Genomic DNA, 279650 nt, shown 5'->3' with positions numbered 1-279650 from the left:
CAGAAGTCAGAAATAGCATTATAAATATTCACTTACCTTTGATGATCTTTATCATCCTGCACTCCCAGGAATCCCAGTTCCACAATAAATGTTTGATTTGTTTGATAAAGTCCCTCATTTATGTCCAAATACCTCCTTGTTGTTTGCGCGTTTAGTACACAATCCAAAATCACGACGCACCGGCAAGTCCATGAGAAAGTTCAGACGAAAAGTTATATTACAGTTCGTAGAAACATGTCAAACGAAGTATAGAATCAATCTTTGGGATGTTTTTGTCATAAATCTTCAATAATGTTCCAACTGGGGAATTCCTTTGTCTTCGGAAATGCAATGGAACAGAGCTCGCCCTCACGTGAACGAGCATCACGAGCACATGGCACTCTGCCAGACACCTGGCTCAAACAGCCCTTATGAGCCCCCACTTCACAGTAGAAGCTTCAAACAAGGTTTTAAAGACTGTTGACATCTAGTGGAAGCCTAGATGTCAAGGAAGTGCAACATGACCAATATCCCACTATATAGGAAGTGCAACATGACCAATATCCCACTATATCTTCAATAGGGCATGAGTTGAAAAACTACAAACCTCAGATTTCCCACTTCCTGGTTGGATTTTGTCTCAGGTTTTTGCCTGCCACATGAGTTCTGTTATACTCACAGACATCATTCAAACTGTTTTGGAAACTTCAGAGTGTTTTCTACCAAATATACTAATAATATGCATATATTAGCAACTGGGCCTGAGTAGCAGGCACTTTACTCTGGGCACCGTATTCATCCAAGCTACACAATACTGCCCCCCAGTCCCAAAGAAGTTAATAGATGCTGTGGGTACAACATCACTGATGCACTTGCTAATAAACTCGCTCACTGAATCAGCGTATTCATCAATGTTATTGTCCGACGCTATGCGGAAACAAATCCCAGTCCACGTGATCGACGCAATCTTGAAGCGTGGAATCCGATTGGTCAGACCAGCGTTGAACATACCTGAGCACGGGCGTTTCCTGTTTTAATTTCTGTCTATAGGCTGGGAGCAACAAAATGGAGTCGTGGTCAGATTTTCCGAAAGGAGGGCGGGGGAGGGCTTTGTATAAGTCGCGGAAGTTAGAATAACAATGATCCAGGGTTTTGCCAGCCCGGGTCGCGCATTCGATATGCTAATAAAATTTGTGTCTGCTTGGGGGGGGATATACACAACTGTGATTTTGATCGAGGAGAGTTCTCTTGGTAGATAATGTGGTCGGCATTTAATTATAAGCAATTCTAGGTCAGGTGAACAAAAGGACTTAAGTTCCTGTATGTTGTTATGATCACACCACGTCTCGTTAATCATAAGGCATACACCCCCGCCCTTCTTCTTACTAGAGAGATGTTTGTTTCTGTCGGTGCGATGCGTGAAGAAACCAGGTGGCTGTACCGACTCTGATAACGTATCCCAAGTGAGACATGTTTCCGTGAAACAAAGAACGTTACAATCTCTGATGTCTCTCTGGAAGGCAACCCTTGCTCGGATTTCGCCTACCTTGTTGTCAAGAGACTGGACATTGGTGAGTAGTATGCTCGGGAGTGGTGCGCGTTGTGCCCGTCTACGGAGCCTGACCAGAAGACCGCTCCGTCTGCCCCTTCTGCGGCGCCGTTGTTTTGGGTCGCCGGCTGGAATCCAATCCATTGTCCTGGGTGTTGGACCAAACAGAGGATCCGCTTCGGGAAAGTCGTATTCCTGGTCGTAATGTTGGTGAGTTGACGTTGCTTTTATATCTAATAGTTCCTCCCGGCTGTATGTAATAAAACTTAAGATTTCCTGGGGTAACAATGTAAGAAATAACACATAAAAAAAAATACTGCATAGTTTCCTAGGAACGCGAAGCAATGCGGCCATCTCTGTCGGTGCCGGAAGGCTATTCCATGTGAGAAAGATGCCTCATAAGTCCTCAACTGGCAGCTTCATTAAATAGTACCCGCAAAACACCAGTCTCAAAGTCAACAGAGAAGAGGCGACTCCGGGAGTACTACTCCACGCCTCTTTCTATTCTGGTTACAGCCAGAAACAGTTCTGTGAAGGGAGTAGTACACAGCGTTGTACGAGATCTTCAGTTTCTTGGCAATTTCTCGCATGGAATAGCCTTCATTTCTCAGAACAAGAATAGACTGATGAGTTTCAGAAGAAAGATCCTTGTTTCTAGCCCTTTTGAGCCTGTAATCAAACCCACATGCTGATGCTCTAGATACTCAACTAGTCTAAAGAAGGACCGTTTTATTGCTTCTTAATTCAGGACAACAGTTTTCAGCTGTGCTAACATAATTCCAAAAGGGTTTTCTAATGATTAATTAGCCTTTTAGCTAACACAACGTGCCATTGGAACACAGGAGTGATGGTTGCTGATAATGGGCCTCTGTCCGCCAATGTAGATATTCCATAAAAAAATCTGTTGTTTCCAGCTACAATACATTAACAATGTCTACACTGTATTTCTGATCAATTTTATGTTATTTTAATGGACAAAAAAAAAAGGTTTTCTTTCAAAAACAAGGACATTTCTAAGTGACCCCAAACTTTTGAATAGTAGTGTATGTATGAAGCTGACTGTTAATGTGATGACTTATGGCATGTCTCTTGGTGTCAAGTGTGTATGGTGGGATCCACTTTCTCTGTTGCTTCATGTCAAAACAATAAAAAAGACAAGGATAATTACATTTTTGTGGAAAATCTCCAAAACTACACTCAACATATAGAAACACCAGTCCATCTGTAGCAGATTACTGAGAGGGTTGGCTGATGTCCTTTTACAAAAAGCATTCTCTTGCCTCAGAGCACCAATTACCCCCAAATAAGGGTGAGTGGAGAATCAATCGTGGAAATCAAATGGGTCTTGGCAAGGATGAGTCCACCATTTCATCTGCCATAACGCTTTGTTTTATCGTTTAGTCCTGGAATTGGATTCAGCTGCAGACAAACACGAGAGTTCAGCAGTACATTCATTGAGAACGCCTCTGTGCAATGGGTTTCAGAAAGCACATCCTCAGGCTTTTATCCAAGAAAAATCTCCACAAGGGAATATTGGCTTGTGTAAACAAAGGCCCCCTTCCATCACTACCAACCCTTGCCTCGCCTATAACAACTGTCTAACCCTCATCTGCAAGGAACTCTGATATCTGCTCACTGCAGGTTAAGACAGTAACAACACAGTATTGTTAGCTGCAAACCAATTTGATTTGAGAACAGCTAGGTCAACTCATGATTTGAGATTTGATCAATGGAAAACGTTGGATGAAAACGGATCTTCAAGTGCTTCAAGCAATAGAGTATTATTCAACATTTCAGCTTCCATAAGGTTTGAATTGGTAGTTTACCTACCAAAACATAAGTGTGATTTTGCACTTGCTCAGTTAGCATCAAGCCAAATACCACCACCTGTTGCTTTTGGGAGAGGAAATAACACTTTAAACTTGTTATCTTTCAATTGTAATATATATTTTTGCCATTGCCACACACTGTGACTCTTCTATTCCTTCCCTATGTCTGGATCAGCTCTACATTACATCACCCATACGCTAGCGCCCTGCCTCATGTGAGAACCCCTCAACCATCCCACCATGTTTGTGGACAATCACTGACCTGTGAGTTAATGACATGGAGTTAATACCAAGTCATTCTCATGCTGCAACTTCATTCATCCCATGCGGTCCCTATCAGCATGGATGTCCTGGCCATCCATCTGAGCCTCAGGGGAAAAGTGTAATAGTATCAGTGAGTCGGTCACATCCTATTTCCTGTCTCTCTCACGGATCCTTCAGTAGTGTTACTGTGCTTTTGGGTGCAATGTTGAACATGACATTGAAACAGGATGATGAAGGTATTTACATTGCCTTCAGAACGTATTCATACTTATTCCATTTATTCCACATTTTGTTTTGTTACAGCCTGAATTCAAAATGGATTAAATATATGTTTTTTTCTCACCCATCTACACTCAATACCCCATAATGACAAAGTGAAAACATGCTTTTAGAAATTTTAGCAAACTTTTTGGGTAAGTCTCTAAGAGCTTTCCACACCTGGATTGTCCTATTGTGGAGAAACACAATGTTGTTGATCCATCCTCAGTTTTCTCCTACCACAGCATTTAAACTGTGACCGTTTTAAAGTCACCATTGGCCTCACGGTGAGATCTTTGAGTGGTGTCTTTCCTCTCAGGCAACATAGTTAGGAAGGACACCTGTATCTTTGTCGTGACTGGGGGCATTGATACACAATCCAAAGTGTAATTAATAACTTCACCATGCTCAAAGGGATATTCAATGTCTGCTTTTTTAAAAATGTATACCCATTTACCAATAGGTGCCCTTCTTTGCGAGGCATTGGAAAACCTCCCTGGTCTTTGTGGTTGAATCTGTGTTTGACATTCACTGCTCGACTGAGGGACCTTACAGATAATTGTATCTGTGGGGTACAGAGATGAGGTAGTCGTTAGAAAATCACTTATGTAACTTGTTAAGCACATTTTTACTCTTGAACTTATTTAGGCTTGCCATAACAAAGAGGTTGAATACTTATTGTCTCAAGACATTTCATATATTTTTTATTAATTTGTACAAATATTAAAAAAACACAATTCTACTTTTACATTATGAGGTATTGTGTGCCAGTGACCAAAACATCTACATTTAATATGTTTTAAATTCAGGCTGTAACACAGCAACATGTGGAAAAAGTCAAGGGGTGGGAATACTTTCTGAAGACACTGTGATATCATTCACCAGCCATGAGGGAGGATCTTCAGCTTCGTTGCTTATCGTCTACTGATGTATGAATCATACATTTCACACAAACATTTGCGTTTGGCTTCGTTTGATGTGTTTTGTGAGGAATATGTAAGTGTATCAAAACACATTCATCTGATTATAGCTATGGCAGTGCCACTGCTACCATCATGTTAGACTGTTTACATCTTTAGAGACTGACATTTATACAAAGTCGATTAGATTTCAAAGTTGACCTGCATAGTGCACCGTTTTGATGTAAAATCCTGTCATGATGTTTGTGCCAGATGTCATTGCTTTCTGATCTGCCCTTCTCTCTGAAGGTCACTGTTTTCATCCACCATCACCACTACCACCAGCACTCTCCTCATGAATACTCTCTCCTCATGACTTTAGTCATTTTCTATGGTTTAGAAATGCCAGGTGATTTCAAGCTGTCCTTAGTGGTACATGAAGTAGAAGTGATAAAGGGAGCAGGAAGGGTTGGCACTCTCTAGTCTATACCCATAAGGGATCCCTGGGATAGGAAGCAGTGGGTATCGGATGAGGTGGAAATTCAGCCACCACCCTCTCCATGGGTTTGTAACTGATTGTCTCTCACTTGTGTCAGGGTCCTCAGGGAAGAAACATGATTTCAAGTAATTGAATTTGCTGGCTGAGATTATGAACCTACTATCCCATGTGTAGTTTATGTAATGCCACTCATGCCATTCTCTGGTCTGATTAGAAATGTTTGTGATGCAAATACGAGAAAGGGGCCTCCTCTCCTGCCAATTAAATAGAGTAATGCAGCTGCATTCACTGGTTACATTGTTAAAGCTGCTTTTATGGATGCTGTCCGTCATTGTGTTTTTACAAGTATTGAACAATGTAAATGTGATTATGCATCGAAATCAAGTGCATAACTTTCATACCTGACATTCTGTATAATGCCCACATCAAACAATATAAACTCTGCAATGGATCATCCCACAATTCGGATTATGGATTATTTGTTTGTTGCAATGGTAAAAATCCTTACTGATGGGCCTCCCGGGTGGCGCAGTGGTTAAGGGCCACCAGAGACTCTGGGTTCGCGCCCAGGCTCTGTCGTAACCGGCCGTGACAGGGAGATCCGTGGGGCGAAGCACAATTGGCATAGCGTCGTCCGGGTTAGGGAGGGTTTGGCCGGTAGGGATATCCTTGTCTCATCACGCACCAGCGACTCCTGTGGCGGGCCGGGCGCAGTGCACGCTAACCAAGATTGCCAGGTGCATGGTTGTTTCCTCCGACACATTGGTGCGGCTGGCTTCTGGGTTGGATGCGCGCTGTGTTAAGAAGCAGTGCGGCTTGGTTGGGTTGTGTATCGGAGGACGCATGACTTTCAACCTTTGTCTATCCCGAGCCCGTACGGGAGTTGTAGCGATGAGACAAGATGGTAGCTACTAACAATTGGATACCACGAAATTGGGGAGAAAAAGGGGGTAAAATTCAACAACAAAAAAATCCTTACTAATTCGAGAATTCGGAACGGCAGTATTGGGTAATTTGTTTCGAACAAACAAAGATTTTATTTGATTTCTTAGAATGGCTTGGGAATACTTATCCCTCAGCTTTAGATAACCAAGTCAACAGAGTGAAAAGTAAGAAGGAAAATATCAAATAGTGTAATTACATAAATACTCAAGATATCCATGCCTGTGGGAACGTGGGAATGTATAGGGCCCAAAGTATGATCATATGATTTGATTATTATTTTGTCTCATGCTTCCACATTGGGTTTACTCTAGTGTGAAATTGTTGGGATGTAAGGCTGATGTGTCTGATACGGTCTGATGCAACTACAATTCAGGATAAATCCTTATGGACAACTGCATGGCTAGAGCTCCCCTTATCCAGCACTCACACTCAGCTGTATACACAAACCACTTCTCATACTTAGTATTCCTATATGCCCTGCTTCCATTAAATTCATTGTGCCAACACCATCCAACTTGTCGGAGTAATTTTCTTCACCTAAATTAGCTCTTCCATTAAATACATTTTTTATTTGGGTATTACAAGCCCAGTTAAGGCCTGAAGCCTTACCCCCTAAGCTCCTCTGATTTATGGAAATCAATCCTCCAGATATACTTAAGTTATATGCAAATGAATCCTAATCTCCCGGGAATTGGATGCAGACATTCATTTGTTATTACCCAGAGTGCTCCAAACTGCCAAAGGTGAAAATGGAATTTGACAGTTTGTCTCTAACCATTGACACCAGCTTGATATAGATGGTAGGACCTAATGACCACCAGATCATAGCCAGGTGACAAGAATCATGGAGTCCCTATCAGTTGATAACTGCATTTACAACGAATGCCTTGTCTGAAGATTTGGCAATTTTCTCAGTTACTCAGCTACTTCAATAATTAAATATATGTGCTTGTGGAGAGGAGAATCTGTTGTTGAAACGTACATTTCCTAAGAGGGCAAGGACATAATGTGAGAATAACTCGTATTGGGTTGTATCGAATTCGTCGTATTGCAAAAAATATTGTTTTGACAAAAACTACAGGTATTCTGTGTGCAATGATCACAAGAAAAGGCATGCACAATTGATAGGGTGGATATGTCAAATCTGTGATATGCTTTCAATGGTCTGTGACATTCAGATGATTTCCTGTGCAAATACAGTGGGGCAAAAAAGTATTTAGTCAGCCACCAATTGTGCATGTTCTCCCACTTAAAAAGATGAGAGAGGCCTGTACACTTTAACCATGACAGACAAAATGAGAAAAAAAAATCCAGAAAATCACATTGTAGGATTTTTAATGAATTTATTTGCAAATTATGGTGGAAAATAAGTATTTGGTCAATAACAAAAGTTTATCTCAATACTTTATGTACCCTTTGTTGGCAATGACAGAGGTCAAATGTTTTCTGTAAGTCTTCACAAGGTTTTCACACACTGTTGCTGGTATTTTGGCCCATTCCTCCATGCAGATCTCCTCTAGAGCAGTGATGTTTTGGGGCTGTTGCTGGGCAACACGGACTTTCAACTCCCTCCAAAGATGTTCTATGAGGTTGAGATCTGGAGACTGGCTAGGCCACTCCAGGACCTTGAAATGCTTCTTACGAAGCCACTCCTTCATTGCCCGGGCGGTGTGTTTGGGATCATTGTCATGCTGAAAGACCCAGCCACGTTTCATCTTCAATGCCCTTGCTGATGGAAGGAGGTTTTCACTCAAAATCTCACGATACATGGCCCCATTCATTCTTTCCTTTACACAGATCAGTCGTCCTGGTCCCTTTGCAGAAAAACAGCCCCAAAGCATGATGTTTCCACCCCCATGCTTCACAGTAGGTATGGTGTTTTTTGGATGCAACTCAGCATTCTTTGTCCTCCAAACACGACGAGTTGAGTTTTTTCCAAAAAGTTCTATTTTGGTTTCATCTGACCATATGACATTCTCCCAATCTTCTTCTGGATCATCCAAATGCTCTCTAGCAAACTTCAGACGGGCCTGGACATGTACTGGCTTAAGCAGGGGGACACGTCTGGAACTGCAGGATTTGAGTCCCTGGCGGCGTATTGTGTTACTGATGGTAGGCTTTGTTACTTTGGTCCGAGCTCTCTGCAGGTCATTCACTCGGTCCCCCGTGTGGTTCTGGGATTTTTGCTCACCGTTCTTGTGATCATTTTGACCCCACGGGGTGAGATCTTGCGTGGAGCCCCAGATCGAGGGAGATTATCTGTGGTCTTATATGTCTTCCATTTCCTAATAATTGCTCCCACAGTTGATGTCTTCAAACCAAGCTGCTTACCTATTGCAGATTCAGTCTTCCCAGCCTGGTGCAGGTCTACAATTGTGTTTCTGGTGTCCTTTGACAGCTCTTTGGTCTTGGCCATAGTGGAGTTTGGAGTGTGACTGTTTGAGGTTGTGGACAGGTGTTTTTTATACTGATAACAAGTTCAAACAGGTGCCATTAATACAGGTAACGAGTGGAGGACAGAGGAGCCTCTTAAAAAATAAGTTACAGGTCTGTGAGAGCCAGACATCTTGCTTGTTTGTAGGTGACCAAATACTTATTTTCCACCATAATTTGCAATTAAATTCATAAAAAATCCTACAATGTGATTTTCAGGATTTGTTTCTTCTCATTTTGTCTGTCATAGTTGAAGTGTACCTATGATGAAAATTACAGGCCTCTCTCATCTTTTTAAGTGGGAGAACTTGCACAATTGGTGGCTGACTAAATACTTTTTTGCCCCACTGTAGATGTTTTACTTTACAAATCTGTGAGCAGTACAGGCACACAGGTTCTTTTCCAGCCCTGAAATATTAAAGCTGTTTTAGAATGATGCGGTGGTGTTTATTCTTTGACAACTATCCTGTCACTATTCCCTATGAATCAAGCATGAGCAGAATAAAGTCTGCCACAAACAATGTTTTTCAAAACGATGTCACTGTTCCCTGATGATGAAAAGACTGCATGTCTGTGTGATGGTTTGCCATTGATAGAATCAAAGTGTGTCGGGTCTACTTTGATCTATCTGCCTGGCTCTTTCCCCCATAGCCAGAGATTCAGATTCACTAGTTATGGAACACTACTAAACAGAATTCAGAGTGAGCAAAAATGTAGATGTGTATTATGATTTTACAAATAGCTATTTTGACAGTGAGGCCCATCCCATAATATGCATTGCTCTATAAAATGCCCCTTGATTCCTCTACAGGTACACTGTTACAATGAAGTGCTTTGTAACACTAAAACTAGTGGAGACAAAACATAAACGTTGAAACACGTGGTTGTGAGAGTATTGGGACAAATTTTACGTGTACTGAAACATTCATCCTGAAGTGTTCTGAAACATGACATGGTGTGTTGTAACAACCTATTCAATAGTTAATCAACACCTTGCCAGAGACTGGGAGTATTAATCAGGAAAAGGTTGAACACGCTATTATAGTGTTTTGAGTCATGTGTAGTGCAGAATTGGATCCCTTCTCTTGTGGTGTTGTTCCCTCTTTAAAGCATCTAAACACTATGATGATGTTTCTAATTCTGTCTAGTGCAGTATTAGATAATCTGGGGTTTCCAAATACTGTAAATGGAAGTCCCTCCTCTTATTCTATATTCCCTGCTCTTACATGGTGTGTTTATAAACTACCCTCTGGTAATTCCAAAAGGTCAAATGTATAGTATTATCCTCAAACAAAGGACATGAGAAAATATTGTTTTGTGAAAATACAAATTAATAAGTTTGTCCAGGATAATAATTAATGAGTACAAAATTACAAAGACATGATTTTGAAGCTTCAAATGCTTTAAATTTTCTTTGCAAATGATCAAATGACAACAAAACATTAACAGTTCGATCACATTTTTATATTGATAAAGACAGTTCCAAAAACCTTTAAGGTATTTATCATATTAATATTATTTAAAATCAATGAAAATAAAGCATTATATTTCATATTCATGGAAAACAAATACTGCCAATAACTGCTAATGTTATACAAAACTTAATTCAGGCTCAATGCGATCCACCAGTTTTCCATTGTCTTAATGCAGGGGGTTTTTTTTGTCCGCAACCCCAACCATGTGAAGAAAACTGCCAATGTTTACTTTTTTATATGGGGCTATGGCAGGAAATTGCACATTTGTCTGACAGAGTGTCTTAGCTCACCAGCACTGATGATATGGGTGTGCTTGATACATGTTGATGCAGGTCGTGTTGGTGATTCACATGGTCAGGGGGCGTAGTCAACAGTGCACACGTCATCGCTGCTGTCAGATCCAGCACTGCTGAATCCAGCTTCACACAGATATGAGCTGGTGAAGGGTACCATGAGTTTTAATGCTCTGAGGAAGACGTTAGGGTATTTATTCCCTTTTAGTCAGTTAACTACATTACAATGATTTTGAGATACAAAGCCAATATCTATATTTTTAACCCCTAGTTTGGGAACTGCTGTTAATGTATCTTTCTGTTCAGATGATGCTACATGGCATGGAAATGTGTTTAGATTGATTTGAATCACAATACAGTTGAGTTAGAAAATATGATTGACAGTTTAGTTGACATTTAGTCTGTGAATCTTGTGTTGATTGTCTTTGGTTACAATTGGCCAGCAGGTGGATAACATAATATGTATTTTTTTCTGCAGGGAGACAGAGAAATAGCTAATAAAACAAGATAATACACAAATGCTTAATTATGTTATCAAACTCTATAATATGAATACATTGCGATATTAATATACAATTATTAAACATATCAATAGCAAAATGCATGTGTGATTAAGCTATGCAAATATAGCAACAAGATAACAATATGAATGTCAAAATTAGGATGCAATAACTTCTGGTGGGGTAGACCAAAGCAAGAGCAGACTAAATTGTCAGTGGTTATTTAGTGTAGCATATAACATGTGGGGCATACATCAAACAATAGATAAAGCTCATAAAGGTAGTAGGCAAACAAGCCAGCAGTATTCAATAAAAAGCAGGCTTTAGTTTGCTTTTAAAAACAAATACACAAAAAGTGCGAACAATGATGTGTCCAGGGCCCTGGCTACATATGAGGACACTGGGGTCCAGGTCTCAATTTACTGTTGAGAGTTAGATTAGTAGAATACACAAGGTGCAATTTCAAAACTAGTTGATTTATTCATTTAACTAGGCAAGTCAGATTCTTATTTACGATGACGGCCTACCCCGGCCAAACCCTAACCCGGACGACGCTGGGCCAATTGTACAACGCCCTATGGGACTCTCAATCACGGCCGGTTGTAAGGCAGCCTGAAATCGAACGAGGGTCTGTTGTGACGCCTCTAGCACTGAGATGCAGTGCCTTAGACCGCTGAGCCACTCGGGAGCCAAGTGTTGTGCATCAGCAGTTTTCCTCATGTTATATGTCACTCACTGACAGTCACTCAATTAGCCCATGTCAGTTATGATTTTTTAGATGGTTAATTCGTCTATTTAGTCTAGCCAGCTATATAAACTTGTAGTAATCATGGCTGAATTACCGATCGGGCCCTGACCTCAAGGGGGCCCACATTGATTTTGTTAGTCACTCTCACTCAGATATCCAGAAAGCTCTCACAGTCTCACACCAAACGTCAAATTTAGAAGGTTAAGGTTTTGGATAGGGTTATAACATTACGTCTAGGCACTCATTCTGAATGGTTAAGGAAAGGGTTAAGGTTTGGGATAGGGTTAAAACAAAACAAATGTCCACCACTGGTATCGAACCCGTAACCTTCTGATTTACAGAAATGGGATTACCCAACCCAACCCTACCCTACTTGATGGTAATAGCGTTCACTGTTTCCCCTAGTGGCCGGTTTTGAAGGCATTATCCGACGTTCTCAAGACATGTATATACGTCCAATTTGGAAATCACTCTTTAGCGATCTGCCTGGCATATTAACACTGTAACGTCTGCTTCCAACTCACACTCTCAAACACATAGATCCCCTGAACGCAGCTCACTCTCTAGATCCCAATCACCTGAATTCTGATCACCTGTTCACACACCTGTATGTCATTTACACATTATTTACAGTAGCTCAGTTCTTTGCACCACATCATTGTGAGGAATTGTTTGTTTTGATGCACATTCTATTTGGAGCTCTGTTTATTTCTGTATTAGTCCTTCCGTGTATCGTAGTTTTTGACCATCCTTACTAATGAGGCCTTTTTGCCTATTCCCTGCCTGTACTTTTGCCTATCAGATTTCCTGTCATCAACCTCTTGCCTGATCTCCCGGACTACGTTATTAGCCTTTTCCCTGCCTGTACTGTTACCTTTTTGGAGTCCCTGTGTATGACCTTCTGCCTGCCCTTGGACCCAGCTACCTGCCTCCTCCTGTAGTCCTTTACAAATAAGCACCTGCTGCGTCCTGTGCCTGAAACCAGCACTGTCTCCCATCATACTCACTCAGCTTTAAACTGCAACATAATGAAAAAGTTCTGTAAAGCAAATGTATTTGTTTACCTTTTGTTAATAAAGTCATTTTAATGTGAGTTAATGTGGAGCGCTAATTGTATAGCTAATAGGCTGTGTTTGTAAATCGGCTGAGGTGAATGAAGCTACAGCAACCATAGCCTCTTTTAGAATCCAAGAGTGAAAAACGTACACTCTCATCTCTAACATGTGGGCTCAGCATTCCCGAACAGTCCTATTATAAGTCAGAATGTTGAACAAACTTCATTTCAACTTACGTTACCTGTTGTCTGCAGATTTTGTCCCTATGCCAGAGGTATTCTAAGATAAAATATCCACAGGGAAGTGTTATCAACCCGACCTTCAGTATGTTGGTTTGTATATCGGTCTTTATTTCCGGTTTTCTATTTTCAATCTGAAGCAATTGACAAACACTTGTACAATATGGCCGAGCCTAACCGAACCACAGACTGAACGTTGTCCCATGAAATCAGCTGTCAAATTTCACAAACAATTTGGCTATTGTTAACATATTTTGCATTACATGCAATGTGTCAGGAGATTGAAAATACAAGCGACAAAACCTACCGGCACCGCAAAAAAAGTCAGGGTATCCACAGGAGAGTGTTGTTTACCTATCTCCACCTCCTATGGTCAAAAGGACCAACAGCATGGACAACCGGTAAAGTAAGTGTACATATCATTTTATTCAACATTCTGGCTTGTAGAGACTCTTGCGTCTTTTTTTAGGCAGAATTCTTTCACATTGAATATCCGTGGGGTAACCATGGTAACAATCTGATGTTTAGGCAACAGCAACCATGGCTGGGGTCACTTTTGCTTGTTTTTGCTGTTCGGCCTTGCATGTGTCAATTAACAAATGCGTGTACCATCAAGAAAACTGATCAATGAATCAAAATTGCTATTTGACTTGGACTATTAGTATTAGCAGCTGAAAACATGTTCTATTGAGTGAATTCCCTTTCTGTTTCATTCTTTAATGTGATACCCTGTAACTAACCCTGCACTCCAAAAAAAAAAGACCACCCGATTACACTACTTTGACCCTATCTGATCCTACATCAGGCCAAAGGCCTGGAAGAACGGGACAATACCTTTTAACACACCCTGAGTAAAATCTCGTAAATCCAAGTACTTATCTGCAGCTGCCACCATAACACTGATTTTCTGTGATTTACATTCCATGTCTGCGGTACAGTTGATAACCATGGCAATGAACGCTAAAAAGCCAACCTTACTGAACAGTGGAGGCTGTTGAAGGGAGGACAGCTCATTATAATGGCTGGAATTGAGTGAATGGAATGGTTATCAATCAGATGAACACCCTGTGTCTGATACCATTCCATTAACTCCATTCCGGCCATTATTATGATCCGTCCTCCCCTCAGCAGTTTCCACTTTTACTAAAGCACATTCCATTCGTAGGCCTATCACCCTGGAGGGGGAGAGGTTTACTACTCACCAGGAGTCTCTTAGGATCGCTCACCACTGACCCATCTTCCTCTACTTTATTCACTGCCTCAGCATAGATGGGTTGGCTGACAACGTCACAAAAATGTGTCCGGAAGTCGTGCGTTGTTAGGATCCTAAACGGCCAGATAGCTAGCAACAGTGACAAGAAGCTGCCATGTGGGGAATAGTAGGTGGCTCGTTTCAGCTAGTTGTATTTTGTTATTAATACCATGTCTTGTTTTTAGGTGTTTTGACTGATGTCATGTCTATGTTAAATTACTAAAAATGTGCCAGGTAGCCCTGCCCTCCTGCACACTTCTCACATATAGGAATCTCCCTCCTACACACTGCTACAACATGACAATAAACTTGACACCTGAAACATCATATTGGGTTCGCCACAAAAGCTCTTAAAGGGATAACTGTTATATCCTAACATTACTTTGTCAGGTAAAGACTCAGAATCAGCTAGCTGCATATCAAGCTAGCAGGGTTTTCTTGAGAGCAGCCCGCGACGTGATTAGCCATTGTGGCTGGGACCGCGGATTTTCCCAGGTTTGTGGCTGTCGAGATCCCTGCTGTTTATTGTTTTCAGTCTTCACTGTGACCTGCATAACCTATATTGCTAGCTACCATGACAAAGACCAAAGCTGATGGGAGTACCGTTGAGGACTGTGGTGTCTGTCTATCACACGTGAAGGATCTTTTAAATTAACAAAAAGAGTTCTACAAGCAGTTGTTACAACAACAAGAAAATAGCTTCAAGTGTTTTGTCCAAATACTGGTTCATTCAACTAATAAAATAATGGACGATCTGACCAGAGAGGTCCAGATTGCAGTTCTCCCAGGGTCAGCTCAATGAGTTGAAACAGGAGAATGGCAAGATGACATCAATCTGTAAGTCATTGAGAGAGGACATCAATTCTGTTTGTGAATCCATGATAACAATGACAAATAAGTCATAGGGATCTCGAGGGACAATCAAGGCAGAACAACATGGTCGTGGACGGAATTGCAGAATCTCCACATGAGACCTGGATGCAGTCTGAGGACAAAGTGAGGGAAATTATCTCTGGGAAATTGAAAATCGACCACAGGAAGATTGAGGTGGAGCGCGCCCACAGGACTGGAAAACCCACCACCGGACAAGGTAGTGTTCAAGTTCCTGAGGTTCAAGGACAAGGTAGCTGTTCTGGAAAGAGCCAAGAACTTGAGAGGAATGTATATCTTCCTCAACAAGGACTATCCTGAAGCTGTGCGCCAGAAGAGGAAAGAACTGATCCCAGCCATGAAAGCTGCCAGAGCGCGTGGGGACATTGCTGACATCCGCTATGACAGGTACATTGTCCACCCTCCCTCCCAGAAGCCTGGAGGGGATGAGTGGGCCAAGCCTATGGGTTCGTAGCTTCAACCCCGCCACACACACACACACCAATTGATTAATGCACTGCTGAATGTATATTTTATCTAGCTTTGTTTGCTCTTTTCAGTATTATGTCTATCTCTGATAAGCTACCCAGGAATGTGCTGAAAACAGCCAATATTAATATATGTAGCCTCAGAAATAAGGTTCATGAAATCAATAACTTGCTAACATCAGATAACATTAATATAATTAGCCATTTCTGAGACTCACTTAGATAATTAGTTTGATGATACAGCAGTAGCAATACAAGGATATAACATCTATAGAAGAGACAGAAATAGTCATGGGTGAGGTGTTTCTGTATATATTCAGATTCATATCCTTAGAGAAGCTTAGAGAAGATCTTATGTCAAATGTTATTGAAGTGTTGTGGTTGCAGGTTCACTTGGCACATATAAAGCCTTTTCTTTTGGGGGGTGTTGTAATAGGCCACCAAGTGCTAACAGTCAGTATCTAAATAATATGTGTAAAATGCTTAGTAGTGTATGTTATGTAAACGGAGAGGTCTACTTTCTTGGGGACCTGAATTTTGACTGGTTTTCACCAAGCTGTTCGCTCAAGAGGAAGCTTCTTACTGTAACCAGTGCCTGTAATCAGATTAATCAACCTACCAGGGTGTTTACAAACACTACAGGAACAAGATCTACATGTATTGATCACATGTTTACTAATACTGTAGAACTTTGTTCTAAAGCTGTATCCGTACCCATTGGATGCAGTGATTACAATATAGTGGCTATAGCCAGGAAAGCCAAAGTTCCAACAGCTGGGCCTAAAATAGTGTATAAGAGATCATACAAAATATTTTGCTGTAACTCTTATGTGGATGATGTTTAAAAAATGTGTTGGTCTGATGGGACACTGTGAAGTCCATGGAGAACAAGAGCACCTCCTCCCAGCTGCCCACTGCACTGAGGCTAGGTAACACGGTCACCACCGATAAATCCATGATTAGCGAAAACTTCAACGAGCATTTCTCAATGGCTGGCCATGCCTTCCGCCTGGCTACTCCAACCTCGGCCAACAGCTCCAACCCCCCCCCCCCCCCCCCCCCCACCGCAGCAAATCGCCCAAGGCCCCTCCAGGTTCTCCTTTACCCAAATCCAGATAGCAGATGTTCTGAAAGAGCTGCAAAACCTGGCCCCGTACAAATCAGCTGGGCTTGACAATCTGGACCCTCTATTTCTGAAACTATCCGCCTCCATTGTCGCAACCCCTATTACCAGCCTGTTCAACCTCTCTTTCATATCGTCTGAGATCCCCAAGGATTGGAAAGCTGCCGCAGTCATCCCCCTCTTCAAAGGGGGAGACACCCTGGACCCAAACTGTTACAGACCTATAACCATCCTGCCCTGCCTAAGTCAACAAACAGGTCACTGACCATCTTGAATCCCACCGTACCTTTTTCCGCTGTGCAATCTGGTTTCCGAGCCGGTCACGGGTGCACCTCAGCCACGCTCAAGGTACTAAACGATGTCATAACCGCCAGCGCTAAAAGACAGTACTGTGCAGCCGTCTTCATCGACCTTGCCAAGGCTTTCGACTCTGTCAATCACCATATTCTTATCGGCAGACTCAGTAGCCTCGGTTTTTCTGATGACTGGCTTGCCTGGTTCACCATCTACTTTGCAGACAGAGTTCATTGTGTCAAATCGGAGGGCATGCTGTCCGGTCCTCTGGCAGTCTCTATGGGGGTGCCACAGGGTTCAATTCTCGGGCCGACTCTATTCTCTGTATATATCAATGATGTTGCTCTTGCTGCGGGCGATTCCCTGATCCACCTCTACGCAGACGACACCATTCTATATACTTCCGGCCCGTCCTTGGACACTGTGCTATCTAACCTCCAAACGAGCTTCAATGCCATACAACACTCCTTCCGTGGCCTCCAACTACTCTTAAACGCTAGTAAAACCAAATGCATGCTTTTCAACCGTTCGCTGCCTGCACCCGCACGCCTGACCAGCATCACCACCCTGGATGGTTCCAACCTTGAATATGTGGACATCTATAAGTACCTAGGTGTCTGGCTAGACTGTAAACTCTCCTTCCAGACTCATATCAAACATCTCCAATCGAAAATCAAATCTAGAGTCGGCTTTCTATTCCGCAACAAAGCCTCCTTCACTCACGCCGCCAAACTTACCCTAGTAAAACTGACTATCCTACCGATCCTCGACTTCGGCGATGTCCTCTACAAAATTGCTTCCAACACTCTACTCAGCAAACTGGATGCAGTTTATCACAGTGCCATCCGTTTTGTCACTAAAGCACCTTATACCACCCACCACTGCGACCCGTATGCTCTAGTCGGATGGCCCTCGCTACATATTCGTCGCCAGACCCACTGGCTCCAGGTCATCCACAAGTCCATGCTAGGTAAAGCTCCGCCTTATCTCAGTTCACTGGTCACAATGGCAACACCCATCCGTAGCACGCGCTCCAGCAGGTGTATCTCACTGATCATCCCTAAAGCCAACACCTCATTTGGCCGCCTTTCGTTCCAGTTCTCTGCTGCCTGTGACTGGAACGAATTGCAAAAATCGCTGAAGTTGGAGACTTTTATTTATTTTTATTTTTATTTTACCTTTATTTAACCAGGTAGGCAAGTTGAGAACAAGTTCTCATTTACAATTGCGACCTGGCCAAGATAAAGCAAAGCAGTTCGACAGATACAACGACACAGAGTTACACATGGAGTAAAACAAACATACAGTCAATAATACAGTATAAACAAGTCTATATACAATGTGAGCAAATGAGGTGAGAAGGGAGGTAAAGGCAAAAAAGGCCATGGTGGCAAGGTAAATACAATATAGCAAGTAAAACACTGGAATGGTAGTTTTGCAATGGAAGAATGTGCAAAGTAGTAAAAATAATGGGGTGCAAAGGAGCAAAATAAATAAATAAATTAAATACAGTTGGGAAAGAGGTAGTTGTTTGGGCTAAATTATAGGTGGGCTATGTACAGGTGCAGTAATCTGTGAGCTGCTCTGACAGTTGGTGCTTAAAGCTAGTGAGGGAGATAAGTGTTTCCAGTTTCAGAGATTTTTGTAGCTCGTTCCAGTCATTGGCAGCAGAGAACTGGAAAGAGAGGCGGCCAAAGAAAGAATTGGTTTTGGGGGTGACTAGAGAGATATACAGTGCCTTGCGAAAGTATTCGGCCCCCTTGAACTTTGCGACCTTTTGCCACATTTCAGGCTTCAAACATAAAGATATAAAACTGTATTTTTTTGTGAAGAATCAACAACAAGTGGGACACAATCATGAAGTGGAACGACATTTATTGGATATTTCAAACTTTTTTAACAAATCAACAGCAGTAGAAAAATGCTTATTGAAATGTTCAATTATGGTGGATTTATCAGTGGTGACAGTGTTTCCTATCTTCAGTGCAGTGGGCAGCTGGGAGGAGGTGTTCTTATTCTCCATGGACTTTACAGTGTCCCAGAACTTTTTTGAGTTAGTGTTGCAAGAAGCAAATTTCTGCTTGAAAAAGCTAGCCTTGGCTTTTCTAACTGCCTGTGTATAATGGTTTCTAGCTTCCCTGAACAGCTGCATATCACGGGGACTGTTCGATGCTAATGCAGAAAGCCATAGGATGTTTTTGTGTTGGTTAAGGGCAGTCAGGTCTGGGGAGAACCAAGGGCTATATCTGTTCCTGGTTCTAAATTTATTGAATGGGGCATGTTTATTTAAGATGGTTAGGAAGGCATTTTTAAAAAATATCCAGGCATCCTCTACTGACGGGATGAGGTCAATTTCCTTCCAGGATACCTGGAAGCCTTAGTCCTTCCTACCTTTATCTCCCTCACCAACTTCAAACATCTGCTATCTGAGCAGCTAACCGATCGCTGCAGCTGTACATAGTCTATCGGTAAATAGCCCACCCATTTTTACCTACCTCATCCCCATACTGTTTTTATTTATTTATTTACTTTTCTGCTCTTTTGCACACCAATATCTCTAGACCTGTACATGACCATCTGATCATTTATCACTCCAGTGTTAATCTGAAAAATTGTAATTATTCGCCTACCTCCTCATGCCTTTTGCACACAATGTATATAGACTCTCTTTTTTTTCTACTGTGTTATTGACTTGTTAATTGTTTACTCCATGTGTAACTCTGTGTTGTCTGCTCACACTGCTATGCTTTATAGAACTTGTTCTCAACTAGCCTACCTGGTTAAATAAAGGTGAAATAAAAAAAATGTGATTAATGAGGAGCATCCAGACGCTGCACTTGATACATATATGAAATTGCTTCTTCCAATTATTGATAAACATGAACCTGTTAAGAAACTGACAGTTATAACTGTTAAGGCTCCATGGATTGATGATTAATTGAAAAATGGTATGGTTGAAAGAAATGAGGCAAAAGGCTGACTTACTGCATATTCAGAAATGATGTGACTAAACTCAACAAAAATAAGTAACTGTATTATGAAGCCCAAGTCAATGATATAAATAATGATGGAAAAAAAACTTTGGAGTACTTTAAATGAAATTCTGGGCAGAAAGACAAATTCAACTCCATCTTTCATCGAATCAGATCGCTTATTCATAAAAATAATAATTTAATGTTGCCAATTATTTTAATGAATACCTCATTGCCAAAGTGGGCAAACTTAGGCTGGAAATGTTAATAACGAACAGTGAGTCACTGCATTGCAAGTTTGAATTCTGTAAAGTAGTGTGGGAGAGGTGGAAAAATGATTGTTATCGATCAATAATGACAAACCTGGAATTGACCACTTAGATGGAAAGCTACTGAGGATGGTAGCTGACTCTATAGCCACTCCTATCTGTCATACAGTGGGGCAAAAAAGTATTTAGTCAGCCACCAATTGTGCAAGTTCTCCCACTTAAAAAGATGAGACTTCAACTATGACAGACAAAATGAGAAAAAAAATCCAGAAAATCACATTGTAAATGAATTTATTTGCAAATTATGGTGGAAAATAAGTATTTGGTCAATAACAAAAGTTTCTCAATACTTTGTTATATACCCTTTGTTGGCAATAACAGAGGTCAAATGTTTTCTGTAAGACTTCACAAGGTTTTCACACACTGTTGCTGGTATTTTGGCTCATTCCTCCATGCAGATCTCCTCTAGAGCAGTGATGTTTTGGGGCTGTTGCTGGGCAACACGGACTTTCAACTCCCTCCAAAGATTTTCTATGGGGTTGAGATCTGGAGACTGGCTAGGCCACTCCAGGACCTTGAAATGCTTCTTATGAAGCCACTTCTTTGTTACCCGGGCGGTGTGTTTGGGATCATTGTCATGCTGAAAGACCCAGCCACGTTTCATCTTCAATGCCCTTGCTGATGGAAGGAGGTTTTCACTCAAAATCTCACGATACATGGCCCCATTCATTCTTTCTTTCCTTTTATCAGTCGTCCTGGTCCCTTTGCAGAAAAACAGCCCCAAAGCATGATGTTTCCACCCCCATGCTTCACAGTTGGTATGGTGTTCTTTGGATGCAACTCAGCATTCTTTGTCCTCCAAACACGACGAGTTGTGTTTTTACCAAAAAGTTATATTTTGGTTTCATCTGACCATATGACATTCTCCCAATCTTCTTCTGGATCATCCAAATACTCTCTAGCAAACTTCAGACGGGCCTGGACATGTACTGGCTTAAGCAGGGGGACACGTCTGGCACTGCAGGATTTGAGTCCCTGGCGGCGTAGTGTGTTACTGATGGTAGGCTTTGTTACTTTGGTCCCAGCTCTCTGCAGGTCATTCACTAGGTCTCCCCGTGTGGTTCTGGGATTTTTGCCCACCGTTCTTGTGATAATTTTGACCCCACGGGGTGAGATCTTGCGTGGAGCCCCAGATCGAGGGAGATTATCAGTGGTCTTATATGTCTTCCATTTCCTAATAATTGCTCCCACAGTTGATTTCTTCAAATCAAGCTGCTTACCTATTGCAGATTCAGTCTTCCCAGCCTGGTGCAGGTCTACAATTGTGTTTCTGGTGTCCTTTGACAGCTCTTTGGTCTTGGCCATAGTGGAGTTTGGAGTGTGACTGTTTGAGGTTGTGGACAGGTGTCTTTTATACTGATAACAAGTTCAAACAGGTGCCATTAATACAGGTAACGAGTGGAGGACAGAGGAGCCTCTTAAAGAACAAGTTACAGGTCTGTGAGAGCCAGAAATCTTGCTTGTTTGTAGGTGACCAAATACTTATTTTCCACCATAATTTGCAAATAAATTCATAAAAACCCTACAATGTGATTTTCTGGAATTTTTTTCTTCAGTTTGTCTGTCATAGTTGAAGTGTACCTATGATGAAAATTACAGGCCTCTCTCATCTTTTTAAGTGGGAGAACTTGCACAATTGGTGGCTGACTAAATACTTTTTTGCCCCACTGTAGATGTTTTACTTTACAAATCTGTGAGCAGTACAGGCACACAGGTTCTTTTCCAGCCCTGAAATATTAAAGCTGTTTTAGAATGATGCGGTGGTGTTAATTCTTTGACAACTATCCTGTCACTATTCCATATGAATCAAGCATGAGCAGAATAAAGTCTGCCACAAACAATGTTTTTCAAAACGATGTCACTGTTCCCTGATGATGAAAAGACTGCATGTCTGTGTGATGGTTTGCCATTGATAGAATCAAAGTGTGTCGGGTCTACTTTGATCTATCTGCCTGGCTCTTTCCCCAATAGCCAGAGATTCAGATTCACTAGTTCACTAGTTGCACAATTGGTGGCTGACTAAATACCTTTTTGCCCCACTGTATATATGTGCTCATAGTTCGTCTATTTTATTATCGATTGATTGTACGTTGGCTAATAGGACCGATGGTAAAGGTAGATTACCCTCTCGGTGACGGATCCTTACAAGGCACCCGGACCGTCGTCCACGATATTTCCGTCTTTTCCTCCTGTGAATGACGGGGATGAGGGCCTTGTAGGGTGTCTAGAGTAAATCCTTCCCGTCTGACTCGTTGAAGAAAAATAATTCCTCCAGTACGGGGTGAATAATCGCTGCCCAGATATCAAGAAGCTCTTTTCAGGCATAAGACACGGTGGCGGAAACATTATGTACAAAATAAGTTATAAATTACACTAAAAAACATACACATAGCACAATTGGTTACGGGATCGTTAAACATTGGCCATCTCCTTCGGCGCCATTATCTATTTCCTTTCAATGTCGCCCTGTTCCTGAGAGCAAAGCAAATAACAGGTTTTGTCCCCCGTTGCGTGGAGTGCCCGTTCCCTCTGGGCGGAAAAAACACAAAAAGTCCACTTCGGGTTACCTTCATAGTGAAGAGGCGACTACGGGATGCTGGCCTTCTAGGCAGAGTTGCAAAGAAAAAGTAATATCTCAGACTGGTCAATACAAAGAAAATATTAAGATGGGCAAAAGAACACAGACACTGGACAGAGGAACTCTGCCTAGGCCAGCATCCCAGAGTCGCCTCTTCGCTGTTGACGTTGAGACCGGTGTTTTGCGGGTACTATTTAATGAAGCTGCCATTTGAGGACTTGTGAGGCGTCTGTTTCTCAAACTACACACTAATGTACTTGTCCTCTTGCTCAGTTGTGCACCGAGGCCTCCCACTCCTCTTTGTATTCTGATTACAGCCAGTTTGCGCTGTTTTGTGAAGGGAGTAGTACACAGCGTTGTACCAGATCTTTAGTTTCTTGCCAATTTCTCGCATGGAATAGCCTTCATTTCCCAGAACAAGAATAGACTGACGAGTTTCAGAAGAACGTTCTTTGTTTCTGGCCATTTTGAGCCTGTAATCGATCCCACAAATGCTGATGCTCCAGATACTCAACTAGTCTAAAGAAGGACAGTTTTATTGCTTCTTTAATCAGAACAATAGTGTTCAGCTGTGCTAACATAATTGCAAAAGGGTTTTATGATGATCAATTAGCTTTTTAAAATGATAAACTTGGATTAGCTAACACAACGTGCCATTGGAACACAGGAGTGATGGTTGCTGATGATGGGCCTCTGTACGCCTATGTAGATATTCCATTTTAAAAAATCAGCCGTTTCCAGCTACCAATAGTCATTTACAACATTAACAATGTGTACACTGTATTTCGGATAAATTTGATGTTATTTATGTAATTGCTTTTCTTTTAAAAACAAGGATATTTCTAAGTGGCCCCAAACCTTTGAACGGTAGTGTATTTGAATGGGAATACTAGTTACATTTCTTGGGTATGTACTGTAAATGATTGTGCTCAAGGAGAGGCTTGTTGATGTTCTTCTTCATCCTAAATGTCCTTTCATTGGTCAAGAATAAAACTTTTTTTGCAAGACCATTGGGAACTTTGTGGATCCTGTATGAGTGAAGGCAGTGAAATGTCAGTGAACACACAAACAAACAGATTATTATTCACCATAAATAAAACAGTCATGCTGGGAGTAAACACAGCCTGTTAGTTGCACTACACTTGAAAATGGGTTTCCAGGTGCAAGAGCATGAATCATTTATGTTAAGAAATATATGACCAGCCTCTTTGTTTTCAAGGTTATGCATTGCTATCCTATTCACTAGGATTTAGTGATAGAATAAGCATTATTACATTTGATATGATTTTGGTAGGAAGAAAATCTCAAATGAGAGTAGACAATATATGACCACGGAGTCACTGTTTACTTTCAAAAAATTTTTACTATAATCAAAATAGTAATTAACAGTCTATAGACATCATAAACCCTTCACAAATGGCATGTGAAATATGTAACGTAATGTGGTATACCGCTTTTCCTGTAAATATTCATCATATTGACTATTTTTTATTGTTTATAAAGAGACTATTCCAAGCCAACCTATCCCACTCTATAGTGTTTCCACATGGGCTGTGAGGCCTGGAAGATGGAAGAGGCAGTCAGAGGTAAAGGCAGAGACAGAGGATTATGTACCCATAATACTCAGGGTCACTTCTCACAGCATCTCTCTTTCCGTCCTCGTTAGAGGTCGCACAGATTGGCTCACAGATGGCAGACATGGTGACAGCGGTCGAGAGCAAGTGTCTAAGTGGAGAGGAGAGCGTCGCAGGAAGATGAGCTCATTCAGGGTGACAGAACATCAGAAGACAGCAGTGTGCTCGCCGCGTATCTTCCATACAGAGACGGATGGCAGGTAGACGGGTTATTATAAACGACTGGAAGAGAGAGAGAGACGTCAACATGTTGCCATGGCAACATACTGTATATTGTCATTGCTTGTTCGGCCGTTGTAATTTGATGTGCACCTGGAGATTGTTATTTTATTGGAAATTGTTGTGCTGGGCTTAAGATAATGTAATTTATTTGAGTTATGATTGGAACCATTATGAGGTACTCCTGTCCTCCACTGGTTGTCAATGTGGTTGATCTATTTCACGTACCTACCTCAATTCAATTGATTTAATTTAATACGAGTGGGATTAACTACCCCACATTCTAGAATCAATTTTCAGTGAGATACATTTAAATCTAGCTTGAGGTAGTCACCTCATACAAGTACTTGGGAGAATGGCTAGACGGTACACTGTCCTTCTCTCAGCATATCAAAGCTGCAGGCTAAAGTTAAATCTAGACTTGGTTTCCTCTATCGTAATCGCTCCTCTTTCACCCCAGCTGCCAAACTAACCCTGATTTAGATGACCATCCTACCCACGCTAGATTATGGAGACATAATTTATAGATCAGCAGGTAAGGGTGCTCTCGAGTGGCTAGATGTTCTTTATCATTCAGTCATCAGATTTGCCACCAATGCTCCTTATAGGACACATCACTGCACTCTGTACTCCTCTGTAAACTGGTCATCTCTGTATACCCGTCGCAAGATCCACTGGTTGATGCTTATTTATAAATCCCTCTTAGGCCTCACTCTCCCCTATCTGAGATATTTACTGCAGCCCTCATCCTCCACATACAATACCCGTTCTGCCAATCACATTCTGTTAAAGGTCCCCAGAGCACACATCCCTGGGTCACTCGTCTTTTCAGTTCGCTGCAGCAAGAGACTGGAACGAGCTGCAACAAACACTCAAACTGGACAATCTCTTCATTAAAAGACTCAATCATGGACACGCTTACTGACAGCTGTGGTTGCGTTGCGTGATGTATTGTTGTCTCTACTTTCTTGCCCTTTATGCTGTTGTCTGTGCCCAATAATGTTTATACCATGTTTTGTGCTGCTACCATGTTGTGCTGCTACCATGCTGTGTTGTCATGTGTTGCTGCCATGCTATATTGTTGTCTTACACGGAACCCAAACCGGCTGTGCGCGTGTGCCATTGTGCGCCATAGTGCAAACATTTATTTTGTCCCCCCTCACCAAACGCGATCACGACACTTCAAATATCAAAACAAACTCTGAACCAATTACATTAATTTGGGGACAGGTCGAAAAGCATTAAACAATTTGTGGCAATTTAGCTAGCTAGCTTGCACTTGCAAGCTAATTTGTCCTGGTATATAAACATTGAGTTGTTATTTTACCTGAAATGCACAAGGTCCTCTACTCCAACAATTAATCCACACATAAAACAGTCAACCGAATAATTTCTAGTCATCTCTCCTCCTTCTAGGCCTTTTCTTCTCTTGACTTTATATTGCGATTGGCAACTTTCATAAATGAGGTGCATTACCCCCACTGACCTCGTTCGTCTTTCAGTCACCCACTTGGGTATAACCAATGAGGAGATGGCACGTGGGTACCTGCTTCTATAAACCAATGAGGAGATGGGAGAGGCAGGACTTTCAGCACGATCTGTAAATAAGAATTTGTAAATAAGAATTTGTTCTAAACGGACTTGCCTAGTTAAATAAAGATTAAGTAACATTCAAAAACATTGTTGGCAAATAGATCATCTTTTCCTTGTGTTTGGCGAACTTTGACTGGTTAATTGAAAAATGATGGGTGAAATGAAACAGAGAAATTGAGAGTGGAGCTGTCCACAGTTCCCTAGCCCTAGACTAAATGATTACTCCTCGGGTACTCTTTCACTGTCTGCAATTGACTGTCTTTAACCAAGGCTGGAAATTAAATATATTCATCAAACAAAATTGAAATAATTTAATTGCTGGCATAATTCATTAAGTCCTAAGCTCATTTTATACTCAGGCGCCTCGGTGGATTAATTACTGTTGGACTTGGGATTCATAATAGCACAGAATCAATGCTCCTGACAAAACAGAATGATTTATAGTCTGGCTTCCTGTTTTCCCTCTATTGCTAGTTAGAGGGATGGGAAGGAACAAGGTTGTCATTTAACTTGTGACAAATTAGTGGTTACCATGGTGGCATCTGAATGAGTCACTATCAGAATCAGAAATTACCCAGTAATTAGGTTTCTGCAGGATAATAGGCTGTATTCACTTGACAATAAGGGTCCTAAAAGTATCACAGGCCGGGTAGAAGTCTTATTTACCTAACCCATATTTTACCCAAAGGTTGCGAGTTCGAATCTCATCAGACAACTTGAGCATTTTAGCTAATTAGGAACTTTTCAACTACTTACTACTTTTTAGCTACTTTGCAACTACTTAGCATGTTAGCTAACCCTTCCCCTCACCCTAACCTTAAACGTTTAACCTAACTCCTAAACTTAACCCTAACCCAACCACAAGGCTAGCTAACATTAGCAAGCTAGCTGACGTTAGAACCTAGTTAGAATTCGTAAAATGTCCTATGTTTTGCAAATTCGTAACATATCATACAAAACGTAACATATACTCAATAGAGTGTCTCGGACTTATGTTAAGAAGAAATCGAAATGCTATGAGACCAGTTTTGGGGTAGAATTGCAGGGCAGAAGAGAGGGGGTTGAATGAGCCAATTTGAAGCACTGTACATTATTCTTGTTCTATGTGTGCAGAACAGTGTCCATCTGGTGTGTAAAACAGACCATAGACGTTTAGTGAACCCAAGCGATGGGTCAGGGTGATGGTAGGTCAGCACTGCTCAGGGCAAGGTCTCCTGGTGGACTGGCAGACCGCTTCAACAACACAGACAGATGGACAGTCGTATCCTCCAGCCAGGAGACTATGGATTATTTATACTCATGCAATACAATGTTTGAATATTGGATGCAGCATATTACTATTCTTTCATTAGTATAGTCATGTTTTAAATATTATTTACAATTATGAAAGGTATTCTTTTTAAGGTTTTTGAAATAGTACTATAGATCAAAAGCTTGATTGAATGATAAGCTTTCAATGACTCCCTACGGCGCTATTCCAACAAGTCTATTTTAATGTACCATCCTTAAAGACTTAGAAAGTCTCACACATTAAATGAGAGCGGACCAAATTGAAAGTCACGGTGCCTGAACTCTTCTGATGGAGTGTGAGGAGGATGTGGGGAGATTTGTGAAGACAGAGGCGGCCATTTCTGCCCATTAAAAGCAGTCTTTAGTTGCTAATCTACTAGCTACCTCACACTAGCTCCAGAAGACCACAGGATTTCACAGAGTAGGTAGGAGTGTGAGCAGTGCTGATACTGAACCACAATGCACTTTCAGTATTAAATATCCAATACAGGATTAGTGTTTTAAGCTTTTGTTCTCATTTGCATAACAAAGACATTTGAAATTAATTAGCACCTGTTATTTAAAATAACTTAGCTCCATGGTAACGAGATACTTGGGTAAATTTAATTAGTTTCTCAGTTTTCAATGGATTTAGTTGGCATTGACCCAAGCGCTATAAAGGCTGAGAAGCAGCAGAGAAGGTGCTTGGTTAGTCTAACGGTGCAGGGATGTATAGAATGGTGTCAAATGTGCCATCTCAGGAGGTAAAGGCACTAGTTAACCTGACGTATAGTCTCATTGCATTTGGTCCAGCAGTAGCCAGAATGACTGAAACCATTTCAATATCTTTGTGACATTGAAGCAGGTAAACAATGCTACCTTTTCTTCAAACATTCATCATAGTTTCAAGTAAAATGGGTCTGGTCCTACCTTAAAGCACTTAATGCAATGCATTGGATTTTTTACAAGACAAGATAGCACTCAGTTTGTCATTATCAAGACACAAGGTGAGACCCAAATGCAGACACAGGAGGAGGATGGTTGGAGTCTTACAATGTTTATTAATCCAAAGGGGGTAGGCAAGAGAATGGTCGTGGACAGGCAAAGGTCAAAACCAGATCAGAGTCCAAGAGGTACAGAGTGGCAGACTGGCTCGGGGTCAAGTCAGGCAGAATGGTCAGGCAGGTGGGTATAAAGTCCAGAAACAGGCAAGGGTCAAAACCGAAGGACTAGAAAAAGGAGAAGGTAAAAAGCACGAGAACGAGAAAAACCGCTAGATGACTTGAAAACATACAACACAAACTGGCACAGAGAGACAGGAAACACAGGGATAAATACACTGGGGAAAACAAGCAACACCTGGAGGGGGTGGAGACAATAATGAGGACAGGTGAAACTGATCAGGGTGTGACAGTCATGGTGCACTTTAAAACTGTGTACCCAATAAAAACAGTCATATACTGTTCTGTACAAACAGCCCAATATGATTGTCTCAATGCATTTCCCCTCACACATGTTGAATACGCGCCAGTCGAAATAAAGGTCCACATCAATTATGGCCCATAACCCACAGGACATGATTCTCCTCCAATCTCAAAAATTTGAATGGCACAAAACTCAAGAGAGTAGTAGCAGGAGTGAGTCAGGGAACAGAGATGTACAGAAATGTTTTTTGATGAATCCAGAGAAGGCCATGTGTGGTCACCTCTCTCCCATCATCCCCATGCTTCATGCCCGAGCCAGGCCTGATTGTCACTTCAGCTCATCCTGGATGTTTTGTAATTCCTGTCTCTATCTGTTAGCTTGGTCTGTCACTGTGGAAGAGCTGGGGAGATGACAATGGAGCCTTATTGGCACAGAGCAGCCCATGATTTTATCTCTGTGAGGAGGAAAGGGGGTAACAGATAAAGGGGAGAGAGGGAGGCTGCGAGAAAGGGAGAAAAAGACAAAAGAGAGAGGAAGTTAATTGAAAGGGGCATAAAGTTAGCCAATAGAAACATGAGAAAGAGAGCTAGATCAAGTAACTACAGAGAAGGAAGGTTATGTTAAATCATGCATGCCTGGGCAGTGAGGGCAGAGAATTGAAAAGAGGTGTCTGAGCAGAGCACAGTGTAGGACTGTCCAACCTCCCTTCAGAACCAAATTACCCATCAGAAGGAGCCAATGGCAGGACACACGTCCCAGACCCCCAAAATAACCAAGATCAAAGACAAACATGAAAAACGAATTGACATCCCAAAGTCTCCCAATATGTCAACAGCACCTGATGAATGTATATGGCTTATTTGTTGTTGTTTACAGTGTATGTTCTCATCAAAGCCATATGTCTTTAAAGTACAGCTACTGTGTAGCACTTGCACACCTGACAATCGAGGATGAATTGCAGGAAGGGAGATTTTTATAAACACTCTCAAATCAACAAGGCATAACAAAGAGGATTGAGAGGCACATGGTGCAAGAAGAGCAGGCAGGCTGATGTAGAGAGAGTGAGAGAAGGACTCCAGAGATTATAGAACACAACGCATCTGTGGCTTCAGTTCCTGTCACTGTGTTTGCCTTGCTCCAGATGCAGCCTGGACAGGAGACCCTGCTGTCTTACGGGAAGAGAATAGGCCCACAACACCTTAACTGTTTTTCTTTCTCATTAATCAAACACAGCACACCTTGCTTCTCTAAACATCAGGGAACACAGCACAGGGGACAAGGCAGGGGACCCAGAGTGCTTTTTCTGCCTGAAACCGAACAGATGCCACTGTTTGCCATGTCCCTCGCAGCTCCGCACCGTATAGGAGCACAGGAGAGGAGAGCAGATGCAGCAGGCACGAGGTTGGATAGCGCAAACGGCACTTTCCAGGGAAGTTTCTCTGTTTCCTCTATCATTTATGTGTCTTACCCCTGGCAAAAGCACAACATCATTATGGGTAATGAAAGAAGCCCTGGCTTGTGGTATTTGTCACTGACATGCAAGTGGTGGCATACTTTAAATTAATTTATCCGATTTCGTACTCTTTACATCACATCGCAGGAATTGATTGGTGGTGCAATGCTAAGCACTTAGTCTGAGTAATGTTTGAGTAATGTTCTTTTAAAGCATGGTCTCTCACCAGTTTAGAGTATTATTATAGAGGTACAGGTAGGGCTGTGGTGGTCACAAAATTTTGTCAGCCAGTGATTGTCAAGCAAATAACTGCCGGTCTCACTATAATTGACAGTTAATTAACAAAAACACATTTAGTATCTCCTTGCTTCCACACATAGCCCACAAGCCACTGATGCATACTTTTGGAACATCTACATTTTAAAAAGTCTAATAAATCCATGTAATATAGCCTACACCTTCACAATAAATTCATTATTTATTTTAGACAGATCTAAAGAAACATGATATGAAGAAAGGGCAGTCTATTTCAGAAGAACAGAATAGCATAAGTTGTCCTTATGTTAGGTCCTAATTTGGCTATGCCATATGGATGTGGGCTACACTAATTAATTTAGCAGACAAGATTTGCTTCGAATTCCATGGCATTATTTTATATTATTTTATAGTATGAAGAATACAATTGAACAAAGCTGAATAAAATAGAAAGGATATTTTCTTCAAAAACGATTTGAGTGAGTGTGCACCTTCTGTGTTCAGCATTTTAATAATAAATAGGTACTCCTATATGCTTAGTTTAGAGTTATTAGTTATTAGTTGTTCTACAAACGTTGGGCTATAAGTTTTGATTTTTAATACATTTTATGGCTGCATGATGCTACTGAAAAAAGTTGCTTGAAAAGCATGAGTTCTGCTTTGCTTTTTGCGCAGGCTGTACACTGTTCATCAGCCTCTCATTCACAATTTGACAAGCACTTGATAATGCCTCAAATTTACAGGCAGCATCCCCTTTATGTGGACGTAATGCCCCCTAAAAAAATCCAATACTTTTGCGGCCAGTGGCGGTTGTGCCCTTGGACTAAAGATAATAATTATAATTCCCTTCTCCCTGAGTGCTGTGTGCTCCGAAGCACCTCTCACTCACATGGCTCTCCATCATATGGTCGGGTCTTTCTCACAGGCTACAAGTAAAGACAGACACATCGGGGACGCAACTGCGCAAGTTCTTATCCAATTCCGAGGTGCATATTGAAGATATTGGAAGAACATTGAACATTTACTTTTCATCAGCCAACAAGATGAGGAGGCCTAACGAACAACAAAGCACAAGCCTATGTCAATATACTGTTCACCATAGTACAAAAGTTGACATATTCTATTCTGTGAGAGAAATAAATATTCTAAACATAGTCTGGGACAGTTGTGGGATGCGATAGATCCCAAATAAATACACACTAAACTCAGGTGCTGCTTACAGTGGGGCAAAAAAGTATTTAGTCAGCCACCAATTTTGCAAGTTCTCCCACTTAAAAAGACAAGAGAGGCCTGTAATTTTCATCATAGGTACACTTCAATTATGACAGACAAAATGAGAGAAAAAATTCCTGAAAATCACATTGTAGGATTATTAATGAATTTATTTGCAAATTATGTTGGAAAATAAGTATTTGATCACCTACAAACAAGCAAGATTTCTGGCTCTCACAGACCTGCCTTTAAGAGGCTCCTCTGTCCTCCACTCGTTACCTGTATAAAAGACACCTGTCCACAACCTCAAACAGTCACACTCCAAACTCCACTATGGCCAAGACCAAAGAGCTGTCAAAGGACACCAGAAACACAATTGTAGACCTGCACCAGGCTGGGAAGACTGAATCTGCAATAGGTAAGCAGCTTGGTTTGAAGAAATCAACTGTGGGAGCAATTATTAGGAAATGGAAGACATACAAGACCACTGATAATCTCCCTCGATCTGGGGCTCCACGCAAGATCTCACCCCGTGGGGTCAAAATGATCACAAGAACGGTGGGCAAAAATCCCAGAACCACACGGGGAGACCTAGTGAATGACCTGCAGAGAGCTGGGACCAAAGTAACAAAGCCTACCATCAGTAACACACTACGCCACCAGGGACTCAAATCCTGCAGTGCCAGACGTGTCCCCCTGCTTAAGCCAGTACATGTCCAGGCCCGTCTGAAGTTTGCTAGAGATCATCTGGATGATCCAGAAGAAGATTGGGAGAATGTCATATGGTCAGATCAAACCAAAATATAACTTTTTGGTAAAAACTCAACTCGTTGTGTTTGGAGGGCAAAGAATGCTGAGTTGCATCCAAAGAACACCATACCTACTGTGAAGCATGGGGGTGGAAACATCATGCTTTGGGGCTGTTTTTCTGCAAAGGGACCAGGACGACTGATCCGTGTAAAGGAAAGAATGAATGGGGCCATGTATCGTGAAAACCTCCTTCCATCAGCAAGGGCATTGAAGATGAAACATGGCTGGGTCTTTCAGCATGACAATGATCCCAAACACACCGCCCGGGCAACGAAGGAGTGGCTTCGTAAGAAGTATTTCATGGTCCTGGAGTGGCCTAGCCAGTCTCCAGATCTCAACCCCATAGAAAATCTTTGGAGGGAGTTGAAAGTCTGTGTTGCCCAGCAACAGCCCCAAAACATCACTGCTCTAGAGGAGATCTGCATGGAGGAATGGGCCAAAATACCAGCAACAGTGTGTGAAAACCTTGTGAAGACAGAAAACGTTTGACCTCTGTCATTGCCAAAAAAAGCGTATATAACAAAGTATTGAGATAAACTTTTGTTATTGAACAAATACTTATTTTCCACCATAATTTGCAAATAAATGAATAAAAAATCCTACAATGTGATTTTCTGGATTTTTTCCCCCTCATTTTGTCTGTCATAGTTGAAGTGTACCTATGATGAAAATTACAGGCATCTCTCATATTTTTAAGTGGGAGAACTTGCACAATTGGTGGCTTGACTAAATACTTTTTTGCCCCACTGTATAATATTTGTGTGAAATTTGTTTTGATTTAGAATGGACCGTTATCATGCACCTGTCTCAAAACAGGGGCAGGGGAAAAAATACATGTAATCTAATAGCGAATGGAGGACGCTTTTCCTGTGGTTCATATTCATGCCAGCCAGATAGGCTATACTCCTGTTGTAAAGAGAAGCAATGTGCTTAATATTAGGAAAGTTGAGAAAAAATATAGTAGACCTAACTTATAGAAAGCTGATGGGACCCTCCTCTTTTTAATAGAGGCCATCACTCTGTTTTCTCACGCAATTGCATAGCCTATTGCGCAACATGAGCATGAGCTCATGGGCTCTCATGAAGTTTTTGATTAGATTTTTGATTACATTTCCATTGATGTCAGTGTGAGTAGAGGGACAATAGAGTTCTGAGTACCAGGCAGTTAGCAAGTAAGGTAGGCTACTAATGACCATCAGTAGCATCAGAGCTTGGAGAAGCATAATTAACGTAACTAAATGGTCAGGTGGAATGTGACTGCCTTCATGACTCGTGACCGCTGGTGTGGCAGTAATACTGTACAGGGTTGGTATTTGTAATTTTTCCTTATAAAGAGATCACAGATCTGTTAAATGAGGGAGACACCCAAAATGTTTTGGAGCTTTTGGAGCAATAAAACACCCATTTCAAATACTTATTTATTGGTAGTGTAGAATATTAATACTTTTTTGTTGTTGTAAAAACTCTGATTTATCTTGTGTCCTTTCAGTGCTTCAAGTGACACAGTCTCACAGTGCTTGCTCTTCATTTTTTCATCATGACATTCTCTGTCATTCCCATAGAACATATCACTAAATCATCACCAAAAAAGTCAGACAGTTTGCTCTTGTACTTAGAGAAATCCATGGCTTCTTTCTCCTCTCCTCTCCCCTCCACTCTCTGTCAGATGTGGCTGAGCCTGAGGCTTTGCTTCCTGGGCAGGGCCTCCTCCATTAACAGGCTGTGGACCTGAGGGCCAGGGAGCACCAGGATAGGCCCCTGGTTAGGGATGCAGATATGGTCTGTCCCACGGGGTCCAGGGCCAGAGGGCCAGAGCTCCTAATTTGTCCTGAGCTCCAGAGAAGAATGCATGGACTGGTAATAAAACATGTCACATTCAACCACCTCACCTGCACCCCAACGGGTGCAGATCTTGTTTCACTTGACCACCTGCTATTGGGTAATCGATTCACTGCTACTAATTAACCCGCGGATTTACCCATGCTAAAATGGAAAAACCGAGAGATCCGTACTGCTCCAGATTGGCATCGTCTGTCCGTATCTGTCACCAGAGGAAGAAGAGAGGGAGAGACTTTCAACCTTCATTCAAAGACCGAACATGATATTTTCACGCTTTTGTGAGAGTGAACCCCAGCCATAGCGACAGAAAATATATGTAATGGATGGATATATCTGACTGTACATCAGTATGTAATGCACATCACACTCTCTAGTGTAAATGCAATAGTGTTTCAGTATGAGCATTCATGCCTGCACTGCATGCAGTATATACATTCCCATTGGTAATATCTATTCAGAGCATACTCCAAAAGCATATTTAAAGGCTGCCTGTGTGAGGGGGGAGTCTCCTGAGATGCTCCACCTTTACACTGTTGTGTTCGTCTGGGGTCAGCGCATCTCTAAATAGACCTGCCTCCTCACGCACGTAAGCAGTCATCTATTACAACAACAGGCTATCGGTTGTAAAGTTATTACATTCATGTTTTTACCTGGCTGTTTTGCATTCTACCAACATATTGGGATAGGCAAACTCCCTGGAAAAAATAGACCTCAAATGCATCCTTATTTTTTTTTTCACCTGAAGAGAGTTAACTAGCCATCTAAAACTACAACTGCAGGGACAACAGCATGAACACATAAATGAGAGATCACTCAGCAAGACATTGTGTGAATGAATGAGTGAGTGGGAGAGTCCTCCCCCAGCAGCGGTGCACCGGAGTGATCATTTTTGCCTCACTGCCGTTACAACCCATTAAATAACATATGCCTTGATGATCCCATTTAAATGATTGATATGGGCATCTCATCCAGCCCAGCTTTGCATTTGTGATGAATTGTAGCTTAATGAAAATGTGTATTTTGTGAAAGCCAAGCACAATCAGATGGATCTGTATTTAATGAGCAACACCTGGGTTTTAGCAGTGGACTATTAGGCCAAACAGAAAAGGTTTGGGTGTAAATCAAGGTCACACTCAAAGACCACTTATTACAGTAAATTACTTTAGTGTTACTTTAGGTCAAATCAAAGGTGTTACCATCTGGCCATGAAGGAACAGCTCCTGTAGCCTACTTGCACGTCGGTTTAGCTTGGCCAAGGCAGACACTTCCGAGTAAAATGGGGAAATACATACAATATATTGAAAAATGTTATGTGACAATAGTCAATCATTGCTCTCAGTGTAACACTGATAGCAATGATTGAGTATTGCCACTGTGAATGACGAAATTTGCCATTTGCTTGGTCTCGGTGGGCAGATTTTATTTGAAATTTACAGCTGACATACAAATGGAGGGCCAACATCATTGTGTGAAATGTTGTTTACAAGCGAAGGACAAAAGTATCTTACGTCTAAGAATTACCCATCCTAATCTTAATCTTCATTACTCCCTGAGGCAGGAGGACATTTGTCTGGCTTTAACAATTTTGATGAAGTCTGCCAGCCAATAGCAGTGACATCAGCACAGACTGCCTGAGTGACAATTTGCCATTAATTCCACCAGCATACAACAGCATCCTGGGATCAGTCTACCCTTTCCCTGCTATTCATCACAATATGGCACCCCTATTGTACATTAATAATCATTCTCTGGTCCCAAATTGCGCTGTGGAGACAATGAGACAGGCGGATGGCCCGCCGTTCCTCTCTCTCCCGTGTTGTGCGGGAGTCAAGGTTGCCCGCTGCTTGCCCGCCTGGGCTCTGGTGGATTAGTTCATTTCCCGTTGTCGTCTGGAAGCCATCTATTATGGAGATGTCAAAGGGCGCAGCATAGAGCACGGAGGTAGCCTATCCCAGGATGCCGTGGGGGTGTTCCCCCGCCAGGCGTGTCCACCGGGCCAACAGAAGTAACCTAATGTTAGGCTCGGAGGGGGGTCAGCATCAGGGATCGCGGCCGGGAATGGCTCGGCACATTTAGTTCTGATTAATCCACAGGAATCTAGGAATCAAACCTGTTACTCCTGGGGCTCCGGGTGCTCCCTCTACGAAGGCCTATTCATTATACTGATGACACACACAGTCACTCATATCCCTGTTATAAATGTCTATTCATTGTTAAAGTGTTCTTTCTGTTACGCACACTGGCATTAAGCTGGGGATGTGACGTCTCCCTGTTATTACTGTCAATTCACTGGAACTGCTGTAATGGAGGTACAGCTGTATTGTTAGTGTGACGCTCATAAGGTTATAGTATCAAATTTTATGTATAGAACATATTTTGGATATTGTTGTTGTAATCCACTCGTATTTTGGGCGAGTCTTCCAAGGATTTCCATTGGGAATTGTTTATGCCTGTTGCCGCCAGCAGGGAGCGTGATAGGAGTGCAAGCGCAGAGGTTTGCGTCTCAACTCTAGGAGGACACCTGTGGACAACTTTAACCGTTTCCTTCTGTCTTCCTTTTATTTATTCTGTTTATGTAGTGTACACAATCACATTATCTACAGGAAATGTTAGAGTTGAAATGATTATCAAATAACTACCTTTTATGTGGAAATTGTAAAGTTTAAATGTGTAAATTGATCGAGTGAAAACTGTTAGCGATCTCACCATAGAGATGAATGGGTTTGCAGCTAGATTAGCCAATAGTATAACATTAGACAAAATGGTGCCTGCTAATATTCTGTTTTTAACTGTTGGATTCATAGCTTCTCTAAGATAATATTGTGGTTTCTTTTCTACTTCATTTATATTGTAAAGGCCTTGACATCTCCCCACCCAAGTGTGATATACAGTACCAGTCAAAAGTTTGGACACACCTACTCATTCAAGGGTTTTGTAGAATAATAGTGAGACATCAAAACTACAAAATAACATATTTGGAATCATGCAGTAAACCAAACATATATTTTGTATTCTTCAAAGTAGCCACCCTTTGCCTTGATGAGAGCTTTGCACACTCTTGGCATTCTTTCAACCCGTTTCACCTGGAATGCTTTTCCAACAGTCTTGAAGGAGGTCCCACAAATGCACTTGCTGAGCACTGGCTGCTTATTCTTCACTCTGCGGTACAACTCATCCCAAACCATCTCAATTTGGTTGAGGTCTGGTGATTGTGGAGGCCAGGTCATCTGATACAGCACTCCATCACTCTCCTTCTTGGTCAAATAGCCCTTACACAGCCTGGCGCTGTGTTGGGTTATTTTCCTGTTGAAAAACAAATTATAGTCCCAATGAGCGCAAACCAGATGGGATGGTATAGAAAAGGCCCTTGGAGTTGGTGGAATAATCCTTTAATTCATGGCCACTTGCTCAGCTGGGCCAGGGACGCTTTAATTAGATCAGGTGGAAATGTCCGACAGATCTCAAATCATTAAAAGGAGGAAATCGCCATCGCCCGAACCCGCTGCTTTCTCTTCCTTAACTCTGTCTAATCCAGACATTCTGTGCGTCCATGAATCCAAATAAATCCAACGAATCTGCTACCTTTCATCTGAACTATCTGTTGTGATAGGAAGAGCGGCCATCAGTTATTGTTTATAGTTATCACTGCGGTGCGCGGCTTGGAGCGCACGCTTCAAACCTATTGCGTAATGTAAATGGACAATGATCACGGCCCTACAGATCATCACAGGCCAAATATGTCATTGATATATGGTTGATATGTAATGAAATTACATGGACATATGAAGACAAACTTGAAAGGGTGAAATATGAAACGTCATTGTGTCACGCCCTGTCCTTAGAGAGACGTTTTATTTCTTTATTTGGTGAGGTGTGTTGTGGGGTGGGCATTCTATGTTTTGTATTTCTTTGGTTTTGGCCGAGTGTGGTTCCCAATCAGAGGCAGCTGTCTATCGTTGTCTCTGATTAGAAATCATACTTAGGTAGCCTATTTTCCCACCTATGTTGTGGGATCTTGTTTTTTTTTTTTTTTTTTTTTTAGCTCTGTGAAGCCGGCAGAACTTTTGTTATTCCTTTTGTTTGGTGTTCTGAGTATGAACACTCTGAACCTTGGTCTACTTCTTCAGACGAAGGTTACACATTGTTTGTTGAACTGATCAATTCTGATATCAAACTGATGGAGATTATAGATTGAAGAACCACTCACTGATTGAATTATTTGTATTATTATTCTCCTGATTATGATGAATAGTTATGAGCCTAAATGACTCCAAATGAGATACCATGCTGCCCTCCAAGAGTTCTCCCTTGCTGTCCAATCCCTGACCTCGATGCTCCAATCTTTTGAAGGAGAAGTCAGGAAAGAGCTGAAATATGGCTCCCACGTGGACAGGCTTCTTAGCAAGCTTCCAGACTACCTCAGAGACAGTTTCATCGAACATTGTTTGAACAAGGGCATCCTGAAAAATGGCTCAAGAGGCACCTATGCCCTCAAAGACCTGGCCGCATGGCTGCAGGTGAAGGCGAGAGTGAAGAGCATCGCTCACCAGGCCACAATCTCAACCACAGCCTCCGGGGTAAGGAAGGAGTTTGAACGCAAGGAGGGACATATAAGGCCAAATCCCACTACCATGTACTTAAATAGTGAAGCAGAGAAGGAACACGGGAGGGAGGAACCCGGGAAGAAGACCTCGCTCAAGAGCAAGAACATCACATTCCAGCCTTACTGCCGCTATTGCAAAAGTAAGGGGCACTTCCTTGGCTCATGCCCCAGGATATAAAAGCTCAATCAACCTCAATTGAAGGCCTGGATAACTTCAGGCGAGTGATGCTGCAGGTGTGTTTGTAGCCATAAGGCGGGACCTGCACATTGAGGAAACCCTGCAATCGCTGTAAGGAAATCCATCACACAGTGTTGCATGATGTAATTCCCCAAGCACAGAAGGAATATGCTCATGGTAGGAGCTGCAAAGGAGCTCTACCTCGACCAGCAAAACCGCTACATTTTGGCTAGCTAGCAATTGCTGTGAAGTCACCAAAATTATTTGAATTAACGACTGAAGTAGCTACAGTATGTAATTTAACTCAACACTTAAGTATTACAAAGTAATTTAAATTACAAAAAAAAGTTATCTTACTTGTTTTTCTCTGTCCTGTAGCACCACAATTGGCTACTTGATTTCAAAACTCATAACATGATCAGCATCTCATCACCAACACAAAAAAAGTACTTCCAGGTCCCGGAATTAGGAAATGTTCTAAATGGAAATGTTCCAAACAAATATCCCCAACGTAATAGTATAACAGTGTCAACAACCTATATTTATATACAGTGCCTTCGGAAAGTATTCAGACCCCTTGACTTTTCCACATTTTGTAACGTTACAGCCGTATTCTAAAATTGATAAATAACAATCATCCTTCGGGACAAGTCTCTCAATGTCCTTGAGTGGCCCATCCAGAGCTCGGACTTGAACCTGATCGAACATCTCTGGAGAGACCTGGAATAGCTGTGCAGCAACGCTCCCCATCCAACCTGACAAAGCTTGAGAGGATCTGCAGAGAAGAATTGGAGAAACTCCCCAAATACAGGTGTGCCAAGCTTGTAGCGTCATACCCAAGAAGACTCAAGGCTGTAGTCGCTGCCAAAGGTGCTTCAACAAAGTACTGAGTAAAGGGTCTGAATACAAATGCAAATGTCATTTTCAGTTTTTTAGTTTTAATAAATTAGCAACATTTCTAAAAAATATTTTTGCTTTATCATTATGGGGTATTGTGTGTATGTTGATGAGGGAAAAACAACAATTTAATCAATTTTAGAATAAGGCTATAACATAACAAAATGTGGAAAAAGTAAAGGAGTCTGAAGTCCACTCAAGGACATTCAAAAAGCTGTCCTGAAGCCACTCCTGCGTTGTCTTGGCTGTGTGCTTAGGGTCGTTGTCCTGTTGGAAGGTAAACCTTCGCCCCAGTCGGAGGTCCTGAATGGTCTGGGGCAGGTCATCATCAAGGGTCTCTCTGTACTTTGCTCAGTTCATATTTTCGTCGATCCTGATTAATCTCACCATCCCAGCCGCTGAAAAACATCCCCCCAGCATGATGCTTCCACCACCATGCTTCACTGTAGGGATGGTGCAAGGTTTCCTGCAAACGGATGCTTGACATTCAGGACAGAGTTAAATCTTGGTTTCATCACACCAGAGAATCGTGTTTCTCATGGTCTGAGAGTCTTTAGATGCCTTTTGGCAAACTCATAGCGGTTTGTCATGTGCCGTTTACTGAGGAGTGGCTTCCGTCTGGTCACTCTACCATAAAGGCCTACTTAGTGGAGTGCTGCAGAGATGGTTCTCCCATCTCCACAGTGGAACTCTAGAGCTCTGTCAGAGTGACCATCGGGTTTTTGGTCACCTCCCTGACCTTGGCCCTTCTACCCGATTGTTCAGTTTGGCCATGCGGCCAGCTGTAGGATGAGTCTTGGTGGTTCCAAACTTCTTCCATTTAAGAATGATGGAGGCCACTGTGTTCTTGAGGACCTGCAATGCTGCAGACATGTTTTGGTACCCTTCCCAAGATCTGTGCCTCGACACAATCCTGTCTCGGAGCTTTACGGCAATTCCTTCGATCTCATGCCTTGCCTTTTGCTCTGGCATGCACTGTCAACTGTGAGACCTTATATAGACAGGTGTGTGCCTTTCCAAATCATGTCCAATCACTTGAATATACCACAGGTGGACTCCAATTAAGTTGTAGAAACATCTCAAGGATGATCAATGAAAACAGGATGCACCTGAGTGTCACGACTTCTACCGAGGGTAACTTCTCTCCCTGTTCTGGCGGCGCTCGGCGCTCGGCGTCGCCGGTCTACTAGCCACTACCGATCCCTTTTTCTTTTTCTGGTTGTTTTGTCTGTGTTCCTTTTCACACCTGGTTTTCAATTGCTTTGATTTCTGTGGGTATATAGGGCAGCTGTTACCTGCCGTAATTCGTGCAGGATTAGACTTGTGTGTATTGCGTTCGATGGTATTTGATGTTTGTTGTTTTTTTCGCATTTACGCACGTGTATGTAAAGTGTCGGAACTGTGTTAGTTCCTCCGTGTGTTTGCACGATTATTCGAGAGCGTAGTTTTGGGATTTTTGTTCTGTGCCATTTGCATTGCTGGACTATTATTAAACACGCTCCTCAGACATCCCTGCTCTCCTGCGCCTGACTCCTACACCTCTCACCAAGACGCATGTTATCACAGAATCCTGCACCAATATAATTATGGAGTCAGCAGGAGCGGACGCACTTCCAGGGTCCGTGGAGGAGCGAGTTCAACACCACACGGCAGTGTTACACCGACTGGGGACTGCCATGGATCAGGTGATGGCGACGATGAAGAGATGGGAGAGAGGTGGCCTTCCCACACCGTTATCAGCTACACCCCAACCAGTACCACTACCCTCTCCTTCATTGCCTGAGCACAGTGGAATTCGACTCGCCCTCCCGAGGGAGTATGATGGGACGGCGGCCGGGTGCCAGGGCTTCTTACTCCAGATGGACCTATACCTGGCGACTGTTCGTCCGGCTCCTTCGGGGGGTGAGAGCGTGAACGCCCTCGTCTCCTGCCTCGCAGGTAAAGCCCTGGAGTGGGCCAACGCGGTGTGGAACGATCCTGACTCGGCGAGGGACCACTACCCAGAGTTCACCCGCCGCTTTCGGGCCGTGTTTGATCACCCACCTGAGGGTCGAGCGGCGGGTGAACGGCTGTTCCATCTGAGGCAGGAGAGGAGGAGTGCTCAGGACTTTGCTCTAGAGTTCCGGACCTTGGCCGCTGGCGCGGGATGGAACGACAGGGCCTTGATCGATCACTATAGGTGTAGTTTGCATGAGGACGTCCGTAGGGAGCTGGCCTGTAGAGACACCACCCTGTCCTTGGACCAATTGATCGACATGTCCATTCGGTTGGACAACTTGCTGGCGACCCGCGGACGTCTTGATCGGGCTCTGTCAGTTCCATCTCCCAGCTCCACCACTCCAACACCCATGGAGCTAGGAGGTGCTTCAGCGAGGGCGACCGGAGGAGGGGGCCTTTCCTGTGCCAGCTGTGGTCGCAGAGGGCACACTGCTGACCGGTGCTGGGGGGGTCCCCCCGGGAGTCGAGACGCCAGGCCGAGCACTGCCCGGACACCTCAGGTGAGTCGGCACCAGGCTCACCCAGAGCCCCCTGTTGGTCACGTGTATGTATGGATTGTTTTTCCTAAATTTTCCCCTCTTTCCCGGCATAAGGCGCTAGTAGATTCAGGCGCGGCGGGGAATTTTATTGACCGCGGTTTAGCAAACAGGTTAGGGATTCCCCTTGTTCAGCTGGATAAACCCTTCCCAGTGCACGCCTTAGATAGCCGACCATTAGGGTCAGGGCTAGTCAGGGAGGCCACGGCTCCACTGGATATGGTTACGCAGGATGGTCATGAGGAGAGAATTAGTCTCTTCCTCATTGATTCTCATGCGTTTCCGGTGGTGTTGGGGATCCCCTGGTTGGCCCGTCACAACCCCAGGATTTCGTGGCAACAGAGGGCTCTACAGGGGTGGTCGGAGGAGTGCTCAGGCAGGTGTGTAGGAGTTTCCATCGGTGCTACAACGGTGGAGAGTCCAGACCAAGTCTCCACCGTGCACATTCCCTCAGAATATGCCGATTTGGCTATCGCCTTCTGTAAAAAGAAGGCGACCCAATTACCACCTCATCGACGAGGGGATTGTGCGATAAATCTCCTGGTAGGCGCTGCACTTCCCAGGAGTCACGTGTATCCCCTGTCACAGGAGGAGACGGTGGCTATGGAGACATACATATCGGAATCTCTGGGGCAGGGGTTCATTCAGCCCTCCATCTCACCTGCCTCCTCGAGTTTCTTTTTTGTGAAGAAGAAGGAGGGTGGTCTGCGTCCGTGCATTGACTATAGAGGTCTAAATTCCATCACGGTGGGGTATAGTTACCCGCTACCTCTCATTGCCACGGCGATTGAGTCATTTCACGGAGCACGGTTTTTCACAAAACTGGATCTCAGGAGTGCATATAACTTGGTGCGTATCCGGAAGGGAGATGAGTGGAAGACGGCGTTTAGTACCACATCCGGCCATTATGAGTACCTCGTCATGCCGTACGGTTTGAAGAATGCTCCAGCAGTCTTCCAATCTTTTGTGGATGAGATTCTCAGGGATCTGCACGGTCAGGGTGTGGTGGTTTACATCGATGATATTCTGGTCTATTCCGCTACACGGGCCGCGCATGTGTCTCTGGTGCGCAGGGTACTTGGGAGACTGTTGGAGCATGACCTGTACGTCAAGGCTGAGAAATGCTCGTTCTTCCAACAGGCCGTCTCCTTCCTTGGATATCGCATTTCCACATCGGGGTTGGTGATGGAGGATGACCGCATTGCAGCCGTGAGTAATTGGCCGACTCCAACCACGGTAAAGGAGGTGCAGCGGTTCTTAGGGTTTGCCAACTACTACCGGAGGTTTATCCGGGGTTTTGGGCAGGTGGCTGCGCCCATTACGTCACTGCTGAAGGGGGGGCCGACGCGTCTGGGGTGGTCAGCTGAGGCGGACAGGGCTTTTGGTCGCCTGAAGGCTCTTTTTACCTCGGCTCCCGTGCTGGCGCATCCGGACCCCTCTTTGGCATTTATAGTGGAGGTGGACACATCCGAGGCTGGGGTTGGAGCCGTGCTCTCCCAGCGCTCGGGTGCGCCACCGAAGCTCCGCCCCTGTGCTTTCTTTTCTCAGAAGCTCAGCCCGGCGGAGCGAAACTATGACGTGGGGGATCGGGAGCTGCTAGCTGTTGTCAGAGCCCTGAAGGTGTGGTGACATTGGCTTGAGGGGGCCCAGCACCCTTTCCTCATCTGGACTGACCACCGTAATCTAGAGTACATTCGGGCAGCGAGGAGACTGAACCCTCGTCAGGCAAGGTGGGCCATGTTTTTCACCCAATTTAGGTTTACCATCTCCTATAGACCAGGCTCCCAGAACACTAAGGCAGACGCACTGTCCCGACTATATGATACGGAGGAGCGGGCCATTGATCCTGCGCCCATCCTCCCGGCTTCTTGTCTAGTGGCACCTGTAAGGTGGGAGGTGGACGCAGACATTGAGCGAGCATCGCGTGTTGAGCCCACTCCACCACAATGTCCAGCGGGACGGGTGTATGTTCCGCTGGAGGTTAGAGACAGGTTAATTTGGTGGGCTCACACATCCCCCTCCTCTGGTCATCCGGGGATTGGGAGGACGGTGCGATGTCTTAGTGGGAAGTACTGGTGGACCACTTTAGCCAAGGACGTGAGGGTTTATGTGTCCTCCTGCTCAGTGTGCGCTCAGTGCAAGGCTCCTAGGCACCTGCCCAGAGGGAAGTTACAACCCCTTCCCGTTCCACAGCGGCCTTGGTCACACCTGTCGGTTGACTTCTTGACCGATCTGCCACCGTCACAGGGCAACACCACAATCCTGGTCGTTGTGGATCGGTTTTCTAAGTCCTGTCGTCTCCTCCCTTTGCCCGGTCTCCCTACGGCCCTACAGACGGCGGAGGCCCTGTTTACTCACGTCTTCCGGCACTACGGGGTGCCTGAGGATATTGTTTCCGATCGGGGTCCCCAGTTCACGTCCAGGGTGTGGAAGGCATTCATGGAACGTTTGGGGGTCTCGGTCAGCCTGACCTCTGGGTTTCACCCCGAGAGTAATGGGCAGGTGGAAAGAGTGAACCAGGATGTGGGTAGGTTTCTGCGGTCGTATTGCCAGGACCGGCCAGGGGAGTGGGCGAAGTACATCCCCTGGGCGGAGATGGCCCAGAACTCACTCCCCCACTCCTCTACGAACCTGTCGCCCTTCCAATGTGTGTTGGGCTATCAGCCGGTCCTGGTACCATGGCATCAGAGCCAGACCGAGGCTCCTGCGGTGGACGATTGGGTGAAACGCTCAAGGGAAACCTGGGAGGCCGCCCATGGGTACCTTAAACGGGCCGAAGCACGGCAGAAGGCCAGTGCCGACCGCCATCGCAGCGAGGCCCCGGTGTACACACCGGGGGACCGGGTCTGGCTCTCGACCCGAAACCTGCCCCTCCACCTGCCCTGCCGGAAGCTGGGTCCGCGGTTTGTGGGGCCATTCAAAGTCCTGAGGAGAATAAACGAGGTGTGTTATAGGTTACAGCTCCCCCCGTATTACCGTATTAACCCCTCGTTTCATGTGTCTCTCCTCAGGCCGGTGGTGGCTGGTCCGCTTCAAGAAGATGAGGTGCGGGAGGTCCCTCCGCCCCCCCTGGACATCGGGGGGGCGCCGGCGTATGCAGTTCGGTCCATACTGGACTCGAGGCGTCGGGTGGGGGGTCTTCAGTACCTCGTGGACTGGGAGGTGTACGGTCCGGAGGAGAGATGCTGGGTGCCGGTGGAGGACGTACTGGATCCTCCTATGCTAAGGGAGTTTCACCGCCTCCATCCGGATCGCCCTGCGCCTCGTCCTCCGGGTCGTCCTCGAGGCCGGCGTCGTCGCGCTGCGGGAGCCGCGCGTCAGGGGGGGGGGGGTACTGTCACGACTTCTACCGAGGGTAACTTCTCTCCCTGTTCGGGCGGCGCTCGGCGCTCGGCGTCGCCGGTCTACTAGCCACTACCGATCCCTTTTTCTTTTTCTGGTTGTTTTGTCTGTGTTCATTTTCACACCTGGTTTTCAATTGCTTTGATTTCTGTGGGTATATAGGGCAGCTGTTACCTGCCGTAATTCGTGCAGGATTAGACTTGTGTGTATTGCGTTCGATGGTATTTGATGTTTGTTGTTTTTTTCGCATTTACGCACGTGTATGTAAAGTGTCGGAACTGTGTTAGTTCCTCCGTGTGTTTGCACGATTATTCAGAGCGTAGTTTTGGGATTTTTGTTCTGTGCCATTTACATTGCTGGACTATTATTAAACACGCTCCTCAGACATCCCTGCTCTCCTGCGCCTGACTCCTACACCTCTCACCAAGACGCATGTTATCACACTGAGCTCAATTTCGAGTCTCATAGAATAGGGTCTGAATACTTATGTAAATAATGTATTTCTGTTTTTTGTTTTTAAAACATTGGCAAAAATTTCCGCAAATTTGTTTTCACTTTGTCATCATGGGTTATTGTGTGTAGATTGCTGAGGAAATAGTTTTATTTGATCAATTTTAGAATAAGACTGTAACATAACAAAATGTGGAAAAAGTCAATGTCCCAAAGGCACTGTGTATGTAACAATAGTGTTATTAAGAACATGTCAGATGGAGGCTAATATCATGACTTCTTTCATCTCAATCAGTAGTCTCTCTTATTGGAGATAATAAAAGCATTGCATCTTCATGAAAACAATTGGTGAAAGATAAAACAAAAATGCTGCAATTACATTAACTTGCGGTTATGTCAGAGGAGCAGTAGAAAGTGATGTTCTCTTATAGCTGTGGTTTTAAAACCATACAAATTGATCGGATCTGTCTTGCAGAGGACTATTAAAACAACAACAGTCCAAAGCCTGGAGGACAGACTGTGGTTTGTAATAACATAACAGAGAGAGATTTATCTGATGAATTCCAGCAAAGTCCAAGTTTCACAACCACAGCTGCGGGCTTATCTGTGGCTCTCCTTCCACTTCCCTCTCACAGGAGCGTATGGGAATTTGTTTGGCACTTTGACTTTGACATGTTTTGTTTGATCAAGATTCTAATTGGGGGTTGTGTCAAAAAAATCCAACTTTACTCATTCATGTGACTAAAGTGATCATTCTGGGTCATGGACTCCTGGGCAGGGCCTGTGTTCCTCATACGGACCGTGGTGCTTCACTGTCCTATTGTCACTCACAGATTCCACTGAGAATTGTGAATAGGTTCTACTACATAGAGCCAGCAAGGAAAAAGCTTGGAGAGTGCTAGCCTTACAAAAAAAACATAAAAGAATCACGTGAAAAAACACATGTATGAACAAATTCTTTTTTTCCCACTTGTCAGAAGTGTGGATTTTTGACATGTGAAGTTTCACATGTTTATTTTTCACATTACTCAGACGTGGTTTTTCAACTCTTCACGTGATATTCCAAGTTCCACGTGTCTGCTTTAGTAACCGCCAGGAATAGAACCCAAATCTCCCACAGGAGAAACCAATGTCTTCACCATTAGACCAACACTGGGTTTTTCTTCCAATGTACCATATATTTATATATCACGTTTTAGGGAAGACCCAGATGCAGACAGTGTCGAAGTAACAAAAGTTTATTACTAGAACAGGGGGCAGGCAAAACGACAAGTCCAAAAAGTACAGAATGGCAGGCAGTCTCAGGGTCAGAGCAGGCAGAGGTCAATAATCCAGTGTGGTGGGACAAGGTACAGGACGGCAAGCAGGCAGGCTCAGGGCAGGTAGAATGGTTAAAACCGGGAAAACTAGAAAACAGGAACTTTAGAAAAGTCAGGAGCAAGGGGGAAAACGCTGGTGGGCTTGATGTACAAAACAAATTGGCAACAGATAGAAAACAGGTATAAATACACAGGGGATAATGAGGGGTGATGGGAGACACCTGGTGGGGGGTGGAGACAAGCACAAAGACAGGTGAAACAGATCAGGGTGTGACATGATCAATTTCTCAATCTCAGATTGACTGTTCAATTTAAAATAGGGCTGTCAAACATAATCGCAGGATTTGCTGCAGGATTAATAGCCAAATTCAGAATTTGATCAAATTGAGCTGTAATTTAAGATGTGTTATTTATACAAAAAGCATTACAAGATTATTGACCTCTTGATTTTGTCCAAAGTAATGGTACAAATATAAATACATTTAATATGAGCCCACGTTTGTGCTAGCTACTGCTAGCTACTTAGCTTGGCTACACTCATGTAAATGGGATAATCTCACAATTTTTTTACTTGGTCAAAACAATTAAATTAGACATCAAAATGACCAGAAAACTAATAAGTTAAACATGTTATCTCTATTGGTTACATTAAAAACGTAGCCATGCGTACAAAATATTGGAGACACAGAGAGCTAGCTTCACTGTTCTTTTCACTGTGCTTCTTCCAATGGTCACGGACCAATGTACGAAGAAGATGTGCGCGCCTGCAGCAGTAACACTCTGAATGCCTGATGCAATGCTGCGTCACTCGGGATTAATCAATTTAACACCATGGAGAACTACAATAATAATGGAGTGAATGGCTCAGAAAAAAGAAATACATATTTTAAACGCATTTCAATTTTTATACTCAGGTAGGCTAAGTTACCTTATTCCAGAATGGCATTACAGAATTTGCAATTCCACATGTGGAAACATTGCTACTGCAACATGTTCACCCCACCTATTCACATGTCAAGAGAATAACACTATTTCACCCCCACATGTGAACTTAAATTCCACATTTGAAAGTGATAATTTTCACGTGGAGTTTTCTAATGTGAAAATGCAAATGTCAAAGTGCCTCGCCTGCTTTGAAGCAAAAGTTTACCAAGCACTGCTAATCTACTGCACGGAAACAAGTTTAGCTTCTGACAGGAGGCATAACAGCCTTCCACTACAGTAAAATACTTCATGAACTCAAGGTTCTGGCATTATGCGGCCAAGCTGCAAAGCTATGCCAATTTCTCTCCAAGAGATCTGATTGCACCCTAACCTTAATCTTACCCCTCACCTTAAATTAACATAACCTTCCTGCACTCGAGGTTCTGCCATTCTTCTCATCCTAATCACAATCATCATCTTTTTCATTCTCATCCTGCTCTTCCTGCCCACCGTGCAACAGAATGCAGCCATCAGTATGAATTCTGGGTTCTGAACTACTGACTCTCTGACATGTCTGTTTTGTTGTGATGGAGACCTTTATTCTGCTCAGACCACTGGAGATGCAAGGACCAATTAAGATTCGATGCAGCGTTACCCTGGAGATTTGGGTCATCCCGGGGTCTAATTACTGAGGATGTTCTTCTCAGAACACTTGTGGGTTTGATTTATCACAGACAGTCAGGGACAAGTTCTATAGCTGTTTCATAGGAGAACACTGTATTTTAACCATGCACGTTTAACTTTTAACCATGCAACCATGCACTGTATTTTAACCAAGTTGTTTTTACTATCAGGTACATAATATTCAGCTCGTCACTTATAGTCTGTCTAATGTACATCAGCCTCCCCAATGTGAAAAATAATATCCCTAACTCACAGTGATTACTGTTAAGAGCATTGGGTCAGTTGAGAACATTGGGTCAGTAACCGAAAGGTTGCTGGTTTGAATCCCCGAGCCGACTAGGTGAAAAATCTGCCGATGTGCCCTTAAGCTAAAACACTTAACCCTAATTGCTCATGTACGTCACTGAATAAGAATGTCTGCTAAATTAATAAAATGAAAGCATTAAACACAGGTTGAGGTCGCCCTAGGATGGGAGAGAAAATTGAAATAAGATGCATATGGGTGAGGGTGGCACAAAGCATACCAGCTGAGACACACCTCATGTTGCTCTTCAGATGGATTTGTTGGAAAGGTCAAGATCTGTTTTCCCCAGCTGAAACCTTCCCCGTCTTTCTTTATCTCTCTCCCTCTCTCTCCTACATTTCTCTTCCTCTTTCACCCGATGCGCACAATAACCTTTCACTTCCTCCTTCTTTTCCTTGTTTTATTGTACTCACGCTACTCGATCTCTTGTTGTCTCTCACATACCAAACGTATTCACTTGAATTTTTCTGTGCGTATGTGTTTCTCTCTCCCCCCTCTCTCGCTATCTCTTGCTCTTTCTTTCCCCCTCTTTCTCTCCCACTCTTTCTGCCATTAACCTCAATATCTCAGCAGAGGCAATTGTCTTCATCCTCCTTGGTCAGTCCATCTCCAGTCCAAGCGACAGGGGTTATAATTCCTACAGTATGTGATGTAGGTCACACTGCTCCCACAGACACTTTCATTTTCTCCCTGCCTATCAGATTAACACTGACAGCTTGCCGGAGCCTGGGAGTAGATTAAGAGGAGTAGGTTCAAAATTATGTAGTGGTGTTGGGGGGACTCTGGTTGGCCGGTAAATCTTTAGTCCAGAGAGAGAGCCAGAAGGACTGTTTGGCTCTGCTCTCCACTGGGCAGCAGCAGGACTGGGAAGTGGGTTGGGGCGCAGCTGGAATGAGGGCAGGGACAGTCAGGAGGTCAAGGATGGGGCAGGAATATTTGGTCAAGCAGAGCTCATCACACCTGGATGACTAACAATCATCCTCTGTACTTTCCCTTGTCCAAGACAAGCTGGGAAGGCTACTTTCAGATGTGCATCATGTTCTCTCTGAGTGCTGCTCCTCATGTTGACAGTAGGCTGTTTGATGAGCTCTTTAATCATATTTTCCTTCCGTCAGATTTCCAAGTAAATCAAAGTTAACAAACACAAGCAATGATTTGTCTCTGTAGTGGGGATGTTCTTATCAAGTGTGTCTGAGGAGAGTTTGTAGAGTGCAGTTCTGTCTTGTCTCTTTGACTCGCATGTTTTCGAGAGCAAAATCTCTAATTATGTTTCTCTCGACTGAGTTGCGACCATTGGAGAGCCTAATCTCTTACGTAAAGACCCTTGGACAGAAATGCAATTGGGTTATTCTTCCTCCAATAAATTATTTTGCCCAACAAATCTTTTCTTTTCAACCTAACTTTACCTTGCAGGTGTTGGTTGTACCTGCAAGGTAAAGTTAAGTTGTTAATGCCAAGAACACATCTATCTTGTGTGGTACAAAAAAAACGTACATCTTGTGTTTTACCTCGATGTCAGTATTGAGCAGCTCATCCAGACAAATCAAGGTCTTAAACGACTCAGCTGTAAGCACTGTAGTGGATGGAGTTAGCATTTGCATAGATTGATTTCTCATTATTTGGCTTTGCGTGGTCTGGAGAAGTTCCAGGCTTTTCCAGTCCACCGCCCACCATAATAAGCATCCAGAGGGAAATCAGCAGCAGGCAGGATGCAGGGCCAACCACAAACAGCCTCCGCTTCCTGACAGCTTTACCCTCTCATTGCTTGTCTGTCTTAAAGTAAACAACACAACACTGCCTGACTGCCTCTCACTGGAGAGAGAGACACAGTTTGAATGTGTTCTTTCTCTCATGCCATTGGTCACTGTATTGATTTATCTAACCTATCAATAAATGTACTGTGATCACATTAAGATCACATACATTGATTATGAACTAGTTATTTATTCATTATTAGTAATACATGTATTGCTATTATCTTGTTATCATTGATTCTGTGTCAGTAAACTGCAGCAGTATGTTTACTTGTTTTGCCTGTTTGCTCTGGTGTTATTTATCCCATTCGGCTGCCAGCCAGTGCAGCCTCTTGTCAGTATTCAAACTGCACGCCTGTATGCACATTTGGCCACAGCCCTCCCTCTCCCAGAGTGCTTCACAGTGAATACGGTACATATAGGATGTGCATCACTGCTCTCCTCCTCCGTCCTTCTTTCTCTCGCTCTCCGTCTCCCCCTCCCTCTCTCTTTCTCTGGGTCATATAAGGATAAAGGATAAATAATTTTGTATGCTCGTTAATTTCCACCATCATCTATGCCATGAACCGTTTCATGGAAACCGGATTTATTATATTGAAAGACTTGGCTAAATTACAATCTATGCTTTTCCCCTCTGGTAAGAGCATCTCTCTCTCTTCTCTCTCTCTCCTCCCCAGTGGAGGGCATGGCATCCCTACACTGATCCATGTAGAGAGGAGCTAGCTGCAGCACAGTGCTGCAGAGCTGCAGGGCACGGATGTACCAGGGCCTTCCTTCATTACCAACCACTGGGTGGACACGCGTTTGACAGGATCACTGGCAGGCAGTACTGGCAACCTTGCCTCAGGGTCCCAACCACGGGGGCGACTCCCCTCCATTAAAATAGAAACCCCTACAGAATCCTAAACAGCTCCTAATCCCATTCAATGATCGGAGAAGATCCCTTAACTACACCAAGACAAGTGACACAAAATTCACTCTGCAATTAGAGAAAGTGGAACACGTTTCTGGGATCTCTGTTGTCTTCCCCTCTGCTGGCTGTCTGTGGCTTCGAGGAGTAAACTGGGAGATTATTACCAGGCCAGATGTGGCGAGAGAGCGTTCTCCAGGCTGGGGCCTATGTAGGCCACCAAACTGAGGGTACTGACTGGAGCTCAGAGCTCCACTAACCTCTTTCATGAATGTCCGGGTATGTGTGATGTGTAGGGCCAGGAGTTTTTCTTGAGCATGTAATCTGACAGTATCTAGTCAGAGGGTTCCTGAAATGGTTGAATACTATAGAAGGAATGACTATTGTGCTGGATTATTAAAAAATAAATAATAAAGTTGTTTTGTTTTTCCACAGCACCTCACAAACATCACAACACAAAAACAACATTCCCCAACAGTGCCGGCTCCAGGCATAAGCAACATAAGCAGTCGCTTAGGAGCAAATATATTTATTTGGTGGGGTGATTACTCAGTCGGATCTCAACTTACTATTGAAAGTAAGAATAGAAGAATACACCAGGTGCAATTCCAAATTTGGTTGTGCATCAGCAGTCTCTCAATTAGCTGAGAATTAGCCATGATAAGGTAGTCTAGCCAGCTATCTAAACTTGCAGTAATCATGGCCAAATACATGCCCATGAGACTTGACCTCCAGGGGGCCCCCATTGATTGTGTTTGTCGTTCGATATCAAAATGTGTAGAATTGTAGGCCATTTGCTTTAAAACTGCAAAAATGTCTCTCCAACCCATGGCAAAATGGGTAGAACTGCAGGAAATGTGTTATAGAACTGCAAAAAATGAATTGTAGATTGCAGGAAATTCATTTTAAAACTTAATTTCTCTCCTCCAACAAGAGGGGGGCCACTAAAATGTTTTGCTACGAGGTGGGGGTCCTGTCATGCAAAAGTGTCCCCCCACACGTCATGATGGGATTCAATGAGTTTTAGCTTCCATCCCCCAACCAAATCTTGTTTGGTTATAGCCCCCAAAAGTCTAGAGCCAGCCCTGTTCCCCAAGGTGACCAACATATGGTTTCCAAATTTCTTCAAACACATCCGGTTTTTGTTTAACTTTATAATATAAAAAAAAATCCAACAGTATTTAGCTAGAAAGTTCAGTCCTCCACTTTATTATTGAGGGTTAGTATGAGGCTTTCCTATTGATGGCTATACAATTTTTTCTGCAATTAGACCTACACTATACTGTACAGTGCCTTGCGAAAGTATTCAGCCCCCTTGAACTTTGCGACCTTTTGCCACATTTCAGGCTTCAAACATAAAGACATAAAACTGTAATTTTTTGTGAAGAATCAACAAGTGGGACACAATCATGAAGTGGAACGACATTTATTGGATATTTCAAACGTTTTTAACAAATCAAAAACGGAAAAATTGGGCGTGCAAAATTATTCAGCCCCTTTACTTTCAGTGCAGCAAACTCTCTCCAGAAGTTCAGTGAGGATCTCTGAATGATCCAATGTTGACCTAAATGACTAATGATGATAAATACAATCCACCTGTGTGTAATCAAGTCTGTAATCAAGCACCTGCACTGTGAGTGTCTCAGAGGTCCGTTAAAAGCGCAGAGAGCATCATAAAGAACAAGGAACACACCAGGCAGGTCCGAGATACTGTTGTGAAGAAGTTTAAAGCCGGATTTGGATACAAAAAGATTTAAACATCCCAAGGAGCACTGTGCAAGCGATAATATTGAAATGGAAGGAGTATCAGACCACTGCAAATCTACCAAGACCTGGCCGTCCCTCTAAACTTTCAGCTCATACAAGGAGAAGACTGATCAGAGATGCAGCCAAGAGGCCCATGATCACTCTGGATGAACTGCAGAGATCTACAGCTGAGGTGGGAGACTCTGTCCATAGGACATCAATCAGTCGTATATTGCACAAATCTGGCCTTTATGGAAGAGTGGCAAGAAGAAAGCCATTTCTTAAAGATATCCATAAAAAGTGTCGTTTAAAGTTTGCCACAAGCCACCTGGGAGACACACCAAACATGTGGAAGAAGGTGCTCTGGTCAGATGAAACCAAAATTGAACTTTTTGGCAACAATGCAAAATGTTATGTTTGGCGTAAAAGCAACACAGCTCATCACCCTGAACACACTGTCAAACATGGTGGTGGCAGCATCATGGTTTGGGCCTGCTTTTCTTCAGCAGGGACAGGGAAGATGGTTAAAATTGATGGGAAGATGGATGGAGCCATATACAGGACCATTCTGGAAGAAAACCTGATGGAGTCTGCAAAAGACCTGAGACTGGGACGGAGATTTGTCTTCCAACAAGACAATGATCCAAAACATAAAGCAAAATCTACAATGGAATGGTTCAAAAATAAACATATCCAGGTGTTAGAATGGCCAAGTCAAAGTCTAGACCTGAATCCAATCGAGAATCTGTGGAAAGAACTGAAAACTGCTGTTCACAAATGCTCTCCATCCAACCTCACTGAGCTCGAGCTGTTTTGCAAGGAGGAATGGGAAAACATTTCAGTCTCTCGATGTGCAAAACTGATAGAGACATACCCCAAGCGACTTACAGCTGTAATCGCAGCAAAAGGTGGCGCTACAAAGTATTAACCTAAGGGGGCTGAATAATTTTGCACGCCCAATTTTTCAGTTTTTGATTTGTTAAAAAAGTTTGAAATATCCAATAAATGTCGTTCCACTTCATGATTGTGTCCCACTTGTTGTTGATTCTTCACAAAAAAATACAGTTTTATATCTTTATGTTTGAAGCCTGAAATGTGGCAAAAGGTCGCAAAGTTCAAGGGGGCCGAATACCTTCGCAAGGCACTGTATTCCAAATAGGGGTGCCTGGCGATATTGGTGCTTTCCAACTCATAAATGTATGTGCATTTTCCATGAACAAATGGAATTGAGAATCATTGGATTGCCCTTTTTTTTCTTCAACGCCTTCGACCCGAAGAAGTGAATATATTTTAGGTCATAATGTATTTATTACATGTATACACGCTTAGAAAAAAAGGTGCTATCGAGAATATATATATATATTTTTTTACCCCTTTTTCTCCCCAATTTCGTGGTATCCAATTGTTGTACTATCTTGTCTCATCGCTACAACTCCCTTACGGGCTCGGGAGAGACGAAGGTTGAATGTCATGCGTCCTCCGATATACAACCCAACCAGCCGCACTGCTTCTTAACACAGCGCGCATCCAACCCGGAAGCCAGCCGCACCAATGTGTCGGAGGCTACACCGTGCACCCGGCAACCTTGGCTAGCGCACACTGCGCCCGGCCCGCCACAGGAGTCGCTGGTGCGCGATGAGACAAGGACATCCCTACTGACCAATCCCTCCCTAACCCGGACGATGTTAGGCCAATTGTGCATCGCCCCACGGACCTCCCGGTCGCGGCCGGTTACGACAGAGCCTGGGCGCGAACCCAGGGACTCTGATGGCACAGCTGGCTCTGTAGTACAGCGCCACCCGGGAGGCCGCTGTCGAGAACTTAAAGGGTTTTTTGGCGCTCCCCACAGTAGAACCCTTTGAAGAACACTTTTCGGTTCCAGGTAAAACCCTTTTGGGTTCCATGTAGAACTCTTTCCACAGAGAGTTCTACATGAAACCAAAAAGGGTTCTACCTGAAAACAAAAAGGATTCTAAATGGAACCAAAAAGGTTTATCCTATGGGGACAACTGAAGAACCATTTAGGAACCATTTTTCTAAGAGTGTAGCATGCAGACGATTAACCCCCTCTCCTTACTATACAGTGCATTTGGAAAGACACCTTGACTTGTTCCACATTCCACACATTCCACGTTCCACAAACAAATGTTTTCCTCATATCTACACACAATAACCCATAATGACAAAACGAAAACAGGTTTTTAGAAATGTTAGCAAATTTATTAAAAAATAACAAAAATACAGAAATACCTTATTTACATAAGTATTCAGATCCTTTGCTATGAGACTCTAAATTGAGCTCAGGTGCATCCTGTTTCCATTGATCATCCTTGAGATGTTTCTACAACTTGATTGGAGTCCACCTGTGCTATATTCAATTGATTGGACATGATTTGTAAAAGGCACACAGCTGTCTATGCAAGGTCCAACAGTTGACAGTGCATGTCAGAGCAAAAAGCAAGAGGTGAGGTCGAAGAAATTGCCGTAGAGCTCCGGGACAGAATTATGTTGAGTCACAGATCTGGGGAAGGATACCAAAACATGTCTGCAGTGTTCCTTAAGAACACAGTGGCCTCCATCATTCTTAAATGAAAGAAGTTTGGAACCACCAAGACTCTTCCTAGAGCTGGCCGCCCGGCCAAACTGGGCAATCGGGGGAGAAGGGCCTTGGTCAGGGAGGTGACCAAGAACTCAATAGTCACTCTGACAGAGCCCCAGAGTTCCTTTGTGGAGATGGGAGAACCTTCCAGAAGCACAACTTTCTCTGCAGCACTCCACCAATCAGACCTTTATGGTAGAGTGACCAGACAGAAGCCACTCCTCTGTAAAAGTTTGCCTTTTGTAGATTATCTGACCTGAAAATAGCTGTGCAGCGACGCTTCCCATCCAACCTGACGGCGCATGAGAGGATCTGCAGAGAAGAATGGAAGAAACTGTCACGGCTGGCTGAAGGACTGGACCAAGGTGCAGCATGGTAAGCGTACATTTGAACTTTATTTAAAAATGACACAGACAAAACGAAGAACAAAAAAAACAACCGTGACGCTTTGGGCTATGTGCCCTGAACAACTACAAAGTTAACTTCCCACAAAACAGGTGGGGGCAAAAGGGTACCTAAGTATGGTTCTCAATCAGAGACTACGATAGACAGCTGTCCCTGATTGAGAACCATACCAGGCCAAGACATAGAAATACAAAACCTAGAAAAAAGGACATAGAATGCCCACCCTAGTCACACCCTGGCCTAACCAAAATAGATAATAAAAAGCCTCTCTATGGCCAGGGCGTGACAGAAACTCCCCAAATACAGGTGTGCCAAGCTTATAGCCTCATACCCAAGAAGACTTGAGGCTGTAATCGCTGCCAAAGGTGCTTCAACAAAGTACTGAGTAAAAGGGTCTGAATAATTAGGTAAATGTGATATTTCAGTTTATTTTTATACATTTGCAAACATTTCTAAAAACCTTTTTTTGCTTTGTAATTATGAGGTATTGTGTGTAGATTGATGAGGGAAATTTTTTTTTAATCAATTTTAGAATAAGGCTGTAACATAACAAAATGTGGAAAAAGTAAAGGGGTCTGAAAACTTTCCGAATGCGCTGTAGATTGATTTTTTTCATAGCTATTTGTGATAGCTAGTATGATTATGTCAGTCTATTGAGTGCACTGAGAAGTAACTCAAGGCATTCCTTGTTCTTGGTATTCCATTAGTCAAAAAGACATGAGCCTTATACAATGTTTACCACATACTGTATGAGAGCTTCCAATAAACTATATTGGGATTCTTTCTTTTTTCAGAGGATCCTTCCTTTTAAGAACCTTGTTTTGGTTAGACTCATCTCTATTGTTGATCTACTCTGGTGTAACAAAGGACGTTCTATTACCTTTTCCCCCGGAAGCCTCTACTGCCCCTTGCAATTCCATGACGGCATAAAGCTAGCAGACAGTATTGAAAAGACATTAAAGATAGAGAGGCTGAAGAGGGGTAGGAAGAGAGAAGAAGTGAGTGAGTAAACATCCTGTGGCACACAGGCTTGATGTGACATTAGACAACCAATAGTGTATAGCCTTCATTACACACTGGCTATAGGCATCATGGGATCCTATAAGATTACAGTCTTGTCTCTCATAATACCTGATGAGAGAGTGGATTTAGAGCTTGATAAAAGTCCCCATCCATATACTGTACATCCAGAGGACATTTACGGCCTATTCACGGGACCATCAGTTTAATGAGAAACATACCGTATCTGTCCCTCACAGACTCTTCCTGTGCATGCCTTTCAATTCAGAGTGTGACTACTGCCTACTGAAAATGGAAAAAATACTGGAAGTCAAATATTGGCGTTTTCTTTTTTAAATGTGCTGAACTCTCTGTCACGGTGACTCGGTTGCGAAGTAGTTGAAGCATTTACACTGCAGACAACTTTCACGTTTCTCCCACCTGAGAGAAGCCACTGAGAGTTTACCGAGGTGAGTCAAAACTAGTCCAACTTTGGGGTAACTCGACAGTTTGAGGGAGGTTTTGTGAGTTGAGCAAGGTCAACAGTGCCATGCAGCACTCCCAGTGCTTCTCCAAGGTAGTAATGAAGCGTGGGGTTGGGTGAGAGGCTGCTATGACAGCTCCTGCTGCTGCCTGTAGCAGTGCCCCTGCTACCACACGAGACACACACCCACGCACGACTGCACAACACAGACAAATACACACGCACAGAAGCACAGACGTACACTCTCGCTTACACACATACATACACAGCCCTCAAGATCAGCCCTGGTGACACACTGAAACAAATACATATTTAACACACTCCATGTATGACTCTATAAAGATGCATGCACAGCTTTGGGATAGGGGTAGCCAATGAGTGCATATCGCTGTTCTAAATGGCACATTGTTCTGTATATGGTGGCATTCTGGAATGTCACAATGAAAATATGGAGACCCCTGTAAAACAGGTTACCCGAAGTACATGCATCATTAGAGGATTTTCTCTCTGAATGTTTTCAAAAGGGTTCCATTAAATATTGTTGAAACACTTCAATAAGGAACAATATGAAGATACGCAGTGCTATGGTAGGCCGTCATTGTAAAAATGTGGACTGCCTTAACATCTACCACTAAATCCATGTGACCTTGAAGTGTATCTGGCCATGACAGACTCACATATATAAAGTCTCCCACCTGAATCTCAGAGAGGTGCGAGTAAACAACTTGAGTTGTTGGCGGTTCCAGGAAATTGAAGGTCAGCAGCCATTGCTTTCACTGCAATCTGTCCATCAGCTAAATGCAAATTTTTTACAGAGCAGTTAAAGTCAGCGAAAAATATATGATTTCAAATCCTCCAATCTGTTGACAGAGAGAAAGGTAAGTCTATTAAATTACACCTTGACCTTATTGCCACCACACTGGCAGTCAAAAGTCATGACCGCAGTCAAATTCCACATGACCATTAAATCACAGTAACTAGGTTTCTCCAAAACTGCCTCTGGTATAGCTGATGGTCATTTGTAGCCTATCAGTTCACTTATCTCAGTTCACTGGTCACGATGGCAACACCCACCCGTAGCACGCGCTCCAGCAGGTGTATCTCACTGAAACTAATTGCAAAAATCGCTGAAGTTGGAGACTTTTATCTCCCTCACCAACTTTAAACATCTGCTATCTGAGTAGCTAACCGATTGCTGCAGCTGTACATAGTCCATCGGTAAATAGCCCACCCAATTTACCTACCTCATCCCCATACTGTTTTTATTTATTTACTTTTCTGCTATTTTGCACACCAGTATCTCTACCTGCAAATGACCATCTGATCATTTATCACTCCAGTGTTAATCTGCTAAATTGTAATTATTCGCCTACCTCCTCATGCCTTTTGCACACAATGTATATAGACTCTTTCTACTGTGTTATTGACTTGTTTATTGTTTACTCCATGTGTAACTCTGTGTTGTTGTCTGTTCACACTGCTATGCTTTATCTTGGCCAGGTCGCAGTTGTAAATGAGAACTTGTTCTCAACTAGCCTACCTGGTTAAATAAAGGTGAAATAAAATAAAAATAAAACTTGCTAACGACCAGTCACTAATGTCTGGTACTCAGTGCTCTATTGTCCCTCAAATCACTCTGACATCAATGTAAATGCGATTGAAAATCAAATAAAACGCTTGAGCCCTGGCATTCAGAGTTTGAGTGGAATAGGATCACCTGTTGTGCAACAAAAGCCAGCTCCTCATAGCTGGTTGATGCATGGAATGAAATAAGTGTTCATATAAGCAGTGGTGTAAAGTACTTCTGTAAAAATAGCCTCTTTAAAGTACTAATAAAGTAGTTTTGGGGGGTATCTGTACATTACTGTACAACTTTTTATTTTACTCCACAACATCCCCAAAGAAAATAATGTGCTTTTTACTCCATACACATTCCCTGACACCCAGAAGTACTTGTTACATTTCGAATGTTTAGCAGGACAGGAAAATTGTCCAATTCACACAAGTGAACATCCCTGGTCCTCCCTACTGCCCATGATGTTGCGGACTCATTAAACACAAATGCTTTGTTTGGAAATTATGTCTGTGTTTGAGTGTGCCTGTGGCTATCTGTAAAAAAAAAAAAAAAGTAAAACATTTGTGAGGTCTGGTTTGCTTAATATAAGGAATGTGAAATTACTTTTACCTTTACTTTTGATACTTCAGTATATTTAAAACCAAATGCTTTTAGAATTTTACTCAAGTAGTATTTTACTGGGTGACTTTCACTTTTACTTTAGTCATATCTATTAACCTGTTAGATCTACCCCCCCCTTTTTTGAAAATTCTGTTAAAAATCGCGCAACTTTTCAGCGTCCTGCTACTCATGCCAGGAATATAGTATATGCATATGATTAGTATGTGTGGATAGAAAACACTCTGAAGTTTATAAAACTGGTTAAATCACGGCTGTGACTATAACAGAGCGTGTGTTTCATTGAAAAACGCAAGAAAAACTGCTCTCTGAAAGCAAAAAATAATTTCCATAAGTCACTTCCACCAGTTGTTAAAGGACAACAGAATTTAATGGAAATTTGCCTGCACTTCATACAAATTCCGCACGATGGCGCCATTGTACTAATTTTCAATCGAATTAATTGTTGGAAAATCCATCTGTCTGACCCCAAGTTTTCAAGTCTTCACCCGGATGCAGTTCAAGGAGAGATCAGATTGCATTGTTTTTGAAGTGAGGACCTATTGAAGAGACATCGCCCTGTAATCGTTTTGATAGATTATAAACGTTTACTAATACCTAAAGTTGGATTACAAAAGGATTTCGAAGTGTTTTGTGAAAGTTTATCGTCGACTTTTTTAATTTTAAAAAATTACGCAGCGTTTAAAAACGATGAATTTTTCTGAATGACACTACTTCAATACAAAGCTATTTTGGGTATATATGGACCGATTTAAACGAAAAAAAGACCCAATAGTGATGTTTATGGGGCATATAGGAGTGCCAAGAAAGAAGCTCGTCTAAGGTAATGAATGTTTTATATTTTATTTCTGCGTTTTGGGTAGCGCCGTCTATCGCAAAATCTGTTGTTTACGTGTCGAGCTGGCATTTTGGGGGGTGCATGCTATCAGATAATAGCTTCTGATGCTTTCGCCGAAAAGCATTTTAAAAATCTGACTTGCTGGCTAGGTTCACAACGAGTGTAGCTTTAATTTAATACCCTGCTTGTGAATTTTGATCAAGGTTTGAGTTTTAACGAGTACATTTAGCATTTAGCGTAGCGCATTTGCATTTCCAGGTGCCTACTTGGGACATGTGCGTCTCAAGTAGATTCAAGAAGTTAAGGTATCTTTACTTTTACTCAAGTATGACAATTAGCCACTTTTAAGAATACAGTGCATTCAGAAAATATCAGACCCCTTGACTTTTTTCACATTTTGTTACGCCTCATTTTCTTCATACCATAATGTTTCTTAATTAAGACCTGCCTTAAATAAATAATGGATTCATTGTGAGGCTATTATACTTTTAATAGGTATATGTTCCAAAGGTCCGCATCAGTGGCTTGTAGGCTATGCGTGGACCTGGAGATGCTAAAAGTGTTTATGTTAATTAACAGTCAATTACCGTGAGACCTGCAGCTATTTGCATGACAATCAAAAATGTCATTACTTCCACAGCCCTACACCAACCAGCCGCCCGCGCCCACACACAACCTTTTCACCATGGACCGAGTTGGGGAAGTATGTGGTAAAAAATGCTGCACTACAGTGAAGAACTTTGCTGGTACTTCACTATGTCATGTTGCAGAGATGGATGAAAACACATCAAAACGCAATTGCATTTGCCACTCTGTTTCATTTAACGCCATTTCATGACTTCATGACACACATTTCAGAAACTATTTAGGATTCAATATGCATTCTTGTAAGTGCTTGTCTCTGAGATCCAGATACTGTATGAAAAGGCCACTGTTTATAGATTTTTAAGATCTGAAGTGATGGCACAGCCATAGAGCTGCACACAAAATAATATTTACAGTTGCAAACCATAGTCTGGCTTTTTTATTGCGGTTTTGGAGCAGTGGCTTCTTCCTTGCTAAGCGACCTTTCAGGTTATGTCGATATAAGACTCGTTTTACTGTGGATATAGATACTTTTGTACCTGTTTTCTCCAGCATCTTCACAAGGTCCTTTGCTGTTATCCTGGGATTGATGTGCACTATTCGCACCAAAGTACGCTCATCTCTAGGAGACAAAATGCATCTCCTTCCTGAGTGGTATGACGGCTGCGTGGTCCCATGGTGTTTATACTTGCTTTCTATTGTTTGTACAGATGAACATGGTACCTTCAGGCTTTGGAAATTGCTCCCAAGGATGAACCAGACTTGTGGAGGTCTACAATTGTTTTCTGAGGTCTTGGCAGTTTTCTTTTGATTTTCCCATGATGTCAAGCAAAGAGGCACTGAGTTTGAAGGTAGGCCTTGAAATACATCCACAGGTACACCTCCAATTGACTCAAATTACATCAATTAGCCTATCAGAAGCTTCTAAAGCCATGACATAATTTTCTGGAATTTTCCAAGCTGTTTAAAGGCACAGTCAACTTAGTGTATGTAAACTTCTGACCCACTGGAATTGTAATACAGTGAATTATCAGTGAAATAATCTGTCTGTAAACAATTGTTGGAAAAATGTATTGTGTCATGCACAAAGAAGATGTCCTAACCTACTTGCCAAAACTATAGTTCCTTAACAAGAAATTTGTGGAGTGGTTGAAAAACTAGTTTTAATGACTCCAACCTAAGTGTATGTAAACTTCCGACTTCAACTGTATATTATAAGATACTCCTGCTAAACCCTGAGGACTGAACTCCATTTTCTCTCTATCTCGCTCTTTTCCCCTTCTCTCTCTCTCTCTGACTGTGGCTTATCAAGACAGTCGTGAAGAGGGCACGACATCACCTTTTCCCTCTCAGGAGACTGAAAAGATTTGGCATGGGTCCCCAGACATTCAAAAAGTTATACAGCTGCACCATCGAGAGCATCCTGACCGGTAGGCGCTACAGAGGGTAGTGCTTACGGCCCAGTACATCACTGAGGCCAAGCTTCCTGCCATCCAGGACCTATATACTAGGCGGTATCAGAGGAAAGCCAAAAAAATTGTCAAAGACTCCAGTCACGGGCCTTCCGGGTGGCGCAGTGGTTAAGGGCGCTGTACTGCAGCGCCAGCTGTGCCACCAGAGACTCTGGATTCGCGCCCAGGCTGGGGCGACGCACAATTGGCCTAGCGTCGTCCGGGTTAGGGAGTGCTTGGCCGGTAGGGATGTCCTTGTCTCATCGCGCACCAGCGACTCCTGTGGCGTGCCGGGCGCAGTGCGCGCTAACCAAGGTTGCCAGGTGCACGGTGTTTCCTCCAACACATTGGTGCGGCTGGCTTCCGGGTTGGATGCGCGCTGTGTTAAGAAGCAGTGCGGCTTGTGTATTGGAGGACGCATGACTTTCAACCTTCGTCTCTCCCGAGCCTGTACGGGAGTTGTAGCGATGAGACAAGATAGTAGCTACTAAAAAACAATTGGATACCACGAAATTGGGGTGAAAAAGGGGTCAAATATATAAAAAAAAGAGACTCCAGTCACCCAAGTCATAGACTGTTCTCCCTGCTACTGCATGGCAAGCGGTACCGGAGCACCAAATCTAGGACCAAAAGGTTCCTTAACAGCTTCTACCCCAAGCCGTAAGACTGCTAAACAGTTAATCAAATGGCCACCCGGACTATTTACATTGACCCCACCATTTGTTTTTACACTGCTGCTACTTGCTGTTTATCTATGCATAGTCACTTTACCCCTACCTACATGTACAAATTACCTCAGCTAACCTGTACCCCCGCACATTGACTCTGTACCCACACCCCCTGTATATAGCCTCATTATTGTTATTTTATTGGGTTACTTTTTATTCTTTTTTACTTTAGTTAATTTGGCAAATATTTTCTTAACTCTCTCTTCAACTGCATTGCTTGTAAGTAAGCATTTCACGGTAAGGTCTACCTACACCTGTTATATTCAGCTCATGTGACAAATAAAGTTTGATTTGATATCTGTGTGTGTGTGTCCAGTCTCCCAGCCGCTCCCTCTCCTACCTCTCCCTGTCCTGGCCACTGATTCAGCACTCCAGTCACAACGCCTTCTACTGCCTCCTAGTTATCAGTAATTGCTTCCATAATCTTCACATCCAGGCCACAATTTGGCTGGCTCCATATTGCCTAGCGCTGGTTTGGCAGCTGACCCTTTATCAGCATCCAGATCCCGCCCTCCTCCAGAGCCCCACCAGGTGCCACAGTAGTGACACAGTCACACACACATCTGAATGGACAATGAGGTGTTAACCAGGCTCTGTGCTGGGCCGAGCTGGACTGTCCTCTGACTGTCCTCTGTACCAGCATGAGAGTTTGATGAGCTGTAGAATAATATGTCTTTGATGGTACAGAATTCAGGTATAGCTGCAGACACACACATCCATACACTGAGTATACAAAACATTAAGAACACCTGCTCTTTCCATGACATAGACTGACCAGGTGAATCCAGGTGAAAGTTATGATCCCTTATTGATGTCACCTGATAAATCCACTTCAATCAGTGTAGATTTGTATTTGTATTTATTATGGATCCTAATAGCTGCTGCCAAGGCATCAGCTACTCTTCCTGGGGTCCAGCAAAATGAAGTCAGTTATACAATTTTAAAAGTATTACAATACATTCACAGATTTCACATCACACTGTGTGCCCTCAGGCCCCTACTCCACCGCTACCACATATCTACAATACAAAATCCATGTGTACGTGTTTGTATAGTGCGTATGTTATGGTGTGTGTGTATGCATGTGTCTGTGCCTATGTTTGCGTTGCTTCACAGTCCCCGCTGTTCCATAAGGTGAATTTGTATCTGTTTTTTAAATCTAGTTTTACTGTTTGCATCGGTAACTTGAGGTGGAATAGAGTTCCATGTAGTTAAGGCTCTATGTAGTACTGTGCACCTCCCATAGTCTGTTCTGGACTTGGGGACTGTGAAGAGACCTCTTGTGGCATGTCTTGTGGGGTATGCATGGGTGCATTCAACATGTCAATACCTCTCATAAATACAAGTAGTGATGAAGTCAATCTCTCCTACACTTTGAACCAGGGGAGATTGACATGCATATTATTAACGTAAGCTCTCTGTGTACATCCAAGGGCCTGCCGTGCTACCCTGTTCTGAGTCAATTGCAATTTTCAAATTGCAAAGTCCCTTTTTGTGGCACCTGATCACAGGACTAAACAGTAGTCCAATGTCATGACTGACCACGAGAATCCAAATAGGTCAGATCAGGTTTACAATGAATAACTTAAATCAGACCCCTTTCACTCGTAGAGAGGGAGGAAAGAACTCGAGGGGATTGACACTCATGTCATGTTGTAAATTAAGAGAGAAGATCCAGGCCTGTGCTCTCCAAATTCACCAAAGAAATGTGCTTTGTCTCAACAGACCTTTTTAACACTGAAACTCTAACACGTTCAAAAGCAAATACTGGAACAATATTTCAAATGTAGAATGTGGGGAATGGTCAGAGGCGATCTCTAGAACACTAATGTCATTTTGCTTGTTATTTTGTGATGTCATTAATAATGTTATAAAGGAAATACTGTAACTTGGAAAGTACACATAGATGACGTTAGATGAGTACACATAGATGACGTACACATAGATGACGTTACATACTGTAACTTGGAAAGTACACCTTAGATGACGTTTCCATACTATGGGTTGTGCATGTAATATGAAACATGACGAAAGTGTTTTTGCGAAGAGAGGAATGTGATTTGAGAAATTATAAGAGATAATTGTTTTCCATAACTTTGCAGAGGGAGTAATCACCACCCCGAAATGAGGTCAGGGAGCGTGCCAGCCTGCCGGAACCTCTCCTTTCGAACAAAATGTATAAATTATGGGTTCAGCAATTAACACATTAGACCAGAAAAGTGGGAAGCTACATCTGCACGTTTAAAATGGTTTGAATCTCAACACGAGGTGGAGACAATAAACTCACCATCCGGACAATCACTTGTAAGGTTGATTATCTGTCCTAAGTAAAGTATCTTAGAAAGCGAATTTAAGTAGAACCATCCTGTTGCTCTGCTCAAACCATCATAATATGCTACTCTCATCACCCCACTGGGGAACCATCGATACAGCTGGCTAGCCTATCTTCAAAGAAGCATCTTCAAGAGCGAATGGAAGGAAAATCAACTCTGCCGTTCTGTTCAGGACTACACGACAAGTCACCGGATACCGGACAACTACGAAGAAGGACAACAGGAGAAGAGTTGTTTGAAGCATTTCGGGCAATCAAGGCCTTACTAGTGTGCCACGGAAAGGTCCAACTCCCTTCCCAAGGCTGCCCTGTTCACCAAGAGATCCCCGGCGAACCCAGTCATTTCACGTAAATACATTAATGATTTCTTGCTCAAAGCGGGCGGCAGTTCATGTGCAAAGTATATGGTTATTGTAGGTAAGAGTAGTTTCTGAATGTGGCAATGGAAAGTGTCTCTGTCCTCCTCTCTCTCCCTCTCCATCTCTTCTTTAACAAGCATCCATGTTGTTGTCATTCCGCTAAGGACCTGTTTTCAGTGTATTAAGTCTACAGTCAATAACCGGTGCAGAGTGTGTGTGTTTATCCTGTGTTCCCATTTAATTAGCTAGTACATAAATAATTAAACCAATTTGTGTAGTTGTGAATCATAAGGCTAGGGTTTTTGCAGATGCAAGGACGTTACGACTGTTCAGACCGGTGATATGATACGAGGTTATGATGACTAAGTTGACTGTTAATAAATGTGATAGGTAAAGACCTTTTAGAGTTCAATTCGGGGGAATTCCTTATCTACCTGGATTATGTTGGAGAGGCTTCCATTAAAGAACACCGTCTGTGTTTTGTTAGACTGGTAACTCTTTATCCACAATAGCAGGGGATGTAAAGCCAAAACACATACATTTTTCCAGCAGCACACTACGATCGATAATGTCAAAAGCTGACCTGAAGTCTAACAAAACAGCCCCCCCAATCTTTTTATCATCAATTCCTCTCAGCCAATCAGTAGTGCTCTGCTTGTTGCATGTCCTTCCATATAAGCGTGCTGAAAGTCTGTTGTATGGTTGTATGGTTGTTTACTGTAAAATAGCATTGTATCTGGTCAAACACAATTTTTTCCAAAAGTTTACTAAGGGTTGGTAACAGGCTGATTGGTTGGAATGACTTTTGCTTCCATCCAAGCCTGGGGGAACACACTTTGTAGTAGGCTTCAATTGAAAATAGGAGTGGGAACATCGTCCACTATTATCCTCAGTAACTTTTCATCCAAGTTGTCAGACCCCCGGTGGCTTGTCATTGTTGATAGACAAGAATATTTTTTTCACCTCTTCCACACTCACTTTAAGGAATTCAAAATGACAATGCTTGTCTTTCATAATTTGGTCAGATATACTTGGATGTGTAGTGTCAGCATTTGTTGCTGGCATGTCATGACTAAATTAGCTAATCTTGCCAATAAATAAATCATTAAAGTAGTAAAGTTGGCAATATCAATCGGTTATGTGATGAATGAGCCATCTGATTCAATGAATGATGGTGTGCCTTTTTTCCCAAAATGTCATTTAAGGTGCTGCTAAGCTTTTTTACTATCATTCTTTATTTCATGAATCTTTGTTTCGTAGTGTAGTTTCTTCTTCTTTTTATTCAGTTTAGTCACATGATTTCTCAAATTGCAATATGTTTGCCAATCAGTTGTTCAGCCAGACTTATTTGCCATTCCTTTTGCCTCATCCCTCTCAACCATACCATTTTTCAATTCCTCATCCACCAACAAGGATTTAACAGTTTTTACAGTCATTTTCCTAATTGGTGCATGCTCATTAGTAACTGGAATAAGCAATTTCCTAAATGTGTCAAGAGTGGACTCCCGAGTGGCGCGGTGGTCTAATGCACCACATCGCAGTGCTAGCTGTGCCACTAGAGATCCTGGTTTGAGACCCATGGGGCGGCGTACAATTGGCCCAGCATTGTCCGGGTTAGGGGAGGGTTTGGCCGGCAGGGATGTTCTCGTCCCATCGCGCACTAGCGACTCATGTGGCGGGCCGGACACAATGCACGCTGACATGGTTGCCAGATGTACGGTGTTTCCTCCGACACATTGGTGTGGCTGCCTTCTGGGTTAATTGTGCATTGTGTCAAGAAGCATTGCGGCTTGGCTGGGTTGTGTTTCGGAGGACGCACTGCTCTCAACCTTCACCTCTACCGAGTCTGTGCAGGAGTTGCAGCGATGGGACAAGACTTTAACTACCATTTGGATTCCACAAAATTGGGTAGAAAAAGGGATAAAAAAAAAGGTTGTGTGTCAAGTGCAGCGTCTGTTTGCTCCTCATTACACACCACGGACCAACAAATATTATTTACATCAACAACATAGGAATCACTACAAAACCTATATACTATATTAGGCACAGCCTTTGGAACTTTGGTTTTCCTAGATATGGCTACACTACTATATTGTGATCACTACATTCGATAGATATGGATGCTGCTTTCAAGCTAATTTCTGCTGCATTAGTAAAGATGTGACGATTTCATTCCTGTGATGTTTGTAACTACCCTGGTAGGTTCACTGAACCAGGTTGTAACGGTTTTCTTCCTCTTTTGATGAGGAGTAGGATAGATCAAACCAATATGCAGCGTGGTACGGGTCCATGTTAATATTTATTTAAACTGAACACAAAAACAAAATAACAAGAGAACGAACGAAAACGAAACAGTTCTGTCTGGTGTAGACACAGAGACAGAAAACAACTACCTACAGCCCATAGTGGGAAAACAGGTTGCCTAAGCATGGTTCTCAATCAGAGACAACGATTGACTGCTGCCTCTGATTGGGAACCATACCAGGCCGAAACCAGAAATATAATATAAACATAAAATAGGAACTAAGGTCAGGATGTGACACAGGTTGCATGCACTGGTTACAGTTTGAAGCTTTTTCTTGAATGGGCAGCTTGATGAAAGCCAGTCAATATTTAAATCACCCAGAAAATATACCTCTCTGTTGATATCACATACATTGTCAAGCATTTCACATGTTATTTAGATACTGACTGTTGGCATTTTGTGGTCTATAGCAGCTTGCCTCAAGAATGGGCTTTATGTGAGGAACCTGTAGCCATATTACTTCAACAGTATTTATCATGAGATCCTCTCTAAGCTTTACAGGAATGTGGTTCTGAATATATAATACAGTTGGGCAAAAAAGTATTTAGTCAGCCACCAATTGTGCAACTTCTCCCACTTAAAAAGATTAGAGAGGCATGTAATTTTCATCATAGGTACACTTCAACTATGACAGACAAAATGAGAAAAAAATTCCAGAAAGTCACATTGTAGGATTTTTAATGAATTTATTTGCAAATTATGGTGGAAAATAAGTATTTGGTCAATAACAAAAGTTTATCTCAATACTTTGTTATATACCCTTTGTTGGCAATGACAGAGGTCAAACGTTTTCTGTCTTCACAAGGTTTTCACACACTGTTGCTAGTATTTTGGCCCATTCCTCCATGCAGATCTCCTCTAGAGCAGTGATGTTTTGGGGCTGTTGCTGGGGAACACAGACTTTCAACTCCCTCCAAAGATTTTCCATGGGGTTGAGATCTGGAGACTGGCTAGGCTTCTTACGAAGCCACTCCTTCGTTGCCCGGGCGGTGTGTTTGGGATCATTGTCATGCTGAAAGACCCAGCCACGTTTCATCTTCAATGCCCTTGCTGATGGAAGTAGGTTTTCACTCAAAATCTCACGATACATGGCCCCATTCATTATTTTCTTTACACGGATCAGTCGTCCTGATCCCTTTGCAGAAAAACAGCCCCAAAGCATGATGTTTCCACCCCCATGCTTCACAGTAGGTATGGTGTTCTTTGGATGCAACTCAGCATTCTTTGTCCTCCAAACACGACGAGTTGAGTTTTTACCAAAAAGTTATATTTTGGTTTGATCTGACCACATGACATTCTCCCAATCTTCTTCTGGATCATCCAAATGCTCTCTAGCAAACTTCAGACTGGCCTGGACATGTACTGGCTTAAGCAGGGGGACACGTCTGGCACTGCAGGATTTGAGTCCCTGGCGGCGTAGTGTGTTACTGATGGTAGGCTTAGTTACTTTGGTCCCAGCTCTCATTCACTAGGTCCCCTGTGTGGTTCTGGGATTTTTGCTCACCGTTCTTGTGATCATTTTGACCCCACTGGGTGAGATCTTGCGTGGACCCACAGATCGAGGGAGATTATCAGTGGTCTTGTATGTCTTCCATTTCCTAATAATTGCTCCCACAGTTGATTTCTTCAAACCAAGCTGCTTACCTATTGCAGATTCAGTCTTCCCAGCCTGGTGCAGGTCTACAATTTTGTTTCTGGTGTCCTTTGACAGCTCTTTGGTCTTGGCCATAGTGGAGTTTGGAGTGTGACTGTTTGAGGTTGTGGACAGGTGTCTTTTATACTGATAACAAGTTATAACAGGTGCCATTAATACAGGTAACGAGTGGAGGACAGAGGAGCCCCTTAAAGAAGAAGTTACAGGTCTGTGAGAGCCAGAAATTGTGCTTGTTTGTAGGTGACCAAATACTTATTTCCCACCATAATTTGCAAATAAATTCATTAAAAATCCTACAATGTGACTTTCTGGATTTTTTTTCTCATTTTGTCTGTCATAGTTGAAGTGTACCTATGATGAAAATTACAGGCCTCTCTCATCTTTTTAAGTGGGAGAACTTGCACAATTGGTGGCTGACTAAATACTTTTTTGCCCCACTGTATATATAATACAGCAACACCTCCACCATTCGTCTTTTCTGTAAATGTTATAACCTTGTATTGCTACCACTGTATCATCAAAGGTATTATCAAAGTGAGTTTCAGAGATAGTCAGAATATGAATGCCATCTGTTACTAGCAAATTATTGATTTCATGAACCTGGTTTCTTAAGCTATATATGTTAATGTTGGCTATTTTGAGCAATTGTCTTCTGGAATGCTTACTTGATTTCATTGCTTTACTGGGAAGCTTAGCAGAAATATATATGCTCATGTTATTTATGTAAGTGCAGGGTGAGCTTCCTACTAGGGCACACCGCCTCAGTGCTAACAGTAAGAATCTGGTTCATAGGCACATGATTACTGCATACAATAGCTGTAGGATCAGCAGAGGTATTCAGTTAGAGGGACATAAATTAGGTTACTTACATAGTGTCTACCGACACCCCTGTTATAATGTACATTTGCTGAAGCATTATGACAACTCAGCGTCACAATGGTAGAGATTAACTGAGCTGGGCTTGGGTCATTGATAAGTGATTGTCTCAACGCAGCCTTAGATTGCTGTGAAAGGATCCAGGGACCCAAATGATTTGGGTGGATCCCATCCTCCTTTTAAAACGTGTTTGTTTCCAACAGGTATCGAAATTGTCAACCAAAGTTACACCCATTGAGCTGCAATAATCACATCGCCAGTTCTGAAGCGAAAGAATCATGCTAAGGCATTCATTGCCACGATTCAGAGATGGCACAGGGCCAGATATGATGGGTCTTTTATTAGTGTCTAGCATAGAGTCAATCAGCTCTTTAAAATTCAGTTTCAACTGTTCAGAGCTGCCCTTCATAATGTCATTAAAACCCACATGGACTAGGATAGAATCCCTTTCCATGTAACGATTCTCTTCTTGTGAAGTAGAGGCGGACCAAAGCGCAGCGTGGTGGTTGTTCATTGTACTTTATTTACGACACTATACAAGAACAAACTAACGAAAAAACAAGAAACGTGAGAACTCAAAACAGTCCTATCCTGTGACACCAAACACAGTGACAGGAACAATCACCCACAAACACACAGTGAAACCCAGGCTACCTAAATATGGTTCCCAATCAGAGACAATGACGAACACCTGCCTCTGATTGAGAACCATATCAGGCCGAACATAGAACTAGACCAAAACATAGAAAAACAAACAGACTGCCCACCCAACTCACGCCCTGACCATACTAAATAAATACAAAAACAAAGGAAATAGAGGTCAGAACGTGACAGTACCCCCCCCCCAAAGGTGCGGACTCCGGCCGCAAAACCTTGACCTATAGGGGAGGGTCTGGGTGGGCGTCTGTCCGCGGTGGCGGCTCTGGCGCGGGACGCGGACCCCACTTCGCCATTGTCTCAGTCCGCCTTATTGTCCGCCTCCGTGGCTTACTCACCATGCCCACCCCTCTCAATGACCCCACTGGACAGAGGGGCTGCTTGGGACAGAGGGGCAGCTTCTCGGGACAGAGGGACAGCTGCTCGGGACAGAGGGACAGCTGCTCGGGACAGAGGGACAGCTGCTCGGGACAGAGGGACAGCTGCTCGGGACAGAGGGACAGCTGCTCGGGACAGAGGGACAGCTGCTCCGGGCGGAGGGGCTCTAGCGGCCCCTGGCTGACTGGCGGCACTGGCGGCCCCTGGCTGACTGGCGGCCCCTGGCTGACTGGCGGCACTGGCGGCCCCTGGTTGACTGGCGGCGCTGGCGCTGGGCTGACTGGCGGCACTGGTGGCCCCTGGTTGACTGGCGGCACTGGCGGCCCCTGGCTGACTGGCGGCACTGGCGGCCCCTGGCTGACTGGCGGCACTGGCGGCCCCTGGCTGACGGGCGGCATTGGCGGCTCCTGGCAGACGGGCGGCACTGGCGGCGCTGGGCAGACGGGCGGCACTGGCGGCGCTGGGCAGACGGGCGGCACTGGCGGCGCTGGGCAGACGGGCGGCACTGGCGGCGCTGGGCAGACGGGCGGCGCTGGCGGCGCTGGGCAGACGGGCGGCGCTGGCGGCGCTGGGCAGACGGGAAGCTCCGATGGCGCCGGGCAGACGCGAAGCTCTGGCAGAGGCGCCGGGCAGACGGGAAGCTCCGGCAGAGGCGCCGGACAGGCGGGAGGCTCCGGCAGAGGCGCCGGACAGGCGGGAGGCTCCGGCAGAGGCGCCGGACAGGCGGGAGGCTCCGGCAGAGCTGGAGAGGAGGAAGGCTCTGGACGGATGGGCCGGAGAGACAGCCTGGTACGGGGAGCTGCCACCGGAGGGCTGGGGTGTGGAGGTGGTGACGGATAGACCGGGCCGTGCAGGCGCACTGGAGCTCTTGAGCACCGAGCCTGCCCAACCTTACCCGGTTGAATGGTCCCGGTCGCCCTGCCAGTGCGGCGAGGTGGAATAGCCCGCACTGGGCTATGCAGGCGAACCGGGGACACCGTGCGCAAGGCTGGTGCCATGTAAGCCGGCCCAAGGAGACGCACTGGAGACCAGATGCGTAGAGCCGGCTTCATGGCACTTGGCTCGATGCCCACTCTAGCCCGGCCGATACGCGGAGCTGGAATGTACCGCACCGGGCTGTGCACCCGCACTGGGGACACCGTGCGCTCCACAGCATAACACGGTGCCTGCCCGGTCTCTCTAGCCCCCCGGTAACCACAGGAAGTTGGCTCAGGTCTCCTACCTGGCGTAGCCATACTCCCTGTTAGCCCCCCCCCAAGAAATTTTTGGGGCTGACTCCCGGGCTTCCATCCACGACGCCGCGCTGCCTCCTCATACCAGCGCCTCTCCGCTTTCGCCGCCTCCCGTTCTTCCTTGGGGCGGCGATACTCTCCTGGCTGAGCCCAAGGTCCTTTACCGTCTAATTCGTCCTCCCATGTCCATACCTCCTCGCGCTGCTCCTGCTGCTGCTTTCTCCTTTGCCCATTACCACACCGCTTGGTCCTGTTGTGGTGGGTGATTCTGTAACGATTCTCTTCTTGTGAAGTAGAGGCGGACCAAAGCGCAGCGTGGTGGTTGTTCATTGTACTTTATTTACGACACTATACAAGAACAAACTAACGAAAAAACAAGAAACGTGAGAACTCAAAACAGTCCTATCCTGTGACACCAAACACAGTGACAGGAACAATCACCCACAAACACACAGTGAAACCCAGGCTACCTAAATATGGTTCCCAATCAGAGACAATGACGAACACCTGCCTCTGATTGAGAACCATATCAGGCCGAACATAGAACTAGACCAAAACATAGAAAAACAAACAGACTGCCCACCCAACTCACGCCCTGACCATACTAAATAAATACAAAAACAAAGGAAATAGAGGTCAGAACGTGACATTCCATGTCCTGACATTGTACATTCGGGAGCAGCTTAGTAATGTCATTTACTCGAGCTCCGGGATAGGACATTGTTTTTGCACCAGGAACAGTCACATTTCTTACCATGGAGCTGCCCAAAATCATGGCTGGCCAGAAGGACGAGGAAATCCGCCCAATCCCACGCTCCACAGTATTCTGAGAACCATTTATGGACGGACGAGAGGCAGGCTGACTTGAGCCCGTTGCTCCCGGCGCCTGGTGCAGGAGAAGCCCCGCTCAATCCAGAGCAGGGACGGAAGGTTGCCGACGTCAACTTTGAAATCGTAGGAGTAGGCACTGCAGCCACAGACACAGGTACCCCAGCGACAAAGGTGCAGGAAGATCAGGCTTCAGAAAAGCTATTTGTTGTTTGTATCTGCTCCGGGCCTCTCGATGGGAGTGTAGACTGATTTGCGGTAGCCGCTGTCTTCAGCTTCCACGGCTCGTGACATGCGACCACCATTGATTGCCTTGCTCCTCTTGCTGTGCTCCTTCGACTCCGCTATCAGATGGGGGAACTCCGGGCAACACCGGCCAGTCGGATAATGACAAACGACAAGGCGGAAATGCATCCAACAAGCGTGAGCGTCGTCCAGCCACCAGCGTAGAAAAGGTCAACATTCCACTCTGAGTTTTCCCCAGTTTCTTACGTAGGCTGGTGACCTGCGTGATCAAGGAAGCCACCTCAAGCCTAGAATCCTCTGCAAGCAAACAATTGCCACATTGGAACTCTGAGTGATCCGATTTGTCCCAAAACAAAGCGTAGTAGACACAGCTCCTACAGCGCTGGAACCGTTAATTTATTTATCCAGACAAAGAGGGCTCCATTGCAAAACTCATCTGGGAGTAGGACTAACTTCGTTAGCTTGATGAGCTTAGCCGCTCTGTCAAGCAGGCTTTAACCGGTCTGTTCAGTGGGATTCCTGGACAAGAAATAGCGGTCCTAGCTGTTAAAAACTAACCACGTCTACGAAGCATGGGAACCAGGTTAAAGAATGATTTTTAAGTCTTGAGACATGGATTGTGTATGTGTGCCATTCAGAGGGTTTGAAGTGCCTTTGAATGGGGTATGGTAGTAGGTACCAGGCGCACCAGTTTGTGTCAAGAACTGCAACGCTGCAAGGTTTTTCACGCTCATCAGTTTCCCGTGTGTAACAAGAATGGTCCACCAACCAAAGGACATCCAGCCAACTTGACACACCTGTGGGAAGCAATGGAGTCAACATGGGCCAGCGTCACTGTGGAACGCTTTGGACACCTTGTAGAGTTCATGCCCCGACAAATTGAGGCTGTTCTGGGGGCAAAGGGGGGGTGTATTGTTTAATGGGTTTCACAGAACAAAACATTCCAAGCATTCCAATGTACGTCATCAGGGGGGCGTTACAGGTGCCCTTGAGGGACAAACTAGAATATCAATACACCTTTGACCGCTCTCTGTGTGTAGATCCTGGCCAGCACAGAGCCACTTTGTTAAAGACCCATTCAAAGGACCATCTTATTGTGCCCCTTTAGCCAGAGACACAATGTGAGGATTGATGATGACACATGTCAGAAAGGGGATTGGTGGTTGAGCATAAAGAAAGATCATGAAGTTCATTGATGATGGGAGTGCCTCCCTCAGAAATCCTGTTGGCACGCATTATTTTACTTAACTGCCACATCAGCCTTTAAAAATGCCTGTCTTTATGTATGGCCCGCATTATTAGAGCCACATTGTGATCGCATATATGCTAATCTCAGGATTTCCATATACAGCAACAATATCCACGGTGTGAGCCATTCATAAGAATAGGAGGGAGATTTAATAAATATGGTCTCCAATCCACAGTGGAAGAGATGATACAACACAACAGTAATGCTGAGCTATAACGACTAGTTCTGAATGACACAGGAAAAATGAAACTTTCCTTATCTAGATTTGACGGTTTGGGCCAGAGCACAGATGTAGAGGATAGAGGCCAATATCACAGTAGAAAACCACAGGTCACTAAATGAAGCTAATCAGTGTCCCTGTTGGGTACGCCCCAACACATCTATTTAGAATCTCGGGAGCAAACCACATAGAATGCATTGCATATTACATGGTGAGGTATAATCACATCAATGAGAGCTCCAACTTCACTGTAACAACTTTTATCGGAGCCAAAACTATATTGTATGATGCTGCGACATGCCAAGTGGTTTTTGTGGGAGTGGTGATAATAGGGAAAATATGCTGCAATACACACAAATACATGCACGCTCGCTCGCACACACACACACACACACACACACACACGTCACTACAGTGGAGCACAGACTGAGCACTGAGGAGAGCAGCTGACACCGTCACAGAGTTAAGAGTCAAAAGCCACAGGGATATAATTTTAATGATTCATTACTCGATTAACATATCTTTTCACCTAAGATTCATCCAGATGTTGAATACATGAATTATCTTTGATAACAACCAATCAAAAAACCTGGGCATACAGGTAATAACTTCACAACAAATGCATTGTAACGCCACATTTTGTAAACTATCAAAATAAATTGCTGCACACGCACGCATGCACACACACACACACACACACACACACACACACACACACACACACACACACACACACCAGAGCTTGGCACTGGGAGATCTGGGTAGAGTTGGAGGTGGGCCGGCATCACTTGGCTTTGATGAATAATAGATTGAAGTTCAATTTAAAACATGTTATATTTACAGTGTATCCCTTTTCTCTGTGGAATGGACAAGCAGGTAGGAGGGGGATATGTGCAAGAAGGCGCTGGAGTGTTATTTATCTTCTATTCTTCTCTCTCATTCTCTTGTTCCCTTGCTCCCCCCCCCTTCTTTCCCTTTCCCTCTCTCTGGGTTCTCTCTCAGTGCATAATTACATGCCTGCAGACTGAATGTTACAGAGGATGATGGCCGGAACAGAAGGAAGAGTATCGGGTGAGAACCCATACTCTCAGCGTCAGCAGAAAAAAAAGAGCTTGAAAGAGTAGAACTGGATGAGGAAATGTATTTTACATTTTTGTAATTTCACCCCATTCAGAAATGTCAGGCAATATTTTGATGGCAGCCTGACTTTGTGGGTTACTCAGTAACAAATCCACTACTGCAAAACAAATTTACTCAGAAATCATATTGCAGGAGTAGCTAAGCTTATTATAATGTGTGAACAGGTGCAAACCAACTCTTATGCAGTAATTCTCTAGCATGATGGTGAGTGGACTGTTTTGATCAATAAAGAACATTTGACTGTATGAAGGTGGGTATTAACATGATGTACAGTCATATCAAGGCACATTTCTAACAAATGGGTATCAACCCTGTACTATTTCCTGTGATGAATGTCCAATGGACAGTGTTTCTTGTGAACATCAATCTAACTGTAACGGCTTTCATCGGAAGAAGAGGAATCACCGGACCAAAATGCAGCAGGGTACGTGTTCATCTTTATTGAATTGCACTGTACACTGAATAAACAAAACAACAAAAAGGAAAACCGAAACAGCAAGGTGAATAACACTAAACAGAAATTAACCAACCACAACTAACAGTGGGAAAATAGGCTACCTAAGTATGGTTCTCAATCAGAGACAACGAAAGACAGCTGTCCCTGATTAAGAACCATACCCGGCCAAAACATAGAAATACACAACCTAGACATACAAACATAGAATGCCCACACACATCACACCCTGACCAAACAAAAAATAGAAACATACAAAGCAATCTACGGTCAGGGTGTGACACTAACATTAGCATTCAAGTTGATGTTTGATTGTTTCCTGGCCTCAACAAGTCCTGAAATAAATATTAACCACGACATTAAAGATTCATTTTATTTTCACAGTCCCCCCCGGAATAAAAAAAATAAAAAATACAATTAATTCCATTCCCCACTACCAAGAACTCCCCAATGCACCAACAACCAAGAGAATGAACTAAAGAGAAAAAAGGAAAAGACTGAAGAAAACAGCAAACAACAATGCAAAAATAAATAAAATAAAAAAGACATTTAAAACAAAAGACATCAAGGACAACTGAAATTATAACAACAATGCCTACTTTATATGTTTGCGTGCATTTCTGGCACTATTACATGAATGTGTGTGTTATTGTATGTGTTTATTCTAATGAGAGTGTGTGTATATGCATGTGAACAAACACTTGCAAGGCATCAGCCTCAGGCAAACCGGCATTAGTTGTAAAAACACTGCCACTTAGTGTCATTCAAATGTACTTTTATTATGCTTTAATTGGACTTTTTTCCCCTTTATCTTTTGACCATCATTCTCTCTCTCACACAGCAACTCAGCTCAGCTCAGCTTCCCTCAGCCCATCCCATCTATCTCTGCTGGCCACCCACTTCGTGTTTCTACGCAACACATATCTTTCAACTATGCTATGATGTTTAACGTACAATTTCAATCTATCTAATCGAATAGAATCTACAGATTGTGTGTTGAAGATTAATACTTTTACCAGGAGTATTAATAATTGACTACCCGGACTCTCCAGATCTCCTAACAGTACTATTTCTAGGGTCAATTTTAGATCAATGCTATGCATTTTCAGCCATTCCTGAATCTGAGACCAGAAACAGGCTACTCGAGTGCAATACCAAAATAAATGGTCTATTGATTCTGTATCCTCACAATCAAATCTGCAGAGCTTCGATGATTTCATGCCCCAAATATTCAACATTTTGTTGGTGGCAAGAATTCTATATAATAATTTTAGCTGAAAAACACGAAGTATTGAATCTTGCGTTGTTTTATATATCAACTCATACACCCTGTAACGTGGTATCGGTACATCAAAAATCTCTTCCCAACTATTTTGCAATCTGTATGGCACAGTTGTCAACATCCTGGTCCTCAAATGAAACTGGTATACTTTTGATCCTTTATATTGGGAAATGTGACTAAGGAGTTAATCAGGGCAATTTTTCCATAAATAGACAGGTATTTACCTCTCCATGGTTGCAGGATCTTGTCTATTTTTACAAGTTTTCTATTGAAATTCATTGTGGAGAGCTTATTTATATATTTTGTGATATGAATACCGAGTATGTCTACTTCACCATCAGCCCATTTTATAGGTAAGTTGCAAGATAATGTAAAAGTTACTTTTTAAGGATCCAATACGTAATATTGTACACTTATCATAATTAGGTTTTAGTCCAGAGAGTACAGAAAAGTTATCTAGATCTTTAGTGAGACATTGCAGGGATCTAGCTTGCGGACTTAACATAAAACTTGAGTCATCGGCATACACGGACACCTTTGTTTTTAAGCCTTGGATTTCTAATCCTCTAATGTTGTTATTGCATCTGATTTTAATAGCTAGCATTTCGGTGGCCATAACGAATAGATATGGTGACAGCAGACACCCTTGTTTAACTCCTCTTGACGATTAAAAACTCTCTGAGAAGTAGCAGTTATTTACTATTTTACCCCTGGGGTTGCTATACATTATTTTTACCCATTTTATAAAAGAATTACTGAAATTGAAAAAATCCAGGCATTTCTAAATAAAATCCAGTCTTACTTTATCAAATGCCTTTTCAAAATCCGCTATAAATACCATTCCTGGCTTCTTATATGTTTCATGATCTAGTATTTCTAGTAGTTGTCATATATTATCTCCAATGTATCGTCCATGTAAAAAACCTGTCTGATCAGGATGAACAATACCTGGTAAAACCCTTTTAATTCTGAGTGCTATGCATTTTGCTAGTATTTTTGCATCACAACATTGAAGTGTAAGGGGCCTTCAGTTTTTTTTCTAGACCGGGTCTTTATATTTGCCATCTGGGTCTTGTTTAAATAATAGAGAAATCAGACCTTCCTGCTGAGTACCAGACAGACTACCATTTCTATAGGAGTAGTTAAAACAGTCTAACAATGGAGCTTTTAGTATATCAAAAAATACTTGATATACCTCTGCCGGTATGCCATCCAGCCCTGGGGTTTTTCCAGACTGAAAGGATTTAATAGCCTCAAAAAGTTCTTCCTCTGTAATTTGGCCTTCGCACTGATCTTTCTGTACATTTGTTTATTTTCCATGTTTTATATTATTTGGAAAGAAATCCTTACCATAATCTTCATTCAGTGGGAGAGGATGATACGGAAATGAGAACATCTGCCTAAAATAATTAGCTTCCTCTTAAAATATAATTTGGAGAATCATCGATGACTCAGTCTTCAGTAACGAGTTTAAGCAAATTATTTTTGTTAGTGTTCCTGTATTGGAGATTTGGGAAGAATTTTGTGCATTTGTCTCCATATTCCATCCAGTGTGCTTTATTTTTGTAATATATTACATTAGATCAGTCTTGAATAAGTTCCTCAAGTTCTTTTTGTTTTTCCTCTAACTTATTTTGTATCTCTGTAGTATCGTTTTTATTGCTATTTACCTGTGCTATTAGTTCATGTATTTTTCTTGTTAGTCTTGTTTCTTTAGGCAGAAACTGCTTTTTCATTATGGGCGAATATTGAATTGAATGACCCCTGAAGGTACATTTAAAGGTATCCCAAACAATAAGGGGATTTGCAGAACCTATATTATACTAGAACATTTCAGTTATAAATTATTTTGTCTTATTTTTAACTAAGTTGTCCTCCAGTAAACTTTGATTACATTTCCAATATCCCCGTCCACGTGGAATATCTATAAGAGTTATGTGAATGCCAATTAGAAGATGATCCGATCGCATTCTGTCTCCTACTAAAACTTTTTGAACCTTTAATGCAAGAGAGAAAAAGACAAGAAAGTAGTCAAGACGACTAGCTTGCTTAAGTCTCCTCCATGAATATGATTTCCTTAAGGGCACGTTGATGATAGTTTGTAGAGTGATTACCTTTATGGTCCATTGAGGTACTTAATTAACACTGTGTTATAGTCTCCTACCATAATGATTAGATAATTTCTTGCCTGTAAAATTGGTATAAATGTTTTTGAAGAATTGTGGATCATCCTGATCTGGACCATATAGATTAATGAGCCAAATCTCCATTTCGTCCACTTTCATATTCAAAAGAATTGTCACGACTTCCACCGAAGTCGGTTCCGTCACCGGTCTTCTAGCCATCATTGATCCACCTATCAGTTTCCATTTGTTTTGTCTTGTTTTCCCACACACCTGGTTTACATTCCCTCATTACTAGTTGTGTATTTAACCCTCTGTTACCCCCATGTCTGTGTGTGAAATTGTTCGTTGTAAAGTGCTTGTGCACTCTGACTGGTTCGCGACGGGTTATTATATACCCATATTTTGATGTTCTGGGTGTCGTAGGTTTTGCATATTTAACTGCTCCGGTTATTACCCAGTTCTGCTCTCCTGCGCCTGACTTCCCTGCAGCCAGTCACACACCCCTTACAGAATTTAACACCCGAATATGGAGTCAGCAGGAGCAGGTACCCCTGGTATAGGGGTCGAGGAGCCCGTCCAGGAGCACACGGCGATGCTCCACCATCTCGGCGCCGCCATGGACTGCGTCGTCCAAACCATGGACCGCTGGGAGAGACAGGGAGTTCCTCCAGCGCCTCCACCAGCACAAGCGGGGTCTCCACTACTCGCCCCCTTTGCACCCGGTCCCAGTGGGATTCGTCTCGCCTTCCCCGGGAGTACGATGGGAGGGCTGCGCGCTGCCAGGGTTTCCTGTTGCAGCTGGATCTCTACCTGGCAACCGTCCACCCGGCTCCTTCAGGCCGTGAGAAGGAGTCCGCCCTCGTCTCGTGCCTCTCGGGGAAAGCCCTGGAGTGGGCCAACGCCATGTGGGGAGAAGGAGATGCAGCGCTGGAACATTTTGAGGATATCACCCGAGAGTAGAGCGTCGGGTGAAGGTCTCTTGCATCTGAGGCAGGGGATGAGGAGCGCCCAGGAGTTCGCAATGGACTTTTGGACCCTGGCCGCCGGCACGGGATGGAACGACAGGGCCCTGATCGGCCACTGTCACTGCAGTTTGCGCGAGGACGTCCGTCGGGAGTTGGCCTGCAGGGACACCACCCTCACCTTCAACCAGCTGGTGGACCTGTCCAACCGGTTCGATAACCTGCTGGCTACACGTGGACGTCCAGAGCGGGGTCTGTCGGTTCCATCCCCCGGGACCACCGTTCCAATGCCCGTGGACCTGGGAGGTGCTGCGCTCAGGGAGACCAGAGGAGGTTCCGTCTCGTGCACCATCTGTGGCCATAGGAGGTCACACTGACGGTTGGTGCCAGGTTGGTTCCTCTGGGGAATGAGGCAGCAGGCAGGGCACTCTGGCGTCACCCCAGGTGAGCCGGGGCACCATTCTCACCCAGAGCCCTCTGTTGCACACATGTTTTTGTATGTTACTTTTCCTGAGTTGTCCGCGCATTCCCAGCATAAGGCGCTCGTTGATTCAGGCGCGGCTGGGAATTTTATAGACAGATCATTCGCCCATAGTTTAGGGATCCCCATTGTTCAAGTGGCTATGCCCTTCCCAGTTCACGCCTTAGACAGTCAACCATTAGGGTAAGGGTTGATTAGGGAGGCCACCGCTCCTCTGGGCATGGTGACGCAGGGGGGTCACAAGGAGAGAATCAGTCTCTTCCTCATTGACACTCCTGCATTTCCCGTGGTGCTAGGCCTACCCTGGTTAGTTTGTCATGATGCCACTGTTTCATGGCAACAGAGGGCTCTCACTGGGTGGTCGCGAGAGTGCTCGGGGAGGTGTTATACGCCGCACTTCCCAGGAGTCACGTGTATCCCCTGTCACAGGCGGACACGGTGGCTATGGAAACACATGTCTCCGAATCCCTGCGTCAGGGGTTCATTCGGTCCTCTACTTCACCCCCCTCCTCGAGTTTCTTTTTTGTGAAGGAGGGAGGTCTGCGCCCGTGTATTGACAATCGAGGCCTAAACCAGATCACTGTGAGGTACAGTTACCCGCTACTGCTCATAGCCACAGCGATTGAGTCAATGCACGGGCGCGCTTCTTCACCAAACTAGAAGCGCTTACAACCTGGTGGGTATCCGGGAGAGAGAAGGGTGGAAGACGGCGTTCAGTACTACCTCAGGGCAGTATGAGTGCCAAGTCATTACGTACGGGTTGATGAATGCTCTATCATTCTTTCATGCCTTTGTAGAGAAGATTTTCAGGGACCTGCATGTGCAGAGTGTAGTGGTGTATATTGATGACATTCTGATATACTCCGCTGCACGCACCGAGCATGTGTCCCTGGTGCGCAGGGTGCTTGGTCGACTGTTGGAGCATGACCTATACGTCAAGGCTGAGAAATGCCTGTTCTTCCAGCAGTCCGTCTCCTTCCTAGGGTACCGCATTTCCACCTCAGGGGTGCAGATGGAGAGTGACCGCATTTCAGCCGTGCGTAATTGGCCGACTCCCACCACGGTGGTAAAGGAGGTGCAGCGGTTTCTAGGGTTTGCCAATTACTACCGGAGGTTTATCCGGGTTTTTGTTCAGGTAGCGGCTCCCATAACCTCACTGCTGAAGGGGGGCCCGGTACGTTTGCAGTGGTCGGCTGACGCGGACAGGGCTTTTGGTCACCTGAGTTCTCTGTTTACCTCGGCACCCATGCTGGCCCATCCGGATCCTTCTTTGGCGTTCATAGTGGAGGTGGACGCGTCCGACGCTGGGATAGGAGCCGTGCTCTCTCAGCGCTCAGGTACGCCACCGAAGCTCCGCCCCTGTACCTTCTGCTCGAAGAAGCTCAGCCCGGCAGAGCAAACCTAGGCTCCTGTGGTGGACGACTGGTTCAGGCACGCGGAGGAGACATGGGACGCCACTCATGTTCACCTTCAGCGGGCAGTGCTGCGCCAGAAAGCCAGCGCAGACCATCAACGCAGTGAGGCCCCGGTGTTCACACCGGGCGACCTGGTCTGGCTCTCGACCTGAAACCCGCTCCTCCGCCTGCCCTGCCGGAAGCTGGGGCCACGGTATGTGGAGCCATTTAAAGTCCTGAGGAGACAGAACGAGGTTATTTACAGGTTACAGCTTCCCCCGATTACCGTATTAACCCCTCGTTCCATGTGTCTCTCCTCAGGCCGGTGGTGGCTGGCCCGCTCCAGGAGTCTGAGGTGCGGGAGGTTCCTGGACATTGAGGGGGCCCCGGCATATTCATATACTGTCACGACATCCGCCGAAGTAGGTTCCTTTCCTTGTTCGTGGCGGCGTCCGGCGGTCGACGTCACCGGTCTTCTAGCCATCACTGATCCACCTTTCATTTTCCATTTGTTTTGTCTTGTTTTCCCACACACCTGGTTTACATTCCCTCATTACTAGTTGTGTATTTAACCCTCTGTTACCCCCATGTCTGTGTGTGAAATTGTTTGTTGTAAAGTGCTTGTGCACTCTGACTGGTTCGGAACGGGTTATTTTGTACCCATATGTTGTTGTTCTGTGTGCCGTTGGTTTTGCATATTTAACTGCTCCGGTTATTACCCAGTTCTGCTCCCTTAACGCCTGACTTCCCTGCAGCCAGTCACACACCCCTTACAAGAATCCACCTTCCTTGCGAATCATTCCTGATTATTTGCACATTCAGATCAACATTTTTGTTAATTAATATCATCACACCCTTTGAGTTCCTTTGTCCATGACAGAAAATTATTTCACCACCCCATTCCTTTTTCCATGCAACTTCATCTAAGGATGTAGAGTGAGTTTCCTGTAAACAGTATATGTTATATTCCTTTCCTCTTAGCCATGTAAAGACTGATCTTCTATTTTTATAATCTGCCAAACCGTTACAATTATAAACTAGCTATACCTATTTCACCCCTTACCATAACTTCTTACGGCTGAGATCCCGCTAACGGGATATGACAACAGCCAGTGAAAGTGCAGGGCGCCAAATTCAAACAATAGAAATCCCATAATTAAAATTCCTCAAACATACAAGTATTTTACACCATTTTAAAGATACACTTGTTGTTAATCCCACCACAGTGTCCGATTTCAAAAAGGCTTTACGACGAAAGCACACCAAACGATTATGTTAGGTCAGTACCTAGTCACAGAAAAACACAGCCATTTTCCAGCCAAAGAGAGGAGTCACAAAAAGCAGAAATAGAGATAAAATGAATCACAAACCTTTGATGATCTTCATCAGATGACACTCATAGGACTTCATGTTACACAATACATGTATGTTTTGTTCGATAAAGTTCATATTTAGATCCAAAAATCTCAGTTTACATTGGCGCGTTACGTTCAGTAATGTTTTGCTTCCAAAACATCCGGTGGTTTTGCAGAGAGCCACATCAATTTACAGAAATACTCATTATAAACATTGATAAAAGATAAAAGTGCATGTAACTTTAGATAAACTTCTCCTTAATGCAACCGCTGTGTCAGATTTCAAAAAAACTTTATGGAAAAAGCACACCATGCAATAATCTGAGTATGGTGCTCAGACACAAAACAAGCCATACAGTTACCCGCCATGTTGTGGAGTCAACAGAAGTCAGAAATAGCATTATTCACTTACCTTTGATGATCTTCATCAGAATGCACTCCCAGGAATCCCAGTTCCACAATAAATGTTTGTTTTGTTCGATAAAGTCCATAATTTATCCAAATACCTCCTTTTTGTTTGCGCGTTTAGTTCACAAATCAATATTCACGATGCGGAGGCCAGACGAAAAGTTAAAAAGTTACATTACAGTTCGTAGAAACATGTCAAACGATGTATAGAATCAATCTTTAGGATGTTAACATAAGTCTTCAATCATGTTTCAACCGGAGAATTCCTTTGTCTTTAGAAATGCAATGGAACGCAGCTGCCCACCCTAGTCACACCCTGGCCTAACCAAAAAAGAGAATAAAAGCCTCTCTATGGCCAGGGCATGACAGTACCCCCCCCCCCCCCCCCCCCCCCCCCCCCAAAGGGGGAGGGTCCGGGTGGGCATCTACTTCGGTGGCGGCTCCAGTGCAGGACACAGACCAAACTCCACCTCTGGCTCCCCCCACTTTGGTGGCGCCTCTGGACGGGGGACCCTCACTGCAGGCCCCAGACTGGGGAACCTCGCTGCAGGCCCCGGACTGGGGACCCTCGCTGGCGGCTCCGGACTGGAGGCCGTCATTGGAGGCTCCGGACCACGGATCAATACCGGAGGCTTCGTGCCATGGATCGTCACTGGAGGCTTCGTGCCATGGATCATCACTGGAGTGAGGAGACGTATAAGCAGCCTGGTGCGTGGAGCTGCTACAGGACATACCAGGCTGGGAGACCTACAGGAGGCCTGGTTCTGGGAGCAGGCACAGGACTCACCAGGCTGGGGAGACATACTGGAGTCTTGGTTCTTGGAGTAGGCACCGGATACACTGGGCCGTGGAGGCGCACTGGAGGTCCCGAGCATAGATCCTGCACAACCCGTCCTGGCTGGATGGTTAACTTCGCCCGGCAAATGCGGGGGCGTTGGCACAGGATATCCTGGGCCGAAGAGACGCACTGGAAGCCAGGCGCGCTGAGCCGGCACCATTCGTCCTGGCTGGATGCCCACTCTAGCCCGTCCATTGCGGGGAGCTGGAATGTAGCGCACCGGGCTCTGAACACGCACTGGAGACACCGTGCGCTCCACCGCATAACACGGTGCCTGACCAGTACCACGCTCCTTACGGTAAGCACGAGGAGTTGGCTCAGGTCTGAATACTGACTCTGCCACACTCCCTGTGTGCATCCACCAAAAAATGTTTGAGGATGGCCTCCCAGTCTTTCGTGCCAACCGTGACCCTGTGTAATCCTGGGCCCTTTTTCTCGCTGCCTCTGCCTTCCTCGCTGCTTCCACCTGCTCCCACGGCAGGCGATCCTTTCCCGCCAGGATCTCCTCCCACGTCCAGGATCCTTTCCCATTCAGGATGTCGTCCCATGTCCATTCCTCCAGAAAATGCTGCTCCTCCCGGCCATGCCGCTTGGTCCGTTTGTGGTGGGTAGTTCTGTCACGAACTTCGTCAGGGAAATGACCGGACCAAGGTGCAGCGTGGTGAGCGTACATTTCTCTTTATTATGAATGTCGCCAACAAAAACAAGAAACAACAAAAACTAACGTGAAGCTTATTAGGGCTATACAGGCCACTAACAATGTCAACTACCCACAACTAAGGTGGAAAAACAGGCTGCCTAAGTATGATTCCCAATCAGAGACAACGATATACAGTGCCTTGGGAAAGGATTCGGCCCCCTTGAACTTTGCAACCTTTTGCCACATTTCAGGCTTCAAACATAAAGATATAAAACTGTATTTTTTTGTGAAGAATCAACAACAAGTGGGACACAATCATGAAGTGGAACGACATTTATTGGATATTTCAAACTTTTTTAACAAATCAAAAAATGAAAAATTGGGCGTGCAAAATTATTCAGCCCCCTTAAGTTAATACTTTGTAGCGCCACCTTTTGCTGCGATTACAGCTGTAAGTCGCTTGGGGTATGTCTCTATCAGTTTTGCACATCGAGAGACTGAATTTTTTCCCATTCCTCCTTGCAAAACAGCTCGAGCTCAGTGAGGTTGGATGGAGAGCATTTGTGAACAGCAGTTTTCAGTTCTTTCCACAGATTCTCGATTGGATTCAGGTCTGGACTTTGACTCCGCCATTCTAACACCTGGATATGTTTATTTTTGAACCATTCCATTGTAGATTTTGCTTTATGTTTTGGATCATTGTCTTGTTGGAAGACAAATCTCCGTCCCAGTCTCAGGTCTTTTGCAGACTCCATCAGGTTTTCTTCCAGAATGGTCCTGTATTTGGCTCCATCCATCTTCCCATCAATTTTAACCATCTTCCCTGTCCCTGCTGAAGAAAAGCAGGCCCAAACCATGATGCTGCCACCACCATGTTTGACAGTGGGGATGGTGTGTTCAGGGTGATGAGCTGTGTTGCTTTTACACCAAACATAACGTTTTGCATTGTTGCCAAAAAGTTCAATTTTGGTTTCCTCTGACCAGAGCACCTTCTTCCACATGTTTGGTGTGTCTCCCAGGTGGCTTGTGGCAAACTTTAAACGACAATTTTTATGGATATCTTTAAGAAATGGCTTTCTTCTTGCCACTCTTCCATAAAGGCCAGATTTGTGCAATATACGACTGATTGTTGTCCTATGGACAGAGTCTCCCACCTCAGCTGTAGATCTCTGCAGTTCATCCAGAGTGATCATGGGCCTCTTGGCTGCATCTCTGATCAGTCTTCTCCTTGTATGAGCTGAAAGTTTAGAGGGACGGCCAGGTCTTGGTAGATTTGCAGTGGTCTGATACTCCTTCCATTTCAATATTATCGCTTGCACAGTGCTCCTTGGGATGTTTAAAGCTTGGGAAATATTTTTGTATCCAAATCCGGCTTTAAACTTCTTCACAACAGTATCTCGGACCTGCCTGGTGTGTTCCTTGTTCTTCATGATGCTCTCTGCGCTTTTAATGGACCTCTGAGACTATCACAGTGCAGTTGCATTTATACGGAGACTTGATTACACACAGGTGGATTGTATTTATCATCATTAGTCATTTAGGTCAACATTGGATCATTCAGAGATCCTCACTGAACTTCTGGAGAGAGTTTGCTGCACTGAAAGTAAAGGGGCTGAATAATTTTGCACGCCCAATTTTTCCGTTTTTGATTTGTTAAAAAAGTTTGAAATATCAAATAAATGTCGTTCCACTTCATGATTGTGTCCCACTTGTTGTTGATTCTTCACAAAAAAATACAGTTGTATATCTTTATGTGTGAAGCCTGAAATGTGGCAAAAGGTCCCAAAGTTCAAGGGGGCCGAATACTTTCGCAAGGCATTGTATAGCCGTCCCTGATTGAGAACCATACCCGGCCAAAACATAGAAACAGAAAACATAGAAATAAAGAAACTAGAATGCTCACCCTAGTCACACCCTGGCCTAACCAAAATAGAGAATAAAAGCTTCTCTATGGCCAGGGCGTGACATATACATTGTATTTTCTTTTTACAAAAGTAGTGCGCTGGGCCTTTACTAGTCATGTATTAGTGGACCACTATAGTTGTCTGTAGAGCGGGCCACACTTTTGTTGCCTAAAGTCTTTTACACCCCACTAAATCTCCAGCAGCAGCAGTAGGTAGAAATGCAGACCCAGTGTGATAACCTCGAATCAGAGCTCTATCTGAAAGACATGGACATTTGCCAAGAGTTAATTAGGGTAAATAATAAGATGCAATCAAGCAAGTACTTTCGTCGCATAGCTGTAGGAGGAAAGAATGAAGGAGGGTGTCATTTGCTACCTCTAAGTGTATGGTAAATACTCTGTCTGGAGCACTTCAGTTTTCATGGAAATAATTCCATTGCTTCCTTTTATTTAGTTATTATTTCACCTTTATTTAACCAGGTAGGCCAGTTGAGAACAAGTTCTCATTTACAACTGCGACCGTGCCAAGATAAAGCAAAGCAGTGTGACAAAAACAACACAGAGTTACACATAAACAAACATACATTCAAAAACACAAAAGAAAAGAAAAATGGAAAAATCTATGTACAGTGTGTGCAAATGTAGAACAATAGGGAGGTAGGCAATAAATAGGCCGAGAGGTGAAAATAATTACAATTTAGTATTAATACTGGAGTGATAGATGTGCAAAAGAGCAAGAGGGTAAGTAATAATATGGGGATGAGGTAGTTGGGTGTGCTATTTACAGATTGGCTGTGTACAGGTACAGTGATCATTAACCTGCTCAGACAGCTGATGCTTAAAGTTAGAGAGGGAGATATAAGACTCCAGCTTCAGAGATTGTTGCCAGTCATTGGCAGCAGAGAACTGGAAAGAAAGGCGGCCAAAGGAAGTGTTGGCTTTGGGGATGACCAGTGTAATATACCTGCTGGAGCGCGTGCTACGGGTGAGTGTTGCTATGGTGACCAGTGAACTGAGGGACTTTACCTAGTAAAAACGTATAAATGACCTGGAGCCAGTGGGTTTGGCGACAGATATGTAGTGAGGGCCAGCCAACAAGAGCATACAGGTTGCAGTGGTGGATAGTACAGTTGAAGTCGGAAGTTTACATACACTCAGGTTGGAGTCATTATAACTCATTTTTCAACCACTCCACACATTTCTTGTTAACAAACTACAGTTTTGGCAAGAGGGTTAGGACACCTACTACTTTGTGCATGACATAAATACATTTTTCCAACAATTGTTTACAGACAGATTATTTAACTTATAATTCACTAAGTTGACCTTAGTCCTACCTTCAAACGCAGTACCTCTTTGCTTGACATCATGGGAAAATCAAAAGAAATCAGCCAAGACCTCAGAAAAACATTGTAGACCTCTACAAGTCTGGTTCATCCTTGGAAGCAATTTCCAAACGCCTGAAGGTGCCACTTTCATCAGTACAAACAGTAGTACGCAACTATAAACACCATGAGACCACTCAGCTGTCATACCGCTCAGGAAGGAGACGAGTTCTGTCTCCTAGAGATAAACAAACTTTGGTGCAAAAAATGCAAATCAATCCCTGAATAACACAAAAGGACCTTGTGAAGAAGCTGGAGGAAACATGGAAAAAAGGATCTATGTCCACAGTAAAATGAGTCCTATATCAACATAACCTGAAAGGCCGCTCAGCAAGGAAGAAGCCACTGCTCCAAAACCACCATAAAAAAGCCAGACTACGGTTTGCAACTGCACATGGGGACAAAGATTGCACTTTTTGCAGAATTGTCCTCTGGTCTGATGAAACAAAAATATAACTGTTTAGCCATAATGACCATTGTTATGTTTGGAGGAAAAAGGGGGAGGCTTGCAAGCCGAAGAACACCATCCATCCCAACCGTGAAGAATGGGTGTGGCAGCATCATGTTGTGGGGGTGCTTTGCTGCAGGATTGACTGGTGCACTTCACGAAATAGATGGCATCATGAGGCAGGAAAAGTATGTGGATATATTGAAGCAACATCTAAAGACATCAGTCAGGAAGTTAAAGCTTGGTCGCAAATGGGTCTTCCAAATGGACAATGACCCCAAGCATACTTCCAAAGTTGTGGCAAAATGGCTTAAGGACAACAAAGTCAAGGTATTGGAGTGGCCATCACAAAGCCCTGACCTCAATCCTATAGAAAATCTGTGGGCAGAACTGAAAAAGCGTGTGCGAACAAGGAGGCCTACAAACCTGACTCAGTTACACCAGCTCTGTCAGGAGGAATGGGCCAAAATTTACCCAACTTATTGTGGGAAGCTTGTGGAAGGCCATCCGAAACATTTGATCCAAGTTAAACAATTGAAAGGCAATGCTACCAAATACTAATTGAGTGTATGTAAACTTCTGACTCATTGGGAATGCGATGAAAGAAATAAAAGCTGGAATAAATAATTTTCTCTACTATTATTTTGACATTTCACATTCTTCCAATAAAGTGGTGATCCTAACTGACCTAAGACAGGGAATTTTTACTAGGATTAAATGTCAGGAATTGTGAAAGACCGAGTTAAAATGTATTTGGCTAAAGTGTATGTTGACTTCCGACTTTAACTGTATATGGGGCTTTGGTGATAAAATGGATGGCACTGTGATAGACTACATCCAGTTTGCTGAGTATGTGTTGGGGGCTATTTTGTAAAGGACATCGCTGAAGTCAAGGATCGGTAGGATACTCAGTTTTACGAGGGTAAGTTTGGCGGCATGAGTGACGGAGGTTTGTTGCGAATTTGGAAGCTGATTCTAGATTTAATTTTGGATTAGAGATGCTTAATGTGAATCTGGAAGGAAAGTTTACAGTCTAACCAGACACCTAGGTATTTGTAGTTGTCCACATATTCTAGGTCAGAACCGTCCAGAGTAGTGATGCTAGTTGGGCGGGAGGGTGCGGGCAGCAATTGGTTGAAGAGCATGCACTTAGTTTTACTAGCATGTAAAAGCAGTTGGAGGCCACGGAAGGAGTGCTGTATGTCGTTGAAGCTCGTTTGGAGGTTTGTTAGCACAGTGTCCAAACTGTGACTCAGTTCAGACAACTAGTCAAAGTTAGAACGGTTAATGTAAGTCCTTTTGCTCCTGCATCTGTACTGCAGCACTGCATCCAGACTGGCCAATATGAACGTGGGACAACTTGGACGCAGGTTCTGAAGTGAAATATTTATTCCCGTCCATTCACTCTCCTCGGGGCATTGTGATTTTAATGAGAGCACTGTCTCAATGGGCTTAACCAGCCTTTGTTTTCTTGCTCTTAGACACAGACACACACACACTGACACCTTGCATTATTGTCCTTTCTCAGCCCTGAAAATGACCAGTGTGCAATGATTAATGTTGCTGTCCTTTTGCTTTAGGGCTGATGCCCGGGCAGGAGAGAATCAATTGCATTTCATTCATTGCAGAATAGCCACATTAAGCAATGACAAGTGGGAACTGGACTTGGTGGGGAAAAAAATGAAATTCAAAGAAATCTATGACATGGTAAACTGGGCGTCTGGGCAAATAACTTTATTTATTTGGCTAAAGTGCTAGACTTCTGTACAATCAAAATCAGCATGTCTTTTAGTTTACCCAATTAATAATTGTCTCAGTAATATAAGCTACTTACTTAAACATTTAACATTCATTCAAGTTAACATTTGTTGTAATCTAGATATGATTGAATTCTAGCTGTTGTCTTCAACTTCAATTAAATTAACTCTTTGGATAGTTGCTTGTTTGTTTGGTATTCATCTGTGTTTGTCTGTTCTTTCTCTGACAAAATTTCTGAAATCCTTCACTGACCAAAGTTCTGCTAACAAGACCCTGGAGCAGACTCAGCAGAGCACTCTGACTGGTCCACCATCTCTATTGTCTGGGTTGCTGTTGTTGTTTATTGCTTAGGATCTCATGCACAGAATGTTTGACTCATTCTTGTGTAGCAGCCTTTTGTTTTCAAAGGTCAGTTGGCAGCTTGTGTATAATAAGGTGGATTATTCATGTTCACCTTGTCTAGGGCTTCTAAATGTTCCCAATTACAATACCCACTGCACTGGGAGTTTTTGGATTGCCTGCGGCGTCATATTCAGCTGGCAACACTATATGGATTCTGTTTTGCCATTCCTGTTGTGCCCTTGTCAAACTGCCCCCAAAATACAAACACACTGGCAGGCAAACTATTGGAAATATTGATAATCCCTTCTTTACCTGGATTTATTTCATTTGGAGGGATGGGGAGAGAAAAAGAGGGAGGGGAGGGCAAGAGGGAGGGAGAGACAGGGACGATTGTATAGCCAATCCCCTCTAAAATGACGATGAGATCGATAAAAAAATGGAATGGAATATGTTGGGGATTGACAGTGCCTTCAGAATGTATTCACACCCCTTGACTTTTTCCACATTTTGTTGTGTTACAGCTTGAATTTAAAATTGATTACATTTAGATTTTGTGTCACTGACCAACCTATACACAATACCCCATAATGTCAAAGTGGAATTATGTTTTTACATTTATTTTTACAAATGAATTAAAAATGAAAAGCTGAAATGTCTTGAGTCAATAAGTATTCAACCCCTTGGTTATGGCAAGTCTAGATAAGTTCAGGAGTACAGACATGCTTCACAAGTCACATAATAAGTTAATGGACTCACTCTGTGTGCAAGAATAGTGTTTAACATGATTGAATGACTACCTCATCTCTGTACCTCAGTTGAGCAGTGAATTTTCAACACAAATTCAACCACAAAGACATGGGAGGTTTTCCAATGCCTCACAAAGAAGGGCACCTACGGTATTGGTAGATGTGTAAAAGTAAAAAAGCAGACATTGAATATCCCTTTGAGCATGGTGAAGTTATTAATTACAATTTGGATGGTGTATCAGTACACCCAGTCACTACAAAGATACAGGTGCCCTTCCTAACTCAGTTGCCGGAGAGGAAGGAAACCGCTCAGGGATATCACCATGAGACCAATGGTGACTTTAAAATAGTTAGAGTTTAATGGCTGTGATAGGAGAAAACTGAGGATGGATCAACAACAGTTACTGCACAATACTAACCTAAATGACAAAGTGAAAAGAAGAAAGCCTGTACAGAATAAAAAATATTCCAAAACATGCATCCTGTTTGCAATAAGGCACGAAAGTAAAACTGCAAAAAAAATTCAAAGAAATTAACTTTATGTCCTCAATACAAAGTGTTATGTTGGGGGAAAATCCAACACAACACATCACTGAGTACCACTCTTCATATTTTTAAAATACATGGAATCGAGCTCTGCACAGGCCAAATCTCTGTCTGCTTTTTAACAGACACTGGGAGACAAATTCACATTTCAGTAGGACAATACCCTGAAATTCATGGCCAAATATACACTGCAGTTGCTTACCAAGACAACATTGAATGTTCTTGATAGTCCTAGTTACAGTTTTGACTTAAATCGGCTTGAAATCTATGGCAAGACTTGAAAATGGCTGTCTAGCAATGATCAACAACCAACATGACAGAGCTGCTACTCTCTGTTTATTATTTATGCATGGTTACTTTACCCCTACCTGCATGTACAAATGACCTTGACTAAGCTTTACCCTTGCACATTGACTCAGTATCGGTATCCCCTGTAAATAGCCTCGTTATTGTTATTTATTGTGTAATTTTTTACATATTTCTTTTTAACTTGAGTTTATTAAGTAAATATTTTCTTAACTCTATTTCTTGAACTACAATGTTGGTTAAGAGCTTGTAAGTAAACATTTCACGGTAAGGTGAAATACCTGTTGTATTCGGCACATGTGACAAATAACATTTTATTTGAATTAATTTGATTTAAAAAAAATGTTTTAAGTGCTAATATTGTACAATTCATGTGTGCAAAGCTCTTAGAGACTTACCCAGAAAGATACCACAGCTATAATTGCAGCCAAAGGTGATTCTAACATGTATTGATTGACCCAGGGGTGTGAATACTAAGGTAAATTAGATATTTCTGTATTTGATTTAATAAATTTGCCAAAATATCTAAAAACATGTTTTCACTTTGTCATTATGGGGTATTGTGTATAGATGGGCGAAGAAGAAAAAATATGAAATAAATGTAACACAAAATATGAAATAAGTCAAGAGGTATGAATACTTTCTGAAAGCACTGTAATAGACTGCTCTTTCTCTGAGGTAAAAATAAAAACTCTTCAGAGCAAGAATCACTGTAGGAGAAAATCTGTGTCTTGAAACCAGCTGAAAGGGGAAAATACGTTTGAAGATGAAAATGAATGCAAAGAGAAACCACACTTGATGGTCCATTGAGTACAAAAAAATTGATGTATTTTGACCTTTGCATTTGTGCGTTTGAATCGACTGGGAAATATGTTCCCCTCAATGTTTTACTATAATTATACTCTACATTTTTGTTCTGTATCCCTATGTGTTGGTGTGACATGCCGAATAGTCAATGACATCCCATGAGTTGAAAAGCAATATAATTTCGGCCATGAATAAATAACGGATTTCTAAAAGCCAGCCCAGGGAAACGATTTGGGATTCATGTTTTGGGAAAGTGTATTTTAAGACTCAGTCAGTGAGACGATTAAAGTCCTTTAAAAAAACACAACAAGGAGTGACAAGGGAAGGAAATTAGAAAGCTCAGGGCGGTGGACATTCCGACAGAGTTTATTTATATGAGACACTCATTGCGGTAATGAACAGTTCATCCTTCTTCCTGCTACTGATGAGAGACAGCGATAGATAGATAGATAGATAGAGAGAGAGACGGAGACAGAGAGACAGAAAAGTAACAAACTGTACAATGTGAATCTGGACCCTCACACTAGCATGCAAACAGCTTAGTTTTTGACAAATCTGTCAGTGTTGTCAAAACATATATTATTTCACTGACAATATCACTTTCAGCTTCTCATAGGTTGTCATCGTGGCTCATGTGTTTCTAAGGACACAATCCCTTCCAAAGTCATTAGCCATCGCTTGCAGCATATTTATACTGTATGGCTGGCTCCCCAACAGCTGGGTTGAAGTCAATGCAAAGGATCCATTAAGATGCACTTCAAATATAAAATTAAAACAAATGATGAAATACATTGAGCATATTTTCCAATGAAACGTGTTTCCTAGCCGAACCCTAAAAGGCGCAGCATGGTCAATCCGAAGTCTGCACTGGCAGTGCAGCATTTACGGTGCACGGCATCTGCAGAAGTTAAGGCATTCATAGTTCTTGCGCTTCAAAAGCAGCGCAGAACTGTTGTTAAGGAAGTTGTCAAGGAAGTGAGTCTGTGTTTATACAGGATCTCCCGTCCCCGCCTACCGTCACCCATTCATGTCAATGCAGAGCTGTACAGAGCTATATGGAGCCCTCCGCATTGTTACAAAATTTGGGAGGCACACGGCAATGCGGTACAAGCTCAATTTGGCCTCTGCATGCTCCCGGAGGCTCAGCAATTGCGTCACACACTCCATACGTCACACCCTCCATACGGACCCTCCGACAACATTTTCGGATCAAGCAAAAACGGGCTTTCATCCTTGAGAAATTATATTGTCCCTACATGCTATATCTCCTGATGTCTTTAGATTGCTCCCAGATGTGTGAGCATTAAATGCACATCACACCCAGGCAAGAAGCAGGCTTCCGCATAAGAGACAGACTGATAGGCTTTTGTATTCTCTCCTACAGAGTAATCTATATGTAATAAATGGGCACATCCTTACTATTGACTGAATTGTATTGATGCTAGGTCTGGAAGTAGGTGAACCTCAAGGGATAGTGAAACACAGTAATGATCAAAGATGAGATGAACAAGATGAGAGCAAAGCAACATGGCTGAAAAATACACATTTCCACTCCCAGTGTCCTATTCCCTTACCTTAAGCCAATGATAATGAAATTAAATCTGTTCGATAAGACAGGAAGCAGCAATCCCAGTATTTGGGCAAGAGATTGAGAAGCTAAGAAAGTAGGAAGGCTCTCCAAAACATACCATTAATTCTTTACCAAGCACTGATCAAACACCAACCCATTCAATGTCATAGCCCTGCCTGAGACGAGAGTGAAGGCTGAGGTATGGAAAGAGAAATATGTCACTATTGTATTCTGTACGGTATTTGATCTGGGGGTAGAGGGGATCAGGGGAAGGAGCGAACGAGGGAAAGGAGAGAACAGTTTAGTGTGTGACTCACAAAAGGGACAATCCAGCCACAAGGATTGCGTTCAATCGATCACCATGACAACTAGCGAACAAAAGATAAGAGCCTGTCAGTCCAACAGCTCACCTTCAGGTGCTTGAGCTCCGTGAAAGACCTCCAAAATTCTTGAAGCATTAGCATAGCACTTCTTAACTCTGTGTTTGCACCTGCTATGACGCATACTAAAATCTATTTTAAAGATGCACTATGCATATATAGCTCCGTCATTTCCTGATAGCAAAAATTTGAATACTTTGCCTAATTTCAGTTTTGTGACAAAATAAGCAAGTACAATGCATTCGAAAACTATTCAGAACCTTTGACTTTTTACACATTTTGTTACTTTACAGCTGTCAGAAGGTGAGTGTAGCTGGTGCATGAAGTCAGGCGCAGGAGAGCAGAATGAGTGAGCAACATACTCAATAAGGCACAAGGTAACAATTACACTTAACCAAAACAAGATGGTAAAGATAACGCACGGGTGAACACAGCACCCGTCAAAAAAACAGCCATCAAAATAAACCTAACTGAACATGTAATAATCCCGCAGAACACCATGGGGGAAACAGAGTGTTTAAATACAGGAACAAATAATTGTGAAATGGAAAACAGGTGTGTGAAAACAAAGACAAAACCAAAGGAGAAAGAAAAGTGTCGGGAGCCGCGCGTCAAGGGTGGGGGCACCGACGCCGGCCTTGGGGACGACCCGGAGGAAGCGGTGCAGGGCGATCCGGATGGAGACGGTGGAACTCCCTCAGCATCGAAGGGTCCAACACGTCCTCCACCTACACCCAGCATCTCTCCTCCGGACCGTACCCCTCCCAGTCCACGAGGTACTGAAGGCCCCTCGCCCGACGCCTCGAGTCCAGTATGGACCAAACTGCATATGCCGGAGCCCCCTCGATGTCCAGAGGGGGCGGAGGAACCTCCCACACCTCAGCTTCCTGTAGCGGACCAGCCACCACCGGCCTGAGGAGAGACACATGAAACGAAGGGTTAATACAGTAATCGGGGGGACACTTTAGCCTGTAACACACCTCATTTATTCTCCTCAGGACTATGAATGGCCCCACAAACCACGGGCCCAGCTTCCGGCAGGGCAGGCAGAGGGGCAGGTTTCGGGTCGAGAGCCAGACCCGGTCCCCTGGTGGAACACCGGGGCCCCGCTGAGGCGTCCCAGGTCTCCTCCGAGCGCTTAAACCATTCGTCCACCGCAGGAGCTTCGATCTGGCTCTGATGCCAAGGTGCCAGAACCGGCTGATACCCCAGTATGCACTGGAAAGGAGAGAGGTTAGTGGAGGAGTGGCGGAGTGAGTTTTGGGCCATCTATGCCCAGGGGATGAACGCCGCCCACTCCCCTGGCTGGTCCTGGCAATATGACCTCAGAAACCTACCCACATCCTGGTTTACTCTCTGCACCGGCCCGTTACTCTCGGGGTAAAAACCTGAGGTGAGGCTGACCGAGACCCCCAGGCGTTCCATGAACGCTCTCCAGACCCTGGAGGTGAATTGGGGACCCTGATCAGAAACTATGTCCTTAGGCACCCCGTAGTGCCGAAACACATGTGTGAACAGGGCCTCTGCAGTCTGTAGGGCCGTAGGGAGACCGGGCAAAGGGAGGAGACGGCAGGACTTAGAAAACCGATCCACAACAACCAGGATTGTGGTATTGCCCTGTGAGGGAGGAAGATCCGTCAGGAAGTCCACCGACAGGTGCGACCACGGCCGTTGCGGAACGGTTAGGGGTTGTAATTTTCCTTTGGGCAGGTGCCTGGGAGTCTTGCACTGGGCACACACTGAGCAGGAGGAAACATAAACCCTCACGTCCTTGGCCAAGACTTCACTGTCCCACCGATGCCAGGAAGACCAGAGGAGGGTGACGTGTGGGCCCAATAGATCAAACGGTCGCAGACAGCAGACGAAACGTACAGGCGCCCAGCTGGACACTGGGGGGGAGTGGACTCTGTGCGTAACACCCGCTCGATGTCCGCGTCCAGCTCCCACACCACCGGTGCCACCATGCAAGAGGCCGGAACTATGGGAGTGTGATCCATGGACCGCTCCACTGTGTCATACATACGGGACAGTGCGTCTGCCTTAGCGTTCTGGGAACCTGGTAAGGAACATGGCCCACCTTGCCTTGCGAGGGTTCATTCTTCTCGCCGCCCGGATGTACTCCAGATTGCGGTGGTCAGCCCAGATGAGAAAACGGTGTTTAGCCCCCTCAAGCCAATGCCTCCACGCCTTCAGAGCCTTGACAACAGCAAACAGCTCCCGGTCCCCCACATCAGTTTCGCTCCGCCGGGCTGAGCTTCTTCGAAAAGAAAGCACAGGGTCGGAGCTTTTGTGGCATGCCCGAGCGCTGAGAGAGCACGGCTCGAATCCCAGCCTGGGATGCGTCCACCTCCACTATGAACACCAAAGAGGGATCTGGATGAGCCAACACGGGAGTCGAGGTACACAGAGCCTTCAGGTGACCAAAAGCCTTGTCCGCCTCAGCCGACCACTGCAGCCGCATCGGTCCCCCCTTCAGCAGTGAGATAATGGGAGCTGCTACCTGACCAAAACCCCGGATAAACCTCCGGTAGTAGTTGGCAAACCCCAGAAACCGCTGCACTTCCTTTACCGTGGTGGGAGTCGGCCAATTACGCACGGCTGAAATGAGGTCATTCTCCATCTCCACCCCGGACGTGGAAATGCGGTACCCTAAGAAGGAGACGGACTGTTGGAAGAACAGACATTTCTCAGCCTAGACATTTCTCAGCCTTGACGTACAGGTCATGCTCCAACAGTCAACCAAGCACCCTGCGCACCAGGGACACATGCTCGTCGCGTGTAGCGGAGTATATCAGAGTGTCGTCGATATACACCACTACACCCTGCCCCTGCAGGTCCCGGAAAATCTGGTCAACATAGGCCTGGAAGACTGATGGAGCATTCATCAACCCGTACGGCATGACGAGGTACTCATAGTGCCCTGAGGTGGTACTAAATGCCGTCTTCCACTCGTCCCCCTCCCGGAAACGCACCAGGTTGTAAGCGCTCCTGAGATCCAATTTTGTGAAGAAGCGCGCCCCATGCATTGACTCGATCGCACTCGCGATGAGAGGCAGTATCTGATTGATCCCTCGATAGTCAATACACGGGCGCAGACCCCCATTCTTCTTCTTCACAAAAAATAAACTCGAGGAGGCAGGTGAAGTGGAGGGCCGAATGTATCCCTGCCCCAGGGATTCGGAGACATATGTTTCCATAGCCACCGTCTCCTCTTGTGACAGAGGATACACGTGACTCCTGGGAAGTGCTGCATCTACCAGGAGATATATCGCCCAATCCCCCCGTCGATGAGGTGGTAAAATAGTCGCCCTCTTCTTACAGAAAGCGAGAGCCAAATTGGCATATTCTGAGGGGATGTGCACAGTGGAGACCTGGTCTGGAATTTCCACCATAGTCGCACTGATGGAAACCCCCACACACATCCCAGAGCACTCTCATGACCACCCCTTGAGAGCCCTCTGTTGCCCCGAAATAGTGGGGTCATGACAGGCCAACGAGGGTAAGCCCAGCACCACAGGAAACTCAATAAGGAAGAGATTGATTCTCTCCTCATGACCCTCCTGCGTAACCATGTCAAGTGGAGCGGTGGCCTCCCTAATCAGCCCTGACCCTAATGGTCGACTATCTAGGGCGTGCACAGGGAAGGGCATATCCACAGGAACAAGGGGAATCCCTAAACTATGAGCAAATGAACGGTCAATAAAATTCCCAGCTGCACCTGAATCTACTAGCGCCTTATGCTGGGGATGTGGGGAAAACTCAGGAAATGAAATAAACACATACATGTGAGCAACAGGGGGCTCTGGGTGAGCCTGGTGCCGACTCATCTGGGGTGACACAATAGTGCCCTGCCTGCTGCCTCGACTCCCTGAGGAACCCCCCCAGCACCGAACAGCAGTGTGCCCTCTGTGGCCACAGATGGTGCAGGGAATGGCCCCTCCTCCGGTTCTAGCTGAATGGGCGTCGGAGCGGAGGTGCTGGGGGATGGAACTGACAGGTCCCGATCCGGACCTCCGCAGGCAGTCAGCAGGTTGTCCAGCCGGATGGACAGGTCCACCAGCTGGTCCAATGTAAGGGTGGTGTCTAGAGAGGCCAACTCTCAACAGACGTCCTCGCGCAGACTGCACCTGTAGTGATTGATCAGGGCCCTGTCGTTCCATCTCGCGCTGGCGACCAGGGTCCGGAAGTCCAAGGCGACTGCCTCAGATGGAACAGACGTTCAACTCTGCATAATGGTACAACACCACGTCTCCCTCACTCCATACGCCGTTGGCCTACTCCAGGGCTTTGCCTGAGAGGCAGGAGACGAGGGCGGACACGCTCTCACACCCCGAAGGAGCTGGGTGGACGGTTGCCAGGTAGAGCTCCAGTTGGAGTAGAAACCCCTGGCATCCGGCAGCCATCCCATCATATTCCCTCGGCGTGCACGAGCCGAATCCCGCTGGGACCGGGTGAAGGTGGGGTGAGTAGAGGTGTCCTTGGTGGTACTGTTGGAGGCGCTGGAGGAACTCCTCTTCTCTCCCAGCGTTCCAGATTCTGCAGGACACGATCCATGGCGATGCCAAGATGTTGTATCATATCCGACTGCTGCTGGACGTGCTCATCGACCCCAAATCCGGGGTTGTCTGCTCCTGCTGACTCCATATCCAGGGTGCGGGATTCTGTCAGAAGGTGAGTGTAGCTGGTGCATGAAGTCAGGCGCAGGAGAGCAGAATGAGTGAGCAACATACTTTACTCAACAAGGCACAAGTTAGCAATTACACTTGACCAAAACAAGACAGTAAAGATAACGCACGGGTGAACACAGCACCCGTCAAAAAAACAGTCATCAAAATAAACCTAACTGAACATGTAATAATCCCGCACAACTCAATGGGGGAAACAGAGGATTTAAATACTGGAACAAATAATTGTGAAATGGATAACAGGTGTGTGAAAACAAAGACAAAACCAAAGGAAAACGAAAAGTGGATCGGCGATGGCTAGTAGACCGGCGACGCCGACCACCGACCGCCGCCCGAACAAGGAGAGGCACCGACTTCGGCGGAAGTTGTGCCAACAGCATTACACACAATACCCCATAAAGACGAAGCTAAAACAGGTTAAGAAATTTAGACCCTTTCAGACCCTTTACTCAGTACTTTGCTGAAGCAACTATAGTCTTCTTGGGTGTGACAATACAAGCATGGCACACTATTTTAGGAATTTTTTCCATTCTTCTCTTCAGATCCTCTCCTCTGTCAGGTCGGATGGGGAGCGTTGCTGCACAGCCATTTTCAGGTCTCTCCAGATATGTTAGATTGGGTTCAAGTCCGGGCTCTGGCTGGGCCACTCTTGCGTTGTCTTGGCTGTGTACTTATTGTTGTTGTCTTGTTGGAAGGTGAATCTTGGCCCATGTCTGAGATCCTGAGTGCTCTGGAGCAGGTTTTCATAAAGGATATATCTGGTCTTTGCTCCGTTCATCTTTCCCTCGATCCTGACTTGTCTCCCAGTCCCTGCCACTGAAAAACATCCCCACAGCATGATGCTGCCACTACCATGCTTCACCGTAGGGATGGTGCCAGGTTTCCTCCAGATGTGACGCTTGGCTTTCAGGCCAAAGAGTTCAATCTTGGTTTCATCAGACCAGAGAATCTTGTTTCTCATGGCCTGAGAGTCCTTTAGGTGCGGTTTGGCAAGCTCCAAGCGGGCTGTCATGTGCCTTTTACTGAGGAGTGGCTTCCGTCTGCCCAGTCTACCATAAAGGATTGATTGGTTGAGTGCTGCAGAGATGGTTGTCCTTCTGGAAGGTTCTCCCATCTCCACAGAGGAACTCTGGAGCCCTGTCAGAGTGACCATCGTGTTCTTGGTCACCTCCCTGACCAAGGCCCTTCTCCCCCGATTGCACAGTTTGGCCAGGTGCCAGCTCTACGAAGAGTCTAAGTGGTTCCAAACTTCTTCCATTTAAGGATGATGGAGGTCACTGTGTTCGACATACACGGTCAACTGTGGGACCTTATATAGACAAGTGTGTGCCTTTCCAAATCATGTCCAATAAATTTAATTTACCACAGGTGGCCTCCAATCAAGTTGTAGAAACATCTCAAGGATGATCAATGGAAACAGGATGCACTTGAGATCAATTTCAAGTCTCATAGCTTATGTAAATAAGGTTTTTCTGTTTTTAATGTAAATAAGGTTTTTCTGTTTTTAATTTTAATAGATGGGCAAACATGTCTAAAAACCAGTTTTTTTTTGCTTTGTGATTATGGGGTATTGTGTGTAGATTGATTAAATAAATAAAAACTCAAATTTTAGTATAAGGCTGTAACGTAATAAAATGTACATTCCGAATGCACTGTATAGTGTAGAGAATCCTTGTACCATATAAATCACTGTGAAATATCTTTTCCACAAACAAAAATAGTGTTTTCAGCTGTTTGAAGCGGTGTACAAAACTGAAGAACGGGAGGCATAGAAATAGCAGATCTACCACTTCCTAGACTTGCTTTCAATGAGAATGGTGGGGTCGCCCAAATAGTTATACGTTCCAGCTTTTAGTTAAGAAAGGTTAAGAAGTTGAGAAGGTTTAAAGCTTTAAACTCTTAGTTATGCACAAGAACACCAAGAGAATACATAACCAAAAGTTTCTCGGTCTCAAAAGTTTCTCTACTTTTCACAACACAAGGTACTTGGGAGATAACTCCATTCCTCAAAATCTCACAAAAGCCTTTTAGAGTCTCTCCTGCACTGCTGGTGGGAGAATAATAACCAAGTAGTAGTGCCATAAAATGAAGCTCTCTCACACAGAAGCATACATAATACATCAGCCTGCATGGCCAAGTTCATCCAGCAATTTCATCAGCCATTTCCCTGTTGATCACGACTCCATTACAATACTTTCAGAGTATAAGGACAGCCTGAGGCCTTGTATGGATATTTAACTATCACAGTAGAGAGTTTAGAGATTGTAGGCTTCTGCTAGTGCTAGTCCATCTACCAAGAAGAAAGTGCAGCGAAGTAATGGGATGCAATTATGTCCCCTCTCCTCCTGGGATGCATCACTCAAGTGGAACATGGCACCGTATTGATTTAGACATAAAAACGAAACAATGAGCATCAATATTCATGACGAGGCCTGTACATACTGTCAACCCGCTGCTGTTTAAAATGCTGTATGTTTAAATGTCAGGCTGGTTTTTAATGGCTACCTTACAGTTTGGTTCTCAAATAAAAAAACTACAGAAAAGCAATTTCTCATTAAATGTCATAAACTATGTAAAAACCTACCTTGTTCACAACAATGAGTTCCACTCTTTCTCAATTTGTTTTATGTTCAACCAAAAGACACTCCATTGTAAAGGTAACTGACAAAAGAAAGGAAACACCAACATAGTGTCCCTTAGAGTCGACCGCGCAGAAATTCAATTGGCATAATAGAAACATCCACATAAAAATATGTCTGTTTAAGCTTGAGATAGCTGTTTTTGCATGGGCTGCATCTCAATTCACCGCATCCACCGATGTCGGCCAAGAGCAGTGTTTGTCAGACCAGGATACATCCCGAAAATCGTTCTCACGGAAATGTCTGTAGCGCCTACAAACAAATCCCCTCTAAAATCCCCTCTACGGAAGGATGAGACTCACGAACACAATAGTGTTCTCCGTTTTGCTCTTCGACCCCTACGGCTCCCACAAACGTCACAGGACTTGTCTGAAGTTGGTACCGCCGATCTGCAAACTTCTGTCTGTAGCATCTGAACAGTTTGGGCTACACACTAATATGACCCACCATTGAAAGGTCAGACTCTCACGAACATTTGCTCTAGGATACCCACAAGCCTTGTCTGAAAGTAGCCTCATACCCATTAAAGAAATTAATGGAAGTATGCAGTATATTGAGGTACTTCAGTGTCCCAAAAAAAAGGATTACATATGAGTTAAAAAATATATTATACTTTCCTGACATTTCTTATATCTCTCTGATTTAGGACAGACACTTACATCCTTTTGATTTATTTACTGTTTTGTATGTATGAATTTGTTATTCAATGCGCTTCTATGGGCTAATAGCCAAACTCAATGTTTCATTTCATCATTTTGTTATAAAAAAATGTATACTTACATGAGTCCTAAAATTGAAAATAAAATAGCTATATGAGCCTTGGTATAGCCATGTTAAAACAACTCCATATGTGAGCTTAGTAGAAACACAGCCCCGGGCCCTTAGACCTTTTAATAAGGTGCTGGGTCACCATGAGCCAGAACAGCTTCATTGTACTTTAGCATAGATTCTACAGGCTGGGACTGTAGAACTATTGGAGGGATGTGACACCATTCTTCCACAATAAATTACATAATTTGGTGTTTTGTTGATGGTGGTCAAAACGCTGTCTCAGGCGTCACTCCACAATCTTCCATAAGTCTTCAATTGGGTTGAGATCTAGTGACTGAAACGGCCATAGCATGTGGTTTACATCGTTTTCATGCTCATCAAACCAAAATAATGACCTGCCCAGCATTTTTATACATGACCCTAAGCATGATGGGATGTTAATTGCTTAATTCATTCAGGAACCAGTACTGTGTGGAAGCACTTGCTTTCAATATACTTTGTATCCCTCATTTGCGCAAGCGTTTCCATTATTTTGGCAGTTACCTGTATTTCTGAGTATCAAAAAAGGCAATGAGCCAGGCCATGTTCTGGTGCCAAAAGTTGTGTAATGTTGCAGATAGAAATGGCATGAATAGAGCCAATGTGAATACTTTTCCTACATAGTCTATTTCTATCTACATGTTCCAAAACATAACATCCTGCTGAACGAGCCCCTGGAGTAGCCTACAAAGCTGTGACCATGTGCAATGGAGAGCACTCGTCAATATGGACATTCCACATGATATCCTCTCATTAATGCCAGACACAGTTTGCAAGTGTTTGCTTATGTTTGTCCATGTTGCTATCGCTAAACAAACTCCACAGTTGTTTTACAAAAGACCAGATGCGAGTAGAAATGTTAATAGCCCATTGTTTTTAGAGTTTACATTAAAGTTACATTGTATCGCCAACCTGTACTCACCACCGTGGATTGTTTGTGGACTGATTTAAGAATGTCTTTGTTGAGGGGTATTTTCCTATTATCATAATTCAATGAATGTGATATTATGTCCTGATATGTTGACATTTAGTATTTTTGTCCCTTTAAATTATAACTATCGAAGAGCATTGATTATAGAGTGAGATATTCATGTTAATTTATAAAATACCTGTTAGGTGCATTTTGGAATATTCCAGTGTTAGAGGTTGTGCTGTTACTTCATCCGAGCTTAGTGACATGCTGTCCCAGGGATCTCTTTTAACTTTAGCTGTGTGAGGAATTGTTAACACTGTGTCCCACTACTCCTGATGCTTCGCACCCGTTGACAAGACTGCCTAGGGTCCACTATCTTACAAAAGTCAAATTCCAGTCTATCCTTAAACCATTTTTAGACCATCCAAGTCTGTCTTCATCTGAAACAGATCTGTCCAGATGTCTCCAGTAAATTTCAATCACCTGCTTAATGACATTTTGCATGAGTGTGGATAGTGTCCATGCCTGGCCATATGGTCCAGATGTTCCACTCTAATATAGCCTCTTCCACACATGAATATCTATTTGGTTATGGGGATAATAGGCAAGTGCCCAGTATGACATTTGGGAGGTTTCATAACACTGTCTGATATATTTGTTGTTACTGTAAGTAAGGAACCTTTCTCTGGCTCATTCCTTGAGTGGTATAAGATGCTAAGAGTGAACAGAAGTGGGATACTGTAACTCACGTGTCGGGCCAGTCCAGGACCGGAGTTTTTCCTGGTCAGATCATGTGGTCAGGAGATATTTCTGTGGCTCTCTATCCTGTCTCTACCACATAACGTTGGAAATACACTTTGAAATAATCCTGAAATCAATTCAAAATCAGTCAACTGTGAACCTCTCCACATACATAGCACTTACACGTGATCCCACTTCTGTTCACTCTCCTACTGGCAGACATGTTTTGGGGGTGAGCCCAGGTTAAACAAAGACTATTCACTCTGCTCAATTGAGTGGACTCCTAAGCCATAGCATGTTTGATGTTTCCCCCACTTTTCTATTTCCGTCAGGGCATACATTCCACTCACATCCACTGACGTGACAGTCAGAGTTGTGACAAATCAATCTGTGTAATGTCTTATTACATGGACGAACTCTTGAACCACAGAATATGAATGATTTACATGGATACAGCAGCATCCCCTCTCGTCTGCCTATGTCAAAAGCTCACAGTCGATTTCAGCAAGGCCCTGGGAATCAAGGTAATTTGCTGAACATCAAAGCAGGGGAAATGTTAGCATCATTATCCCCAAGTGGCAGTTACATCTGATTGACTCATGTACACTAAAATCCATTACCAGTGTTAATTCTGTGACGGCCGGGAATTGAGCCCCCTCTAATAACCAATTAGTCAGAACCATTCCTGTCTCAATGGATAGTCCTGCAATTGACCAGGGGTCAAGTAAACAAACCAATGCTTTGTTTGAGATATATTCATTTGATTAGGACTCAAACGCAGTCAAAGTAAATTGAACCAGCGTTAGCTAAACTAACATTGAACGGAGACATGACAGTCTGGTCTGTGCAGCGTACAGGGTGTTCTTGATGTGTCCTCTAATCACTGATCCTCATGCAATGGGTAAGATAAGGAAACATGAATAATCAAAGGTGAAGGACTTACATATGTCAGTCAGATCTTGAAGTGTATATTTGAATCCCATCTTCTGGAGAGACCATATTCTGTGTGGACAGGATGCATCATAATCGCTGCACTCATGAATATAGGAGATACTGTACATAGGTTACACTAAGCATGTTCCATAGCTGGCTGATGTACACAACAATGATGTCATTATATGTTCCTCCTCCCTTCATGCTTGATATTTCATGGTTTCTGTGCATGTTGTATGTTTGAGTAAGTATGTATAAATAATCAAACAATAATGCAAATGTGTGTTCCTTCCTCAATGAAGTAAAGACATGTAATCAACACATGCAATTTAGTTGAATCAGCAATTGAAAATCCCCTTGAACCAACACTGGAATCTGATTACTAACCATATATAACTGTCATCTTTATAATACACAGCAATGTGGTGCTGCTGAAATTATCCTAACCCAGTGAACCAATTCCATAAAAGACACAGCCCTGCATGATTGCAAAGAAATACATATACACAAATACACACAGAGCAGCAGATGTTCTCTTTTGTCTCCTATGCTTACAAAGTAGGCGTGATGCCCGATGCCTTGCTTTCAATCTGATCCTTAGCCCCTAACATTGACTTGAGCACAGCTGCCTAGTCCCTGACTGGATATTGGACACTGCACTGTTGTTGTAATATAGTGAATTGCTTGTTGTTTGGACCGCGGTTTGGAAATAGACTACTTTTATCATGCGAAACATCATTTCACAACTGCACATTAGAGCAAACTGCATCTGTTATTGCTCAGTTGATGGCATGATGCCAAATGTGTGGATAAAAATAAAATAAAAACATTATTATCCTTTCAATCATTAATAATAGCCTCCAACACCACGTGCTGGGGATTTGAGAATTATGGCACGTTAGTGATATTGCTGCCCCTTCATCTGAAAAACACAGAGTAGGCAAATAGATTTCTGATGTTTACAAAGAAAAAGATCATTATATCTCACTTACCACATTTCCATCCACAGTTTTTATGCGAGTGAAGTCATACTGTATGAAAAAATCACGACAGCTGTGATAGAAACAGGAAGTGTCGGTACAATTGTCCACAGACAATTTGTTTGTTCGACATGGTGTATCGGTCAAATTAATTATGAGACAAATTGAGGTGGAAACGATTTCTTGGGCAATTGTTGATAGAATAACATGATATTGTCGAGGTAAATTTGCAGTCACGTGATGCTATATTGTGTGGTCCTCCCACTAAAACACTAAAACATGAAAAAGGAAAAAGTAAGAATGAGGAAAAAGTAAGAATGAACTTTACAGGGTGGTGAAAGTGGAGGGTGGCGAGCTTGATGGTCATTTCCAATAAATATCCAGGGTCATAATTTGTATGCTACTAGTGACATGATGATCGGTGCTTAGATGCCAATTAACTAATAAAATGATCTTACTCTATCCATCTCATCATATAACCTAACCTGTCCACTTTATCAGCGAACTGTTGTCAAGAGAGCATACTCCAAGTTCGCCATTCATAGCAACAGTTTGTGTGACAAAACCATCAATAGAGTGGAAAATTCAATGGAAACACATTGAACTTCTGTTTTTTATTCGGTACATGAGAACTTTAGCGCACACGTGTTTTTTTATGTGCACTGTCATCACACACAACCTTTAATCTCCAACATGTCAGGTTGATGGAAACAAACCTCTGGTGGGCAAATTCTTTTCTGCAGATTTTATAATATTTGCATGACAATCTATCGCAAATTGGATGAAAACCTAGCTATTGACTTAGGCTACCAGTCTAGTAAATTCAGATTGGTGCAAATGTTGTAAAAAAATGGCTAAGTTGAATTTACATCCCTCTTTTGATTAGGCGACATTTTGTGGTCATTTTAAGGTAGCAGTCTCCTTTTCACCACATTAAACACCTGATTTACATAACAAAGGCATATCTTAATAGGTCCTACATACTCGACTGGTGGACCACGGACCAGATCCGGACCCAGAACGGGGTGAATACGTTTTTGTTATTATTAACTGTTTTTCCGGTTGGGCTTCGACCCCTGGTATCATATAAACACACATAAGACATTGAAGAATGCATAGAATTGCAGGAAATAAGCTTTAAAACAGCACATGTGTCACACCCTGATCTGTTTCATCTGTCTTTGTGATTGTCTCCACCTACTTCCAGGTGTCTCCTGTTTTCCCCATTAGCCCCTGGTGTATTTATCCCTGTGTTTCCTGTCTCTCTGTGCCAGTTCGTCTTGTAATGCCAAGTCAACCAGCGTTTCTCCTAGCTCCTATTTTTCCCAGTCTCTGTTTTTTCCTAGCCCTCCTGGTTTTGACCCTTGCCTGTCCTGACGCCGTATCCGCCTGCCTGACCACTTTACCTGTTCTGAGTTTGATTCTGCTTATCCCCTCGTACTGTTTGGACTCTGACCAGTTCACTGAACCCCTGCCTGTCTTGACCTCAAGCCTGCTTATCGCCTGGTATTGTTTGGACTCTAACCTGGTTTATGAACTCTCACCTGTCCCCGACCTGCCTTTTGCCTACCTCTTCTGGCATAATAAATATCGGAGCTCAACCATCTGCCTCCTGTGTCTGCATTTGGGTCTCGCCTTGTGCCCTTATAAAATGTTCTATCCGCCAACAAGAGGGTTGTGAACAGTTTGCGGTCGCATGGGTGGTGAAGATGGGGTTTGTTAAACGCCGATAAAGTACATTATCCACTTTTTAAAATAGTTATTGAGTACCCAAGTAAAACGTGGTCCAGGTAGGTCATGGCATAGCCCGTATTTTATTCTCTATTGTTTCTCAAGCAAGGGGGTAGGCCGGTGACATCACGGATTCCCATCAGACCAACTTTTGAATGTCCTACTTCTTGAAGTTTGCAGTTGTGTCTAAAAAAACAACATTTTGTTCAAATGTACCCTTTAGTGTGTACTTTACTATATTTATACTTGGGATATCGCTTTTCAACAGTAAAAGTAAAAAAATTGTTGGTCTTTAAGGTCTTCTGCCATTCATGAAGCAGATCAGACGGATGAGGGAGGATAATGATAGGCTTCTCATGACAACATTTACAGTTGTTTAATAACTTGTTACGGCTGGGGGCAGTATTGTGTAGCTTGGATGAATAAGGTGCCCAGAGTAAACTGTCTGCTACTCAGGCCCAGTTGGTAATATATGCATATTATTAGTAGATTTGGATAGAAAACACTCTGAAGTTTCTAAAACTGTTTGAATGATATCTGAGAGTATAACAGAACTCATATGGCAGGCAAAAACCTGAGAAAAAATCCAACCAGAAAGTGGGAAATCTGAGGTTTGTAGTTTTTCAACTCATTCCCTATCAAATACACAATGTCTATGGGGTCAAATTGCCCTTCCTAAGGCTTCCACTAGATGTCAACAGTCTTTAGAACCTTGTTTGATGCATCTACTGTGAAGTGGGGGCGAATGAGAGGGGAATGAGTCAGAGGTTTGCCAGAGAGCCACGAGCTGGCCACGCGCGTTCACGTGAGAGTTAGCTTGAGTTCCATTGCATTTCTGAAGACAAAGGAATTCTCAGGTTGGAACATTATTGAATATTAATGTTAAAACATCCTAAAGATTGATTCTATACATCATCTGACATGTTTCTACGGACTGTAACGGAACTTTCTGGACCTAGTGATCGTCTGGACCTAGTGATCGCACGTCATGAATTTGGATTACTGGGCTAAACGCGCGAACAAAAAGGAGGTATTTGGTGTGCTTTTTCGGTAAAGCTTTTTTGAAATCTGACACAGCGGTTGCATTAAGGAGAAGTGTATCTATAATTCCATGCATAATAGTTGTATCTTTTATCAATGTTTATTATGAGTATTTCTGTAAATTGATCACCGGATGTTTTGGAACTACTGAACATAATGCGCCAATGTATACTGAGATTTTTGAATATAAATATGAACTAACTTTATCGAACAAAACGTACATGTATTGTGTAACATTAAGTCCTATGAGTGTCATCTGATGAAGATCATCAAAGGTTAGTGATTAATTTATCTCTATTTCTACTTTTTGTGACTCCTCTCTTTGGCTGGAACAGTGTTTTACTCACCTAATATAATCGTTTGTTTTGCTTTCGTCGTAAAGCCTTTTTGAAATCGGACACTGTGGTGGGATTAACAAGAAGGGTATCTTTAAAATGGTGTAAAAAACTTGTATGTTTGAGGAATTTTAATTATGGGATTTCTGTTGTTTTGAATTTGGCGCCCTGCACTTTCACTGGCTGTTGTCATATCGATCCCGTTAGCGGGATCTCAGCCCAAAGAGGATTTATTAACTTTTGTTTTGATACATTTGCCCAGGAAAAAACAATCACATGATTCTTTACGTAATTTACAATTACCAAAATAAATGCTTGAATTACAATGTAACATTATCAGTAGCATTCAAATTTTTATAAATTGCAATGAAGTGGCTACAGAAATGCAATGACAACCTGTTAAAGGCCTAGTGCAGCCTTGTGTTTTGTGTCATATTTGTACAATAGCTGATGAAACATGGTCAGTGTTATTTCTTGATAGTTGCTGGTTGAAAATACAATCTACACAGGACCTTCTAATTACCAGGTTTTGCATGGGTTGGGTTATGGCATGCCTGGTGACATCACCATAGATTTAATCGACCAATAACAAAGAGAGTTCCAAATGAACTTAGCTCTAAGCCTTTTGGGAAACCGGGCCCTGGTGGATTGATCCAGACTGTGGTTAATGCACTGTTTTGGTGCCCATCCCCTCCCCACTCAGACCACCCCCAGACAGTCTTAGCAAAATTATTGGTTGAGAAATGTTTTTAGCTAAAAACATTTTTGTTTCTTTTTGGCCATTTTAATGGAGAACAGTGAGGCATTTTTTAATTGTTACCTATAAATTATTTGATATTGATATACAAATGGCTGCATCGGGCCTCGGGATTTTGTCAATGAAGCCCTTTAACTACTTCCCCAGAGTCAGATGAACTCATGGATACCATTTTATGTCTCTGCGTTGAGTTTCAAATTAAATCAATGTCACGTATTAACAAGGTGGGTGGAATCAGGCGCAGAGAGCAGGTGCAGTGAGTCGATAGTTTATTCTCCGGAACCAAACACGGTCAACCCAAAATACAGGGTGAAATAATCCAACACAGGATTAAATATATCGGAGCAAATAACCAAATACGTATTCACAAAAACACATGAAACCAAAACAATCCCGCACGAAACAAGGGCGGGACAACCTACTACATATAAGGACGTCAATAAACTAAAATACACACAGGTGAAACTAATAAGACAAAACCAACAGACAAACGAAAAAGGGATCGATGGTGGCTAGTAGGACGGTGACGACGACCGCCGAGCACCGCCCGAACAGGCAGGAGAGCCAACTTCGGCGGAAGTCGTGACAGTACCCCCCCCTGACGCGCGGCCCCCGCAGCGCGCCGCCACCGTCCTCGAGGACGACCCGGAGGACGAGGTGCTGGGCGATCCGGGTGGAGGCGGTGGAAATCTCTCAGGAGAGAAGGGTCCAAAATGTCCCTCACCGGAACCCAGCATCTCTCCTCCGGACCGTACCTCTCCCAGTCCACGAGGTACTGTAGGCCCCCCACCCGGCGTCTCGAATCCAGAATGCCCCGAACTGTGTACGCCGGGGACCCCTCGATGTCCAGGGGGGGCGGAGGGACCTCAGGCACCTTACCTTCTTGCAGGGGACCAGCCACCACCGGCCTGAGGAGAGACACATGAAACGAGGGGTTAATACGGTAATACCTAGGAAGTTGTAACCTGTAACACACCTCGTTTATTCTCCTCAGGACTTTGAACGGCCCCACACACTGCGGCCCCAGCTTCCGACAGGGCAGGCGGAGGGGCAGGTTCCGGGTCGAGAGCCAGACCCTGTCCCCCGGTGCAAATACGGGGGCCTCACTGCGGTGCTGGTCAGCGCTCCTCTTCTGCCGTTCGCCCGCTAACCGTAGTGAGTCCTGAACGGCTTTCCATGTGTCCTTGGAGCGCTGTACCCATTCCTCCACCGCAGGAGCCTCGGTCTGGCTCTGATGCCATGGGGCCAGGACCGGCTGGTAACCTAACACACACTCAAAAGGAGACAAGTTAGTTGAGGAGTGGCGTAGGGAGTTCTGAGCTAGTTCAGCCCAGGGAACATACCTTGCCCACTCACCAGGCCGGTCCCGGCAATAGGACCGCAGAAACCTGCCCACCTCTTGGTTTACGCGCTCCACCTGCCCATTACTCTCGGGGTGAAAACCTGAGGTTAAGCTGACCGAGACCCCCAGTCTCTCCATAAACGCCCTCCATACTCTGGACGTGAATTGGGGACCCCGATCAGAAACGATGTCCTCAGGCACCCCATAGTGCCGGAAGACATGGGTAAACAAGGCCTCAGCAGTCTGCAGGGCCGTAGGGAGACCGGGCAACGGGATGAGACGACAGGACTTAGAAAACCGATCCACAACGACCAGAATCGTAGTACTTCCCTGGGACGGGGGAAGGTCGGTAAGAAAGTCCACCGATAAGTGTGTCCACGGCCGTTGTGGAACGGGGAGGGGTTGTAATTTCCCTCTAGGCAGGTGCCGAGGAGCCTTGCTCTGAGCACACACGGAGCAGGAGGAGACATAAAATCTCACGTCTTTAGCTAGCGTGGGCCACCAGTATCTCACTCTCAGACTCCGCACTGTCCTCTCGATGCCAGGATGACCCGAGGAGGGGAGAGTATGAGCCCACCGAATCAGCTTGTCCCGGACCCCCCTCGGTACGTACTGGGTTCCTACTGGACAGTTGGGGGGGGCCGGCTCTGACCGTGAGGCCTCCTCTATCTCCGCGTCCACCTCCCATACCACCGGTGCCACGAGACATGACGGTGAAATGATGGGAGTTGGCTCAACGGGCCGCTCCTCGTTATCATAGAGGCGGGACAGCGCGTCGGCCTTGGTGTTTTGGGAGCCGGGCCGGTATGAGAGGGTAAACCGGAACCTGGTAAAAAACATGGCCCATCTAGCCTGACGTGGATTTAGTCTCTTCGCTGCCCGGATATACTCGAGATTACGATGGTCAGTCCAGATGAGAAAGGGGTGTTTAGCCCCCTCAAGCCAATGTCTCCACACCTTCAGAGCCTTGACTACAGCTAACAACTCCCGGTCCCCCACATCATAGTTTCGCTCCGCTGGGCTGAGCTTGCTCGAAAAGAAAGCACAGGGGCGAAGTTTGGGTGGCACGCCCGAGCGTTGGGACAGCACGGCTCCGACCCCAGCCTCGGACGCATCCACCTCCACTATGAACGCTAAAGAGGGGTCCGGATGCGCCAACACGGGCGCATTGGTGAACAGCTCCTTCAAACGAGTGAATGCTCTGCCCGCCTCTGCTGACCAGCGCAAGCGCACCGGTCCTCCCTTCAGCAGCGAGGTGATGGGAGCAGCCACCTGACCAAAACCCCGGATAAACCTCCGGTAGTAATTGGCAAACCCTAAAAACCGCTGCACCTCTTTCACCGTGGTCGGAGTCGGCCAATTACACACGGCTGTAACGCGGTCATCCTCCATCACCACCCCAGAGGTGGAAATACGATATCCCAGGAAGGAAACGGACTGTTTGAAAAACTCACATTTCTCCGCCTTGCAATACAGGTCATGCTCCAGCAGTCGCCCAAGTACCTTACGCACCAGAGACACATGCGCCGCGCGTGTGGCAGAAAAGATCAAGATGTTATCGATGTACACTACCACCCCCTGCCCGAGCAGGTCTCGGAGAATCTCGTCTACGAAGGATTGGAAGACGGCTGGAGCATTCTTCAACCCGTATGGCATGACGCGGTACTCATAATGACCAGATGTAGTACTAAATGCAGTTTTCCACTCATCTCCTCCCCGGATACGCACCAGATTATACGCGCTCCTCAGGTCCAGTTTTGTGAAGAAGCGCGCCCCGTGAAATGATTCCACTGCCGTAGCGATGAGAGGTAGTGGGTAACTAAACCCCACTGTGATGGAATCAATGCACGGACGCAGACCTCCATCCTTCTTCTTCACAAAAAAGAAGCTCGAGGAGACGGGTGATGCGGAGGGCCGAATGTACCCCTGTCTCAGCGATTCAGCAACGTATGTTTCCATCGCTACCGTCTCCTCCTGGGACAATGGATACACGTGACTCCTAGGAAGTGCAGCGTTCTCCAGAAGGTTTATCACGCAGTCCTCTCGACGATGAGGTGGTAATTGGGTCGCCTTCTTTTTACTGAAGGCGATAGCCAAATCAGCATATTCAGAGGGAATGCGCACGGTGGAAACTTGGTCTGGACTCTCCACCGTAGTCGCACCAACGGCAACTCCTCTACACCTACCTGAACACTCCTCTGACCACCCCTTAAGAGCCCCCTGTCGCCAGGAAATCACCGGGTTGTGTTGAGCTAACCAGGGAACCCCCAACACCACCGGAAACGCAGGTGAATCTATAAGGAACAGACTAATCTGCTCCTTATGATCCCCCTGCGTTACCATGTCCAGTGGCACCGTAGCCTCCCTAATCACTCCTGACCCTAATGGTCGGCTATCTAAGGAGTGCACGGGGAAAGGTTGGTCTACCGACACCAGGGGAATCCCTAGCCTTAACGCAAGCCCACGATCCATGAAATTCCCAGCTGCGCCTGAATCGACTAGCGCCTTATGCTGTAGAGAGGGGAAAAACCCAGGGAAAGAAATCAAAACATACACATGACCGACAGGAGGCTCTGGGTGAGTCTGGTGCTTACTCACCTGGGGTGATCGAGCAGTGCTCTGCCTGCCCTCCCGACTCCCAGACGAGTTCCTCCAGCACCGGTCTGACGTGTGCCCTCGTCGACCACAACTGGTACAGGAGGACACTCCTCCTCCGGTCTCCCTCGAAGCTGCCCCTCCTAATTCCATAGGGATAGGGCAGGAGGGCCGGGAAGTGGAAACGACAGGGCCTGATCCGAACGCCCGAGGGGCAGCCAGCAGATTGTCGAGACGGATAGCCAAGTCAATGAGCTCATCCAGTGTGCAGGTGGTGTCCCGACATGCCAGCTCCCTGCGGACGTCCTCCCTGAGACTGCATCTGAAATGGTCGACCAAGGCCCTGTCGTTCCATCCTGCTCCTGCGGCCAAGGTCCTGAACTCCAGAGCAAAGTCCTGTGCGCTCCTCGTCTCCTGCCGCAGGTGGAACAGCCGTTCACCCGCCGCCCGACCCTCTGGTGGATGGTCAAAAACAGCTCGGAATCGGCGGGTGAACTCTGGGTAATTATCCCTCGCCGAGTCCGGACCATTCCATACTGCGTTGGCCCACTCGAGGGCTCGCCCAGTCAAGCAGGAGACGAGGGCGCTCACGCTCTCCTCTCCAGAGGGAGCAGGACGCACGGTAGCCAGGTATAGTTCCAGTTGAAGGAGGAAACCCTGGCACCCAGCCGCCGTTCCGTCATACTCCCGTGGGAGTGTCAACCGCAGAGCCCCGGAGCCAGATGTGGTCGCAGGAACAGGAGGTGCTGGAGAAGGGGGTGCTAGCGATGATGTGGGAAGACCACTCCTCTCCCATCGATCCATCCTCTCCATCATTTGGTCCATGGCAGAACCAATCCGATGGAGCACGCTGGTGTGGTGGAGGACTCTCTCCTCCATCGATGGGAGAGGAGACGCGGCTGCTCCTGCTGATTCCATCGTGGTGGTGCGGGATTCTGTCACGTATTAACAAGGTGGGTGGAATCAGGCGCAGAGAGCAGGTGCAGTGAGTCGATAGTTTATTCTCCGGAACCAAACACGGTCAACCCAAAATACAGGGTGAAATAATCCAACACAGGATTAAATATATCGGAGCAAATAACCAAATACGTATTCACGAAAACACATGAAACCAAAACAATCCCGCACGAAACAAGGGCGGGACAACCTACTACATATAAGGACGTCAATAAACTAAAATACACACAGGTGAAACTAATAAGACAAAACCAACAGACAAACGAAAAAGGGATCGATGGTGGCTAGTAGGACGGTGACGACGACCGCCGAGCACCGCCCGAACAGGCAGGAGAGCCAACTTCGGCGGAAGTCGTGACAATCAAATTAAAATTGTTTTTCTCAAATGCGTCAAATACAACTGGTGTAGACTTTACCATGAAATGCTTGCTTGTGAACCTTTCCCAACGATGCAGTTTAAAAATAATGATGAAGATAAAATAGTAACAGAAGAGGAAAAAGTTCAAATACACAAGAACGGAGCTACAGTGGGGCAAAAAAAGTATTTAGTCAGCCACCAATTGTGCAAGTTCTCCCACTTAAATAGATGAGAGAGGCCTGTAATTTTCATCATAGGTACACTTCAACTATGACAGACAAAATGAGAAAAAAATCCAGAAAATCACATTTATTTGCAAATTATGGTGGAAAATAAGTATTTGGTCACCTACAAAAAAGCAAGATTTCTGGCTCTCACAGACCTGTAGCTTCTTTTTTAAGAGGCTCCTCTGTCCTCCACTCGTTATCTGTATTAATGGCACCTGTTTGAACTTGTTATCAGTATAAAAGACACCTGTCCACAACCTCAAACAGTCACACTCCAAACTCCACTATGGCCAAGACCAAAGAGCTGTCAAAGGACACCAGAAACAAAATTGTAGACCTGCACCAGGCTGGGAAGACTGAATCTGCAATAGGTAAGCAGCTTGGTTTGTAGAAATCAACTGTGGGAGCAATTATTAGGAAATGGAAGACATACAAGACCACTGATAATCTCCCTCGATCTGGGGCTCCACGCAAGATCTCACCCCGTGGGGTCAAAATGATCACAAGAATGGTGAGCAAAAATCCCAGAACCACACAGGGGGACCTAGTGAATGACCTGCAGAGAGCTGGGACCAAAGTAACAAAGCCTACCATCAGTAACACACTACGCTGCCAGGGACTCAAATCCTGCAGTGCCAGACGTGTCCCCCTGCTTAAGCCAGTACATGTCCAGGCCAGTCTGAAGTTTGCTAGAGAGTATTTGGATGATCCAGAAGAAGATTGGGAGAATGTCATATGGTCAGATGAAACCAAAATATAACCTTTTGGTAAAAACTCAACTCGTCGTGTTTGGAGGACAAAGAATGCTGAGTTGCATCCAAAGAACACCATACCTACTGTGAAGCATGGGGGTGGAAACATCATGCTTTGGGGCTGTTTTTCTGCAAAGGGACCAGAACGACTGATCCGTGTAAAGGAAAGAATGAATGGGGCCATGTATCGTGAGATTTTGAGTGAAAACCTCCTTCCATCAGCAAGGGCATTGAAGATGAAACGTGGCTGGGTCTTTCAGCATGACAATGATCCCAAACACACCGCCCGGGCAACGAAGGAGTGGCTTCGTAAGAAGCATTTCAAGGTCCTGGAGTGGCCTAGCCAGTCTCCAGATCTCAACCCCATAGAAAATCTTTGGAGGGAGTTGAAAGTCCGTGTTGCCCAGCAACAGCCCCAAATCATCACTGCTCTAGAGGAGATCTGCATGGAGGAATGGGCCAAAATACCAGCAACAATGTGTGAAAACCTTGTGAAGACTTATAGAAAACATTTGACCTCTGTCATTGCCAACAAAGGGTATATAACAAAGTATTGAGATTAACAAAAGTTTTTGACCAAATACTTATTTTCCACCATAATTTGCAAATAAATTCATTAAAAATCCTACAATGTGATTTTCTGGATTTCTTTTTTCTCATTTTGTCTGTCATAGTTGAAGTGTACCTATGATAAATTACAGGCCTCTCTCATCTTTTTAAGTGGGAGAACATGCACAATTGGTGGCTGACTAAATACTTATTTTGCCCCACTGTATATACAAGGAGTACAAGTACCAGATCAATGTGCAGAGGTATGAGGTATTTAAGGTAGATACACTACATTTGGGCAGGTAGCGTTCTCCTGGCATCCGCTAAACCCAGATTCGTCCTTTGGACTGCCAGATGGTGAAGCATGATTAATTACTCCAGAGAAAATGTTTCCACTGCTCCAGAGTCCAACGGCAGCGAGCTTTACACCACTCCAGCTGACACTTGGCATTGTGCATGGTGATCTGAGGTATGTGTGTGGCTACTCGACCATGGAAACCCAATCCATTAAGCTCTCGACGAATAGTTATTGTGCTGACGTTGCTTCCAGATGCAGTTTGGAACTTGGTAGTGAGTGTTGCAACCAAAGACAAACGATTTTTACTCGCTACGCGCTTTAGCACTCGGCAGTCCGGTTCTGTGAGCTTGTGTGGCCTACCACTTCATGGCTGAGCCATTGTTGCTCCTAGACGTTTCCACTTCACAATAACAGCACTTACAGTTGACAGTGACACGTTGAAAGTCACTGAGCTCTCCAGAAAAGGCCATTCTACGGCCAATGTTTGTCTATGGAGATTACATGGCTGTATGCTCGATTTTATACACCTGTCACCCACTGGTGTGGCTAAAATAGCAGAATCCACTCATTTGAATCGCTGTCCACATACTTCTGTATATACAGTGCATTCGGAAAGTATTCAGACCCCTTCCCTTTTTCCACATTTTGTTATGTTACCTTATTCTAAAATGGTTTAAACATGTTTTTCTCATCAATCTACACACAATACCCCATAATGACAAAGCAAAAACTGTTTCTTAGAAATGTATGCAAATGTATTAAAAATAGGGCCTCAAGAGAGGCGCAGTGGTCTAAGGCACTGCACCGCAGTGCTAGCTGTGCCACTAGAGATACTGGTTCGAGTCCAGGCACTGTTGCAGCCGGCTACGACTGGGAGACCCATGGGGCGGCGATCAATTAGCCCAGCGTTGTCCGGGTTAGGGGAGGGTTTGGCTGGCAGGGATGTTCTTGTCCCATCACGCTCTAGTGACTCCTGTGGTGGGCTGGGCGCAATGCAAGCTGCCATGGTCGCCAGGTGCACGGTGTTTCCTCCGACACATTGTTGCGGCTGGCTTCCGGGTTAAGCGGAAATTGTGTCAAGAAGCAGTGCGGTTTGGCTGGATTGTGTTTCGGAGGATGCACAGCTCTTTACCTTCGGACTCAGGAGAGGCGTACTGGAGTTGCAGCGATGGGACAAGACTGCAACTACCAATTGGATACCGCGAAATTGGGGAGAAAAGGGGGTAAAAAAAATTAACTCAGCAAAAAAAGAAATGTCCCTTTTTCAAGACCCTGTCTTTCAAAGATAATTCGTAAAAATCAAAATAACTTCACAGATCTTCATTGTAAAGGGTTTAAACACTGTTTCCAATGCTTGTTCAATGAACCGTAAACAATTAATGAACATGCACCTGTGGAATGGTCGTTAAGACACTAACTGCTTACAGACGGTAGGCAATTAAGGTCACAGTAATGAAAACTTAGGACACTAAAGAGGCCTTTTTACTGCTCATCTGCATTAATGTGCCTTAGGCATGCTGCAAGGAGGAATGAGGACTGCAGATGTGGCCAGGGCAATAAATTGCAATGTCTGTACTGTGAGACGCCTAAGACAGCGCTACAGGGAGACAGGACGGACTGCTGATCATCCTCGCAGCGGCAGACCACGTGTAACACCTGCACAGGATTGGAAAATCCGAACATCACACCTGCGGGACAGGTACAGGATGGCAACAAAAACTGCCCGAGTTACACCAGGAACGCACAATCCCTCCATCAGTGCTCAGACTGTCCGCAATAAGCTGAGAGAGGCTGGATTGAGGGCTTGTAGGGCTGTTGTAAAGGCAGGTCTCACCAGACATCACCGGCAACAACGTCGCCTATGGGAAATACCCACCGTCACTGGACCAGACAGGACTGGCAGAAAGTGCTCTTCCTGACAAGTCGCGGTTTTGTCTCGAGTGGTGATGATCGGATTTGCGTTTAACGTCAAAGGAATGAGCGTTACACATAGGCTTGTACTCCGGAGCGGGATTGATTTGAGGTGGAGGGTCAGTCATGGTCTGGGGCGGTGTGTCACAGCATCATCAGACTCAGCTTGATGTCATTGCAAGCAATCTCAACACTGTGCGTTAAAGTGAAGACAACCTCCTCCCTCATGTGGTACCCTTCCTGCAGGCTCATCCTGACATGACCCTCCAGCATGACAATGCCACCAGCCATACTGCTCGTTCTGTGCGTGATATCCTGCAAGACAGGCATGGCAGTGTTCTGCCATTGCCAACGAAGAGCTCGGATCTCAACCCCATTGAGCACGTCTGGGACCTGTTGGATTGGAGGGTGAGGGCTAGGGCCATTCCCCCCAGAAATTCCTGTGAACTTGCAAGTGCCTTAGAAGAGTGCGGTAACATCTCACAGCAAGAACTGGGAAATCTGGTCCAGTACATGAGGAGGAAATGCTCTGCAGTACTTAATGCAACTGGTGGCCACACCAGATACTCTTGTTATGTTCATTCAAATATTTACACATGTTAAGTTTTCTGAAAATAAAGGTAGTTTACAGTGAGAGGACGTTTATTTTGTTGCTGAGTTTATATAATATTACTTATATCATTTTATTAAAAATAAAAACAGAAATATATTATTTACATAAGTATTCAGACCCTTTGCTATGAAACTCGAACCTGACCTCAAGTGCATCCTGTTTCCATTGATCATCCCTGAGATGTTTCTGCAACTGATTTGAGTCCACCTGTGGTAAATTCAAATAATTGGACAAGATTTGGAAAGATCCCACCGTTGACAGTGCATGTCAGACAAAAAAAAACAAGCCATGAGGTTGAAAGAGCCAGGATTGCTCAGAGCCATAATGCTCAGAGCCAGGATTGTGTCGTGGCACCGATCTGGGGAAGGGTACCAAAAATTGTCTGCTGCATTGAACGTCCCCAAGAACACAGCGGCCTCCATCATTCTTAAATGGAAGAAGTTTGGAACCACCAAGGCTATTGGCCGCCTGGCCAAACTGAGCAATCGGGGAAGAAGGGCCTTGGTCAGGGAGGTGACCAAGAATATGATGGTCACTCTGACAGAGCTCCAGAGTTCCTCTGTGGAGATGGGAGAACCTTCCAGAAGGACAACCATCTTGCAGCGCTCCGCCAATCAGGCCTTTATGCTAGAGTGGCCAGACGGAAGCCACTCCTCAGTAAAAGGCACATGACAGCCCACTTGGAGTTTGCAAGAAGGCACATATAGGACTCTCAGACCATGAGAAACAAGATTCTCTAGTCTGATGAAATCAAGATTTAACTCTTTGGCCTGAATGCCAAGCGTCACGTCTGGAGGAAACCTGGCACCATCCCTATCGGGAAACATGTTGGTGGCAGCATCATGCTGTGCGGATGTTTTTCAGTGACAGGGACTGGAAGACAAATCAGGATCGAGGGAAAGATGAACGGAGCAAAGTACAGAGAGACCCTTGATAAAAACCTGCTCCAGAGCACTCAGGACCTCAGACTGGGGCGAATGTTCACCTTCCAATAGGACAATGTCCCTAAGCACACAGCCAAGACAGTCTCTGAATTTCCTTGAGTGGCCCAGCCTAATCCTGGACTTGAACCTGATCGAACATCTCTGGAGAAACCTTAAAATAGCTGTGCAGTGACACTCCCCATCCACCCTGACAGAGCTTGAGAGGATCTGTAATCGCTGCCAAAGGTGCTTTAACAAAGTACTGAGTAAAGGGTCTGAATACTTATGTAAATGTGATATTTCAGTTGTTTGTTTTTTTAGAAAAAAAACTATTCTTGCTTTGTCATTATGGGGTATTGTGTGTAGATTCATGTGGGGAAAAAAACGATTTAATCCTTTTTAGAATAAGGCTGTAGCGTAACAAAATGTGTAAAAAGTCAAGGGGTCTGCATACTTTCCGAATTCACTGTATAATGTATGTACATGAAGGCAGTGCAAAGTGACTAGGCACCAGGATAGATATTTAAGAGTAAAATAAAAAATATTAAGAACAGAGTAGCTGTTACGGTGAGTGAATGAGGACCCAAAAGCGAACTAACTTAAACAGAGCTTCTTTAATAACCAAACATAGGTAGGCTCAGATAGACCGGCAGATTCCGACAGGACAGGACAAGGTTACAGCAAACATGACGATAGTCTGGCTCAGGCATGAAACACAACAAACAAGAATCCGACAAGGACAGGAGCAGAAACAGAGAGAGATATAGGGACCTAATCAGAGGGAAAAAGGGAACAGGTGGGAAAAGGGGTGACGAGGTGGTTAGGAGGAGACAAGGCACAGCTGGGGGAAAAGAGGGGGAGAAAAGGTAACCTAACAACGACCAGCAGAGGGAGACAGGGTGAAGGGAAAGGACAGAGACAAGACACAACATGACAGTACATGACAGTACCCCCCCACTCACCGAGCGCCTCCTGGCGCACTCGAGGAGGAAACCTGGCGGCAACGGAGGAAATCCTCGATCAGCGCACGGTCCAGCACGTCCCGAGAGGGAACCCAACTCCTCTCCTCAGGACCGTACCCCTCCCAATCTATGAGGTACTGGTGACCACGGCCCCGAGGACGCATGTCCAAAATTCTACGGACCCTGTAGATGGGTGCGCCCTCGACAAGGATGGGGGGGGGGGGGGGAGACGAGCGGGGGCGCGAAGGACGGGCTTGATGCAGGAGACATGGAAGACCGGGTGGACGCGACGAAGGTATCGCGGAAGAAGAAGTCGAACTGCGACAGGATTAATGACCCGAGAAATACGGAACGGACCAATGAACCGCGGGGTCAACTTGCGAGAAGCCGTCTTAAGGGGAAGGTTCTGAGTGGAGAGCCAGACTCTCTGACCGCGACAATATCTAGGACTCTTAGTTCTACGCTTATTAGCAGCCCTCACAGTCTGCGTCCTATAACGGCAAAGTGCAGACCTGACCCTCTTCCAGGTGCGCTCGCAACGTTGGACAAAAGCCTGAGCGGAGGGGACGCTGGACTCGGCGAACTGAGATGAGAACAGCGGAGGCTGGTACCCGAGGCTACTCTGAAAAGGAGATAGCCCGGTCGCAGACGAAGGAAGCGAGTTGTGGGCGTATTCTGCCCAGGGGAGCTGTTCTGACCAAGACGCAGGGTTGCGAAAAGAAAGACTGCGTAAGATGCGACCAATAGTCTGATTGGCCCGTTCTGCTTGACCGTTAGACTGGGGGTGAAAGCCGGAAGAGAGACTGACGGAAGCCCCAATCAAACGGCAAAACTCCCTCCAAAATTGAGACGTGAATTGCGGACCTCTGTCCGAAACGACGTCTGACGGAAGGCCATGAATTCTGAAAACATTCTCGATGATGATTTGTGCCGTCTCTTTAGCAGAAGGAAGCTTAGCAAGGGGAATGAAATGAGCCGCCTTAGAGAACCTATCGACAACCGTAAGAATAACAGTCTTCCCCGCTGACGAAGGCAGTCCGGTGACAAAATCTAAGGCGATGTGAGACCACGGTCGAGAGGGAATAGGAAGCGGCCTGAGACGGCCGGCAGGAGGAGAGTTACCGGACTTAGTCTGCGCGCAGACCGAACAAGCAGCCACGAAACGACGCGTGTCATGCTCCCGGGTGGGCCACCAAAAACGCTGGCGAATGGAAGCAAGCGTACCCCGAACGCCAGGGTGGCCGGCTAACTTGGCAGAGTGAGCCCACTGAAGAACGGCCAGACGAGTAGGAACGGGAACGAAAAGAAGGTTCCTAGGACAAGCGCGCGGCGACGGAGTGTGAGTGAGCGCTTGCTTTACCTGCCTCTCAATTCCCCAGACAGTCAACCCGACAACACGCCCCTCAGGGAGAATCCCCTCGGGGTCAGTGGAGGCTACTGAAGAACTGAAGAGACGAGACAAAGCATCAGGCTTGGTGTTCTTAGAGCCCGGACGATAAGAAATCACGAACTCGAAACGAGCGAAAAACAGCGCCCAACGCGCCTGACGCACATTATGTCGTTTGGCAGAACGGATGTACTCAAGGTTCCTATGGTCAGTCCAAACGACAAAAGGAACGGTCGCCCCCTCCAACCACTGTCGCCATTCGCCTAGGGCTAACCGGATGGCGAGCAGTTCGCGGTTACCCACATCATAGTTACGTTCCGACGGCGACAGGCGATGAGAAAAATACGCGCATGGGTGGACCTTGTCGTCAGAGAGGGAGCGCTGAGAAAGAATGGCTCCCACGCCCACCTCTGACGCGTCAACCTCGACAACGAACTGTCTAGAGACGTCAGGTGTAACAAGGATAGGAGCGGATGTAAAACGATTCTTGAGGAGATCAAAAGCTCCCTGGGCGGAAACGGACCACTTAAAGCACGTCTTGACAGAAGTAAGGGCTGTGAGAGGAGCTGCCACCTGACCGAAATTACGGATGAAACGACGATAGAAGTTCGCGAAGCCGAGAAAGCGCTGCAGCTCGACGCGTGACTTAGGGACGGGCCAATCAATGACAGCTTGGACCTTAGCGGGATCCATCTTAATGCCTTCAGCGGAAATAACAGAACCGAGAAATGTGACGGAGGAGGCATGAAAAGTGCACTTCTCAGCCTTCACAAAAAGACAATTCTCTAAAAGGCGCTGGAGGACACGTCGAACGTGCTGAACATGAATCTGGAGTGACGGTGAAAAAATCAGGATATCGTCAAGGTAAACGAAAACAAAGATGTTCAGCATGTCTCTCAGGACATCATTGACTAATGCCTGAAAGACAGCTGGAGCGTTAGCGAGGCCGAAAGGAAGAACCCGGTATTCAAAGTGCCCTAACGGAGTGTTAAACGCCGTCTTCCACTCGTCCCCCTCCCTGATGCGCACGAGATGGTAAGCGTTACGAAGGTCCAACTTACTGAAAAACCTGGCTCCCTGCAGGATCTCGAAGGCTGAAGACATAAGAGGAAGCGGATAACGATTCTTCACTGTTATGTCATTCAGCCCTCGATAATCTATGCAGGGGCGCAGAGACCCGTCCTTCTTCTTGACAAAAAAAAACCCCGCTCCGGCGGGAGAGGAGGAGGGGACTATGGTACCCGCGTCAAGAGCTACAGACAAATAATCTTCGAGAGCCTTACGTTCGGGAGCCGACAGAGAGTATAGTCTACCCCGGGGGGGGGGTGGTTCCCGGAAGGAGATCAATACTACAATCATACGACCGGTGTGGAGGAAGAGAGGTGGCCCTGGACCGACTGAACACCGTGCGCAGATCGTGATATTCCTCCGGCACCCCTGTCAAATCACCAGGCTCCTCCTGTGAAGAAGAGACAGAGGAAACAGGAGGGATAGCAGACATTAAACATTTCACATGACAAGAGACGTTCCAGGAGAGGATAGAATTACTAGACCAATTAATGGAAGGATTATGACAAACTAGCCAGGGATGGCCCAAAACAACAGGTGTAAAAGGTGAACGAAAAATTAAAAAAGAAATGGTTTCACTATGATTACCAGAAACAGTGAGGGTTAAAGGTAGCGTCTCACGCTGAATCCTGGGGAGAGGACTACCATCCAGGGCGAACAAGGCCGTGGGCTCCTTTAACTGTCTGAGAGGAATGTCATGTTCCCGAGCCCAGGTCTCGTCCATAAAACAGCCCTCCGCCCCAGAGTCTATTAAGGCACTGCAGGAAGCTGACGAACCGGTCCAGCGTAGATGGACCGACAAGGTAGTGCAGGATCTTGAAGGAGAGACAGGAGTAGTAGCGCTCACCAGTAGCCCTCCGCTTACTGATGAGCTCTGGCCTTTTACTGGACATGAAATGACAAAATGACCAGCGGAACCGCAATAGAGACAGAGGCGGTTGGTGATTCTCCGTTCCCTCTCCTTAGTCGAGATGCGGATACCTCCCAGCTGCATGGGCTCAGCACCCGAGCCGGCAGAGGAAGATGGTAGTGATGCGGAGAGGGGGGCAACGGAGAACGCGAGCTCCTTTCCACGAGCTCGGTGACGAAGATCAACCCGTCGCTCAATGCGAATAGCGAGTTCAATCAAGGAATCCACGCTGGAAGGAACCTCCCGGGAGAGAATCTCATCCTTTACCTCTGCGCGGAGACCCTCCAGAAAACGAGCGAGCAAAGCCGGCTCGTTCCAGCCACTGGAGGCAGCAAGAGTGCGAAACTCAATAGAGTAGTCTGTTATGGATCGATTACCTTGACATAGGGAAGACAGGGCCCTGGAAGCCTCCTCCCCAAAAACAGATCGATCAAAAACCCGTATCATCTCCTCCTTAAAGTCCTGATACTGGTTAGTACACTCAGCCCTTGCCTCCCAGATTGCCGTGCCCCACTCACGAGCCCGTCCAATAAGGAGAGATATGACGTAGGCGACACGAGCAGTGCTCCTGGAGTAAGTGTTGGGCTGGAGAGAAAACACAATATCACACTGGGTGAGGAACGAGCGGCATTCAGTGGGCTCCCCAGAGTAACACGGCGGGTTATTGATTCTGGGCTCCGGAGATTCGAGAGCCCTGGAAGTGGCCGGTGGATCGAGGCGGAGATGGTGAACCTGTTCTGTGAGGTTGGAGACTTGGGTGGCCAGGGTCTCAACGGCATGTCGAGCAGCAGACAATTCCTGCTTGTGTCTGCCTAGCATCGCTCCCTGGATCTCGACGGCTGAGTGGAGAGGATCCGAAGTCGCTGGGTCCATTCTTGGTCGGATTCTTCTGTTACGGTGAGTGAATGAGGACCCAAAAGCGAACTAACTTAAACAGAGCTTCTTTAATAACCAAACATAGGTAGGCTCAGATAGACCGGCAGATTCCGACAGGACAGGACAAGGTTACAGCAAACATGACGATAGTCTGGCTCAGGCATGAAACACAACAAACAAGAATCCGACAAGGACAGGAGCAGAAACAGAGAGAGATATAGGGACCTAATCAGAGGGAAAAAGGGAACAGGTGGGAAAAGGGGTGACGAGGTGGTTAGGAGGAGACAAGGCACAGCTGGGGGAAAAGAGGGGGAGAAAAGGTAACCTAACAACGACCAGCAGAGGGAGACAGGGTGAAGGGAAAGGACAGAGACAAGACACAACATGACAGTACATGACAGTAGCAGCAGCAAATGATGAGTCTATTAATGTGTGTGTGCATTCGTGGAAAAAGTACCTAATTGTTATAATTGAGTCAAGTTTTACTCAAGTAAAAGTGAAAGTCACCTAGTAAAATATTACTTGAGTAAAAGTCTAAAAGTATTTCGTTTTAAATATACTTAAGTATCAAAAGTAAAAGTAAAAGTATAAATATTTTCATATTCCTTATATAAAGCAAACCAGACAGCACCATTGTCTTGTTTTTAAAATTTACGGATAGCCAGGGTCATGCTCCAACACTCAGACATAATTTACAAACTAAGCATGTGTTTAGTGAGTCAGCCAGATCAGAGGCATTAGGGATGACCAGGGATGTTCTCTTGAATTAGACAATTGTTCTGTCCTGCTAACCATAAAAAATGTAACAAGTACTTTTGGTTGTCAGGGAAAACGTATGGAGTAAAAAGTACATTATTTTCTTTGGGACTGTAGTGAAGTAAAAGTAGACAGAAATATAAATAGTACAGATATCCAAAAAAATCTGCTTAAGTAGTACTTTCAAGTATTTTTACTTAGGTACTTTACACCACTGTGTGAGTGTGCATGTGTGTGTGTGTGTGTGTGTTTGTGTTGTGCCGGTATGCATATGTGTGTTGTGTGTGTGTGCGTATGTAGTGCATGTGAATGTGTGTGGGGTTTGTGTTGGAGTGACAATGTAGTGTGTGTGAGTGAGTGTGTATACTGTATGGTGTATATATAAAATCTAGTGAGTGTGAGTAGGGCCAGTGCAAGATAGAGTCAGTGCAGAATGTTTGGATACCATAAATTGACTCTTTAGCGGTCTGGCTATTTAGCAGTTTTATGGCTGAGGGGTTAAGGATTGGCGCCCGCTAGCGGGCCAACTTCCGGTGAAACTGGAGGGCGCGTAATTCAAATAAATTAAAATAGTTATTATGGATTTTAAACATTTAGGTACATGTAAGTACTTATATCGGCTGAAAGCTTAAATTCTTATTAATCTAACTGCACTGTCCGATTTACAGTGGCTTTTACAGCGAAAACATGCCATGCGATTGTTTGAGGACGGCGCCCCACATCAAAATGTTTTTCCACCGGCACAGGTTTCATACATGCACAAATAACGATTAAATATTCACTTACATTTTGAAAATCTTTCTCTGATTTGTCATCCAAAGAGACCCAGCTATAACATGTAGTGTCGTTTTGTTAGATAAAATCCTTCTTTATATCACAAAAAGTCTGTTTAGTTGGCCCCATCGATTTGAGTAATACACTCGTTCAACATGTAGAGAAAGGAATCCTAAAATCTACCCCTAAACTTTGTTTCAACAAGTCAAAATACATTTCTATTTACTCCTCAGATACCCTAAAATGTAATCAAACTATAATATTTCTTATGGATAGAAGTATGTTCAATAGGAAACCGATTTTAGCAGGTGCGTAATGTCTTCATGGTTCTACGCAAACACAAATTTCCAAGACTGTATCCTTCTGCTAAAACTGATATTTCTTATTCATTTTTTAAGTTACAAGCCTGAAAACTTGAACATAGACTGATGACATCCTGTGGAAGCCAAAGGAACTGCATCCAGGGAGCAAGTTTTCAATATGACCTTTCGTTGGATTTTCTCCTACCATATCTATTGTGTTATATTTTCCTACATTATTTAAACATTTCTTTTAACTTCAAAGTGTTTTCTTTCCAATTATATGCATATCCTGGCTTCAGGGCCTGAGCTACAGCCAGTATACTTTGGGCAAGTCATTCTGACAGGACGTGGAGAAAAAAGGGGCCTAGCCCTAAGAAGTTAAAAAAAAAAAGTTAATTTGCGCATTTTCTTTCCTTCTTAATGTGTTTGAGCCAATGAGTTGTGTTGTGACAAGGTAGGGTTGGTATACTGAAGATAGCCCTATTTGGTAAAAGACAAAGTCCATATTATGGCAAGAACAGCTCAAATAAGCAAACAGAAATTACAGTCCATCATTACTTTAAGACATTTTCTATAACTTTGAATGTTTCTTCAAATGCAGTCGCAAAAAACGTCAAGCGTGATGATGAAACTGTCTCTCATGAGAACCGCCACAGGAAAGGAGAATAAGGATAAGTTCATTAAAGCTACCAGAAATTCCAGCCCAAATAAATGCTTCACAGAGTTCGAGTTACAGACACATCTCAACATCAACAGTTCAGAGGAGACTGCATGAATCGGGCCTTCATGGTCAAATCACTGCAAAGAAACCACTACTAAAGGACACCAATTAGAAGAAAAGACTTGCTTGGGCCAAGAAACACAAGCAATGGATGCTTTGATGGTGACACGGTCTGTGATTTATTTAGAATTCAAGGCACACTTAACCAGCATGGCTACCACAGCATTCTGCAGCGATACGCCATCCCATCTGGTTTGCGCTTAGTGGGACTATAATTTGTTTTTCAACAGGACAATGACCCAAAACACACCTACAGGCTGTGTAAGGGCTATTTGACCAAGAAGGAGAGTGGTGGAGTGCTGCATCAGATGACCTGGCCTCCACAACCCAATTGAGATGGTTTGGGATGAGTTGGACCACAGAGTGAAGGAAAAGCAGCCAACAAGTGCTCAGCATATATGGGAAGTCCTTCAAGACGGTTGGAAAAGCATTCCTCCTGAAGCTGGTTGAGAGAACGCCAAGAGTGTACAAAGCTATCATCAAGGCAAAGGGTGGCTACTTTGAAGAATCAAAAATCTAAAATATATTTTGATGTGTTTCACACTTTTCTGGTTGCTACACTTTTTTGGTTGCTATACATATGTGTTATTTCATAGTTTTGATGTCTTCATACTATTCTACAATGTAGAAAATAGTAAAAACAAAGAAAAACCCTTGAATGAGTAGGGTGTGTCCAAACCTTTAACTGGTACTGTATGTAACAGTATAACTTTAGACCGTCCCCTCGCCCATACGCGGGCGCGAACCAGGGACCCTCTGCACACATCAACAACAGTCACCCACGAAGCATTGTTACTCATCGCTCCACAAAAGCCGCGGCCCTTGCAGAGCAAGGGGAACCACTACTTCAAGGTCTCAGAGCAAGTGACGTCACCGATTGAAACGCTATTTAGCGCGCACCACCGCTAACTAGCTAGGCGTTTCACATCCGTTACATGTACATCCATTGATTCTTGAAGAATATAACTTAAAAATTACTCATGAGCTTAGTTTAACTGTCACACTCCACGAGAACCTAAAATATAAGCTTTTTCTCTCTCATGTTTGTAAACATTCTAAATGTAAAAAAAACTGTACATCCTCAGAGCATGGTTAAAACAATCATTTTGATATCATGGTTGGTCAGTCCTTGCATCCATAGCTCTGTCTATTAATCTGAGAGTGGTTACATTTCTCTAGGCCCATCCCTCAGCTCTTTACCAAAACAGACGCTGGTGCGGCCGATTTGTTATGGTTTCATCTGAGGATTTTAACTTTAGACAGCTAGATATTATCAAGATATCAAAGTGTCACCAACAAAAAGGTAAATAATAGGCCTATAGAAAATGCAGCATATGACATTCATTTTTCACATGTAAATAGCACTTTTCAGTAGTGCTCAAAGCATGCCATTCCATGAACGCAGCATTTATTTTTCAAATCAATGAGCCCAATCAGTCCTCATGACTAATAAATTCTTAGTTTTGGGGTTATGCTCAGGGTAAACAACTTGGCTAATCTATACTTCCATATTTCCAAGTCCTATTCTTGAAGATCAAGGGGTATAACATTTATTGGAATGACTGGAATTCTGATAAACTTTGTTTTTTAATGTAAATATATAATTTAATTGTATTATTATTATATGTAGTAGAAAGTAATGGGTTAGAAGAAGCCTACATAACCAACCCATAAAGTAAAATTTTACATCCATATATGGCCAGATATGTAAACTTTAACATTGATTTATCCTGCAATAGATGTTGTTCAATTGGTAATATACATGTTTGTCTTCCTCTTAATGCCTCTTAAGGGGAAAGTAATCAAAAAGTAGCGGAATGTAATCAGATTACGTTACTAAATTTGTGTAATCCAAAAGTTACTGTTACAAATTTGGACAGTTAACTAGTAACCGAAACGGATCACATTTATAAAGTAACCTACCAAACCCTGCCCATGTGTCCCAATCACAGAAAATAATCACAAATTCACTTCGAGCTACATTCACAGATTTAACATTACCCAAATTATGTTCTATCCAGACTGAGTCTACATATGGGTCAGCCAAAAGGCAGGGATCTACTTTCCCCAAAAATGTCACTCCCACTGGGCCAGAATCAAAATTTGCATGACCATCAGGGCGAGGCTTGGACTATGAGGTCTTCACCGCAGGTAATTCATCCTCATACTCGTCAGGTTAAATTTCTGAACCATCAGAGACGGCACAGTACGGTTTGTATTACCACCATTTCTCCTCAACACACATCTTACCTCTGCACTTGGCTCTTCTTCGCTGTTCATAACCACGTACATACGTTCACCACGCTCATGCCGGACCTTCATCCGCTGTATATTGTTTGCAGAACACACACTGATGGACTTTCTCCAATACCCAACTTCTGTTCCAATTTACTTGCCTGGCCTTCTCTGGCCTCTTCATGCTTGCAAAACGTGGCTACTCTGTATCTTAGAGCAACGTCTGTCCTGCACCACCGTTAGAATGAAAACAATCACTTGAAAGCAAGCTGCTCTTTCCGCACTTATTGGTAAAGTAATTTGTGTTGATTTCAAAGAATTAACTATATAAACTGTTACTTTTTGGGGTTCAACCTGGTTGAGTTTATTTTGCTGGTCGGAACAGTGGAACTGGAGAAAAAAAATATATGGTTATATTCAGAATGAAACGATTGGAAAATAATTTTGGTTCCCTCCCAATTCCTGTAGTCTATTCCTGTAGAATTAGTCTTTACGCTAATGCTAGTTAGCATTTATCTCGAAACTACCTCTAACTTCCTTCATATTGGACACAGATACATAAAAAATTATTCCCAAAGTTTATCTGACTCTGGGGAAGTAGACCAAAGGCTTCATTGACAATGTCCCTTTGTGAAGACTTCCATTTTAATGTCATAAAGGAGCCAGGGTAAATTGTCATTTTTATTTCTGCAAGTCTGTAGGTGATTTAATATAAACATTGTGTTGTTGCACAGTTATGGTTCGGTTGGAATTCAAATATTGATTATTGGGACTCCCTAAAAACACACCACTTTGATACAGGTTTGACCAGAAGTGACTTTTCCTAGCAGGTTAGGAGAGCATTTTCGCTAACCCTTTCCCTACTTACTAGCAGGGAGGAAGAGGCGAAGCAGAGGTTTTACTCAGTTGACAAATGTCCACAAAAATAAGCCCACAAAATTAGACATTTTTGTAGAGGTGTCAAATGTGGTCAACAAATGTAGCTAATTTGCTATGTGAGGCTTGATCAAACATACGTTTTGTAAAGGTTAGGTTGTTACAAATGCACTGACATAAGTGGATGCACGTGGCATTTCGGCAAATGTATATTTGAGTTGTGCCTGTTTCATAGAGATAGATAGAGGACTCATCATGGATATAATCAGTTTTAGCATGGACGTTGCCATTGAGGGCTTCCACCCTTGTAAAGTAGTCAAATGGTTGGGGATTCCTATGAGTTGGGAGCAATCAGCCAATGAAGAACGTTCATGCTGTCAAACAGACTATAGTAGCACGGAGTCCTCTACATCTATCTCTATTGTATGTTGTTGTCATGCGTTTCTACCCTCTCATTGGCTAGAATGGTCCCACCTGATCTCGCCTACCTTCCATATTTGTATTTCCATTGTTAGGGCGGTCACTTCACTATCTTGTCAATATAATATACCATCTTTGTTACTAGTCGCCAACGTTCCGGAGTATGTCTTTAACTTCATATCGTAACCTGCTACGACAAAGTAACTTACACTCGTAACTGTATTGAAGTGGTGTGTTTTTAGGGAATCTCATCATTCTTCACTACAAAGAATGCAAAAGTCTCCTTCCGTTTTGTGATCCCCCAACCAGGATATTGATTAACTCCCCCTAGCGGAAGTGCCTGCAGCTCAATAAACTACATCGTTCGTTTGATTAGAGTGAATTTGTGAAAGTTGTTTCCACCGGGAAGGAGCTGCCTGGGAATACACTGTCGACAGCTTTTCTCGCATTTCTTCAGGAGAAATGAGGCGGAAAGAAAAACGTCTACTGCAGTTCGCAGGGTTGCTTATAGCGGCTCTTCTTTTCCTGCCGAACGTTGGTCTGTGGTCATTGTATCGAGATCGAGTCTTTGAGAACTCGCCAGAAATAGTGGAGGGACCGGGTGGCATCCTTCAAATACAGGTAAGGTTGTCTAGTACACGGTTTGGCTGAGTCGCGCTGCAAGTGAAAACACTTATTGACTTGGTGTCACTGACTGTCTGATCACGTTGGAAATGGACGTAGCTAGTTAGCTGCACGCATCTAAAATATCTGCAACATTAACTGTCTAACGTTAGATAGCTTTTTTAACATGTTGACAATGTGAGGCTTTTTGGCAGCAGGTTCTTAAATTGTCAATTGGCTAGCAAGTTTCTACAAGACTAATTAATGTGTTCTTGCTACGTGTGACACTGCTTGTCACCCCCTTTTCAATGACATTAGCTAGTTTGCTAGCAAACTAGTTACGCTACTTTACCAATACATCTCTTCTTTAGGAAAAGGGGCATGTTGTCGCCAAAGTCGAGCTTTTCAGAAGAATGTGGGAGGATAATGCCAGGTAGCTACGCTGGTGGATAGTGAGAAGGCCACGTAGCAGTCAGGAAATAGCTGTGTTACAAGTTAAAGCCTAACGTTCGTTATACGAAAGGAAGTTGTGATGTGCAGCAGACAGTTGTTCACATTGGTTGTTGAGACCCAGCACAAAGATGCTGTTTTGAAATAATATGTTTCTGCGTGGTTCTGTAAGCTATTTTTACTAGTATTCTACTAGCTGCACAAATGATGTCACGTTCGTATGGTAATGAGGAAACCTTCAAAATAAAAGCCCACACTTTATTGTGGATTAGTCATTCAAAAGATGATGATTAATTTTAATCAATGGGCACTTACTGTGCCCTCAAGAATAGGCAATAAGTAACCCAAATCTAACTGGCTGTAGCTCAGGACCTGAAGCAAGGATATGCATATTATTGATACCATTTGAAAGGAAACACTGAAGTTTGTGGAAATGTGAAATTAATGTAGGAGAATATAACACATTAGAGCTGGTAAAAGAAAAACACTTTTTTGTTGTACTGCCTTTGAAATGCAAGACAAAGTCCATGATGTATTATTACAGCTCAGGCACAATTTAGATTTTGGCCACTAGATGGCAGCAGTGAATGTGCAACATTTTAAACTGATCCAATGAACCATTGTATGTATATCTGTTCAAAATAGTGTATCAAGACTGCCCAAATGTGCCTAATTGGTGTTTAATAACTTTTCAAGTGAATAATTGTGCACTCTCCTCAAACAATAGCATGGTATTATTTCATTGTAAAAACTACTGTAAATTGGACAGTGCAGTTAGATTAACAAGAATTTAAGCTTTTTGCCCATATCACATATGTATATTTCCTGGGCAATTTTTTTGTTTGTTACTTACAACCTCATGCTAATCACATTAGCCTATGTTAGCTCAACCGGTCCCGTAGAAGTTAAAGTTGGGTAGGAAATACTCAGTAGGGTCTCTACTAGTCCAGCATGTACTTTCAAGGAGCCTACCATTACTCCTTAAGGTCAATTGTGATACACAATCATAAATCCCTTTACTTTCATATCGCATCAAAATAATTTCATAACGGATAAATATGCACTTTCTGTACACTGTTTTAACCAGCTTTATCACAGTTACTGCCGATTTAGTATTTTTCAGTGACACATTCTGGTGGCCTTCTTTACACACTAGTGTTCGGAGCATACTAGATAGCTAATTAGCACAGGTGGTCCCTCTGTTTAACGTAAACACTCGCTGTAACATGGAGGAATGGCCGTGTGGGAACACTAAAGGGGGGGTATCAATTTAAACTTTTGGTTTTAGAAAATTATTTATTTCTGATAGGAAAGATAAGGTCCTTATGCTTCCAAAACTGTACAGCAAGCGATGGGTGCTAATGTTCAGACAGTTGTGACTCTTAATAAAACACACCAGTACAGAAGAAGCCTTTGTCCAATGACTCTTATGTAATATAATGGACCTGAGAATCATGATCAAGGGCTAGGTCTCTACTAACCAAATTTGTTCTCCACCCCTTCGATAGCCCCCAATGCAAAACACAAATACAGTGGGGCAAAAAAGTATTTAGTCAGCCACCAATTGTGCAAGTTCTCCCACTTAAAAATATGAGAGGCCTGTAATTTTCATCATAGGTACACTTCAACATTGACAGACAAATGAGAAGAAAAAACCCCAGAAAATCACATTGTAGGATTTTTAATGAATTTATTTGCAAATTATGGTGGAAAATAAGTATTTGGTCACCTACAAACAAGCAAGATTTCTGGCTCTCACAGACCTGTAACTTCTTCTTTAAGAGGCTCCTCTGTCCTTCACTTGTTACCTGTATTAATGGCACCTGTTTGAACTTGTTATCAGTATAAAAGACACCGTCCACAACCTCAAACAGTCACACTCCAAACTCCAATTGGTGGCTGACTAAATACTTTTTTGCCCCACTGTATACTGTACATGGAATAGAACTTTCGACCTGTTTCCGCTTCAGTGCGGTGTAAATTACTCAGTAGGGTTTCTGCTAACCAAATATGTATAGTTTTGGAGTGAGACTGTCTTACAGACATGCATTTAGTCCTGCATGTTATATTCATTCCAAAACAATAAATTGATATACTGTTGTGTTGAACATGTTTCTTTTTGGGGGGGGTTGGCTTAGCCTGTTTGCTTCCAGTGTGAAATAGAACGTAATTCCATACTGGATTTTCATATACTCTTGTCTTGCCTTATTGGAGGTGCCAGATGTGATTTGTTTCAGGAAACTGTTGAAGGTCACTACTTGTTTAGCTAGCTACATGTCTATTAGAGGTCAACCGATTATGATTTTTCAATGCCGATACCGATTAATGGAGGACCAAAAAAGCCGATACCGATTAATCGGCCAACTTTTCTTTTTTTTTTTTTTTCAATGTTTAAAAAAAAAATTGTAATAATGACAATTACAACAATACTGAATGAACACTTATTTTAACTTAATATAATACATCAATAAAATCAATTTAGCCTAAAGTAAATAATTAAACTTGTTCAATTTGTTTTAAATAATGCAAAAACGAAGTGTTGGAGAAGAAAGTAAAAGTGCAATATATGCCATGTACGAAATCTAACGTTTCAGTTCCTTGCTCAGAACATGAGAACATATGAAAGCTGGTGGTTCCTTTTAACATGAGTCTTCAATATTCCCAAGTAAGACGTTTTAGGTTGTAGTTATTATAGGAATTATAGGACTATATCCCTCTATACCATTTGTATTTCATTAACCTTTGACTATTGGATGTTCTTATAGGCACTTTAGTATTGCCAGTGTAACAGTATAGCTTCGGTCCCTCTCCTCGCTCCTCCCTGGGCTCGAACCAGGAACACAATGACAATAGCCACCACCGAAGCAGTGTTACCCATGCAGAGCAAGGGGAACAACTACTAGAAGGCTCAGAGCGAGTGACTTTTGAAACGCTATTAGCGCGCGCTAACTAGCAAGCCATTTCACTTCGGTTACACCAGCCTCATCTCGAGAGTTGATATGCTTGAAGTCATAAACAGCGCAATGCTTGACGCACAATGAAGAGGACACGCTAGATAATATCTAGTAATAACTATACATGGTTGAGGATAACTAGTGATTATGATTGATTGTTTTTTATAAGATAAGTTTAATGCTAGCTAGCAACATACCTTGGCTTACTGCATTCGCGTAACAGGCAGTAAGCCAAGGTTCGTCTCCTTGTCGAGTGCAACGAGAGTTTTGCAGACTATTAAGTCATTTGAAAAACATGTTTTATTAAAATTGTATTTCTTTAAGTATAGCCTATGCAATAGCGTTCAACATATCAGTATTTGTTTAAACCTTCAAAAGAAATGCTGGTATAAATAATACAATATACCAAATAAAATACATCAAGTGACCCCCCCCAAATTTTTTTTTTTTTCAATTTAGCATGTCTTTGCAGCGGCACTCTTATTTAGAGTGAAAAAATATCTGTGATCGTGCTGCCAGAATAATATCCTGTTGCTTGGTGCATGGTAATGTTTTTCTTGCCCTGTTGCAGGGTTATTTGGGGTTTTGTGTGAAACAGCTGACATTATTCATGCAATTCTACATGTAAAATTGGTGCACAGTCGTTTTGCAAATTACATTCAGATGTGCTAAGGACTCTCTGCCAGCAAACGCTAGTGGTGAGCCTGGGCCTTTAAATTTGTCCAGGAGGTTATTTAGCCACCAGGCCCTGTCTTGTTTCTGTGTGTATTAGAGCTCAATAGGAGTTAACACGGCCCGTGGAGCGCATCACAAGACCGGCACCAAAGTGCTACCTATCCGAAGGTACAGTATATTGTTTGAGAGCCAGTTAGTGCAGAAAGTCTGGTACACGGGCTATAGGCCCTACGTCTGCTCTGCTGTACTTGTAAATCACGCCTGCCTAACAATGAAAGTGATGCAAATCTGAACTTTTTGTGACCCCCTTCCTCTCATGTGTTAGGTTTAGTAAAGTGAGTCTAGTTGACCTGCTGGCCTTTTTCTTTGTCCTGATGTGCCATTTTATTACATTAAGGTTGAGTAAGAGTTTAGCCTCTGGTTCAATTAAATATTCTCCATTTGACTCTCCTGAAATGTGAATGAGAGGGAAAAAGTTTTATGCTATTATTTCAAGGCTCCAGTACCCTTGGGTTATGTAATTATTTATTTCAGCTTTTATTTCTTTCATCACATTCCCAGTGGATCAGAAGTTTACATACTCAATTAGTATTTGGTAGCATTGGCTTTAAATTGTTTAACTTGGGTCAAACCTTTCGGGTAGCTTCCCACAATAAGTTGGGTGAATTTTGTCCCATTCCTCCTGACAGAGCTGGTGTAACTGAGTCAGGTTTGTAGGCCTCCTTACTCGCACACACTTTTTCAGTTCTGCTGGCAAATGTTCAATGGGATTAAGGTCAGGGCTTTGTGATGGCCACTCCAATACCTTGACTTTGTTGTCCTTAAGCCATTTTCCCACGTGTCTCATCAAAAATGTTTGGGATGGGATGGCTCTGACAGTGAGCAGACGGTGTGTCACCAGTTGAGCTATAAAAGAACAGCGTGAACAGATTTTCTCCCTGGGAGATTCTCAATTGCATACTCCTTTTGTCCTCGCCTCCTTCTCAAAACCCAGGAGGTTAGAGGGGAGGGACCTCTGGCTTTCTCATCCAATGGGTTTTGAGTAGAGGATGCGAGGAGTAGGCAATTTAGATTCTCCCACTGTGCTCACTAACGTTACCTTTTCTGGCGGTTGTGTCATCACGCTTCAACGCAACAGACTGACTGGGAAATTTGGAATGTAACTCGATAACCAACCGGTGTTTGAAATAATGCTGTGGTTGTAGTTGACTAGAAGCAAATAATAGTAGCATGTATGTTTCGTAGCACAAATTATTACACACAAAGTAATTAACGTTAGCTAGCTACGTTAGCATCATATTGAAATGAATGACTAAACACAGAAAGCATCCTACAAATAGAATATCAGAGTTCAGAGCATGATGTCAGACACGTCATATCAGAATGAGTGTTTCATCCAATACCATGTGTGACAGTTGTGAGCAGACAACCACATCCCCTAACCAGCCATTAATCTACTAGTCTGCTTCTCTCCATCCCAGCGCTAGGATAAAGTGACTAAGGGCACAGTTGAAATCGGTGTGGTGGCACATTTGTCTTGCATTGGAATTATATTTAATTTGTCTTAAAGCTATACCAAAAACATAAAGTTAAAATGCTGAGACTCTGAGACCATTGAGTGCTTTTGAAGTTACTGAAGCAAGGCTGTTTTGGTAATGAATATAGGCTACAAGATTGATAGGGTATTTCACCTATTACAGCTGCCTTACCAAGATAATGCAAACTAAATGCTGAAAGTAGTAGCCTAGTTATTCATGCATGCAACAAAAATACTGAATAGCAGTTTGGCTTAGAATATTGACACTAATGCGAATTCAAACAAATGAATGCAAACAGAACAAAACAGCGGCACCAAGTAGGCCTAGTAAACAATATATCAGCTCGATAAATGCAGGACACAATCTATATTTAGGCTAGTTACATTAATAGGAAGCAAATGCCGTATGGCGATCCAAAACACAGTCTAAAGTGAGATGCAGCCATGTCTTGCCAAACAAATAGACCTATAGGTCCGCTTCGGATATGGAAAATCATGCCGCTCATGAGTACAGCGACACATTGGGATATGGCACAATACATTTCTGGATTAAATTCGACCCACTCAATGAATTACACAATGCCAGCCTACAATAAACATTGTTCAGATATGTATTATGTTAATCTCTGAAAATATGAAAAGTATATGCACATTTCAACACCTTTTTGGACCCTCACCAGTTTGCAACCCTGTTTAATAGAGCAGTGCTTCTTCTGAGAGAATGAAAATTTGAACCAGGGAGATGATAGAAAAACTAGCCTATATGAGTGGTGTGGAAAATAGATGGTTTAAACTGTTGTGATTCATTATCCTATGCACAGACACGGTCTCAGTAAGGACGAACCCCCCATTGCAACCTTTAGAAGTTGTCAGCCGAGGTAAAATGTTAATACAGCAACCTCAGGCAGTACATTAAGAGAATCTGAAATATTATTTTGTTTTGAATGTGTTAAGACCTTGGAAGATTAGAAGATTGGAGGGAGCAAGTTGGATGCATTGAGAGCGGAGTCACTCGTTAAAGGCTCATACATTCCACATTATGGCGGGGAGGAAAATACATTTTGTAGTAAAGGCAGAGATGTTTGTTCACTTTGTTGTAAAGCGTTTCCTCCCGTCATTTCCCAGACAAGGCGAGCGTTGACCGCTGCTGGCGGAGGCTGTGCGCCTGCTGCTGCCTACTCTGTATGCCTCGGCGAGCTCCTCAGCCCTGCTAAGAACAAGGGGCCAAATGAGAGGCAGGTGCAGGAAATGTGCAGCCATGGGTTATGATGATGAAAAATGTTGACTCCGTCAACTTGCCTGGTTAAGTAATGAAATGAAGGCAGTGAATGTTGTGGGGATGTTTTTGTATTATTGTAGAGATACTTTTTATGCAGTGTCTGGTGTTGCGCTATTACATTTGTCTCCTACACTGCATATACTGCATGTGTTGTCAGACAAGGAATCACCAGCATCCCTAGTCATCTTGATGTGTATCTGTAAGGATGCACGAAGGGAATTTCTCAGCTGATAAAATATATTTTCTCAACCATTTGATATCAGTGATGTTTGGTTCTTGTTGAAGTAGGTCTACTCTGATTCACTCTTCAACAGTGAAACTTGAGTTTAGGGCTGGCACAATTACCGTATAATCGTGTAACTGACGGTATGGATGAAGACCGTCATTAAAATAAAATAACTGTCAAATATATATTTTTTTATTGTATTTTTTTGTTGTGTGGAACAAACAGCTGACTGAAGACGGGACGGCTGGGCATACCTGTGGTTGAGTCCATTTCTGAGGTAACATGTACTCTTAACGTGATGAAACTGTTGCTCCTTGCTGAAACAACCAAGGTGTTGTAGCAAAGTCTTTGGTTGCCTAGGCAATGCCCCCCTCCCTGCTCCAGCAGCACACATAGAATGAGTCAAATGGACTTGGAACCTCTAACCCTGGTAGACTCACAATGGCTGCCTGGGATTGTCAGTGTTTCCCCTATTAATTTAGCGGTGGACCACTGCTGCTCAATAGTTGCAATCACAACAAAGATGATTAAAAAAAAATATATATATATATATATATTTATGATTCTTGTAATGACTTGAATCAAATCACAGCACATCTTCAGGTGGGCCTTTGCGCTTCAGCAGACAAAGGACAGGAAGGGTGCTCATGTTCAGTAACCTAATTTTCTCTTTTGTTGGGCGTACAAGATCAATTGGGTGTATGTGTGGTCTCTGTTAAATAGCCTGTAGAAATAGGCTATATGGGCTGAGAAGCACAGCGCAGTTGTCTTTAACTTCCAAAATATGATGGGCAATGTTTACTCTGACATTGACTGGAAATAAGTATTGATAACACATGCATTTTACTCTGCTTGCAAATTGCCTTGCACCTAAAAGTTATGCAAAATGTAGCTTAAATCAAGAAAGTGTCCACTCTCCTATATTTCACCCCAACTGTGCTCTTTTAAACTACGTCTACCCTATTGGTTGATGTAGCCCTATAGTACCGATAGCCTAATAAACTCAGCAAAAAAATAAACGTCCTCTCACTGTCAACTGTGTTTATTTTCAGCAAACTTAACATGTGTAAATATTTGTATGAACATAAGATTCAAGAACTGAGACACAAACTGAACAAGTTCCACAGACATGTGACTAACAGAAATGGAGCTGTGGCCACCAGCTGCATTAAGTACTGCAGTGCATCTCCTCCTCATGGACTACACCATATTTGCCAGTTCTTGCTGTGAGATGTTACCCCACTCTTCCATCAAGGCACCTGCAAGTTCCTGGACATTTCTGGGGGGAATGTCCCTAGCCCTCACCCTCCGATCCAACAGATCTTAGCCGTGCTCAATGGGATTGCGATCCAGGCTCTTCGCTGGCCGTGGCAGAACACTGACATTCCTGTCTTGTCGGAAATTGCTCACAGAACGAGTAGTATGGCTGGTGGCATTGTCATGTCAATGAGCCTGCAGGAAGGGTACCACATGAGGGAGGAGGATGTCTTCCCTGTAACGCACAGCGTTGAAATTGCCTGCAATGACAACAAGCTCAGTCTGAGGATGCTGTGACACACCACCCCAGACCATGACAGACCCTCTACCTCCAAATCGATCCCGCTCCAGAGTCCAGGCCTCAGTGTAACGCTCCTTCCTTCGACGATAAACGCAAATCTGACCATCACCCCTAATGAGACAAAACCGTGACTCGTCATTGAAGAGCACTTTTTGCCAGTCCTGTCTGGTCCAGCGACCGTGGGTTTGTGCCCATTGACAACCTTGCTGGTGATGTCTGATGTCTGTTGAGGACCTGCCTTACAACAGGCTTACAGGCCCTCAGTCCAGCCTCTCTCAGCCTATTGCGGACAGTCTGAGCACTGACGGAGGGATTGTGCGTTCCTGGTATAACTCGGGCAATTGTTGTTGCCTTCCTGTACCTGTCCCGCAGGTGTGATGTTTGGATGTACTGATCCTGTGCAGGTGTTACACATGGTCTGCCACTGCAAGGAAGATCAGCAGTCCGTCCTGTCTCCCTGTAGCGCTGTCTTAGGCGTCTCACAGTCGGGACATTGCAATTTATTGCCCTGGCCACATCTGCACTTCTCATGCCTCCTTGCAGCATGCCTAAGGCACATTCACGCAGATGAGCAGGGACCCTGGGCATCTTTCTTTTGGTGTTTTTCAGTCAGTAGAAAGGCCTCTTCAGTGTCCTAAGTTTTCATAACTGTGACCTTGAATCCCTACTCTCTGTAAGCTGTTAGTGTGTTAATGACCATTCCACAGGTGCATGTTCATTATTTGTTTATGGTTCAATGAACAAGCATGGGAAACAGTGTTTAAACCCTTTATAATGATCTGTGAAGTTATTTGGATTTTTACACATTTTCTTTGAAAGACCGGGTCCTTAGTTTGCTTAGTTTGTTGGGCCAGTTGAGGATCTCTGGTATTTTAACCTAATTCTTAGGCAATTTTAGTGACTTTTTTGATCCTGACTAGGGCGGAAAATTTGCTGGCATCAGGGCTGCAAAGCGAGCTGTGTCACATACACATAAAATAAGATTGCAGGACTGCAGTCGGGTTCGGGACCAGTCCTTGCGGGAGCAGGTGGGACAAGAAGTCAGCGGGAGCGAGCGTGATGAAGAAATTAGTTCCATGCAGGTTGCAGACGGAATTCAGACATTAAAACGGAAATCAACAATAATCATTTTTAAAAAGAAAATTCAACAAACTATCAGTGATTTTGTATTTTTCTGTAATTTTATGAAACGGTATTCCCCTCCGCCTACGCACACACCGCACAGACAAACGCATATGTCGACACTTTGTGTTGCCGGTAGCAATTATGCTAATGATAACGTTATTTTGGTAGAGATGGACAGGCTTTCCCTAAAACCTTCTCAATTAAATGTTAACCACAAAGTAGCCTACCTGGCAGAATATCATGATTATTTGCATCGAACCAGTGGCCATTTTGTTTAGCCAACTCCGCAATCACATGAGCGATACAGAAACATCACTAACCAAACAACTCTCACACTAGAGGTTGACACAGGAGTGAAAATTAATTCCTGTCACGTCTTGTCCTGACAAAAAAAAAAATCCTGTTCTGTGTTGATCCCACAACCCTGGAACTTTCCTGTCCCTTCCCGATTTTAAATCACTCCTGTCCGGTCCTGTACTCATTTTTGCGCACAGAAATATGTAGGCTATTGTGTTTGTTTAGGAAGCATTGAAAATAATTTCAGTTATGCAATATGTGACGTGGTTGTCTTCTTTGTTAAATGCACTGACTGTAGGCATAATTCGCTATGGATAAGAGCGTATTCTAAATGACCTAAAATGTATACCAAACAAAAAATATGAATGCCAAATGCAACTATTTCAAATATTTTACTGCATTACAGTTCATCTAAGGAAATCGGTCAATTTTAAACAAATTCATTAGGACCTAATCTATGAGTTTCACATGACTGGGCAGGGTTGCAGCCATGGGTGGGCCTGGGAGGGCATGGGCCCACCCACTGGTGAGCCAGGTCTACGACTGGGCTGGAATGGTTACACGTGGTCTGCGGTTGTGATGCCGGTTGGACGTAGTGCCAAATTCTCTAAAATGGCATTGGAGGCGGCTGACTTGTCTACTAGTTAAATAAAGGTTAAATAAAAAAGTAAAATGGTAGAGAAATTAACATTTACATTTTCTGGTAACAGCTCTGGTGGACATTCCTGCAGTCAACATACCAATTGTATGCCCCCTCAACTTGAGACATCTGTGGTAGAGGTTGACCGATTATGATTTTTCAACGCCGATACCGATTATTGGAGGACCAAAAAAGCTGATACCGATTAATCTGCACTTTTTTTATATATATATTTTATTTATTTGTAATAATGACAATTACAACAACACTGAATTAACACTTATTTTAACTTAATATATACATCAATAAAATCCATTTAGCCTCGAGTAAATAATGAAACATGTTCAATTTGATTTAAATAATGCAAAAACAAAGTGTTGGAGAAGAAAGTAAAAGTGCAATATGTGCTAACGTTTCAGTTCCTTGCTCAGAACATGAGAATATATGAAAGCGGGTGGTTCCTTTTAACACGAGTCTTCAATATTCCCAGGTAAGAAGTTTTAGGTTGTAGTTATTATAGGAATTATAGGACTATTTCCCTCTACCATTTGTATTTCATTAACCTTTGACTATTGGATGTTCTTGTAGGCACTTTAGTATTGCCAGTGTAACAGTATAGCTTCCGACCCTCTCCTCGCTCCTCCCTGGGCTCGAACCAGCAACACAACGACAACAGCCACCCTCGAAGCAGCATTACACATGCAGAGCAAGGGGAACAACTACTAGAAGGCTCAGAGCGAGTGACGTTTGAAACGCTGTTAGCGCGCGCTAACTAGCTAGCCATTTCACTTCGGTTACACCAGCCTCATCTCGAGAGTTGATAGGCTTGAAGTCATAAACAGCGCAATGCTTGACGCACAACAAAGAGCTGCTGGCAAAACGCACGAAAGTGCTGTTTGAAGGAATGTTTACGAGCCTGCTACTGCCTACCACCGCTCAGTCAGATACTTAGATGCGTGTATGCTCAGTCAGATTATATGCAACGCAGGACACGCTAGATAATATCTAGTAATATCATCAACCATGTGTAGTTAACTAGTGGTTATGATTGTTTTTTATAAGATAAGTTTAATGCTAGCTAGCAACTTACCTTGGCTTACTGCATTCGTGTAACAGGCAGTCTCCTTGTGGAGTGCAACGAGAGCGAGACAGGTCGTTATTGCGTTGGACTAGTTAACTGTAAGATTGCAAGATTGGATCCCCCGAGCTGATGTGGTGAAAATTTGTCGTTCCACCCCTGAACGAGGCATTTAACCCACCGTTCCTAGGCCGTCATTGAAAATAAGAATGTGTTCTTAACTGACTTGCCTAGTTAAATAAATAAATAAAAAATAAATAAAAAAATCAGCGCTCAATAATACCGATTTCCAATTGTTATGAAAACTTGAAATCGGCCCTAATTAATCGCTCATTCCGATTAATCGGTCGACCTCTAATCTGTGGTGTTGTATGACAACTGCACATTTTAGTGTGTGAGTGTGTATGTATGTATGTGTGTGTGTATATATATATATATATATATGTGTATACACACATACATATACAGTGCCTTGCGAAAGTATTCGGCCCCCTTGAACTTTGTGACCTTTTGCCACATTTCAGGCTTCAAACATAAAGATATAAAACTGTATTTTTTTTGTGAAGAATCAACAACAAGTGGGACACAATCACGAAGTGGAACGACATTTATTGGATATTTCAAACTTTTTTAACAATTCAAAAACTGAAAAATTGGGTGTGCAAAATTATTCAGCCCCCTTAGGTTAATACTTTGTAGCGCCACCTTTTGCTGCGATTACAGCTGTAAGTCGCTTGGGGTATGTCTCTATCAGTTTTGCACATCAAGAGACTGACATGTTTTCCCATTCCTCCTTGCAAAACAGCTCGAGCTCAGTGAGGTTGGATGGAGAGCATTTGTGAACAGCAGTTTTCAGTTCTTTCCACAGATTCTCGATTGGATTCAGGTCTGGACTTTGACTTGGCCATTCTAACACCTGGATATGTTTATTTTTGAACCATTCCATTGTAGATTTTGCTTTATGTTTTGGATCATTGTCTTGTTGGAAGACAAATCTCCGTCCCAGTCTCAGGTCTTTTGCAGACTCCATCAGGTTTTCTTCCAGAATGGTCCTGTATTTGGCTCCATCCATCTTCCCATCAATTTTAACCATCTTCCCTGTCCCTGCTGAAGAAAAGCAGGCCCAAACCATGATGCTGCCACCACCATGTTTGACAGTGGGGATGGTGTGTTCAGCTGTGTTGCTTTTACGCCAAACATAACGTTTTGCATTGTTACCAAAAAGTTCAATTTTGGTTTCATCTGACCAAAGCACCTTCTTCCACATGTTTGGTGTGTCTCCCAGGTGGCTTGTGGCAAACTTTAAACGACATTTTTATGGATATCTTTAAGAAATGGCTTTCTTCTTGCCACTCTTCCATAAAGGCCAGATTTGTGCAATATACGACTGATTGTTGTCCTATGGACAGAGTCTCCCACCTCAGCTGTAGATCTCTGCAGTTCATCCAGAGTGATCATGGGCCTCTTGGCTGCATCTCTGATCAGTCTTCTCCTTGTATGAGCTGAAAGTTTAGAGGGACGGCCAGGTCTTGGTAGATTTGCAGTGGTCTGATACTCCTTCCATTTCAATATTATCGCTTGCACAGTGCTCCTTGGGATGTTTAAATCTTTTTGTATCCAAATCCGGCTTTAAACTTCTTCACAACAGTATCTCGGACCTGCCTGGTGTGTTCCTTGTTCTTCATGATGCTCTCTGTGCTTTTAACGGACCTCTGAGACTATCACAGTGCAGGTGCATTTATACGGAGACTTGATTACACACAGGTGGATTGTATTTATCATCATTAGTCATTTAGGTCAACATTGAGTTTGCTGCACTGAAAATAAAGGGGCTGAATAATTTTGCACGCCCAATTTTTCAGTTTTTGATTTGTTAAAAATGTTTGAAATATCCAATAAATGTCGTTCCACTTCATGATTGTGTCCCACTTGTTGTTGATTCTTCACAAAAAAATACAGTTTTATATCTTTGTTTGAAGCCTGAAATGTATATATATTTATATATATATATATAATTTATAAAGCCAGACACATTTTAATAGTTAGGTCTATAAATTAATAGCCTAATTAAGTTGGTTTCTTCACTTAGACAATTAAGGCAAGGACTGTATTCTCTTAACCCCACAGCTGCCTTCGCCGCGTTGTTCTCAACACCAATATGCTGTTTAACTTTGCTATTATGCAAATAGCAACATGGTCTAGGAAAAGGTGCCAATTCAACAGCGCACTGATGTTTCAGAACCATGGACAGCGATCACTGACCAACACGGAAGAAAGCGCATTTGTTATTAAAGAATACTTTTTTGTTTGTTGGTCTTACGTAATATAACCATACAATTTCAGTAGCACATCTTAAACTGATGGACTGTGCTGCCTCCACAATTGATCAGTCCACTCAGACTGGCACGAATCAGGAAGGTGTTTTATACATCATGATTTTTCAATTTTATTTTAGCTAGTTTTCGCCTTAAATCTTGGTCGACCAACAGCATATCGACCAGTTGACTAAATGGGGTCTGCCTAAATTTTCTGTGAAGTAAAACAAAGTTGCACGTTGCTGATATCTCTATTGAAGCAAATATAATGACTTTCAATATCAAAAGCGACCCATCCATACACAGCTGGACTCACCAGCTCCCGCTTTCACCCGTTGTGCTATTTACAAACAAACACGTGACTGGCTCAACTTTTCTGTGGAACTATAAGCTTCATAAAGCACATTGTTCATTCACCCTTCACATTTTCCTAATGCATTGCACAAGTTGACTGCAAGTATTTATTTAAAAAGTAACTACACATATAACATTTATTGGAAAAAATTCAAAGAAATAGTTTTGACGGTATTGAAAAACCATCCCGTGGCTATTTCCAAATACCCCAGTATATGGTATACCGGCCAAGCCTACCCTACAGCCTCAAGTTTCACCCCCCCCAGCTTTGGGACACTTGTACATATGGCAGAAGTGCACATGGAGTTCCGAGGAGAAGGGAGTGATTTGGGATTTACCCTTAGACTTTTCCCAAATACTTCTAAATCATAGAGGAAAATGTCTTCTTCTAGCACTTCAGAGGAAGAATTTAAGAGGCAGTCCTATTCTTAAAGCACTTTCACAGACACTGAACCAGCAGTTCAGAACAGCTGTTTGAAGATTGAGATGCTGTCTTTGTCAGAATTGCTGCATTTCTTGCTCCATTAGACCACGGCTTCTCTGCAAACTACCGGCGGGCGGCAAAGCTGTGTTTTTGATTTCTTATTTCACACATTTCTGTTTTTCCGATTTATATTTCAGTCACTGGAGGCCAATTTCTTTTTTAATCTGCTAAATCATTTAACTTTTGACCTTTTTTATTATCACGAAGGCACAGCGGGGAGAGGGTAGTCTCTGTCTGTCGCTGGTAGTCTCTGTCTGTCGCTGGTAGTCTCTGTCTGTCGCTGGTAGTCTCTGTCTGTCGCTGGTAGTCTCTGTCTGTCGCTGGTAGTCTCTGTCTGTCGCTGGTAGTCTCTGTCTGTCGCTGGTAGTCTCTGTCTGTCGCTGGTAGTCTCTGTCTGTCGCTGGTAGTCTCTGTCTGTCGCTGGTAGTCTCTGTCTGTCGCTGGTAGTCTCTGTCTGTCGCTGGTAGTCTCTCTCTGTCGCTGGTAGTCTCTCTCTGTCGCTGGTAGTCTCTCTCTCTCGACTGACTGACTGACAATATCGCACATGTTAATGAGGAAAATAGTCTGTATGAAATTGTGCAGTTGCTGGACGAGTTCGAAGTTGGCAACTTTTTTGAAAGCACTACTTTTAGTATTAATCAAACAAATCAGTGTTTCAACATACAGAATTTTTAACTCACTCATGTATTATGATTTCTATCCACTTTGCCGTTTCAGAGACACCGGTAAGTGCTTTCCTGCAGAGTCATAACTCCCCTGCCTAGTGATCCGACCATTGGTTTCCTCTTAACCAAACTGCTCATTGATTGTGCCATTATGAGTGAGTGACCTGCTGTAGGCTGGTCTTCCCTGCACGGCGGTGGCAAACTTGTGATGGTCCATCACGAGGGGGACTTCAGGAGGATTAAGACCCAGTGAGACACTGATTACCTGGAGGAGAGTGGACTGAAATGGCTTTTTAGCCAGACCCTTGTGCTGATGTGCATGAAGGAAGCTGTGAAATGACAGGGCACAGAGGGTACCGGGTAGAGGGATACTGTCTGCACTTATAGCTGGTATTACCTTGCATCAGCAGTTAATGTTCTACCATATTTCTCTACTTTTATTAACCTTCTGCCTCTCCTCCAGACATGATGATAAGACGCTTATTTGAACAGCACTTCTCTCCGATGGGATGGGATTGGGGTGGTGCCAGGGAGTACTCTGATCATGCCAGTGCCAGCAGAGATCTAAGTTATGGCTGTGCCCTAGACACTGACTGCACCATGTCACTCACATTGTAATTCTTTCCTGACCTGGCAACATGGTGGTCTGGACAGAGGATGAGTAGGTCTTCCAGTTGTCATTGGCCTAATGGCCAGACCTAGAAAAAAGTGAAGTGTAAAAAATAAATAAGTGTTCTCCAAGTCTATGGTTATGGAAAACCGGTCTAAATTGTGTAGCAAGGCATTTTGAAGAGACTTCTGGTGAGCAAAGGATCGAAGTTCAGAGGTTATAGCTGGTCAATATTTCTATTGAATGGCAATGCTGGAAGACTATTCTCTCCCCATACCCTACTCAGATTGTCCTATTCTGAAGTGGCTTCCTTCGTATGGTAGAGATAGTGGAGAGGCTGGTTGCAAAATGTCATTTCAGGATATCCTTAGGAGGAGATGATATGAGGGTACAGCTGTGTGGGTTTAAGGTTCACTTATCTGTTTTTATTGTTCTGCATGCGTGTACAGAAACAAAACTGGCGGTCAAATTATCGTAACAGGCAGCCATTTGCACAGAGCCCAGGTCCTGCTGTGCTGTCTGTGAGTCAGCCGGGCTGGGCAGTGGATTGCAGCAGAGATGGGAGAAGAGTTGAGAGTAGCGAGACATTCTGATCTGGCCAGGGCCAGGATGATGCTGACTGACTGCAGGCGTAGCCGTCAGTGTGAAGCTGAATAATTACTCTAATGATACAAAAACATGTAGTTAAACCTGTATGTGAGGTAATAGGAATTGGAACCTGGGTAAGTACAATAGAAAGAACTTTGTTTTTAAATTGACTTCCATACATACATTTGTGTACTTTTCTCCCTTTTTCTCCCCAATTTTGTGAAATTCAATTGGTAGTTATAGTCCCATCGCTGCACACCCCCGTACGGACTCGGGAGAGGCGATGGTCGAGAGCCATGCGTCCTCTGAAACACCACCCTGCCAAGCTGCACTGCTTCTTGACACACTGCTTGCTTAACCTGGAAGTCAGCTGCAACAATAAGTTGTAGTGAACACTGTACAACTGGCGACTGATGTCAGCGTGCATGCGCCCGGCCCGCCACAAGGAGTCGCTAGAGTGCAATGGGATAAGGACATCCAGGCTGGCCAAACCCTCCCCTAACCCGGAAGACGCTGGGCCAATTGTGCAGACCATAATTTTGGGGATTTTTCACAAAATGTAATCCATAAAAGGGTCCCTTTTGAAGGAAGGCTTGCTGACATATATTTCACATTTTGTATCTTAACCTCTCTGGGATTTGTGGGACGGTAGCGTCCCACCTCGCAAACAGTCAGTGAAATTGCAGGGCGCCAAATTCAAAACCACAGAAATCTCATAATTAAAATTGCTCAAACATACAAGTATTTTACACCGTTTTAAAGATAAACTTGTTGTAAATACAGCCAGGCTTTACGAGGAAAACACACCAAACGATTGTTAGGTCAGTACCTAGTCACAGAAAAAAACAGCCTTTTTTCCAGCCAAAGAGAGGAGTCACAAAAAGGAGAAATGGAGAGAAATGAATCACTAACCTTTGATCTTCATCAGATGACACTCATAGGACTTCATGTTACACAATACATGTATGTTTTGTTCTATATACAGTGCCTTGCGAAAGTATTCGGCCCCCTTGAACTTTGCGACCTTTTGCCACATTTCAGGCTTCAAACATAAAGATATAAAACTGTATTTTTTTGTGAAGAATCAACAACAAGTGGGACACAATCATGAAGTGGAACGACATTTATTGGATATTTCAAACTTTTTTAACAAATCAAAAACTGAAAAATTGGGCATGCAAAATTATTCAGCCCCTTTACTTTCAGTGCAGCAAACTCTCTCCAGAAGTTCAGTGAGGATCTCTGAATGATCCAATGTTAACCTAAATGACTAATGATGATAAATACAATCCACCTGTGTGTAATCAAGTCTCTGTATAAATGCACCTGCACTGTGATAGTCTCAGAGGTCCGTTAAAAGCGCAGAGAGCATCATGAAGAACAAGGAACACACCAGGCAGGTCCGAGATACTGTTGTGAAGAAGTTTAAAGCCGGATTTGGATACAAAAATATTTCCCAAGCTTTAAACATCCCAAGGAGCACTGTGCAAGTGATAATATTGAAATGGAAGGAGTATCAGACTACTGCAAATCTACCAAGACCTGGCCGTCCCTCTAAACTTTCAGCTCATACAAGGAGAAGACTGATCAGAGATGCAGCCAAGAGGCCCATGATCACTCTGGATGAACTGCAGAGATCTACAGCTGAGGTGGGAGACTCTGTCCATAGGACAACAATCAGTCGTATATTGCACAAATCTGGCCTTTATGGAAGAGTGGCAAGAAGAAAGCCATTTCTTAAAGATATCCATAAAAAGTGTTGTTTAAAGTTTGCCACAAGCCACCTGGGAGACACACCAAACATGTGGAAGAAGGTGCTCTGGTCAGATGAAACCAAAATTGAACTTTTTGGCAACAATGCAAAATGTTATGTTTGGCGTAAAAGCAACACAGCTGAACACACCATCCCCACTGTCAAACATGGTGGTGGCAGCATCATGGTTTGGGCCTGCTTTTCTTCAGCAGGGACAGGGAAGATGGTTAAAATTGATGGGAAGATGGATGGAGCCAAATACAGGACCATTCTGGAAGAAAACCTGATGGAGTCTGCAAAAGACCTGAGACTGGGACGGAGATTTGTCTTCCAACAAGACAATGATCCAAAACATAAAGCAAAATCTACAATGGAATGGTTCAAAAATAAACATATCCAGGTGTTAGAATGGCCAAGTCAAAGTCCAGACCTGAATCCAATCGAGAATCTGCGGAAAGAACTGAAAACTGCTGTTCACAAATGCTCTCCATCCAACCTCACTGAGCTCGAGCTGTTTTGCAAGGAGGAATGGGAAAAAATGTCAGTCTCTCGATGTGCAAAACTGATAGAGACATACCCCAAGCGACTTACAGCTGTAATCGCAGCAAAAGGTGGCGCTACAAAGTATCAACTTAAGGGGGCTGAATAATTTTGCACGCCCAATTTTTCAGTTTTTGATTTGTTAAAGTTTGAAATATCCAATAAATGTCGTTCCACTTCGTGATTGTGTCCCACTTGTTGTTGATTCTTCACAAAAAAATACAGTTTTATATCTTTATGTTTGAAGCCTGAAATGTGGCAAAAGGTCGCAAAGTTCAAGGGGGCCGAATACTTTCGCAAGGCACTGTGTGTATATATATATATATATATATATATATATATATATATATATATGCTCCTCCCTGGGTTCGAACCAGCAACACAACGACAACAGCCACCACATCGAAGCAGTGTTACCCATGCAGAGCAAGGGAAACAACCACCCCAAGGCTCAGAGCGAGTGAAGTTTGAAACGCTATTAGTGCGCGCTAACTAGCCAGCCATTTCACTTCAGTCACACCAGCCTCATCTCGGGAGTTGATAGGTTTGAAGTCATAAACAGCGCAATGCTTCACGCACAACGAAGAGCTGCTGGCAAAACGCACGAAAGTGCTGTTTGAATGAATGTTTACGCGCCTGCTTCTGCCTACCACCGCTCAGTCAGATACTTAGATACTTGTATGCTCAGTCAGATTATATGCAACACAGGACATGCTAGATAATATCTAGTAATATCATCAACCATGTTTAGTTAACTAGTGATTATGATTGATTGTTTTTTATGAGAAGTTTAATGCTTGCTAAGAACTTACCTTGGCTTACTGCATTCGCGTAACAGGCAGTCTCCTTGTGGAGTGCAACGAGAGAGAGGCAGGTCGTTATTGCGTTGGACTAGTTAACTGTAAGGTTGCAAGATTGGATCACCCGAGCTGACGTGGTGAAAATCTGTCGTTCTGCCCCTGAACGAGGCAGTTAACCCACCGTTTCTAGGCCGTCATTGAAAATAAGAATGTGTTCTTAAGATTAAATAAAGGTGTAAAAAAAAACGGCATATCGGCGCTCAATAATTCCGATTGTTATGAAAACTTGAAATCGGCCTCTAACCTCTACTTTCTATCCAAATCTAATAATATGCATATATTAGCAACTGGGCCTGAGTAGCAGGCAGTTTACTCTGGGCACCTTATTCATCCCCCCCAGTCCCAAAGAAGTTAAAGCATAATTAAGAAATATATTGATTCCACCCTCTTTACCCATTTGGAACCATTCTTGATGTTTTTCATGAGCTTAGTGGACCACCTCCACAACACCTCCCTGCGAGTATGTGTGTCTTAATAATGCATTTAAGTATGTGACTTGCCTTCAGGAGTATGGCGGCCACAACTCCTCCAACCCCTATTCTGACTTTCAACAGACTAGAGCAGAGTGAGAAAGAGACCAAGAGGGCCTGTGGAAGGACTGGCTGTGGCAGCTGCCCCATTCTGGCTGTGCTACTCTGTAGACACAGCCCAGCAAGGGCATGCATAATGACTCCTACTTGGGAGCCTTGCTAGGATGAAAGGACCTGAGCCTCCCCCTTGCCAGGGGGGTCTGTGTGCCTCACTGTAGGCCCCTGCCTATGGAATATAAGCTACTAGACTTGGAACATCCTCTCTCCCTCTGGTCACTGTCCTCTGGCTGAGCTGGACTGACCTCACTTTGGGCCAAAAGTTCACTGTGCCACACACTGAGGACTGTAGCTGAAGGTCTTGTTAACTTCAGGAAGAGAGTGCAGTGCGCATACTTTGTTGGCAGGGTTTTATATCGTGTTAACTACCACGGAGGTGATCTGCAGAGTGCAGACTTCCCTGGTCGGTTTCTTTGTCCCTGAACCTGGGGAGGGGAAGCAGCTGATTTGCATCTCAGTAGGGCATGGCTGGACTGCGTATGATCCGGCTTCATGTTTGAAAGCAGGGCTCACCCAGCAGGTGTCATGGAAACGGAAAAACAAGTATTGAACAACTGTCCTCTGATTCTCTACCTCATTGTGAATGCATGGACAGTTCTTTTATCAGGCCTCTGGTAATAAGTTATCTTCCAAAAAAAAAACAATCCAATAACACTTTTCCTCTCAGCCCCAGGGATCTGGCTGAGCAACTCCATTCATTTACTAATCCATGCCTCCCAGTAAGGGTTTTAATTAGGGCTGGGCAATAGGGATGCACGATATATTGGTGAACATATCGGAATTGTACGATATTAGCTAAAAATGCCAACGTCAGTATCGGCCGATGTCTAGTTTAACTCGCCGATGTGCAAAACCGATGTCAAAGCTGACGTGCATACCTCCCAGTTGAAGTTGGAAGTTTACATGCACCTTAGCCAAATACATTTAAACTCAGTTTTTCACAATTCCTGACATTTCATCCTAGTAAAAATTCCCTGATTTAGTTCAGTGAGGATCACCACTTTTATTTTAAGAATGTGAAATGTCAGAATAATAGTAGAGGGATTGATTTATTTCAGATTTTATTTTTCATCACATTCCCAGTGGGTCAGAAGTTTACATACACTCAATTAGTATTTGGTAGCATTGCCTTTAAATTTAATTTGGGTCAAATGTTTCGGGTAGCCTTCCACAAGCTTCCCACAATACGTTGGGTGAATTTTGGCCCAGTCCTCCTGACAGAGCTGGTGTAACTGAGTCAGGTTTGTAGGCCTCCTTGTTCGCACATGCTTTTTCAGTTCTGCCCACCAATGTTCTAAAGGATTGAGGTCAGGGCTTTGTGATGGTCACTCCAAAACCTTGGCTTTGTTGTCCTTAAGCCATTTTGCCACAACTTTGGAAGTATGCTTGGGGTCATTGTCCATTTGGAAGACCCATTTGCGACCAAGCTTTAACTTGCTGACTGATGTCTGGAGATGTTGCTTCAATATATCCTCAGACTGTTCCTGCCTCATGATGCCATCTATTTTGTGAAGTGCACCAGTCCCTCCTGCAGCAAAGCACCCCCACAACATGATTCTGCCACCGCTGTGCTTCACAGTTGGGATGGTGTTCTTCTCTTCGGCTTGCAATCCTCCCCCTTTTTCTTCCAAACATAACGATGGTCATTATGACCAAACAGTTCTATTTTTGTTTCATCAGACCAGAGGACAATTCTGCAAAAAGTACAATCTTTGTCCCCATGTGCAGTTGCAAACCGTAGTCTGGCTTTTTTATGGCGGTTTTTGAGCAGTGGCTTCTTCCTTGCTGAGCGGCCTTTCAGGTTATATTGATATAGGACTCGTTTTACTGTGGGTATAGATAATTTTGTATCTGTTTCCTCCAGCATCGTCACAAGGTCCTTTGCTGCTGTTCTGGGATTGATTTGCACTTTTCACACCAAAGTATGTTTATCTCTAGGAGACAGAACGCGTCTCCTTCCTGAGCAGTATGAGGGCTACTATTGTTTGTATAGATGAATGTGGTACATTCAGGCATTTGGAAAGTGCTCACATGGATGTACCAGACTTGTGGAGGTCTGAGGTCTTGGCTGATTTTCTTTTGATTTTCCCATGATGTCATGCAAAGAGGCACTGATTTTGAAGGTAGGCCTTGAAATAGTTTGTTAACAAGACATTTGTGGAGTGGTTGAAAAATGATTTTTAAAGACTCCAACCTAAGTGTATGTAAACCTTCAAACGTATATAACGTAGGTACATGATGTAATGACACCACGTAAAATGTTGCGTTCTGTGCAACACAGCATTCCTCAGCAGTTCTCTACTCTCCTTAGATGTATACCCCTTTAGCTAAGCTCAAGGCTTTGTCCTCATCCTTCTGGGTCGTTTGTTTGGACATCAATAGGAAAGCCAGTAACGCCAGTCCCATGCCATGCATCACATTATCTGATAGAGTAACCACAAGAAGCAGGATACCCAGAGCAGACACAGAGCTAAAGTGTGTGCGTCTGCGTTGGCATGTGTGTATTAGGCTAGACTGTGTCGCACATCCAAAATCTGGAACTCTGAAATATTTGAGTTGTATAGTGAGAACTCAAGCAGAGGAGGATGTAACATCAATCCCAGCCCTCCTCAATGCCATAGATAATCTGGTGTTTGTGAGATTAACGATGGACCAGAGCTGGATGGAAATGAGTTTAGAGAGTGATCGTGATTCAGAGAGGGCTCTCCATAATCTTCAAATCCCTCCATTTACAGACCTGGCTGAGGTCACTGGGACCAGCTTTCTGGCGCTCATCCAGAGAGCAGCCTCTGGCATCCAGCCGTACCATGTCATGCCACGAAGCCTTTCTGTCCGTCTGTCTGACTGACCGGCCATTTGTTTTGCTAGTTATTTCAGCCCTCAAATGTTATTTGCTTTTTGCAAGTAATAAGGCCATTGCTGCTGCTGCCGTACCATTTTCTCATTCATGACAGGGTGCAGTCGACACACACACACACTTTCATATACACTTTTCCGCCCTTTCACACAGACAATTTACTAGGTACAGCCATCAGATCAGCAGACCTGATTTAGAGTACATTAAAGTTAATGATCACTCATTCGGTTAAAAAGGGATAATATTTTTTCACCTCTGCCAAATTTGTACTTGATTGCAGATGCTTTGTGGGCCGTCACTTAAAGACTGGGTGCATCCGCGAGACAAAACAAGAGATGCATCTAAGCGTTGCACTATTAGTGTGTTTGTGTTGTGCCCTGAATACCGATGGAGCGGAAAAGAGCCTCTGGTGAAATTAGTTTCAGCCAGTGTGGAGCCATCTGATGGTGTTGATTATGAAGGTAGTGGGCATCACTCTGATCAGCGGTGGAAAGGATGTTTGTACAGTAAGTCTGGGCCATAGCACAGATGGTAGTATGATCTGATTGCTGGCATGTTTGTTTTCTTCTTGTAGATCCATAGTGGATCCATAGTGGATCTCTATTTTGTTCAGCTCACACTGAGTAAAGGCGTCATCATGCTTCGGTTCGGCTGGCGCCTAGCCGAACCAAACGAGTGTGCTTGATCGAGCTTGGCCATATGGACAAAAATTTATGTTGTGGTGATAAATTGCCTGAATTCATTTTTATATTTTTTTATCCTTTAAACTGCTAATAGTTTGTTAAACTTCTTGATGCACCCACCCCGTTACGGGATCATTTTCAACAACATCCGCTGAATTTCAGAGCGCCAAATAAAATTATTACAAATATTTAATTTTCACGAAATCACAAGTGCAATATAGCAAAACACAGTTTGTTGTTAATCCACCTGACGTGTCAGATTTCAAAAAAGCTTTTCAGGTGTTTATGTAAGGACATCTCTTTCAGTAGACAAAACATTACAAACAGCTAGCAGCCAAGTAGATTGGTCACGAAAGTCAGAAAAGCAATAAAATGAATCGCTTACCTTTGATATTCGGATGTTTGCACTCACGAGACTCCCAGTTACACAATCAATGTTCCTTTTGTTCCATAAAGATTATTTTTATATCCAAAATACCTCCATTTGGTTGGCGCGTTATGTTCAGAAATCCACAAGCTCGAGCGGTCAAGACCGGGCAGATGAAAATTCCAAATAGTATCCGTAAAGTTCGTAGAAACATGTCAAACGTTTTTTTATAATCAATCCTCAGGTTGTTTTTATAATATATTATCGATAATTTTTCAACCGGGACTGTAGCTTCTTCAATAGGAGAGAGAGAGAAAATGTCTGCTCCAAGCTGTTGCGCATACAAAACCCTACTGGCACCCAGCCATCCAATGACTCGATGTGATCTTTCTCGCTAATTTCTTCAAAATAAAAGCCTGAAACTATGTCTAAAGACTGTTCACACCATGGGGAAGCCGTACGTAAAGGAATCTGGTTGATATCCCTTTAAATGGAGCGAAGGCAGGCTATGGAACAGAGCTTTCAGGAAAAACAGCACTTCTGGGTTGGATATTCCTCAGGTTTTTGCCTGCAATATATTATATCAGTTCTGTTATACTCACAGACAATATTTTGACAGTTTTGGAAACGTTAGTTTTCTATCCTAATCTGACAATTATATGCATATTCTGGGCCTGAGAAATAGGCAGTTTCATTTGGGTACGTTTTTCATCCAAACATCAAAATACTGCCCCCTACACTCAACAGGTTAATGGGACAATTGATGGCTACAACCATCAATCAGCCATATTTGCAAACGTATTTAATTTTACACGTCACATTTCGCTAGTATAGGCATCTTCTCGTAATGAATAATATCAGAAAAATGCCTGCTATAAGTGATCGGTATGGTCGGTGTCAAGCATTTTCGGCTTATCTTCCCAGCTCTAGTGCTTGCATACTCCCTTAAAAGACCTTAGTTTGAAAAACAAGAAAAAAGCAGCAATAGCACTTTGTCCATTTTGAGATGCCATAGCCAGTCTCGATATAGTCAGAATTAATCTAAGGTAACTCAAATCTGTCATTCATTTTTACATTTCTTGCAGAGGAGGTCTTAGTCACGCAATTTTGCATATAATTAAGATGTTTGGTGCAGTATTTCTCAAGTTAAATGAAAATGATTAGTCTCTCGTTGAATGACAGTTATTTGAAGAATCCCTACTGTTGACCAATCATCGACAAAGGGGCGGGGACTTGGGCTACTAACTTTGCCTGAGGAAAAAATGTGTGCATGAAGAGCCGAAACAAAAAAAATTCACAAAAAGGGAAGCATGTGTAAGCAGTGTGAAATGGCTAGCTAGGTAGCAGGGTGTGTGCTAAGTGTTTCAATTGTTGACGTCACTCGCTCTGAGACCTTGAAGTAGTTGTTCCCCTTGCTCTGCAAGGGCTGCCGCTTTTGTGGAGCGATAGGTAACAATGCTTTGGGGGTGATTGTTGTCTGTGTACAGAGGGTCCCTGGTTCGAGTCCAGGTTAGGGCGAGGAGAGGGACGGAAGCTATACTGTTATACATGCGGATGCCTTAAGATGGAAAAGGAGGTAGGGCTGGGAATTGCCAGGGACCTCATGATACGATACTTCGGTGCCAATGCAATATGTATTGCGGTTCTAATGATTCTATGTATTGCATTTCAATATTGTGATTTGATGTTCCCAACATATTGCTCACTAGGTCTGCTGCAGAGAGATGAGTTTTGATCAGTCATGGAAATAAGTGTTGATAACATGTTAGCTCGCTATTTAAAAAGACTGAACAAGCTATAGAATGAAAAAATACTGAAGTTTTGGCGCAGCTACATCCAACTTGTATTTTATTGTTCACAAGTTGATACTTGGAGTCAAAGTATTGACTATAATAATGTCATCAAAAAATATTGCATATGCAACTATCGATTCCTCTCCCACATCACTAATAAAAGATTTAACCATTCGCTCTTTCTGTATATTGGCTTCAAACTTATCGCTCCTTTCAGCTTTCTGTTTTTCCCTATCCCCTCTCTTTCTTGCCCTATTCTTCTGTCTACCCCCCACACACACTCTTTCTCTCTCTCTCCAATCTTATTGCTCCTTTCAGCTCTCTGTTATTCCCTATCCCCTCTCTCTCGCCCTATTCATCTGTCTACCCCCCCGCTCGCTCTCTCTTCTCATTTCTCTTCTGTCACTAGAAACACCGACACGCAGCGAAAAGTTTTCCGAAGCTCCTTGTCTTGTTTCCCAAGGTCTTGTTAGAGCAGCAAAGCCCCAGCGGAATATCATAGCTCTGCGTGTTGAAATTTTAATCAAAAGGAAATGGGGCGGCACAATCTTGCTTCCTCTTAACAGGATCTGCAAAGATGGACTCGTCGGTCCTCGTCAGTGCATAGGGGAAAGACTCTCACCGTGACATTTTGAGAGCGGCTCTCTTGAACTGAGGCTTGATCTCGGCGCCTGGCTCAGTACAGGAAGTGTGGCAGTGAGTCTAAGCTGGTGAATAATAAGGTTACCTGTCTGTCAGAGATGATTTTCTCAGCTTGCTTTGTGTCTGTAAGGATAAAGTAAACCTCAACATACAGCAGCAGAAGGATCATCAGATGCACAGTGAGAAAGTCAGAGCTTTTCAAGAGGATTTGCTGTGAAATACTTTGACTGAGCATTTTAATTGGTTTTTGTGTCAATTAACAAGTGCCTGTTCTGCATATATTGTAGGCATACTGTTTTCAACCTGCTTATTTAGCAAAGCAATCTGATATACAATGTCTCTGACAGGGATAAAAGCAACATATAGTAATGTAGACCTAACCCTGTAACATTAGGCTGAGTATACAAAACTTTAGGATCGCCCAGGGCTTTTGTGGTGACCGTATTACCGCCACACCGACGGTCACAAGTCATGAAGGCAGTCAAATTTTTCCAAGCTCTGATGCTGCTGATGGTCATAAGTCACCTACCAAACTTGTGAACTGCCTGGTACTCAGGACTCTATTGTCCTTCTAATCACTCTGACACCAATGGAAATGAAAAGTGAAAATCAATCAAACACTTGAGAGCTCATGTTGCGCAACATTTCTATAGGTTATGCAATGGCATGAAAAAAGTGACGGCATCTATTAAAAAGAGGATTCCATCAGCTTTCTGTAGACTAGGCCTCCTATTTATTTCTCAACTTTCCTAATATTAAGCGCAATGCTTCTCTTTACAACAGGAGTATAGCCTACCTGGCTGGCATGAAAATGAACCACGGGAAATGCGTCCACCATTCGATATTTAAGTGCATAGATAACACATTTTTTTTGTTCCCTGCCCCGGTTTCGACACAGGTGCATGATAATGGTCCATTTTAAATTTAAAAAATAAAATAAAATCACGTCTTATTTAGTATATGCAAAATCGAGATTAAATCAAGAATAGTCTGATGGGTAACTATTAGCCTATCACTTGTGAATGATATATTATCACTTGGGAATGATGCCCAGCATAGGCCCATATGTTTAGATATGGTTTGTATTACAGCTGAAGTGACCATAACTTCTTAAATTAAGCACAATAATCCACTTTACAAGGGGTGTGGAGACTAACTGGCACACATAAGGAGCACATGAATGTTTGGGGAAGACAATTTTCATCATAATAATACACCTTTATAATAAAAGGATTCCATGGTTAATCGCGTTTGCGGTCACTTTTTCATAATGGTGTTTTCGCGCTAATGGAACATTCGCGCTTATAGCCTACTGCTGTGTGCCCAATGCGATTATGCATGTAATGCTTTTATTATAATGTGAAGAAATAGCCTAATTTGTGAACATTTTAAGCTAAATGTTCTGTTAGCCTCATTGCGAGGGGAAAAATAAAACAATTTATGCTAGTGGTTGTATTAATTTGGGAACTATCGCATCCCACAACTCTCCCAGACGGTTTGGAATATTTATTTCTCGCACAGAATAGGTCGAATTTTGTACTATGGGGGATAGTAGATTGACATAGGCTAGTGCTTTTGCTCATCTTGTTGGCTGATGACGTTAAGTGGACTGTAATTCCAATATATTCAACATGCAGTTGCCTCCCCCGATGTGTCTGTGCGAAAGACTGAATCACGTAATAGAGAGACATGTGAGAGGTGCTTCAGAGCACAGCACTCAGGGAGAAGGGAATTGTAATTATTATACACTGCTCAAAAAAATAAAGGGAACACTAAAATAACACATCCTAGATCTGAATGAATGAAATATTCTTATTAAATACGTTTTTGTTTACATAGTTGAATGTGCTGACAACAAAATCACACACATTATCAATGGAAATCAAATTTGTCAACCCATGGAGGTCTGGATTTGGAGTCACACTCAAAATTAAAGTGGAAAACCACACCACAGGCTGATCCAACTTTGATGTAATGTTCTTAAAACAAGTCAAAATGAGGCTCAGTAGTGTGTGTGGCCTCCACGTGCCTGTATGACCTCCCTACAACGCCTGGGCATGCTCCTGATGAGGTGGCGGATGGTCTCCTGAGGGATCTCCTCCCAGACCTGGACTAAAGCATCTGCCAACTCCTGGACAGTCTGTGGTGCAACGTGGTGTTGGTGGATGGAGCGAGACATGATGTCCCAGATGTGCTCAATTGGATTCAGGTCTGGGGAACAGGCGGGCCAGTCCATAGCATCAACGCCTTCCTCTTGCAGGAACTGCTGACACACTCCAGCCACATGAGGTCTAGCATTGTCTTGCATTAGGAGGAACCCAGGGCCAACCGCACCAGCATATGGTCTCACAAGGGGTCTTAGGATCTCATCTCGGTACCTAAGGACAGTCCGGCTACCTCTGGCGAGCACATGGAGGGCTGTGCGGCACCCCAAAGAAATGCCACTTCACACCATGACTGACCCAACGTCAAACCGGTCATGCTGGAGGATGTTGCAGGCAGCAGAACGTTCTCCACTGCGTTTCCAGACTGTCACGTCTGTCACGTGCTCAGTGTGAACCTACTTTCATCTGTGAAGAGCACAGGGCAACAGTGGCGAATTTGCCAATCTTGGTGTTCTCTGGCAAATGCCAAACGTCCTGCACGGTGTTGGGCTGTAAGCACAACCCCCACCTGTGGACGTCGGGCCCTCATACCACCCTCATGGAGTCTGTTTCTGACCATTTGCGCAGATACATGCACATTTGTGGCCTGCTGGAGGTCATTTTGCAGGGCTCTGGCAGTGCTCCTCCTGCTCCTCCTTGCACAAAGGCGGAGGTAGCAGTCCTGCTGCTGGGTTGTTGCCCTCCTACGGCCTCCTCCACGTCTCCTGATGTACTGGCCTGTCTCCTGGTAGCACCTCCATGCTCTGGACACTACGCTGACAGACACAGCAAACCTTCTTGCCACAGCTCGTATTGATGTGCCATCCTGGATGAGCTGCACTACCTGAGCCACTTGTGTGGGTTGTAGACTCCGTCTCATGCTACCACTAGATTGAAAGCACCTCCAGCATTCAAAAGTGACCAAAACATCAGCCAGGAAGCATAGGAACTGAGAAGTGGTCTGTGGTCCCCACCTGCAGAACCACTCCTTTATTGGGGGTGTCTTGCTAATTGCCTATAATTTCCACCTGTTGTCTATTCCATTTGCACAACAGCATGTGAAATTTGTCAATCTGTGTTGCTTCCTAAGTGGACAGTTTGATTTCACAGAAGTGTGATTGACTTGGAGTTACATTGTGTTTAAGTGTTCCTTTTATTTTTTTGAGCAGTGTATTTAGCCCAAGGGCACAAGGGCCATTGGCCACAAAAGGCATGGATGTTTTTAGAGTGCATTATGGCCACACTAAGGGATACCACCGGGAATTTCGAGGCATCAAGTGTGTCAAATTGTTACAAGACTGAAATGTGTGCAGTCCGTGCAAAAAAACAATGCGGACTTCAAGTGACTTTTTTCAAATCATCATTAGTCGCATCATGCAGCCTTACAATGTATTAAAAATCTGAACATATAGCCCCAATGTTTGTAGAACAACTAAAAGTTACATTAATAACTCTAAATTAAGCGTAGGACGGTAGCATCCACCTGGCCAACATCCGGTGAAATTGCAGAGCGCGAAATTCAAATTACAGCATTATAAATATTTAACTTTTGTAAAATCAAAAGTGTAATACATCAAAAGCTTAATTTATTGTTTATCCAGCCGCTGTCAGATTTCAGAAAGGCTTTACGGCGAGAGCACACCATGCGATCATCTGAGGACAGCACCCCGCATACAAAAGCATGAAAATCATATTTCAACAAGGCCCACGAAAGTCAAAAATAGCGATATAATAAATAAATGCCTGATCTTCTTCTGTTGGCACTCCAAAAGGTCCCAGATACATCACAAATAGTCATTTTGTTCAGTAATGTCCTTCTTTATATCCATTACTCAGTTTAGCTGGCTCGCTTCAGTCAATAATCCACCCAGTTTCCCTCCATCAAAATGCATACAAAATGAATCCCAAACGTTAGTAATAAACTTTTCTAAACTAGTTAAACAACGTTTTAATCAAACCTTAGGTACCCTAATATGTAAATAAACTATTTGATTTAAGACTGAGAATCGTTAGTCTTTACCGGAGAAAAATACCGGTACTTGGAAACACTACAGCTATTACTATTATATGCATATCCTAGCTTCTGGGCCTGAGTAACGGGCAGTTTACTTTGGGCATGCTTTTCATCCAGACGTGAAAATACTGCCCCCTACCCAAGAGAGGTTAACCACTCAACACAGAATAGCCTCGTGTGAACTCCATCAAATCATTTGGAGATAATATCCTTTCTATTTTATTCAGCTTTGTTCAATTGTATTCTTCATACTATAAAATAATGCCACAGAATTCTAAGTGAATCTTGTGTACTAAATTAACTAGTATAGCCCACAGCCATATGGCGTAGCTAGATCAGGACCTAAAGGTAAGGAAAACTTATGCTATTCTGTTCTTCTGAAATAGACTATACTTTCTTCATATCATGTTTCTTTAAATCTGTCTAAAATAAATTGATTTATTGTGAAGGAGTAGGGTATATTACATGGATTTATTAGACCTTTTATAATGTAAATGTTCCGAAGGTTTGCATCAGTGTGGTAGCCAGGAGATGTTGCTAACTTTGGTTGATGCTGGACAGTATTTCCCGTGAGTTTTTCAACCCGTAAAAATCAAACACGGTTTTAATGATAATTTGAAAAGGTAATACTAACCATTGGGAATTTTACCTTGGTTTAACGTGAAACCGGTAACCGTTTCATCCCTAGTGCACGAATAGCCGAAACAAAATGTCATAATATATGCACAAATTGTTTTGCCTGGGAAGCATACAGGACGCCTTAAGATGGTATAGGCGGTAGGGCTGAGAATTGCCTGGAACCTCATGATACGATAATATCATGATTCCTAGGTTGCCGATACAGTATTGCAATCGATATGTTTCTTTAACCTGTCTCGTCCTCTTCATCTACACTGATTGAAGTGGATTTAAGGGATCATAGCTTTCACCTGTTCAGTCTCATGGAAAGAGGTCTTCCTAATGTTTTGTACACTCGGTGTAATGGGCTGTGCAGTGAAATCATGTCATGATGGATTGCATAAATACATTTATACAGTGCTTTTCAATAGGTCTCAAAGTGCTTTACATTGTAGTCTGGGCGTAACTCAACCATCTACCACCAATGTAAAGCACCCACCTTTTAATAAACTTGTTTTGTATTCATGAATTAAGGCTTACCTTTTCTCAGTGTCTCTACCTATTAGCAGCTCTGGTTGAGTGTTTACAGGCCACTCAATGGGTTTGAGTGTAGGCATTGAAACCAGAACCTCCCTCTCATGCCTCTCTCTGTCCAGGTTACTGAAGAAAAGGAATCTTAACAGTTACGTTTCCTTGCATTGAGGCTAGAGCCTGGGGGGACATGGAGTAGCTGGAGAGAGAATGGCCTCCAGACCACGTACAGTACCAGTTGGAAAGTGGACCGTGTGGTGTTTTGGTGACCTCTGGCCAGTGTGCATTATCAGTACTGTGTACTTAGGCCCCTCAGCTGTTTGACAAATAGATTAGTACGTAATAAACAGGGACCTGACCAGAACTACTATTCACTATACTATAGCCTATCTACTATCTCTCTCTCTCACACACATACACACACTGTAGGGCTCTCTGGATCAGTTTCCCTCACCTACCAGGAAGTTGTATTTGTGAGTTTGGTTGTTTGTTTCTCGTCTCAGTGATATTGTTTAGCAGCCTGATTTTAATAATTAATTATATTCCATGCAATTAGACTTGCCATTTGAATTAACAATGTTCTACTCATTGCGCCCTCCCATTGAGGTAATTATTTCCCTATTGTGTTGTGAACCAAATTTGGGACATCTGAACTCTGAAAGGATAGATTTTAGAGCATGAAAGATGAAGTGGTAATGGCTAAATCACTGCATTTGCATTTTTCAAAGTGTTAGAAAAGTGTGTGTGTGCACAAGCCTTTGGATTGATATTCTCTGAGGTGTCAAGTGTGAAATGAAACATTGAATTTCCATTGTTTAAACTTTGTAGCACTCAAACCTCTCACTGCTCTCACCTCATCGCCGATAGACCTCCTACCTGACACCCAATGTGTGTGTCCCCCACTCAAAGAGACTGATATGAGGTATTGTGCAGCCTCGTGAATAACCTCTTTATTGCATTGAAAGACCAGTGTGTGCAGCTATTGAGTGTCTGAGCCATTTGTGCGCGTGCGTGATCAAGACCTCCCTTACACCATCCCAGCCTGTCAACAGAACAGGCACCATATACAGCTAGGATAATGTGTTAAACATAAATTAATTTCTTAATACTTGTCTTCATTCCTTCCCCTTTTCCACTTCTGCTGTCATAAGAACAGCCTCTGAGAAACGGTGACCAGCGTAGCAGCAAATTAGGGGCACTTGAAGGAGTTTACGTTGCTTTTAATTATAACTGATGGCATTAACTGTAACTGTAAGGAGAGGGGGGTTCATTTAAATCAATCAATCAAGCATGGGCATCTGTGTTTGAGTCTTTAAAAAAAAAAAAACATTGACTAGTGATGGGGCGGTGGATAAAGTAGAGTATTGCAATATTATTTTGTACAATATTATATAGATTCTGAAACGCCCAAGTATCGAGTTGCTAGGTAAATAATGTTTACGAAAATTGCTCTAAAACATTTTTGTCCTATAGCTTGTTCTCCATCTTGTATTTAAATGGTGAGCCAACATGTTTTCAGCACTTATTTCCATGACTGATTAACACTAGTTTTTTCATGGCTCTCTCTGACACATACAGTGCATTGGGAAAGTATTCAGACCCCTTCACTTTTTCTACATTTTGTTATGTTACAGCTAGGGCTGCACGATATATCAGTGAACGTATCGGAATCGACTGATATTAACTAAGAATGGCAACATCGGTATCGGCCCGATGTCTGTCTAGTTTAACACACATGTTAAAAACCGATGTCAAAGCTACCGTGCTTACTTATACAATTTAGGTACATAACATAATGACGCCACGTAAAATGTTATACATGCAACACAGCATTCCTGACTTAGCCCACACAATGTCTGCTGTGTGGATCAAGCAGTCATTTGAAAGAGTAAGAACATTTCAGCGAGACAACTCAAAGGCAAAATCCATTAACGCCAAGGTAATAGAGTTCATTGCCCTTGAAAATCAACCGTTCTCTGTCGTGGGTGATGTTGGCTTTCGCCGACTGGTCGAGCACCGGTACACACTACCAAGTGCGTTTTTTTTCAGATGTTGCCCTACCAGAGTTGCACAGTAATAGCGTCACTGCTATTAGCTTCACGACATACATACTATGGAACGCCGTTTGGGTCTTTGCGTGTCAAAAAAGATACAGTAGCACTGTCAAAGCTGTACAAAAAAGTCTGCAAACACCAGCCACGAATGATGCGTTTACAATACCGCGTTGGTAATAAAGCATCATTTGTTCAACCGCAAAGTCCACTTGTGCCAAATCTTTGTGGCTAGCTTCACATAGATGGGTCCGACCACCATTAATCAAATAAGAACTGTCTTATGAATTAGGGTTATTTTAGATGACACATATAATAAGCTAGCTAACTATAGCTACTTAAACAAATTGTCGTTTGGATATGTTTTTGGAGAAGAACATTGTTTGCATCCATGAGCTAGCTAGCTTTAAAATAAAAAATTATGACCAGCACCGTAAGCGCGCGAGACAACTTTACCAGCATCATAGCATATGTATCGATGAATCATTGTGACATGAGTGAGTGTAATAACTACTTTAAAAAATTAATGTGACGTGCAGTCATTCATGTCCTGATTGGTCAACAAGCTTATTTGACAGGTCAAATAGTGTTATTTGACGTGTATAGTTTTTTGACACGCAAAGACTCAAACGGCGTTCCATTTGTTCCACTGAACAAGTGAACAAAGAAACAGTACAGCAAGTAAGTGAAAGAAATGGGTTTTGAATATGTTTTACTGGTAATGGCGACATGCGTAAATGCCAACAAAATAACCTTTTGCTCTGTGTGTGTGTGACCTTAACTAGACAAGTCAGTTAAGAACAAATTATTATTTACAATGACGGCCCGAGTGACACTGGGCCAATTGTGCGCCACCTTATGGGAGTCCCAATCATGGCCAGATGTGATACGGCCTGGATTCGAACCAGGGACTGTTACGCCTCTTGCACTGAGATGCAGTGCCTTAGACCACAGCGTTCATGTGTGTGTTAACTATTTAACTGTACTATAACGCTTTAAAGGTCGCTAAAATATCGGTATCAGACAAAAATGTCATATCGGTCCATCACTAGTTACAACCTTATTCTAAAATGTATTAATTTGTTTTTCGCCCTCATCCATCTACACACAATACCCCATAATGACAACGCAAAAACAGTTTTTTTGAATTTTGGGAAAATGTATTACAAATAAACTGAAATATCACATTTATATAATCAGACCCTTTACTATAGTTTGTTGATGCACCTTTGGCAACGATTACAACTTTGAGTCTTCTTGGGTATGATGCCATAAGCTTTGCACACCTGTATTTGTGGAGTTTCTCCCATTCTCTACAGATCCTTTCAAGCTCTGTAAGGTTGGATGGAGGGCGTTGCTGCTGTCATGGCAATTTCCTGTATTACCAAATGAGGAGAGTTAACAAACCACACACCAGTCAGAGTTATACTTAAACTTCATCTTTAATAGTATGAGCTTTACAATAGCCCTTTGACTTTCAACAACTCACTATCTATAATGAATTGTTGAGAGTCCCAACATAATGGCAACTGAGATCTTTTATAGCAAAGATACACCCCTCTCAACTTACATGACGAACCACAGATCTTTGGAACTCTTCACAAAGGGCCTTTTACTTGAGAAAGGAGTATCCCTTAGCCAGATTGCATTCACTATAAATTATTGATCAGTTTGGTCTCTAAAACGAGGTTCTAATCTCGTTCTTGGTACTTCATAGTACCAAAACATTACATCATCTAAGGCATAACTCAATTGTCAACTCTATATACTCCCATCTCAAGTAAACCCCCCTTTCTCCCCACTTCTGGACAAGCTTACTGAAGGGAGTGACTTGCGCACAGACATTGTGGAGTCAATTATTTGGTTCCCCCCTTAATTATGCCATCCCTTCACATGGTTTAACAGATACATTCACATATGAAGACAATGTTCCATCCTGTCCTCTTCCCTTTCTGATATTCTGCATAGCACCAGAGACATGTAAAAGACAAGCCTGACCTATCCCCTCTCTGGGCCACAAATGACTGAGCCCCAGCTTAGAAAAAAGTGCAACTGCCAACACTATAGTCCAAAAGGATACATTCTAATGACAAGTATCTCACATAAGCATATTAGATCAATAAAACATTGTATTTATCTATGTTACCCAACTAATTCTGATTCCTCTGCCACACTGCACAACTATTTTAAGTTATCTCCAGAGATGTCCGCTCGAGTTCAAGTCCGGGCTCTGGCTGGGCCACTCAAGGACATTCAGAGACTTGTCCTGAAGCCACTCCTGTGTTGTCTTGGCTGTTGTGGAAAATCACATATCAACCTCATGCTTTCCTAAATCTGCACAGCCAACTAATTGCCTTCTACACACTATCTGCTGACTGCCACGTATACAAAAAGGATGTGCTTCTCTATATAAGCTGAGAACCGACACTTCGTTGAGCTTTCAACTATGCAGTGTTGCGTGGATGGGTGATAATCAATTTTTGCACATCTTTATAATAGTTTTTAAAAGTATCTGCAGTTTCTCTCGTCTTATAGAATTGCTATCATAGTGCTTAGGGTCGTTGTCCTGTTGGAAGGTGAACCTTCACCCCAGTCTGAGTTTCTGAGCTCTGGAGCAGGTTTTCATCAAGGATATCTCTGTATTTTGCTCCGTTCATCTTTCCGTTGATCCTTACTAGTCTCCCAGTCCCTGCCGCTGATAAACACCCGCATGGCACGAGGCTGCCACCCATGCTTCACCGTAATGATGGTATTAGCCAGGTGATGAGAGGTGCATGATTGCCTCCAGACATGTCACTTGGCATTCAGGCCAAAGAGTTCATTCTTGGTTTCATCAGACCTGAGAATCTTGTTTCTCATTGTCTGAGAGTCTTAGGTGCATTTTGGCAAGCTCCAAGCGGTCTGTCGTGTGCCTTTTTATTGATGAATGGCTTCCGTCTGGCCACTCATAAAGACCTGATTGGTGGAGTTCTGCAAAGATGGTTGTCCTTCTGGAAGGTTCTCCCATCTCCACAGAGGAACTCTGGGGCTCTGTCAGAGTGACCATCGGATTCTTGGTAACCTTCCTGACCAAGGCCTTTCTCCTACAATTGCTTAGTTCTAGCTCTAGGAAGAGCCTTGGTGGTTCCACACTTCTTCCATTTTAATAATGATGGAGGCCACTGAGTTCTTGGGGACCTTTAATGCTGCAGAAATATTATGGTACCCTTCCCCAGATCTGTGCCTCGATACAATCCTGTCTCGGAGCTCTACGGCCAATTCCTTCGACCTCATAGCTTGGTTTTTGCTCTGACATGCACTGTCAACTGTTCAATTTTGAGTCTCATAGCAAATAGTCTGACTACTAATGTAAATAAACTTTCTGTTTATTTAAATTTTTTATTTGTAATACATTTGCAAAAATGTCAACCTTTTTCTGGTTTGTTATTATGGGGTATTGTGTGTAGATTGAGTGTTAATGTATTCAATTTTAGACATAATAAAAATTGAAGGGGTCTGAATACTTTCCAAATGCACTGTAGTGGGCATGTTTGGAATGTCAATTCCCAGCCCTAATATTGACAATCAGTAGACTAAATGTATTTTTTATTTTTTTTGCCAGGTTCTCTGCAGTTGGATAATGGATAACTGTTTTTCATTATCTGGTTGTTTCTGGTATGCTTTCAGAATGTGAGAATGTTAGCTACTTTAGCATCAAGCCTGACGGGCTCTAGCAGAAGGGTGGTTTCTTAGATGTCTTGATGTGCGACCCTTTGTTCCCGTGTGTCGGTGTGTGTGTGTGCAATTTACCCTCTGTGTGTATGTCCTGATGTGGGACGCCCTGTTGCTGTGTGTTTTGGCAGGGATTGAACGTCAGGCCCCGGAATAATGCCCAGCTGGGGCGGGACGGCATGCGGAGGAAAGACTGGCACGACTACGATGCAATTAGGAGAGACGCTACTCGCTCTGGTAGGACAGAACTAGAAGATATTTTACCTGACATTAAGTCCAGGTACTTTCACGGTCTGTCAGAGAAAAGCAGATGGTTGGCGCAAGGCATTTTGTCCCTAGTCTTCCTCAAACAGCATCATTGCACTCTTGTCTGTTCTCTCGGTGTGTGTGTGTGTAGGTAACGGCGAGCAGGGGAAGCCTTTTCCGCTGACCGACGCTGACCGGGTAGACCAGGCCTACAGGGAGAATGGGTTCAACATCTACGTTAGCGATAGGATCTCCCTCAATCGCTCTGTCGCAGACATCCGGCACCCAAAGTGAGTGTCTTTTTCGCTTTTTATTACTCCACTTGTCAACTCACACATTCCTCCCTAAAGATGAGTATAGTTTAGTCACAGTTGTTTCACATTCTCCTGATGATGCATAAGCAAAATAACTATGAGCATTATGTGTAAGGTGTTTTTCTCCTAATGGCTTGGTGTAATTTGTATTTCATTCCTATTTGAAGATGTAGCTACTTTCCTTATAAGCCAATGAGTGAAAGGGGACTATGCTTTAGCTTTAATCATGCATTTAGCTTTCTTTCAAATCGCTGTTGGGTCAGTGCCATGAATCCTCTTAGACCAGTTTTCCCAGTATTTTGTATGTCTCTGACATATGAACACAGTTTTGCCCAGAGGACATACTTGTCGGACTCTTCACCTCTTCCCTACTTACTCACTCTTCTCTCTAAACTCTGTCACTTTTCTCTTCATGTCCTTTACAAAGAAAGGAGCTGTCAATTGGGACCTTGAATTGCATTTACCTTAACAATTCAGCAGGAGTCTGATCTTCGATTCCTCGTTCCCTGCTCTTTCCTTTCCCTGTTCTATGTCTATGAGGACAATTACAAAACCCTAACCAATACTCTGACCTTCTATTCCCCAGCTATGTTTTCAATGGGGAATCAATTGTGACCGACCGGCTCGATTCGGTTTTATGTGGCAAAATTAGAAATGGTGTTTTTTCTTGGGATAGAAGTAGAGACTTGTAGCTAGAAAATTGTATATCATACACTACAGTTGAGGAACAATGGGAAAGTAATTCTGCTTTGAGAGTTGATAAACGTGTAACCCCATGTTTGAGAAAATGGCATTGAATATTTTGGTACACGTACTGGAGAGCTCTTTGTCCATTCAGCATGTTCACACCCGCTTAAGCCTTAGCTGCACCTATCTTTGTAATGATTCACACACATGACGTCAGAAGCCTGGTGGTCCAAAATAGCATAAATAAACCCATCTGTTGGAAAATGTTTTTAGTATATGTCAATCTAGCAACCCAGGCAACTAAAAGCAACTTTCTAAAACATTTTTGGTTCATTTCTAGCTAATGTTAAGCTAGCTGGCTAGCCAGTTCAAATAATGACCACACCATATAGGTAACAATGTCTTAACTTGAGCTAATTTGTATTCATTATTACAGGAAAATAAACATGCATCAAGATTACAAGTCAATGGCAAGCTAATTATAGGAAATAGCTTACGATTGAGTGTGACAAAATAAAAGCAGGGCATTCTACTGGAGATTTTTAGAACTTGGACACTTTCTTGTTGGCCTAACATTATAACATAATTTGACTTTGGTGCAGGTCATGTTTTAATTCACATTACTGTCTCTGTTAAACACACATTACATCAAATAAAATCGAAGTTTATTTGTCACATGCACAGGATAAAGGTGTACATAGTACAGTGAAATGGTACCTTGCATAGTGGAGTCTTTTAAGACGTGTAGCTAGCTAGCTAGCTAAGCAATGACCCATAATCCCAACTCATGATGTTATTACCTAGCATGAATCTGCAGGTAGCTAACCAACTAGATTCAATGTGTTAGCTAGCTAACATTAGGCTATAACAAGCCATGCATATGGCTCTGAGATACGAATAAAATTACTACACAGATTGTACACAACTTTAGCTAGCTAACAGCACACTTAAACTTGCAATGAAAACAATTTGCTGACAAAATTGGAAACGTATAATATCTGAAAATGTTGCTAGCTAGACTAACCTGTATACATGGATGAACGCTTCTCCCTCTGTCACGGATGCCATGGTTACTCTTAGTTTGAAGATGTAATCCGTTATACAATGGCCTTCTGTGTTCTCTTTACGACTCCCTCTGCACATTTGCAATCAAATGCCTGATTTTTGTCCATATCCTTAGCTATAAAAACATCCCCATAGCATGGTGCTGCCACCACCATGCTTCACTGTAGGGATGGTACCATGTTTCCTCCAGACGTGACGCTTGGCATTCAGGCCAGAGTTCAAACTTCTTTCATTTCAGAATGAGGCCACTGTTTTCTTGGGGACCTTCAATGCCTCGACACAATCCTGTCTCGTAGCTTTACGGACAATTCTTTCGACTTGATGGCTTGGTTTTTGCTCTGACATGCGCTGTCAACTGTGGGACCTTATATAGACAGGTGTGTGCCTTTCCAAATCATATCCAATCAATGGAATGTAACACAGGTGGACTCCTAGTTGTAGAAACATCTCAAGGATGATCAATGGAAACAGGATGCGCCTCAGATCAATTTTGAGTCTCAAAGCAAAGGGTCTCAATACTTCTGTAAATAAGGTTTTTGTTTTTTTGTTTTTCATACATTTTCTAAAAAGCTGTTTTTCAGTTTAATTATAGGGTATTGTGTGTTGATGGATGAGGATAAAAAATATTGAATCCATTTTAGAATAAGGCTGTAATGTACCAAAATGTGGAAGGCCAGAGGTCGGAATACTTTCCGAATGCACTGTATAATGAATTGTCACTGCCAGTAGAGAATAGCATGTTCCCTAAGCTGTTCCAGGGTGTGTGTTGTCTGGGTCTTAGTATCCAGGGCCTTGTGGTTTCCTCTGGGTACATTTCCCCGAGCCTTTTTTCAGTGAATAGAGCCTCTGAGGAACAGGCTGTTGCTATTCAGTGCTCTAGCAGTCTCCCTTGGAGCAGCCCGTTGATGTTCCTACAGCTATGGGAATCACAGGTTGGCCACATGGGTCCCTTAACTCCCTCTGATCTGCCTCATTAGTTTAATAAAGTGTAATGAAGCGGCAGCTTATTGCCGGCCTGCCTTCGCTGTCACTCTTCCGGGCTCTTTGTGCTTTGTGGCTGGCATCTCACTTTTACTTTTTTTTAAAATATATATTTGTCATTTTTTCCCCCTCTTCTACTCCCTCTCTCAATCCTTTGTAGCCCTGCTAATGAGCCTGTGTAGTCTGGTTAGGGAGTAATTGGTTTCTCTTTCTCAATCTCTCTCTCTCAGCTCTTTCTGTCTACGTGAAAAAGTGAAGGATGATGAGGCTGTGGCAGAAGCTTGGCCTTCCAACGGCTGAAGTGACACCCAACTGTCACAGTCCCTGTCGTTCTGTGTCAGTTAGACCAATCAGCTGGCCACATCTGCTCGCCAATACCCAATCGGTGGCCCTGTCTGCCCTGGAGGCCCACACTCGCTTGGTGATTGGCATGTTGTCACCGCCAGAGGCGTGGAGCGGATATCTGATCTTGACACATTCGATTTGTTGATGTTTGCGCTGCGACAGAATTCCAATGAAGGAAGCCACATAATTCCACAGGGTGTAATACAATGCCAGGAAATGTGGGTGGGTTGGAAATTGGTTTGAGCAACACAAGTCTGTCTCAGTTGTCTCTGTTTTACGACAAATTAGATTTGGGCTTGTGCTCTGCTCTAGCACTCATTCCACTCATGAACCAGAGACTGGCAGTGCTTATTCTGCCCCATCAAAGCACTTTCATTATCTGCAATTATTACTTCAATATACAGTAGTAATCATATTATATAATATCGCAATATACTTGCTGTGTATCATGGTGTCCAGTGACAATTATGGGTCATGAATAATAGGCCTACATGATAATACTAAAGTCTGTCATAAAGCATCTGTCCATATAATGTTATTCATTGTGATCTTAAATCAAATCAAACTTTATTTCAAAGTGCTTAGCAAATAAAATAATACAATTTGAGAAAGCACACTTTGCTATAAATGGACAAGAATAAAATTTAAGAAACCACTTAAAATTGTAAAACAATAGTACATGAGAGGCTATTGTATAAAATATATATATATATATATATATATATATATATATATATATATATATATATATATATACTGAACGTGTAAAGTGTTGGTCCCATGTTTCATGAGCTGAAATAAAAGATCCCAGAAATGTTCCATACTCACAAACTTATTTCTATCAAATTTTGTGCAAAATTTTGTTTATATCCCTTAGTGAGCATTTCTCCTTTGCCAAGATAATCCATACTCCTGACAGATGTGGCATATCAAGAAACTGATTTAAACAGCATGATCATTACACAGGTGCACCTTGTGCTGGGAACAATAAAAGGCCACTCTAAAATGTGCAGTATTGTCACACAACACAATGCCACACGTTTTGAATGAGTGTGCAATTGGCATGCTGCAGGAATGTCCACCAGAGCTGTTGCCAGAGAATTGAATGTTAATTTCTCTACCATAGGCTGCTGCCAATGTCATTTTAGAGAATTTGGCAGTATGTCCAAATGGCCCCACAACTGCAGACCATACTTAACCATGCCAGCCCAGGACCTCCACATCTGGCTTCTTCACCTGAAGGTGGGGCAAAAAAGTATCGTCAGCCACCAATTGTGCAAGTTCTCCCACTTAAAAATATGAGAGGCCTGTCATTTTCATCATAGGTACACTTCAACTATGACAGACAAAATGAGAAAAAAAATCCAGAAAATTTCATTGTATGATTTCTAATGAATTTATTTGCAAATTATGGTGGAAAATAAGTATTTGGTCAATAACAAAAGTTTATCTCAATACTTCGTTATATACCCTTTGTTGGCAATGAGAGGTCAAATATTTTCTGTAAGTCTTCACAAGGTTTTCACACACTGTTGCTGGTATTTTGGCCCATTTCTCCATGCAGATCTCCTCTAGAGCAGTGATGTTTTGGGGCTGTTGCTGGGCAACACGGACTTTCAACTCCCTCCAAAGATTTTCTATGGGGTTGAGATCTGGAGACTGGCTAGGCCACTCCAGGACCTTGAAATGCTTCTTACGAAGCCACTCCTTCGTTGCCCCGGCGGTGTGTTTGGGATCATTGTCATGCTGAAAGACCCAGCCACGTTCCATCTTCAATGCTCTTGCTGATGGAAGGAGTTTTTCACTCAAAATCTCACGATACATGGCCCCATTCATTCTTTCCTTTACACGGATCAGTCGTCCTGGTCCCTTTGCAGAAAAACAGCCCCAAAGCATGATGTTTCCACCCCCATGCTTCACAGTAGGTATGGTGTTCTTTGGATGCAACTCAGCATTCTTTGTCCTCCAAACAAGAGGTGAGTTTTTACCAAAAAGTTATATTTTGGTTTCATCTGACCATATGACATTCTCCCAATCTTCTTCTGGATCATCCAAATACTCTCTAGCAAACTTCAGACTGGCCTGGACATGTACTGGCTTAAGCAGGGGGACACGTCTGGCACTGCAGGATTTGAGTCCCTGGCGGCGTAGTGTGTTACTGATGGTAGGCTTTGTTACTTTGGTCCCAGCTCTCTGCAGGTCATTCACTAGGTCCCCCCCGTGTGTTTCTGGGATTTTTGCTCACCGTTCTTGTGATCATTTTGACCCCACGGGGTGAGATCTTGCTTGGAGCCCCAGATCGAGGGAGATTATCAGTGGTCTTGTATGTCTTCCATTTCCTAATAATTTCTCCCACAGTTGATTTCTTCAAACCAAGCTGCTTACTTATTGCAGATTCAGTCTTCCCAGCCTGGTGCAGGTCTACAATTTTGTTTCTGGTGTCCTTTGACAGCTCTTTGGTCTTGGCCATATTGGAGTTTGGAGTGTGACTGTTTGAGGTTGTGGACAGGTGTCTTTTATACTGATAACAAGTTCAAACAGGTGCCATTAATACAGGTAACAAGTGGAGGACAGTGGAGCCTCTTAAAGAAGAAGTTACAGGTCTGTGAGAGCCAGAAATCTTGCTTGTTTGTAGGTGACCAAATACTTATTTTCCACCATAATCTGCAAACAAATTCATTAAAAATCCTACAATGTGATTTTCTGGATTTTTTTCCCCTCATTTTGTCTGTCATAGTTGAAGTGTACCTATGATGAAAATTACAGGCCTCATCTTTTTAATTGGGAGAACTTGCACAATTGGTGGCTGACTAAATACTTTTTTGCCCCACTGTGTGTGTGTGTGTGTGTGTGTGTGTGTGATATATATATATATATATATCTCCCACTTAAGACACTCCTCCTTCTCTCCAATCCTTACATCTTATGGTTTAACAGGAAAAGAGTAACAAGATGCCAAACACTTATTACTCTCTTCAGGTGACTTGTCCTCACTTCCTGACCTCATCCCCTCCTTCATCTATTCCACAATGTCCATCTGTCTTTCCTGTATCAACATGGTGCTCTGCTCCCGTCTCCCAACACATTCCACAGCTATCTGTCTTTCTACAGAGACCCAGTCTCTCTTACTATACTATGCGTCTGATCTATCGTATCTTTATCAATGTTCAAAATGTGGAATCCAACAATACTCACAAGAAATGTAACCCATTGAGCATGTTTGGGATGCTCTGCATCTACGTGTATAAGCGCATGTTCCAGTTCTTGCCAATTACCAGCAACTTCGCACAGCTATTGAAGAGGAGTGGGACAACCTTCCACAGGCCACAATCAACAGCCTGATCAACTCTATGTGAAGGAGATGTTGTGTTGCATGAGTCAAATGGTGATCACACCAGATACTGACTGGTTTTCTGATCCACACCTAGAGCTGTTACGGTGACTATATTACCACCACACCAGCGAGTCATGATGGCAGTCAAATTCCACATGACTGTTTAGTCAGGTTTAATTAGACTTCTCCAAGCTCTGATGCTGCTGATGGTCATTAGTAGCCTGCACAACGTGCTAAATGCCTGGTACACAGCACTCCATTGTCCCTGTAATCACTCTGACATCATTGATTAGATTTTCAATTACATTTGCAAACACTTGAGAGCTCATGTTGCGCAACATTTCAACAGGCAGTGGCTCGGGTGGTTGTTGTCCTTGATGATCTTTATGGCCTTCCTGTGACGTCGGGTGGTGTAGGTGTCCTGGAGGGCAGGTAGTTTGCCCCCGGTGATACGTTGTGCAGACCTCACTACCCTCTGGAGAGCCTTACGGTTGTGGGCGGAGCAGTTGCCGTACCAGGCGGTGATACAGCCCGACAGGATGCTCTCGATTGTGCATCTGTAGAAGTTTGAGTGCTTTTGGTGACAAGCCAAATTTCTTCAGCCTCCTGAGGTTGAAGCGCCTTCTTCACGATGCTGTCTGTGGGTGGACCAATTCAGTTTGTCTGTGATGTGTATGCCGAGGAACTTAACTTACTGCCCTCTCCACTACTGTTCCATCGATGTGGATAGGGGGGTGTTCCCTCTGCTGTTTCCTGAAGTCCACAATCATCTCCTTAGTTTTGTTGACGTTGAGTGTGAGGTTATTTTCCTGACGCCACACTCCGAGGGCCCTCACCACCTCCCTGTAGGCCGTCTCGTCGTTGTTGGTAATCAAGCCTACCAATGTTGTGTCGTCCGCAAACTTGATGATTGAGTTGGAGGCGTGTGTGGCCACACAGTCGTGGGTGAACAGGGAGCACAGGAGAGGGTTCAGAACGCACCCTTGTGGGTCCCCAGTGTTGAGGATCAGTGGGGTGGAGATGTTGTTGCCTACCCTCACCACCTGGGGGCGGCCCGTCAGGAAGTCCAGTACCCAGTTGCACAGGGTGGGGTCGAGACCCAGGGTCTCGAGCTTGATGACGAGCTTGGAGGGCACTATGGTGTTAAATGCCGAGCTGTAGTCGATGAACAGCATTCTCACATAGGTATTCCTCTTGTCCAGATGGGTTAGGGCAGTGTGCAGTGTGGTTGAGAATGCATCGTCTGTGGACCTATTTGGGCGGTAAGCAAATTGGAGTGGGTCTAGGGTGTCAGGTAGGGTGGAGGTGATATGGTCCTTGACTAGTCTCTCAAAGCACTTCATGATGACGGAAGTGAGTGCTACGGGGCGGTAGTCGTTTAGCTCAGTTACCTTAGCTTTCTTGGGAACAGGAACAATGGTGGCCCTCTTGAAGCATGTGGGAACAACAGACTGGGATTGATTGAATATGTCCGTAAACACACCAGCCAGCTGGTCTGCGCATGCTCAGAGGGCGCGGCTGGGGATGCCGTCTGGGCCTGCAGCCTTGCGAGGGTTGACACGTTTAAATGTTTTCCTCACGTCGGCTGCAGTGAAGGAGAGTCCGCATGTTTTAGTTGCGGGCCGTGTCAGTGGCACTGTATTGTCCTCAAAGCGGGCAAAAAAGTTATTTAGTCTGCCTGGGAGCAAGACATCCTGGTCCGTGACGGGGCTGGTTTTCTTTTTGTAATCCGTGATTGACTGTAGACCCTGCCACATACCTCTTGTGTCTGATCCGTTGAATTGAGATTCTACTTTGTCTCTATACTGACGCTTAGCTTGTTTGATTGCCTTGCGGAGGGAATAGTTACACTCTTTGTATTCGGTCATGTTTCCGGTCACCTTGCCCTGATTAAAAGCAGTGGTTCGGGCTTTCAGTTTCACGTGAATGTTGCCATCAATCCACGGTTTCTGGTTTGGGAATGTTTTAATCGTTGCTATGGGAACGACATCTTCAACGCACGTTCTAATGAACTCGCTCACCGAATCAGCGTATTCGTCAATGTTGTTGTCTGACGCAATACGAAACATATCCCAGTCCACGTGATGGAAGCAGTCTTGGAGTGTGGAATCAGATTGGTCGGCCCAGCGTTGAACAGACCTCAGCGCGGGAGCTTCTTGTTTTAGTTTCTGTCTGTAGGCAGGGATCAACAAAATGGAGTCTTGGTCAGCTTTTCCGAAAGGAGAGCGGGGCAGGGCCTTATATGCGTCGCGGAAGTTAGAATAGCAATGATCCAAGGTTTTTCCAGCCCTGGTTGTGCAATCGATATGCTGATAAAATTTAGGGAGTCTTGTTTTCAGATTAGCCTTTTTAAAATCCCCAGCTACAATGAATTCAACCTCCGGGAGGAACAATGGCCATTTTACTCAATTGCGCACCAACTCACTCTGAGAGCCCCCACCTATCCACTTACGCACTGTGATCCTTCACGCTCATTTTTCAAAATAAAAGCCTGAAACTATGTCTAAAGACTGACACCTTAGGGAAGCCACAGAAAAAGGAATCTGGTTGATATCCCTTTAAATGAAGGACAGGCACGCATAGGAACACAGAAGTTTCAAAATAAGAGGCCCTTCCTGATTGGATTATCCTCAGGCTTTTGCCTGCAATATCAGTTATGTTATACTCGCAGACAATATGTTTACAGTTTTGGAAAATTTCGAGTTTTCTTTCCTAAACTGTCAATTATATGCATATTCTAGCATCTGGTCATGAGAAATAGGCCGCTTACTTTGGGAACGTTATTTTTCCAAACATAAAAATAAAGCAAATCTACCGATATTCTGCCAACACATCTCTTGTGCTACACGCACATCACAGCAGCCTGGATCATTGCTACTCTCTTCCAGGGTGGCTACATGGCACTCCCCGCCCTCCCTTCGGCAAACCGGATCACACCTCCATTCTGATCCTCCCCACCTATAGGCAGAAACTTAAAACAGGAATCACCTGTGGTTCAACGTTGGTCTGATCAATTGAACTGGGAAATGTTCTGGTCTCCTCTGAGAATAGAATTGACATACACGGACTCATTGACTGGGTTCATCAGGAAGTGCATAGAAGATGGTCCCACAGTGATGATTTAGAACTTATCCAAACCAAAAGCTGTGGATAGATGGCAGCATTCGCGCAAAACTGGAAGTGCGAACGATTAGGAACATGGACGTGTACAAACAGACCAGCTATGCCTTACTTCCGTAATGCAATCTGAGGCAAAACAATAATACAGGGACAAAGTGGAGTCAAAATTCAACGGCTCAGATACGAGACATGTGGCAGGGACTCCAGACAATCACAGATTATAAAGCCAGCCATGTTGTGGACACAAGACGCCTCACTACTGAAAAAAGTATAAACATATTTTACGCCTGCTTCATGGAAAATAACATCAAGCCGCTGACATAGGCCCCTGACGCTCACCGGGAACTGTGTGCTCTCGTTCTCCGTGGCCGACGTGAGGGATGTAATTTAAGCATGTTAACCATAGCAAGGCTTCTGGCCCAGGCAGCATTCCAAGCCGCGTCCTCAGAGCATGTGCAGACCAGCTGGCTGGAGTGTTTACCTACATATTCAATCTCTCCATATCCCAGTCTGTTGTCCCCACTTGCTTCAGGATTTCCACCATTGTTCCTATACCTAAGATAGCAATGGTAACTAAATGACTCGCCCCATAGCACTCACTTTTGTCGTCATGAAGTGATTTGAGAGGATGGTTAAGGACCAAATCACATCCACATTACTCGACACCCTAGACCCTCTCAATTCGCATACCGCCCCAACAGATCCACGAATGATGCAATTGCCATTACACTACCCTATACCACCTGGACGAGAAATACCGATGTCAGAATGCTGTTCATTGACTACAGATAAGCCTTCAACACCATAGTGCCCTTCAAGCTCATCCCCTTTGAGCTCGGGGCCCTGGGTGTGAACCCCTCCCTGTGCAACCGTGTCCTGGACCTCCTGACGGGCCGACACCAAGTTGTGAAGGTAGGCAAAAACACATGCTCAGCCTCGTGCGTGAACAGGGAATACAGGACGTCTCCAATTCAGTCAGAGGTGAGAGCCCTAACTGAGTGGTGCCAGAAAAGTAACCTCTCCCTCAACGTCAAAAAAACGAAGGAGCTAATTGTGGACCTCAGGAGAGCGCACGTCCACATCGACTGGGCCGCAGTGGAGAGGGTCAAAAGCTTCAAGTTCCTCGGCGTGCACATCACTGAACACCTGAAAGGGTCCCTTCAGACAAACAGTGTGGCGAAGAAGACCCAAACACACCTCTTCAATCGCAGGAGGCTAAAGAAATTCTGCTAGGCCCCTAAGACCCTCTGACTTCTACAGATGCACAATTGAGCGCATCCTGTCGGGCTGTATAAATGCCTGGTACGGCAATTGCAACGTCCACAACCACAGGGCTCTTCAGAGGTTGGTACAGTCAGCTCAGTGCATCACCGGGGGCACACTGCCTGTCCTCAAGGATATCTACAGCACCCGGTGTCACAGAAAGGCCAAGAAGATCATCAAGGACCTCAGCCACCCGAGCCATGGCCTGTTTACCCCGCTACCATCTAGAGGGCAAAGATGGTACAGGTGCATCAAAAGTTGGGACCAAAAGACAGATACTGTTTATCTCCAGGCCATCAGTGTTAAACAGTCACCTCTTGTACCCCCAGTACCATGCCCTGAACCTTAGTCACTGTTACAAGCCGGCTACCACCCGGTACTCGATCCTGCACCTTAAATTCTGCTGCCTTATGTACACTCATTGAACACCGGTCACTTTTTAATAATATTGCATGAATGGTTTTACACACTTTATGTAAATATAAAATGGTGCCGGAAGAAATGGCAGCAGTTTTATGGGTGCCCAAACAATTGTGCCGGGATTCTTCCGATGGCGTTTAGGAGTACACCACATCAGTCACTGGCTTTATCAATAAGTGCATCGAGGATGTCGTCCCCACAATGACTGTACCTACATACCCCAACCAGAAGCCATGGAAAGCTGCTGCTTTCAAGGTGCGGGACTCTAACCCGGGAGCTTACAAGAAATCCTGCTATGCCCTACGACGAACCATCAAACAGGCAAAGTGTCAATACAGGTCTAAGATTGAATCATACTACACCGGCTCCGATGCTCGTCTTATGTGGCAGGGCTTGCAAACTATTACAGACTACAAAGGGAAGCACAGCCGCGAGCTGCCCAGTGACACGAGCCTACCAGACGAGCTAAATCCCTTCTATGCTCACTTTGAGGCAAGCAACACTGAGACATGCATGAGGGCATCAGCTGTTCCGGATGACTGTGTGGTCACGCTCTCCGTAGCCTACGTGAGTAAGACCTTTAAACAGGTCAACATACACACGGCTGCGGGGCCAGACGTGTGCTCCGGGCATGTGCTGACCAACTGGCAGGTGTCTTCACTGACATTTTCAACATGTCCCTGATTGAGTCTGTAATACCAACATGTTTCAAGCAGACCACCATAGTCCCTGTGCCCAAAAGCACTAAGGCAAACTGCCTAAATGACTATAGACCCGTAGCACTCACATCCGTAGCCATGAAGTGCTTTGAAAGGTTGGTAATGGCTCACATCAACACCATTATCCCAGAAACCCTAGACCCATTCCAATTTGCATACCACCCAAACAGATCCACAGATAATGCAACCTTTATTGCACTCCACACTGGCCATTCCCACCCGGACAAAAGGGACACTTATGTGAGAATGCTATTAATTGAATACAGCTCAGCGTTCAACACCATAGTACCCTCAAAGCTCATCACTAAAGCTAAGGATCCTGGGACTAAACAACTCCCTCTGCAACTGGATCCTGGACTTCCTGACAGGCCGCCCCCAGGTGGTGAGGGTACGTAGCAACACATCTGCCACACTGATCCTCAACGCTGGAGCTCCACAGGGGTGCGTGCTCAGTCCCATCATGTACTCCCTGTTCACCCACAACTGCATGGCCAGGCACGACTCCAACACCATTAAGTTTGTAGACGACACAACAGTGGTAGGCCTGATAACCGACAACGATGAGACAGCCTATAGGGAGGAGGTCAGAGACCTGCCCGGGTGGCGCCAGAATAACAACCTATCCCTCAACGTAACCAAGACTAAGGAGATGGTTGTGGACTACAGGAAAGGGAGGACCGAGCACGCCCCCATTCTCACCGACGGGGCTGTAGTGGAGCAGGTTGAGCGCTTCAACTTCCTTGGTGTCCACATCAACAACAAACTATAATGGTCCAAACACACCAAGACAGTCGTAAAGAGGGCACGACAAAGCCTATTCCCCCTCAGGAAACCAAATAAATTTGGCATGGGTCCTGAGATCCTCAAAAGGTTCTACAGCTGCAACATCGAGAGCATCCTGGTTGCATCACTGCTTGGTACGGCAATTGCTCGGCCTCGGACCGCAAGGCACTACAGAGGGTGGTGCGTACGGCCCAGTACATCACTGCCTGCCATCCAGGACCTCCTACACCAGGCGGTGTCAGAGGAAGGCCCTAAAAATTGTCAAAGACTCCAGTCACCCCTGTCATAGACTGTTCTCTCTACTGTTCTCTTTTTACTGTTTTATTTTTTTACTTACCTATTGTTCACCTAATACCTTTTTTGCACTATTGGTTAGAGCCTGTAAGTAAGCATTTCACTGTAAGGTCTACTACACCTGTTGTATTTGATAAATGTGACAAATAAACTTTGATTTGATATACTGAATTCTAGTCCTACTCATCCTATATAACTACTGCTGTACAGACATTTTCTATTTATATGTCTATACACCAGTATTTATTTATTTATTTAATAACATTGCTCGTTCTGATATAGGTTGTAAATAAATCAATTGTATGTATTGCTGGGTGTTACTGCACTTTTGGAGCTGGGGAAACAAGCATTTCGCTGCATCTGTGATAACCTCTGCATATGTGTACGCAACAAATAAACTTTGATTTGATCCTAGATCAGCAATAATAATCTTGAGAAACTATGAGCACCAGCTCTACACTGGTCTCTCTCTTCACTTTTTGGTAAATGCTGTTTGTTGTCTTATTTGTTTAGTTGCTTGTTTGTGTGTTTAGCTGTAAACAGAAGCTGTATGCGGTGAAGTTGCCCAACACCAGCATCATCATACCATTCCACAACGAGGGCTGGTCATCCCTGCTCAGGACTGTACACAGCGTGCTCAACCGGTCCCCCCCTGAGCTCATTGCTGAGGTCATACTGGTGGACGACTTCAGCGACAAAGGTACACTGAGACATGCATGGATCCACACACACACACACACACACACACACACACACACACACAGTGTATACACTGTCCCTCTGTGTATAAGTGACTCATTTGTTTACCAGTATGTTTGCTGAGGGTTGTCCCGCAGTCATTTATTAACAAGGCCTAGACCAAGACTGCAGCACTAGAGCCTCCGTCAGCAGCTGAGCTCTTCCCTTTCCAGCCCCTCTCAGCTCAGCCTTCACCATGCAGTGTTTAATTAATCTTTAATTATCTCCACCGCCACCCCAACCTCATTGATGGATGTGTTTTCCATTTCCATCACCTCTTAAGGAATTAATTGTTCAGTTCCGTTAAGTTAGGTGCAAAGACATGGCATGAATTTGGACAAGTCACTGGTCCTTTGAGTTTGTATAAGTCATGTTCTTCATACCTTTACTGCATGTGTGTGTGTGTGTCACCATTCAAAAGTTTGGGGTCACTTAGAAATGTCCTTGTTTTCGAAAGAAAAACACATTTTTTTGTCCATTTTAAAATAACATAAAATTGATCAGAAATACAGTGTAGACATTGTTAATGTTGTAAATGACTATTGTATCAGGAAACGGCTGATTTTTTAAATGGAATATCTACGTAGGAGTACAGAGGCCCATTATCAGCAACCATCACTCCTGTGTTCCAATGGCACGTGTTAGCTAATCCAAGTTTATCATTTTGAAAGGCTAATTGATCATTAGAAAATCCTTTTGCAATTGTGTTAGCACAGCTAAAAACTGTTGTCCTGATTTAAAGCAGCAATAAACTGGCCTTCTATAGACTAGTTGAGTATCTGTACGCATACGTAGATATTCCATTATAAATCAGCTGTTTCCAGTTACAATAGTTATTTACAACATTAACAATGTTTACACTGTGTTTCTGATCAATTTGATGTTATATTAATGGACAATAAAACGTGCTTTTCTTTCAAAAACAAACATTTCTAAGTGACCCCAAACTTTTGAACATGGGTGTGTGGGTGGGTATAGGGACAGTTGAATAAAGATTGGAAAGGTAGGAGGAGGATTCAAACCCATGCCGACTCTGGCATATAACGTGTGCCGGGGTCAGTTAGCGGCTTTAACCACTAGACCACACAGGCCACAAATTACTAGAAATCTTATACAGATCTTGACTTTAATGTCAGTGAGGGGGAAAATCACCTGTTGTCAGGACTGACTCAGCCGCTGGTTAGATGTGGAAGGATTAAAACCAGCAGTGCTGCTGACTGGACATTGAAGACTAGTGTTTGAGTAGGCCTGTTTAAGAAGAATTCTACAGTCTGTTTGTGTTTCCAAACACGGTTTAATCAGTTTGAACTATGGAGTCAATGCACGACTCTGAACTCTTACAAAATGAATCGGAGGTGTATAAATTCTTGCCCACACTTTCTCCCAGAATATTTAATAATGCATTCTGGCTAAATAGAAGAGTGAATATTAATAATGTCTTAGTTATAGGGGTGCAGAATATGTCAGGCCATCATGTGACCTACACACTGCAGTGCAATGTACAAAGACTGTAAATGGTATAGGTCACATACTATAGACTTTAGCGTGGGGTTGCATAGAGCCTACAGTGCTGCTGAATCACGCACACCGTACTGTATAGCTCCTTCTGACACAGAGCTGTGAACGAGTCATATTTGCTCAGGGAAAATGAACAAATGATTATGCTAATGCTGTCCAGGGTCTGATTGCTATTCGGTCCTCTTTATGAAAAAAAAAAAACTTTGGGCTATAATCAATCCAGGTCCTGTGCCAGCCCTGGGTGACTCATTTGCAGCAGTGAGGCCACGGCATTCTTTAAACGCCTCCTCCCACCACCAAGTGAAACCACCTAATTTGTTATTTGGTGGTGATTAGCCTTTCCTACTTTCATATCTTCTGTGGTCGCTAGGTAGCCTGTGTAATGCAGATTTTATTATTTGGATGAATGCACATTGGGGCTCCCGAGTGGCGCAGCAGTCTTAGGCACTGCATCTCAGTGCTATAGGCGTCACTACAGACCCTGATTCAATTCCAGGCTGTATTAGAACCAGCTGTGATTGGGAGTCCAATAGGGCGGTGCACAATTGGCCCAGCGTCGTCCGTGTAAGGGTTTGGCCGGGGTTGGTCGTCATTGTAAATAAGAATTTGTTCTTAACGGACTTGACTAGTTAAAATAATAAAAATGAATGGTTTGGTTACAATTGGCTTTTGCAGGCCATAGGAGATATGGAAAACAATGTAGTACTATTGATGAAACGCATGGTAGGTGTTTGTAATCATTAACTAACCTCTCGGTAGCTATGGTAATTATGCCCTAGTGTACATATCAGTACACAACCAACTGCTGCAACATCTGCAAAATGTTTTCAGCCTTTTGTATCATAAGCAATGTTTGATCATTTGTCTTACCTGTGATCTTCATTTTTGTTTTATTCAACCAAACTTTTCTCTTCCACTTCATTAAGTCACTGCAAAGTCAGTCTTTTGTTGTTGGGCTTTTCAGTATAACTACCATTTAGCGTATGTTTTCAGTATCGAACTGTTTCCCTTGCCCCATCACAGCATTTTCATTTTGAGCATAGTTCATGCTTTCTGCACTAATGAATAAGGGATGCAATGTATATGTTCTGCTGTTCATGTTCCAGACCGAATAAACCATCTGTCTTTCAGTGGATTTAAGGAAATGTAGTATCACAGGATTCATCATGACGATTCATTGCATTTTCACATGACATTTGCAATACCAAATTATTCGTCAGTGCGCGGTAGGTGCATATGGAATTGAAGTACAGTATTTGTCTGAGTGGTTCAAATGAAGAGATTTTTGAACAACATCACATTTTATTGGTCACATACACATGGTTAGCAGATGTTAATGCAGGTGTAGTGAAATGCTTGTGCTTCTAGTTCCAACAGTGCAGTAATATCTAACAATTCCCATCAACTACTTAATACACACATCTAACAAGTAATCTAACAATTCCCCAACTACCTAATACACACATCTAAAGGGTTGGATGAGAATATGTACATATAAATATATGGATGAGCGATGGTCGAGCGGCATAGGCAAGGTGCAGTAGATGGTATAAAATACAGTATATACATGTGATATCAGTAATGTAAGATATGTACACATTATTAAAGTGGCATTATTTAGAGACTAGTGATTGGGTCTCAATGTGGGCAGCAACCTCGAGTTAGTGATTGCTGTTTAGCAGTCTAATGGACTTGAGATAGAAGCTGTTTCTCAATCTCTCGGTCCCAGCTTTGATGCACCTGTACTGACCTCGCCTTCTGGATGATAGCGGTGTGAACAGGCAGTGGCTCGCTTGGTTGTTGTCCTTGATGATGTTGGCCTTCCTGTGACATCGGGTGGTGTAGGTGTCATGGAGGGCAGGTAGTTTGCCCCCGGTGATGTGTTGTGCAGACCGCACCACCCTCTGGATAGCCTTGTGGTTGAGGGTGGTGCAGTTGCCTTACCAGGCTGTGATACAGCCCAACAGGATGCTCTCGATTTTGCATCTGTAAAAAGTTTGTCAGGATTTTGGGTGACAAGTCCAATTTCTTCAGCCTCCTGAGGTTGAAGAGGCGCTGTTACGCCGCCTTCACCACACTGTCTGTGTGGGGGGACCATTTCAGTTTGTCTGTGATGTGTACGCCCAGGAACTTAACACTTCCCACCTTCTCCACTACTGACCCCCCTGACCCCAATGTGGATAGGATTGGGGTCAGGATCATCTCCTTTGTTTTGTTGACTTTGAGTGAGAGGTTGTTTTCCTGACACCACACTCAGAGTGCACTCACGTCCTCCCTATAGGCTCTCTCGTCGTTGTTGGTGATCAAGCCCACCACTGTTGTGCGTCTGCAAGCTTGATGATTGAGTTGGAGGTGTGCATGGCCATGCAGTCATGGGTGAACGGGGAGTACAGGAGAGGGCTAAGCACACACCGTTGTGGGGCCCCAGTGTTGAGGGTCATTGACGTGAAGATGTTGTTTCCTACCTTCACCACCTGGTGGCAGCCCGTCAAATTCCAGGACCCAGTTGCACAGGGAGGGGTTGAGACCCAGGGCCTCCAGCTTGATGATGAGCTTGGAGGTTACTATGGTGTTGAATGCTGAGCTGTAGTCAATGAACAGAATTTTTAAATAGGTTTATTTTTGTCCAGATGGCATAGGGCAGTGTGCAGTGCCATGACGATTGTGTCATCTGTGGACCTGTTGGGGCGGTATGCAAACTGACGTGGGTCTCGGGTGGCCGGTAAGGAGGCGGTGATATGATCCTTGACTAGTCTCTCAAAGCACTTCATGATGACAGAAGTAAGCACTACGGGTGGTAGTCATTTAGTTCAGTTATCTTTGCCTTCTTGGGTACAGGAACAATGGTAGCCATCTTGAAGCATATGGGGACAACAGACTGGGATAGGGAGCAATTAAATATGCACGTAAACACACTAGCCAGCTGGTCTGCGCATGCTCTGAGGTCACGGCTATGGATGCCGTCTTGGCCAGCGGCCTTGTGAGGGTTTTACTCACGTCAGCCACTGAGAAGGATAGGGGGGGGGGGGGGGGGGCTGTGTCTTCGTTAGTGAGCCGCGACGGTTACACAGTATTATCCTCAAAGTGGACAAAGAATGTGTTTGTCTGGAAGCGTGACGTCGGTATCCGTGACGTGGCTGTTTTTGTAGTCCGTGATTTCCTGTGTACCCTGCCACATCCGTCTTGTGTCTGAGCTGTTGAATTGCCTGTACTGGCATTTTGCTTGTTTGATTGCGTTGTGGAGTGAATAACTACACTGTTTATATTCAGCCATATCACCAGACCTCTTTCCATGCTTAAATGCGGTGGATCGCACTTTCAGTTTTTCGCAAATGCCTCCATCATCCACAGTTTCTAGTTAGGGTAGGTTTTAATAGTCACAGTGGGTACGACATCTCCAATGCACTTATTTATAAATGCACTCACCAAGTCAGTGTATAGATCAATGTCATTCTCTGAGGCTGACTGGAACATATTCCAGTCCGCGTGATCAAAACAATCTTGGCGCGTGGCTTCCGATTTGTCAGACCAGCGTTGAATGGTTCTCGTCACTGGTACATCCTCGTCACTTGTACCATGGGCCTCCAAGGTACATATCAGCAAGTTGCTATAATCAACAAACCTATTCATTATTTATGGTTTATCTGTTTTTTCCTTTTGTGTAAGAGGCCTGTACATCTACTCATTGTGCCTGCTGTAGGAACACAGATATTTCCCCTTCGTTTATCATCATCATCTCAGAAGACGCATGCAGAGTACTTTACAGCCAGACTCATTTTCCTATTCCGTTCAGCATGTTCTTAATCTCTCCAATCTCCCTCCCATTACGCTGGTTTTCAGGTGGGGTGTTGTCTCTTTTAAGACGGTGTCTCAGAGAACATGAGAATCACCCTGGGCTCATCAGCTCCAGTTTTAGTCTGTCTCTTTTATAAAGGTCTGCACTCAGACAGACTGTGCAATCAGGAACAGATGACAGGCCGTCAGATGGGGCCTCAAACCAGCATTAAAATATGTGGTGCACTAAAGCAATTATCGTCAAAAGCCAAATGACGCACATTGTCAGACAAAGCCAGGTCAACTTTGGATGCTTTTAAGCTGCCTGTTTTTACTCATATGCCAATTGTTGCCTTCGTGGTACATTTACAGTGCATTCAGAAAATATTCAGACACTTGACTTTTTCCACATTTTGTTACGTTATAGCCTTATTCTAAAATTGATTAAATAGTTATTTTTCTTCATCAATCTACACACAATACCCCATAATGACAAAGCAAAATAAGTTTTTTAGAAATTTGTGCATTTAAAGTAAAATATGGAACTATCACATTCACGTAAGTATTCATATCTTTTACTCAGTACTTTTGTTGATGCACGTTTGGCAGCGATCACAGCCTCGAGTCTTCTCGAAAGTTTTAAGTTCCTCGGCGTAGCAGCACCTCTTCAACCTCAGGAGGCTGAAGAAATGTGGCTTGTCACCAAAAGAACTCACAAACTTCTACAGATGCACAATTGAGAGCATCCTGTCGGGCTGTATCACCGCCTGGTACGGCAACTGCTACGCCCACAACCGTAAGGCTCTCCAGAGGGTAGTGAGGTCTGCACAACATATCACCGGGGGCAAACTACCTGCCCTCCAGGACACCTACACCACCCGATGTCACAGGAAGGCCATAAAGATCATCAAGGACAACAACCACCCGAGCCACTGCCTGTTCACCCCGCTATTGTCCATCCAGAAGGCGAGGTCAGTACAGGTGCGTCAAAGCAGGGACCGAGAGACTGAAAAACAGCTTCTATCTCAAAGCCATCAGACTGTTAAACAGCCACCACTAACATTGAGTGGCTGCTGCCATACATGTAAAAAATGTATCACTAGCCACTTTAAACAATGCCGCTTAATATAATGTTTACATACCCTACATTACTCATCTCATATGTATATACTGTACTCGATACCATCTACTGCATCTTGCCTATGCCATTCTGTACCATCAATCATTCATATATTTTTATGTACATATTCTTCATCCCTTTACACTCTGTGTGTGTGTGTGTATATAAGGTAGTTGTTGTGAAATTGTTAGATTACTCGTTGGTTATTACTGCATTGTCGGAAATAGAAGCACAAGCATTTCGCTACACTCGCATTAACATCTGCTAACAATGTGTATGTGACAAATACAATTTGATTAGATTTCATTTGGAGCTCTGCCAGAGTAACCATCAGGTTCTTGGTCACCTCCCTGACCAAGTTCTAGGAAGAGTCTTGGTGGTTCCAAACTAATTCCATTTTAAGAATGATGGAGGCCACTGTGTTCTTGGGGACCTTCAATGCTGCAGACATTTTTTGGTACCATTCTCGGAGCTCTACGGACAATTCCTTCGACCTCGTGGCTCGGCTTTTGCTCTGACATGCACTGTCAGATTTGGAACCTTAAAAATACCAGGTGTGTGCCTTTCCAAATCATGTCCAATCAATAGAATTTACCACAGGTGGACTTCAATCAAGTTTTAGAAACAGCTCAAAGATAATCAATTGAAACAGGATGCATCTAGGTTTGGAAACTTACCCAGGGGAAATTAACCTGTCTAGCTTGTTGAAATTAACCTGAAATTAATAACTAACCTTTGATCTTCATCAGATGACACTCACAGGACTTCATATTGCACAATACATATATGTTTTGTTTAATAAAGGTCATATTTATATTTAAAAAATCTTAGTTTACATTGGCGTGTTACGTTCAGTAGTTCTAAAACATCTGGTGATATTGCAGAGAGCCACATCAATTTACAGAAATGCGTAGATGTTGATAAATACAAGTGTTATGCATGGAACTTTAGATACACTTCTCCTTAATGCAACCACTGTGTCAGATTTTAAAAAAACTTTACGGAGAAAGCAAACCATCCAGTAATATGAGTACAGCCTTTAGACAACAAAGCAGCCAAAAAGATACCCACCATATTGGGTAGTCAACATTACTCAGAAATAGCATTTTAAATATTCACTTAACTTTGATGATATTCATCAGAATGCACTCCCCAATTCAATGGAATTGCAACCCTCTGCATGCACAGTGCATTCTTCCATCACATTGTAACGGTTTTGACTTGAGGTTATTTTTTATAGGGGTGCCAGGTAGGTTGTGCCTACCAGAGAAAACATTGGTTTCTCCTTTTAGTTTGGGAGGGAATGAGTCCCATCTGGTCCGTCAAGTCTACACCAATACAAAGGACTTATGTAAACGTCAGGAGGGAAATCAACTTTTCATAAACCCTTAAAACATTGAAAAGAACTTCAAAAACAACTATTCTTTTGCGTGGGTTGTATTAGCAACATCAATGGATTACACACACATAATAATATAACACAATGGGTAAACTCTCTCAGGCTACAAAACACACGTTTAACAGCAACAAAACAACCGGAATAGAGAAGCTTCGGGAACACATCCTCAGTCACGTCTCCATCACAAAACCCCCTTTTGCGCAGCTGATGCTGGCTATTTAATTGGGAATTAAAGGGAAAGCACCCTATTGGAAGGAGAAGCACTGAGACGGTTCAGAATAATTCAGGGCCGTCACACACCCCCTCCCCTGGAAAAAGCCGACCATTGCCCTGGAAGGCACATCTTGTTCGGGGAAACCGAGAAAGGTCTCCTCATCACTTTCCTCTACAAAAATTTTCATGACTTTTTGGAGCTCACGCTCCTCAGCTGAGGGGTCACAGGCCTTAAGGTGTGAGACTTCTGGGTCTGGGAATCCGAGAAAAGTCTCCTCACTTTCCTCTTCAAAGATATCCAAGATCTTGCGGCGCTCAATCGCCTCCAATTCCTCAGCCGAGGGGTAACAGGCCTTAAGGCGTGAGACATGGACAACGCGCATATCTTCACCTGTGTCCTCTTTCACCACTCGGTAGTTCAAAGGGCCCATCTGGCATCTGGAACAGTGTTGTATTTTCCTTTCCTGTATTCTACTGCAAAGGTGAACTCTTGCAACCGTAGAGCCCATCTTATGAGTCTGGTGCTTGGTTTGTTGGTCTTGAACACCCACACAAGGGAGGAATGGTCAGTGACCACAGTGAAGTGTCTTCCCTCCAGGTAGTACCTCCACTTTTCCAAAGCCCAGACAACTGCAAGGCACTCTTGCTCGGTTGTGGAGTAGTTCCGTTCTGCTCCATTCAATGTCCGACTGGCGAACGCTAGCACTTCTTCAGTGCCAAGTCCAGTCTGTTGGACTAGGACAGCACCAAGTCCAACATCACTTGCATCAGTGTAAACAACAAAAGGGGAATCAAAGTTGGGATGACCTAAAATGGGAGGTGTGACGAGGTGTCGTTTCAGGGTTTCAAAGGATGTCTGGCACTCTGCCGTCCATAGGAATTTCACTCCTTTTCGCTTCAACGCGTTGAGGGGTTCTGCCACCTGGGAGAAGTTCGACACAAACCGATGGTACCATCCAGCCATCCCAAGGAACCGTTGAAGGGCCTTGAGTGTGGTTGGCACAGGAAAATCTTGTACCGCCTTGGTCTTTTCAGGATCCACATGAATGCCGTCGAAAGACACAATATGGCCAAGGAACTTCAGGGAAGTTTGGCAGAAGTTGCTCTTCTTCATATTCACGGTCAGACCAGCTTCTCTTAGCTTGTCCAACACTGCTTGAAGATCTTGAAAGTGTTGTTCTCTGTTCTGGGAGTAGATAATTATATCGTCCAGGTAGACGAAACAGATCTTCCCTTTGAGCTCACCTAACGCAATCTCCATCAGTCTTTGGAAAGTGGCAGGTGCATTCTTTAATCCAAAAGGCATCACCTTAAAGGAAAACAAGCCCTCAGCACAGACAAAAGCAGTCTTGTCCTTGCTTTCCTGGTCCATCTCAACTTGCCAATAACCACTATTGAGGTCAAGGGTAGTGAACACAACAGCGCCAGACAGTGACTCCAGGATCTCGTGGATGGTAGGAAGAGGATAGGCATCAGTCTGGGAAACATTGTTGGTCTTCCTATAGTCCACACAAAATCTAAGACCACCAGTCTTTTTTGGGATGAGGACAACAGGAGCAGCCCAAGGAGAGGAGGAACGTTCTATTATATCTTGTGTTAACATATCATTAATGAGTCCCTTTTGGATGATTAGCTTCGCTGGGGACAAACGATATGGCTTTTGCTTGATCGGCATTTCCTGTGTAAGGAATATTTTGTGCTTCAGGAGCCCGGTGCGTCCTAGCCTTGAAGTACATACATCAGCATTATTCTGCAGCTGTTCCAACAGCCTTAACTCCTCTGGATGTTCCAGCTGAGCTCTTCTTACAGCCTGTAAAAGGAGATCGTCAGAAGGATTATCAAGGGTTAGTGGTAACGGAGCAACGGCAGAGAAGACTGCCACATTTGAACCCCAATCAGGTAACTTCGTAGCTTCTGATTGGAAGAAATGCTTCTTGCTCGGATTGTATGGAAACCAGTAGCAATTGTGTGCGATATCAATCTGGACACCACTGAAGTACATGAAATCAATTCCCAACACGACAGGAAAAGCAAGGTTCTTGGTTTGTAGGATAACCAAAGGAATCATATAGGAGCGGTTACACAGGCGGAACTCTACCTCACTCCATCCAAGTGGTCGTTTAGCCTCACCATCAGCCAGATAGAGTGGACCTTCTGTCCACGGCTTCAAGTTGTATTGCGGACCTTTAACCTCCTTCCACAGTTTCTCATTGAGCAGTGTGTAGGATGACCCGGTGTCCAGGATGGCTCTTCCTGTCCATGGGCCTATGGACAGGGGTAACACCAGTTGGTGCGGTATGAACTGAAAGGAAGGGGATGTCGATGGGGGGGCGTAGGCAGTGACTCTTGGGATTTCAGCTCTGGTTAAAGCACCCAGAGAAGGATGGTCATTCCTGCGAAGAGAGTTAGGTGTGTTGGCCTGTTGTGATTTGTGGTTTCTGGAAGAGTTTTCTTGATACGGTCTTGGACATGTAGCTGAAGAATGTCCCTTTTGGTTACATCTCCAACAGAACATGAGAGGGGTCTTGGCTGGAGACTCTAGCTGTTGTTGATGGTCTGTCTTGGGTAACTGTTTGGGTGTCCGTTTCTTTCTTTGGTCATATTGCTGTTGGCATTCTCTGTCCTTCTCAAACTGCTGTCCCAAGCGAACCAGTCCATCGACAGTGGTGACTCGTTCTCGGAGTTGACTGGCTAGTAGTGGGTTGATGTTCTTCAAAATCAATTTAATGACCTCTTCCTCCTCAATGCCAGGTTCCCACCTTCTACACAGGGAGTGGTAACCGTATGCAAAGTCACGGATACCCTCTTTCTCGCTTTGCACTCGATTCCTGACTCTGTCTGCCAGCTCATCTGTGTAGTCCTCAGACAGAAATGCAGAGGAAAACTTGGCCTCAAAGTCAGCCCAGGAGGTAGTGGTGAGACGTGCCACATCCCACCAGTCTCGAGCTGTCCCATGCAACACATTCCTCAATGTGGCAAGGAGTTCTTCGTCAGCCAGGGGATTGAGGGCAAGAAAGTCACGACATCTTTCTAGGTACATTAGCGGATCAGGACTGTCATCTTTTTTCCCAAAGGTGGGAAATTGCAATTTAATGGGCATCGCCCCCACATGACGTCTACTCAATTCACCATGAACAAACGAGCTAGGAGGGATTGAGGAAGTAGAGGGGGAGGGCGTTATCGGACAATGAAAATGAACACCAGGATGCATGGTGGATTGCATCCTGCAAGGGGTGGCTGTAGCATGGCCTTGTCTTGGCTCTTCAGAGGTGCCAGCTTGGCCCTCAGTGGTCTGAACAGAAGTGGACACTAGAGAAACTCTGTGTAAGGAGTTGTGCCTAATGGAGGCCATGTCCACAGACACGTCATCCAACATTTTAACACAATTGGAGAGCTCTGTTTGCAAGTGGTCTACAGTGTTAACCATGGGAGAAAAAACAGAATTAACGTCCTTGAGGACCTCAGTGTGATGATGTTGCAGGCGCCATTGGAGAGTGGCAGTGAGTTGGTTTCGTTGGTAGTCAAACTGCCTGTCCATGGCACCAGTAATTTCCTGTCTTCCACTCTCACTGAGCTCTGTCAGCGTGTGGGTTAGAGTGCTCAGTGAGTTTCTGAATTCCATGGCACTCTGTTGTTGCTCTTCCCTCAGACATTTGAATGTATAGTGGATAAGAGTTTGGAGATGTTGTTGAGTCCGACGAATATCAAGGATGTCACCTTGAAGTTGTAAGACTCCCACCTCTGGAGATAAACCAGACAATGGAAGAAGGTTGGGTGTCAGAGGGAGGGCTAGCTCAGTACTTCCACACAGATCCATGTCAATAAGTGAGTAACTGGTTAGACCTCCTGTGGCCTGTGGTTCAGACCGAGCATTCAGATTCCCAGGGCTCTGGCCCAAATCAACTCCATTCCCATTATGATTTGTGTTGTCAGCTTGATGGTCAGAATGGCCCTGTGTATTCCCATTGACAGGTATGAAATGGATGAGCACATTATCTTGGGGTGAATCCATTGTTTTAATTCCACACAAAATATTTGCTTTGGTTAGTTCTCAATGTTGAGCTGTCCCATCTGGGGTGCCATTTTTTATGTAACGGTTTTGACTTGAGGTTATTTTTTATAGGGGTGCCAGGTAGGTTGTGCCTACCAGAGAAAACATTGGTTTCTCCTTTTAGTTTGGGAGGGAATGAGTCCCATCTGGTCCGTCAAGTCTACACCAATACAAAGGACTTATGTAAACGTCAGGAGGGAAATCAACTTTTCATAAACCCTTAAAACATTGAAAAGAACTTCAAAAACAACTATTCTTTTGCGTGGGTTGTATTAGCAACATCAATGGATTACACACACATAATAATATAACACAATGGGTAAACTCTCTCAGGCTACAAAACACACGTTTAACAGCAACAAAACAACCGGAATAGAGAAGCTTCGGGAACACATCCTCAGTCACGTCTCCATCACAAAACCCCCTTTTGCGCAGCTGATGCTGGCTATTTAATTGGGAATTAAAGGGAAAGCACCCTATTGGAAGGAGAAGCATTGAGACGGTTCAGAATAATTCAGGGCCGTCACAACATGTGCAGTGCACTCCATCACATGTACAGCTGATTCTCAAGATCTTGCACACTAATGAGATGCTATTGAGCCCACACTACTACACTGTCTGAGCCAAGGACTACATCCTTTCTGGTAAGTTTTGATTACAATACTGGGTGGGGTGAATATATTTTATTACATGATTTTTTTTGTTAACTAGTAAATAGTAGCCTACAGCAAAGTGTGTTTAAATCATTTTTAACTTGTTACCAATTTCTGCTAGTTAGTTTTTGCTACCATGTGGTGTTTAGCTTGCTTGAGCCTGCTAACTGTTTCCATGTTTAATTTTCAAACATTTTATCTTACAAAGGAGTTTAATTTAACTGCTTAACTATTTATCTGTACATGGAATTGTATTTTATTTATTTCTTTACTCTTTTTTTTTTCTTTACAGGAAAATGCCATGGGCACGATCTAATGTGTGGAGACATTTCACTGCAGCTAATGTACAAAGGACAAGCTGTTTACATTTGCAAATACTGTGCCAAATCATATGTGAAGAATGCAACAAAGATGCAGAATCATCTGGCCAAGTGCATAAAGTTCCCTCAGCGCTCACAACAAGCAAACTCTGACAAAAGTCCCTCTACTTCTATTTGAGTTGAAAATTATGAATCAGCCACCATATTGACAGCAACAGCTCATGGTCCTCCTGGAATCAGAAGTTGTTTTGGCTCAATGGAGGAAAGTAGTAAGAGAAATACTGATGAATGTCTACGTATGCAACTGGTTCGCCTCTGATACTCACAGGCAAGGTGTATTGAAAGAGATGTTTGATTTCTTCGCCCAGCATACACCCCTCCAACCAGACATGCTTTATCTACTAATTTGCTGGATGCAGAGTTCAACAGAGTTCAAGTGACGGTCAAGCAAATCATAGAAAATGCAGACTGTATTGCAATCTTCTCTCTGGTGGTCGAATGTTTGTTTGTGGGTATGGAATAATTTACTACATAATCTCCACCCCTCCACCAGTATTCTACACGAGCACAGACGAGGGATAACAGACACAAATATACATTTTCACACAGTCTGCTGCCTCAGTTTGTATGATGGCAATTTGCATATACTCCAGAATGTTCAGATTAATTGCAATTAATTGCACAGTCCCTCTTTGCCATGCAAATGAACTGAATCTCACAAAAACATTTCCACTGCATTTCTGCCCTGCCACAAAAGGACCAGTTGACATGTCAGTGATTCTCTCGTTAACACAGGTGTGCGTGTTGACAAGGACAAGGCTGGAGATCACTCTGTCATGCTGATTGAGTTCGAATAACAGACCGGAAGCTTCAAAAGGAGGGTGGTGCTTGGAATCATTGTTCTTCATCTGTCAACCATGATTACCTGCATGGAAACGCATGCCGTCATCATTGCTTTGCACAAAAAGGGCTTCACAGGCATGGAGATTGCTGCCAGTAAGATTGCACCCAACTCAACCGTTTATCGGATCATCAAGAACTTCAAGGAGAGCGGTTCAATTGTTGTGAAGAAGGCTTCAGGGCGCCCAAGAACGTCCAGCAAGCGCCAGGACCGTCTCCTAAAGTTGATTCAGCTGCGGGATCGGGGCACCACCAGTACAGAGCTTAATCAGGAATGGCAGCAGTCAGGAGTAAGTGCATCTGCACGCACAGTGAGGCAAAGACTTTTGGAGGATGGCCTGGTGTCAAGAAGGGCAGCAAAGAAGCCACTTCTCTCCATGAAAAACATCAGGGACAGACTGATATTCTGCAAAAAGTACAGGAATTGGACTGCTGAGGTCTGGGGTGAGGTAATTTTCTCTGAGTCCCTTTTCCGGTTGTTTGGGGCATCTGGAAAAAAGTTGAGGTGAGGTGAGCGCTACCATCAGTCCTGTGTCATGCCAACAGTAAAGCATCCAAAGACCATTAATGTGTGGGGTTGCTTCTCAGCCAAGGGAGTGGGCTCTCACACAATTTTCAAGAGCAACTTCTCCCAACCATCCAGGAACAGTTTGGTGACAAGCAATGCCTTTTCCAGCATGATGGAGCACCTTGCCATAAGGCAAAAGTGATTACTAAGAGGCTCGGGGAACAAAACATTGCTATTTGGGTCCATGGCCAGGAAACTCCCCAGACCTTAACTTGTTATGGCTGCGATCCCAATACCGGGATCGAAATTACAACTACCAGTGAAAATAGAGGGTGCCAAATTCAAACCACAGAAATCTCATAATTACAATTCCTAAAACATACATGTGTCTTATTTCATTTTAAAGCTATTCTCGTTGTTAATCCCAACAAAGTGTCCGATTTCAAATAGGCTTTTCAGTGAAAGCACTGCAAACGATTGTTAGGTCTCCACCAAACCACAATAAGCACAGCCATTTTCCAGCAAAATATAGAATTCACAAAAAGCATAAATAAAGATCAAATTAATCACTAACCTTGAATTATCTTCATCAGATTTCACTCATAGGACTTCATGTTACACAATACATGTATGTTTTATTTGATGAAGTTCATATTTATATAAAAAAATCTGAGTTTACATTGGCGTGTTAGATTCACTAGTTCCAAAAACATCAAGTGATTTTGCATAGCCACATCGTTTCAACAGAATTTCTCATCATAAATGTAGATGACAATACAAGTTATACAAATGGAATTATAGATATACCTTTCCTTAATGCAACCGCTGTGTCAGATTTCAAAAAAGGTTTACAGAAAAAGCAACCCATGCAATAATCTGATACGGCACTCAGAACAGTAGCCAAATTAGCCTCCATGTTGGAGTCAAGAGAAACCAGAAAATACATGATAAATGTTTCCTTACCTTTGATTAACTTCATCAGAATGCAGTCCTAGAAATCCCAGGTCCACAATAAATGCTTGATTTGTTCGGAAATGTCTGGTATTTATGTCAAATTAGTTACTTTGGTTAGTGCGTTTGGTAAACAATTCCAAAGTCACAAAGCGCGTCCACTATAACGTGACGAGATGTCCAAAAGTTCCTTAACAGTCAGTAGAAACATGTCAAATGATGTACTGAATCAACCTTTAGAATGTTGTTTACATATATCTTGAATAACGTTCCAACCGGAGAATTAGAATTACTTCAGATGAGCGGTGGAATGCAAGTCCTTCCCCTGTGAGCACGCCTGGTGAAAGCATGGTCAACTCGTGGCACTGGTGACTATTTCCTGTCTCATTCGACTCCCCTTCACATTAGTCATCAAAGTTCTATTGACTGTTGACATCTAGTGGAAGACGTAGGAAGTGAAAACCCATCCATATCTCGCTGTAATTTCAATGAGACCTTGTTTGAAAATCTGCCACCTCCAGAAAAAAAACAGGAAGTGGAATTTCTCATGTTTTTGCCTGCTATATGAGTTCTGTTATACTCAGACATAATTCAAACAGTTTTAGAAACTTCAGTGTTTTCTATCCAATAATAATAATAATAATAATAATAATATGCAAATATTAGCAACTATGACTGAGGAGCAGGCCGTTTTGATATGTGCACCGTTCATCCAAGCTACTCAATACTGCCCCTGCAGCCATAAGAAGTTAATCCCATTGAGAACTTGTGGTCAATCCTCAAGAGACAGGTGGACAAACAAAAACCCACACATTTTGATGAACTCTAAGCATTGATTATGCAAGAATGGGCTGCCATCAGTCAGGATGTGGCCCAGAATTTAATTGACAGCATGCCAAGGTGAATTGCAGAGGTCTTGAAAAAGAAGGGTCAACGCTGCAAATATTGACTCTTTGCATCAACTTCATATAATTGTCAATAAAATCCTTTGACACTTATGAAATGCTTGTAATCATACTTCAGTATTCCATAGTAACATCTCACACAAATATCTAAAGACACTGAGGTGTGTCATTCTCAAAACTTTTGGCCACGACTACATTGCAGAGGAGTGGAAGGAAGTCATTAATGACCTTGGACCACAGAAGGTATTTGCACTGGTGACAGACAATACTGCGAACATGAAGGCTGCTTGGTCTAAAGTGGAGTCCTACCCTCACGTCACACCCTTTGGCTGTGCTGCTCATGCATTGAATCTGCTCCTCAAGGATGTCACGGCACTGAAAACAATGGCTACATTCTACAAGAGAGCCAAGGAAATGGTTAGGTATGTGAAGGGTCATCAAGTTATAGCAACAATCTACCTCACCAAGCAAGGTGAGAAGAATAAGAGCACCACATTGAAGCTGCCCAGCAACACCCGTTGGGGGGGGGTGTTGTCCGAGATGGCGTAGCACTCAGACGTCTTTTCTTTGTCTTGTCTCGTCCCGTGTGTATACATCTTTTTCTTTGCGTTCTTTTTAATATTTTTCCTAAACCTCAACTTCAAAATACTCTCCTGCAACCCGCCTCACCCAATGTGGTGTGGATCTGTTTTTTTTTCCTAAAGTATTTCTATTTACCTCCGAACTGGAATCCCTCAACTGAAGCTAACTAACTACCAGCTATCAGTCAGCTAACCACTGCTAGCGGTCATCAGCTAACCTTTAGCTCGGAAAGCTCTCGCCAGTTCGTTTAACCCGTTTCAAACCAGAGCATACTGGACCTATTTTTTTTCTCCATATCCCCTAGTTCCTACCACAAACTCTGAACCTTTTCATCTGGATCATCACAGCTAGCTAACCGCAACCCGGGTTGACTACTCCTGGCTAACATTTCCGTCCCGGAGCTAGCACTAACAAGCCTGGGGCTAGACCCATCTCCCGGCTCACTACTGGGCTACACTATCTGGATCCCTTCTACTGCCGGTACGGGGCACGGAACCCCGCCGATCTACGACTGGAATACCGTCATAATCTGCCCTAGGATTCCAACAGGCCCCAACAGGTGCGACGTCCGCTGAAGGCCCATTCTGCTAACCTGCTAGGCCTGCAAGCTACCTAGAGCTACTTGGAACCCTACTAATTCCACAACTGGTCTATCGACGTCACCGCACGAAGAGGCAAAAGCAGACTTACCCCCCATCGCGACATCCCCCATAGTCTAACTTCCTAGCCCCGGTCTGCTAACTGCTAGCTTGCCTGCCTCGGCCTACTAACCGTTAGCGTGTTAGCATTGGCCTGCTAACTGTCTGAATCGCCGTGTCCCCAGTCAGCCCAACCACTCACTGGACCCATATGTTCACTTGGCTACGCATGCCTCTCTAATATCAATATGCCTCGTCCATTACTGTCCTGGTTAGTGATTAGTCTTATTTCACTGTAGAGCCTCTAGCCCTGCTCAATATGCCTTAACCAATCATGTTGTTCCACCTCCTACATATGCGATGACATGACCTGGTTTAAACTTCTCTAGAGACTATCTCTCTCATTACTAAATGCCTAGGTTTACCTCCAATGTACTCACATCCTACCTTACCTTTTATCTGTACACAATGCCTTGAATCTATGCTATCGTGCCCAGAAACCTGCTCCTTTTACTCTCTTTTCTGAATGTGCTAGATGGCCAGTTCGTATAGCATTTAGCCGTACCCTTATCCGACTTCTCCTCTGTTCCTCTGGTGATGTAGAGGTTAATCCAGGTCCTGCAGTGCCTAGCTCCACTCCCACTCCCCAGGTGCTCTCATTTGTTGACTTCTTCTGTAACGGTAAAAGCTTTGGTTTCATGCATGTTAACATTCGAAGCCTACTCCCTAAGTTTGTTGTACTCACTGCTTTAGCACACTCTGCCAACCCGGATGTCTTACCCGTGTCTGAATCCTGGCTTAGGAAATCCACCAAAAACCTTGAAATTTCTATTGCTAACTATAACATTAACTGCCAAAAGGGGGCGGTGTTGCGATCTACTGCAAAGAGTTCTGTATTACTATCCAAGTCTGTGCCCAAACAATTCGAGCTTCTACTTCTACAAATTCACCTTTCCAGAAACAAGTCTCTCACTGCTGCTTGCTATAGACCTTCTGCCCCCAGCTGTTCCCTCGATACCATATGTGAATTGATTGCCCCCCATCTATCTTCTGAGCTCGTGCTACTAGGTGACCTAAACTGGGACATTCTTAACCTCTCTGGGATATGTGGGATGCTAGCGTCCCACCTGGCCAAAAGCCAGGGAAAATGCAGAGCGCCAAATTCAAATAAATTACTATAAAAGTCAAACTTTCATTAAATCACACATGCAAGATAGCAAATGTAAGCTACACTTGTTGTGAATCCAGCCAACATGTCAGATTTCAAAAAGGCTTTTCGGCGAAAGCAAGCGATGCTATTATCTGAGGATAGCACCTCCGTAAACAAAGGGAGAAACCATATTTTAACCCTGCAGGCTCGACACAAAACGCAGAAATAAAAATATAATTCACGCCTTACCTTTGACAAGCTTCTTTTGTTGGCACTCCAATATGTCCCATAAACATCACAAATGGTATTTTTGTTCGATTAATTCCGTCGATAGATAGATAGATAGATATATAGATATATATATATATATATATATATATATATATATATATATATATATATATATATATATATATATATATATATATATATATATCTGATCCTCCACCATTTCTCCACCCAAATCCAGATAGATGTTCTGAAAGAGCTGCAAAATCTGGACCCTTACAAATCAGCCGGGCTAGACAATCTGGATCCTCTCTTTCTAAAATTATCTGCCGAAATTGTTGCAACCCCTATTACTAGCCTGTTCAACCTCTTTCGTATCGTCTGAGATTCCCAAAGATTGGAAAGCTGCCGCGGTCATCCCCCGCTTCGAAGGGGGTGACACTCTAGACCCAAACTGCTTCAGACCTATATCTATCCTACCCTGTCTTTCTAAGGTCTTTGATAGCCAAGTTAACAAATAGATTACCGACCATTTCAAATCCCACTGTACCTTCTCCGCTATGCAATCTAGTTTCAGAGCTGGTCATGGGTGCACCTCAGCCACGCTCAAGGTTCTAAACGACATCATAACCGCCATCGTTAAGACCACATTGCTGTGCGGCCGTATTCATCGACCTGGCCAAGGCTTTCGACTCTGTCAATCACCACATTCTTATCGGCAGACTCGACCGCCTTGGTTTTTCAAATGATTGCCTCGCCTGGTTCACCAACTACTTCTCAGACAGAGTTCAGTGTGTCAATTTGGAGGGCCTGTTGTCCGGACCTCTGGCAGTCTCTATGGGGGTGCCACAGGGTTCAATTCTCGGGCCGACTCTTTTCTCTGAATACATCAATGATGTCGCTCTTGCTGCTGGTGATACTCTGATGCAGACGACACCATTCGGTATACTTCAGGCCCCTCTGAACACTGTGTTAACTAACCTCCAGACGAGCTTCAATGCCATACAACTCATGCATGCTATTCAACCGATCACTGCCCGCACCTGCTAGCCCGTCCAGCATCACTACTCTGGACAGCTCTGACTTAGAATACGTGGACAACTACAAATACCTTGGTGTCTGGTTAGACTGTAAATTCTCCTTCCAGGCTCACATTAAGCATCTCCAATCCAAAATTACATCGACTTAAGTGACGTCATCTATAAAATATCCTCCATCACTCTACTCAGCAAATTGGATGCAGTCTATCACAGTGCCATCCGTTTTGTCACCAAAGCCCCTTACTCTACCCACCATTGCGACCTGTACGCTCTCATTGGCTGGCCCTCGCTTCATATTTGTCGCCAAACCCACTGGATCCTAATCATCGATAAGTCTCTGCTAGGTAAAGCCCCGCCTCATCTCAGCTCACTGGTCACCATAGCAGCACCCACTCGTAGAACGCGCTCCAGCGGGTATATCTCACTGGTCACCCCCAAAGCCAATTCCTCCTTTGGTCATCTTTCCTTCCAGTTCTCTGCTGCCAATGACTGGAACGAATTACAAAAATGTCTGAAGCTGGAGACTCATATCTCCCTCACTAGCTTTAAGCACCAGCTGTCAGAGCAGCTCACAGATCACTGCACCTGTACATAGGCCATCTGTAAACAGCCCATCTATCTACCTACCTCATCCTCATACTGTATTTATTTTAGTTATCTTGCTCATTTGCACCCCAGTATCGCTATTTGCACATACAGACTTTTTGTTTTCTTTTGTTCTACTGTATTATTGACTGTTTTGTTTATTCCATGTGTAACTCTGTTGTATGTGTCAAATTGCTGTGCTTTACCTTGGCCAGGTCGTAGTTGAAAATGAGAACTTGTTCTCAACTAGCCTACCTGGCTAAATAAAGATGAAATAAAAAATAAAAATATTTGACAGTCTCCTGGAGGGAAAGGAGTCTCTCCAAGAAAGTGCCGTATCACAGTCTGCCAATATGGACAGCCCCATCAAGAGGATCCTCCTGGATTATGTATTTTTGGTGAGAGTTGTAAGCTGCCTGGAACTCCTGAAACCTATAGCAGTAGCCATTGCACGGATTGAGGGAGACAGTGCCATCCTGTCTGATGTTCAGATTCTGCTTGCAGATATAATAGAAATCCGTACTGCCCCTCACACTTCACTGTTGCTCCAAGCATAGGAAACTGCAGTTCTGAAATGCATCAAAAAGCATTAAGACTTCTGCGTGATACCCATACACGCTGCAGTGTAAATGTTGGACCCCAAGTATGCTGGCAAGAGCATCCTGTCTGGTGCGAGATCAACAAGGCCTATGGTGTCATCACTACCGTGTCTCACCACCTTGGCCTGGATGAGGGCAAGGTTATTGGCAGTCTAGCGAAGTACATTTCCAAGCAAGGGCTTTGGCATGGAGATACAATAAGGCAGTCGTACCAACATATCTCATCAGCCACCTTGTGGATGGGACTTTGGATCTGAGGATCTTTCCCCTGTTCCCTCCATCATCCTCCAAATCCCACCGACTTCAACCGCCTCGGTTTGCAACTGTTCCTTGTTTGGGAACACACACACACCAAAGCATGCAACAGGCTGACCAATACAAGGGTGGAAAAATTGGTGGCCATCCGGGCAAATGTATGTTTTTTTTTTTTGCCTGACACGAGCCATCAACAAGGTTGGAAAGTGACAGTGAAGATGAGGCCTCAGAGTCTGATGTTCAAGAGGTGGACATTGAGGTCATCCAGGGAGAAGACATGAAAGCCTGAGAGGAAGACAACCAAAGCTCTAGTTTCTACTAGACTATCATTTTACAGATGTGTGTTAAATGTTTTTGGGAGATGCGATGGATCATTCAATATTCCCTTTCTTTTGTTGTTCAGTGAAATCATCCCATGTGAAGAGTCAACTCATTTAATTTAATTTCAATTCGTAACTAAATATTTTTTTTAAATTTATTTAGGAAGGATTTAATGATTTTAAATTGTCTACTTAGGATAAGGTAAAATGTTTGTCTCCTTATGATATGGTTATGTTCAATCCAAAAAACATCTACATTTAAATTGTATTAATATCAATTTGCATATTTCCATTAATTCCCACGGATAGTTTCCACCTGCTGAATATTCCCCAAAATGTGCAACCCTAGATGCACCTGAGCTCAATTTCGAGTCTTATAGCAAAAGGTCTGAATACTTACAGTACCAGTCAAAATTTTGCACACACCTACTCATTCCAGTTTTTTCTTTATTTTTACTTCTTCATTGTAGAATAATGGTGAAGACATCAAAACTATGAAATAACACAGAATCATGTAGTAACCAAAAAGGTGTTAAACAAATCAAAAATCTATTTGAGATTCTTCAAAGTAGCCACCCTTTGCCTTGATGACAGCTTTGCACACTCTTGGCATTCTCTCAACCAGCTTCATGAGGTAGTCACCAGGAATGCATTTCAATTAACAGGAGAAATGACAGTCCATCACTTTGACTGACCTTCATGTCTTAATCAGGAAAATTTAGAGAACTTTAAGTTTCCTCAAGCAGTCGCAAAAACCATCAAGCGCTATGATGAAACTGGCTTTCATGAGGACCGCCACAGGGATGGAAAACCCAGAGTTACCTCTGCTGCAGAGGATAAATTCATTATAGTTAAATGCATCTCAGATTGCAGCCCAAATAAATCAAGAGATCAAGTAACCTACACATCTCAACATCAACTGTTCAGAGGAGACTGCAGGAATCAGGCCTTCATGGTCGAAATGCTGCAAAGAAACCACAACTAAAGGACACCTTTAAGAAGAAGAGACTTGTTTGGGCCAAGAAAGAACAAGTGATGGACATTAGACCGGTGGAAATCTGTTCTTTGATCTGATGAGTCCAAATTTGAGATTTTTGGTGCCAACCGCCATATTTTTTGAGACGCGAAGTAGGTGGAAGGATGACCGCCGCATGTGTGGTTCCCACTGTGAAGCACGGCGGAGTAGGTGTGGGGGTGCTTTGCTGGTGACACTATTTTATTTTGAATTCAAGGCACACTTAACCAGCATGGCTAGCACAGCATTCTGCAGCCATACGCCATCCCATGTGGTTTGTGCTCAATGGAACTATAATTTGTTTTTCAACAGAACAATGATGCAACACACCTCCAGGCTGTGTAAGGGCTATTTGACCAAGAAGGAGAGTAATGGAGTGCATCAGATTAGCTGGCCTCCACAATCACCTGACCTCAACCCAATTGAGATGGTTTAGGATGAGTTTGACCGCAGAGTGAAGAAAAAGCAGCCAACAAGTGCTCAGCATATGTGGGAACTCCTTCAAGACTGTTGAAAAAGCATTCCAGGTGAAGCTGGTTGAGAGAATGCCAAGAGTGTGCAAAGCTTTCCTCAAGGCAAAGGGTGGCTTCTACACCAGCATTGCTTGCTGTTTGGGGATTTAGGCCGGGTTTCTGTACAGCACTTTGAGATCAGCTGATGTAAGAAGGGCTTTATAAATAAAATTGATTTGATTTGGCTACTTTGAAGATTATAAAATACATTTTGATTTGGGTAACACTTTTTTTGGTATTACATGATTCCATATGTGTTATTTTATAGTTTTGATATCTTTGTGGGGTATCGTATTTAATCCATTTTGGAATAAGGCTGTAAGTTAACAAAACGCTGAAAAACTCAAGGGGTCTGATTTCTTTGAATACACTGTATTGACTTATTTTCTCACACTAGTATGACAACCTAGCCTGCTCTTCATTCCGATTGCACAGTCCCCTCTCATTCCACTTCTCCCTTCCTCTATCAGGCTCATCTCCCCTCTCCTATCTGTCTGTCTCTTCCGCCCACGCGTACATTGTGTTGCCAGGTCTGTCTTGTGGGCAGCTCTGATTTTCACTGAGCAGCTGAGGCGGAAGGTTGGAGTCAAAGCAGCACAATCAGCACTGACACTTTCTCTCTCTTCCTATCTTTTCCTCTTTTTTTCACTCGCCATTCCTCTCCACTCTCCCTCCTGGACACCCAGGTTGGTGGACACCTGAGGTGGAAGGGGGCTGTTACTGCGGTGGAACGGCTGTGCCAATGTCAGACTGTCACCTCAGGAATGGGGAGGTTAAATGCCAGGGACTTTTTGTCCTGTGCTTGAGCCCTGTGCTTGAGCCCTGTGCTTGAGCTCCGTGCCCACTGTTGTCAAGCAGCGTTGGTCACGGAGTTCAGGTGATTTCACGGTGCAGACAGGACAGCGCTCAGCACAGGAGGTTGTTCTGCCTGTCAGATCCTATGCAGTGAGTTGTCTAGTGGGTTGTTGGGGCTGTACAGAGAGGATGACAGACAGTGCCAAGGGCGCTGACCAAAATCTTTGTGAGGTCGATCAGCTGATCTTTTCCCCTGTCCCATATTGCATCATCATGTTCTGCTTTTGTAGGGATCAGATTTGCAAAGCCCCTTAATCTACGTGTCATGAATCAGAGCGCTCAGGGTTTTACTTTCTCTCACAATTTCGCACATTTTAAACTGTTGCTCTACTTCTCGTCATCCCCCGCAGCTCCTGTCAGAAAGGTGGGCTTAGATTTTTCTCCAGGTTGACATAGCCACCAGGCAGGGCCAGACTACTGCATTTGGGGCCCCGGGGAACCTAAATCCAGCCCCCCCCCCCCCCCCAACACATTTTTTTTATTTTTTATATATATATTATAATTAAGAAACCATTTTTGGGGGGGTGGTGCATTTCAACACATTTTGCCCTAGAGCAGAGGGAAATGTAGTTTTATAATGCTATTCTACACATTGTGTGTTGAGGCAGAGAGACAATTTAGCCGTTTTAAAGCTAATTTCTTGCAATTCTACAGTTTGCAATGGCGCAGAGAACAAAGTGCTGTTTCTATTGCTGATCTCATGCTGTTCACATTTTCTCATGCTGTTCTTCACAAGGATGAGAGAAAATGTTGCAGTTTTTAAAGCTAATTTACTACAGTTCAATACGTTTTCGCATTGCATATGACGTGTTCGTATGTCATCTGGGGCCCCATGACCTCCAAGTGTTTTTATTTTTTGTTTTTGTGGTAGGGGACCACCTGGAGGTCAGGGGCCCCGGGGCACGTGCCCAATCGGTAACCTGGTCCTGCCACCAGGCTGCCACACTATTCTCCCATGAGGGACACTGTCATGCAGCTGTTTGACTGATGCCGCTGTCTGGCCCTCTACCACTAGCCATTTTCATGGAGATTTCACCCTAATTGATTTAATCCGTCCATTGTTCCATCCCCCCTATAAACGCCACACCAGATCCATAACCAGTCTGTGACATGGGGCTTTAGTGCCACAACGTGAGCTCATACCGGGACTCGCAATGCCACTAAAATGGCCCTCTGTCTAAATGGGGCTTTATTTTATTGGGGAGTGTTTGACAACGCAGCACCTGGTGTTTCCATCATTGATGGGGGTTTGTGACATCCCCATCCATCTAGGCGGGACTGCTGCGTGCATCGAGCGGCGCTCTGTGATGGAGTCCTGTCATTGGCAGATTGATCGTCCAATTACTCGCTCACTCTCGAGCCCCTGATGGGATCAATTGAGTGAACGGCTGCAATGCATCAGACCCCCCGTCCCCGTCCCCCTACCCGATTACACTCGTCCCCGTCCTGTCACATGCACCTCTCTTCCTTTCATCCTCTCTTTTGAGCCTCTTTCGCTCCCTTTCTTCCCTCCACTGGCACTCAATCACTTGTCATTGCTTTCTGTCAGCGGAGCCAGAGCACCTGATACCCTAGTTGTAGCTTTCTGTCTTGGAACTGCAGTGTTCCCTGCACCATTACATTTAGATAACTACAAATTCAACCCATAATGTTATTTCCAAAATATTTACTGACCTTCAGCAAGCACATTTTTAAAAAGTATTCATTTGGCAGAAGGAAGTATGGAGGCTAGTTCCAAACAATCTTCAGTCCGAGAAGTAATTCAGAAGATTTATCTAGCGGTCATAGCAGGGTTGTTGTGGCTAAGACGGTATAGGATATTCCCTTCTGCGTTGTCTTATAGTACATTAAATCTAAACGCCCTGTCTAATCCACAGCAGTGTACACAGTCTAATAGCATCTATCTGCCTTCCATCTCCCTGCTTCACAAACAGTGTGTTTAGGTAGTCGGTAGAAACACTGTCCGACCTGCACTAACACATACATGTCTGGGAAGATGGCCTCCATATTGCTTTGTGGCCTCCCTGTTCTGTCAACACCCTGTTGTCTTATGTGTCGCCATCAGTCATAACCAACTCCACATAAGGCTCAGGGGCGTTGTTTTGAACTTGTTTCTCTCCCCCGACACAACACTGCTGCTGTGTTGTTCTCAACATGTTTCTCTCCTCCGATGCAACACTGCTGCTGTGTCGTCTGATGACTTAAACCCCGGCGGGTCCTATTTTTAATCATCATTAAGCAACAGTGAATTAAGGGGAGGTTCTATAATCTTTGTGTGCCCTCTTTACCAGAGACAGCTGGCAGTAGGGGTGGAGGCACTTTGAACTGTTTTATCACTCCCTGTGAAATCTGTCAAATAGAGGGGGGGGGGGGGGGAGAAGGGAAGAGACTTGGAGATGGAGTGAGAAACTCTGCACACCCAATGGAGAGAATTTAAAGGGAGAGATGGATTGCATTTGAGAGTTGAAAAAACCCCACTAACTGCAAGGGGAGGTGATGGACCTTAAAGAGAGGACAATAGGCAGTCTATAGATGGTGATGATATAGACTGAGTGTACAAAATCCACCAACCTGCTCTTTCCATGACAGACTGACCAGGTGAAAGCTATGTTCCTTTCTTGATGTCACTTGTGGGGGGGGCACACAACTCAATATTAGGAAGGTGTCCTTAATGTTTTATACACAGTGTATAGAGCGAGAGAGAGACCAGAGAGGTGATGGTGAGAACAGAGGGCTGCCATGCTTTGTGATGAGTGAAAGTCAGGCCAGGCTGCATTAATCACACTGTGGTGATGTTGTGAGCAGATGCACTGAAGATGGGCAGCCCAGCTCTTCCTGCCCAGCATTATTAAAACCCCTTCGCCTGTCTGTCTGATGCTTGCCTCATGCCTCCTTGCGTTGGCTAATTATCAAGCTTAGTTGCTCGCTTGGGGGGGGGATTGTCTCGCTCTTCATTAGGCTGTAATTGAATTTTCCCCAGCACATACTGTTGATGTGATCGACATCCCACACTTCATGCACAGCAGCTGTACCTTACCTATAGCTACACCTATCCTTCTCTTATCCTTCTCTATTCCCCCTCTATCCTTCCCTATACCCTCTATCCTTGCCGTTCCCTCTATTCTGCCAAATACCCTCTATTATACCTTCTTTCTACCCTAAACAAGGTCACTGTTTGTCTGGCCCAGGCACGACAAGGGAGGTGGTGGTGCCTGTTCATAGACACCTGTTTGCTAGATGGAGTGAAACCATATTCATTGCTGCCTTTTTACGGACAGTTGTCTTTAAAGCAGTTAACCACATTATCTCATTCATCTCAAGTTGTGTGAAGGAATTAATGCTTTTTACTAGAGATCGCCCGTTTTTAAACGGCATGGCCAATTTCAAGTTTTTATAATAATCGCTAATCTGCCTTTTTGGATGCCAATTATGGCCAATTACATTGCAGTCCACGAGGGGACTACATGGTAGGCTGACCAACTGTTTGCGAGTGCAGCATCAAAAGGACCTTGTGGCTGCAAGGAGAAAAAAGTTAAGTTGCTAGCTAGCATTAAACTTGTCTTATAAAAAAACAATCAATCTTCACATAATCAGTAGTTAACTAGACATGGTTGATATTACGAGGTTAACTAGCTTGTTCTGCGCTGCATATAATCAATGCAGTGCCTGCTAATTTATCATCGAATTACAGCCTACTTCGCCAAATGATGATTTAACAAAAGCGTGTTCGCAAAAAAAGCACAATCATTGCACAAATGTACCTAACCATAAACATCAATGCCTTTCTTGAAATCAATACACAAGTATATTGTTTTAAACCTACATATGTAGTTAATAGAAATTCATGTTAGCGTGCAATATTAACTTGGGGAATTGTCACTTCTCATGCGTTCAGTGCAAGCAGAGTCTGGGTATATGCAGCAGTTTGGGCTGCCTGCCTCGTTGCAAACTGTGTGAAGACCATTTAGTCCTAACAAAGACCGTAATTAATTTGCCAGAATTTTACATAATTATGACATAACATTGAATGTTGTGCAATGTAACAGCAATATTTAGACTCAGGGTTGCCACCCGTTCGATAAAATACGGAACGGTTCCGTATTTCACTGAAAGAATAAAAGTTTTGTTTTTCGAAATGATCGTTTTCAGATTTGACCATATTAATGACCAAAGGCTTATATTTCTGTGTGTTAATTATAATATAATAAAGAATATGATTTGATAGAGCAGTCTGACTGAGTGGTGGTATGCCGCAGCAGGCTTGTAAGCATTCATTCAAACAGCACTTTATTGCGTTTGCCAGCAGCTCTTAGCAATGCTTGATGCACAGCGCTGTTTATGACTTCAAGCCTATCAACTCCAGAGATTAGGCTGACAATACTGTAGTGCCTATAAGAACATCCAATAGCCAAAGGTATATGAAATACAAATGGTATATAGATAAATAGTCCTATAATTATATAATAACTACAACCTAAAACCTTTTAACTGGGAATATTGAAGTCTCATGTTCTGAGCAAGGAACTTAAACGTTAGCATTTTTACATGGCAGATATTGCACTTTTACTTCTCCAACACTGTGTTTTTGCATTATTTAAACCAAATTGAATGTGTTTCATTATTTATTTGAGACTAAATTGATTTTATTCATGTATTATATCAAGTTAAAATAAGTGTTCATTCAGTATTGTTGTAATTGTCAATATTACAAATATATATGTAAAAACCGGCCGATTTTAATGAGTATCGGCTTTTTTGGTCCTCCAATAATCGGTATCGTCATTGAAAAATCAATCAGTCGACCTCTACTTTTTGCCATCGGGTTATTCTTTAGCCCCTTTTTGTATTTTTGAAGAGCTCTTTCAGGGGGCTGGGAGCCTCGGCTGCTGTGTTTATGCAAGCCATCTGTAGTCGATGGCGTGAGCATGTTTTCACTAAGCAGTTATTCTTTTGTCTTTCATTTTAGTTTATTCTGGGGCAAGGCTCATTCGCCGCGGCTCATTAAGATCTGTAATGGTAGAAATAAGTGTTGGCATTAGATTGGCTTAATGGGGGCATTGTTATCATCATCCTAACTAACCATTATGCACCTTGCATAAAGAGCGAACGAGTGAGAGGGGGAGCGAGAGAGCAAGTTTTATTTTTTTTAAATTCTATTTTAATAGCCCAACCCTGGGGAGCAGAAGGCCCATTTCCTGCTGTTCTGCTAATGGGAGCAGCTCTGGGTAGAGGGAGGCTTCAATGAGAGGACCAGCCGAGTGGTTAGAGCAGCCCACTGGTGACCCGAAGGATATTGGCTTCACTGTTCACTCTTTGGTGGGGAACAGCTGTCCTACCCCTACAGCAAAGTACTTTGCCTCAAATGCCCCAATTTAAAAACTCTCACTTCGTAATGAGTTTGGATGGAAACAGGGTGTTTTTTTTAAGTGCTAAGGAGGCTGATAAGTCACCCTGGAAGAAGGGAGGCAGATCTCTGCTAAACAAATAAATGATAGCGGCGTTCTAGTGCATTTATATCTTACCCACTACTCCGCTCAGAGTATGGGCTCATGAATATTTCATAGACACATTTTTCTCTTAGCAGGAAATTATATTTAGAAAATGAACAAACAGGGATTTGATTATCTCAACTGGTTTGAACTCTGAGCGCTAGCGGAGCTCCAATACTTTACTTTGCAGCTTCAGAGGCTCAGAATTGTGGAGCTCACCATCCGTCCTCAGACGTTTTAGGCATGCGTGAGACTGAAAATGTAGGAATGTATGTGTGAATGATATTATCGATGTTTCAAAAGTGTCCGACTGTTAAGGTCAGGAAGTGTTTTGGTTCCTACGCAACCATTTGCCATTTAACTCCATTCCAGTTAGAAATGCAGCTCATCACTGATCAGCCTGTTTTCAAAAATGTATTGTATGTCTGTGTGCAGTCAGTGCTCATAAGTAAAATATCTGATCATGCCCCACTACCTGTTTACTCCTGGTGTATTTCCCGCAGTACAGGGGTCATCCAAATCCATTGGACAGAAAATAGGAAGCTTTTCAGTCTCCCAAGCCAATCATCTTTATATAACTTTTAATGTTAGCCACACAAAAAATCCTTCAAATAATTGCAGCATGCCCAGGGAGAAGAGAGTGTGATTAATTTCTAGGGATAGGCATTGGACATTTTTGGGCTGTTTGAGTACTTCATGATTTTTTTGAGTGCTCCAATAATTTTTTTACCCAAGGCACACACTGGAAATAAATATGTGCGCATTAATCTATAAGCCTCTGCCAACAGTGCCTAACAATGCTTAATTTATCAAATCCTAATTTCTAAATTACCCCATATACAGTGCATTCGGAAAATAATTCGTACCCCTTGACCTTTTCGACATTTTGTTACGTTACAGCCGTATTCTAAATTGTATTTAAATAGTTTTTCCTCATCAATCTACACACAATACCTCAATGAAATTTAAATAATGTATTACAAATAAACAGACATTTCACATAAGTATTCAGACCCTTTACTCAGTACTTTGTTGAAACACCTTTGGCAGCGATTCCCGCCTCAAGTCTTCTTGGGTATGACGCTACAAGCTTGGCTACAACCTGTATTTGGGGAGTTTCTCCCTTTTCTGCAGATACACTCAAGCTTTGTCAGGCTGGATGGGGAGCATTGCTGCACAGCTATTTTCAGGTCTCTCCAGAGATGTTCGATCGGGTTCAAGTCCGGGCTCTGGCTGGGACACTCAAGGACATTCAGAGACTTGTCCCGATTCCACTCCTGCTTTGTCTTGGCTGTGTGCTTAGGGTCGTTGTCCTGTTGGAAGGTGAACCATCGCCCCAGAGGTCCTGAGCCCTCTGGAGCGGGTGTTCATCAAGGATCGCTCTGTACTTTGCTCCGTTCATCTTTCCCTCGATCCTGACTAGTCTCCCAGTCCCTGCTACTGAAAAACATCCCCACAGCATGATGCTGCCACCACCATGCTTCACCATAGGGATGTTATTAGTCAGGTTATGAGTGGTGCTTGGTTTCCTGCTGACGTGATGCTTAGCATTCAGACCAAGGAGTTCAATCTTGGTTTCTCAGACCAGAGAATCTTGGCAAATTCCAAGCGGGCCGTCATGTGCCTTTTTTACTGAGGAGCGGCCTCCACTGGCCGCTCTACCATGAAGGCCTATTTGGTGGAGTGCAGAGATGGTTGTCCTTCTGGAACCTTCTCCCGTCTCTACAGAGGTGCTCTGTCAGTGACCATCAGGTTTTTGTTCACCTCCAAGGCCCTTCTCCCCCGATTGCTCAGTTTGGCCGGGCGGACAGCTTGTCTTGGTGGTTACAAACTTCTTCCATTTAAGAATGATGGAGGCCACTGTGTTCTTGTGGACCTTCAATGTTGCAGAATTGTTTTGGTACTCTTCCCCAGATCTGTGCCTCGACACAATCCTCTCCCGGAGCTCTACGGACAATTCGCTCAACCTCATGGCTTGGTTTTTGCTCTGACATGCACTGTCAACTGTGGGAACTTATATAGACAGGTGTGTGTACCTTTCCAAATCATGTTCAATCAATAACATTTTTAAGCTATAAAAATAGTCGCACACTCAAATCAAATTTTATTGGTCACATACAAGTGATTAGCAGATGTTATTGTTGGTGTAGCGAAGTGCTTGTGCTTCTAGCTCTGATAGTGCATTAATATCTAACAAATTACACAATATATACCCAATACACACATCTAAGTGGGAATGAATTAAGACTATATACATATGGATGAGTGATGTCAGAGTGGAACGGGTTTAGTATAGAATACAGTATATACATATGAGAAGTAATGCCAGATATGTAAACATCAAATTAATTAGATACCGTAGAATAGTATTGAAAACGGTATACACATATGAGATGAGTACAGTGGTTGCTCCACTAAAGGTTTTGTGATTATGCTGCTGGACTTAGAGATTATTTGTGGTTTAGTATGGTACCCTGCGTCACCACTTCATTGCGCCAGACCACCGCAAGGGGGTGTTAGAGCACTGATTTATGCTTTTGGGTCCTACTGTGTCTCTAACTGACAATGAATGGGCGACATAAACCTAAATGGAAACTGATAATTGTGCACGACTTCAGTATTACTTACTAAAACACTAAGGATTTTATTTTGGTAGGATTGTTTTGCTCTTACTGTAGCCCACTGTGTTGTTACAGATGCTGGTTCAATACCCGTGGCGACCTCAACTGAGAGACCCATGAGATGACTGTAGGGTTTTTGGTTTCTCTCCATCTACTAACAGAAATAAATAATTCTAAATAACTAACTGCCTTTATTTACAAGTTAGTAACAATGTCTCACTCACACTCATTGTACGTTATTTAAAACAAAAAATCAACAAAAACATTATCTTTAATCAAAGTGATTATTATTAATTTAGAATGATATAAAAGTGACAGGACACAATGCAAATAGTCCGGGTAGGCGTTTTACTACCTGTTCAGGAGTCTTATGATTTGGGGTTTTTTAGTTTCCTTAGGCTTTGTTGTGCCCTCTTCACGACTGTCTTGGTGTGTTTGGACCATTCTAGTTTGTTGGTGATGTGGACACCAAGGAACTTGAAGCTCTCAACCTGCTCCACTACAGCCCTGTCGATGAGAATGGGGGCGTGCTCGGTCCTTCTTTTCTTGTAGTCCACAATTATCTCCTTTTTATCTTGATTACATTGAGGGATAGGTTGTTATTCTGGCACCACGCGGCCAGGTCTCGGACTTCCTCCCTATAGGCTGTCTCGTCATTGTCGGTGATCAGGCCTACCACTGTTGTGTTGTCTGCAAACTTAATGATGGTGTTGGAGTCGTGCCTGGCCATGCAGTCGTGGGTGAATGGAGTACAGGAGGGGACTGAGCACGCACCCCTGAGGGGCTCCAGTGTTGAGGATCAGTGTGACAAATGTTGCTACCTACCCTCACCACCTGGGGGGTGGCCTGTCAGGAAGTCCAGGATCCAGTTGCAGAGGGAGGTGTTTAGTCCCAGGATCCTTAGCTTTAGTGATGAGCTTTGAGGGCACTATGGCATTGAACACTGAGCCGTAGTCAATGAATAGCATTCTCACATTGGTGATCCTTTTGTCCAGGTGGGAAAGGGCATGGTGGAGTGCAATAGAGATGGTATCATCTGTAGATCTGTTGGGGCGGTATGCAAATTGGAGTGGGTCTAGGATTTCTGGGATAATGGTGTTGATGTGAGCTATGGCCAGCCTTTCAAAGCACTTAATGGCTACGGACGTTAGTGCTACGGGTCCTGTCGATGTAGATAGGGGGGTGCATCCTCTGCTGTTTCCTGAAGTCCACAAACATCTTTTGTTTTGTTGATGTTGACTGAAGTTGTTTTCCAGGCACCACACTCCCAGCCCTCACCTCTTCCTTGTAGGCTGTCTTGTCATCGTTGGTAACCAAGGCTACTACTGTTGTGTCATCTGCAAACTTAATGATTGAGCTGGAGGCGTGCTTGGCCACGCAGTCATGGGTGAACAGGGAGTACAGGAGGGGGCTGAGCACGCACCCTTGTGGGGTATCAGTGGAACGGAGGTGATGTTTCCTACCATCACCACCTGGGGGCGGCCTGCCAGGTAGTCCAGGACCCAGTTGCACAGGGCGAGGTTCAGACCCAGGGCCTCAAGTTTAATGATGAGCTTGGAGGGTACTATGGTGTTGTATTTATTATGGATCCCAATTAGCTGCTGCCAAAGCAGCCGCTACTCTTCCTGGGGTCCAGCAAAATTAAGCCAGTTTATACAATTTTAAAAACATTACAATACATTCACAAATTTCACAACACACTGTGTGCCCTCAGGCTCCTACTCCGCCACTACTACATATCTACAGTACTAAATCCATGTGTATGTATAGTGTGTGTATGCATGTGTCTGTGCCAATGTTTGTGATGCTTCACAGACCCAGCTGTTCCATAAGGTGTTTTTTTATATATAATTTTACTGCTTGTGTTAGTTACTTGATGTGGAATAGAGTTCCATGTAGTCATGGATCTATGCAGTACTGTGTGCCTCCCATAGTCTGTTCTGGACTTGGGGACTGTGAAGAGACCTCTTGTGGCATGTCTTGTGGGGTGTGCATGGGTGTCCGAGTAGTTTAGACAGACAGCTCGGAGCATTCAACATGTCAGTACCTCTCATAAATAAAAGTAGTGATGAAGTCCATCTCTCCTCTGCTTTCAGCCAGGAGAGATTGACATGCATATTATTAATATTAGCTCTCTGTACATCCAAGGGCCAGCCGTGCTGCCCTTTTCTGAGCCAATTGCAATTTGCCTAAGTCCTTTTTTGTGGCACCACACCACTGAACAGTAGTCAATGTGTGACAACTAAGGCTTGTAGGACCTGACTTGTTGATAGTGTTAAGAAGGCAGAGCATCGCTTTATTATAGACAGACTTCTCCCCATCTTAGCTACTACTGCATTGATATGTTTTGACCATGACAGTTTACAATCTAAGGTTACTCCAAGCAGTTTAGTCATCTCAACTTGCTCAATTTCCACATTATTTATTACAAGATTTAGTTGCGGTTTAGGGTTTAGTGAGTGTTTTGTTCCAAATACAATGCTTTTAGTTTTAGAAATATTTAGGGCTAACTTATTCCTTGCCCGCTCACTCTGAAACTAACTGCAGCTCTTTGTTGAGTGTTACAGTCATTTCAGTCTGTGTGTTGAGTCATCCGCATACATAGGCACTCTGGCTTTACTCAGTCAGTGACATGTCCTAAGTAAAAAATGTTTTAAAAAAAGCAACGGACCTAAACGGCAACCCTGGGGAATTCTTGATTCTAACTGGATTATGTTTGAGAGGCTTTCATTAAAGACCACCCTGTGTGTTCTGTTAGACAAGTAACTCTGTATCCACATTATAGCAGGGGTGTAAAGCCATAACACATGTTTTTCCAGCAACAGACTATGATCGATAATGTAAAAAGCTCCACTGAAGTCTAACAAGACAGCCCCCACAATCATTTTATCATCAATTTCTCTCAGCCAATCATCAGTCATTTGTGTAAGTGCTGTGCTTGTTAAATATCCTTCCCTATAAGCATGCTGAAAGTATGTCAATTTGTTTCCTGTGAAAGTAGCATTGTATGTGGTCACACATTTTTTTTCCAGAAGTTTACTAAGGGTTGGTAGGCAGATTGGTCGGCTATTTGAGCCAGTAAAGGGGGCTTTACTATTCTTGGGTAGCGGAATGACTTTAGCTTCCCTCCAGGCCTGAGGGCACAAGCTCTCTAGTAGGCTTAAATTGAAGATGTGGCAATATCTTCTGCTATTATCCTCTGTAATTTTCCATTCAGATTGACCGGTGGCTGGTCATTGTTGATAGACAACAATAATTTTTACCTATTCCACACTAACTTAACGGAATTCAAAAGTACAATTCTTGTCTTCATAATTTGGCCCGATAAACTTGGATGTGTGGTTTCAGCATTTGTTGGTGGCATGTCACCCATAAGATTGTTTATCTTGCCAATGAAAAAGTAGTTAAAGTAGTTTGCAGTATCAGTGGGCTTTGATGAATGAGCCACCTGATTCAATGAATGAAGAAGCCGAGCTGCCTTTTTTCCAAAAATGTAATTTAAGGTGCCCCAAAGCTTTTTGCTATCATTCTTTATATAATTTATCTTTGTTTCATAGTGTAGTTTATTTTTATTTAGGTTAGTCACATGATTTCTTAATTTGTAGTACGTTTGCCAATCAGTTGGGCTGCCAGACTTAATTGCCTTACCTTTTGCCTCATCCCTCTCAACCATACAATTTTTCAATTCCACATTAATCCAAGGGGATTTAAGTCTTCACTGTCATTTTCTTAATGGGTGTGGGCTTATTAGTAACTGGAATAAGTAGTTTCATAAATGCGTTAAGTTCAGCGTCTGGTTGCTCCTCGTTACACACCACAGAACAGCAAATATTCTTTACATCAACATATGAATCACTACAAAACTTATTGCATGACCTCTCATACACTATATTAGGCCCAGCCTTTGGAACTTTGGTTTTCCTAGAAATGGCTATTATATTGTGATCACTACAGCCTATGGATTTGGATACTGCTTTAAAGCAAATATCTGCAGCATTAGTAAAGATGTGATCAATACATGTTGATTTAATTCCTGTGCTGTTTGTATCTACCCTGGTAGGTTGACTGACAACATTATGCAGGTTGCAGGCACTGGTTACGGTTTGACGTTTTTTCCTGACTGGGCAGCTTGATGAGAGCCAGTCAATATTTAAATCACCCAGAAAATATACTTCTCTGTTTATCGCATACATTATCAAACGTTTCACACATTTTATCGAGATACTGACTGTTAGCACTTGGTGGTCTATAGCAGCTTCCCACAAGAATGGGCTTTATGTGAGGCAGATGAACCTGTAGCCATATTACTTAAACAGTATTTAACATTGGATCGTCTCTAAGCTTTACAAGAAGGTGGTTCTGAATATAGACCGCAACACCGCCTCCGTTGGCATTTCTGTATTTTCGGTAGATGTTATCATAAAAGGTATTATCTAAGTGAGTTTCAGAGATAGTCAGAATATGAATGTCATCGGTTACATGCAAGTTGTTGACTTCATGGACCTTGTTATGTTAATATGGGTATTGTTAGCACTTTTCTAGGTTGCTTGATTGTTTTTAATGCTTTACTAATGCTGAGCTATAGTCAAACAGCATTCTTACATAGATATTCCTCTTGTCCAGATGGGATAGGGCAGAGTGATGGCGATTTGCATCAGGCGGTAAGCAAATTGAAGTGGATCTAGGGTGGCAGGTAAGGAAGAAGTGATAAACTCAGCAAAAGAATAAACATCCTTTTTTCAGGACCCTGTCTTTCAAAGATAATTTGTAAAAATCCAAATAACTTCACAGATCTTCATTGTAAAGGGTTTAAACACTGTTTCCAATGCTTGTTCAATGAACCATAAACAATTAATGAACATGCACCTGTGGAATGGTCGCTAAGACACGAACAGCTGACAGACGGTAGGCAATTAAGTTCACAGTAAAGAAAGATGGCCAGGGTCCCTGCTCATCTGCGTGAATGTGCCTTAGTCATGCTGCAAGGAGGTATGAAGACTGCAGATGTGGCCAGGGCAATACATTGCCATGTCCGTTCTGTGAGACACCTAAGACAGCACTACAGGGAGACAGAACGGACAACTGATCGTCCTCTCCGTGGCAGACCATGTGTAACAACACCTGCACAGGATCGGTACATCTGAACATCACACCTGCGGGACAGGTACAGGATGGAAACAACAACTGCCCGAGTTACACCAGGAACGCATAATCCCTCCATCAGTGCTCAGACTGTCCGCAATAGGCTGAGAGAGGCTGGACTGAGGGCTTGTAGGCCTGTTGTAAGGAAGGTCCTCACCAGACATCACCGGCAACAACGTCGCCTATGGGCACAAACCCACGGTCGCTGGACCAGACATGGCTGGCAAGAAGTGCTCTTCACTAACGAGTCGCGGTTTTGTCTCACCATGGGTGATGGTCGGATTTGCGTTTACCGTCAAAGGAATGAGCGATACACCAAGGACTCTGAAATGGGATCGATTTGGAGGTGGAGGGTTAGTCATGGTCTGTGGCGGTGTGTCACAGAATCATCAGACTGCACCTGTTGTCATTTCTGGCAATCTCAATGCTGTGCATTACAGGGAAGACATCCTCCTCCCTCATGTGGTACCCTTCCTGCAGGCTCATCCTGACATGACAATGCAGCCATACTGCTCGTTCTATGCGTGATTTCCTACAAGACATGAATGTCAGTATTCTGCCATGGCCAGCGAAGAGCCCAGATCTCAATCTCATTGAGCACACCTGGGACCTGTTGGATCGGAGGGTGAGGGCTAGGGCCATTCCCCCCCCAGAAATGTCCGGGAACTTGCCGGTTCCTTGATGGAAGAGTGGGGTAACATCTCACTGCAAGAACTGCCAAATCTGGTGCAGTCCATGAGGAGGAGATGCACCGCAGTACTTAATGCAGCTGGTGGCCACACCAGAAACTGACTGTTACTTTTGATTTTGACCCCCCTCCTTCTTTTTTTCAGGGACACATTATTCCATTTATGTTAGTCACATGTCTGTGGAACTTGTTCAGTTTGTCTTAGTTGTTGAATCATATGTTCATACAAATATTTACAAATATTACATTTGCTGAAAATAAACGCAGTTGACAGTGAGAGGGCATTTTTTTTGCTGTTTATAATCCTTGACTACTCTCTCAAAGCACTTCATGATGACAGAGGTGAGTGCTACAGGTCAATAGTCATTAAGTTCAGCTACTTTGCCTTCTTGGGTACAGGCTCAATGGTGGCCATCTTGAAGCATGTGGGGACAGCAGACTGAGATAGGGAGAGATTGAATATGCCTGTAAACACATCAGCCAGCTGGTCTGCGCATGCTCTGTGGACTCGGCTAGGGATGCTGTCTGGGCCGGCAGCCTTGCGAGGGTTAACATATTTAAATGTTTTACTCGTGTCGGCCATGGAGGAGGAGAGCCCATAGTCCTTGGTAGCGGGCCGTGTTGGTGGTACTGTGTCATCGTCAAAGCTTGCAAAGAATGTGTTAATCCTGTTCGGAAGCAAGATGTCGGTCTCACGACTTGGCTGGTTTTCCTTTTGTAGTCTGTAGTCCCTGCCGACTATCTCATGTCTGAGCCGTTGAATTGCAACTCCACTTTCTCTATACTGATGTTTAGCTTGTTTGATTGCCTTGCGGAGTGAATAACTACACTGTTTATATTCTGCCATATTACCAGTCACCTTGCCGTGGTTTGCGTTTTCAGTTTCACGCGAATGCTACCCTCCACGGTTTCTGGTTAGGTTTTAATAGTCACAGTGGGTACTACGTCTCCTCTACACTTCCTTATAAACTCCGTCACCGTATCCGGGTATGCGTCTAGATTATTTTCACAAGCTTCCCGGAACATATCCCAGTCCACGTGATCAAAACAATCCTGAAGCGTGGATCAATTTGGGCAGACCAGCATTGTATAGTTCGAAGCACAGGTACCTGTTTAGGCAGAAACTCATAGGACAGGAGGGAGCTAGATGGAGTCGGTCAGATTTGCCGAAACTCCCAGTAATTTATTGGGTAAATCACCAACGTTTCTGTAAAAAAAAAAAAAATTCAATAAATACAATTTACCAAAGGTGGACTCCAAGTTGTGGAAACATCTCAGGGATGATCAATGGAAACAGGATGCACCTGAGCTCAATTTAGAGTCTCATAGCAAAGGTTCTGAATACTTTGAATTTGTAAAATGTTCTAAAAACCTGTTTTCACTTTGTCATTATGGGGTATTGTGTGTAGAATGAGGATATTATTTTTTTTAAATGTAATCCATTTTAGAATAAGGCTGTAATGTAACGAAGTGAAAGGATCTGAATACTTTCCGAATGCTCTGCCAATCAAAAAGCAAGTGCCATTTAAGATTAATTTATTGAAATCCTAGTATCAATTGGTTATATTATGGAGCACGATCTTCAAAAAGGCAGTAACCTTGGCAGTGGTACTTGCTTGTAAAACCCAATTGCATAGCCTTGCTTTGTTAATTTAGCAGACAAGTCGCTTATTTCTCTAGCCCTTATCACAGTCAAGATACCTATTTTGTAGTAAAATAACACTCATATAACAGAATAAAATATAGCTGAATATGTTTACAAATAACAAAAGTTGCCACTGCGAAGTGATTCTCATCTCGTGTCTGGAAGAGTTATTCTCAGTGATAATTTAAAATGGGGCTCAATTTGGCGAGTTGAAAGACAATTGTTTTCAGGTATACAAAACAAAACCTTGATATACTGTTATTCGATTTAGTTTATTCTGCCTGTTCTTAGAATTGTACACTGCATGGTAATGAATTACAGCCACAATATATGTTTAGTGAGTAGGCCTAGGCTTAATGATTCTGATGCACTCGGTCTTTATCAAACTAGTGTTTTTGCATATTTTCAGTGTGGAACCTATGTTTAGAGGGGGTATAGCCTAGGCCAGGGGTGGTGGACGTCCAGCTTCCGGGCCGTGTACGGCCTACGAGACCGTTTTGATCAGGACCCCGAGCCAATTCATAAATACATTTTGTTTTTATTTTTAAAAAGCTCTGTTGTTTTTCCATTAAAAAAGAAAATACTGCCCAATTTGCCATTTTTGTGCATTGGATTACCACTGAGTTTGATACAATGGAGGAATTGCGGTTTTGGAAGCCATGCATGGCACAACCAGAGGTGATAACTTGTTTGAAAGACATGTCTCGGCTATGAGCAAATTTGAGCTACGGTTTGAAAAATTAGGTAGCCTACAGATGGAGCACCAGCCCATGGTTGGCTCAAAAAAGGGTTTAGTTGTCTCAGTCTTGATCCAAGTGATTTAATTGTATGCAACTTCATCATACGTCAAAGTCAGTGTGCACAGTCCCTGAAGCCAAACAACGCAATGGCAACTGTAGTGTCGACCATCAATTTGATCAAAAGCAAAGGGCTGAACAACCGCCAATTTATGGAGCTATTGAGTGATCTTGAATCGGAGTATGGTGATCTGGTTTACCTATGTGAGGTGCGATGGTTGAGTCATGGAAACATGCTCTCGCAGTTTTACGGACTGAAGGATTAAGAAAACAATTCATGGAGATGAAGGGGAAACCTTCAAGATAAAGCAAAAGCAGTGCGACACAAACACAGTTACACATGGAATACACAAACATAGTCAATAACACAATAGAAAAGTCTATACAGTGTGTGCAAATGAGCTAAGATAAGGGAGGTAAGGCAATAAATAGTACATAGTGGCGAAATAATTACAATTTAGCAATTAAACACTGGAGTGATCGATGTGCAGAAGATGCATGTGCAAGTAGAGATACTGGAGTGCAAAGGAGAAAAAAAATAAACAGAATGGGGGATGAGGTAGTTGGATGGGCTATGTACAGGTGCAGTGATCTGTGAGCTGCTCTGACGGCTGGTGCTTAAAGTTAGAGAGGGAGATATGAGTCTCCAGCTTCAGTGATTTTTTTTTTACAGTTCGTTCCAGTCATTGGCAGCAGAGAACTGTAAGGAAAGGCGGCCAAAGGAGGAACTGACTTTGGGGGTGACCAGTGAAATATACCTGCTGGAGCACGTGCTACAGGTGGGTGCTGCTATGGTGACCAGTGAGCAGAGATAAGGCGGGGCTTTACCTAGCAAAGACTTATAGATGACCTGGGGCCAGTGGGTTTGGTGATGAATATGAAGCAAGGGCCAGCCAACGAGAGCATACAGGTCGCAGTGGTGGGTAGTATATGGGGCTTTGGTGACAAACGGATGGCACAGTGATAGACTCCATCCAATTTGCTGAGTAGAGTGTTGGAGGCTATTTTGTAAATTACATCGCTGAAGTCGGACCAGTAGGATCGTCAGTTTTACGAGGGTATGTTTGGCAGCATGAGTGAAGGATGCTTTGTTGTGAAATAGGAAGCCGATTCTAGATTTAATTTTGGATTGGAGATGCTTAACGTGAATCTGGAAGGAGAGTTTACAGTCTAACCAGACACCTAGGTATTAGTAGTTGTCCACATATTCTAAGTCAGAACCGTCCAGAGTAGTGATGCTGGATGGGTGGGCAGGTGCGGGCAGCGATTGGTTGAAGAGTATGCATTTAGTTTTACTTGCATTTAAGAGCAGTTGGAGGCCATGGAAGGAGAGTTGTATGGCATTGAAGTGTTTTGTTAAGTTTCCAAAGAAGGGCCAGAAGTATACAGAATGGTGTCGTCTGCGTAGAGGTGGATCAGAGAATCACCAGTCGCAAGAGCGACGTCATTGATGTATACAGAGAAAAAAGTCTGCACGATTTGACACTGAACTCTCTGAGAAGTAGTTGGTGAACAAGGCAAGGCAGTAATTTGAGAAACCAAGGCTGTTGAGTCTGCCGATAAGAATGTGGTGATTGACAGTCGAAATCCTCGAAAGAGAGGTTGAACAGACTGTTAATAGGGGTTGCAACAATTGCGGCAGATAATTTTAGAAAGTGATGAGAAGAGGATCTGTGATTTGGCCTTCATGGTGGACATAACCAAGTATCTGTTTGACTTGAATGTCAAGGTCCAAGGGCCGAACCAGCTTCTCAGCGATCTGCTGTCAAACGTGAAATCAAAAGTGTGGCAAATCCAACTAGAAAGGGGTAACACGGTGCATTTTCCTCCTCTGCATGAACAAGAGCCTGAGATTACGTCGGAATATGCTCGTGAGTGTGGAAAGCTCGCGAAGGTGTTTTGTGAGCGGTTAAGGATGTGAAAACTGGAGTTGAACATATTTGCAACCCCGTTTAACTTCGAACCACACGTTGCACACACATCCCTCTCCTTGAGTTCACCAAAATGTTCGTTAGAGCTGAGAATTTTCCTGATCTCAGGAGACATTCAATTAAATTTGCATCTGTGTTCGGGACGACCTACTGCTGTGGGCAGTTATTTTCCAAACTGACTCTTGCGAAGACTATCTATTCCGCTCAAGACTGACTGGAACCTGAAAAAAACTGGAAAACAGCTGCGAGTAGTGTCATCTTCACTGCCAGTTGACATCAAACGCCTCGTCAAAGATAAGCAGTTTCAGCCATCGCATTAGAGGTGAGATTGATCAAATTATCTTAACATTATTTACGAAACTAATATTTAAATAGGACTAGCACTTTTCTAAATACTCAAGGACACAAGAAACATCATAAAAGTCATATATAAGCTATAAAACCAATGTCGGTAATTAAAGTCACATTAAAACATGAAGAAAGCAGAAAATAGCACATTTAAAAATATGGCGCCCAAATTTATTTATAAATATCCAAATGGTCCTTGATGGCAAAAAGGTTCCCCACCCCTACCCTAGGCTAAACAATTCTAAATGGCACTAGCAGTAGCTTAGGAGGAAAGTAGATGGGACGCAAATATTCCAAAACTGCAGCTTGTTGTTTGGAACGCATATTTTCCTACTTCAATCAACCAGTCCTTTTTGAATTTGCAACAAATTTAGTTTGTGTATACCGTCAGTTAGATATATTTTTATAGGCATTTACTTATGTAGGCCTAATGGGAGCTTGTGTGCACTCAGAGCGTGTGAGTATGGAGCGGTTGTAACGCAATTGATGCAAGGGTGCGTTCTCAGCCCTCTCTTGTACTCCCTGTTCACCCATGAGTGCATGGCCATGCACACTTCCAACTCAATCAAGTTTGCAGACGACACTACAGTGGTAGGCTTGATTACCAACAACAGTCGGAGTGTGGCGTCGGTAAAATAACCTCACTCAACGTCAACAAAACAAAAGAGATGATCGTGGACTTCAGGAAACAGCAGAGGGAGCACCCACCTATCCACATCGACAGGACAGTCGTGAAGAAGGTGGAAGTTGTTCCTCGGCGTACACATCACGGACAAACTGAAAGGAGGCTGAAGAAATTTGGCTTGTCACCTAAATCCCTGACAAAGTTTTACAGATACACAATCGAGAGCATCCTGTCGGGCTGTATCACCGCCTGGTACACCCAATGCATCAACCTCAACCGCAAGGCTCTCCAGAGGGTAGTGCAGTCTAGTCTGCACAACGCATCATCAGGGGCAAACTACATGTTCTCAAGGACAACAACCACCGAGCCACTGCCTGTTCATCCCGCTTCCATCCAGAAGGCGAGGTCAGTACAGATGCATCAAAGCTGGGATCGAGAGACTGAAAAACAGCTTCTATCTCAAGGCCTTCAGACTGTTAAACAGCCATCACTAATATTTAATTAATGGATTTATTAAAGGTATCACTAGTCACTTTAAATAATGCCACTTTATTAATGCTTACATATCCATCATTACTCATCTCATATGTGTATACTGTATTTTATAACATCTATTGCATCTATGCCGCGCATCCATACATTTATATGTACATATTCTTATTCCATCCTTTTACATTTGTGTGTATAAGGTAGTCCATTGTAAATTTGTTAGATTACTTGTTAGATATTGCTGCACTGTCGGAACTAGAAGCACAAGCATTTCTCTACACTCGCAATAACATCTGCTAACTATGTGTACGTGACCAATAAGATTTGATTTGAGTGAATGAGACGTGGAGGGAATTTAGGGAGAAGAGTGTGATTGTGGGATTGGCTTGGTTTATTTTTTTGTTGTGCCCCGCAAATGCACATGTACAAATGGAACACTAGAGTCAAAGAAAATTAACGTGGTCTTCAAGACTATTTTTTTTTGTCTCTGGTTAAAGATCGAGCTTTGACGTCCGTTCGAGTACTTGATTACTCATGCCCATCCCTATGAATTTCACAAGGGCACTTGAATATTTTGCTGGAGGAATAAATTCCCTGGCCCCGCTACAGTCTTTGGTGTGCTGCCAAGCATCTGGGAATGAATCCACCACCTTAGACAGATCCTCCCTGGGCCTTATTGCCTTCACTATAATTGGAGGCTAATTGAATAAAGAAGTGCATTAGGACGACATGGCTGTGGGACCAGAGGTTGTCTCTGCTACTCATCATGTGTCCCTGAATGTACTGTACCATCCCTCTGTCTCTCCCATTCCGAGACGCACTGTCTCCAGCCTATAGCAGTTTAAATCCAAACATTCAGTTGCTTTACACTGCAAACTCACTGGAGTTACTGTACTCTGAGTTAATGGAAATACTATATTTGTTTTTGTTAGTAAATGCTCATGGTCATGAACTTGTTAACTTCTTTTTAAAGGAAAGATCCACCCATTTTTAAATGTTATATTGTTTTTGTGCGTCTTTCGGGGCTCCCGAGTGGCGCAGTGGTCTAAGACAGTGCAAGAGGCACCTGGTTCGAATCCAGGCTGCATCACATCCGGCCGTGATTGGACCATAGGACGGTGCACATTTGGCCCAGCGTCATCCGGGTTTGCCGTCATTGTAAATAAGAATTTGTTCTTAACTGACTTGCCTTGTTAAATAAAGGTGGAATAAACAGTTGTCTGCCTCTTCAGACCAGAGTGCAATGCATGGTGCTGTTGCGAATGTCAGATTCCACTCTGCGAGGCACATCGATCTGCCGGTTGAACGTGGTGAGATTGTAGACTCCTAAATTGATAGTGCTGTTTGTTTAGGCAATTTTTACAGCTAACTAGCTACTTCACATGCTGATATTGACTTTGTTATTGTGTGCTGTACGTTTGCTAGCTTGCAAGCTAGCCAGCCAGCCCATGTAGAGAGCATTGAATTATGGGTTTAGTTGTCGACTTGAGCTGCAACAGATTTCCACAACGATTTTCACATTGCTACCAACCTTATAACGACAATTTAAGATTTGTTCACAAAAAAAAAATCTCACATGAGTTATTTAACACTGGTTTTGGGTGGATTTTTCCTTTATGTTACTGGGTAAGAGTTAACGGATTTTGTCACTTGACTGTTTTCCTTATATAACAAATAGCAAATAAAAGGTAATCAGCACACAATGCACATTGCTACTGTGTATTGAAAAGTTATTTTAAAAAGGGTAGGTCGGTTTAAGTGCTCAACTTAGGTGCATCAGGCATATCAAGGTTGTTTGTGACTGTTGTAGCTGAAGCTGCACTTGAATCAAGGGGTCCTTTTACAGACATTACATTACCGACCTTTGATTCAGCATACTGTAAGAAACCAATAGAAATAAACTTAATTAGCAATATATTAATCAATGTGACTGTTTTGCCATTTGGAACTTTACATAGTTGCTGCTGCTTGCGTGACTCGCTTCTCTCTTGGTTTTCATTCAATTAGGTCTAAAGTTTTAGAAAATGTGACATGTTCCCCCAAGCAGAAATGTATTTGAGGCGCCTGGTTGTAAACGCCTCTTCTGTACCGTAAAATGATTACCGTTGATGATGTCACAGCCCCAATCATCTCCCTTGTCCCACATTTAATAAAGACTAATGTGTTTGCGGAGCGGGGTGCTGCTCATTCCACTGATTAATTGCCTTCCCTGTTTGAGTAAACCGGATGAGTCGTCGGGATAAATTATGCAGGTGAAATGAACCAGTCATAATTTGACGCCATAACCTTTTCCCTCGCATTCACTCCACAATGCAAATGTTCCGCTGTTTAATCACAGGAAGTCCACGGGACCATGATGTAATGTTCCTGTCATCGCGCTTCAGTCGGAATTAGCCAAAATTTCATAATGGTCAATTCATTACCTGTGATTTATTGCCAGTGCGTATGGGGGACCTGCCTTTGACTTCCTGAGTGACGCAAGCCCCGTAGCCCTTGTTCCAATGTCAAAGCAGAGCTCAATCTGGAATATTCTAACAGCCTACTAGATAGTTAAACCAAATGTAAATGTCGTGGAGAATTGAGTGTTGACCTCTAACTGTAAGATGTTGCTGTGCCCACCATATGGTGTTATTCTTTCTCCCTGACCTTTTATCTGTTGTGGTGTTTTTCTACCACAGCCAGGGCATTTCATCGTGGGGGTTGTGTAACAGATGGGAACTTGAGGTTATTTGTGTTTCAGATTTTTAATACTGCGATCCAGGGAGATGGTTTTTAATTTGGTCAGTGCATGTTCCCTAAAGAGCCGGCAGCGGACAGTCTCTTCACTAGCCACGACGCATCCTGCCAAAGAGTGTGGGGGAGGTAAAGCGAGCGAGAGAGCGAGAATGAGTGACAGTGAAAGATTGAGAGATGGCGGGAGAGAGGTAGAGGGAGAAAGACGGAGGGAGGGGAAGAGCGAAACGAAAGGGAGAGACAGACTGAGAAACTGGCCTCAGGTTGGTAGCCATTGGACCATTCAGGAAATGTTCTTACTGACCCAGCTGTCACTTTGGATCAGGTCTAGCCTCCCAGAGCATTCGGCAGCCAAAAAGACGAGCCCCGACCATTGAGAAATCAGACCGAGAGAGTTAAGCACATTTTGTGAGCCACTTTTAGTAGCCCAGCAACAGCTTTAGAAAAAGTTTTGAAAGGGTCATTGCTTTTCCCCCGCTCATCAGAATCCAATTTGTGGCTGCCAAGGAAGGGAGGCCAGTGACAGACTCCCATTTGTAACGCATGGCCCCTGTTGCCTAGTGTCTGGGAGGAGCAGCAGCCCAGGTTATATTTTAATGATCAGTCATTTTTTTGAGGAGACACTCGTTTTGTTCCACAGGGTCCCAATATGAGATTGTTCTGTTTGACTGGTCCATTTATCAGGCAGCGGCGAGGCATTGGAAACAGTCCCACGGGCATTGCATTCCCCTCTGCAATTCTTTACATTGTATTGCTTTTCTATTACAAATTATTCGGTGGCCATTCTTCCAATTCCAGCCTGACGGCCGACACAAATGCCTAATGTCGTGCATGATAATTTCCCCCCTAATGCTGTTACCGCTGCGTTTTGAATGCATCTTGCTTTATTTTTTTATTTCACCTTTTTAATCCAGGTAAGCCAGTTGAGAACAAGTTATCATTTACAACTGCGACCTGGCCAAGACCAAGCAAAGCAGTGCGGCAAAAACAACACAGAATTACACATGGGATAAACAAACGTACAGTCAATAAAACAATAGAAAAATCTGTATACAATGTGTGCAAATGAAGTAAGGAGGTAAGACAATAAATAGACCATAGTGGCGAAGTAATTACAATTTAGCAATTAACACGAGTGATAGACTGTGCAGATGAGGATGTGTAAGTAGAAATACTGGTGTGCAAAAGAGCAGAAAAACAAAAACATATGGGGATGAGGTAGGTATTTGGATGGGCTGTGTACAGCTGCAGCGATCGGTAAGCTTCTCTGACAGCTGACACTTACAGTTAGAGAGGGAAATAAGTCTCCAACTTCAGTGATTTTTGCAATTCGTTACAGTCATTGGCAGCAGGGAACTTGAAGGAAAGGCGGCCAAAGGAGGTGTTGGCTTTGGGGCTGACCAGTAGGATATACCTGCTGGAGCGCGTGCTACAGGTGGGTGTTGCTATGGTGACCAGTAAGCTGAGATAAGGCGGACCTTTACCTAGCAACAACTTATTGATTACCTGGAGCCAGTGGGTTTGGCGACGAATATGTAGCGAGGACCAGCCAACGAAAGCATACAGGTCACAGTGGTGCGTAGTATATGGGGCTTTGGTGACGCACGGGTGGCTGCATCCAATTTGCTGAGTAAAGTGTTGGAGGCTATTTTGTAAATGACATCGCTGAAGTCAAGGATCGGCAGGATAGTCAGTTTTGCGAGGTTATGTTTGACAGCATGAATGAAGGAGGCTTTGTTGTGAAATAGGAAGCCGATTCTAGATTTAATTTTGGATTGGAGATGCTTAACGGGAGTCTGGAAGGAGAGTTTACAGTCTAGCCAGAGACCTAGGTATTTATAGTTGTCCACATATTCTAAGTCAGAACCGTCCAGAGTAGTGATGCTGGACGGGTGGGCAGGTGCGGGCAGCGATTGGTTGAAGAGCATGCATTTAGTTTTACTTGCATTTAAGAGCAGTTGGAGGCCACGGAAGGAGAGTTGTATGGCATTGAAGCTTGTTTGGAGGTTTGTTAACACAGTGTCCAAAGAAGGGCCAGATGTATACGGAATGTTGTCTGTGTAGTGGTGGATCAAAGAATCACCCGCAGCAAGAGCAGCAACATTGATATATACAGAGAAAAGAGTCGACCCGAGAATTGAACCCTGTGCACCCCCATAGAGACTGCCAGAGGTCCGGACACCAGGCCCTCCGATTTGACACACTGAACTCTGTCTGAGAAGTAGTTGGTGAACCAGGCAAGGCAGTCATTACAGAAACCAAGGCTGTTGAGTCTGCCGATAAGAACATATGGTGATTGACAGTCAAAAACCTTGGCCAGGTCGATGAAGACGGCTGCACAGTACTGTCTTACCGGTGGAGGTTATGATACCGTTCAGGACCTTAGCATGGCTGAGGTGCACCCGTGACCAGCTCGGAAACCGGATTGCATAGCGGAGATGTTACAGTGGGATTCGAAATGGTCGGTGATCTGTTTGTTAACTTGGCTTTTGAAGACTTTAGATATATTGGTTCCTGACTTCCCTGAAAAGTTGCATAGGGGGGCCATGCATTCATGGACGAAGCAATTCCAGTACCAGGCCGTGATGCAAGCGGTCAAGATGCTCTCGATGGTGCAATGGTATTTGTAGAGGCCCCGGGGCGGCATGCCGAATTCCTTCAGCCGCCTTAGGAAGTAGAGATGCTGTTGCGCCTTTTTGTCGAGTGGTGGTAGTGTTGGTCCATGACAGGTCCTGGTGGACGCTGAGGAACTTAAAACGTGTGACTCTTTCTACTGCAGTCATGTTGATGTGGATCGGGGCATGTTCCCCCCTCTACTTCCTGAAGTCCACAATCAACTCTTTCTTGTTTGTTGACGGAGAGGTTGTTGTCATGACAGCACAATGCCAGTTCACTTATCTCCTCCCTATAGACTAATTCGATGTTGCTGGTTATCAGCCTACAACCGTGGTGTCGTCATCAAACTTGATGTTGGTGACATGCAATGCCACGCGGTCGTGGGTGAACAGGAAGTATTGCAGAGGACTGAGGACAAACCCCTGTTGGGGCCCTTGTGTGGAGGAGGTGGTGTTGCCAATCCTCACAGCCTGTGGTCTGCCTGTCAGGAAGTCCAGGATCCAGTTGCTGAGGGTGGTGTCCAGACTCAGGGCTCTGAGCTTGGTGTCGAGCTTGGAGGGAACAATAGTGTTGAATGCTGAACTGTAGTCGATGAACAGCATTCGCACATAGTTGTTCCTCTTGACCAGATGTTTTGCGGTCGTATGAATAGCAGTGGAAATGGTATCTTCCATATAACTGTTGGAGCAGTAGGCAAATTGAAGTGGGTCCAGTGTGCCTGGCATGCTGGCCTTTATGTGGGCCATGACCAGCCTCTCGAAGACCTTCGCGATGATAGAGGTGAACGCTACGGGTTGCTTGTTTTTCTTGGGCACTGGGACGGTGGGGGTGTCCTTAAAGCAGGTGGGGACTACAGCCTGGGACAGGGACAGGTTGAAGATGTCCGAGAAGACGCCCACCAGCTGGTCAGCACACACACTGATGACGTGGCCAGGGATGCCATCTGGCCTGGCTGCTTTGTGAGTATTCACTCTTGAAAGCTTTCCTCATGTCTGCCTCAGCAAGCGAGAGCAGCGAGTGTCTTCCTGTATATTGCTCAGTATTGTCTTGCTCGTCTGCGAGGTAGGCTTCGGTTTGCACCGCACAGCTGAATTTGCCTTTGTAGTCTGTGAGAGCCTGTAGTCCTTTCCACATGTAACAAGACTGAGTTGTCAAACATAAATTCAAGTTTGAGTCTGTGTTGTCTTTTTGTGCCCCTAATGGATTTGCAAAGCTCGTACCTGTTTGCCTTGTACTCGCCACCTAGTCATCGGGGTTCGTTCTGCTGACATTGAATTCTGCAATACAGGCTCTCAGCATTGTACGGGTATGTCCGGATTGTTATTGTGGGTACAACATCCTAACATTTCCTAATGAAGACTGACTATGTATATTCCTCAATGTTGATGGATTGAGTCCTGGGTGGATTAATCTTTGAACAATACCAATCGGTATTCTCAAAACAATCCTGCAGCATTGAGTCTGCCCCTGTCCAGCGCCACACTATTCTCTGTGCTGGTGGCTCCCTCTTGAGTTGCTGTTTGTAGTCGCAGTAGGAACAGAGACGTGATCTTATTGGCCGGAGTGGGGACGGGATGGCTATGTACGTGTCACAGATGTTGTGTATACATTGTCAAGCACACTCGATCCTCTTGTGGGGCTGGATAAATGTTGGGGATATTTGGGGAAAATATGTTTTAGATGGACTTGGTTGAAGTCACGTGTGACATTAAGGACTGTTCCCGGGTGAGAGGATTCTGGCTGTCTAATGATCTTGTACAGTTCGCTGAGTGACCCGTTTCTTGTGGTGGTTTGTACACATCTGTGATAATATCACACTTGAATTCCCTCTGCATATAGTGGGGTCGGCATTTAAGCATCAAACTCCAGGTCAAGTGAACAGGAGCTCCCGATGTTTTGACCTTCGGTACACCGGAATTGTTTGAGGAAACATACCCCTGTTGCCCCTCTGCGATTGAAGCCTTGCTCTGAGTTCAGTGTATTTTCCAGCAATTTTACATTAGCCACCAGGATACTAAGAAGAGGAGGCTGTGTAGCCCGTCTCTTGGATTCCCCATTTCCTTCCTCTTCGTTGCCCTTGCCTTAGATCATCTCGGCCAGGAGCAACAGGCAAGCCTGCTGTGCGGGGAACAATAGAGTGAAAGTAGTATTCTGGTTCTGGGAGACTGAGAGATAAGTGTGTAGTTTCCGATAAATGATCCAGAAGTTTTTTTGATCGTAGGAAATTATTGCATGAACATTCTGAGCAAACAAAGTAATTAACACAAAATTAGCCATAGAAAAAAGTTGAGCAGGGACTGACAAGGGCCACTGTCATAAATTAGGTACTGTGGGTATCATAAGTATTCACCCCCCCTTGGATTTCTTCACATTTTGTGACAAAGTCGGATAAAAATGTTCTTTTTTTTTTTTGTCGATCTACACAAAATACTCTGTCAATGTGGAAGGTTCTTTTTTATTTAAAGATTAGTTGGAAACACCTTTTGGCAACAAGAGTTTTCTTGGGTAAGTCTCTAAGAGCCTTTTATTATTTTCAATATTCTTTTTCAAGCTCTGTCAAGGTGTTGATGGTCATTGCTAGACAGCTATTTTCAAGTCTTGCCATAGATTTTCAAGCAGGTTTAAGTCAAAACTGTAACTTGGCCACTCAGGAACATTCACTTTTCTTGGTAAGCAACTCCAATGTAGATTTGGCTTTGTGTTGTAGGTTATTATCCTGCTGAAAGGTGAATTTCTTCTCCCAGTGTCTAGTGTAAAGTAGACTGAAGCAGGTTTTCCTCTAGGAGTTTGCCTGTGCTTAGCTCCATCTTGTTTATTTTATCCTGAAAAAAAAACTCCCCAGTCTTTGAGGATTTCAAGCATAGCCATGCCATGATGCAGTCGCCATCATGCTTGAAAATAAGCAGGCAGTTAGTCAGTGTTGTTTTGGATTTGCCTGAAACATAAGGCTTTCCATTTAGGACAAAGTGTATTCCTTTGTCGTGTTTTTGTTGTTGCAGTATTACTTTAGTGACTTGTTGCATACAGGATGCATGTTTTGGATTTGTAAAAGTTATGTATGTTTGTATTCCTTTCACTCTGTCATTTAGGTCATTATTGTGGAGTCACTACAATGTTATTGATCCATCCTCAGTTTTCTCCCATCACAACCATTCAATTCCGTAGCTATTTTAAAATCACCAATGGCCTCATGGTGACATCCCTGACAGTTTCCTTCCTGTCCTGCAGCTCAGTCCAGAAGGACGACTGTGTCTTTATGTCTGGGTGGTTTAATACCTCATCCACAGCTAAATTATTAACTTGACTATGCCTAAAGAGATATTCAATGTCTGTTATTGTTACCCATCTACCAATCACTGCCCTGTGTGGCTTTTAAAAAGCTCCCAGGTCTTTGTAGTTGAGTCTGTGCTTGAAATGTAGTACTTGACTGATGTTGTACAGATATTACAGATATTGTGTGTATGGGGGTCAGAAGAAGGGGTAGTGAATTAAATCACGTCAACCCATATTATTTCAGTCCATTTAATTTATGTAATTTGTTAACCCATATTTTACTCCTGAACTAATTTAAGGGGTGAATAGTTATGCAACAACTACATTTTAGTTATACATTTTTTTATAAAGATTTAGAATTTGGTCTTCACTTTGACATTGGAGTATTTTGTGTAGCCCAATGATGACAAATCACAATTAAATCTATTTCAGTCCCACTTTGTAATGCAACAAAATGTGTAAAAATCCAAGGTGAGTGAATACTTATAATACCCACTGTATGTACGCATGTAAAACAGCTTTTAATTTTCACCCTGTAAGTTTTTTACTGTGGTGTCGGATGGAATAACTCAGTAATGTGTCTGCATCTGGGCGCTTCTGCGAGAGAGGGAATGAGGAAGAGGGAACAGGAGAGTGGGAGAATCGGATTGATTTCATTACTGGCTTGCTCAAGTATATTGAAGAGACAGGATATGGGACTCTCCTCTGTGGCTGGAAGAGGAAGGTGATGGTTAGAGTGAGGGGGGCACGAGAGGTTTGATGGAAATTTGCCTTCAAACGCCTTAATCCATAATGAGGGCCATAATGTGAATTTGATGTAATCAGTGTCGAGTTCATTCGGTTGCACATAGATGGTGTTTGTCTTTCTGTTACACACTGACCTTGAAGCATGAGGCGAACGGAGAACAACCAATTCCATATACGACATGTTATATTATCCAGTCAGAATGGCCAGGTGGTTATTGTAAAATAAAATGTTCTCTGTGAACTGAATGTAGGCTTACATTTAACTCACCTGGATTGATTAAGCGGTGTTGCTACTGCTCTGAAAATATATTTGAGATTGGGAGAAACGTGTTGAAAAAACAAGGTGGATAAAGTATGTGAACCCTTGGATTTAATAACTGGTTGGCCCTCCTTTGGCAGTAATAACCTCAACCAAACATTTTCTGTAGTTGCAGATCAGACCTGCACAATGGTCAGGTGGAATTTTAGACCATTCCTCTTTACAAAACTTTTTCAGTTCAGCAATATTTTTGGGATGTCTGGTGTGAAATGCTCTCTTGAGGTCATGTCGCAGCATCTCAATCGGGTTGAGGGTCAGGACTCTGGTGTGCAAATGAGCAGAAAATTAAATTAAATAAAAACCGTATGGGGATGAGGTAGGTAAATTGGGCGGGCTATATGGACAATGTACAGCTACAGCGATCGGTTAGCTGCTCAGATAGCAGATGTTTAAAGTTGGCGAGGGAGATAAGTCTCCAACTTCAGAGATTTTTGGAATTCGTTCCAGTCGCAGGCAGCAGAGAACTGGAAGTGGGATATACCTGCTGGAGCGCGTGCTACGGGTGGGTGTTGCTATCGTGACCAGTGAACTGAGATAATGACTTTCGCGAAGCGGATCCTGTGTTCTGCCTTTCACCCAGGACAACGGAATGGATCCCAGCCGGCGACCCAAAAAAACGACTTCGTAAAAGAGGGGAGCGTAGCGGTCTTCTGGTCAGACTCCGGAGACGGGCACATCGTGCACCACTCCCCAGTATACTTCTCGCCAATGTCCAGTCTCTTGACAACAAGGTTGATGAAATCCGAGCAAGGGTAGCATTCCAGAGGGACATCAGAGGCTGTAACGTTCTTTGCTTCATGGAAACATGGCTCACTGGAGAGACGCTATCGGAGTCGGTGCAGCCAGCTGGTTTCTCCACGCATCGCGCCGACAGAAACAAACATCTTTCTGGTAAGAAGAGGGGCGGGGGCGTATGCCTTATGGCTAACGAGACGTGGTGTGGTCGCAAAAGCATACAGGAACTCAAGTCCTTCTGTTCACCTGATTTAGAATTCCTCACAATCAAATGTTGACCGCATTATCTACCTAGGGAATTCTCTTCGATTATAATCACAGCCGTATATATTCCCCCCAAGCAGACACATCGATGGCTCTGAACGAACTTTATTTGACTCTTTGCAAACTGGAATCCATACATCCTGAGGCTGCATTCATTGTAGCTGGGAATTTTAACAAGGCTAATCTGAAAACAAGACTCCCTAAATTGTATCAGCATATCGATTGCGCAACCAGGGCTGGCAAAACCTTGGATCACTGCTATTCTAACTTCCATGACGCATATAAGGCCCTGCTCCGCCCTCCTTTCGGAAAAGCTGACCACGATTCCATTTTGTTGATCCCTGCCTACAGACAGAAACTAAAACAAGAAGCTCCCACGCTGAGGTCTGTTCAACGCTGGGCCGACCAATCTGATTCCACACTCCAAGACTGCTTCCATCACGTGGACTGGGATATGTTTTGTATTGCGTCAGACAACAACATTGACGAATACGCTGATTCGGTGTGCGAGTTCATTAGAACATGTGTTGAAGATGTCGTTCCCATAGCAACGATTAAAACATTCCCAAACCAGAAACCGTGGATTGATGGCAGCATTCGTGTGAAACTGAAAGCGCGAACCACTGCTTTTAATCAGGGCAAGGTGACCGGAAACATGACCGAATAAAAACAGTGTAGCTATTCCCTCCGCAAGGCAATCAAACAAGCTAAGCGTCAGTATAGAGACAAAGTAGAATCTCAATTCAACAGCTCAGACACAAGGTATGTGGCAGGGTCTACAGTCAATCACGGATTACAAAAAGAAAACCAGCCCCGTCACGGACCAGGATGTCTTGCTCCCAGGCAGACTAAATCGCTTTTTTGCCCGCTTTGAGGACAATACAGTGCCACTGACACGGCCTGCAACCAAAACATGTGGCCTCTCCTTCACTGCAGCCGAGGTGAGTAAAACATTTAAACATGTCAACCCTCGCAAGGCTGCAGGCCCAGACGGCATCCCCAGCCGCGCCCTCAGAGTATGCGCAGACCAGCTGGCTGGTGTGTTAACGGACATATTCAATCAATCCCTATCCCAGTCTGCTGTTCCCACATGCTTCAAGAGGGCCACCATTGTTCCTGTTCCCAAGAAAGCTAAGGTAACTGAGCTAAACGACTACTACTACTACTACTACTCACTTCTGTCATCATGAAGTGCTTTGAGAGACTAGTCAAAGACCATATCACCTCCACCCTACCTGACACCCTAGACCCACTCCAATTTGCTTACCGCCCAGACGATGCAATCTCAACCACAGACGATGCAATCTCAACCACACTGCACACTGCCCTAACCCATCTGGACAAGAGGAATACCTATGTGAGAATGCTGTTCATCGACTACAGCTCGGCATTTAACACCATAGTGCTCGTCATCAAGCTCGAGACCCTGGTTCTCGACCCCGCCCTGTGCAACTGGGTACTGGACTTCCTGACGGGCCACCCCCAGGTGGTGAGGGTAGGCAACATCTCCACCCCGCTGATCCTCAACACTGGGGCCCCACAAGGGTGCGTTCTGAGCCCTCTCCTGTGCTCCCTGTTCACCCACGACTGCGTGGCCACGCACGCCTCCAACTCAATCATCAAGTTTGCGGACGACACAACAGTGGTAGGCTTGATTACCAACAACGACGAGACGGCCTACAGGGAGGAGGTGAGGGCCCTCGGAGTGTGGTGTCAGGAAAATAACCTCACACTCAACGTCAACAAAACTAAGGAGATGATTGTGGACTTCAGGAAACAGCAGAGGGAACACCCCCCACAACCGTGCTCCGCCCACAACCGTAAGGCTCTCCAGAGGGTAGTGAGGTCTGCACAACGCCTCACCGGGGGCAAACTACCTGCCCTCCAGGACACCTACACCACCCGATGTTACAGGAAGGCCATAAAGATCATCAAGGACAACAACCACCCGAGCCACTGCCTGTTCACCCCGCTATCATCCAGAAGGCGAGGTCAGTACAGGTGCATCAAAGCTGGGACCGAGAGACTAAAAAACAGCTTCTATCTCAAGGCCATCAGACTGTTAAACAGCCACCACTAGCACATTGAGTGGCTGCTGCCAACACACTGACTCAACTCCAGCCACTTTAATAATTGGAATTGATGGGAAATGATGTAAAATATATCACTAGCCACTTTAAACAATGCTACCTAATATAATGTTTACATACCCTACATTATTCATCTCATATGTATCCGTATATACTGTACTCTATCATCTACTGCATCTTTATGTAATACATGTATCACTAGTCACTTTAACTATGCCACTTTGTTTACATACTCATCCTATATGTATATACTGTACTCGATACCATCTACTGTGTCTTGCCAATGCCGCTCTGTACCATCACTCATTCATATATCTTTATGTACATATTCTTTATCCCCTTACACTTGTGTGTATAAGACAGTAGTTTTGGAATTGTTAGTTAGATTACTTGTTAGTTATTACTGCATTGTCAGAACTAGAAGCACAAGCATTTCGCTACACTCGCATTAACATCTGCTAACCATGTGTATGTGACAAATAAAATTTGATTTGATATTCTAGGTCGGAACCATCCAGGGTGGTGATGCTAGTCGGGCGTGCGGGTGCAGGCAGCGAACGGTTGAAAAGCATGCATTTGGTTTTACTAGCGTTTAAGAGCAGTTGGAGGCCACGGAAGGAGTGTTGTATGGCATTGAAGCTCGTTTAGAGGTTAGATAGCACAGTGTCCAAGGAAGGGCCAGAAGTATACAGAATGGTGTCGTCTGCATAGAGGTGGATCAGGGAATCGCCCACAGCAAGAGCAACATTATTAATATATACAGAGAAAATTCTCGGCCCGAGAATTGTACCCTGTGGTACCCCCATAGAGACTGCCAGAGGACCGGACAACAATGCCCTCCGATTTGACACACTGAACTCTGTCTGCAAAGTAGTTGGTGAACCAGGCAAGGCAGTCATTAGAAAAACCGAGGCTACTGAGTCTGCCGATAAGAATATGGTGATTGACAGAGTCGAAAGCCTTGGCCAGGTCGATGAAGACTGCTGCACAGTACTGTCTTTTATCGATGGCGGTTATGATATCGTTTAGTACCTTGAGCGTGACCGGCTCGAAAACCGGATTGCACAGCGGAGAAGGTACGGTGGTTTCGAGATGGTCAGTGATCTGTTTGTTGACTTGGCTTTCGAAGACCTTAGATAGGCAGGGCAGGATGGATATAGGTCTGTAGCAGTTTGGGTCCAGGGTGTCTCCCCCTTTGAAGAGGGGGATTACCGCGGCAGCTTTCCAATCCTTGGGGATCTCAGATGATACGAAGGAGAGGTTGAACAGGCTGGTAATAGGGGTTGCGACAATGGCGGCGGACAGTTTCAGAAATAGAGGGTCCATATTGTTAAGCCCAGCTGATTTGTATGGGTCCAGGTTCTGCAGCTCTTTCAGAACATCTGCTATCTGGATTTTGGTAAAGGAGAAGCTGGGGAGGCGTGGGCTAGTAGCTGCGCGGGGGTGCGGAGCTGTTTGCCGAGGTTGGAGTAGCCAGGAGGAAGTCATGGCCAGCCGTTGAGAAATGCTTGTTGAAGTTTTCGATTATCACGGATTCATCGGTGGTGACCTTGTTACCTAGCCTCAGTGCAGTGGGCAACTGGGAGGAGGTGCTCTTGTTCTCCATGGACTTTACAGTGTCCCAGAACGTTTTTGGAGTTAGAGCTACAGGACGCAAATTTCTGCTTGAAAAAGCTGGCCTTTGCTTTCCTGACTGACTGCGTGTATTGGTTCCTGACTTCCCTGAACAGTTGCATATCGCGGGGACTATTCAATGCTGTTGCAGTCCGCCGCAGGATGTTTTTGTGCTGGTCGAGGGCAGTCAGGTCTGGAGTGAACCAAGGGCTATATCTGTTCTTAGTTCTGCATTTTTTGAACGGAGCATGCTTGTCTAAGATGGTGAGGAAGTTACTTTTAAAGAATGACCAGGCATCCTCAACTGACGGGATGAGGTCAATATCCTTCCAGGATACCCGGGCCAGGTCGATTAGAAAGGCCTGCTCGCAGAAGTGTTTTAGGGAGCGTTTGACAGTGATGATGGGTGGTCGTTTGACCGCAGACCCGTAGCGGATACAGGCAATGATGCAGTGATCCCTGAGATCCTGATTGAAGACAGCAGAGGTGTATTTGGAGGGCAAGTTGGTCAGGATAATGTCAATTAGGGTGCCCATGTTTACGGATTTAGGGTTGTATTTGTGTGAGATTGAGGGCATCTAGCTTAGATTGTAGGACTGCCGGAGTGTTAAGCATATCCCAGTTTAGGTCACCTAACAGAACAAACTCTGAAGCTAGATGGGGGGCGATCAATTCACAGATGGTGTCCAGGGCACAGCTGGGAGCTGAGAGGGGTCGGTAGCAGGCGGCAACAGTGAGAGACTTATTTATATAGAGATTATTTTTTTTAATTAAAGTTCGAACTGTTTGGGCATAGACCTGGAAAGTATGACAGAACTTTGCAGGCTATCTCTGCAGTAGATTGCAACTCCTCCCCCTTTGGCAGTTCTATCTTGACAGAAAGTGTTATAGTTGGGTATGGAAATCTCCAAATTTTAAGTGGCCTTCCTAAGCCAGGATTAAACAAACTTAGGGAGGAGGCTTCTGATGTTGGCATGCATGAAACCAAGGCTTTTTCGATCACAGAGGTCAACAAATGAGGGTGCCTGGGGACATGCAGGGCCTGGGTTTACCTCCGCATCACCTGAGGAACAGAGGAGGAGTAGGATGAGGGTGCCGCTAAAGGCTATCAAAACTGGTCGCCTAGAGCGTTGGGGACAAGGAATAAAAGGAGCAGATTTATGGGCATGGTAGAATATATTCAGGGCATAATGTGCAGACGGGTATGGTGGGGTGCGGGTACAGCGGAGGTAAGCCCAGGCACTGGGTGATGATAAGAGAGGTTGTATCTCTGTACTTGCTGGTTATAATGGGTGAGGTCACCGCATGTGTGGGAGGTGGGACAAAGGGGGTATCAGAGGTGTGAAGAGTGGAACTAGTTTACAATGGAGCCCCTAAAACAATGATAACTAACCTGAACAACAGTATACAAGGCATATTGATATTTGAGAGAGACATACAGCAAGGCATAAAGTAATCGCAGGTCTTGATTGGGAGAGCTTGCTAAAACAACAGGTGAGACAACAACAGCTAGTCAGCTAACACGACAACAGCAGGTAAAAGGGCGATGACTAGGCAGAGAGGGTCGGATTAACTACACACAGAGCCTGAGTTCGCGGCTGGGGCCGACAGATAAAAAATAAATAAACAGAATGGAGTACCGTGATTAATGGACAGTCCAGCAGGCATCAGCTTGTAGCCAAGTGATCCTAGTGTCCAGGGGGCAGCAGTAGATGGAACAGGGAAGCCGCCACTACGCTAGCACGCGGCGACACAGCGTTTAAAGTTAGTAGCCCGAGGATGGTAGGGGGGGTCTGCTCAAACGGAGGCCAGTTGAAGGCACAGCGGATGGAGTATTCGTCGGCAGACCAGTCGTGGTGGTCGACAGAGAATCCAAGCCAGATGGCGAAAGAGGTATTGTAGAATTTAGTTTGCTAGCAGGGAGATGTGCCTGGCTAACTGGTGCTAGCTTCGTGGCAGTGGCGTTAGCCAAGGTCCAGAGTTTACAGCAAGGATCCGGTGGAGTATTGGGCTCTAACCGTGTATGAGTGGGGTTCGGGTGAACAGCTGAGTAGGCCGGGAGGTGGGCCTCAGGGATAGCTTCAGTACTGGGTGCAAGCTAGCTGTGAAGATCAGAAGTAGTGGTCCAGGGATTCCGGCAGGAATCCGGCGTTGTTGTGGAGAGAGTAAGAAACTGGTAGACTGGCGAGTATTATCCAGGCTAAAAACAGGGCTGGCTGTGCAGAAGGTAAAAGCCGCTAGCAGTGGTTAACAATGACTAAACAGCTTGTAGATAATTAACTGGTTAGCTTCTGGAGGTTCGTGAATGTACAATTTAAAATAATAGCGATTCTGTATCACATTGGGTGAGGCAGGTTACCGGAAGGTATAATCAAATTAAAAATCGAAAAGAGATTGAAAATAAATATGGGTCCAGTGAGTGGTTGGGCAGGCTGTGGACACGGCGATTCAGACAGTTAGCAGGCCTGTGCTAACAAGCTAACAGTTAGTAGGCTGGGGCTAAACAAGCTAGCAGTTAGTAGACCGGGGCAGGCTAGCAGTTAGCAGGCCGGGTTAGCAAGCAAGCAGATAGCAGGGGCTAGAAAGTTAGCCTTTGGGGGGCGTCGCGATGGGGTTAAGTCTGTTTTTGCCTCTTCATGCGATGAAGTCGATAGACCGGTCGTGGAATTAGTAGGGTTCCAAGTAGCTCTAGGTAGCTAGCAGGCCTAGCTGGTTAGCATAATGGGCCTTCAGCGGGCGTCGCGCCTGAGGGGCCTGTTGGAGTCCTCGGGCAGATTATGACGGTATTCCAGTCGAAGGGGATCTGCGGGGTTCCATGCCCGTACCGGCTGTAGAAGGGGTCCGGATATTGTAGCCCAGGAGTATGCTTCGGTTGTAGCACAGGAGCTCTGGCCGGGCTAGCTTCAAGCAAAGTGGATGGAAACGCTAGCCAGGAGTAGTCATCCGGGGTTGCGGTTAGCTAGTTGTGAAGATCCAGATGGAAATTTTCAGTTTGCGGTGGGAATCCGGGGATAAAAATAATAGGTCCGTTATGCTCTGGTTAGAGTCACGTTGTTCGAACTGGCAAGAGCTATTCGAGCTGAAGATTAGCTGATGACCGCTCGCAATGGTTTGCTGACTGATAGCTGGTAGTTAGCTGGCTAGCTTGAGTTGAGGGATTCCAGATCCGAAGTAAATATAGATACTTTAGTGAAAAAAAGCAGATCCACTCTACATTGGGTGAGGTGGGTTGCAGGAGAGTATTTAGATGTTGAGGTTTAGCAAAATATTTTAAAAGATATGCAAAGAAAAATATGTTAAACAATATATACAAGGGACACGACAGGACAAAGACATCTGACTGCTACGCCATCTTGGCTCTTTTCTGGGCCACTCCAGAAGGTACAGTGCCTTGCGAAAGTATTCGGCCCCCTTGAACTTTGCGACCTTTTGCCACATTTCAGGCTTCAAACATAAAGATATAAAACTTTATTTTTTTGTGAAGAATCAACAAGTGGGACACAATCATGAAGTGGAACAACATTTATTGGATATTTCAAACTTTTTTAACAAATCAAAAACTGAAAAATTGGGCGTGCAAAATTATTCAGCCCCTTTACTTTCAGTGCAGCAAACTCTCTCCAGAAGTTCAGTGAGGATCTCTGAATGATCCAATGTTGACCTAAATGACTAATGATGATAAATACAATCCACCTGTGTGTAATCAAGTCTCCGTATAAATGCACCTGCACTGTGATAGTCTCAGAGGTCCATTAAAAGCGCAGAGAGCATCATGAAGAACAAGGAACACACCAGGCAGGTCCGAGATACTGTTGTGAAGAAGTTTAAAGCCGGATTTGGATACAAAAATATTTCCCAAGCTTTAAACATCCCAAGGAGCACTGTGCAAGCGATAATATTGAAATGGAAAGAGTATCAGACCACTGCAAATCTACCAAGACCTGGCCGTCCCTCTAAACTTTCAGCTCAAACAAGGAGAAGACTGATCAGAGATGCAGCCAAGAGGCCCATGATCACTCTGGATGAACTGCAGAGATCTACAGCTGAGGTGGGAGACTCTGTCCATAGGACAACAATCAGTCGTATATTGCACAAATCTGGCCTTTATGGAAGAGTGGCAAGAAGAAAGCCATTTCTTAAAGATATCCATAAAAAGTGTTGTTTAAAGTTTGCCACAAGCCACCTGGGAGACACACCAAACATGTGGAAGAAGGTGCTCTGGTCAGATGAAACCAAAATTGAACTTTTTGGCAACAATGCAAAACGTGGCGTAAAAGCAACACAGCTGAACACACCATCCCCACTGTCAAACATGGTGGTGGCAGCATCATGGTTTGGGCCTGCTTTTCTTCAGCAGGGACAGGGAAGATGGTTAAAATTGATGGGAAGATGGATGGAGCCAAATACAGGACCATTCTGGAAGAAAACCTGATGGAGTCTGCAAAAGACCTGAGACTGGGACGGAGATTTGTCTTCCAACAAGACAATGATCCAAAACATAAAGCAAAATCTACAATGGAATGGTTCAAAAATAAACATATCCAGGTGTTAGAATGGCCAAGTCAAAGTCCAGACCTGAATCCAATCGAGAATCTGTGGAAAGAACTGAAAACTGCTGTTCACAAATGCTCTCCATCCAACCTCACTGAGCTCGAGCTGTTTTGCAAGGAGGAATGGGAAAAAATTTCAGTCTCTCGATGTGCAAAACTCATAGACATACCCCAAGCGACTTACAGCTGTAATCGCAGCAAATGGTGGCGCTACAAAGTATTAACTTAAGGGGGCTGAATAATTTTGCACGCCCAATTTTTCAGTTTTTGATTTGTTAAAAAAGTTTGAAATATCCAATAAATGTCGTTCCACTTCATGATTGTGTCCCACTTGTTGTTGATTCTTCACAAAAAAATACAGTTTTATATCTTTATGTTTGAAGCCTGAAATGTGCCAAAAGGTCGCAAAGTTCAAGGGGGCCGGATACTTTCGCAAGGCACTGTATATTTTCTTCTGTTGTAAATCAACAACAGAATGGCTTCTTCTGTGTTTTGGGTCGTTGTCCTGTTGCGCTTCAATTTGCAGGCAGATAGCCTAACATTATTTTGCAAAATGTATTGATAAACTTGGGAATTCATTTTTCTGTCGATGGCAAGCTGTCCAGGCCCCTGAGGCAGCAAAGCGGCCCCAAACCATGATGCTACCTCCACCATACTTTACAGTTGGGATGAGGTTTTGATGTTGGTGTGCTGTGCCTTTTTTTTCTCCACACAGTGTGTTCCTTCCAAACAACTCAACTGTAGTTTAATCTGTCCACAAAATATTTTGCCAGTCACTCTGGAATATCCAGGTGCACTTTTGCAAACTTCAGAAGTGCAGCAATGTTTTTTTTTGGACAGCAGTGGCTTCTTCCGTGGTGTCCTCCCATGAACACCATTCTTGTTTAGTGTTGATGGGAAATGATGTAAAATATATCACTAGCCACTTTAAACAATGCTACCTAATATAATGTTTACATACCCTACATTATTCATCTCATATCTATATGTATATACTGTACTCTATATCATCTACTGCATCTTTATGTAATATATGTATCACTAGCCACTAACTATGCCACTTTGTTTACATACTCATCTCATATGTATATACTGCACTCAATACCATCTACTGTATCTTGCCTATGCTGCTCTGTACCATCACTCATTCCTATATCTTTATGTACAGATTCTTTATCCCCTTACACTTGTGTCTATAAGGTAGTAGTTTTGGAATTGTTAGCTAGATTACTTGTTGGTTATTACTGCATTTTCGGAACCAGAAGCACAAGCATTTCGCTACACTCGCATTAACATTTGCTAACCATGTGTATGTGACAAATAAAATTTGATTTGATTTGTAGACTCGTCAACGGAGATGTTAGCATGTTCCAGAGATTTCTGTAAGGCTTTAGCTGACACTCTAGGATTCTTCTTAACCTCATTGAGCATTCTGTGCTGTGTTCTTGCAGTCGTCTTTGCAGGATGGCCACTCCTAGGGAGAGTAGCTGAACTTTCTCCATTTATAGACAATTTATCTTACCGTGGACTGATGAACATCAAGGCTTTTAGAGATCCTTTTGTAACCCTTTCCAGCTTTATGCAAATATACAATTCACAATCTTAGGTCTTCTGAGATCTTTTGTTCGAGGCATGGTTCACATCAAGCAATGGTTCTTGTGAATAGCAAACTCAAATTTTGTGAGTGCAGCTCTAACCAACATCTCCAATCTCGTCTCATTGATGATTAGACTCCAGGTTAGCTGACTCCTGACTCCAATTAGCTTTTGTCATTAGACTATCATTAGACTAGGGGTTCACATACTTTTTCCAACCTACACTGTGAATCTTTAAATGATGTATTCAATATAGACAAGAAACATATCAGATAAAATTTGATGACCAATTTATGCAGAAATCCAGGTAATTCCAAAGGGTTCACCTTTACTTTTTCTTGCCACTGTGTATGTGGATATGGATATAGATGTAGATATATCTATATAGATAGATCTATAGATATCTACATATCTATTTCCTGATATTTTTTATCACTCAGATATAGGACACACTTAAGAACAAACTTCCTTTAGATTCTTTCAGGAGACTATCTGTTGGTCCATTTTGTGAATCTGTTATTTAATACATTTCTATGGCCTAATAGCAGTAAAGCCAAAATAAATGTTTCATAAAAAAAAATATTTATTTTATTTTGATACTTCAAGGGTTATTAAAATTCAATAATCAAATAGCAAAATGAGCCGTTGTAGAACCCCCTCCCCTGGCTTAGACTGTAATGGATTGATACCTAGAATATTTTTCATTGTACTCCTACATTTCTGTATATGCTCCTACATTTTTCGACTTAGGAGCACATGTGCTCCTTGTAAAAAAAAAATCAGCGTCAGAGCCCTTTGACATGTTTGTTGAAGCAGCTGTCCATGTCTGTTATGCCTATAGACTTTTTCTTTATATTCATGTGGGGAAGCATGCTTTTGTAAGCACTCGCTGCAGCAGTCGAAGGTCTTCTTTGGCCATGTCTTTATGCACACCGTTCCTCATTAACCACTCTCCAGGTGCATGTTAATCTCTCCTTGTCCACAAAGCACCTGAAAAAAATCTGTTTTCATATGTGTGTTTGTCCTTTTGCGTGGATGGATGTGTCCTCCAGGGCTCCTGGAGTCCTTACTAAAGCGATGCAGTGTGAATATGTGTGTCTGCATGCATGTTCTCTGTGTGTTGTAACTCGTCTCTCTCCCTGTAGAGCACCTTAAGGCGTCTCTGGAGGAGTACATGGTGCGGATGCCCAAGGTGAGGATCTTGCGCACCAAGAAGAGAGAGGGGCTCATCAGGACACGTCTGCTGGGGGCGGCAGCCGCCAAGGGAGAGGTCATCACTTTCCTCGACTCGCACTGTGAAGCCAACGTCAACTGGCTGCCCCCACTGCTGGGTGAGTCATTCTGTTAGAACACACTGAGCTTTGCTATGGAGTTGCTTTCTGGTGATTCTGTGGTAGATGAATATACTAGAATAAAATTACTGATCTGTACAATGTGCCCATTACCTTGTCCAAAGGGGGGACATTTCACGGTAACCCTGATGTTTGTTTGACTTTGGCCGTGTACCTCTTTCTCTCTCGCTCTCTCAGACCGTATCGCCACAAACAGGAAGTCCATTGTCTGTCCGATGATCGACGTGATCGACCATGACAACTTTGGTTATGAGACACAGGCCGGTGACGCCATGCGAGGAGCATTTGACTGGGAGATGTACTACAAACGCATCCCCATCCCCTCTGAGCTGTCAAAAGAGGACTCTAGCGAACCCTTCGAGTGAGTATTACTGGACCAGACAACACATCAGGGCCTAGCAAATCAGCACATGGGGGGGATAAAAGTCAAGTCCTTGCTAGTGTGAAGGACTCCATGGCTACTGGCCTGTTAGACAATATGCTCCCCTCTTTCATTGCAAGATGAGGCTAGGCTTCCCTGGGCTCCACGCTTCTGTGAGCGCTCCCTTGGAGGTCAATAGACAGAAATTGGGAATATCAACTAAATTGTGATTTAAATGGGATTCTAATTCTTACAGTGATACAGGATAGCATGATGAAAATCTGAGGGATGGAGGGAGGGGTGGAATAGGAATGACATGGCACCAGTGAGGGAGTAACGTCGGACGAGAAGACCTATTTTGATAAGTGCTTTACATAAAACATCCCTGTCTCCACGGTTACCTTCCTTCCTTATCTGTGCGGTGCAGCCTGCAGGTTCACGGTTGTTGACTGCCAAAGACTTCTACCTTTTTGAATGCTCCAAAACAGAACCATTTGCCCTTGGATGATAAAAAAAAACTGAACTTGGCTGTTACCGTTCTAGCTACTTCAGGATTTTTCCTAATGCTTGGGAAGCCCCGGAATGCTCTGAGCTTCCAGCCTCCCACTTTCTGCCTGTCATCCTAACGGAGGACCCAGATGTGTGCCTGCCTGTCTTCCTCCCTGTCCGGCTCTCTCTCATGAGTCAGTGAAATGTCAAACTTTTCTCCCCCCCTCCAATATCAATCCAGTGATGGTTCATCTCTGCCTCCAATTTAGAGATGGAGGGGACCACTGGTATCCATGACAGCCCATGGCGTTCATGCGGGAAGTGTGTGTGTTGCCAGGGCCTGTTCTGTTGGGAGTGCCTGTAATGTGAGATGGAGACAGTAGTGTGTCTCATTTGGACACCTTGTTGCCTGTTTAATTGTCTCCCTCTGACAGCCCTTCCATTCAGGGACACCTCTCCAGTGTGTCCCCTCAAATCCTGTCTGCCTTTACGGGCCGTCGATAAACACTACATTCATCATTACCTGTCTGCAACTCTGACTTATTAGAACCCGTCAGAAGAGTTTGAATGTCCAGAGAGTGACGGCTCATCAAATCACGGAGGTGCAAATGACTACCCTTTTCCACCCCACATAATTAATACTTAGCCAAATGTGTATCTCTGACACACACACACACACATTTTGACTTGACTATGTACACTGAGTGTACAAAACATTAAGAACACCTTCCTAATACTGAGCAGCACCCCCTTTTGCACTCAGAACAGCCTCTATCTGTCGGGGCATGGACAGTAGCCTGTCTGTTGCTCTACACAATTCGTGTCAGCCTCCTTTGTCCTCTCATCAATTACCCATTTTCGACCACTGGCCTGCCGTTAACTGGATGTCCATTGGGTGGTGGACAATTCTTGACACACATGGGGAAACTGTTGAGTGTGAAAAACTCAGCAACATTGCAGTTCTTGACACACTCAAACCATTGCGCCTGGCACCTACTACCATACCCCGTTCAAAGGCACTTAAACCTTTTCTTTCCCATTCACCCTCTGAATGGCACACATACATAATCCATGTCTCAATTGTAACCAACCGCCTCGATTCAGTCTTATGTATCAAAATTTGAAATTGTGTTTTTTTACGTTGGATGAAAGCAGACAGAGCTACAAAATGGCATATCATGCACAGCATTTAAGGAACAATGGGAAAGTAATTCTGCTTTGAAAGTTAATAAACTTTTAACCTCACTTTTAAGAATTTGCCTTTTTATTGTTTTGATACCAACTGGAGAGCACTTTGTCTACATCCATTCAGCATCGTTCACACCCTCTTAAGCTTTAGCCCAACCCATCTCTTTAAGGGTTGATCCGAACGTTCTGACCTCACAGCGGCAATCAAGCACCCAAGCTAACATTGACTAGCTTGCTAGCTTGCCAAGCTAGCTTCCAGACACAAATGAGCGAACTCCCCAGCTGGTTAGGCAGTTTTCATGTTATCCGGAGCGTTGGTGGCTGTAACTGTGCCACTGGCAACCATTTAATTATACTTTTTTGCCGACGTTTACTGACACCGGCCATATTCAACGGGTATTGAGCATTCGTAAATTCTTCAGTTATTCTGCGCTCTGGCACACTCAAACGAGAGTGCTTTGAAATCGGAGTAGATGGCCAGACTGTATTTACAAATGCACACAAAATGGTTACTTGCATAGTGGAGTCTTTTGTTAAGACATGTAGCCCACTAGCTAAACAATGAACCATAATCCCAACTCATGACGTTACTACCCTGCATGAATCGGCAGGTAGTTAATCAACCAGGTTCAATGTTAGCTAGCAAACATTAGACTATAACTAGCCAAGCAAATGTCTGAGAAACGAATAATAAGCTCATACACTAGCTCGCTAGCTAACAGTACACTTTAACTTGAAATGAAAATGACTTTGTCAAAATTATAAATGTGTAATATCTGAAAATGTAGCTAGCTAGAATATCTTACCCGTCCGTATACATCATGGTTGGACGCTTCTCTCTGTCACGGATGCCATGGTTGCCCAGTTTGAAGAATGTAATCCGGAGACCGGTGTTTTCTCCTTACCTATCATACTCTCATTCCACTGATTTCAAAACTCGGTCCTCCAGAAGGTGGAGACCAACACTTATGCAGTTCTACTAAACAACATATTTTTGAAAAAGCCCCGTTAGACAGGATTACCTACACGTACTAACCAGCTCAAATAAACAGAAGCATGCTAATATATGGCAGACCAATCCGAACTCATCTCTCGGCATGTCAGCCAATTATCTCAGCCAATCATTGGTAGCAGAAAGGTTGCTGTTTTTTTTCTGTGGCTAAACCAACTAGGCTCGTAATTTTTATAATTTTATTCGGATTTACAGATGGCATACAAGTTTGTTATTAAGGCACATGAATTACATTACGTTCAAGTGGCGATCGTGTGAAGTAGTGACCTTCGACATACGCCTAGTTTCCTGAAATGGGTCACAATTGTCTCGAGGCTTAAAAATCCTTCTTTAACCTGTCTCCTCCCCTTCATCTACACTGATTTGAAGTGGATTGTGACATCAATAAGACTAGCTTTCACCAGGATTCACCTGGTCAGGCTGTGTTGTACACTCTGTGTACATCCTTGGGGTTCACAGCAAGACTCAGGCCCTGATTTTCATTCAAAGCCACTTGAGGAAAGCGATCCTACAGTGGAGCTGGAGTGTCATTGTTTCCCGTTATGCATTGAGTATGACACATATTATGCCAGTCAGATTCAGCCGTGGTTGATGGTTTAATTGTTTCTGTGTTGTTCAGAGAACCCCCGGGAAGAGCTAAGCCTGGTGCACATAACTCTCAAATTGAGTCTAGTTGCGTTATAAAGCCTTCGTCTGGCACCGTCTATAAAGACGACTGTAAACCGCCATTGCCGCCACCTTTCCTCACTGATTTACACACTTTTGATTTGTATATCTTCCTGTCCTTTTGGCTGGTCTGAAACCAGTGATTTGATTTAAAGGACAGTGTAATCATGTTGGGGTATGAGTGTGACCGGTATTGGCATTGTATACCCCCCCCCCCCCTCTTGTCCTTGAGGTCTCCTGTGATGGCTGGTGGACTCTTCGCCGTGGACAGAAAGTGGTTCTGGGAGTTGGGAGGATATGACACAGGACTGGAGATCTGGGGAGGAGAGCAGTATGAGATCTCTTTCAAGGTAAAACGCCACAATGACACTGGACATTAAGACGGTTTTGTTGTTTTTGGAAAGATTGCCTTATTGACTTACAGCTGTGTTCTTGTATATTTTGTCCTGGAGATGCACAGGGTGTGCAGGCTTTTGTTCCAACCCTAGTACAACTGTAACACTTAATAACACATAATAAGTTGGTCCTGTGTGGCTCAGTTGGTAAAGCATGCCCTTGCAAGTCCAGGGTTGTAGGTTTGAGTCTCACTGGGGACAAGTACAAAAATGTATGCACTCACTACTGTAAGTTGCTCTGGATAAGAGTGTCTGCTAAATGGCGAATGGGTAAGATGCCAGGTTGAGTCAGGTAGGTCAGTGCTGGGCTGGAACAAATGCTTGCACATCCCGTAGTTCTCCAGGACCAGCCCCCGCTGCCTAGTTTTATCAGAAGCCCATTAACTAACGAGCTCTAAGGCAATGGTGGAAGTTGGTTTTAGATTTCACCTCATGGTCCAAATCTGCTCTGCTTTGCCGAGAGCTCCTACATCCATTATACTCAGAAACCATATTAGATTATGCTTTAGAGTTCTGCCTCACTATGAATTATTCCATAAGATAGCCATTTATTATGTGGACTCGTACACATGTAAAGCACTAGTCTCTCCATTGTCTTCAATCCCCAGCCCTCCTCTTCCCCTTTGGAGCTAAAGTGTTTTGGAAAGCTCATCAAAATAATTTAATTGTGGTTTTAAAGCAAGGCTCTTGTAGACTCACTTATATTCAGCTCAGTGGTACTGCCAGTCTAAGTAAAGTCTGCCGAAAGTCAGTGGCACTCCTCTGCTTGGCCAAAATACTGCATTAAAACATGAAACCCTGGGTAAAGTTTGGAGAGGGTGCAGCTCAACCCATCCTCTCATCCTTCCTCTCGTCAAATGAAAGGTTGATTCGCCTTCTAGTCTCTTGACAGATCTCAAGCCTGGTCTGGGAATAGGACGGAGACCAAAATGTTAAAAAGCGGCCCAGAATTCACTCAGATCTTTCTGTAGCCTTTTACCGATGTAATGCTGTGACTCCACTGTTGGAATGCAGAGAGAAACTGATATAAAAGGATAATAATACCATGGCAGAGACAAAATAATATTCCTTTTGTTGCTGTCAGATGATACTTTGGTAATATAGCCAATGAAAAGACATGCACTTGTCCTGGCCGACTTGCACTGATTTTGCTGATAAACACTTTGTTGGGGGAAAATGTACTTGCTACGATTATGATATGTTGTCTCACCTAGCTATCTTAAGGCGAATGCATTAGAGTATCTGCTAAAGTATTATCTAAATGTAAATGTAACCACAAACATTAATCAACTCTAAATAAACCCACCCCTCAGTTGACAAATGCATATGTTAGGCCCCGCTGTAGGGAGAGAGAAAAAGGTTATGGAGTGCTGCTTTGGTAACTGTCATTGGCTGTAGTGTGTTATAGGTTCTCTATTGTAGACTGCCCACCCTGCTCCGTACCGCAGTGGTTTTAGAGGTCGTCAAGAGGGGGAGGGATTAGCAGCGCTGCACACTAATCCACAGAATGCACTCTGCAAGAACTTTCTCATTAAATATATATGTTTTTAGAGAAGACATAACATGCCAAGTGGAGTGTGGTGGTCAGGGAGGGCACAGGGTTCAAAGGTCAGGCAAAGTGACCCTGCCTTGGATGCTGAACTGATAGGAGTTGGATGAAGTTACCCCTAACTTCTGTTGTAGGGTCAGATATGTTGTATTCCCCGAATGCAGGGATCATCAACTAGATTCAGCCGATGGTCAGAGGGCCGAAACATAATTACAAATAATTTGTAGACTGCAAATTGACCTCAAGAAGCCCAAACAGATGTAACATTTGACTAAAACAAAGTCACTTCAAACCTTGCTTACTATACGAACACATATACCCTAAAACTTAAATTAAACGCAGTCTCAAATAGCCTCGTGTCCCTTTTTAATAGCTGGGCAGTGGCACACATTTCAGCAAATAAGTGCCCGATTCAAATAGACGCAGTGTCTTAAATGAAATGTTGGCGAGGTTACCATGCATTGTTAACAAGGGTTAATGTTTGATTTGTTACATGAAATTATTCAGTAATGACTCAAGAACATTATGGCAATCATCTGTTTTTATCGGCAGGAAGAAACTGCTAGCCATTGGCTGCTAACATCTTAGAACTGCTAGCTTAACTGGCAAGCACAAAAACAGTTAGACAGACTATGTGAGAGGAGAGTGCGGATTGAGTTTCCAAAAGTCTGGAGCGTAGGCCTTCTCGCCCGCTCTAATTTCGCTCCAGTACCGGTAACGCTCACTTCACGGTTTATTTCTATTTATTTGGTTGTTTTTTTAGGGGGTAGATCAGCTTTAATATTGCAGATTGTGGCTTCTATCAATGTAATTGTCTGCATCATTTTCAAACCCCCTTATAGTTTTTGTGTACACATTTATTTATTTTTTAATAAAAAACACACCTACTCATTCAAGGGTTTTTCTACATTGCAGAATAATAGTGAAGACGTCAACACTATGAAATAACACATATGGAATCATGTAGTAACCAAAGGAAAGTGTTAAACAAATCAAAATCTATTTTATATTTGAGATTCTTCAAAGTAGCCATACGTTGCCTTGATGACAGCTTTGTACATTGTGTGTGTGTGTGCGTGCCTCCTTCCATGCCTCTACAGCCTGGCAACACAAGTTGTTGAAGTATATTTCATGCTCGGTTGGCCTCCGAGAACGCCAAGGCTTGCCAGCCCCAGCCGCTATTAAACATTCATAAGGCCCATCTATCAATGGATCTTGTGCTGCGTACATACCCAAGTGGGAAGGTGGTAATTACCAGTTGTAAATACCAGTTGGATGTGTTCACATGCTTTGAACTTGTTGAGAAACTAAAAGTACAGTAATCATGCTTAACAAATGAGTGTTAAAAAAAAAAAAAACATTTTAATAGATTGCTTTCTATAAATAATGTTTTGTTACATTTAACTGCTGAAAATGCTATTATCAAGGCCATGTCCTTAGTAGGTGACGTTAGAGGTCAACATATAGGACAAATCTGAGTAATTACTAGTTGGAGGGGCGTTCAAGTGGATTTTTCCCAGTCGTACACTACTGGTTAAAAGTTTTAGAATACCTACTCATTCAAGGGTTTTTCTTTATTTTTACAATTTTCTACATTGTAGAATAATAGTGAAGACATCAAAACTATGAAATAACACCATATGGATCATGTAGTAACCAAAAAAGTGTGGAACAAATCAAAATATATTTGCTATTCTTCAAATAGCCACCCTTTGCCTTGACAGCTTTGCATGCTCTTGGCATACTCTCAACCAGCTTCACCTGGAATGCTTTTCCAACGACGTTGAATGAGTTACCACATGCTGAGCAATTGTTGGCTACTTTTCCTTCACTCTGCCATCCGGCCAAAAAGGGCCATCTTCTGTACCCCCCCCCCCCCCCCACCCCCCGCCCTTCCATGTCACAACACAACTGATTTTCTCAAATGCATTAAGAAGGCACACCTGTTAATTTAATTGCATTCCAGGTGACTACCTGCTGAAACTGTGACATTTCAGTCCTGAGTTCGGCATCATGCAGTCTTATAGTTCTACTGTACATATTTCTACACATTTTCAGACTTGTCAGGTTTTACTTCAGTCTTAGCCAGGACTGCTCTAAATATGTCATAATTGATGTGTTGGTCCAAAGAACCACAGGAGGCATTTGTAATAGTCTCACTCTCTTGTCAGTATGGTGGTGATTTCACTGTATAGCTAATCGTACCTCCTGCCTCCCTCCCTCCCTGCTACCTTTATCTATCTTCCCTCCAAACCCTCCCTCTGGAGCCACTCTCTCTTTTCTCCCTCCCTGCTTGCCTAGTACCTGTCAGCCTCTCATGTCCTCACACTGTTCACAGCTACACACCAAGGGCAGACACAGGAGACACACAAACTAACACAGCAGTGATGCCATGATCCCCACACAGCTGTCTGTGTTAAGCCTCTCTCTCTTTCTACCCTCTCCTCACTCTCTTGCTCTCTCTTTCTCTTCCCCCTCAGGTGTGGATGTGTGGTGGGCGTATGGAGGACATCCCATGCTCCAGGGTGGGTCACATCTACAGGAAGTATGTTCCCTACAAGGTCCCCGGCGGGGTCAGCCTGGCCAGAGTGAGTGTTGGATTGGTTCCTAGACCCACCTTTTCCTCTCACTTCTCCTCTTCATAAGGAATCTACAAAGATAAAAATGCCACAGAATGTGGAACATATGTTGCAGAATTTGTTGTCTAAAGCGTCTAGTGAAGAGCGCATTCATCTCTGCTGAGTTTCTCTGCAATAGTTGGACACCTTTATATTGCAGCCACAAACCCACCCACTCTCGTCACACCCATCAGAAATGCTGTGGAGTGTTTGAAGTGAATGTTGATTGTGTTCCACAGTCAGGCCCGCAAGTGGGAATGAACGAGTGAGAAACTCCTCTTTTCTTTCTGGTGGTGAATTGTTAACCTCATGCACCTGCCTCGCCTGGCGCTGTGTTTTAACAACGTAAGCTTTCAGAAAAAAGAGACTTAACAAATGCCTTTGTTTTTTTCCCCCCCCCCTGCTTTTCTTCCAAGGTTTCTTTGTCCTTGTGATACGGCCCCCTATTGGTTTTGTCCCCAAATTACACAAAGCTAGATAACTGACCTTGATGAGGAATACGCTGTAAAGACACTTTAACCTTTCTGGAGCAGGCGTTCCGCTAGCGACCCACCTTGACAACATCCGGTGAAATTGCAGTGCGCGAAATTCAAATGACAGAAATATTTAACATTCATGAAAATACAAGTGTCATACTTCAAAATAAAGCTTAACTTCTTGTTAATCCAGCCACTGTGTCAGATTTCAAAAAGGCTTTACGGCGAAAGCACACCATGCGGTTATCTGAGGACAGCGCCCCGCATACAAAAGCATGAAAAACATTTTTCAACCAGGCAGGTGCACCACGAAAGTCAGAAATAGCAATATAATAAATGCCTTACCTTTGAAGATCCTATGTTGACACTCCAAAAGGTCCCGGCTACATCACAAATGGTCCTTTTGTTCGATAAAGTCCTTCTTTATATCTCCAAAAACTCCGGTTTCACTCATTCAAAATGTTTACAAAATTAATCTCAAATGTTACCAATAAACTTCTCCAAACAAGTCAAACAATGTTTATAATCAAACCTCAGGTACCCTAATACGTAAATAAACAATAACATTTAAGACTGAGAATCGTTATTGTCTTTACCGGAGATAAACAACAAAGAATGCGCTCTCATCCACGCGCATGAAAACACTTCAGCCAAAATGGGAGCCACTTAGAAAAACTACAAATTCTAGTTCATTTTTCTAAAAACAAGCCTGAAATGCATTCTAAAGACTGTTTACATCTAGTGGAAGCCCTAGGAACTGCAATCTGGGAGGATTTCGACTCATAATAAACATGACAGCCATTGGAAACAGTGGTAGGCTGAATTTAGTTTTTTTTATGGTTTGTCCTCTGGGTTTGCCTGCCATATCAGTTCTGTTATACTTGCAGACATTATTTTAACAGTTTTAGAAACTTTAGTGTTTTCTATCCAAATCTACCAATTATATGCATATCCTAGCTTCTGTGCCTGAGTAACAGGCAGTTTACTTTGGGCACGCTTTTCATCCGTTCGTCAAAATACTGCCCCCTAGCCCAAAGAGGTTTTAAACAGGTTTGCAGGTACAAAATCTTTAGATTTGAAAATAAGTTATATGCTTTTGTTTTTCTTGTGGTCACGTAGTGTATGTGGACACCTGCTCGTCGAACGTCTCATAAAAAAAAATCATAGGCATTAATATGGAGTTGGTCCCTTTTGCTCCTATTACTCTTCTGGGAAGGCTTTTCACTAGACGTTGGACCATTGCTGCTGAGACTGGCTTCCATCCAGCCACAATAGCATTAGTGAAGTTGGACACGGATGTTGGGCGATTAGATCTGGCTCGCAGTCGGCGATCCAATGGGTTTGAGGTCAGGGCTCTGTGCAGGCCAGTCAAGTTTTTCCACACCAATCTCGAAATATCATTTCTGTATGGACCTCATTTTGTGCACGAGGGAATTGTCATGCTGAAACGGGAAAGGGCCTCCCCCAAACTGTTGCCACAAAGTTGGAAGCACAGAATCATCCAGAATGTCATTGTATGCTGTAGCGATATGATTTCCCTTTACTGGAACTAAGGGGCCTAGCCCGAACCATGAAAAACAGCCCCAGACCATTATTGCATCCACCAAACTTTACAGTTGGCACTATGCATTCGGGCAGGTAGCGTTCTCCTGGCATCCGCCAAACCCAGATTCTTCCATTGGATTGCCAGATGTTGATGCGTGACTCATCACTCCAGAGAATGCATTTCTACTGCTCCAGAGTCCAATGGCAGCGAGCTATACACCACTCCAGCCGACGCTTGGCATTGCACATGGTGATCTTAGGCTTGTGGTGCAGCTGCTCGGCCATGAAACCCATTTCATGAAGCTCCGAACGAACAGTTCTTGTACTGACGTTGCTTGCAGAGGCAGTTTGGATCTCGGTAGTGAGTGTTGCAACCGAAGACACACATGATTTTTACGCACTTCAGCACTCGGCGGTCCCATTCTGTGCAATTGTGTGGCCCACCACTTTGCGTCTGAGCCATTGTTGCTCCTTGACGTTTCCACTTCACAATAACAGCACTTACAGTTGACCGGGGCAGCTCTAGCAGGGAATAAATTTGACCAACTGACTTGTTGGAAAGGTGGCGTCCTATAACATTGAAAGTCACTGAGCTCTTCAGTAATGCGATTCTACTTCCAGTGTTTGTCTATGGCGATTGCATGGCTGTGTGCTCGATTTTATACACCTGTCGGCAACGAGTGTGGCGAAATGGCCAAATACACTAATTGGAAGGGGTGTCCACATACTTTTGTGTATATATAGTGCATTTCCACATTCTTTTGAAACCTTTGGAATGCAGCTGAAACGATCCATTATGTATGCTGATCCTTGCCCACACCATTGGCTTGGTCGAATGTGTAATTGAAAACTATTGGCCTGTTTTTTTGGGGGGTTCATTTTTGTGTTGTGTTCCCCCACCATGGGGGAATAGTCTCTCAGATGAGGAAGGCCTGTTCTGTCTGAGTGAGGAATGTTAATGACTGAGGAGTCGGGTCAATTGTTCATGTATTTCTTCAGAAAGGAGACGCAGCAACAAAGACATAAGCAAAAAGGCCTCCAGTTAGAAATGGCCGCCAATGCAATAGTTCAAATACATGCATAATATGTACATTCTTATTGATTGATTTTCCATAACATGATGCCGAAAGAATGAAATCTGTGAATGATCGTGGGGTGAATATTGTACCTAAAATAGAAAGTGCCTATTAAGCACAGCTTTGTGTTTAGCATCATTCTGGTTTCCTTTTGTTCCTTTTTGAAGTGAGCTCAGAGAAAAGGGTGTAACTCAGAGTCAGAGACATTAATTGCTGGCCTGCGGCGCCGCTTCTTTTTTTTTTGCTCCCCCAAAACTTGACTGCAGCTGCCTCTCCTAGACACCGCCATCAGCACCACCCCACAGTAGTTGGGACAATAAACCAAAAATGATCGACACCTATCACTTATCTCACGCATTTTTCTGATAATGTTCAGTGGCCTATACTAGAGAAATGTGAAGTTTGAAATGAAATAAGTTTGCTAATATTGGTGATTTGTTAATGGGACAATTGGTAGCTACAACCATAAAACTAGTAGTAGTAGTTTGAAGGATCATTTTAAACGGTGGTGCACATTAATGCTAGAAACTTATCATTCTATTTATCTCATCAATTCAGGCAATTTATCGCAATATGTATTTTTTTCCATATCGCCCAACTCTACCCCACAGGCACATCCCCTAAACCCTCCTCAACCTGTCTTTGACTAAAATAAATGTGGTATTATACTGAACAATAGTATAAAACAGAACATGTAAAGTGTTGGTCCCATGTTATAAAATAAAAGATCCCAGAAATGTTTCCTAGGTACAAAAAGCTTTATTCCCTAAAATGTTGTGTTAGTGAGCATTTCACCTTTGCCATGGTAATCCATCCACCTGACAGGTGTGGCATACCAATAACCTGAATAAACAGCATGGGGACAATAGAAGGCCTCTCTAAAATGGTCAGTTTTGTCACACAACACAATGCAACAGATGTCTCATGTTTTGTAGGAGCGTGCAATTGGAATGCTGACTGCAGGAATGTCCACCAGAGCTGTTGCCAGAGAATTTAATATGAATTTCTCTACCATAAGCCTCCGTTGTTTTAGAGAATTTGGCAGTACTTCCACACAGCCTCACAATGGCAAACCATGTGTAACCACGCCAGCCCAGGACCTCCACATCTGGCTTCTTCACCTGCTGGATCGTCTGAGACCAGCCACCCTAACAGCTGATGAAACTGAGGAGTATTTCTGTCTGTAATAAAGCCCTTTTGTGGGGAACAACTTATTCTGATTGGTTGGCCTATGCCCACCCATGGCTGCACCCCTGTCCAGTCATGTGAAATCCATAGAATTGAATGATTTCCTCATATGAACTGTAACTCGTTGAAATTGTTGCCTGTTGCGCTTATTTTTGTTCGGTATATTATTGTTCAGCCATCCAGTAGTCAACAAGACCCCAGAAGACTGGCACCATGCATCCATCCCTCTCCTACAGTCATTGTGGAGCAACACTGTTTTAACCCTTTCTCTTCTCCCTTGGTCTCTGTACAGAACCTAAAGCGAGTGGCAGAGGTGTGGATGGATGAGTATGCTGAATATATCTACCAGCGAAGGCCAGAGTACAGGCACCTGTCAGCAGGAGACATGACTGTGCAGAAGGACTTGAGGAGCAGCCTCAACTGTAAGAGCTTCAAGTGGTTCATGACAGAGGTGGCCTGGGACCTGCCCAAGCACTACCCACCTGTGGAGCCCCCTGCTGCCGCCTGGGGAGAGGTACACATCAATTTACTAGTTTCTTTAGAGAGAGAGACATAAAGCTAGAAAGAGAAAAAGTTAGAAGATTGAGATAAGCGCTAGCGAGACCGTAGATGGAGAGAAAGTAAGTAGGAGAGAGAGAAGAGTTAGAAGAGAAAGAGAGACCGTGTCTGGCCTGTGACAGCCCGGTGTCACTTCGTCACATCAGCTGTCAAAAGGCCAAGCTCCTGCCACAGCCTCGTCTTCATTACTCATCACACTTTTTCACTAAAGAGGAGAACTGACAGATAGTGCTGAGAGATCCAGACAGAGCTCTAGTCAGTGGTTAATACACTGACTAGTATGGAATGATGACATTTGTCTTTCTCTGTTAACTGGTTTGTCTGCTTCTGTGTGTTCTAGCTGCGCAACGTAGGCAGTGGCATGTGCATGGAGAATAAACACTTTTCGTCTGGGTCGCCCATCCGCCTGGAGACATGTCTTAAGGGGCGGGGCGAGGCTGGGTGGAGCCATGGACAGGTGAGGAGCTTAGTACACACAACTAAATACAGACATCTGTTTGCTGTAACGTGCTAGTTTTCTCTAGTTTTGCATACACTTAACCTTAATTTTGTACTGTGTACAGACCTCTTTCTGCCTTCATAAGTACTACCGACACACACACGTTATGTTTTTCTGTTCTCGTGGGGACCTAAAATGTATTTCAGTAACCCTAAACTTAATCCTAATTCTAACTCTAAACCTAACCCCTATTCTTAAAGTAGCCATCGTCCTCACAGGGACATGGGAAATGTCCCCACGGAGGCGAATGTTCCTAATTTTACTATCCTTGTGGGGACTTTTGTGCATTTTAGGTCCCCACAAGGTTAGAAGAACCAACCCCCACACACACTCACTGGGGCACACACTCTCTCTCACTCAGACGCACACACACACACCTTCATTATCTCTTCTGTTCAAATGTAGTCCCATTTTTTTCCCCTTGTCATCCCAAATAATTTTTAGAAGAGCTCATAACCGAATGTTGATGGATGGCCATATTTTCTCTTTGTTTTCTAAGTTGCCTGCTCTGGCTCTGTGCTTTGACAGTTTAATTACAGTAATTTAAAAGGCTGTTGTAGTTTAATCTCTGTCATGGTTGCAATTTGTATTCAATGCTGGGACGACAAACAGCATCAGTGCAAATCAAAGAGCTCTTTCTGGCTACAGTCCAAGCCGGGGCTTTTTGAATGTTACAGCAGAGGAGCCTCTTCCAAACAACTATTTTGTTCCCTATGAGTGAACGTCCCGTGGCAGTGACCGATGTTGGAACTCCCAGGGCAGTTCTCTTCAACCCTAGTTCTGAAGACTCACAAGGTGTGCAGGCTTTTGTTCCAGCTTATTACTAACACATCTCAAAGGCTTGATGAGTTAAATCCGGTGTTAGTACTGGGCTAGAAAAAATGCCTGCCCTGTGGACCCTGTGGGATCAGGAGTGACACTGGCTCCAAGAGGCGAGCTGGAAGTGGGGGCCCCACTCCTGAGGTGTTCTGATCCAGGTTGTCTCTGCCCACTCCAGGTGTTCACGTTTGGCTGGAGGGAGGACATCCGCGTGGGGGACCCCATGCACACTAAGAAGGTGTGCTTTGATGCCATCTCCCACAACAGCCCCGTCACCCTGTATGACTGCCACGGCATGAAGGGCAACCAGCTGTGGCGCTACAGGAAGGTAAGGTCTCTCTTTCTCACACACACACACAATCTTTTTCCAAGTATGAAAAGGCAAGTTTGTGAGTTGCTTATGGTGCACTTTTTTTGCTCGAGCTGAGCAAGCTTCAAGATGTATTTTTGATCCTTTGTATTTCCTTCTCCTTTTGATGAAATGACACAGCTGCTACTCATTGATAAGGCAGTTTTCTCCTAGATAGACTCCTAGACATTCACCTTTTAAGTTTGGTGTATCCTGTTAGAAACAAATGACTCCTAGTTTTCCATGCAGGCTAATAAATATGTATTTTTAAAAGTACCTAATTTGGAAAATATTTTCAGTTAAATGCACTAATTAAATAATCATTGCCATCTCGCTCACCTCTTTTCTCTCCCTTTATCTCTGTAGGATAAAAGTTTATACCACCACATCAGTAACAGCTGTATCGACAGCAACCCCACAGAGAGAAAGGTGTTTATGAACATGTGTGACCCCAGCGTCCCCAGCCAGCAGTGGGTGTTTGAGAAGACCAACACCACAGTGCTGGAGACATTCAACCGCAGTAACAACTGAGACCAGTAGGGGTCAGCACTGAACCTGAATACCACTCACCCAGGGACTGTGTTGTTTTACTAAGACAGAAGTGGGCTGTTGTTTCTCTAAAAGGGTCTGGGGGGGAAAGGGGGGGGGGGGGTAGCATTGGCAAGCCAGTCTAGACACATCAGTTATTGGGAGATGGAGAAAGTATGGCGCCTGAGAGGCTCGCTCTCTGTGGTGGCGGGGACTTCCTGCGTCAATGGGATTAGGTCTGGCACGGCCATTCTGAGGTTGCCCGTCTCACTTACTTATTCACGCTCCGCTCTGCTTCTCCGTGCATCTCCCAGGTGTCTCTGCCCATATGTCCATCTCCATCACCCTGCGTGAGTGCGCCTCTTACTCAGTCACTTTTTCCATTCTCCTGATTTGGAGCCACTGCTCTGACAGCCCCCCTGAGACTCTCGCTGAACCAAACCCAGACTGACACTTGGGTAAAGCCAGCCAGAAACAACCACTCTCTGCAAAGCGCCGTGTTGATTCTTGTTTTTGTTTTCTTGCTGTGCTCACTTGGCTAGCAGTTTCTCATTCTTGGTTTCCTCTTTATTGCGTTGATCAAAAGTGGAGTTGGGCAAACTGTCCAAATGTAGAAGGGAAAGAAAAGCCCCCCATCTTTTAAGAAGTACATTTTTGGATTTGAATGAATAATACTATAGTAGCAGCACTTTGTCTATTCGAAGAGCTGTGATTTGATGCCAATGATGGATCTCTTCCAGGTGATATGTCCAGAGAGGGAACTGTAAGGGCTCTAACTATTATCCCTCTGGGATAATCCCAGGCAGTCTCTGGAACGACCTCATTACGAAAACACTAAACCGTGTGGCAGAAAAACATACTGAGGTCAGCAGCACTGAGACAGTAGAGAGACCTTGGTGGCTTCCCAAACTCATCAGGAGTGTCTCTAGACTGGTTTGCACAGGGGGAGGGGTTGGTGATGGGTATTATAGGTGTTTTAAATGCATTAAGCACTTGCAATGATAAACTTGAATGACAATCTTAGTGCCTTGCTGGATGAGAGAAAAAGTATACAGCCTGGTCTGACTTGGCATGGCCTGGTGCCCTATTTCAGTCCTCCAACTTCTCCACTGTCTCAGACTGACTGAGATAGTGGAGAGGCAGGCCATCTGAGGTGACACTGGCTCTTAACCATGGATGGGTTTCTGCAACACTTATGTATATGTAATGATAGTGAATAGTTGAAGAGACTAGCAAACTATGTGTTCTCCTGCCTTTAAAAGTGAACAGCTTCCCTGCAAAGACCCTGTTTATGTTTGTGACATGTCACCATCATGCCATGTTGTTATCATCAAAACCCAGTTGGACATGCAAGCATTCATTAATATTGATTTCCTTTGTTTAGGTTTTGTCGCGTTATTACTTTCTCAGCGTTTCACATTTTCTTTAAGTGTTTTGTCTTCGTTTAATGCAAAGTTTTGACTTGGATGTTGTTCAGAATGACTGCTTACATTGCCTGCTGTGTAGTTAAGTTTTTGTTCCCCTCTTCTCCTCAGGAATAATTCCAAAGTAGAGTATGTAATATGCTTGATGCAAAGATCACACCCTTCCTTAATCTAACCATCTTCCTTACATTTTCAGAAATCGATATGAATCCAGTACACTAGTATGTGTTGTAGATTTTAACTGTTGGTCAGCAGTTTCAACTAAAAGTGTTCCTTCCATGCTTTGTGGAGACAATTTGGAGAAGTTCTATAAGAGAAAATCTACGTGGCACATTGGTAAGAGATGCTGCACGATATGGCTTTGTTCAACTTTACTTATGAAGGGTCTTTATTGCAAAATCGTGTAATAATGTTGTATATGTCCCTTCTTATTAAACTGAAATGTAGGACTGGCTGGGGAATGCAAAATTGCTCACTTTCTTTGGTTTCACTTTCTATAAATGTTCATAGTTTTACCCAGGCAAGTAAGCAGCATGTATGGAAAACCAAAGCTGTTCAAAACACTTTTTTTGAGGACATTGAACAAGTTTTTTTTTGTTTGTTATTTGTTTTTTATCCCTGTCTTTGAGTTTTGCGTGTTCTTTTTGCAATCCAAAATATAGAATGTCTGGCTATTCCAGCTAAATAGATTTCACAATTATGCTAACATAAATATTATATCTTTGCTAGTTGATGATTATATCTGTGCTAGTTGATGAATTGTCCCTTCTCTTTTACACTAATATTATTAGTGAAGTAGCAAAATAACTTCACATGGTTTAAATTACTATAATTGAACTATGGCTGGAATTCAATCAAACCGTCACTGCGGGGAGAAGAAATGAGACCATGTCCATTGATGGAAACTTTAAAACCCCCATTTTGATTTATGCTTTTTCTCTTGTGATACATTGATCTATGTTCTCCTAAAATGCTCCACCAGACAGTCCAGGACTGCAATGCCAGAATGGATCGATCGAAACATGTTTACTTTAAAGCATTGGCGTTTATGGAGTAATGCTATGTTTGTGTCTTGAGGGAGTAAACAGGGTTGTTGTACCTGTTGACGAATGATCATCTTGCAAAGGTGGTAAGACTCCCCCCAAATCCATGGCAGTTTATTGAATACTTAGTAGGCTGTTTAGAACAAGGATATTTTCAGTACATTGACCCTGTCCATTGCACATGTAAAGAGCATTTTATTTTGATTATGTCATGATTTATAACTTGGGTTGGAAGTCGTAAAAAAAAATGTAATTGTGGTTTTAAGCGACATTTTATACAGTGCAATTTTTTCATGATCTTGTGTTGGAATTCAATATTGAGCTAAAATGTGAAGACAATACTACTTTTTTTAAATAAAAGTGTGTAATGTTTAAGACCATTGTTGGTCATTCACACAATGCTATGTACATGTGTATGCAATTTTTATTTGTAGGGAAGTGTACATTTTGTATCATGAATATCCAATATTTTTTTCTACTGACATAATGACTGTAAAAGTGTATTTAGGTGTTTTAAAACACTGTGTACAACTAAACTGGAATTGTGTAATATTTTTTGCTGAAATTGTAAAATAAATGTTTCTATATTTGAATTATTTGTTGTATAGTAAACTGAGAGAATGCTGTTCTTGAATAACTTTGTAATTTGTATGTAGCAATAGTCAAATCCCATCTCAAATTTGAAGAAACAAGGACATGCAGATCATGGAAATAATATATTTTTATTTCCAATTTCATTGAGTAATTTAATAATACTTAAACAATTTCACCATATGTGGGCCATGGTTGGTTGTAGTTGAAACAACACAAAACATAATTGTAACAACAAACAAAACAAATACAGTTTTTAAGTTGTTTGGTCGACTATAGTTTAAACGAGCCACTGGCTAATTCCCATCCCAGGTCCTCTTCCGAGAGATCGAAAATACACTTGGGACTAGCACATTGGAAATGCCACTGTCCTCATACTTCCTATTTTTCTTCAGAGTGTTGCCCTCTAGCTTGCAGCAGCCTGGGCTTCTTGAAGGGCTGGACTCCCTGCTCCTCTTACAGGTGACCACAGAGGTAAGGAAACTGGCAGACTCATCTGATGCTCTCTTCCTCTTTGAGGGTGAGACCCCTGACTGAAAGCTTCCTGGGCAATTAGAAGTGGCCAATTCTGTGGCTGTCCTATGGCAGCCCCTTTGCCCTACTGTTCACAATGAAACAAATATAAACGCATGCTTTGTGAGCTGAAATTAAAGATCCAAGAAATGTTCCATTTGCACAAAAAGCTAATTTCGCTCAAATTTCATGCACAAATTTGTTTACATCCCTGTTAGTGAGCATTTCTCCTTTGCAGTGATTATCCATCCACCTGACAGGTATGGCATATCAAGAAGCTGATTGAACAGCATGATCATTACACAGATGCACCTTGTGCTGATGACAAAAAAAGGACACTAAAATATACAGTTTGTCACAACACAATGCCACAGGTCAATCAATCAATCAAATTTATTTTATATAGCCCTTCGTACATCAGCTGATATCTCAAAGTGCTGTACAGAAACCCAGCCTAAAACCCCAAACAGCAAGCAATGCAGGTGAAGAAGCACGGTGGCTAGGAAAAACTCCCTAGAAAGGCCAAAACCTAGGAAGAAACCTAGAGAGGAACCAGGCTATGTGGGGTGGCCAGTCCTCTTCTGGCTGTGCCGGGTGGAGATTATAACAAAACATGGTCAAGATGTTCAAATGTTCATAAATGACCAGCATGGTCGAATAATAATAAGGCAGAATAGTTGAAACTGGAGCAGCAGCACAGTCAGGTGGACTGGGGACAGCAAGGAGTCATCATGTCAGGTATTCCTGAGGCATGGTCCTAGGGCTCAGGTCCTCCGAGAGAGAGAAAGAAAGAGAATTAGAGAGAGCATATGTGGGATGGCCAGTCCTCTTCTGGCTGTGCCGGGTGGAGATTATAACAGAACATGGCCAAGATGTTCAAATGTTCATAAATGATCAGCATGGTCGAATAATAATAAGGCAGAACAGTTGAAACTGGAGCAGCAGCACAGCCAGGTGGACTGGGGACAGCAAGGAGTCATCATGTCAGGTAGTCCTGGGGCATGGTCCTAGGGCTCAGGTCCTCCGAGAGAGAGAAAGAGAGAAGGAGAGAATTAGAGAACGCACACTTAGATTCACACAGGACACCGAATAGGACAGGAGAAGTACTCCAGATATAACAAACTGACCCTAGCCCCCCGACACATAAACTACTGCAGCATAAATACTGGAGGATGAGACAGGAGGGGTCAGGAGACACTGTGGCCCACTCCGAGGACACCCCCGGACAGGGCCAAACAGGAAGGATATAACCCCACCCACTTTGCCAAAGCACAGCCCCCACACCACTAGAGGGATATCTTCAACCACCAACTTACCATCCTGAGACAAGGCTGAGTATAGCCCACAAAGACCTCCGCCACGGCACAACTTAAGGGGGGGGGGGGCGCCAACCCAGACAGGATGACCACATCAGTGACTCAACCCACTCAGGTGACGCACCTCCTCCAGGGACGGCATGAGAGAGCCCCAGTAAAGCCAGTGACTCAGCCCCTGTAATAGGGTTAGAGGCAGAGAATCTCAGTGGAAAGAGGGGAACCGGCCAGGCAGAGACAGCAAGGGTGGTTCGTTGCTCCAGAGCCTTTCCATTCACCCTCCCACTCCTGGGCCAGACTACACTCAATCATATGACCCACTGAAGAGATGAGTCTTCAGTAGAGACTTAAAGGTTGAGACCGAGTTTGCGTCTCTGACATGGGTAGGCAGACCGTTCCATAAAAATGGAGCTCTATAGGAGAAAGCCCTGCCTCCAGCTGTTTGCTTAAAAATTCTAGGGACAATTAGGAGGCCTGCGTCTTGTGACCGTAGCGTACGTGTAGGTATGTACGGCAGGACCAAATCAGAGAGATAGATAGGAGCAAGCCCATGTAATGCTTTGTAGGTTAGCAGTAAAACCTTGAAATCAGCCCTTGCTTTGACAGGAAGCCAGTGTAGAGAGGCTAGCACTGGAGTAATATGATCAAATATTTTGGTTCTAGTCAGGATTCTAGCAGCCGTATTTAGCACTAACTGAAGTTTATTTAGTGCTTTATCCGGGTAGCCGGAAAGTAGAGCATTGCAGTAGTCTAACCTGGAAGTGACAAAAGCATGGATTAATTTTTCTGCATCATTTTTGGACAGAAAGTTCCTGATTTTTGCAATGTTACGTAGATGGAAAAAAGCTGTCCTTGAAATGGTCTTGATATGTTCTTCAAAAGAGAGATCAGGGTCCAGAGTAACGCCGAGGTCCTTCACAGTTTTATTTGAGACGACTGTACAACCATTAACATTAATTGTCAGATTCAACAGAAGATCTCTTTGTTTCTTGGGACCTAGAACAAGCATCTCTGTTTTGTCCGAGTTTAAAAGTAGAAAGTTTGCAGCCATCCACTTCCTTATGTCTGAAACACATTCTTCTAGCAAGGGCAATTTTGGGGCTTCACCATGTTTAATTGAAATGTACAGCTGTGTGTCATCCGCATAGCAGTGAAAGTTAACATTATGTTTTCGAATAACATCCCCAAGAGGTAAAATATATAGTGAAAACAATAGTGGTCCTAAAACGGAACCTTGAGGAACACCGAAATTTACAGTTGATTTGTCAGAGGACAGACCATTCACAGAGACAAACTGATATCTTTCCGACAGATAAGATCTAAACCAGGCCAGAACTTGTCCGTGTAGACCAATTTGGGTTTCCAATCTCTCCAAAAGAATGTGGTGATCGATGGTATCAAAAGCAGCACTAAGGTCTAGGAGCACGAGGACAGATGCAGAGCCTCGGTCCGATGCCATTAAAATGTCATTTACCACCTTCACAAGTGCCGTCTCAGTGCTATGATGGGGTCTAAAACCAGACTGAAGCATTTCGTATACATTGTTTGTCTTCAGGAAGGCAGTGAGTTGTTGCGCAACAGCCTTTTCTAAAATTTTTGAGAGGAATGGAAGATTCGATATAGGCCGATAGTTTTTTATATTTTCTGGGTCAAGGTTTGGCTTTTTCAAGAGAGGCTTTATTACTGCCACTTTTAGTGAGTTTGGTACACATCCGGTGGATAGAGAGCCGTTTATTATGTTCAACATAGGAGGGCCAAGCACAGGAAGCAGCTCTTTCAGTAGTTTAGTTGGAATAGGGTCCAGTATGCAGCTTGAAGGTTTAGAGGCCATGATTATTTTCATCATTGTGTCAAGAGATATAGTACTAAAACACTTGAGTGTCTCTCTTGATCCTAGGTCCTGGCAGTGTTGTGCAGACTCAGGACAACTGAGCTTTGAAGCTCATGCTTCAGCTCATGCTGTCCACTAGCGCGGTTGCCAGAGAATTGAATAAGCTGCCTTCAGCGTCACTTTAGAATTTGGCAGTACGTCCAACCGGCCTCACTACCGCAGACCGACAACATGTATGGCATCATGTGGGTGAGCAGTTTGCTGATGTCAGCATTGTGAGCAGAGAGCCCTATGGTGGGGTTATGGTATGGGCAGGTATAAGCTACAGACAATGAACACAATTACATTTTATCAATGGCAATTTGAATGCACAGAGATACCGTGATGAGATCCTGAGGCCCATTATCGTGCCATTCATCCGTCGCCATTACCTCATGTTTCAGCATGACAATGCTCGGCCCCATGTTGCAAGGATCTGTACACTATTCCTCGAAGCTGAAAATGTTCTTCCATGGCCTGCATACTCACCAGACATGTCACCCATTGAGCATGTTTGGGATGCTCTGCATCTACGTGTATGACAGCCTGTTTCAGTTCCCGCCAATATCCAGATACTTCGCACAGCCGTTGAAGAAGAGTGAGACAACAGATTACTACTTTATTGTCCAACTTGCGAAGGACATTTGAATGAAAGTTAAATACATTATATACACAAAAGAATGTGATGACACCTTCAAATTAGTGGATTTGGCTATTTCAGCCACACCCGTTGCTGACAGGTGTATAAAATGGAGCACACAGCCATACAATCTCCATAGACAAACATTGGCAGTAGAATGGCCTTACTGAAGATCTTAGTGACGTTCAATCTGGCACGGTCATAGGACGCCACCTTTCCAACAAGTCAGTTGGTCAAATTTCTGCCCTGCTAGAGCTGCCCCGGTCAACTGTAAGTGCTATCTTTGTGAAGTGAAAACCGATTAAATAAATACAATAAACTTCTCAGGATGGTGAAAGTGCAAGGTGATGAGCTTGATGCTCTTTTTCAATAAATATCAGTGGTCTTATTCTGGTGACCTGATTGATACTTGGCTGCCATTTGACAAATTTAAATATTTGCTCATGTATACCAGCGAGCTGATGGCTAGAGCACACCTGCCAATACCAGAGTATGCACATTCGCTATATAACGGAACATTTTTTGTGACAAAAGGATGTCATTATTTTGCCACCGAGGGGAGCCAAAGTTTCGTAAGTGAATCAGTACGGTTAGACACACACAGTAATGGGATTATTGTGGATAGTCAGATTCATATAATAGTTCGATTAAAACGTTTACATGCTTTGCAAGAGTAAATATTTCCTAGTAATTTAGTTTTCGTGGACACATCTGAAAAAATTACAATAAACATAACAGCAACCATGTTATTTTTGAGAACTATATTTGATTCTGAGTTCGGACATATCAAGTGAAAACTATTTCTAAAACGCGTATGTTAAATTGTTCACAACTCGCGCTAAAGAATGAGGGATGCGCTAATGGTGCTGGCACATGCGCAGATCAAATACACCACTGGAACTCCAAATAAGGTGTTTACCTGATTTTGACTTTACACTGATTTAAGATTAACAGAGTAAGGTGTTTACATGACTATTGCATAATCGGCCTACTGCCATAATCAATTTAATATATGATTATTCCTGTGCATGTAAACATGGCTAATATTTCACTCAGGAAAGGAGGAATATGGAGTGAACTGATCTAGTAAATCATTCATCTCCCCTAAAACAGACAAAGACAGACAAACAAACAAGTTAGTGTTTTTTTATGCTCACATAGAAACTGAAATACATGGATATTGCATTGATAAATGGACAACAAAACATTCAAGTTAAAATACATGTGAAAAACATAATATTTGCATTAATGTTTGGAGATACTCAGAGTTGTGTTGATTAGTTGGCAAAAGTAAGGTATGGATGAATGTTTATCTTACAGACAGACAGACATGCACACATACACACAAACATAAAACTAGAGAGTGACAGCGTACAGCAACATTTATATTTAAATATTCAAATTCAGGTAGCTTTTTTAATCGGGTAAGTGCCATTTCTGAACTGTTAACCCTCACAAGTCTGCCGGCCCAGGAGGCTCCCTAGCCGTACCCTCAGAGCGTGTGCAGACCAGCTAGCTGTTGTGTTTTCTGACATTTTCTTTGTTCTGTTCATCTTTCCCTCAATCCTGACTAGTCTCCCAATCCCTGCCGCTGAAAAACATCCCGACAGCATGATGCTGCCACCACCATGCTTCACCATAAGGGTGGTGCCAGGTTTCCTCCAGACGTGACGCTTGGCATTCATCTTGGTTTCATCAGACCAGATCATCTTGTTTCTCATGGTCTGAGAGTCCTTTAGGTGCCTTTTGGCAAACTCCAAGCGGTCTGTCATGTGCCTTTTACTGAGGAATGGTTTCCGTCTGGCCACTCTACCATAAAGGCCTGATTGATGGAGTGCTGCAGAGAAAGTTGTCCTTCTGGAAGGTTCTCCCATCTCCACAGAGGAACTCTGGAGCTCTGTCAGAGTGACGATAGGGTTCTTGGTCACCTCCCTGACCAAGGCCCTTCCCCCCCGATTGCTCAGTTTGGCCGGGCAGCTAGCTTTAGGAAGAGTCTTGGTGGTTCCAAACTTCTTCCATTTAAGAATGATGGAGGCCACTGTGTTCTTGGGGACCTTCAATGCTGCAGACATTTTTTAGTACCCTTCCCCAGATATATGGACAATTCCTTCGACCTTTTGCTCTGACATGCACTGTCAACGGTGGGCCCTTATAAAGACAGGTTTGTGCCTTTCCAAATCATGTCCAATAAATAGAATTGACCACAGGTGAACTCCAATCAAGATGTAGAAACATCACAGGGATGATCAATGGAAACAGGATGTGCCTGAGCTCAATTTCTAGTCTCATAGTAAAGGGTCTGAATACTTATGTAAATAAGGTATTTGTGTTTTTTTATTTTTAACACATTTGCAAAAAATTCTAAAAACCTGTTTTCCCTTCGTCATTATGGGGTATTGTGTGTAGATTTATAATTTTGTTTTATTTAATCAATTTTAGAATAAGGCTGTAACATAACAAAATGTGGGAAAAGTCAAGGGTCTAAATACTTTCTGAATGCACTGTATACGTAAGTATGAAACGTAAAAGTATAAATGTCATATTACTCATTAAAACAGCAGGATGTTCATGTTTGTATTTATTTATGGTTACCCAGAGCCACACTCAGGCATAACACAAACAAAGCATTTGTGTTTAGTGACTTTGCCAGATTAGAGGGATGATCAGGGATGTTCTCTTGATAAGTATGTGAATTGGACCATTTTCCTGTCCTGCTGAACACTAAAAATGTAACAA

The 279650-nt window shown here is 43.7% G+C and overlaps 1 protein-coding gene across 1 annotated transcript; it reads left to right on the top strand.

Moving 5' to 3' along the window:
* The first annotated feature begins 135654 nt into the window (after positions 1 to 135654).
* Positions 135655 to 272580, top strand: LOC110537509 (polypeptide N-acetylgalactosaminyltransferase 10). Its single transcript, XM_021623602.3, has 12 exons — positions 135655 to 136173; positions 174273 to 174378; positions 174539 to 174677; positions 188246 to 188412; positions 253998 to 254183; positions 254382 to 254565; positions 258153 to 258270; positions 262345 to 262452; positions 267060 to 267281; positions 267666 to 267782; positions 268822 to 268971; positions 269359 to 272580. The coding sequence occupies exons 1-12, from the start codon at positions 136015 to 136017 to the stop codon at positions 269521 to 269523; spliced, it is 1821 nt and encodes a 606-aa protein (XP_021479277.2). The 5' UTR covers positions 135655 to 136014; the 3' UTR covers positions 269524 to 272580.
* Positions 272581 to 279650: the final 7070 nt, after the last annotated feature.

This window comes from Oncorhynchus mykiss, chromosome 12 (assembly GCF_057628025.1).
Source record: "Oncorhynchus mykiss isolate SJ-2025 chromosome 12, ASM5762802v1, whole genome shotgun sequence".
NCBI lineage: Eukaryota > Metazoa > Chordata > Actinopteri > Salmoniformes > Salmonidae > Oncorhynchus > Oncorhynchus mykiss.
Note: the sequence above shows the minus strand (reverse complement) of the source record. Positions and strands in the feature narration are given on the sequence as shown.

What these genes read in the sequence shown, in the direction of transcription:
- LOC110537509 (XM_021623602.3), top strand. Translation starts at nt 136,015, where the DNA reads ATGAGGCGGAAAGAAAAACGTCTACTGCAGTTCGCAGGGTTGCTTATA. An exon ending in GTGGCATCCTTCAAATACAG is followed by an intron (nt 136,174 to 174,272) that starts GTAAGGTTGTCT and finishes GTGTTTTGGCAG; the next exon opens with GGATTGAACGTCAGGCCCCG. An exon ending in AGTATGAGATCTCTTTCAAG is followed by an intron (nt 258,271 to 262,344) that starts GTAAAACGCCAC and finishes CTTCCCCCTCAG; the next exon opens with GTGTGGATGTGTGGTGGGCG.